Below are 252,406 nucleotides of genomic sequence, written 5' to 3'. Positions count from 1 at the left end.
CTGATTCAGAACCGAGCTTAGTAGAAGAAGCAGGGAGGGATGTAAGACATGCATATTTTACCTGTAAAAAGAAACAGTGCAATAAATAATGAATAAAAATGGTAACCAAATGGGGAAGGAGGAAACAGAGCAGAGGACATAGAAATAGAATTTACCAAAGGAAAAAAAAAAAAAGAAAGAAAGAAAGAAAGAAAGAAAAAGAAAAGAAAAGAAAAGAAAAAAGAAAAAGAAATAGAATTTACCTTGAATTCATCTTGTAACATAGTTCTGGTGTTAGAACCGTGTAAATATTTACATGACTTAAAAACCTAAAGAGATGGGATCCCTGGGTGGCGCAGCAGATTGGCACCTGCCTTTGGCCCAGGGTGCGATACTGGAGACCCGGGATCGAATCCCACATCAGGCTCCCGGTGCATGGAGCCTGCTTCTCCCTCTGCCTATGTCTCTGCCTCTCTCTCTCTCTCTCTCTGTGACTATCATAATAAAAAAAAAAAAAAAAAAACCTAAAGAGAAAAGAGTTATTAAAAGGTAGTATTCTAACATCTGATGTTAGGAAATAGAGTGCGACCAGGCCCCTTGAGGCCTAGACCTACAAAGCAAGAAATCAATGTAATGTCCTCCATTTCCATTAGTGATTTATTCAGTTATTCAATCCCCATATTTATTGAGCACTTACCATGTACCAGGAACCAGGCATAGGAATTGGGCATATAGCAAAGAACCAAACAGACCAGACCTCATGGAGCTTACATTTTAGTGACGGGTGACAGACAATAAACACATAAGCACAATGTAGAGTATGCCTTATGATGATGGCGCTATGGAGAAAAATGAATCAGGGAAAGAGGATTAGAGGCATGGGTGGGGATGGGATTCCAATGTTAAACAGAGTGGCCAGGCAAACTGTCACTGAGAAGATGGCACTTCAGCAAAAGTGTGAAGAAGGTAAAGGAGCAAGATACACAGGTAACTAGGGAAGAACATGAAATAGAACCGAATGGCAAGTGCAAAGGCCCTGAGGCCATAATGTGCAAGCTTTAAGGAAGAATAAGTTATTTGTGGCTAAACTGGAGTGAATGAAGAGCGGGGAGTGGGGGGAATCAGAAGACATGAAGTCAGAGAGATAGAGGAAAGATTCTATTGGGCTGAGTAGGCCATTGTAAAGACTGACTTTTACCTAAAAGAGAAGAAAGAGGGAAGATTTTGAGCCAAGAAGTGATATAACCTGATTTATATTTGAATAAGATCCCTCTCTTCTCTGCTTCTTGCACATTTGCCAGCTTCTCATTCCCCTTATTCTCTTGCAAAACTTCTGCTTACTCATGGCTTCTGTGTTCCCTTCATAACATCAGCTTCCATGTGGTTTGGTGTTGTAACAACCGTTGACATTTCAGCTCATATGCCCGACTGTGACCTAATCACTCAGTCTCTCAGTGTCCTAATTCCAGATTCTTGGGTGACATAATGTTAGACTCACATATTATTTAGTCTAACTAATATTAGTCCACTGTGGTAGAACAAGCTGAGGCCAGCTCTCACATGTGAACGGGATCCCACAACATTTCCCAGAAGGGATTATAGACCGAGAGGTAATGGCTGGCGCATCAACTTCATCAGGTACCCCAAATATTTTGGGTTCTTAGTCCATACCTAACAGTCAATAAATCTAGCTTATTTAGTAAGCAAACCTATAATCACATCATACTGATGTAGTGCTCAGTGACCGCTTACAGGGAGTAGTAATAATAGATGACTTTATAATGCCCTGTGCTGAAACAGCTTCTAAAACTATTTGTGGTAAGGACCAGTTCTCTTATTTTTTACTTTCAAACCGTAAGGAGAATAATACTTTTGTAAAATAGAAGGAAACTGAATTCTGAGAACAACTAAATTTAAGACATACACAATTGAAACCTTTTTTTTTTTTTCAATTAGATTCAACACACAGAAAATTATTCTGTCAAAGTGCTAAAAAAGTCTCTGAATGCGTGGTCTCCATTTCTGTGCACTTACTAGGCACTAGTCACAAGCAGTTCCACACTTTAAATAGCACACTCATTTATCCAAATAGTAGCTACATTTTGCAATCATGGCAGCAGGTGTATGATATTTCATATTCTGAATGAGTACATTAAAGAAAGGAAGTTAGGTTGTTGTTGTTTGTACTTTCCTCACTCTTCCCAGCAGATAGGTTTAGTGACCTGCATGTAGTTTCTAAGGAACCCTTGTTGATTGAAGTAGTTCCCTAGGTAAGGAAATATTTTGTCACAGGAACAACAATGTGTAATTTGTTCTATTTAGATTTGCTGTTACAGATTAGCTCTACCGCTAACTATACCCGAAATAGGTCTGATTTTCTCTTGGGTTAGAAATGGGAGAAACAAAGGGAAAAGGAATTATCTTTCTTAAATTTCAGAGAAAGACAAAGAAAAAGCATTCACACTGAATTACAGGGAAGGCTGTTTCTAAACATTCACCTTTCATAAAGATCTAAAATCCTGATTCTGTAGTTGACTTGAGGACCATTTTCTTTTTCTTCGTTTCTTTTTTCTTTCTTTCTTTTTTTTTTTTTTTGAGGACTATTTTCTTAGTTTAGCAAGTAGTTAAGTTTAATTGTAATGCTAAGTTCTCTATACAGAGAATTAAACTGGTTTAAGCCCAATATTTTATAGATTCATCATCTAAGACAAATGTAACAACTACTATAAGGAATAATAAATAAATCTTAGTTCTTTACAAACTACCTCTCTACAATCATCGATCTGAGAAAAATCATAGAATAAGATTACTCTGGTAGCAGCAAGCCTTGACTATTGGTTTATTTCCCAAGACTGTATGACTTTCTTTATCCACAGAATTCTGGGTAACCAGATTTTAAATTCATACATAGATGTAGTTTAAAAATATCTGAAATGGTTGTGGGGAATTAGAAGGGAACATTTAACTCCCTTAGTATTCCCTTACCTTTCTTTTATTTTTATTTTTTTATTTTATTTTATTTTTCTAAGATTTTTTTTTTTTAATTTGAGAGAAAGGGAGGGAGAGAGCACAAGCAGGGGAAAAGGTGAGGGATAGTGAGAAGCAGACTTCTTGCTGAGCAGGAAGCCCTATAAGGGGCTCCATCCCAGGACTCTGGGAGCATGACCTGAGCTGAAGGCAGACGCTTAACCGACTGAGCCACCCAGGTACCCATTACTGCCTTGGAGTTCTTTGAAAGATAGTTATAAATGTTCCAGGTTTTGTTTTTATTCACACAGTATCAAAATAGTTCACATTCCCTGAAGCAGGAAAAACAAAACAATACCCACCTTGACCCTTGGCCACAATCTGCTCTTTAAATAACACACACACACAGAAAATTTAAAAACAGAGAAACTATTTTTAAAGAATTATTTCAAATGCATCATTGCCAGGAATTTAAATTGTTCTCCATACCAATTGTTATGAAAATACAATATTGTTTTCAAAATATTCCCTACCTTTTAGAAAGAGGTATCAATGTTTTTCTTAGGAAAAACAGGTCTATGGACACCTGGGTGGCTCAGTGGTTGAGCGTCTGCCTTTGGCTCAGGATGTGATCCTGGGGTCCCAGGATGGAGTTCCTCAATGGGCTCCCTGCATGGAGCCTGCTTCTCCCTCTGCCTGTGTCTCTGCCTCTCTCTCTGTGTTTCATGAATAAATAAATAAAATCTTAAAAGAAAAGAAGAGAAAAGCAGGTAGAGGTTTTACAAGCTACAAATGAGTAAATAAATTTGAATAAATTCACTTGTAAAAAGTGCTGCACTTTTTCCCTTCACCATTCTGAAAGCATTTTCCAGAGATGTATATATAGAGGATGTATATATAGAGGATGTCTGTTGTTTTTTCTGCTTAGCTCATCCTCTTCCCGCTGCCCCACCTGCCTGCTTGGTGGGAGATGTTTCTCCCTAGATCTTTTGCATTTCTGCATAGCTTGTGAGTGAGTTGCCCTTGTTCTGTATTATCTTTTCAAGAATGTTTACACAGCAAACAGCCTTGGAATATAGAGATGGTGTGTCTCTGGGGAACAAAGAGTAGGTCTGTTTACTATCCAGCATGATAAAGCCAACGCGTCTTCCTAGAGTCAAGGTCAGGCGTGCATACTACCCATTATAAAAAAATTTAGCTCCCCTTACTCAGGGGTTCTCACCTGTACCACAGCTCCCTGGATGTGCAAACACCACGTGGCTCTCTTCAGTGTCCCACCCTGTGGGAAGCAGAGCTTAGAGCCAGTACAAACGCTGGGACTCTGGCTACTACTATTGGTCTGAATGATATATTGTTCTCTCTCTCTAATGCAGGAGTCTTGTGTCTTCTGCTAGTGTCCATGAAGCTGTGGCAGGCTAACTTGTTAGCTTGCTGGTAGAGCAAAATCCATAAGTTTCTTACACTACCCTAGTTTCTGCTTTGACTTTTTTTTTTAATCTTTTTTTTAATAATACATTTATTTTTTATTGGTGTTCAATTTGCCAACATACAGAATGACACCCAGTGCTCATCCTGTCAAGTGCCCCCCTCAGTGCCCGTCACCCATTCACCCCCACCCCCCGTCCTCCTCCCCTTCCACCACCCCTAGTTCGTCTCCCAGAGTTAGGAGTCTTCATGTTCTGTCTCCCTTTCTGATATCTCCTACCCATTTCTTCTCCCTTCCCTTCTATTCCCTTTCACTATTATTTATATTCCCCAAATGAATGAGACCATATAATGTTTGTCCTTTTCCGATTGACTTACTTCACTCAGCATAATACCCTCCAGTTCCATCCACGTTGAAGCAAATGGTGGGTATTTGTTTGACTTCTTTTTTAAGACACATGTGTACCTTTCCCCTTCAGCTTCTGGAGAGAACTCTGTGTCTGCACAATACATCTTCCTTTTAGTGAAGCTTAAATGGGCTCCCATTCCTTATAATCAAAAATAGTCTGATCCCGCCAATTCTTTCTGAAAATTGAACAATAGGAGGAAATATTCAAGTGGTTTTCTAAGTGGTTCCATTCAACAAATCTTTGTTGAGCGGCTACAACGTTCTGTGTATTATGCTGCACGCTGGGGCTACGGTAGTAAACGGCATATATGACTCATAGGGTTTCAATTCTCAGAAGAGGAGCAGCCCAGAATATAAGTAAACCATAATAATTGCAAATACTACAAAGTGCTATGAAGAAAACAAAACCGGGCCAAAGACAGAATAGAAAGGGAGGTCACCTTACGGAGAGTGAATGGTGACTGTGAGAGGGGCAGATTTAAGCTGAAATGAGGCAGATTAGAAGGCAGATGATCGGTACAAATGGAAGGAAAAGTAAGAGCCTTGACATGGGAAAAGCTTAAGAAATGTGAAAATTGAGAAAAGAACAAATGTGAGTAAGTGTAGTGTAGGCATTCTTCCGATGCCAGGTGGTACAGAGGCAACTTAAGGCAAGAGCCAGATTATTCAGGGCCTTACCATCCAACAAAGGAGTTTGGATTTATTCTGTGTATGATGAGAAGCTTTTTTTTTTTTTTTTTAAGATTTCATTTATTTATTCATGAGACACACACACGCAGAGGCAGAGACACAGGCAGAGGGAGAAGCAGGCTCCGTGCAGGGAGCCCAATGCAGGACTCAATCCCGGGTCTCCAGGATCACGCCCTGAGCTGAAGGCTCAACTACTGAGCTACCCAGATGCCCCCAATGAAGAGCTATTGAAGAGTTTTAAGCCCTTGAGTGACAGGACCCAAGTTAACACACACAAAAAAAGATTTTTGCGGGGCACCTGGCTGGCCTTTGATTCTTGATCTCGGGATTGTGGGTTTGAGACTCACAGTGGGTGTAGAGTTTACTAAAAAAATAAATACACTTAAGAGATTTTTGCTGTGTGGAGGATAGTTGGGGGAAAGCAAAAGCGGAAATGGAGAGGCCACTTCAGAGGTGGTTGCTTTGTTCAGGAGAGAAATGATGGTGGCCAAGAACAAGTGGTGGCGGGATCCCTGGGTGGCACAGCGGTTTGGTGCCTGCCTTTGGCCCAGGGTGCGATCCTGGAGACCTGGGATCGAATCCCACATCGGGCTCCCTGCATGGAGCCTGCTTCTCCCTCCACCTGTATCTCTGCCTCTGTCTCTCTCTCTCTCTCTCTCTCTGTGACTATCATAAAAAAAAAAAAAAAAAAAAAAAAAACAAGTGGTGGCAGCGGAGATAGTGAAAGTAGATTCCATGTCCTGAGGAGACTGTAACAGTGGAAGTGGGTGGGAGTGACAACCCGGAAGACTGGGGGTGGGGTAGGGAAGTATGGGTCTGTAGAAATCAAATTTGTCATGTTGGGCTATGTTTAGTTTGATATTTCTGGGCAGTACCCAAGGGTAGATATCAAGTTGGCCACTAAAGATGGGAGCCTTGAGTTAGATGCAAGATCCAAGTTAGACATATAAATTGGGCAGGGAGTGGGGTGGGGGGAGGTCATTGATATGTACATGGTATTTGCTTCCAGGATTCCTAATCTTTAAGTCTTCTTTCAGTTTATTCTCTTTCTAAGCCTCAGTGCCCACCTTCCGCAATTCGAGGTATGCAGGAACTTCTGAATCTCCAGCAAACCACCCACAGAACTTGGAGAACCAGGAACACGGTCTTCAGATCTCTCTCTACCCAACGGGGCCACCATTACTATTTTTTCTACCATGACTGTTTCATGTTGGTAAGGGTCTTCCTAAAGGGCGGCCTCTTTCCAGAGTCCCTGACTGAAAGGAAGCTTTGCTTTCAGACTCCACCTCCACCTGCCTGGAAGGTTCCAACCGACGTAGTTTAATGGGCTAGGATTCGGGGTCCTTTTTCAGGTTTATATTCTATCACTTTCATGTCCATAAACTGAAATAACATTCCCTTCCTCCTCCCTCAAGCATAACTGTTTCTTCTCTAATGACTTTTCTTTTCTTCTTCTTTTTTTTTTCTTTTTTTTTTTGAGAGGGAGATTGAGAGTGTGTGGAGGGGCAGAGGGAGAAGGAGAGTTAAGCAGGCTCCACGTTCAGTGAAGAGACCAAAGCAGGGCTTGATGTCACAGTCCTGAGATCATGACCTGAGCTGAAAATAAGAGTCAGGTGCTTAACTGATTGAGCCACCCAGGTGGCCCTAAATGACTGTTTTTTAAAACAGCTTTTTTGACATATAAGTCACATACCACATAACGTTCATCCATTGGGGTGTACAATTCAATCAGTTTTAGTAAATATGCAAAGTTGTGCAACCATCACCACCATTGAATTGTAGAATATTTCCATCATCCCCCGAACAACCTTTGTGCTCATTTGCAGTCACTCCTTGTTCCCTCCCCTGCGGGCCTAGGTAACCACTAATCTATTTTTGGCACTTTTTTGGCCTTTTCTAGACATTTCATATAAATGGAATCATACCACATGTGGTTTTTTTATGTCTGGCTCCTTTTACTGAGCATAATGTTTTTGAGTTTCATCCAAGCTATATTATATATTAGCATTTCATTCCTTTTTTATTGCTGAATTTCCTTCCATTGTATGGATATACTACATTTTTTGTTTATCCATTTGCTCATTGATGGTCATTTGAGTTGATTTTGCATGTTATGAATAGCTGCAGAAATAACATTTGTATTCACCAACCTCACTCAGATGTTCAAAGATTTATTTAATTTTTTAAGTTGAGGGTTAAGATGGTGTAATTTGGGGTGTTTTTTCCCTCTATTTTCCAAATCTTCAGAAATTTGGTTATAGGGACACCTGGATGGTCCAGCAGTTGAGTGTCTGCCTTCGGCTCAAGGCATGATCCTGACTCTGAGAATTGAGTCTGAGTCCTGCATCGGACTCCCTGTGGGGAGCCTGCTTCTCCCTCTGCCTGTGTATCTGCCTCTCTCTGTGTGTCTCATGAATGGATAAATAAAATCTTTAATAAAATCTTAAAAAAAAAAGAAATTTCGTTATACTGCGTGGATAGTTTTAAAAGTAGATTTCATTCATTTGACTTAAAATGTATCATGAAATAGTTCAACCATACACACACACACACACACACAAAAAAACAACTCATGTACCCATCACAGCTCCAGAAATATCTCTCTGTCCAGGAGATAATTACTATTATGAATTTGTATTTTCATTTCCATTCATGTATATTTGCTTTTACTAATATACATATATAGTCTTACAGAATATATAGTCTTTTTTGCATGAATTTAATTCAATATACACTTTATGAAAAATAGTAGTACCACGTATTTTTTTTAGATTATTTAAAATTTATTTATTCATGAGAGACACAGAGAGAGGCAGAGATACAGGCAGAGGGAGAAGCAGGCTTCCTGTGGGGATCCCAATGTGGGACTCAATCCCAGGACCCTGGGACCATGACCTGAGCCAAATGGAGACACTCAACCACTGAGCCATCCAGGTGCCAGGTACCATGTATTTATCTTAGCACTTTAGTACTAACTATTTTTATTTTCTAATAACCATATATTCTTGTACAGGTCTCCCTGTACACATATGTAAGGGTTCCTCTAGGGGTATATACATACAGGAGGAATTTCTGGGTCACATGGCATGTGTATCTTCAATTTAACTGGATATTCCCAGCCATCCTCCAAAATGGTTGTGTCATTTATTTTTAAGAAATCAGTTTGTAGGGGATCCCTGGGTGGCTCAGCGGTTGAGTGCCTGCCTTCAGCCTGGGGTGCGATCCTGGAGTCCTGGGATCTAGTCCCTCATTGGGCTCCCAGCTTGGAGCCTGCTGCTCCCTCTGCCTCTCTCTCTCTCTCTCTCTCTGTGTTTCATGAATAAATAAATAAAATGTTAAAAAAAAAAAAAAGAAATCAATTTGTAGCGATGCCTGGGTGGCTCAGTGATTGAGCATCTGCCTTCAGCTCTGGTTGTGATCTCAGGGTTCTGGGATTGTGTCCCGCATCAGGAAGCCTCTTTCTCTCTCTGCCTATGTCTCTGCCCCTCTCTGTGTCTCTCATAAATAAATAAAAAATCTTAAAAAAAAAAAAAGAAATCAGTTTGTAAAAAATTCTGCTGTCCACGTTAACAATGTATGAAGTAACCAAATACTATAAGAGAATAAAGTGACTAGAAATGAAAACTAAATAGAGTAGTAAAGTAACCCCAATCTGCCATTTGTAACTTCTCTCTTTTAAGTGTATGCAACAGAGATAAAGCAGTAATTCTCTCCTCTCCTCAACTTAGCTCTCCTTTCCTTCTAAGCTATATTGAACTCTCAGCTCTCCCACGAAAAACATGAGTGTGATATATTATTTATAAATATTAAAATACTTGAATTCTTTCTACAAGGGCAACTCATGTTAAGGTAGAGTTCCTTTCTTTTTTTTTTTTTTTTTAAGATTTTATTTATTTCCCTAACTTATTTGAGAGAGAGAAAGAAAGTGCACTTAAGCAGGTGGGGGCAATGGGCAAGGGAGGGGCAAGACTCCCTGTTAAGAAGAAGAGGAAGAAGCAGACTCCCTGTTGAGCCTGGAGCCTGTCCCAGGGTGGCATTGGGTGGGGAAGTGGGGGGAGGTGAGGGGTAGGATGAGGGGGCAGGGGCTGGATCCCAGGAGTCCAGATCACATCCTGAGCTGAATGCAGATGCTTAACCAACTGAGCCACCCAGGTGCCCCTAAGGTGGAGTTCCTTAATAATCTAGTATTTCATTGACCTTCTCTTCCTTAAGTATTGCCATAGGTTTCTCTCTACTAGCCCAAACTTTATTATTTTCACTCTCAACCATGGAGTATTAAAGAGTTGACACTCTGTTTTATATACAAATACAGATACAATATAGAGATATAGATGTCAGGTAAGTTCTCTCAGTGAAGAACTAGGATACAGTTGTAAGAAAACAATAAATTTGGGACGCCTGGGTGGCTTAGCGGTTGAGCGTCTGCCTTCGGCTCTGGGTGTGATCCTGGAGTCCAGGGATCGAGTCCTGCATTGCGCTCCCTACATGGAGCCTGCTTCTCCCTCTGCTTGTGTCTCTGCCTTCTCTCTCTCTGTGTCTCTCATGAATAAATAAATAAAATCTTTAAAAAAAACACAAGAAAACAATAAATTTGGTATAAGAAATTTTAGTCCTAGTTGTTTGGTACTTTTGATCCATCTACCTTTAAACAAATTTAACACTTTAACATATGTAAATTAGGATTAAAAGAAATATGAGAAAACTTTGGAAAATAAGTATTCCTTTTAGAATATTTTGATTCCTTTCAAAAACTTAACCCTGTATACTCTTAACGTGGAATCAAATGTAGTTTGCTACTAAATTATAGGCACTATATGTCTTCCTTGGCAGCTTGGAGGACTATCAAGGATGATGCCTTTCAGGTATAGAGAAGGGGGTGGGATTGGTAGGGGTGGAGAGTGGGAGGAGAGAGAGAGGGCCTCCCAAATACAAGCTTAAGAAAGGAAAAAGGGGAGAGAGAGGAAGAAAAGAGACAAACAAAGAAATAGACTCTTAGTTATGGAGAACAAACTGATGGTCACCAGAGGGGTGGTGGGGGGGCCGGTGGAGGGAGGGGATAAGTGATGAGGATTATAGAGTACATTACCCTGATGAGCACTAATATATGGAACAGTTGAATCACTGTGTTGTACACCTGAAACAGTTGAATCACTGTATTGTACACCTGAAATGAATGTAACACTGTATGCTAACTATACTGGAATTAAAATTAAAAAAGTAATTAAAAAATTAAAACAAAACAAAATATAAGCTCCTGGAAAGTTGTAAATATGGTACTTTTTTTAGTTATCACCCACAAGCCACCTTAATCCATTTGTCTTGCCTCCTGGCCCCCCTGCAGCTGCCTTACTTTCTCCTGAGCATTTCTTTTTCCATCAGTCCTATTGTAAAAGGACTGGATTTACAATATGTGAAATAGTCCCTTCTTTTGTCTTTCTTTTCACTCTATGCCTCCATCCCTAAAGGAAATACATGCTCATCTCACAGAGGCTTCCTGCCCTTGGTGCTGGACAATTATATAGTAGGGATTGAAAATCCAAATGCTTGTAGGAGCCAGAAGGATAATTTGAGTGGAGAAGACTGGGCAGAGATCATGGAGACCTGGAGTGATGCCCCGTCAAAGGGGCAGCTGCTACTGAACTTCAGTTTGACTATTACTGTGGAACAATGGGATCCCAATGTTGCCAGGTCTTCTGAAAAATCTAGGTTTTGTGTTGAAATTCTCCCACTGTTAAATGTTGGCAACTAAATATTCTAAATATTAAGACAACAGCGACAGACCTTTTTGCAGAACTGACGATGCAGAGTTGAGAAAATGAGTAGAGAGGTAAAGGTCTGGGTGGTAAAAATAAAATACAGAAGGACCTCAGCAAGTGAGGTAAGATGATCTAGCTAACAAAGAGCTGGGAGAGAGAGAGGGTAAGAGGAAAAGAGATGCTGGAGTTGGGCAATCCGGATGTGAAGAGGTAGGCGGGTTGTGAGTTTGAGACTCCAGAGACACTCCAAGAGTGAGAACCCTTCGCAGGGCGGAGGTGGGTGAGGAAAAAGCATGAGTAAGTGTGGGTGAATATGGATCAGAAATGGGATTCCTTTTTAATACTCCTCTGAGAAATTAAATATTGGAATTCTTTTTAAAGTTCTTTTTGGATGCAACACTAGCCTTTTATAATGTGACTCCATGTGGAGACCAGGTCACTTTGAGCCCTGGGGAATAAGATCCTTGAAGACAATAGACTAAATAGTGAATAATTTAAGAAAATAGATTGATTGGAAGGACATTTGGGGTACATCAAAAAATTGGTAGGAAAACTGGCAAAATGAGCTTTGAAAATGAGTAGGAACTAAGGGGACAAGGCAGTCTGGAACACAGCTGGCTCATACCACAGGAACAGTCTGCTTATCTTGTGGCTACTGGACATTCACTGCTTCACCCCTTAACTCTGCTCTCACTGCTGTCACTCCACCGGATGCTGCCACCAGCACCAGAATTAAAGCTGTAATATGCCATTCTTGCTTCCTTGTATCAAGCCTCCAAATCCTATAGGGCGTTCCCAGATGGTTGACCTTAGGTCACGAGCCTGTTCCCTAGCGGTGAGGAATCTGGGACAAGTATTGGTTCTTCTCGGCCTCCTTGGTGGCCGACACTGCCTCCTGCCCAAACTCATGTGATGATGGTTCCCAAATAGGAAGTCTATTTGCATCATCAAATATGGCAGCCATACATGTACTATAGAACCTCATTAGAGGTAGTACCTGGGGTGAAGGATAATTAGGAGATGGCTACTGTATCTGTCAGAGTAGGATTCATCATTCAGAGTAGGAGGCAGTGACAAATGACTACAAACTCCCCATGGCTTACAGCAACAAAAGTTTATCCCTCACTCATGTCCATTGCAGACTGTCCATATTGTCTTCACTTTAGCATCCAGGCTGATGACGCAGTCTCTACCTGGAACACTGCTGATCTCACAGTAGCAGGAGTGGGGCGGGAGGAAAGCACAGCAAGCCACACTGCGACTCTTAAAACTTCCACTTGGAAGTGACAAATATAACTTCTGTTCACATGTTATGGGCCAAAACAAATCATATGTCCAAACCTGATATGTGATAGGATCCCAAGGAGGGGCAATTACTATTTTTGGAAAAATAAGGGTAACCCCATCATTATCAGAGAGGAAGGAAAGGTGTGTTAGGTAGTGGGAATGAGCAAATTAGAGGCAAGAAATAGAATGATGTTTGGGCAGTAAATAGCATGCTATTTATGAGGTATAAGGCCCAGGGTGATAGAAAGGAAGCAGTAGTGGCAGGAGGAAGAGACAATACCCTTGTCTTTGGGATCAAGAGCATGATTCTTATTCTGTAGGCAATCAGGCGTCCTTACAGGTGTTTAAACAGGAAGATGACACAGCTTTAGACAGATTGCTCTATGTGAAGGATGATTGGAGACAGATCTGTTAGGAAGCTATTGCGTTTGTTCAGGTGAAGAGTGATGACAGCCTGAACCAGAGAAGCTAATAGGGTGAGGACATGGACACAGATGGAGAGGAAGCAGAGTGGCTGGTTGTGTTGATTGATCAAATGTGAAGAGTAAGAGAAAGGGGGAGAGAAGATGCTCGAAAGTGACCAGCTCAGGCAATTCAATACCTTTTACCTTCCTACCAAATAATGAAACTGAATGTCCAGCACCACCAGAGCATCTTACAATTTAGAATTCTCTCTTTCCCTTGATGTATATGTAGGACAGAACTAAAAGCTCCCAAGAAAATCAGAACAGCTACACACCACCATTAAATCCTCATATAAAAAGATAGAAGTCAGATATGAATGTTCTTCCTCAAATGACTACTTGATCTCTTTTTTCCATCTGTCTTCCTTTTTATTTTCCTATCTTGCTTCTTATCCTATTCTTTATGGTGCAGTGTGTTGGAGTGAAAAGGGTATTCACTTTCTCACATGACCGATGAAAGTGTAAATTCCAGCAAGCTTTCTGGAAAACAGTTTGGCAATGTGCTCTAAGAACTTAACTATGTTCATGGACTTTGGCTAGATAATGCTACATCTGATAATCTGACATAAGAAAATAATTATCAACGGACAAAGATTTATGTACACAAATGTTTATTCCAGCAATGATTATAAAATAACTGAACAACAATCTCAATGTAAAAATTCAGATATTATTAGGACACATCTATGTTTTCATTAATAATATTTTCTTTTTTTTTTTAAAGATTTTATTTATTTATTCATGAGAGACACAGACAGAGAGGCAGAGGCACAGGCAGAGGGAGAAGCAGGCTCCATGCAGGGAGCCCGATGTGGGACTCGATACCGGGACCCCAGGATCACCCCTGGGCTGAAGGTGGTGCTAAACCGCTGAGCCACCCAGGGATCCCCTCACTAATAACATTTTCAATGAATTTTAAATGAAATGGAAGAATGCCGATACCATAATATAAAGAAAAAATAAGACATAAAAGGAAATGCCTATCATAATATCGAGTTGTTTTGTAAGAGTATAGAAAAAACTGGAAGAAATTATATCAGAGAGTCGTGGTATTACGGATGACTCTTGTCTTCTCGTTTTCTTTTCACTTCCCCCAAAGTTTTAGAAAGTAATGATTTATAATCAGAAGGAAAGCCACCTTCCCAACCTTACCTCACCTCCACTTCTTAGATCAACTCTGAGCTGATAAGATAAGGTTAGTGACAATGGGAAATAGTTAAAAGACAGGTAAGTTAACTCAACTCCTGGAGCAAATTAATAGAAAAGAGGGTGTAGCATCAAGCTGAGCTGCACTCACCTACCCACAGAAGCTGAGTAATTAGTTAGTAGCTGATTGATGCTGCATTAAACGCCAGCCAGAGAAGAGCTAGGCTTTCGAATTTGCCCGTCAGAGGTTAAGATTGGAAACTAGAAGATACCAAGCCACCAGTGGGGCTGAACTAAGAGAGATTGCCTCTCATCTGCCACTTCCTCCATCCTTCAACCAGAACAGCTCTGCCATCTGAGTCCTTGCAGTCCACCTTGCAGGCCAGGGCCAAGGCTCAACTCCTCCCATCCAATTCCTGGCTCTGAAAAATCATCAGAAAGAGAGCAAGCATGCCCTGGGAAACATGTTGCTCTTTAACTATGGCTAATAAGGCCCTTAATAATTGGTCAGCAGCCGAAAAACATTAGAGGGGGAAGGAGAAAGAATCTACTAGCTCCCTCAATTACATCGATGATTTGCTAGGCAGTTGGTACAGTTTTCCTGGTTATACCACCCATGGAAAGAGTAGAGAGAAGGAGACAGATTCAGGAAATATTTAGGAGGCAGGATAATCAGGGCTTTGTGGTTGATCACAAGAGCATAGTAGAGAGGAGAGAGGATCATGAATGACTGGAGCCTGGGGTCATAGGGATTGAACAGTGTCACTGGCAGGTATGGCAGGGCCAGCGCTGAGAAGGTGGCCTATGGATTTGGTTTGGTGGTGTCAACCAACGAGATGGAGGATATGGCTCCCTTGATCTGGACATTGGTTACTTAAAGGGAAAATAAATGTATTAATGATGATGGGAGACAATTATCTCATTATCAGAGAAGGAGTAAAAATACGGAAAGGGGAAGACTAGAATAAACTCTGTGGAACTGAGTTGGATGTACAGGGAATGTTGCGAACTCATGCTTATTTCAATGTATAGATAGATATAGATGTTGGGTAGGCGTAGAACTTTTCCTAGCTCTTTTTCCTAAGGGGCCTGAAACCAATGGTGCTGTTATAGCAAAGAGCAACTTAGCATGCAGATCGTCGTTTCTAAACACCTTACTTAAAGGAACCAGGGTTCATTGGATAAGTTGCCAATTCCAGGGCTGTTCCAAGGAAAACACAAAGGGAGTCTGAAGCATCTGCTTGCTCCAGAAAATAAGGAAGCTCTCAAAAAATATTGGGAGCATGTTGGGGTAGCTCCCAGTGGTGGCTCAATTGGTTAAGTGTCTTCTTTCAGCTTAGGTCATGATCCCAGGGTCCTGGGATGGAGCCCCTCAGGACTCAGTGGGAAGTCTGCCTCTTCCTCTGCCCCTCCCCTGCACTCATGCTTTCTCTCTCTCTCTCAAATAAATAAAAATCTTAAAAAAAAAAAAATTGGGGGAGATACAGGATTTAATCTGAAGAGGCTTCTGCTGGCCAAATACGAAACAAATTAAGCACCAAAATAAATAATATTAGTGATAGATAATAGACTACTGAATAAAATAGGAATCTATAAATCTATGCTGATACAAAGAAATGGATAAATAAACAGAAAGCTCTACTTTATGGTAGCATGCCATACTAATTAATGTAGAAGGAATAATGTAATTAGAAAATCACCTTGGGATAACAACCCTCGTAATTATTGATTCAGGCAAAACAGTGGGGGAAAGTTTGATGAGAAAAAGAATATTTACATAGTCCTAAAATATCTCACCATACAAGACTTGGAAGTTGTTTTTATGTTTTTTATTTTTTATCTTTTTTAGAAATTATTTTTAGATTATTAACTAATTAATTAGCTTTGCAGTGGAAAAACATTACCTGTAACAGGGCAAATTGACATCATAGCCCTCTTGATACAATGCACCAAGAACACAGCATCACATTTGTGATATTCCTGCCCCCTAAATCATAACTTGAATCTAATCATGAGGAAACAATAGACAAATTCAAGTTGAAAGTCTTCAAAATGTCCGACCTTCAAAAATGTCAAGATCCAAAGACAAGAAAAGCCTGAGAAACTGTCCAGATTGAAGAAAATACATGACAGCTAAATGCTGTGCATGCTTCTGGGTTGGGTCCTAGAACAGAAAGGAAAGGTGGAAATAGGAAGGTTTTTTTTTAATTATAAATTTGTTTTTTTTTTTTTTTGCTTATTTTGTTTTGTTTCATGTTTGCTATCATGGACAGTATTGGGATGATTGATGAAATATGGACGAAGTCTGCGGATTAGATGGTACTGTATCAATGTTAATTTTCTGATTTTGAGAGGTATGCTGTAGTTGTGTTGAATAGTGCCCTTGTTTATAAAGCCAATGGGGCATCATGTCTGCAGCTTATTCTCACATTGCTTAGAAAATTATATATGATCATATCTTGTATATTTATGTATGAGAAATAATGAGAAGGTGGGGATGGGAGGAAGAAAGTGAGAGAGGGGAGGAAGAGAATGGTGAAATATTAATAAATAGGAGAACTTGGGTCCTGGGTAAAGAGTAAACAGGATTTCTTTGTATCCTTTACTGTTACTTCAAAATGATCTCAAATATAAGAAATAGTGAAAGGAATTATAAGGGAAAGGAGGGGAACCAAGTGGGAAAAATGAGAAAAGGGAGACAAACCATGAGAGTCCTACAAACAAAGGGTGGTGCAAGGTGAGGTGGGTGGGGCGGATGGGGTAGCTAGGGGACAGACAATGAGGAGGGCACTTGATGGGATGAGCACTGGGTTTTATACTATATGCTGACAAATTGAATTTAGATTTTAAAAATGTAAAAAAATAAAAAATAAGGAATAAAGTAAAATAAAATGATCTCAAACTAAGAAACAAAAACAAAACCAACATAGAGAATGTAGCTATTCTTATTATGGTCTAACTGAAAATAATAAAAACATATTGAAGAACATATTCTTCAGAATAATACTCTTGACATAGCGTTAAAGATAGATATTGCTAAGGAGCTGAAGAAAGTAAGTGCCTTGGGGAGACAGCAAGTGTCAGCGATGTGTCCCCAGGGCCAACATTGTGCAACAACCAGAAAGCAGATATGGCTGATACGGCCGCCTGCATCTAGATTACAAGTTCTTGGTGAGATGCTGGTCCTTTTCTCCAGAGATCCAGTACTAGTAATAAGAGAAATGAAGCAGTTGTAATAGAAGACAATGCAATAAACCAATTAGCCAATAGGCACCATCTAGTGGCAAGAAGGTGATTTTTCCCATGGGTTAAGGATTTTTCCCATGGATAAAAATCAAAGAGCATGAGCCAAATTGTACTCTTCCTACCAGTAGGATGTGACAGTTTTTGATGTCGTACATCTCCCTCAAGCTTGCTAAGATCAGACTTAGCAAGTTTTATCATTTTAATGAATATAGAATGGTATGTCCTATTAACAAAGTTAGTTTAACAGGCTAATTCTTTTTTTTTTTTTTTTTTTTTAAGATTTTAACTTTTTAAGTAATCTCTACACTCAACATAGGGTTCGAATTTACAACCCTGTGATCAAGGGTCACATGCTCTACCAACCGAGCCAGCCAGGCACCCCCAGAGGCTTATTTTATTTTTTTAAAGATTTTATTTATTTTCTTATTTTTTAAAAATTTAAATTCAATTTAGTTAGCATACAGTGCATTATTAGTTTCAGGGGTAAAATTTAGTGATTTATCAGTTGCATATAAGACCCAGTGCTCATCACATCAAGTGCCCTCCTTAATGCCCATCACCCTGTTACTCCGTACAGCCCGCCTCCCCGCCCCCCTCCAGGGACCCTCATTTTGTCCCCTATAGTAAAGAGTCTCTTATGGTTTGCTTCCCTCTCTGTTTTTATTTATTTTAGAGAGAGAGAGAGTTAGGGGAAGGGACAGAGAGAGAAAAGGAGAGAAAAAAATCTCCAGCAGACTCTGCTGAGCATGGAGCCCAATGCAGGGCTCAATCTCACAATGCTGAGATCATGACCTGAGCCAAAATCAAGAGTCTGATGATCAACTGACTGAGCCACCCACATGCCCCACTAAGAGACCAAGAGGTTTGTTTTAGATTCAGGTTTATTTATTTAGGCAAGGCTACTTCACATACAATGCTATATACGATCTGTTATATCACGTTAAGAGGCACATAAGGTCTGATTGGCAATCAGTAGATTCAAAAGTAGTCGACTTCATCCAAAAATGCATGTAATGATAAGGTCCCTCATCAATCATTCACTTTATGGTTTTAACAACCCTTAATAATCATTGCTTAGATCCATCATTTCATAAAAAATTCAAAACTAGTAATCTAATTTTATCATTCCTTCTATATTTATTAACTGCAGTGCTTCTATAAAGAACTTTCTCTCATCAATGAGTAGCTCCCTTAAAGTCCAGCTCGTGTAGGAAAAGAAGTATATGTTTGATAATTTCCCTATATCAATTTTTAGAATAATGAGCTAGTAACCTAGTGATTTGGTGACCAAAAAGGTTTTTTGTTTTTTTTTTTGAAGAATTATTAAGGGGCACCTGGGTGGCCCAGTTGGTTAAGCATTGGATTCTCGGTTTTGGCTCAGGTCATGATCTCAGGGCCCTTATCTCAGGGTCATAAGACCAAGTGCCAGGTGTGGCTCTACACTCAGCATGGAGTCTGCTTATGACTCTCTCTCTCCCTCTTCCTCTGCCCTTCCCCTTCCCACTCTCTGTCCCTCTCAAAATAAATAAATAAATCTTTAAAAAAAAGAATTATTAAGAACTCCAAGATTTTTATATAATTGATTTATACCCATGGCAATGATTATTTCTTTATAATATATTACCTTTGAGAATAATCTATGTGCAATAAAGTGCATCCATGTAAAGAGTACAATTGAATGTGTCTTGAAAAATGTACATACCTACGTAACTAGCACCACAATCAGGATATAAAACATTTCCACCATCAAACAAAGCAAAACAAAACAAAACAATATTTTCACCATCAAAAAAGTTGCTTTGTGCTCTTTTGTAGTCAGGTGGTCCTATCCCATCCATGACCCTAAGCAACCTCTGATCTGCTCTCTGTCACTATAGATTCCATTTGCTTTTTCTAGAAATTCTTAAAACTGAAATCATCTCTCTGAATCATTTTACTTGATTAGATCATATGATAAGTGCCTTATTATTCTTTTTGATGCGCATATTGTTGCCAATTTTTAGCCACCAGAGCCTCTTTAGTTTGGTTCTTTGGTCATTTTGACATAACCCCTGTAGTGTTTGACAGCTCCCTGGTTTTCAGGCCCCAGATTCACCAGGGATATTTCCAGTTCTAGTTCTGAAATTAGCTATTTCTCTTTCTTTAATGTTTTTTTTTTTTAAAGACTATTTATTTATTTATTTGAGAGAGAGAGAGTGCACAAGTGGGGAGGAGGGGCAGAGGAAGAGGGAGAAGCAGACTCCCCACCAAGCAGGGAGCCTGACATAGGACTCTATCCCAAGACCCTGAGATCATGACCTGAGCCTAAACCAAGAGTCAGATGCTTAACCAACGAGCTGCCCAGGTGCCCCAGCAATGTGCATTTAAGAGTCTTCCATGTCTTTTTGTTACCAGATAATTCATTTCTTTTTATTGAACTGAGTAATATTCCATTGTCTGGATGTACCACAGTTGTTTATTCACCTACTGAACGATGTCTTGTTGCTTCTAAGTTTTAACAATTATGAATAAAGCTGCTATACACATCCATGTGTAGGTTTTTGGGTGGATATGTTTTTAAGTTATTTGGGTAGAAATACCAAGGGGTGTGATTCCTGGATCATATGGTAAGAGTATGTTTAGGTTTGTCAGAAACTGCCAAACTATTTTCCAAAGTGCTGTAGCATTTTGTATTTCTACCAGAAATGAATGACAGTCCCTGTTATACCGCATCCTTGCCAACATTTGGTGTTGTCAGTGTTTCGGATTTTAGCCATTCAAATATGTATGTAGCAGTATACCATTATTGTTTAAATTTGCGATTCTCTAATGACACATGGTGTTGAGCATCTTTTCATGTTTATTTGACATCTCCTGCTTCCTGTTTTTTTTTTTTCCTTCCACTATAGGTAACCATTTTATATTGGTTTTTGATTCATCCTTCTGTTGTTACTTTAAAAAATAATACACACACATTCATAGTCCTTCTGTCTTACATAGAAGGTAGCATACTGTACATATTCCATAGCATTTTATAGAGTTTTTTTTTTACAAACTTTTGCTATGATAATAATACTACAATGGGGTACCTGGATGGCCCAGTAGATTATGCATCTGCCTTCAGATGAGGTCATGATCCCAGGACTGCATGGGGCTCCCAAGTGGGGAGCCTGCTTCTCCCTCTCCCTCTGTCCCACCTGTGCCCTCTCTGTTTCTCTGTCAAATCAATAAATGACATCTTAAAAAACATACTACAGTGAATAGCCTGGTGCATACATCGTTTCATATTTCTGCTTGTATGTCTTTGAGATCCATTTATATGCTATGCAAGGTTAAATGCATATGTAATTTTGCTAAATATTGTCAAATTCTCCTTTTACCATTTCTGCACTTCCACCAGCACTATTTGACAATCGTTGTTTCTCTGCAGACTTGCCAGTAAGATTTTTTTTTTGTCAAACTTGAGGATTTTGCCAACATGATAGATGAAAAACTGTAATGTTCTATATTTTAGCTGGATGGTGGATTCTATTCTTAATGATACATTTCATGCATCTAACATATTTCATAAAATAAGCTGCCACAAGGAATTTCTTTTAAAGAAAATGGGTTTTCTATTTTGGTTTTAGAAGAAATATACTAATTTTATTGATAATCTAGCTATTGACTAAAGAATTGGAATAATCCACAACTAGAACTGGAAAGAATCTCAGAGGCAAGAAATCTCTGATTCTATCATTTAGCAAATGAAAGCTCTTTGACTCAAAAAATCAAGTAATTAATTTCAAGTCACATGATTAATGAAAAATAAGCTTACTTTTTAATTTTTATTCTTTAAAGATTTTATTTATTTACTCATAAGAGACACACAGAGAGAGGCAGAGACACAGGCAGAGGGAGAAGCAGGCTCCATGTGAGGAGCTCAATACGGGACTCCATCCCAGGACCCCAGGATCACAGCCTGAGCCAAAGGCAGACGCTCAACCATTGAGCCCCCCAGGCGTCCCAATAAACTTATGTTTAAAAAAATTTTTTTTTTTTTTGCTTAAGTAGGCTTCGCATTCAACATGGGGCTTGAACTCATGATCCTGAGATCAAGAGTTGCAAGCTCTATCAACTGAGCCAGCCAGATGCCCCTAAGCTCACTTTAAACTAAAGCTAAAAACTCACTTTATATATTGCAGTCAACATATAAAAATTATGAAGAACACTATCCGAGAAACTGGGATGCATAGCACACATCTTCATAACGATTCCACTAAGTTTAAAAGATACAGGAAGTAGAATTCATTGCATCAAAGCCAAGGCACTGGACTGACTGCTGATGTGTTTCTTTTTTTATTTTTTGAGATTTTTGTATTTATTCACTCTAGAGACAGATGGAGAGAGAGAGCAAGAGAGAAAGCACGAGCAAGGAGAGGAGCAGAGGGAGAGGGACAAGCAGCTTCTGGGCTGAGCACCAAGCTCCATGTGAGGCTTGATTTCAGGCCCCTGGGATGGTGACCAGGGCCCAAACCAAGAGTCCAATGTGTAACTGACTGAGCCCCCCCGGCACCCCTGCAGCTGCGTGTCTAAGTGCAGCTGTGAAACTCAGTGTTCTTTGGTTCTGACAGTCTTATTAATGACCTTTCTCCTTTTTCAGCTTTACAGTAGAGAGATCAGCTAATGGGCTTCCCTCCAATAGCCCCAAAGTTTATGATATGGAATCTGTAGACAAGGCCTATAAATATTAGAAATTCTCTGTCAATCTTGCTACGACAGACTTTTTTGTAATTCTTGAGAGCAGAGTATGAAGAACTACCTTTTTGAATTGGATCATTCTTAGGGCTGGCAAGATGAGATTGCAGCGGCTTCACAGTTTTATTCTCATTACGTGGCACAGATTAAATTTGCATTCTGAGACTTCTTAACAAAAGCAACAAGATGCAACCAATTACTCTATGACAACATTCAAAACAAAAAGAAAAATAAGTTTTTGGTCCAGGATCCAACGCAATCTGGGATTTCATAACTGCATTTAGTTGATGTGCTGCTTGATTCTTCTTTCATCTTGAATAATTCCTGAGGTTTTTTTGTGACTGATATTTTTGAAGCATCAGGCTGGTTACTTCGTAGAATGTCCCTCAATTTGAATTTGTTTGGTGGTCCCTTGTGCTTAGACTCTGGTCATGTGTTTGGTGGAGGAGAAACATAGAAGTGGGATGCCTGGGTGGCTCATTTGGTTAAGTGACCAACTCTTGGTTTTGGCTCAGGTCATGGTCTAATGGTCATGAGATCAAGCCCCGCATTGGGCTCCATGCTCAGGGAAAGTCTGCTTGAGATTTTCTCCCTCTGCGCTGCCCCCCTCCCAGGCTCATGCACATGTTCTCTCTCTCTCTCTCAAATAAATAAATAAATAAATAAATAAATAAATAAATAAATAAATAAAATCTTTTAAAAAAAGGAGTAACACAGAAGCAATGCTGTGTTCTCAGTGCATCATGTCCTGCATATATTGATGTGCCCCAGTAGTCATGATGCTAACTGCAGTTACTTGAGTTAGAGCAATGTCTGAGTGGTTTCTCCACCATAAAGTTACTATGCTTTCTTCTTTGTAATTAAAAAGTAATTTGTAGGGAGATGTTTTTAGATTTTTTTTTCTTTTTTAGAGAGGGGAAGGGGGGGTAGAGGGAGATGGAGAATCCTAAGCAGGAGCCCTGCCCGGTGCCAGCCTGCTGTGGGGCTCGATCTCACAATCTTGAGATCACAACCTGAGCCAAAATCAAGAGTTGGACACCCAACTGACTGAGTCACCCAAGTGTCCCTTGAGATTGTATCTTGTTTCTCATCCAACTTTCACTCACGCAATCATCCATTGATGATTTTTGACTGAACTAATGATTACTGTGATGGTTACCAAATGATAGCATAAAGGAATTTTTTAGTTTGCATTTCTTTAAAATATATTTTGTTTACATCTTTATAATATGTATACAATGCCAGAGAAAATCAAACAGCTCAAATCAGTAAGCCAAAGAGGCTGCGGAGTGGCAATGACAAATAATTTGCAAAATGAACAGACTAATTAGAAGTCAGAATGAGCAAGTCTCTCACTGCCTAACACCCCCCGTTTTTTTTTCAGTAAAGTTTATTGAATGATGGAGTACAGAGCTCCCAAGGAGGGAGGGGACCCCAGAGGGTTGCCCTAACCCTCCTTTTAATCAGTAACTGTAAGTTAAGGGTTTTTGAGAAACCCTTTAAATTTTATTTGTCATGCATGCCTGGGGAGATAAATAAAAAGTGTCCACCACCCAACGTAAACTTGAGAAAAGTTGTTCATAGGCTTAACTGGAGCTTAATCTCCCATTAAGAACTTGTCACAGGAATGAAATGAATTCTACTAAAGAGTTTAAGCCTTCTAAGACTGCTTCCATGTCTTGCTTTTGTATTTCTCCAGATAAATTTGAATATTTCCCTTATTAATAACATAAACAAAGTTATTTATTAAATGTTTAAAACATACAGGAAATAACATTACAAACAACCATTTACTTGGCACTCTGAATTTAAATATTTGCATTTTATCATCTTTGCTTAAGAATGTTTTTTTCTCTAGAGGTGCCTGGGTAGCTCAGTAGGTTATGTGTTTGCCTTTGGTTTTAGGTCATAATCTCAGGGTCTTGGATTGAGCCCCATGTTGGTCTCTCTGCTCAGTGGGGAGTCTGCTTCTCCCTTTCCCCCTGCCACTCCCCTTGCTTGTGCTCTCTCATTCTCACTCTCTCTCCCTCACAAATAAATAAGTCTTTAAAAAAAAGAATGTTTTTTTCTCTAAATAAAAAAATATACACACTTATCTAACATTGTTTTATGTATGTAAAATTATATATAGATTGTATCATAGCAAAAGTATCCTATTACTATTTAATTTCATTTTTACTTAATATTTCGGAAATATATCCACCTTGATACATGTAGATATGATCTACTCATATTAACTATTTATGGAAATCCATTGTATGAATAATCACAAATTGTTTATTCATTTCCCAGTTGATAGAGAACGAGACTTTTTATTTTTTTGTTTATTGCTGTCTCAAAAGGTGTAATAAATATCCTTGTATGTTCCTTATGTATATGTTGGGCGGGTTTCTATATAGAAAAAACAAAAATAGCCCTGAGTCATGGTATAACCACATCTTCAGTTTTACCAGGTATTGCCAAATTGGTTTCCAAATGGTTGTACCAATTTAAACCCCTATCAGCAATTCACATCCTCTCCTATACTTGGTGCTGTCAGACTATACATTGTTTCCAACTAGAAGGATATGAGTGATCTTTTATTACTTAAATTTGCATTCTCTTTTTTAATGAAGTATTGAAGTATAGTTGACATACAATGTCATCTTAGTTTCAGGTCTACAACATAGTGACCTGATAATTCTATACGTTACAGGATGCTCACTATATAGTTACCACGTGTCACTGTACAATGTTATTATTACAATATTGGTGATATTCTCTATGTTGTACTTTTCATCCCTGTGACTTATTTACTTTATAACTGGAAGTTTGTACCTTTTAATCTCCTTCACCTATTCCACCCATCACCCTATACCCCTCCTCTCTAGCAACCATCAATTTGTTCTCTGTATTTATGGTTCTGTCTCTGCTTTTTTATTTTTTATTTATCATTATTTTATTTTTAAGATTTCACGTATAAGTGAAATCATATGGTATTTATTGCTCTTCATCTGACTTATTTCACTTAGCACGATATCTCAAGATCCATCCATGTTGTTGTGTATGTCATGATCTCATTCTTTTTTTATGGCTGAGTAGCATCCTATCTTCTATATCCATTCATCAGTCAGTGGACACTTGGGTTGCTTCCATATCTTGGCTATTGTAAATAATGCTACAAAAAACATAGAGGTGTGTATATCTTTTCAAATTAATGTTTTAATTAAATACATGCTATTGGAATTACTGAATCGTATGGTATTTCTATTTTTAATTTTTTGAGGAAACTCTATACTGCTTTGCACAGTGGTCACACCAATTTCTTAATTAGTAGTGGCAGAGCTTTTTTTCATATTTTTGCTACTGGGTTTTCTTTCTCTGTGATATACCTGTTTATATCTTTGCTTATTTTTGTTTGAGTTATCATATTCTTTGTATGAGTTCTTTATTATGAATTTTAATCTTTTCCTATGCCTTGCAAAACTTTCTCCCTCCTTTAAATTGGTTACTTTGCTTATAAGGCTCTAGATAAATAGAAATTTTAAGTTTAATGTAGCTAAAATTATTATTAATCATATCATTTTACTTATTTTATGTTTTAAAGACTGGACAATTGGCAAAGTACTTAAGAGAATTTGCCCAGATGAGACCTATTTGTGTTATACATTCCCTGGTTCTATATCTCTAAAATGTCTCTGGAAGCAGAAGAAACAGATTCTTAGAGCTTGAAGACAGTGGGTAATCTTAAGACTGGCAGCACGTGGGGCAAATGTTTTCCCTGGCCTAAATGGAGGAGGTTCTCACCAACTCACAGTTTTAGTACACGTCGTAACTGAACTAATGAGAGTTTGTTCCTCAGTGAGTCACAAATAAAAACTAAACCAGGTGGAGTTATCACACAATGGAATCTTTATTTGCAGCAATCAGTTGATCATGTGGAATAACTTCCAAAGCCATGACTCCCCAAGCAAGGGTGAATGGATTCCTTTTATTTAGGGTTAAGATGAATATTTAGAAAGAGAGCCTTGTCGTTGTAGAGGCAGGCATACGGTCAAGTTTGCACCTTAAGGACACATGCCTATAAGTACATTGTAAGTCATGGAAATGAGGCTTGTGCTCCTCTTTGGGTGGAGACTCCAGTATTATGATGAGGTAGAGGTAGTGTCAGTCTCTCCATGGGTCTCTCCATGGTCCATCTGTGTAGGTGTTGAGTCAGGAGTTAAACTCAAACTGGTCTGGGTGGTCTGAGCTGCTGGAGCTCTTCATCTGGGCAGTTATTGCTCAAGGGGTTTCGGTTTCCATCACAGGAGGCTAGTCGGGTCTTTTGCCTAAGGAAGAGATAAGCTGGAAAAAAGAGCTTACGGAAAAATGTGGGACAAAGGTCAGTGGTTACAAGCGGGTGAGCAGTAAAGTTCAGGTCTTAAGGTCTATCTGGTGACAGTATCAGTTTTTGTTTTGTTTTGGGGACGGCAGGAATTGAATTAGACAGACGGGCTTTTATTGCTTAACAATGATAATCATTCACATTATTTCTAAAAAATACATATTTTTAAAGATCTGATTTATTTATTTTTGACAGAGAGAGAGAGAATAAACAGGGGGAGCGTGGTAAGCAGAAGGAGAGGGAGAGGCAGGCTCCTCGCTGAGCAGAGAGTCTGTGGGGCTTGATTCTAGTCCCCTAAGATCATGACCTGAGCCAAAGACAGTCACCTAACCAACAGAGCCACCCATGTGCCTCTAAAAAATATTTTTTTGATGCAAATGGGGAGTACTAATAATCTGGAATATGCTACTCTTTAAAAAAGAAAAACTTAACAAAGAAATATTAGGTCTTTTTTTTTTTTAATATTAGGTCTTGAGACACATTACTGAATAGGAGTTGTCAAGATATCTCTCATAACATCCTACTTATGTAGGAAAGATTTTAGGGTTCGAAGTCAATGGCCAAGAAATAATTATTGAGGTATCCATGGTACAAAAAAAGGTGGTTTTTATTAGAGGACAAGGATAGGACCCGAGGGCAGAAAGAGTTGCACTGGGGTCTTGACGAGTGGCCCATGATATACTTTCAAGTTGGGATGGGGTTAGGGATAGTGTAGGTCTCTAAGGAATTTTGGAAGCAAGGTTTCCAGGATCTGGAGGGGGCTAGCTATGGTTGGGAAAAGGTCATTTACCGATGTCTACTAAGACCTGAGTCATGAGACCCTTCAGATGTGTATCAGTGGGTCATGTGCTTGGGGGATGATCGCCAACATGTATATTGACAGGTAGAGACAAAGGAAGTTTCCAAAGGAAATGTTATATGTCAAGGAGACTTACAGGATCCTGGGGTGGGGCTAAGATTGCCTTTTGCCCTCTTAAAGTGTCCGAGGCAGCTGAGTCCCTAGAGGAATGTCACTCTGCTTGTTTCAAGGACTTTCAGTGGGCTGTAGGTAGTAAGGAAACTTAATTTTTCTTTTACCTTTGCTTCCCACGTCACTATTAGTTCTGTGGATGACAGCTGGGGTTTTATAACACCTGATGCCTAGTGCTATGTCATTTGTTATGAAATTTCTTTCCTGGAAAGATTAGATGAGTCACTACTTTTCATATCCATAATGAAACAGCTCATAACAAACTTGCCTTGCTGAATGCTTAAACAGTAGGATGTATATACACCGATGACACACTACCTATCTTGCTTCCACAAGGGAGAAAAAGGTAGCATAGCTTCCTTTTTAATGACTATGAGAAGCAGAAAAGTTGCTTTCTCCTTAAGACTAGCTGGGTAAATCAAGCCAAGCTTTAAAATCCTTGGTGAATTTTCCTCATTATGCAAATTGTTTTAAAGAAAATTAAAGAACAACTACCTAATCACTGTTAATACTTAACAGTTATACCCTTACTTTACTGATATTCCATAGATATTCAACTTCCAGAGAGGTGGGGCCGAGAGAATCGCTGCCTTTTAATGTTCTCTTGCATGTTTACAAGTGAGGCTTTCCTCAGTTTTTATGATAATCTCTCTAGCCTGTACTAAGGACTGTTTTTTTTTTTTAAAGATTTTATTTATTTATTCATGAGATACTCACACACACACACACACAGAGAGAGAGAGAGAGAGAGAGACAGAGGCAGAGACATAGGCAGAGGGAGAGGGAGGCTCCCTCCAAGGAACCCGATGGGGGACTCGATCCCAGGACTCCAGGATCACGACCTGAGCCAAAAGCAGTCACTCAACCCCTGAGCCACCGAGGTGCCCCTTCGGATCACTACATCTGTATCTTTGGGGAGATAGAAACCCAGTAGTGCAATTGCTGGGTTGTAGGGTAGCTCTCTTTTCAACTTTTTGAGGAACCTCCATACTATTCTCCAGAGTGGCTGCACCAGTTTGCATTCTCACCAACCATATAAGAGAGTTCCCCTTTCTCCGCATGCTCACCAACATTTGTTGTTTCCTGGCTTGTTAATTTTTGCCATTCTGACCAGTGCGAGGTAGTATCTCATTGTGGTTTTGATTTGTATTTCCCTGATGGCAAGTGATGTGGAGCATTCTTTCACGTGTCTGTTGGCCATGTGTATGTCATCTTTGGAGTCTGAAATGAAATGTCTGTTCATGTCTTCTGCTCGTTTCTCAGTTGGATTATTTGTCTTTTGGGTGTTGACTTTGGTAGATTCTTTATAGATTCTGGACACTAGCCCTTTACCTGATATGTCATTTGCTAATATCTTCTCCCATTCTGTCAGTTATCTTTTAGTTTTGTCAACTATTTCCTTTGCTATGCAAAAGCGTTTTATCTTGATGAAATCTCAATAGTTCATTTTTGCCTTTATTCCCCTTGCCTTTGGAGACCGTGTCTAGTAAGAAGTTGCTGCAGCTAAGGTCACAACAGTTGATGCCTGTGTTCTCCTCTAGGATTTTATGGATTATTGTCTCATATCTCATCCATTTTTTAAAACTATTTTATTTATTTATTCATGAGATACACACAGAGAGAGGCAGAGACACAGGCAGAGGGGGAAGCAGGCTCCCTATGGGGAGGGGGGCCCAATGCGGGACTTGATCCCAGGATCCCGGGATCATGACCTGAGCCAAAGGCAGATGCTCAAACACTGAGCCACCCAGGTGTCCTTCTTTCATCCATTTTGAATCTATTTTTGTGTATGGTGTGAGGAAATGATCCACTTTCATTCTTCTGCATGTGCCTGTCCAGTTTTCCCAACGTCATTTGTTGAAGTGTTCTTTTCTCCATGGAACAATAGAGTTGAGGGTCTATTTCTGGGTTCTCTAGATGATGAAGCTCATTCTTTTAATAACTTCTCACACATATCCATGAGTATTTCTTTAGGAGATAGTCACAGTGATGTGGGAAACAAAGCCAAAAATAATGTAGCTTAAATTAAAATCTCCTTACAGCTTGCAGCCACTGATAAGATACCTGAAACATGCAGAGTGTGATCTTCCTCAAGGAGCTCATGGCTGCCTTAGTGCCTTCCTGTTTAAAAGTAACCTTATCTTGGCAGCTGCTAGCCCCTCAAGGTTCTGAAAGCCTTTCTTCCAGATTCCTTGGAGACTTGTGCTATCCCTAAGCCCCACTAATTAAAAAGTATATAGTCAGTCACTCCTCACAATCCCAGTACAGCTCTTTCTGCTCACAGGTCCTGTCCCATGAATAGGGAAGAGGTTAAGGTTTAGGCAGGAGAGATAGGAGGCCCTTGACTACCCTGACTAGACTTGGAAACTATTCCTGGTGGTGGAGATGCTGAGACAGAGCGGAGCTAGAGATAAGGGAACAAATCAAGATGGCACAAGAATCTCAAGGCCACAAGTTTCCCAGTCAGTTCTCAATAAGACTGCCACTAAAAGCCTTCAGTAGCAACCCATTTGGGACCTTCTCTCTCTAGAGAGATTTTTTTTTCCTTTCCTTTCTGCTCTCACCTTCACTTAAAAAACTTGCACTTCACTTTCATGTCCATGAGAATGATCTTCACCTTCATGAGACAGAAACCCTGCAATCCTGTAACACCAGGATGGAATTGCTCAATCAAATTGCTCACAAATTTTTAAGGCTTTTCATATTGATTTTAAAATTTCCCTTCCTAAAATTTATTTAATTTATGCACTTAAAAGTATTTTAATCATTTTTTTTACTCCCTTACACATAAGATTTTAGATTTGTTTGCCCTACTCTATAGATAATACATGTTATGCTTAATAATCCAATGGACTACTGATCCATTAGCATCCAATTAGTTTAGTGCTATCCAATAGAAGTCTCCTTCATATACTAGATGATCACTTAATCTGAAAGCCATTTCCAGCATTACATGAAGATGAAAAATAAATTTAAAAACTAATCCATGAATTAGTTCAGAACATATCCAGGAAAATGCTCCCCCTGCCCAAACTACCATATTTATTGGAGTATAAGTAAGAGATATAAAAATGGTAGTTTTAAAAAATTTAAATTCAGTTTGCCAACATCTAGTAAAAATGGAAGTTTTTGAACAGAAGTATATCTTTACAGTATAATCTAAACATTTGGAAATTATTCCTAAAAATCCTATAAGCTATGCAACTTTCACAGAAATTACAATTATCTAGATAAATTCATGGAAGACTCAACAATGACTGACTCTTCAATTTGTGATTAAGTATATATGATTATTTCATAGAGCAACACTTTCCCATGAACTATTTTCATCATAAATATTAGATAGCCTAGTAATCTCATCCCAAATGGAATTTATTATATTATATTGTCTTTACATTCACTTATTCAACAAATATTGAGTGTCTATATGTGCCAGTTAAAGATTTTGTCTTTTTTTTCTACAATCTTCTATTAGCAATTTCATATTCCACATAGCAAGAAGTTGGAATTTAATGATGCTTAAATTACAAAAGAATATAAGGAGTACTAAATCTTTGATATTTGTGGAGACATATATGATTGGTGAATGATCCTGGAGTTCTAGAAATGACAATAGCTGGAGCTGGAGGTTTTCTCTCTCTACAGTGGGAATACTATACCCAAACTCATCTTCCCACAAAGCTTCCCGATATTGAGCAGCTAGTGTTGTCAGCACTCCTCAAAACTGCTGGTAATTAAGCTAAGATTGCACAAGCCACCTTTTTGTCCCCATGCCACTTCAGGCTCACCTGCCTAAAAGGGAGAGCATCAGAGAGGTGTGAATGCTGGGCTAGATTTAAGTAAACATTCTTAAGACCTGTGAAAGTCTTGAATCCAACAGGGTCCCCCCCACCCCATTCCCTCCCTTAAATTTTAAAGATTAAACTCTTTCCCTTAAGCTTCTTATAAACTCCTCCATGTCTGGGTGGAACTACCAGAATTCTAGGCAGGACCATTGAGGCACATTCTATTCTACTCTAGGCTTCAAAAGCCCCTGGGAAGGGAGGTCCATTGCCAATATCTGTTCCCTTGCTCAACATGCACAGGAACTGGGATGGGGAGTGAGGGAGGTTGACCAACTTCTAAGCCCCATGGGCTCTCCTTAATTCTTCTCCACTCTCCCCAGGTTTGATGAGTGTTTCTATCTTGGATTTTGGTGATAGGGAAGGAACTGGCTTCTTTGAATACATTTGCTTTCTAATTTTTTGGTGTGTGTGTGTGTGTGTGTGTGTGTGTGTGTGTGTGTGAGCTTACATCTGGATATTCCTTTTAAACTTAGAAAGTTATAATTCAATGTCTTTATTTTCACATCCAGCACTGACCACTTCCCTATCCAGAAAGTGGAGTCTTGTCTTGCTGCCCAAAGAAGAGAGAGGTTGTAGGCAATAGTGTGGGGAATAAAATACATGGACTAACCCCTCACAGAACAATCCCACTACAGAGCTCATGAATATTATATTTTACAGGAGGAAACAGTTATGTTGTAATAAGTGAAAATAATAGGAAAATGTATTTATACTGTGACTAAAGCCATATGAAATGAAAATGTCTATGTAGGAAATAAGACAGAGATGAGGAATACTAAATTGCTAATCTTGGTACTTTTAGAGCTGTGGGATTATGCTTGAGATATTATCTCTACATTGTCCAAAATGCTTGTAACTACTTTCATAAATAGGAGAAAATAAATTTACTAGAACAAGTTTCATTGCTTACAGGTACATTTCCTTGAATGGACCTTGAAGGATAAAGAAATAACCTCTATGTATACATAAAGATCCCATTCTCCTGTGGTAAGCCATGGTAGTGTTTTAGTAACCTTCTTGGTTAGAAGTCTTCCTTCTATTGTCATTAAATGTCTTTTGCTACATTATTATAATTATTGCTGAGATCAAGAATGGGATGCTTAACCCACTGAGCCACCCAGGTGCCCCAAGACTTTTAAATATCTTAAGGAAAATTATCTGCATCTACAATATAAAGGGTTTTGCCTGGATGGCTTTTCCCCATTTATGAAAATATGTAATCCTACCATTTTATGACATATGTAGTTCAATGACTACAAATGCCCAAATATTCAAAACTAGTTATTTTTCATATTTAAATTTTGTTTCCTTTATTTTAAGAAAAATATTAAAAAACCCCCACAAACCTGGCATAGTTAGGCCAGCCCTATATTGTCAATGGAAACAGAGCTGAGTAGATTCAGACAGCAGAGCTTTCTCACTCAAGATGACAGAATGTGGGCTATTTTTACATGTAGTAAGGATCATTTTTTTAAAAAAATGGCTTTATGCTTTAAACAGTCTTTTCACACTCCATATTGACTGTGCACATGGCTTGAATTAAATAGAATTAGAGTATGGTAGAAATACTACAGGGGCAGCTCGTTGACAATCAACTACTTTGAAAGCTTGGATTGTAAAATCACAAAATTTGCCTGGAGAGAGAGGAAAATATAAAATCCATCATTTAACAAAGTGCTCTTCAACCTCTAGCCCAGAATTTTGTGTAGTTTCAGCAATGACACAAAGGAGTAGCAATTTAGATGAAAGTGAATCCCACCAGGACTGTTCTGGTTTGAAGTACCTGTTCTAAAATGGGGTAATCAAGCCCTAGTCTGGAGTTCCTGAAACATCCTTGAGGAGGTTGTGGGTGATTTTAGGGGTCAACTACAGAATCTTATTCAGTCTAGAGAGATCCCTTAATATTATGAACTCAGACTGTGGAAAACCCAGTGGCAGTGTTTCCCCAAGTGTGATGGCTAGTGTGTTTAAGGTAATGTCATTTTCCCTGCCTACCCCTCTGTGAATGTACGACCATGGTGTGCTCTGGGCCCATACTCTCCAATATAGGGCCATTGGGTACATATGGCTATTGAATACCTGAAAGTGGCTAATGCAAAATGAGGTGTACTGTAGGTGTAAAATAGATACCAAATTTCAAAAGCTTAGTATAAAAAGAGAAAAAATATAACATATCTCACTAGTAATTTTTGTATTATGTGTATAAAAGATCATATTTTGGACAAACTGAGTTAAATAAGATTCACACACACACACACACACACACACACACAAGAATATTACTTAGCCACAAAAAAAAATGAGATCTTGCCCTTTGTGACAACATGGACAGAGCTAGAGGATATTATGCTAAGTGAAATGAGTTAGGCAGAGAAAGACAAATAGCATATGATTTCACTTATATGTGGAATCTAAAAAACAAAACAAATGAACAGACAAAAAACAGACTCTTAAGAACGGAAAACAAACTGGTGGTTGTCAAAGGGGAGATGAAGAGGATGGGCAAAATAGAAAAAGGGAAGTAAGAGGTACAATCTTCCTGTTATAAAATAAACAAGTCACCAAGATGAAAAGTACAGCATAGGGAATATAATCAATAATACTGTAATAATGTCACATGGTGACAGATGGTGTCTACACTTATCATGGTGAGCACTGAGTGAAATACAGAAATGTCAAATCAATATGTGGTACACCTGAAACTTATGGTGACAGTGTATATTAATTACACTTCAATAAAGAAATAAGATATATTAACATTAATTTTGCCTGTTTCTTTTTCCTTTTTTTTTCAGAGTGGCTATTAGAACATTTTTTTTCCTTTTTTTTTTTTTAAGATTTTATTTACTCATGAGAGACACACACAGAGAGAGAGAGAGAGGCAGAGACACAGGCAGAGGGAGAAGCAGGCTCCATGCAGGGAGCCTGACGTGGGACTCGATCCCGGGACTCCAGGATCATGCCCTGGGCTGAAGGTGGCGCTAAACTGCTGAGCCACCGGGCTGCCCAGAACATTTTCCATTATGCATGAACTGCATTTATTTGCGGGATACATTGTATTTCTACTCAACAGTGCTGCTCTGGACAGGTGGCACCTGAAAAAACTCTTGTCCATCCCAACACTCCACTCTCACACCATGCTGGGAGTTGTACCTGGGACCACTAGGGAAGGCTCTGGCCCAGGCAAATGAAGAGGATCTTTCTGATGGCCAATAGCTGGGGCTGTGTGGGGAGCTCAGTGCAGGGTGCTGGAGTTCAGTGTGAAGCTGAGAGTAGATAAAATAGAAGGAGGAGAGAGCAGATCTTTGTATTTTGTTTCCTTTTTAAAAAATTTGTTTTTATTTAAGTTCAATTTGCCACCATATAGTATAACCCTCAGTGCTCATCCCATCAAGTGCCCTCCTTAGTGCCTGTCACCCAGTCACCCCATCCCCCCAACCTCTTCCCCTTCTGCAACCCTTTGTTCGTTTCCCAGTCAGGAGTCTCTCATGGTTTGTCACTCACTCTAATTTTCCCACTCAGTTCCCCTCCTTCCCTTATAATCCTTTTCACTATCTCTTATATTCTCCATATGAGTGAAACCATATGATGATTGTCCTTCTCTGATTGACTTACTTCACTCAGCATAATACCCTCCAGTTTTTTTAAAAGATTTTACTTATTTATTAATGAGAGAGCGAGAGAGAGACAGAGGCAGAGACACAAGCAGGCCCCACGCAGGGAGCCAGACATGGGACTCGATCCTGGGACCTCAGGATCATGCCCTGGGCCAAAGGCAGGTGCTAAACTGCTGAGCCACCCAGGGATCCCCCATACCTGAAGCAAGTGGTGGGTATCTGTCCTTTCTGATGGCTGAGTAATATTCCCTTGTCTATACAGACCACATCTTCTTTATCCATTCATCTTTCGATGGACACCGAGGCTCCTTCCATAGTTTGGCTGTTGTGGACACTGCTGCTATAAACATCGGGGTGCAGGTGTCCCCGTGTTTCACTACATCAGTATCTTTGGGGTAAATATCCAGTAGTGCAATTGCTGGGTCGTAGGGCAGCTCTATTTTTAACTTTTTGAGGAACCTCCACACTGTTTTCTGCATTTTGTTTTCTTAAGTAGATTTATCTAAGTGACCAAATTAAAAAACATATTAGTACAGTTAGGTCTGTGGATGTGTGTATATGGCAACTGAGGTTTGTTATTTCTACATCAAAGTGATTGTTTCCTTCAGATTCTTTGAATAAAACCATTGATATATATAATATGTATTATAATATTATTTGCTAGTTTTTACTGCAAATTCTTAAGTTTTCTATTTCTTTTATTTTTTTTAAGATTTTATTTATTTATTCATGAGAGACACAGAGAGAGAGGCAGAGACACAGGCAGAGGGAGAAGCAGGCTCCATGCAGGGAGCCCGACGTGGGACTCGATCCTGGGACTCCAGGATCAGGCCCTGGGCTGAAGGCGGTGCTAAACCGCTGAGCCACCTGGGCTGCCCTTTAAGTTTTCTATTTCTTAGGGCCTGGGGTTCATTTTCTCCATCACATCAGGGGATAGCCAACTTTTTGGCCATCCAAGGAAGGAGAGAAACTAACCAGGCTGCCCACACTCTTTCTTCCCTAACATTGTCTATACAGCAGTCATTTTCTCACACTGCATTGCTATTGGTACTTAATCAAAGTTTTCTATTTCTTAGGGCCTGGGGTTCATTTTCTCCATCACATCAGGGGATAGCCAACTTTTTGGCCATCCAAGGAAGGAGAGAAACTAACCAGGCTGCCCACACTCTTTCTTCCCTAACATTGTCTATACAGCAGTCATTTTCTCACACTGCATTGCTATTGGTACTTAATCAAAGGTCCCACACTTAGGACCTGTGAGAGGAGTTGGTAATCTGCTTAGCTGTCCTTTTGAAAGTTTCTATCAGTCCCTGAGGACTCCGGTTGCATTATTATGTAAAGATGTTCCAGCACTTTCTGTTTAAATAGGGTACAAGAATTCTACTGAAAACATTTTTTTTCCTGTTAAAGTTCACAATGCAGAAAATTATAAAGGGCAGAAAAACAGCCGTAGGATGAAGGCAATTTTGAAAACAGAGTTGAGTTCATTTAGTTGAGTTCTTCTTCCACAAAGAGAAATTTATTTATTCACTCGTTCTGCAATTTGAAAAGAGTTCCCCGGCTAGGTGCAAGGTGAAGGTATACAGTAGGTGCTAATTTCATGAAATCTTGCAGGCAGTTGAGAAGAAACCTCGGTAAAATGTTATATGTTAATTATAACCCCTAAGGGGAAAAAAAAAAAGAAGAGGAAATCTCACAGAGGACAATTTTTAGAGTGTGTATCTGAAAATTTCAAAAATGGAGAAACTGAAAATTAGCAAACAGGAGAAGAAATTTCTTTTAAAAGAGAAAGGCGTTTGTTTTTACCTCTTAAAAAAGATCAAGAGGTCCGCTATCAATTCTAACAGACTCCCTAATAAGTGACAACAATGTGCCTGCCTGGCCAAATTTCTCTATGGGCTTTGTTCCCACTATTGTTCAGAAGCCAAGAATGAAGTTGAACTGAAAAAGCCCAGCTTGTTTTTGGTCATCATATTGTGTTATCAATGTTATGAAATAACAAACAATGTTAGAAAAACAAAGTACAGAAAGAGGGGGTTCTTCACAACTGCTTTATTTCTTCTGTATTTAAATTAGTCCTTGGGGAAAAGGGAACAGAAGAGGCAAACATGTTTCTCCTATTTTATGAATACATGTAGTACAAAATCTCCTTAATTTGGAGCTAATTTGGCTGAGTACCTCTGGGTGGAAACCTATGGGAGATGGAGAACATGCCTTGATCTCAGTTTCTTTTTTTTTTCTTTTTCTTCTTATTATTTTAAAATTTATTTATTTGAGAGAGAGAGCAAGTGCACAAGTAGGGGGAGGGATAGAGGGTGAAGCAGACTCTCTGCTGAACAGGGAGCCTGATGAGCAACCGATCCCAGGATCCTGGGATCATGACCTGAGCCAATGGCAGACGCTTAAGTGACTGAGCCACCCAGGCACTCCTTGATCTGTTTCTTATACAACCAATTGCAGCTATTTTTTAAAAGATATTATATATTTATTTGAGAGAGAGTGCGTGCATAAGTGGCAGGGGGAGGGCAGAGGGAGAGGGGAGAAGCAGACTCCCTGCTCACCAGGGACTGCCCCCCCCTCCAAATTCGGGGCTTGATCTCAGGACCTTGGGATCATGATCTGAGCCCAAGGCAGACACTTAACCAACTGAGCCACCCAGGCACCTCACCAGTTATAGCTATTAATGAGTCCATGACACCAAGGGCATAAGACATCATAGTCCTTCTTTTTCTTCTTTTTAAAGTTTTAAATTCAATTAATTAACAGATAGTGTATCATTAGTTTCAGAGGCAGAGCTCAGTGATTCATCAGTCTTATATAACACCCAGCCCTCATTATATCACATGCCCTCCTTCATGCCCACCACCCAGTTATTCTATCTCCCCACACCTCTCCCCTCTGGCAACCCTCAGTTTGTTTCCTAGGATTAGGAGTCTCTTGCTGTTTGCCTCCCTCTCTGATTATGTCTTGTTTTAATCTTCCCTCCCTTCTCCCACGATCCTCTGTTTTGTCTCTTAAATTCCACATGTGAGTGAGATCATATGATGATTGTCTTTCTCTGCTTGACCTATTTCACTTAGCATAATACCCTCTAGTTCCATCCACATCATTGCAAATGGCAAGATTTCATTTTTTTGATGGCTGAGTAATATTCCGTTGTGTATCTAGACCACATTTTCTTTATTCATTCATCTGTCGATGGACATCTGGGCCCCTTCCATAGTTTGGCTCCTGTGAACATTGCTGCTATAAACATTGGAGGACAGGTGCCCCTTCAGATCACTACACTTTTATCTTTGGGTTAAATACCTACTATGCAAATAGTGTCATTGCTGGATCATAGGGTAGCTCTATTTTCAACTTTTTGAGGAAACTCCATACTGTTCTCCAGAGAGGCTGCACCAGTTTACATTTCCACCAAAAGTATAAGAGGGCTCCCCTTTCTCTACATCCTCTCCAACATATGTTGTTCCTGGATTTGTTCATTTTAGCCATTCTGACCAGTGTGAAGTGGTATCTCATTGTGGTTCTGATTTGTATTTCCCTGATGCCAAGTGATTTGGAGCATTTTTCATGTGTCTGTTGGCCATGTGTATGTCATCTTTGGAGAAATGTCTGTTCGTGTCTTCTGCCCATTTCTTGATTGGATTACTTGTTCTTTGGGTGTTGAGTTTGGTAAGTTCTTTATAGATTTTGGATACTAGCTCTTTATCTGATAAGACATTTGCAAATATCTTCTCCCATTCTGTTGGTTGCCTTTTGGTTTTGTTGACTCATAGTCCTTATTTTTCTAAACCAAATGTCATCAGCTTTGAGCCCTCACCCATTTACCTGGCAGAAAATCAAATCTCAGTTATTATTTAAGCCCCTGTCCTCCTTTCCACAGAATCATACTAGAACCACAGGTTTACACTATCCTAAGGGCTTGGAGAGGGGGCCAAAATTTACTCCTCAGACGTTGACTTCCTTCCCATTGTTGGTTCAAAGGGCTGGAGGTAGAAAAATGTATATGTACATCAAATATTATCCCCCATTTGTTGAAGGTTGCTATATTAGTCAACTTGGGATGACACAAAAATACCACAGTCTGAATGGCTTAAACTATAGAGTTATATTTTCTCACAGCTCTGGTAGCTGGAAGTCTAACATCCAGGTGCTAGCTAGCTTGGTTTCTCCTGCAGGCTCTCCTTGACTTATACACGGTCACCCTCTTGCTGTGTCTTCACTGGTCTACTCTCTGTGCACACATCCTTCTGGTGTTTCCTCCTCTTCTTTAGAAGGACACCAGTCCTATTGGATTAAGACTGTACTTTTATGACTAAAACTTTATTACTTCCTTATAGGCTCTCTCTGCAAATACAGTCACATTGGGGGTTAGGACTTCAGTCTCCGAATTTGGGGGGAGAGAGAAGACACAATTCAACCTGTAACAGTTGTCCTTAAAGGAGTAACTGGAGCCCCAGGGCAGACTTGTTTGTGTAAAGTGACTGGAAATTCAGACTAGATGAATTCAGAGGTAAGGAGGAAAGGGTATGAACTAGGATTTCAGATGTTTCTGTTTCACCTTCTTCCTTAAGTCAAAGCTTATCTCTCCATCTAAAACCAACCAGGTTGGACACCTGGGTGGCTCAGTGGTTGAGAACCTGCCTTTGGCTCAGGGGGTGATCTCGGGGTCCTGGGATCGAGTCCCACATCAGGCTCCCTGCAGGGAGCCTGCTTCTCCCTCTGCCTGTGTCTCTGCCTCTCTCTCTGTGTCTCTCATGAATAAATAAATAAAATCTTTAAAAAAATAAAACAAAACAAAATCTTTCTCTGGGCCTGTTCTCCTCATGCTTTTAATTACTTAGTTCGTCCCTCTTCCAAACTAACGTCTGTTACTCTCTCTTCCCTTCCTTACCCCACTGTAGTAGTTGTCAGTGTCCCACATATATCCCCTGGGCATTCACCTTTCCCCTGGAGGGACAAGATCATTCTCAAGCACCTTCTGCCTGAAAACCTTCTCTTGGCTCCTCTAGAGGTAGCAGGCCAGAAATGCCAGGACCAGTGAATATCCTTAGGTAGCTGCCACCAGCCAGTGATGGGTGAGAACTAGAGGGTAAATACCACGCGGGGAGCCCGATGTGGGACTCGATCCCGGGACTCCAGGATCACGCCCTGGGGCGAAGGCAGGTGCTCAACTGCTGAGTCACCCAGGGATCTCAGATTTTGTTTTATTTTAATATATATATATATATATATATATATATACATATATATATATTTATTTTTTTAAGATGGGGAGGGGGCAGCAGAAGAGGGAGAGAGAATCTTAGGTAGGCTCTTAGGTAGGCTCCATGCTCAGCGTGCAGCCCCATGCAGGGCTGGATCTCACGACCCTGAGATCGTGACCTGAGGCGAACCTGAGTTGGAAGTTTAACCAACGGAGCCATCCAGGAGACCCTTATTTTTAACAAATCAAACTTACGCTCCAATATTAGCAGTACCTATCTGCATCTGTTTTATCACAGTTATTTAAAAAATATCCTATAATTCAAACTTCATATTATTCTAATGGTGCTCCTTTGTTAGGTTTAAATCAGTGTAATTTAAATATATATATATTTCCCCCTCTCCGTGGATTTTTCCACTTTGCAGGCGCAAGGTAATGTATGCCAGGGATAAAACTTAAATGTCTGCAGGACTTGGTGGTAACGCCCATGGGCGAAGTGAACTGAGAGTAACAAAACGGACTCTATTGAGTAGGGTAGGGGCATTGTGACAAATGTGCAACAATGTTCTGCCTGAAGGGGGCAGCAGCTACTGATCCTCAGGCACCTGTCGCAGTAGGAAGGAGGATATGATTTCCAGGAAAGCTGCGAAGCCTGAGAATGCCAAGTTGCCTGATTATTAGAGGGGTGGTTAAGATCACAGACTCAGGAGCCAGGGGGGCCTGAAGTTGAATCACATTCCTACCCGTTCTTAACCATGCGACCTGGGGCAAGTTACTTAGCTATGCTCTGACCCTCAGTTTTCTCACCTTGTGAGTGGGGCTAAGGATTGTCCTTGTGTCAGAACCCAACACCGAAAACTAGACATTGACAAGACTGCTTAAACCCCTCTCTAATTAAAGCCCATCTTTCTTTCTTTCTTTCTTTCTTTCTTTCTTTCTTTCTTTCTTTCTTTCTTTCTTTCTTTCTTCTTTCTTTCTTTTTTTTTAAGCCCATCTTTCTTATTTCTCATCATACTTTGCTGAAGGTGTTTGGCCATGACTGGAACATTCCAACCGCCTGGCCAGAAAGGCCCTGATAGCAACAGAACACCTTAGAAGAGCACGTATGCCCTTCCCTGCCCATGATCCTTGCTGAGCACTAAGACTCCCCACCCATGAGCACCTGCTTTCCCTGTGTTCTCTTGCACGTACCCCTTGAACCTCCCCCTATAAAACTCTAGGTGTCCATCGTGCAGGCAGAGAAGTCAGTTGTCAAGGCTTGAATCAGCCACCTCCCTCGGCTCCCTGGCACCCTAAATAAATTTCTCCCCTTCTCTTTTCCAGACCCTCTTGAGTTACTGGCTTTTCTTGAGACAAGTTTAGCCAAAATGTTTATATTGTTGGGTTTCTGGGAAGGATCAAGTGCTTAGAACCACACTTAGTATTAAATACTCAGTAATTGTTGGCTACTGTCATTATCAGCTGTTAATTAAGATTTTAATTCAACTTTTCATTTTGAGTTAATTATAGATTCACACGTAGTTATAAGACAAAACTATAGAGAGGTCTCACAGTTCCCAGTTTCTCTACAATATCACAAGCAGGATTTTGATATTTATAAAGTCACAGTAACATTCCCATCTCCAGGAAGATCCTTAGTATTGCCCTTTTCTACCCATACTCGTGTTGTTCCTCCCCCACTTCCTTATAATACCTAGTAACCACTGATCTGTTCTCCATTTCTATAACTTTGTTATTTCTAGAATGTTATATAAACGGGATCATATAGTATGTAATCATTTTTATTGGCTCTTTTCACTCAGCATAACAGTGCTGGAGATTTTCCCAGATTGGCTGAGTGTGTCAAACGAGCGTATAATTTGTTTCTTTTCATTGCTGACCAGTTGGTATAATATACAGTTTACAGTTTAACTATTCACCCATTGAAGGACAGGCAGGTTTTTCTAAGTTTTGACTATTATAAAGAAACTACTATAAACTTTGAATATAGGTTTTTATGTGAACTTAAGCTTTTGTTTCTCCGGGACAAATGCCTAAGTGCAATTGCTGGGTCGTATGATACTAAGATGTTTGGTTTTTCAAGAAACTGCCAAACCATTTTCCTGAGGAGCCGTATCATTGAACATTCCCACCAGCAATGTCCCACATCCTGCTTGCATTTGGTGTCGTATGTTTTATCTCAGCCATTCTGATAGTTGTTTAGTGATACCTCATTATAATTTTAATTTGCATTTACCAAGCATTTAATCATGTTGAAAATCTTTTCATGTGTTGATTTGCTATCTGTGTGTGCTCTTTGGTGAAATGTCGCTTCAAGTCTTTGGTTGCCCAGAAAGTTTTCTAATTGGGTTGTTTGGGGTTTTTTTTGCTGTTGAGTCTTTAGAGCTCTGTATATAGCCTAGATACTAGTCTTTATCAGATATACAGTTGGCACACAGTTTCTCCTAGTGTGTAGCTTGTCTTTTCAGCCTCTTAACAGGGACTTCCACAAAGCCCAAGTTTTATTTAATTGAGATCTAATTTGCATAACTCAAAATTCACCATTTTAAAATGTAGATTTCAGGTTGTCTTTTAAATTTTATACACTATCGTACAACCATCAGAGCTACCTAATTCCTCAACATTTCCATCACCCCCAAAAGAAACCCCATACCTATTAGCAGTTTGTCCTAAATTCCCTCCCTACCTCTATCCCTTGGCAACCAGTAATCTGTTTCCTGTCTCTATAGATTTTCCTATGCTGGACATTTCCTATAAATGAAATGAGTACAGCATGTGGCCTTTTGTGTCTGGCTTCTTTCAGTTAACATGTTTTCAAGGTCCATCTATGTTGTAGCACGTATCAGTACTTCATTTCTTTTAATGGTGGAATAATAATAGTCCATGGTATATGTATGAGATTTTGTTCATCCATTCATCAACTGATGGACATTTTCGTGGTCTTCACTTTTTTGAATAAGGCTGCTATGAAAATTTGCAGATAAGCATTTACTTGGGAACCTGTTCTCAGTTCTCTGAGATATCTAGGAAGAAATTGCTGGGTCTTTTTTTTTTTTTTTTTTCCTGGGTCTTATCATAATTATCTGTTTAACTTTTTGACAAACTGCAAAATGTTTTCCACGGCGTAAAAGTTTTTGTTTCTGTTTTTGTTTTTCAAATACTAAAGCGATTTTGAATTTCCGGAACAAATCACACTTGGTCATCGTGTATAACTCTTTTTAACTGAGTTCTCTTTGCTATTTTGTTAAAAGTTTTTATGCCTATATTTATGAGCGATATTGGTCTTCAGTTTCTCTTTTTGGTACTGTTTTTCTCTAGTTTTGGCATTAGGGTAATGCTTGCTTTATATAAAACTAACAAGGAATTGTTCTTTCTTCTATTTTCTGGTAGAGATTATGAAGAATTAGTGTTGATTCTTTAAATATTGGTTAGAATTTTCCAGCAAAACCATTTGGCCTGAAGATTTCTTTTGGGGAGCTTTAAAATGATATCTTCAATCCCTAATAGGTTTCCTAATAGGTTTCCCCACTTATTTTCTTTTAGGTTATTTGTAGTAAATTGCACTTAAAAAAAAAAGATGTAATTTATTTATTCATGAGAGACTCAGAGAGGCAGAAACATAGGCAGAGGGAGCCTGCTACCAGACTTGATCCTAGGACCGTGATATCATGACCTGAGCCAAAGGCAGATGCTCAACTACTGAGCCACCCAGGCATCCCATAATTTGTACTTTTTTTTTTTTAATTTTTTAAAAATTTATTTATGATAGTCACACAGAGAGGGAGAGAGAACGGCAGAGACACAGGCAGAGGGAGAAGCAGGCTCCATGCACCAGGAGCCCGACGTGGGATTCGATCCCAGGTCTCCAGGATCGCGCCCTGGGCCAAAGGCAGGCACCAAACTGCTGCGCCACCCAGGGATCCCATAATTTGTACTTTTTAATGACTGGTCTATTTCATCTAAATTGTCAAATTTATGTTTGTCAAAAAATTGTAATTATGTAATGGTGATGGACATTAATTAGACTTTTGGTGATCATTTCACAATATATACAAATACTGAGTCATTATGTTGTATACCTGAAACCAATATAATGTTAAATATCAATTATATTTCACTTAAAAATTATATGTATAGAGTTTTTTGTCATATTTCTTTATCATCTTTTTGATGTTGGAGTGGTCTGTAATGATACTTCCATTTCATTCCTGATAACTTGGATTTTCTTTCTTTTTATCTTTGAGTCTTCCTAGGTGTTTTATCATTTTTATTAATCTTTCTAAAGAACCAGCTCTGCCATTGATTTTCTCTATTGTTTTGTGGTTTTCAATTGCATTGATTTATGCTTTTAGTTTTATTTGTTTCCTTCTGTTTGCTTTGAATTTATATTACTCTTCTTTTTCTAGGTTCTTAAAAAGGGAGCTTAAATTTGAGAATTTTCCTCCTCTAATGTATTCATTTATTGCTATAAATTTCTCTCAACACTATTTAGCTGTATCCTACAAATTTTGATACATTGTTCATTTTTATTCCACTTATTTTTTATTTTCCCTTTTACTTTTCTCTTTGATACATGAATTATTCACAAATACATTGTTTAATTCCCAAGCATTTGTTTGGAGATTTGCCTGATATCTTTCTGATACTGATTTCTGGTTTAATTTTATTGTGATCAGAGAACATATTCCATATGAATTCAATTATTTTAAATTTGTTATAGTTTGTTTTATGGTTCAGGATATAATCTATCTTGGTATATGTTCCATGGACCCTTAAAAAGGATGTGTATTCCACTATTGAGTGGAGCATCCTGCAAGTATCAATTAGAATCTCTCAGTTGATGGTGGTATTGGGAGTTTTTCTACATCCTTGCTAGTTTTCTGTCTGTTTGTTCTATCAACTATTAAGAAAGTAGAATATTTACAATTCCATTTCAATTTAAATATTGAGTATTTATCTTTTTGTAGAGCTTTTTAGTGGGTGCTCTAGGTTATACATCATATATACACAACTTCTACTGATGTCATTGTGTTACCAGTTTGAAGAGAATGTAGAAACTTTAACTCCCTTTACATATATTTATCCTCTTTTATTTACAATTGTCCTAAATATTTCTTCCACATACTTTTAGAACCACTTGAACAATGTTATAATCTTTGCTTCAACCATCCATTATAATTTAGAAAAAGGAAGAGAATAGGGAAAGTCTATTGCACTTACAAATATTTTTACTTACTGTGCTCTCTCTTCATTGATATTCCAAAATTCCTTCTTTTTCCAATTCCTTTCTGTTCGGAGAACTTCCTTTAGCCATTCTTTTAGGGTAGGTTGGCTTTATTTTCCATTATCTGAGAATGAGTTGATTTCTCCTTCATTTTTAAGGGATATTTTTGCTGGGTATAGGACTGTGGGCTGACTGGCCATTATTTTATGTTAGCACTCAAAACTGTTGTGCCACTTCCTTCTGCATGGTTTCTGAATTTGAATTATATTCCTTCCATAGGTAAGATGTTATGACGCTCCCACTGTTTTAAAGATTTTTTTCTTTTTCTTTAGTTTTAAGAAGTTTGATAATGATCTATGTGGCTTAGTATGGATTTCTTTGCCTTTATCCTACATGAAGTTTGCTTAACTTCTTGATCTGTAAGTTTATAGATTTGGTAAAATATGGAGTTTTCAGCTATTATTTTTTGAGTACTTTTTCAGCCCCATTCTTTCTCTTCTTCTTATACTCTGAAGATAAAAATGCAAAATTCTTTGTTAGAGTCTCATAGGACTGTTCACAGATTTGCTTTGTTTTGTTTCTGTTTGTTCAGATTGAATAACTTGTATTGCTCCCTCTAGTTCACTAATTTCCTATATCTCATGCATTCTGCTGAAGCCTATCCATGGCATTACAAATTTTTAGTTTTTGTATTTTCAGTTCTAAAATTTCTATTTGGTCAACTTTTAGGTCTTCTATTTCTTTTTTGAGACTTTCTATTTCCTTGCTGAGATTTTTCTATTTTAAAAAAATTAGTTCAAACATGTTGGTAACTGCTCATTGAATTGGTTTAATGATGGCTGCTTTAAAATCTTTTTATTTTTTCTTTAAGATTTTTTTAAAAAATTTATTCATGATAGACACAGAAAAAGAGGCAGAGACACAGGCAGAGGGAGAAGCAGGCTCCCTGAAGTGAGCTGATGTGGGACTCAATCCCAGGACCCCAGGATCACAACCTGAACCAAAGGCAGATGCTTAACCACTGAGCCACCCAGGAGCCCCTGCTTTAAAATCTTTGTCACAAGATTCTAACTTCTCTGTGATCTTGGTGTTGGTGTCTATTAATTATCTTTTTTTCATTCAGTTTGAGATCTTGTTTATTAATATAGCAAGTTATTTCCAATTGAAACCAGGACATTTGGGGAATTGTGTTATGATATTCTGGATTAGATTTAAGCCTTTGTTGTAACCGGCTTCTTCTCACACTGCTTTGGCAGAGGAAGGTGAGAGGCCAGTTGGAATTAGAAGTTCAGGTTTCCCACTTTCATTTTTCCTTCATTGACAATCAAGGGAGGTACTCCCCATTTCTGTTAATGGGGTTGGGAGTTCCAGCTCTTTCTTAGGTTTTCAGTGATGCCTCCCTGGCTGAGAGGGATAGGAACTTCTTGTTAGTGCTCCTTATGTGAATTCCAGTGACTACAGCGTGGGAATGTGGGTGGCCTCAATAATTGGTTTTGCATTCTTGTTTGAATTTATTGTGTAAATCTATTTTGGTTTTAAGTACGTATAAAATGCTATAAACATAAGTAATGCATGACTAGTTTTATATTTACATATAGTTAACTGACTAAAAATGAAAATGTTTTTATTTAAAAGGGCTTTATACTTTTGGTTTTGGCTCAAGTTGTGATCTCAGAGTTGTGAGATGGAGCTTGGTGTTGGGCTGTGTGCTCAGCATAGTCTGCTTGAGTTTCTCTCTCTTCTTTTCCCTCTGCCCCTCCTGCTCATGTTCTATCTCTCTAAAGTCAATAATTCTCTTTTTTTTTAGAGGTCTTTATACCATATACCAGTTTGAGAAACACTGATGTGGGTAACTACAAGGTCTGATCCCCAAATCATGAGTCTCTGGAGATATTCATATTTCCGTCCATGTTTTCTCACCTACATGAAAAGACAGAAAGAGCTGGGGCCCTGACACTATGGACATCATGCCAGTCTGACATAGATTTCTTATAGATAAAAGAAAAATAAACTCCTACTAAGGGTTTTATTAGTTTCCTACTGCTATGGGAACATATTACCACAAACTTACTAGCTTACAACAACACAAATGTGTTCTTTTACAGTTCTTCAGGTCAGAAGTCCAAAATCAATTTTACTGGGCTAGCATCCAGTTGTCAGCAGGGCTGGTTGACTCCAGAGGCTCTAGGACAGAATCTATTTTCTTGCCTTCGCCAGCTTCTAGAAGCTGCCCCCATTCCTTGGCTTGTGGTCCTTTCATCTTCAAAGCAAGCAGTGTAGCATCTTCAAATCTCTTTCTTGCTCTCTGTGTTCTGCTTCTCTTATCATATTTCCTTCTCTGGCTCTGAAGCTCCTGCCTCCCTCTTGTGGTTACATTAGGCTCACCTGGATAGCCCCAAATAATCTCCCCATCTGAAGATAATTCACTTACTTACATCTACAAAGTTCATTTTATCATGTAAATTAACATATTCCTAGGTTCCAGGGATTTAAGATGTGGATATCTTTGGAGGCCATTATTCACCTACCAGAGGGGAAATCATTTACTTGCAACTAAATCCCCGCTCAGCAGGGAGCCTGATCTGGGGCTCGATCCCAGGATCCCGGGATCATGTCCTGAGCTGAAGGCAGATGCTTAACCAACTGAGCCACCCAGGTGCTCTGTAAATCAATTTTTAAATGACTGACCTTTCCCTAGAATGTACACTCCACCATAATAGGGATTTTTTTTTCAGGATTGTTCAGCAGGGTTTTCTCAGTTTTCTGCTAATGCAGTGATGGTCACATTTTCATGACTGTCACTGTTGAGAAGGTAGCTTCAAAAAGTCCGGAGTGTAGAGCATCCTAGGCAGAAAGAAAAGCAAGTACAACATCAGGCCAGCATATACTTTTTATTCATACCAATAATAATGCATATAACATTTGTTGTCTCATAGCTCATTTTATATCAATTCTCATAAACTATCAAGTCATTGATATATTGTACCCATTTGAAAACACTATTTAGATCCTAATCCAAAACATAAACTGGCCCAACCCAGAGGGTTTCACTCAGTATGTTTCTCATCTTTACCTTTGAATCTCTCTTCTGAGTGTAATCTGGTCTAGCCTCTATGCTTTGTTTTCTGACTCTGCAATTTAAAGTTTTTGCTTACGATTGAATCAACATAAAAATATTATACAAGGAAATATTAAAACAACAACAACAACAACAACAACAACAACAACAACAACAACAAAACCATGATCTGGGGCACCTGGGTGGCTTAGTTGGTTAAGTCTGTTGATTTGGGCTTAGGTCATGATCTCAGGGCCACAACAGGCTCCACACTCAGCAAGAAGTCTGTTCAAGATTCTCTTTCCCTTTTCCTCTGCCCATCCCCACCTTATGGGTGCATGATTGCACACATGCTTTCTAAAATAAATAAATACATCTTTAAAAAAAAACACCCCACAACTCATGATCCATGATTCAAACATTATTTTCTCTGCCAGATTTGCCTGGATAAGCGTGAAAGCTTTAGAGTCATATTGCTTTATATTCATATCCTAGCTTTGCCACTTACTAACTGTGTGACTTTGGTCAAATTACTCAGATCTTCCTGTTTCAGTTTCCTCATCAGTAAAACAAAAATAACAACTGTACCTTCCTCACACAGCTGTTGTGAAAATTAGACGAATTAATCTAATGTACTGAAAACAGAGGCTGGCACACTGCAACCCGCTCAATAACTATTCATCATTATTCTTATTTTCCACCCAACGATTTTCTTCCCACATGATTTTTTATTCAGTTGCAATCACAGGATACATAAAGCATTGTGTTCTACTTTTTTTTTCACTTAATGTTCATGTTTTTCTCTTCATTTCTATTTTATTAACCTAGATACTATTTTTAGTGACAGCTTGACATACTATACTATTGATAAGTTTTGTTTAAATATTGCCTTGTTATTGAGCATTTAATTATTGCCTCATTATTAGTGATGATATTTTTTTTTTTTTTTTAGTGATGATCTTATAAACATACTTTGTATCTGATGCTTTTTCTTTCTTTTGAATGATTTATTTAGCAACTGTTTGCAGGAGTATAATTCTTGATTTTGCACCCAACATTTAAAACTCCTTCCTGGGGCACCTGGATGGTGCAGTCAGTTAAGTGCCTGACTCTTGATTTTGGCCCAGGTCATGATCTCAGCATCCTGGGATCAAGCCCCACATCAGGCTCCATGCTCAGCAGGGAGTCTGCTTGAGATTCTCTCTCTTCCTCTCCCTCTGCCCCTCTCCCCGCTCTTGTGCTTGCTCTCTCTCAAATGAATGAATGAGTGAATGAATAAATAAATAAATAAATAAATAAATAAAATCTTAAAAAATAACTTCCTACAGGGGGTGCCTGGCTGGCTCAGTGGGTAGAATGTACAGCTCTTGATCTCAGGGCTGTGAGTTCAAGCCTCATGTTGGGTGGGGAGCTTACTTTAAAAAAGCAAACAAACAACCAAAAAAACTTTCTTTCCTTCTATGTAGTTTCAAAGAAACAAGTATTTTCAGTACATGATGGAAAGAGAAGCAGACATATCATACCACGACAGTGAAGTCATCATTTTCTCCTAGGAACAGACTGTTGATAAAAGACTGATAAGGTCTATACTACTTTCATCATTGTCATCATCATTCATTCATTCAACAAACATGAATTATTCATGCAGGGTGGGTCAGGTCTTTTTCGGGTAGGAAGAAAATTATAAAAGAAAGACAAAAAAAGTGTGATGAGCTCCAAATACAAACATCATTTTATTTATAAACCTTCCACATTGATTGTGTCTTTTAATGCACAATGTGGAATCCGTGTGCAAGTTAAAAGGAGACATTTTCTTCACTCAAAGAATGATGAACTTCACTCAAAATGATGTCAACCTGATACTGCTCATCTTAACATACAAATTTTATAGAAGCCACAGCGATAACTTGTAAGAAGCGAGTCCCCGCCTCCAAGAAGTCTACATTAATGCCTTTTTTCCTGTTCCTCAATGTTATTTTAAAATAAAGAAGACAGTAATGATATTGTTGGAATCTTCTCTTTGATGGCAGAAGAAGTCTTTTAAAGTCTGGCACGACCAGATTCCTTCTTTCCATGAGGGCCCAGTGTAAAAGTTGAGTTATATGGGCCTAAACTGTATTCCATTTTCTATTAAAGCCACTGAACTTGCCACATAAGAAATAATAAAGATTAAATGGTTTTTGTAGCCCACCACATCCTGAGTTCAGTTTTACACCTTTTCACTGGTGTAGCTGAAATTCTGTAAAAGTTTCTCCTGTTGTCTTTATCTCTGTTTCTCTTCTTATCAACCTTCTGCTGAAAACAATTGCCAGTACTCTATACTGCATGCTTTGGGCATGATACACCTGTGGCAACCACCTACCTACGCTGATAATATGATGAATGTCTTCTTCAGGAAACAGTATAACATCATGGAAACTACCTCAACTATCACTGATAATGAATTCTGTTATCTAGATATTTTGTTTACAGATCAGTTGTCTCTGGTTTTCTGGAGAACTTTTAATCACCACAATATCAACTAACCCTTTAAGACAGTGGCTCTGCTACCTTTTTGGGATCAATTTGATGGAAGTGTTAAGTCCTCTCACTTATATGTTTATGAGCATTTTTCTTGGGAGAAAACCAACTTTATCACCATAATAAATAATTATAACTCTCTCTCTACATACACACAATTTTATTTCTTTTTTCTTTTTTTTTTCTTTTTTTTTGCCTATAGTTTCACCTCTGCTCCCTCAAAGAACACCTGCCCTGGGGGAAATTATGTCAATGAGTCAACAGTAGTTTCTGGATGGGATAAGAGGCAGGAGAGATGGGGCTGGCAAGAGACAGTAGATCCCAAGTACAGGTCATTATACTCAAGGACTCCACCAGAGTGAGAAAAGATTTGGCATCAGGCCTTGGTTCAAATATGCGCCCTCTTCCCACCCCCACCCCCTTTTCCTAACTAATAACTTAGGCAAGTCATTAAACTTCCCAACCCTTAGGTTTATGGTTTTTTTTTTTCCCCCTGTAAAATGAATCTTGTCAGACTGCTTCTCAAGGTGATTGCATGGTCAAAGGAGAGATAATATATGTTTTAAAGTCCCAAACAAGCATGAGCTATAATAACTATTAATGTACTTGCCACTCCCTTAGCTTCATCTTCAGGTGGACTGTCCTCTCCTTCAGTGCTGAGCGCTGCTGTCACCTTCTCAGGGAAGTCTCCAGGACACTAGGTGTAAGGTAGCCTCTCTCTCCCCATCACTATCCATTATAGTCGAAACACTTCTCGTAGGTGCAGTGGTTCCATTTTGTACTTGCTTACTGTCTTTCTCCCCAGACTAGAATAAAAAGCCCTTGGAGGACAGAGCCCTTGTGTCCCCCAGGCCTGTAACTGTTCACCAGGCCTGGTGCACGCTCAGATTTTGGTGAGTCCGGGTAGCAGTGGTTCAGAGGGCAGACTCCCGGGGAGGACGACCCGGACTGAAATACCAGCTTTCAAGGTTACTAAGTCGGGTGTCATGAGGTTGGTTATTCAGCTTCTCTGTGCCTCACTTTCACATGTAAAATGGGGGATTCTGATGTACACTTTGCAGAAATGTGAATACCTGTAAAGTATGGAAACAGTGCGGGGCACCTAGTCTTATACAAGTCCTGTTTGCCACTCTTCAGTGGGTGAACGAAGTATTAATATATTAATAGGGAATGCACCTGACCCTATAGGTGTATCAGATACGCTCCGATGCCTTAGGCTTGACAGAAAAAGACTTTTTCTTTTCGTAAAACTTCGTGCAGTGGCTTCGCTCCACTGCACCGTGTCACCCGCCTGGACCGCTTCCCTTAGCGGAAGGGGAGGTGCGGCCCCTGATTCCGACCGAGTCCCCAGTCACCCACAGGTGGCACTGCTCGGGGCTCTCCCGGGCCGGGGTGGTCCCAAAGCCCGCGGGGCGGTCCTCCTGGGGCAGGAAGCCTAGGCCTAGGGAGTCCCAGCGCCGCGTTCGGGAGCACAAGGGACGCTCCCCACTTACCCGACACTCCCGCCTCCGGGCTCAAAACCTCGGCAGGGTTCGTGGGAACCGGTGGCCGCGGGCGGGGGCGGGGCCTGAGGGGGCGGGGCCTGCCGGGAGGGGCGGGCTCAGAGCAGGGCCTGCGGGGCGGGGGCGGGGCGGGGGCGGGGCCTGCGCGGCGGGGGCGTGGCGGGGGCAGAGCGGGGCCTGCGTGGCGGGGGCAGAGCGGGGCCTGCGGGGCGTGGCGGGGGCGGGGTCTGCGGGGGCGGGACGTACTCGGAGCGGCGCCTGCGGGGCGGGGCCTGCGGGGCGGGGCGGGGCCTGCTGGGAGGGGCGGGCTCGGAGTGGGGCCTGTGGGGCGGGGGCGGGGCCTGCGGGGCGGGGGCGTGGCGGGGGCGTGGCGGGGCCTGCGTGCCGGGGGCGGAGCGGGGCCTGCGGGGCGGGGCGGGGGCGGGGCCTGCGGGGCGGGGGCGGGGCCTGCGGGCTCCAGGCTGCGGACGCGGCGGGGCCCGCGGGACTTCGCAGTGTCCGCGGCTCGGCGCAGCCCGCGCGCTCCCGCCAGGTAAGGATGCGGCGGGTCCGCAGGGGCGGCCGGGGACTGCGGAAATGCGGGCAGGGCCGGGCAGGACGGACGCGAGGCGAGAGGCGGCTGCCACGAGCCCGGAGCCGACCCTCCCGGGAGGAGGAAGGTTTTCTCCCCAGCGCGGCGCGCACGGGGTCGGCACGCCAGGTGAGGCACCCGGGCCCTCGGGTCCCGGAGGAAGGGACAGGTGCGCGCTCCCGCGGCCGCCGCCTCCCCGCCGCCCGCCTCTGGGCTCGGGCGCTGGCCTCTCCCGGGGAGCACCCGCCTCCTTTTCCTTCGGGTCCGGGGCCGAGGCCACCTGGCGCGGGTTTCGGCGTTGGGGTCACCTCCCGGCGGCGCGGCCAGGTGGGGTCCCCCCCTCCGGTTGGGCGGCCGCGCAGGCTCCGCTGAAAGTTGGCACAGTCCGCAGAGACATTCCACAGTCGTACGTGCCCGAGGGACTCACCCCACCAACCTCACAGGTGGTTTTTTTTTTTTTTTTTTAAATCTGGGAAATAGTTTGAATCTTGAAAATAGGAGTCGGTGAATGTATGCATTGGAAACACTAGGACCTTGACCGGAGTGTGCACTTTTCTTTGGATCCTAAATTTGCTTTTTGATCTGATTCCCACCGCCACCCCCCCCACCCCGCCCCAAGAAAGAATAATAACACATTTCTCTGCACCAGGTTCGGAAACAGCCTCGTCTATTGCCATTCTTTGGAAACTGGAATATTTGATTAGAAGGGTTGGGAACAACAGGATGGGCTGGTGGCTAAGTGGGTTTGAAGGTTATCCAAAATCGTTAAGTTATACCCTGTATTTTTCCAATGAGTGCCCATTTTCCTCTTAGGAAATTCTGAGAATTTACTCTCTTTGAGATGGTTCTGCCCTAAAAGGCTGAGGAGGAAAAAACAACCTTAACAAACCAGTGGTTTTCTCAATTAAGTTTAGGTTTAAACAGATCGGTTTGTGACATTGGTAGCTCAGCCAGCAGGAGTCACATGTGGTATGGAATATCATGACTTACACGGAGAAAAAGAAAGTATGTTGAAATTTTCCTATTGTGTATTGGAAAGTATTTATTTTTTTAAGATTTTATGTATTTATTCGTGAGAGACAAAGAGGCAGAGACGCAGGCAGAGGGAGAAGCAGGCTTCTCGTGAGGAGCCTGAATTGGGACTTGATCCCAGGGCCCGGGGTCATGACCTGAGCCTAAGGCAGATGCTCAACCACTGAGCCACCCAGGTGTCCCTGAAAGCATTTTTTAGTTCAGTTTCGTTTTCAGTGTTTAGGAAAGACCTATACTTTCCCTGTACTCCAATTAATCTGATCAATATATTACTCGTCCTGCCAATTCATGATGCTGACTGCAGTGTATTTATGCTAATGAGTTTGATTCTTTTTTTTGTTTTGTTTTGTTTTTTTTTAAGTTTGATTCTTCCCACAAGGGTGTGAATATGTTTCAGTTTTTGGAACTGTACAGGGCAGGTGTTGTAGACTCATGCACATCAGTGCCCTGCTGTAGTTGGCAAAACCTTAGCTTCACATTGGTCCTTGAACTAAAAATTTCACATCTTCCCAAATAGAAAAGAATATGGAATATAAATGTATGCTCTAGCACTTTCAACCTGTTTAATTATTCTGTACTAAGTCAGCGTGTTTTCTCAGCAGCTAGATACTCAGGGCAGGGGCTATATTTTATCAAAGCATGGTAAAGCTCAGAGAATGGTAACCTTCACTCTGGAAAGTTGACCGTTGATAGGGTGGTTGGAAGGGTTGTGTCTACTTTTATGCTTGGGGAAGAATTGTGGGACTCCCTGCCTTCCTCTGCATATCCAAAGTAGTAGGAGCCTGAGTCCTGGGCCTCCAAGCACACCTCTGCTTACAGGTTACTCCAGGTTGGCCAGCTGATACCTCCTCTCCCTGCCCCAGCTCTTCCAGTTTTGTGGCTTCCACCCCGGCTCCACCCTTCCCTGGATTCCCACCCTTAGGGAGAAGCAACTTATTTTTCAGGACAGAGAGATGAGATCTGCATAGTTGACTCAGGGATGTTGATCCAGCCTGGTGCTGGGTCCCCCGTGGATGCTTTAGTAAATGTCTGTTGAGGAAAGTGCCCCTTATTCTCTCTTGTTATTCAGACTACAGAGGTAAAGAGGAGTGAAGTTGAACTCAGATCAGTTGGTTTAGGGGCCAGCTGCCTTGGTTGGATTAGTGTCACAAAGGGGGACATTTGAATCCATTAGATAGGAGTGAAATTGGCTCATGGTGGTTGGCAATTGTAAGATTATCCTGTACCACGTGATTATGCCATGAGAATAGCTTTGTTGAAAAGAATCCCAGAAGAGAGGGGCTTAGTCGTCTTGACCTGGACTTGTCTTTGTGTTTCTGCCTTAGCTCAACCAGTCCTTCCTTGGGTTGGATTAGAACTATTGCCTTTCCCACCACATTTGACTGCTCAGAGCTCAGATGACAATAGCTGCTGTGGGCTAGATGTAGAGAATTACATTTTCTTTTGTTGGGAAAAACGAGGATGGAATTTTGCCAAATTGCTATTAGGGAGACAAAGTGAAAGCAAATAAATGTAAAACTGCCTGGGCACAGAAGTCAATATAGTTTTTTTAAAAAAAATTATAAACTTTTAATCTAAATTACATTGCTCTCTCTCTGGAAACAACCACTTGTAATTCTTTGAGCTGGTTATTTTGGTATCTGTTGCTTGCAGTTCTTACTTCTTGAGTTTTGCAGTTTGAAGTATTATCTGTTGACTTCCCACCGTGGAAGATGATGACGTGGCTGCCTTTATTCCTCTCGCCCCCATCTTGACCACAGCTTCCTTATTTTCCCATCCTTACAGTAGTTAAACAGTAATTTTGGTTAGATCAATATTCATAGCTAAGCCAAGCACAACTTTTTGTCTTCTTTGGAGTTAATAATTGCTTTGTTTGTTCATTTATTTAGTTTCGTATGTCCTTATTAATTTGGCCCAAAACTCTTGGCCAGATTTCTGAAACTTGCTTCATATGCATCAGGTATCATCAATTTCATTGTCCTGGAAAGGTTGTCGGTGAGTCTCCTGGCTTGCCCTAATCTGGAACAGTTGCCCTCTACACGTGGGGCCCAGCGGTCACCCTGAAGACGTCCATCATCATCTTGAAGATCCCCATCATTTCTCTCCTGTGTTGGATCTCTTGTTAAGCACATGTCTTCCTCTATCTTGGTGTGGATTCCCTTGTTTGGTGGAGCACAACTTCAGGGAGCTTTTCAGAAAAGATGCATAGGATATGAATTTTTTTGAGACAGCATATGCCTGGAAGTAGTTGCTTTCGACCAGACAATGTACAGTTTAGAATTTTAGAATGGAAATCTGGGAGGCGTTGCTTCCTTGCCTTCAGGTTGTGTTGCTGTTGAGAAATTCAGAACTGTCCTGATTCCTCAAATTTTGCCTGTGTTTTGTGTACAGTTTACAAGGCTTCTGAGTCTTTTATGGAAGTTTATAGAATTTTCTCTTGGTCTCCATAATTCTGAAATTTCATGATGCTGTACCTTGGTATGGATCTACTTTCTTTTACTGCTCTGGGCTCTTTGGATCCTGAAACCTATATCCTTCAGTTTGGGAAATTTTCTTGAAATTACTCATTGATGATTTCCTCCTTTCCACTTTCTATGATGTTTCTTTCAGAAACTCTTCTGTTCATGTATTAGATATTTTCTTATATTTTCTTGTATTTCTTTTGTAATATTTCTTATATTTCTTATATTCTAATTTTCTTATATTTTCTTTCCTCTCTCTGTATCTTGGTTCTGCTTTTGGGAAGATTGTCTTAATTTTATTATCCAGTCCTCCCACTGAGTTTTTAATAAGTATAATCACATTTTCAATATTTTAAATTAAAAGCTTTTTTTGTTTTGTGTGTGTGTGTGTGTGTGTGTTTGTGTGTGGTGTGCTAAAGGAAAGGAATAATTCTCCTCTACCCTCAAGATCTTCTAGCTGGACTAAGAATTAAATTTAAGTGAGACAGATTAACAGAGGAAAAACCTAGTTTTATTCTAAGGGCACAGAGGCCCAATTATGAAATTGAGACCTAAGGAAATAACTAAAGCAGGCAGTTTTTATATAGATTGGAGAAAGAAACAAGAAATCTTGGGGAATTAACAGGACAAAGAAAAATTTGGGAGCTTCAATTAGTAAAGAATTCTGAACAGAATTTGGGCTGTGGTAGTAAAAGAGTAAAAAGTAACAAGGGTTCTTTATACAACCTTCTCAGCCCTAAATTTCCCATCTCTGGCGATAAGGATGTCTTTTTACCTCCTGGTACAGGGAGGGCACCTTTCACATGGGAGATTTATTTCCTGCTTTCAGGAGACAGAGGAGGGTCTGAGTGTTCTTCTTGCATTGGCTGTCTCTTAGTAACTTTTATTTGAAATAATCAACATGCTGGGCACCTCGGTGGCTCAGTGGTTGAATGTCTGCCTTTGGCCCAGGGCGTGATCTTGGAGTCCTGGGATCGAGTCCCGCATCGGGCTCCCTGCATGGAGCCTGCTTCTCCCTCTGCTTGTGTCTCTGCCTCTCTCTTTGTGTCTCTCTGAATAAATAAATAAAATATTAAAAGAAAAAATAATCAGCATGTCAAAGTGATGCATTTTGAGGTGGCCTGCCCTTGGCCCCATCAATATCTATTTCTTGCTTTTGTTTTATGGTTTCAGTATCTTATCTGTCTTATCTCTCTGAGGAGTCTCATTTTTTTGAAAGTTTTTTTTCTTCCTTCGCAGACTCATTTTCCCCAAGTTGCTTTTGTCTGTTTATTTGTTTAGGTCTCTATCTTTCATGTTAGAGGTTTGCTTCATATTTCTAACACCCTGTGGGGTCTGCTCACATTTCAGTGGGGGTTTAAAAGCTGAAGATGTGTATATGGGCTTGTTGGCTGGGAACGTCACTGTCTGGTGATATGGCTGGGGCTTTTATTTGGAGAAACTGTGAGAGTCCTCAGAAAACGCTCTTCCACTCTTTTTTCCTGGGTGGTGGCAAGGGAGCCTGGCTGCCAGTGATCTGGGAACTAGGTGGAGAAGAAGGCTGAAAGTCTCAGCATCCACATGTTCAGGCAACCCCTCCACGGTGTTTCCAGTTGAGCCCCTGAGCTGTGCCTGTTGTACCCGGTTCCAGGACCCTCTCTGGGAGAGCAGGTGGGGAAGAAACTCCAGGTGTTTTTGCAAGGATAGGCAGGGGGGCTATCTCCCCACCAAGATGTTTTACTATTTTCTCTTCTTCCATTTCCTCCATCCTTGTGGGTTTAGACATTAGAGGGGGGAAAAAAAGATTCCTTTGTTGTCATTTTATTGGGCTTTCAGGAGGGAGAGAAAGGTTTTGTTCAATCTGCCATTGGGGCCTTAACCAGCCTTGGCTGGGAGATGTGTGTGGCTCAGCGCTGTGCTGCTCTTTGCCTGCCTTTACCAGCAGTAAGCACGCTCTGACCAGGTTGGACCTCAGATTTCTTCTTCTACCACTTTAAGCATCCGCTTCCAGCAAATTCCAGTCGTCATGGGAGGCAAGCCTCTAGACCTCGGGTGGACCATCTATAGCTCTCTGGCCATCGAGCCCTTCCCTGTTCCTATTTCTCCAGTCCACCGAGTCTGGGAGGACTCCTTCTGTCACCTTGACCTCTGACTGTCTTACCTTTTGGTGAAACTTGTCGTCAGTAGGTCTCATACCTTAATCTGAAAGGCAGGCCGGGTGTGGGTGTCGTTGGTGGCCGCATGGCCTCAGTGGAAGTTATCATCGTTTCCTTCTGGAGGCCAGTTTATCACACCACTGCCTTAACCAGCAGAAGCATCCTCACTTCCTGTTTCAAAGCTCATGTCTTTCTTGGAATGTGCACCCAGTTCCTGTTTCTGGCTGGGCTGACCAGCGGTGACTGTTCTCTCCAGTGCCTCGTGGATGATCACAACTTTCCCAACCCCATTTTACTGAGTGAATCACTCCTTAGGCGTCTGTAACTCAGTGTGATCTTGCAGGTAGATTGGCAACATCCACCTGACTTGATGCTCACATGCGGAGGAATGATGAGGGTCACCTTCCACTGTCGGAGGAGCATTGTTCTCAAACCATCTTATCTGTGCAGAGAAAGCAAAGCTCTAGCTCCAAGGTGATGCGTATGCACTGGGAATACAGAGCACCAGGGCTGGCAGTCACTACCTTAGAGTGAGTGTAGGAGTGACTTGCTCTCTGGGGGGTGACAGCAAATAATAAGATGGTTAGAAATGCTGGAGCCCGCTAGGTACCATGATGAACGGAAACTTGGCCCCTGGGGAAATACCTGCAAGTGCTCATTCTTCCCTCGGAGCTCCCTTCCCTTTTCTAATAGAACCTTTGAAACCATTGCAACCTCTCTTTCCATGCGGTATATTTTTCTCTGTTGTGCTAAGTGCTTCCCCTAAATTCTTCTCAGCAGGATTGTAAACTGTCCTAGGAGACAGGAGAGGAGACCGCCTAATAAATACCGAGTGAATGCACTGAATGACTTTTCCAGATAATTGTGGACACTTGGCCGTTAGGAGAAAAAAGATACTTGATCGAAGTTGGACCCAATAGCCTAAATTCATTAAATTTTGGATTAGACTTTCACTTCATTTTTGCTGTATAGACTGAAACATAGAACATTCAGTATAGGTTTTCTCATGTGGATTGTTTCTTGTATTCCTTAGAAATAGTTCTCACTGATAACAGTCTTTTTTTTTTTTTTTAAGATTTTATTTTTTATGTAATGTCGATGCCCAGTGTGGGGCTTGAACTCACAATCTCGAGTCTCATGTTTCACTGACTGAACCAGCCAGGCACCCCTCATTGAAAACATTCTTAAAAGGACAACACGGATTACTATTACTACTACTACTACTACTACTACTACTACTACTACTTTTTTTCTCACCTGTGTATTTTCTCTTAGCATAGCATTATGGTTGTCTTGGTTCTTATTGCTAAGAAGAGTGGCTTTTGGAGGAGGGAGGGAATACATGCTGATTAGCTTGTTTAGACTGGTGAATTTTAACATTTTTAAAGGAGGAAGATCTCTTTGGATTTCAGCAGTGTATAGATATATCCTTTTGTAACTACATGTCATTTATTTTTTTTTATTTTTTTATTTTTTTAATTTTTATTTATTTATGATAGTCACACAGAGAGAGAGAGAGGCAGAGACACAGGCAGAGGGAGAAGCAGGCTCCATGCACTGGGAGCCCGATGTGGGATTCGATCCCGGGTCTCCAGAATCGCACCCTGGGCCAAAGGCGGGCGCCAAACCGCTGCGCCACCCAGGGATCCCACATGTCATTTATTTTTGAAGGTTAAAAGCTTTTGAAATGATTGGCTACAGAGTATCAAAGTGACAGATGTATTTATTTATTTATTTATTTATTTATTTATTTATTTATTTATGATTTTACTTATTTATTTATGAGAGATATATAGAGAGAGGCAGAGACATAGGCAGAGGGAGAAGCAGGCTCCCCGCAGGGAGCTCTATGGGGGACTAGATCCCAGGACCCAGGATCATGACCTGAGCCAAAGGCAGATGCTCAACTGCTGAGCCACCCAGGTGCCCCCAAAGTAACAGATTTTAATTTGTCTTTTACTACATAAGATACTTCTAATGTAGAACTCTCTGTCGAATATCCTACTCCATTCTAGCCTGATTTTATAAGAAAAGATTTTAACTTCTCTTTGTCCTGAATAGAGTTCCAACAAATTCTTTCTGTTACTATTTCCTTAGAAACTCTCATGTCCTCATGTCCCCCCCAATATTATATTCCAACCAGAACATGTAGACTCTCCACAGGACTTCCCCCAAAATCCCAAAATGAAATTGTGTGTGTGTGTGTTTAAAGATTTATTTATTTATCTTAGAAGGAGGGAGAGGTGCATGAGTGGGGGGAGGAGCAGAGGGAGCCGAGGGGGAGAGAAGCAGACTCCCCTTTGAGTAGGAGCCCAACATGGGACACTGTCCACCCTGAGATCAGGACCTGAGCTGAAATTAAGAGTCTGACACTCAACCGACAGAGCCACCCAGGGTCCCTGAAATCATGCTTTTTTTTTTTTTTTTTGTTTCCTTACAAAGGAGTGATTTCAAAGTTTATTTTTCCGTGAGCATAATTTAAGTGTGCATCGACTTGGTTTATACCATTGGGGTTATTTTGTTTCATAGAAGATGGTTAGCTTTCTTATTTTCCCACCTTGACTGGTAAAAATGCGTGATCTTGTAGCCATGTAGATAAGCAGAAATACAACTTAATTGAGTTATGAATGAAAAAGATATGTAAATTTAGGTATGAATGCTTTTTAATTTTGTTTTTTAGAGGATTGTCATCTTAATTTGTTAGACATTTAAACCAGTTATAGAAGCACTGCCTTAAAGAATCCTTGTTCACAGGTTCTGGAGTCGTAGCTGAAAGGGCTTTGGGTTCAGAGCTGGTGACACATCCCTCCTGCCTCACCTAGACTACGGATAAATCCCTGGATGCCTCAGAAATTCCTCAGCTCTCAGCATGCTCTGTGGATTCTCTCTTCCATCACTTAAAAATATTTATTTAGTTATATAAAGATTTTATTTATTTATTTGAGAGAAGAGAGAGAGAGAGAGAGAGAGAGCGTGCACGCACAGAGGGAGAGTGAGAAGGAGAGGGAGAAGCAGACTCCCCACGGAGCGTGGAGCCCAGTGTGGGGCTCGATCCCAGGACCCTGTGATCATGACCTGAGCTGACTGAGCCACCCTGGTGCCACCCAAAAATATTGTCTTATATATACTCAATGTTAAAAATTTTAAACAGTGCTGAAGCCTACGAAGAAATTAAAACAACCCCAAACCATTTCAGAGAGAATCTTGGTGAACCCCTCTCAGTCATCTCTATCATCATATGACTTGTTAAAAATCTTCCACAACTTTCTAGAAACTAATTAGCTTAAGGAGTATTGTGTGCAGCTGTTAATGTAACTGAATTCCATCATCTTTATATATATGCAATATATAAAAAATATATATATTATACTTTGTGTATATATTTATTTCTATATATGCAGTTACTTTTTTATTTAACTTTTAATTTTTTTTGTAGTTACTTTTTGAGATTATAATCAGTTCTGGCATAAGGTTCTTGGCTAACAGTATATCATATAGGCATTTTCTTGTAGCAATAATGATCATTTTTAATAGCTAGGTGACTGTCTTGTTAATGTACAATGGTATTTTGAACCATTCCTCAATTGTTGGACAATTGAGGTTCTTTGCTTTTTTCTTTCTTTCTTTCTCTCTCTTTTTTAAGTGAGTAGTGTTGATATCCCTTTTTCCCCTTAGGGGGTTATTTTCTTGCTGAGTTTTTCTCAAAATACTACTCTGGGATTAAGGATTTCTAGTTTCTATTAATCATTGTCAGAAGGACACAAAATAATAATTTGAAAAAGCTAGGTACCTTGACTAGGTATGTCAAGTTATCTAAAGTTCCATTATCCTCTTTTTTGGCCTTTTAGATCAACAGTATCTACTTTGTTGAAGAAATACAGTGTAGCTGGAGCTACTCAGGCCGTGTTATAGACTAGGTTGTAGGCCAGATAAAAAAGTCGGAGTAACCCAACAGGTCCCTTTGCAGAGGCTGTGTTCTGATTCGTCATGTCTATAGCATTTCATTTTGTTGGATGTGGTGGGAAAAGTTTCCAGGGATCAGTAACAAAAGGTGGAGAGGTTGTTATGGTATCTGTGAAACAGCATTTGACCTCAGTACCTGGCCTAGGGTTCATGAACCTTTGTGTAAGCAGGGGAAGGCGTTATATGCCTACAGGAACGTCAGCCCTCCCACCCATTTCCCCATTCTTGGACTGTAAGAGGAAGTAGGAGGAACAGGTCAGCCAGCAACTTTAGGGAATTTTGCATTAATGTCCTTTCTTGATAAAGAACCAGAGCAGAGTAGATTCCTATTCAGATTTTTCCCTTGATATCTTCCTGTGTAATGTTTAAAGCTTGGGTTAGATTTCTAAGTTGGCTATTAACTGGTATTATGTTCCCATGCCTCAGGGTTTCCACCTATTAAACAAAGCATAATGACACCTAATTAACAGTCCACTTCAGAAAGATTCATGGCCTAATGCTTGTAAAGGACTTTGAGTTTCTCAGAGTGTTTCATATACATTTATGAATAATGAGATGACTTGCTCTGTTTAGCAGAGGGCATCGATAGTCTGTCCATTTTACAGAGGAGAAAAGTGAGCCTGAGAGGGTAATAGCTTGCTGAGAACCAGAGGGCAACTTTCATGTACTGTCTATGAAATTTTTCTTGACCTTTGTGGAACAAGTGGAATCTAAAATAAGTTCTGCGTAAGTGCGTGTGTATGTGTTGGGAAAGTGGATTTTGCACTTTTTAAGCAAGTACAACCTTCTGCGGGGATAAGCATAGGCTACTCCTTTGTAAGGGGGGATCCTGTTTGACACATCCACTGGAGTTCTTAAAGGGCATTAGATAATTTTGGAAACTAGAGATAAACTGCGATTTTCAAAGTAACTTTGAAAAGACCCGATGGACACAAAGGCTGTTAAATAAATTGAGTCAGTAGGAGTAGTTGAAAAATGTTTTTATAAATCAGGAATGGAGGTTGGGGGGCAAGGATATCACAAAGGGTAGGCATAGATGGACATTTCCTAGAACACAAATGTGAATAAACTAGTCTCATTATTATTAAAAAAAAAAAAAAAGATGTAGAAGGGGGAGTACACAGTGTAAACTCCCAAGTTGACAGTCAACATGGACATATTGGGGCACCCAAAAGCCAGACTGCTGGTCTCAGGTGTTGCAGTGGTGAAGAATGCATTTAGGTCAAATGAATCCATCTATTTATGCAAATGGACATTCCAGTTTTTTACGCAAGAAAAGAGATTCACTATGACTGTGAGCTCTTAACTGAAGAGATTCACTAAGTGTATGACTTGGAACAAAAAAGAAAAAAAAAACACTAATTAAATCATGGATGTTGTTACAAATAATTCATTCTACCCATTTTCATGTTTCAGCATTTAAGATCTTTTCATCAGTGTACCTTAAAGTCATAATAGACTCTGAGAAAAGCAAACATATCTATCAGTGGCAGAGAAGATTGAGTAAAATACTCCCATTGAATTCTTCAGTCCAGAAGCATAAATGGGTAGGAGACATAGGGACAGGGCGTGCCTTTTTGTACCACGGCAAGCAGAGCTCGGTGATACAGGGAGACCATTCATTTGCACCTTCTTTAGTCCCAAATAATATACCACCTGCCACCCATAGTTATTTTTTTTTTAAAGATTTTATTTATTTACTAATGAGAGACACAGAGAGAGAGAGGCAGAGACACAGGCAGAGGGAGAAGCAGGCTCCATGCAGGACTCGATCCTGGGACCCCAGGGTCACGCCCTGGGCTGAAGGCAGATGCCAAACCGCTGAGCCACCCAGGGTTCCCCCGTAGTTACTGTTTCTGAGCACATAAGATGTGCCAGCCTCCACTTGGGGCTCGTTACATGGATTAGCGCATTTAACCCACCCTATAATCCAACGAAGTGGGCAAGATTATTTTCAGCATCCTACAGATGAAGAGCGTGAAGCTTGGAGATTCCGGGAAATGTGGCCTAGCGGTGGAGCCCGACAACAGTACAGTCTGACTCCAGAGGGTCCTTTTATAGCTCCACTGAGGATCTGCACTGAGCGACCCTCCTCTCCTCTTGTGATTTCCCGCCATGGAAACATTAACAAAACAGAATTTTCTAGAAGAAAATACAAAAGCCTACATCAAACAAAGCAAAAGCAACCAGGTCCTCTGGGTATCCCTCCAAGCCCCTTAACCCTGAAGATTCTGAGATGTCTTCATAGCAGCACTGCTGAATGGAAATACTCTGTGATTTGAAAGCTCCTACCAGCCACATGAAACAAACCAAACACACTAGGTGAAGTTCACTTTAATAGGATATTTTGTGTAGCTCAATAGCTAAGAAACATTCTAATTTCACGGTTTAATCATACAGTGATTATTAATGAGATGCCAGAAACAACTCGGGGGCTTGCTTATGAGCAGTACAATGCAGTGCAAGACAGTGTCTTGTGCAGTGCAGTGGATAATGTAAAATGTTGTCCTACCAAACAATAAAGCTGCGGTTAAGAGAGAAACATTTCATACTGCTTCAGTTTTAAATTTTAAATTAAAGTTAATTAAAGCTAAATAAAATTCAAAATGTAGCTCCTCGTTTGCACTAGCCACATTTCAAGGGCTCAGTAGCTGTTTGTGGCAAGTGGCTACCCTAGTGATTGGTGCAGCAAAGTTATTCTCTATTTTCAAAGGCCCCAAGACTGCCAGATACTCCATCCCCACCCCTGTGCCCTGACCCCTCTCAGTCCCCAGCTCAACTTGCTTGCCTCTGCCCAGGGCCATCATGTACAGTTGTGCAGGTTATGCACTGTAAAACTCTGGGGTGTCATTCGCATTGCAGATGTAGATTTGTTTATTTACTGTGACAGGTTATTGGAAGATGGAAGTAAAGTTTTTAAAGGAAGAGACAGTTTTTCTAATTCATGCAAAGGCATTTTTTGGTGGGGAGGTAATTGTAGTTCTTATTTCCTGATGTAGGAAAGATGCTACGGCTAGAAGCCGATGGCCAAGAAAGAATTCCAGAGATGTCTTTGGTGTGTAAAGGTGGCTTTATTAAAGCCACAGGAACAGGACCTGCGGACAGAAAGAGCTGCAGTGGGGTCATGAGGAGTGGCCCATGATATACTTTCAAGTTGGTAGAGAGTTAGGGATAGCGTGAGCCTCCCAGATATTTTGGAAACAAGGTTTCCAGGACCTGGAGGGGGCCTAGCTATTGTTAGGAAAAGGTCATTTATTACTGTTTAGTAAAAAACTCAGTCATGAGACTCTTCAGATGTATATCGGTGGGTCATGTGCTTGAGGGATGATCACCAATATGTACCTTGGGGGGTAGAGATAAAGGAAGCTTCCAAAGGAATTTTTATATATTAAGTAGACTTACAGGATCCTGGAGGTCAGCCTATGATTGCCTTTTGCACTTGGCAAGTGTTCACAAGGGGGCAGCTGAGATCCCAGAGGAAGGTCACTCTGCTTGTTTCAAGGATTTGTCAATGGGTCGTAAGTAGTAAAGAAATTTTAATTTAATCATTTTTCTTCTGCCTTTGTTTGTCACTCACGTCATTCCTTCTTAGCATTCCAACAGTTGGGCCCAGGCATTGCTCCGTTGTGTGCTGAGCACTTTCCAGTGCCCACAGCCTGTGGCTGAAAGCAATGAGGTGGGCCTCTCCCACCTGCCTTCCCCCAGTAATGTCACCAAGTTGCAGTCTTTGAGGTAGTTTACCTCCGAGCCCTGTGTGTCTTATTTATGATTGTGTCCACAGTGCCTGGCACACAGTGGGTGCTTAACACATTTAGTGATTTCAGTGGTTCTCCCAGTGTCACTCAGGCCCCTATCTTGTGTCCTGAGTTGCTCTTAATGAAACTTGACCCAGGGCTGATTTTCCAGGTGCTGACATGGCTCTCTCTTCGCCGAGTCACAGCTCACCCTTCATGTGGTACCCTGGTTCTAAACAATAACTGTCATTATTGTTATTATTACTAATAATAGCGACCATTTATTGATCACTTTGTGTCAAGCGTTGTATCCAGCAGTTTATGTGCATTGTTCCATTTACTCTTTCCAAACATCTCTAGGAGGGAGGTACTCTCATTATTCCCATTTTATAAGGAGGAAACTGAGACACTGAGAAATTAAGTCATTTACTCGAGGTCACACAGCTAGTAAGTGTCAAAGCTGAAATGTAAAACCAGTTCTGTCTGACTTCAAAGCCCTTCTGATGTGGAAATGTTAGGGTTCAGAGCAGAGGGCCAAGAAAGGATTCTTGAGATGTCTTCTGTGCCAAAAAAAGTGATTGTTATTAAAGCCTGGGGACAGGACCCTTGGGTAGAAAGGGCTGCCCGTGGAATGTGAGGAATGTCATTGATTTTACACTATGGAGTCAGAGCAGGTAAAGACAAAGGGAAGTTTCCAGAATGACTTTCACAGGCTGAAGAAGACATGGGATCTTGGAGGCCTAGCTATTGTCCAGCTGAGGTTGTTTTTGCCTCTAGCAAGGCATTCCCATTAAGATTGGGAGTTCCTGGAGGAATGCTGTACTGGGCCAGCCTCCAGTATTTGTCAGAGTTGCAGGTTCTAAGGACATTTAATTTTATCTACATTTATTTTTGCCTTTGTTCCCCGCATCCTTTTATGCTTGAAGTAGCAAGACTGTGCATCTCTTTTGTTATCTGGGGCCTGACTCACAAGTGACTCCACCTTGGTGGACTTGTTTGCCCGGACTTCCTTCCTTTGGGGGAACTTCTCCGTCCATAGTTCACATGGTTTGGGTGGGGTGGACCCCAGGGGTGGCCATGTGACTTCGTTTTGGCCTATCTGAGAAGAGCCTGCACCTGACCAAGTGATTGGTTCAGAGGTTAGCACATGACCCAGCCTTGCTCAGTGAAGCTCCATTTCTGCTCTGCTAGGAAGAGAGACATTCTTTTCCTCTGGGATTTTTTTTTCCACCTGCTAGAGTGATTTGACTTGGAGCTCCTGCTGGCCATCTTTGCCTGCTCTTTGGGGAAAGCTATTTGAAGTAATAGAGAATGAATGAGGCGGGCATGCAGTGAGGCGTAGCACTGAGCAGTGGTGGGAGCACAGATAGTGCCATTTATTTTTATTTTTTTATTTTTTTAAAATTCGATTTGCCAGCATGTAGTATAACACCCAGTGCTCATCTCATCATGTGCCCTCCTTAACACCTGTCACCCAGTTACTCCATCCTCCCACCCTCCTCCCCTCCCCTTCTACAACCTTTTGTTTCCCAGAGTTAGGAGTTTTTCATGGTTTGTCTTCCTCTCTAATTTTTTGCTACTCAGTTTCCCCCCTTCCCTTATGGTCCCTTTCACTATTTCTTAGATTCCACATGTGAGTGAAACTAAGTGATAGTAGTCTTTCTCTCATTGACTTATTTCATTCAGCATAATACCCTCCAGTTCTATCTATGCTAATGTAAATGGTAGATATTTATTCTTTCTGATGGCTGGGTAATGTTCCACTGTCTGTATAGACCACATCTTCTCTATCCATTCATCTGTCAAAGGACATCGTGGCTCCTCCCGCAGTTTGGCTGTTGTGGACATTGCTGCTATGAACATTGGGGTGCAGGTGTCCCGGAATTTCACTGCAAATGTATCTTTGGAGTAATACCCAGTAGTGCTGGAAAGCACTGTTTAAACCCCAGGATTCAGGGGCTCCTGGGTGGCTCAGTTGGTTAAGCGTTGGACTCTTGATTTTTGGCTCAGGTCATGATCTCAGGGTTGTGAGATTGAGCCTCTTACTGGCCTCAGTGCTGAGCATGGAGCCTACTTAAAATTCTCTCTACCTCTGTGCCCCCTCTCCCACCGCCTGGTGCTCTCTTTCTCTCTCAAAAGAAAAGAAAAGAAAAGAAAAAAAAGAAAAGAAAAAAGGAAAAAACCAACCCAGAATTCAGATGTGCCTGAAGTGTCCCAAGACTGCTTGGTTTTGTGAGCCAGTACATTCCTTTTTAGTTGCTGTCTACTTAAATCAAGTTATTTACAATTGACAAAGCCCTGCCTAATGTACAGACTCTCCAGAAGATAAATAGATTCTTTCCTCATTGTCATTCTTGATCTACTCTTTGGATGAGCCCCCTGCTTCTTGGGCCTTGGTGCCTACTGTAGCCTGTACCTCGCCTGGAGTCCTTTGATCCCTGGAGACTCTGAGTATTTATCTTGGTTTTTCCCTTTTAGGTCTCTGAGCTCTGCCCTAAGGAAGAGAGATACCACACCCACCCCCTTCTCACCCCTTTCCCCTCACCTCTTCCCCCCCCATTACAGAGCCCACACACAGGGATAAGTATTATGCCATGGGTATATCATTGGAGAAATCTGTTTTTTGTAGACATTACAAAATTACTCATCAACCTACTTTTGAATGCTGATCAAAGACTGTTGAATGCTTAACTCATCTGGCCTCTGACATTATCTGGGATCTCAGCCAGCTTAGGCCTAGGCTCTGCTTCTTAACCCCAGTTTCTTTGGCTCCTAGCCTTTCTGATCAGCTCTCTCCTAAATACTCTCAACTTCCCTATGATTCTGAACTTCTATTCTTCTGCTGGCTTCCTTCCCAATCTTTCCTCCCGGCCTCCGAGGGCATTGTTCCATTGTGAATCAACGCTCCCACACCCCAGCCTCCTCACATGATGAGAACACTCCCTTCTCTGTAGCTCTCTCTGCTGTAGCCTTCTGGTGTCCCTTTGCTGCTTTCCCTTTTAGAGGTAGAGTCCTTCATGCAGACACCCTCATGGTCTCTCCTTTTGCCACCAACCTCTTGATAGACTCTTGGTTCATGATCTTTCCAAACTGCCATCTCTGCATTCATCTACACAACTCGCTTGATATGTCTGTGATGAGTTATCCAGTTGCCTTTGGTCTGGTTAGAGGGAATAGCTAATTATGGCATGAGTGGAAAATAAGGGACACTTCATGAAAGAGACTACCTGTGATCAGGGCCTTAAAAAAATGAATAGCATTTCAGCAGGTCAAATAACTCAAGCAAAGAAGCATGGAGATGTGAAAAGGCCTAGTGCATTTGCTTTCTCAAACTCTTGGAAATAAATGGTAGGAAAGGAAGGGGGGAACCCAGGCTGGATCTGACATGATTACGTTTACTTAAGATTAAGGAATGGCCCTGAAAAGAGTCCAATGTAGAGAATGCAAGGGAAGGAACAGCCTTTATTCTAAAAGGAAGAAGTACTTGGAGAAGTTGCAGAGGTGGAATGATACTCTAAATTACAAGGTTGAGACATTGGGCTGATTGGAAAAAGAGAAGAGTAAATTGAAAGCAGTTTAAGAAAGTTCATAAGAAGTCTGGGGATGGGGATCCCTGGGTGGCACAGCGGTTTAGCGCCTGCCTTTGGCCCAGGGCGCGATCCTGGAGACCCGGGATCGAATCCCACGTCAGGCTCCCGGTGCATGGGGCTTGCTTCTCCCTCTGCCTGTGTCTCTGCCTCTCTTTCTCTCTCTGTGTGACTATCATAAAAATAAAAAAAATTAAAAAAAAAAAAAAAAAAGAAGTCTGGGGATGTAGAGAGGAGGGATAGTGAAAGAAAAAAGTGGAAGGATTTGCAGAGCAGACTGGTTACAACAGGGCAGAGAAACCGGGCAGGCCACGTGCCGCGTCAGGGGCAGCGGCGTGGAGGCCCTGCGGGGCGGCGCGAGATTGGAAGGTCGAGGAAACAGCTCAGACCAGATCTGAGTCAGATCAGCTGGCCTTTGATTGCTGTGTGTAAAGAGTGAGAGAACTTGTATGTTTTACGATGGCGAAAATGACTGAAATTATGTAGGCTTAACGTGTTTCTCAAACTGTTTTATGGAATACTACAACTCTGGGAGCTGTTAATGAGGTTTAAGGGATGGAGAGTGAGTTCTGTGATCAAGTAGGGCTGGGAAGGCTGCATTCTCTGTGGTTCACGGAGCCTGTTGGTGTAGAAAAGGCCACGAGGAACGCACGTTAAGAAACCAGTTCGGAAAAAAAAAAAAAAGAAAGAAAGAAACCAGTTCGACATTGTGTAATACAGCTTTGCCCGAATATATTTGTCCATTCATTCAACAGGCCTGCGGTAAGCACATCTTATGATAGCGTGTTTTGGTTTGGTTTAAATATTTTATTTATTTATTTATTTATTTATTTATTTATTTATAAATAAGAAAAACCTCATTTTTATTTATTTATTTTTAATTATAGTGTAGTTGACACACAATGTCGCATTAGCTTCAGGTGTGTAATCCAGGGGTTTGACATCTCTGTGTTAGGCTGTGCTCGCCACGGGAATAGCTGCCATCTGTCCGCATGCGACGCTTTTACAACACCGTTGTATGCTGTACCTTTCATTTCTGTGACTTATTAATTCCATAATAATATGGAATTAATTATTAATTAATAATTAATTAATGGAAGCCTGTATGTCCATCTCTCTTTCACCCATTTTCCCCATCCTCCCAATCTCCCTCCCCTCTGGCAGCTGCCAGTTTGTTCTCTTTATGGGGGGAGGGGGTCTTCTTCTGCTTTTTTTTGTTTGTTCATTTGTTTTATTTATTTATTTTTTAAAATTTTTATATGTGTGAAATCATATGGCCTTTGCCTTTCTCTGTCTGACTTATTTTACTTAGCATGATACCCTCTAGGTCCACCCACGTTGTCACACATGGCAAGATTTCATTCTTTTTAAATTTTTTTTCTATTTTTATTTAAGTCTTTTTTTTTTCAAAGATTTTATTTATTTATTCATGAGAAACACACAGAGATTGAGAGAGACAGGCAGAGACACAGGCAGAGCGAGAAGCAGGCTTCACGCAGGGAGCCCAATGTGGGACTTGATCTCTGGACTCCAGGATCACGCCCTGGGCTGAAGACAGGCGCCAAACCGCTAAGCCACCCAAGGATCCCCTCATTCTTTTTTTTTAATGGCTGAGTAATGTTCCACTGATATGTATATATACCCTATCTTCATCTGTTCATCTGTCAGGTTGCTTCCATATCTTATCTATTGTAAATAATACTACAGTTAGCACAGGGGTATAGATATCTTTTCAAATTTGTATTTTTGCTTTCTTTGGATTAATACCCAGTAGTGGAATTACTGGATTGTGTGGTAGTTCTATTTTTAATTTTTTGAGGGCCCTCCATATTGTTCTACAACAGCTGCGCCAGTTTACACTCTCACCAGGAGTGCAGGAGGGTTCCCTTTTCTCTACATCCTCAGTAACACTTGTTATTCCTTGTCTTTTTGATTTTAGCCATTCTGACAAGGTATGAGGTGATATCTCACTGTCATTTTGATTTGCATTTCCCTGATGATTAGTGATGTTGAACATCTTTCATGTGTCTTGGCCATATGGTAGTATGCTCTGGGCACTGCCATTTGTCCTGTGGCAGAGGATAAGATGAGCCAGTGTCCCTACTATTGTGAGGTTATGGTCTGGTGTAACCTGATAGGTCCTAGTGTTCTGAGAAATACAGTTTGGGAAGCCTGGAGTTAAGATGCTTATGTATTCCTGTTCGTGCTGTGGAACGGACTGGAGTGATTGGCTGCCTGCTTGTCCCTCTGCCTCCATGTCTCTGTGTTACACCAGTTCCTTCACCTCTCCACAGAATGTTTCCTGCATCTCCTGCCTTGGGCATGGACAGAGCTGATGACAAAGTCACTTTCAGGTCTCAGAAGTTGGTGACTTGCCGAGGTCATCCAGCTAGTAAGTGGCAGAACAAGGACCAGGACCCAGCTCTGTGGCTCTAGGTTCTATGCTCCTTCCAATCTTGGTGAAAGGAACAATTTGAAATGCCTGAAAATTGAAAAAAAATTCGATAGACTGAACAGGTTAAGTGAGATGCCATCAATGATGCCAAGTTAATCAATAATGGTAGGGCTGACTTAAGTATCACTACCACTACTACCGCCATTTTTATCATTAATATTGAGTAATTGTCATGATCCATGTATCATACTAAGCATTTTATATATTTTTTATTATTTAATTTTTATATCAATCCAGTAGCAATTATTACCCCATTTAATAGATGAAGACACAAGCTCAGATTGGGGAGTAGGGTGTCCATGTTCACACAGCTACAAAGGAACAGAGCCAAACTTCCATACTAGGCTATTTTCAGAGTCCAAACTCTTTTTTTTTTTTTTTTTAAAGATTAAAAAATAATTATTTACTTGGGAAAGCACTCAGGAGAGGGAGAAGCAGACTCCCGTGGTGCAAGACAACCCCCCCTCTCGCCCCCTGCCTGCCCCATGCAGAGCTCAGTATCAGGACCCTGGAATCATATCCTGAGCTGAAGGCAGATGCTTAACTAACTGAGCCACCCAGATGCCCAGAGTCCAAACTCTTACCTTCATTTTCTATATTTCAACTTACCTCGCTCCTTCTCCCTTATTAACACCTAATCTCAGAAAGGATCTGATCATTCATTTATTCCATAAGTCAGATAGCATTCAGCAGATATTTAATGAGTACCTACTATGTGAGGGAACTATTTTAGATAGTGAGGATCCAGTGATGAATACACTGACTAGGTTTCTGCTTGTGTGGAACTTAACAATCAGTGGGGAGAGCACACGATTTTAAATAATCAAGAAAAATATCATGTAGATATAAGTTTCATTTGTTTATTCTCTCATTTGTTTGAGTACAGTTGACATGATCAGTATCGTTAAAATCATTAGAATAGAGACCTGAAAGTGACTGGTTATCTACTTTAGATTGGGTTGTCAAGGGAAGGTCTTTTTTGGAAAAAGTGACATTTAAGCTGATAGGGGAGTTACAGGAAGTTGTTAACTAGGGAGAGAGCAACAGAGGGCAGGTGGAATGATTTTCTGGGTGGAGGGAGCATCATGTACAAAGATACCACCATGCCATGACTTTGCTGTGTTTGAAGAGCAAGAAGAAGGCTCATGTGGTTAAATAATAGTGGGTCAGGGGAGAGTGGTACCAGATACAGCTAAACAAGTAAGTGGTACGTTGGGTTAAGGAGACAGGGTTTTGGCCTAAGGGTGGGGAAACTATTGGAGGATTTAAGTAGGACTGAAGGGGGCACCTGAGTGGCTCAGTGGTTGAGCATCTGCCTTTGGCTCAAGTCATGATCCCAGGGTCCTGGGAGCGAGTTCTATATCGGGCTCCCCATAGGGAGCCTGCTTCTCCCTCTGCCTATCTCTCTCTCTCTCTCTCTCTCTCTCTGTGTATCTCTCATGAATAAATAAAATCTTAAAAAAAAGTACTGAGGGACATGAGCTGATTTATGCTTTTTATCTTTTAATTTTTTTCAACATTTGCATTGATTGCTATGTGGAGAAAGGATTATAAGAAAATATGGAAGGAAGTAGTGGATCCATTTCCTTTTTAAAGATTTATTTATTTATTTTAGAGAGAGAAAGAGCATGAGTGGCAGGGGCAGAGGGAGAGAAAATCTGAAGCAGACTCTGCTCCGAGCATGGAGCACGATGCAGTTCTCAGTCTCATGATCCTGAGATTGTGACCTGAGCCGAAACCAAGAGCGGAGCACTTAACCGATGGCACCACCCTGGCATACCAGAAAATAGGGGATCTATTAGGATATCGCAGTCGTCTCGACAAGGGATGATGGTGGCTCTATCAGGTATTGCCACAGTAATCCCATGTAACAAACATCCCATAAACTCAATGGGGGTACAGGAGTAAGGAGGTGATGGAATAACTGGGTAGTTCTGATATGGCTCAGGGTCAGGCTCAGCTGATTGCTGAGTCAGCTAGGGAGCTCTGCAATATTGCCTTGGTTCTCTGGTGTGTTTGTGAGGGCTATCAGACTGCCAGCTGTGTAGGGTAGCCTGGGCTTATTCTCAGGCTGGCCCAGTCATAATCTCATAGTGATTGCAAAGAAGCAGAAGGGAGTAGAAACAAGCAAGCAGATTTTAACACTTTAGCTTGTGTCAAGCTTGCTACTGTCCCATTGGTCAAGGCAAGTTTTGTGGGTGCACCCAAAGCTAGTGTGGGAGGACGTTGTCAAAGGGACAAGGATCCGAGAGGTGTGAAAAGGTACCAAGAGGTATGAATAATCAGGGCCATTAGTGCAATAGAGTGCATGAATGAGGAGAAAAGTAAAGACTTGAATATTCAGATTTAGGATATTTTGGAGGTACAGTCCAAAGAACATGGTCATGAATTAATTTTGAGGTGTGAGAGGAATGAATCAAAGATAACTCAGATTTTTGGCTTAGTAGCTGGGGAGATGGGGAAGCCATTTTCTTAGATGGTGAAGACTGGGTAAAGAGCAAGTTTTAGGGGAGTATCTAGAATTCTGTTTTAGACGTGTTGTGTTTGAGATACCTGTTAGATATTCAAATGAAGATGTCAGGTTTGCAGTTGGATAAATGAATCTGAGGTTCCTGGGGACAGGGTTAAAGTTGTAGATTCTGGAGTTAGCAACATGTAGATGGCCTTTCAAGCTATGCAACTGGATGCAACCACCCCTGAGGAGAATGGATGAAGAAGGCGAGCAAGCTCAGGATAGAGCTCTGGTACATAACAGTGTTTACAAGTAAAATGGAAAAAAAGAAGCTGGCAAAAGAGACTAAGAAGGTGCAGCCTTTAAGATTGGGGAAAAAAAAAAAGTCCAAAGTCTCTATTGGTTTCATAGAGAACCAAGAGAAACTAAGCATTTCAAGGAGAGAATGGTCAGCTATGTTCAACACTCCTGGGAGGTAAGATAAGTGAGAGGTGACCCCTGAGTTTGGCAACAACGAAGTCCTTGGTGACCTTGACAAATGCAGTCTTAGTAGAATAATGGAGACAGAAGCCCAACAGGAGTGATTTGAGGAAAGCACATGGGGTGAGAGTAACCCTAATATTGTCTTTCAAGAATTTCTGCTATAGAGACTCAGAAGCGATGTGGTTGTTGGAGGATAATGTGGGTCAAGAGATTAGCTTCTGTTCGGGAACATAAGTGATGTCAACTATGCCAAAGGGGGTGACCCAAGAGGGGATCCTGTTCACTGTAGGGATGGGGTAACTGCAGCCCAGAAGTGTTTGAGATGGCAAGAGAGGATGGGATTGAGAATTATAATGAACTTGAGTCCGTGTGTTACCTTCTTCAAGGGATATTTGGGTTCCATTTTCTATTTCTAATTTTGGGACGGAAGGGTATATCCACTATTGGAACCCTTCCAGCCATCAGCCAAGGTCGGGAAGTATGAGTTCTATTGTCATACTGGGCAGATTGAATATTTCTGTATCAGGCTCACTCAGGTACCGTTGTAGAGGAGAGACCTCCTTGGAATCATTCTGTCTCTGTAGGTGGTGCTCAATGTTTCTTATAATGATAGTGAAACCCATCAATTCAGTTTCTTAGATTTTGAGATGGGTAGCAAGTTAGGCAGGTCCCGGGCAGAGCTCAGAAGGGAATGTAAATTAACGAGCCATTTCCTTGTCCAGGAATACTGGTATAAGAACCAATTACACCCAGCAATATAGGTATTACCATTAATGGATAAACTAGCAGACTTTAGGGTGATTGGCTAATGCCATTCGGTAGATCCTAGATAAGGCATGCCTTCTGGAATTCTAGCTGAGTGATAGAAATGTTGCTTTTTATGTTTTTTAAGCTGTGTAAACTCAATTTTAAAGGGTCATGTAGGGCAGCCCGGGTGGCCCAGTGGTTTAGCGCCGCCTTCAGCCCAGGGCATGATCCTGGAGACCCAGGATCGAGACCCACGTTAGGCTCCCTGCATGGAGCCTGCTTCTCCCTCTGTCTGGGTCTCTACCTCTCTCTCTCTCTCTGTGGCCCTCATGAATAAATAAATAAAATCTAAAAAAAAAGGGGGGGGGGTCATGTAAAGCAAATGTGTTAAGGAAGTGGTAATTTAAAACATATTTTGTAAAATAAAAAATAAAAAATAAAATGTATTTTGTGTAAGTTCAAGAATACATTTGGTGGTATTTAAGGAACTATTTTCATCAACCCTCCCGGGGTATGTGGCCTGTGTTTAGTGGGTGAGGATGGTGGTGTGAAAAAATGCAGTACCCTATCTTAGAGTTGTTTTGACAGCTTTGGAGGATTTTTGTTCAATTGCTTCGAGTCTGCTTTGCTCTTTCACTCATTTAAAATATTAGTATCCACTTGTGCAATTCATATTGTGAACTGAGAACCACATCTGTTGCCACTCTGCCTTTTAGAGCTTTCTGACTTGGCAGAAATAATACTGAAAAGGACACCTGCCAGAGTCTTAATAATTCTTATATATAGCAGTCTGACGAGTGTTGGCTCAGTGTTCATAGAAATACCATGGAGTCAAGAAGCAGGGCTTAAATCAGATAAAATCAGAATCTTAAAATGTAAATGCTTCTCGTGTGAAGCTATAGATCTTTGGAACTGTTGGCGTTTTCTATTATAACGGGTTGTTCAGAAGCGCACATCTGAAAATACGTGGCAAGATACATATTAGTCTTTAAAACATTTCACAATAAATATGCTATTTTTATCTATTCTTGACATAATATTAAAATTTCTGTCACATATTGGAGAACAAATAAACTGAATTCCATTCAAGATAATACATAACAGATAGAGGCCAAGGATCATATTACTTATTTACCTATTTCTATACTTTATTCCTATTTCTTGAGTTAATAAGGGCATAACCTAGCTAGCTTGGCCCACAAAGAAATGCTTTTACAAGGATTTATTTATTAAGCTATTATCAAGTGTTAATATTAGAAATAACCAGGTGAGGAATATTATCATTTCTGCCCAAACTTATTGAAGATGTAGCATGTATTATCTTTCATTTTACGATCCCACAAACTTGTGTCTTCTTAGAATTTAATCACAGGAAAAAATTTTCTTTTGGACAGTATCTCTTATAAAAAAATTACAATTCTTTGTGGCTCTATATTATCCTTTGCTTCCTGGATTTTGAGAAGCTCCAAATTTAATGCACAATTGCATTACATGTCTCAGACTTCCAGATATCAGTGTGTTTAGCAGAATTGTTAGCACATGTACATTTGATTTAAGAGAATTCAACTTTGTGTGGGTCGACAAAGGAAAGAGAGCAAAGAAACAATTGAAAGAGGATGGATGAGTCTGTTTTACTCAGCGAGCATTGAAAGATGTATACGCTTACTTCTCCCTTCTCGGTCATAATTTGCAAAGGTTTTTCTATGAGCATCTCACAGTGCTGAACGTGATTTCAGTAATTAGACATAAGTACTTTTTCACGCCAACTCTTCCCTAAGTTCAAGCCAACTAATTTCTCCAATGCAAACCCCAAGCCCCCAAATCTACTTTTCTCTGTGCTAGATTGTTTGCAAAAAGGCCTCCATAATTCCCCACCCCATATCTACTCCATCTTGAGTGGTCACCTCTAATACTGACCCTGGGCTTAGCCAAAGAGACAGTAGCAAAGGCAAAGCATTCGGAGATGTGAAATTTGTCATGCACTGGACTTGCTCCCTCTTACTGCTCACGGGATCCTGAGAACTATAAGAAAAACAACCCAAGTTGTCCTGTTGAAAAGCCACATAGATGGGAACTGAAGTGCCCTGGCCAATAGCCTGCAAGTATCAGAAATGGGAGTGAGACCATTCTAGACAGCTAGGTTAGAATTGCCCCTCCAACCTATAGAATCATGAGAAATGAGACCTTTTTATTGTTTTTGTGCTACTAATTATGGAATGGGGTTTTTGGGCAGTTGTTCTTCTCAAAAGCCAATGCTGATATAACTTCCAGTCCTAGTAGACATTTCTGCTGATGCTCTTGGACATCTGCAGAGACCATGTGTCAGTCTCCAGTGTGGCTATCTTCTGGGAAATAGTCAAGGCTAATTCTGACTGTATTCAGTTTTTGCCATATGTGTTTATGCGAGAATCAACTCCCACATGAGCTTGGCTTCCACTCTGGTGTCTTCCTGCCTTTTGGTTTCTGGTTTGTCCTTTTGCTTTTAATTCTTAATCTGTATATTGTTGACATGTTGTAGTGCATTTTTTTTTCTTAAATTTCTTTCTTTCTTTTTCTTTTTCTTTTTTAAGACTTTATTTCTTTATTTATGAGAGACACACACAGAGAGAGGCAGAGACATAGGTAGAGGGAGAAGCAGGCTCCCTATGAGGAGTCTAATGCAGGACTCGATCCTGGGAATCCAGGATCACGCCCTGAGCCAAAGGCAGCCACTCAACTGCTGAGCCACCCAGGTGTCCCCTTAAATTTTTTTTTTTATTGAGAATAAAAATCACTATTTAAACCACTTTTAAAGAGTACAACACAGTGGTTTTTAGATTTACAATGTTGTGCAACCATCACCACTAATTCCAGAAGATTTCTCTCACTCCAAAAAAGAAACCCTACATACCCAGTTCTCCCCTCCTCCCATCCAGTTATGTACTTTGTGTCTGTGTGGATTTGCCTATTCTGGACATTTCATACATGTGGAATTAACACTATCTGTGGCCTTTTGTGTCTGGATCCTTTTACTTAGCATAATGTTTTCAGAGTTCATCCACATTGTATAATGTACCAGAACCTGATTCCTTTTTATGGTAGAGTAACATTACACTGTAGGGATATATATATATATATATATATATATATATATATATCTTCACCAGTTGGTGGACATTTGGGTTGTTTCCACTTTTTGACTATTATGAGTAATGCCACTATGAGCATTCATGTATGAGTTTTTGTGTGAAAATAGGTTTTCGGTTCTCTTGAGTTTATACTTAGGAGTAGAAATGCTGGGTTATATGTTAACCTTTGAGCAACTACCAAACTATTTTTCACGGTGGCTATACCATTTTACATTCCCACCAATGTATGAGTTTTCTCTACATTCTTACCGGTACTTCTTATTTTCCCCTTAAAAAAAATTACAGAACTTCTAGTGTGTGTGAAGTAGTATCTCATGTGGTTTTGATTTACATTTCCTTAATGACTAATGATGTTGAGCATCTTTTCGTGTGTTTATTGGCCATTTGTACATCTTCTTTGAAGAAATGTCTATTTAAGTTCTTTCCCATTTTTATTTTTATTTTTTTTTATAAAAGATTATATTTATTTGTTTGACAGAGAGAGAGAGAGAGTGAGAGAGAGCAGAAACAGGGGGAGCAGCAGAGGGAGAGGAGGAAGCAGGCTCTATGCTGAGCAGGGAGCCCAGTGTGGGGCTCAATCCTAGGACCCCAGGATCATGACCTGAGCTCAAGACAGATGCCCATCCTGTGGGTTGTCTTTCACTTCTTTGATCATGTCCTTTGACATACAAAGCTTTTTAAGTTGATGAAGTCCAATTTATCTATTTTTTTTCTTGCTTATGCTCTTGATGTCATGTTTAAGAAACCATTCCCTAATCTAAGGTCATGAAAATTTACAGCTATGTTTCCTTCTAAGAGTTTTATAATTTCAGTTCTTATATTAAGTCTTTATCCATTTTGAGATCATTTTTGTATATGGTGTAAAGTAGGGGTCCAGAGTCATTCACATCTTCTTGTCCCAGCACCATTTATCTAAAAGACTATTCTTTCCTCATTGAATGGTCTTGGTACCCCTGTCAAAAATCAACTGAGCATAGATGCATGGGTTTATTTCTGAACTCTCAGTTCTATATTGTTGGCCTTTACATCTATCCTTATGTAGGACCATGCTGTTTGAATTACTGTAATGTTCTAAGTTTTGAAAGTGGGGGTGTGAGTCCTTTGATTTTGTTCTTTTTTTTCAAGATTTATTTGACAGTTCAGCATTATTGTATGAGTTTTGGGATCAGCTTGTCCATTTCTGCAAAAAAAAAAAAAAAGGCATTGGAATTTTGATAGAGATTGCACTCAATCTGTAAATCCATTTGGAAAAGATTACCATTTTAGCAATATTAAATCTTTCAATCCATGAATGTGGATATCTTTCCACTTATTTGGGCCTTCTTTATTTTCTTTCAGCAATGTTTTATAGTTTTCAATGCACAAGTCTTGCACTTTCTTGGTTAAATTTTGTTCATGTATTTTTATTGTAAAGTATTTCAATTTATCTCTGGATGTATACAAGGTACAATTAGATTTCAATAAAAATGTTCGTGTGTGTGTGTGTGTGTGTGTGTGTGTGTAACTCTTCAGCTATTTAATGTAGCCAGACTTTTATTCCAGAAATCTGGGAGTAAGGATACTAGATTTCTGGTCTCAAAGGTTTTATTATTATTTCAGTTACAATCTCTTTGTTTTTATTTATTCATTTATGAAATGGTACCTGCCAAGGTATCATCTATTCCTTCAGATTTTAATTTGTTAGTGATTGGGATCCCTGGGTGGCGCAGCGGTTTGGCGCCTGCCTTTGGCCCAGGGCGCGATCCTGGAGACCCGGGATCGAATCCCACGTCGGGCTCCCGGCATGGAGCCTGCTTCTCCCTCTGCCTGTGTCTCTGCCTCTCTCTCACTGTGTGCCTATCATAAAAAAAAAAAAAAAAAAAATAATAATAATAATTTGTTAGTGATTGGTAGTGATAATATGGAAATTAAAACGATAAGGCTGATAGCAGATGTGCCTTATGTGCCAGGTACTGTTCTGAGTGCTTTATGTTTATTAACTTATTTAATAAAATTAAATACTGAGTGGGTATAGTTTTAAAAGTTAAAGGACTATGTGGTTTGTGTGTGTGTGTGTGTGTGTGTGTCTGTGAAACCTTACCTTTTGAGTGACCTTTGGGAGAAAAAACATAATTTTAACCCAGGGTTCTCAAAAAATAGCAATGGTGAACAATTAATCTTTAAAAAGTAAGATATTGATAATAGTATTAATGAACAAAGAGTGGGAGGTAGTATTTATCCAATCACCTTTTCTGGACTTTAATTTTTCTCTCAATTGAGAGGTTTGGAGCAGTGATCTCTGGTTATTAGAGTGCCTCAACTTCATTTTCTGTAATCAAATGACCTGGATTTGATACATTCCCCTATCCTCTGTGTGGGAGTTGAGAAGAAGCATGTTGCAGGGGAAGGCTCTTTAAGACATCAGATTGAAACCCCATTGGAGCATAAGCTCCACAAAGGCAGGGCCTGTGTTTTCCTTTACACCATTGTATCCCCGCCACAGTGCTTGATACTGAGTAGATTATAAATAAACATAAAAAAATGAATGAACAGATAAACACAACGCTGGAAATGAATAATTTTGGGTTATATGTTAACCTTTGGGCAACTATTTATTTATTTATTTCTTTTTAATAGTGAAACAAGCATTCTTTCCTTTGAGAGTATCTGTGTGTCTTTGGGTGGGTGTGGGAAAGAGGAAGGATTATTGAAATAGGATAAACTTCAATTAATAGAAGCTGTTTTTACTGTTTGTCTTTAAACTCACCTTGCATTTCGTGACGCTAGGCCCTTAGTCTGTGATGTGCCCTTGCCTCACCATCTTCCACGGGTGATGGCTACCTCAGCTTTTTAGCCCAACTTGGACATCATCTTCTATGATGATCTTAACCATCTCCCATCTCCAGACAGAGTTGAAGCTTTATGCATCTATGATACAGCATTTATTACATGGTAACAAATTGTTAGCTTTGTCATATCTGTTCCTCTCCTAGGCTGTGGGCATCTCATGCTTCGTTCTGTGCCCCAGAGCCTGGTAACATGTCTGGCACTCAACAGATTCTCAGTTGATAGTTGCTGAATGTGTAAATGTGTACGAGTTCAGAACAAAGGTAAGGCAACCACTAACTGGCCAGCAGCGTTCCTGAGTGTTTGACCTGAGTAGGAAGCCTTAAGTGAGTTTTCTAATTTACACCTCTTGATGCTCCTTTAGGGTTGGTACCACTGTCCTCATTTTACAGATAAGGAAATAATCTCAGAGGGGTTAAGTAACTTGCATAGTGTTAAACAGCTAATAAATGGCAAAGCTACAATTTAGAGCCAGGTCGGTCAGGCTGTCAGGTTCTTCAGGTTCCTTCCACTAAGTCGTTGCTGTTCAGCCAGGAGTTCCAACATAAGTAATTGGTGAAATAAGATCATGGAGGGTGACAAAGGGAAAGACATCTTTAGGGTCATGTTGATAGAACCACTGTTTTTGTATTTCCAGCTCTATCAGGTGAATTAATTAAAATTTGGATAGTTCATTATTTTGAAAGGTTATAGACCTGTCTTCTAAATGGTCGAATTTTCTGTTTTTCAGAGAGTAGTAGTAGTAGTATGGGGAACAGGTGGATTTCTAGAATGTCTAGGGCCCAGAAACTCTGTTAGAGATATCAGCTTCAGGGCATTAATCTCCCAGATGACATCGCAGGGCCCTCCCAGTTTGTGCGGTTGCTCTCGATTGCATTTTCAGTTGAGGGCAGAGAAGTTTCCTCTACACCATGAGGCGTACTCTTACATTTTAACAGGGGATTTGGAATAGGGCTGGACAAAGACCTGTCACATTCAGGAGATGAGAGCAGAAAAGCTTGATGGACACACTGTCACTTGACACGTGGGAGATGGAGGGGACTCAGGCCTGGGCCTCTGTGACGTGTGAGCTCGAAGCTGTCAGCCCCTTTGGAAAAGAGAACCTCTTGCCTGGGACAGAATTCATCCTCAGGAGCCTGTCTGAGTGGAAAAGGATCCTGTTTATTGTTTGATCATTTGTGATTCTACGACCCTGCTGATTTAAAATGCAGATGGATATACTTTTGATATGAAGTTTTTCTTTTAAGTCTGTCCAGTGACAATAAGAGCAACTAAAAATAGTGAAGGGTCTGAAGTAGATCCTTCCGTTGCCTTTGAGGTTTGGCTTCTGAAGTAAATACCATCGAGGCGTAAATAAAGCGACATCATTAAGTCCTCCAGTACCTACTGAATATATGCTGTGTTTCAGGTAGTGAACTGGTTGCTAGATCATGCCAACTATTATATTTTCCTGTGTTTGATTTGTGTAAGAGTGTTCAGAGGGGAAAAACAATTTGGAAATATGTTTTTGAGAAATTTCTGTGAAACAATGATTTATATGTGTATGTAATGCAGGTATACACATACGTATATGCAGGTATTAACTAGTTGTGTTGTGGGGCTCTCTAAGTATCTGTGCTGCTTATTTTTTTTTATTTTTAATTAATTAATTAATTTATTTTTATTTTTTATTGGTGTTCAATTTACTAACATACAGAATAACCCCCAGTGCCCGTCACTCATTCACTCCCACCCCCCGCCCTCCTCCCCTTCTACCACCCCCAGTTCGTTTCCCAGAGTTAGCAGTCTTTACGTTCTGTCTCCCTTTCTGATATTTCCCACACATTTCTTCTTATTTAGGTAAATTTGATTTTCAGAATTTCATCTCACACTGGAAAAAATTGGGCATTAATTTTTTTTTAATAGAAGATGGCTTCCCAAATAATCGAAATTTCCAGGCTCACTGAAATATGTGATCCTCTGTTGGCAAAACGTAAGATTGAGATTTAATACTCAGATATCACCCTAAAAAAGTATTTAGCTTGAAAATCTTTGTATGGTTACGTGATATTTATGAGTGAGAAATATTTGTTCTGGAGAATGTAGTAGAAAGTAGTCAGATGATGATGAAGTGAAAGTTCTGTAAAATACTAGATTTCAGTTTAAGCCTTTGACAAATCCTGGAAGTTCTCTGAAACCATTCCTCAATTCTCTAACATGCAGATGGCCTGGATTCCAACATTATTTACTCTTTCTGAAGGTTTCTATCATGTGTACTGAATAAATGTTTTTTCCTATGGGAATGTAGTTGAATCCAAATAGGAAAATTATTCTAGTTAAATTTTATTTTAATCTTTCAGCCATGTATTTGGAAGGCATCTGGTCTCTTAAGTGAAGAATCTGTATAATTAAGAGTCATTCCTTATCAGTCATAAAAAAGGATGAGATTGTGCCATTTGAAACAACATGGACAGGTCTAGAGGATGTTATATTAAGTGATAGAAGTCAGACTGAGAGAGACAAATACCATATAATTTCATAAGTGGAATCTAAAATAAAAATGGGAGTACCAAAAAACAAAACAAAACAAACAAACAAACAAACAAACAAACAAAAAAAACCCAAAAAATGGGAGTACCTGGCCGGAGCGATTGGTACAGCATTCAACTCTTGATCTTGGGGTTGTGAGTTTGCGGCCTACGTCAGGTATAGAGATTACTTAACAAAAATAAAATCTTTTAAAAAAATGAATAAGCAAACCAAAGGTGAATCAGACCTGAACATACAGAGAACAAACTGATGGTTGCCAGAGGGGAGAGAAATGAAGGTTTGGGCAAAATGGGTGAAGTCAGGAGTGGGAGATATAGGCTTCTACTTATGGAGTGAATAGTCATAGGAATAAAAGGCATAGTGTAAGGAATATAGTCAATGATACTGTAATAGTGATGTGGGGTGACAGATGATAGCTGTACTTAGGTAGCATAATGTATAAACTTGTCAAATCACTATGTTTAACACCTTAAACTAGTATAACATTGCATTCCATCTATACTCAAAAAAAGTCATTCTTCCATAACTAGGGCTATTTTCTCTTTAACTTCTTTTCTACATTAACAAAATACTCCAAATTAAAACTCATGGTGGAGAGCCACTATAAAACTTGAGTATGACATAGTGAACACGTGCCATTTTTAACTTTAAAACATCTTTTAAAAAGATTTTTTTTATTTATTTATTTATTTATTTATTTATTTATTTATTTATTTATTTAAGACCCAGAGAGGCATAGACACAGAGGGAGAAGGAGGCTCCCCGAGGGGAGCCCGATGTGGGACTTAATCCCAGGACCCTGGGATTATGCCCTGAGCGGAAGGCAGACTCTCAACCACTGAGCCACCCAGGCGTCCCTTAAATTTTTTTAAGTAGGCTCCACATGCAGCATGGGGCCCAGCACTGGGCTTGAACTCCATGACCCTGAGATGCAGACCTGAGCTGAGATCAAAAGTCAGATGCTTAACTGACTGAGCCACCCATACACTCGCCATTTTTAACTTGTATTTCCTCTTAATAGTTGTTATCAAAATCAAACAACTTTTTAAAAAGATTTTTTAAGTAATGTCTACACCCAATATGAGGCTTGAACTTAAAACCTCGAGATCAAGAATCTCATGCTCTACTGACTCAGCCAGCCAGGCACCCCTAACGTCAAACTATTTTTAGGAAAGAATCTTTATATGCTTTATATGTGAAAGTCATCATAAAGGCCAAACATTAGTATCTACTTCTATTCATATGTTTGATGTATCTCTAGCCAACTGTCAAAATCCTGTTCGTATGTCATTTCTTTATTGAAGTGATCCACAATACTTAGAAGAGGGGTAATGGTTTCCCCTTCAGTGATCATGTATTAGCGATTTCTGGGGGCTGTGTCCTGAAACTCTTTGCCCATACCACTTTTCTAGCCTTTAACAGACTATATTGTGGCTTTTTGTTTTCAAGTCACTTGTTCCTATGCCTGCCTCCCTAGAGCAAAGATCATGTCTTGTTCATCTTTGTAATGCATAGTTCCTCATACATTATGACTGTGCTATAAATGTCAGATCAGAATGCATGATTACATGAATGTCTAAGACTGTTCCTGTGGACAAATTAGCTCATGAACCGAGAATGGTAAAAAGATGGATGAGTGAGGAAGAGGAAACATTCTAAGGGAGGGAAGAAGGCTGACAGATTAGAGATGAATGGAATGAGGGAATGGGCTAGTCAAGAATGATATGGTATATATATGTCCCAGTTAACTGTTGCTATATAACAAACCACTTGAACTGTACAGACACACAACCACCACCGTTTCATCACATGGGTGGATTCTGTAGGTTAAGAATTGGACAGTGCAGTGGGAATGTCTTGGGTCTACCCCATAATATCTCTTTTCTTGGAAAACTTGAAAGCTGGGGATGATTTGGACCATTTGGAGCTGGAATCATCTGAGAGTTATGTCTCTCATTTGCCTGGCTCCTGGGCTAGGATGATTAGAAGACTGGGCTCAGTGGGAATTAAGCACTAGAACGCCTACGTGTGGCTTCTTCACTTGGCAGGGGCTTCTCTCAGTATGGTGGCTACATTCCAAGATGAACTGTCCAGAGTAAGAAGTCCAAAAGAGCCAGACGGGGTACTTGGCCTTTTCTGGCCCAGCCTCAGGGATCGTATTGTATCCTGTCTGCTGTCCTATATTAGTCAAAGGCCCACTCAGATTCAAGGGGAAGAGATGTAGACCCTGACTCTCAATGGGAGGAGTGTCAATGAATTTGCATCTGTTTCTAAAACTGCCTCATTACAATATCACAAATGGGCCAGATGATGATGACGTTGGATAAAGCAAAGAACAGGAAAGTGTATTATCAGTGATCAATTTATTAGAGATAGGACATATGAAAACGGTCATTGGACATTTTTCAAACAATCATTAGAACATGACTTATATTCACGATACTTTTTGAATGTGGTTTATAATTTTTATTTGTTACAAGTGATGTATGAAAATATTTTCTTTGAAGTTAGCATTTTTATCGGTTTACTAATTTTCCTTGTAGAGATCAAGTGTAGAGTACTTGGCATTTCAGTTTTGGGAATTCCCCATTAACTGAGCCCCACAAGCTTTAGAAGCAAGGGTAGATATTTCTTTTTTCTTCTTATTTTTTTTTATTTCTTTTTATTGGAGTTCAATTTGCCAACATATAGCATAACACCCAGTGCTCATCCCATCAAGTGCCCCCCTCAGTGCCCATCACCCAGTCACCCCAACCCCCCAAGGGTAGATATTTCTCTGGTCAAATTTGTCTTCTTCCTTTAGTGTGCTCTGTGTTTCAGTTGTGATACTGTTGTGATCTTTCTAATAATTTTTTTGAAGATTTTATTTATTTATTTGGCAGAGACAGAGAGAGCATAAGCAGGGGGAGCAGCAGGGAGAGGGAGAAGCAGACTCCCTGATGAGGAGGGAGCCCTACGTGGAGCCCCATCCCAGACCCTGGGATCACGGACCAGAGCTGAAAGCAGTCGCTTAACCGCTTAACTGGCTGAGCCACCCCAGTGCCCCTCTGAGGATTCTTTTACAAAAAGGCTGCAATTTGAGTTTACTCACCTGACTGCTCGCTGTGCTTTGGTACTTCATTAATTTGTACAGGATTTTCCTCTTACCATGCAGTAGACTTGGAAAGCTAACTTCTGCCTCCATGAAATTTGAACAGGGGGAAAAAATAACGAGATACCACTAAAAAAAAAAAAAAAAATTTGAACAGGGGAAAGGAATGGAAATAGAAGAGAGAGGAGTTATAACAAAGACAAATGTTGCGTGGACTGTGGTTTTATGTTTGGCTGCTGCAGACCACATATTCCTGTTTTTCAGAGAAGAAATGGTATCACGTTATACTATCGTGGGGCCCTGCTGACTCAAGGAATCAGTGGAAGAGCTTTTGTGATGAGCTACCTATAGGAAGCAATAACATCTTAGAGGAAGAAGAGCCCACTCACCTTTTTCTGCTTCTATTTGTCTGTTCGGTTCTTATTTTTCTCCCCCCTCCGTCCCTTCTCTTCCTTCTCTTCCTCTTTTTACCTTTTTCTCTTCTCTTTCTTACCCGGTTGCAAAGCGTTGAATAACAGGCACATGGAAAACCGGGCTATTTCCTTAAGAATATTTTAGAAACGTCTTATGGTGGAAAATTTCAAACACAAACAAAAATAGGATAGCATAATGAACTCCGTATGTCTCACTCAGCTTCAATAGTTAGCAACTCATGAGCAATTTTATTTTGTCTACACCCTGGGATTCCCCTTCGATTATGAAGCAAGTCACAGACATTATTTTATCTGCAAATTTTTTAGTATGTGTCTCTTAAAGATAAGAACTCTTAAAAATACAATTGCAATACCATTACCACACTTCAGAAAACTCTAAAACAACCTGACTATCTTAATATTATCAACTCCTAATGCCACCAGACAGATCTTACCAGCAAAGCTTCATTTCACCATTGCCACAGTCATCCTTTACATTTCAGCTGGCTAAGATGTCTCCGAAGATTTTTAAAATCTCTTGGGTCCTCCTTTATCTCTCTCTGCTTTTGTTCATGAAACTTTTTTTTTAAGACTTTGTTTATTCATGAGAGACACAGGCAGAGGGAGAAGCAGGCTCTCAGTGGGGAGCCCAGTGTGGGACTCGATCCCAGGACCCCGGGATCACGCCCTGAGCCAAAGGCAGATGCTCAACCATTGAGCCACCCAGGTGCCCCCATGAAACTTTCTGTTAAGAAACGTTCTCACTCTGTAAAAACATTGAATGCAATAAGAAAAGAATAAATTGACACAGATGAATGCTTCATAGCAAAAACAATTTAGGATACCACAACCAGGGAACACATATTGGTATTTGAGTATTTATATATAACTTCCAAATTACTTTTTAAAAGAATTCTCACATTTTCTCCTAGTAAAAGGTGCTAAAAATCATCTACCTATTTTATGGCTTGTTTCTACTGGTGATTATTTCCCTCTGAAGCAGCAAGAAGCAGAAAGAGAAACATTTGTTGGGTATCAGCAAATGCCTCATGGGAGGAGAATCAGTGCCAGAGTATTGTCGCTTATAGTGAATCTACTAGTTACATAACATAGTAAGTAGTAAAAGAAAAAAAAACTTATGATTCAGACTTTTTCCTTCATTTCATTTCACAAATGAAAGCATATGTGGCACCATTTAGATTATAATTGTTAACTCTTAGAACAAAGTGTGAATCAAGTATTAGTTTCCTTGAGATAATTTATCCGATGAAAATGCACAGCCAAAAATTTGACCACTTAATATTTGAATTCATCAGCACAGTTCTAAGGAGGGCATTCCCCCCCCCCCCAAAAAAAAAGCATTAGAAAGCTTTATTGGCTTTTACAAAGGGTATGCCTGTGGAGTAGAATCAAAGTTAAGCCACCATAACAGAGAAACCGTTATATATAGTTTCTAAGATAAAATAGAAGTATATTCCTCTTTTCCAAAGTAGGTTAGTGAATCTAGGTTGGTGGGACAGCGCTGCTCCATGGAGTTATTTAAGGACCTGCAAAATGTCTTGAATGCCTCAGGAGAGTTGAGTTTGTTATGTGCATGTGCCAGCTTGTAAGAAGGTAGATAATGCTCCAAATCCAGGGAAAGTAGCTTGTGTTTAAATTGAAGATGGCCCACTTACCACTTCTGCACACATCCCTTTGGCTGTAACTTAGATGGACGCACCTGACTACAGAGAAGGCTGGGAAATACCTCTAGCCCATCTGTCCAGGAAGGATGGAATGGAGGGGGCGAGGGAGTAGGGCAGAGAGGATGCAAGAGATAGCCTGTCATGGTGTATCTTAGCATTTTAGTTTTAAATCATGTTTTGGTACTTCTGTTGTTTTGTTTTATTTCATTTCATTTCATTTCATTTCATTTCATTTCATTTCATTTCATTTCATTTCATTTCATTTCATTCATTATTTTTACAAGTTAACTATAACTGCAAGGTCCTCATTTGCCAGTGGCATTGAGTATGTTTAAAGCAATTTTCCACTGGGACACCTGGATGGCTCAGGAGTTGAGCATCTGCCTTCTGCCCAGGTCATGATCCTGGGGTCCTGGGATCAAGTCCCACATTGGGCTCCCTGCTCAGCGGGGAGCCTCTTTCTCCCTCTGCCTATATCTCTGTGTCTCTCATGAATAAATAAATAAAAACATCTTAAAAAAAAAAAGCAATTCTCCACCATCACTCCCATATTGACCCCCATCTTTTGAATATTTGATATTATTGACTGTTGCAGTTCCTCATTCAGTGAGACAGAATGACCAGCAAAGAAGCAGAACCTGGTACCATGGAAGGACTATTTGATTGAGGCCCATGGGCAAGCTGATTAATGAATATTTTCATGTGCCGACAATTTCTCCTTCTCTCTAGAACCACTTAACTATGAATCTCCTGTGTAGTAATTATATTTCTCAGTGCATAGAGGTATCACACATGGTTTCTTTTCTCGAGACATCTTTCTCTATTCATTACTCCTTTTATCTCTTTTTTTTTCCTTCTTTATTTCCAGTGGGGAGGCTCCCCACCCCATTACAGCCAAAGACCACAAGAGGAAACTACAACGTGAGATCCAAACCTCTCTTAAGGAGTGTGTGTTAGATCAATGTGTATATCAGTGTGATATGGACAGAGCGCAAGATCTGTCCTTAGTGTGGCCCTGTTTAGTCTATTTCTGGGTTCCCTTGCCCCAGTCTGGTGCCTTAATCATCCACCACATGGCAGTGGGCTGGGGTGGGATTGCCAGGAGAGATGAGGCAAGTCAGCTGGCCTCTTGCCTTTTCACCCATCGAGTCTCCTCTTACCTTGTTTTTAGATGTTGTTAATACTAAGTGATTATGGCTTTACTAGTTTTGTTTTGTTTTTTTAGTGAGAGAGTGTGAACGTAGGAAGGGAGGGGTTGGAGAGGGAGAGCTAGAATCTTGAGCAGGTACGACCCCTGGTGTGGAGCCCAATGGGGGCTCCATCTCATGACCTTCATTCAGACGATGACCTGAGCCAAAATCAAGAGTCAGACTGAGCCACCCAGACACCCCTGCTAGATGTCTTGATGGTTGGATTCCTCCTCACTGGTTCAGCTTCAGTAGGTCAAGTACTCAAAACTGTGTAGTCTACTACATGTCAGATGGCTGAAAGGGAGAATAGTTAAGATTTTAAGAACATACAGGTTGTCTGGGGGCCTTCTTTTAATAGATTAGGAAGACAGAGGGTTGCTTTCTTCTGAGAGCTCAAGTGTTGCCTAATCTAGGAATAGATCCAATTTGTCTTGTTAAATGGGGAGCCGAGAATGTACTCTTTATTCTGATTGAAGTCATCCTAACATGTTTTTCTTTTTTTAAGATTTTATTTATTTATTCATGAGAGACACAGAGAGAGAGAGGCACAGAAACTGAGGGAGAAGCAGGCTTCCTGCAGGGAGCCCAGAGTGGGGCTCGATCCCCGAATTGGGATCATGCCCTGAGCCAAAGGCAGATGCTCAACTGCTGAGCCACCAGGCGTCCCTAATATTTTTTTTTTCCTTCTGCTTGTATTACTTCTACTTATTCCTCCTTTTACAAAAGGAAATCGGGGCTTATGCTGAGATGAAACCTTGCAGGAGAGAACATGGTTACACCGGTTCTTGTATAATAGCTACCTATTTTAGGTACTTTGTAACTGAAATAAAACCTACAGATCCTGTTGGCAGGCGCAGAGTATTTGATTTCTCAGACGGATGTCGTTCTGATGTGTATTCATGCTGCTTTCCCAAAATCACAAATAGAAACCTTGTCACAAACCTACGAGGAGATGTGTAATAGGCAATGTGTTCTGATGAAGTTCTGAAACCGGGGGGTTAGTGCTCTACTAACCTTAGGGCATCAGCGAGTATTAGATTGAATTGCATCATATTGATGATTTTGTAGATGAAATACTGCTGGATACTGACCATTTCATGATTCAACCTAATAAGATGAGAATTTCAATGACCTTAAGTCACTCTTTGCTTTTCCCTGTAAGGAGTGCATCCTTTCCCTCCTCTGGTAACTAGGCTATTTGTTTCCTGTTTCCTGGGCTCTTTACCATCCTATCATTTGATAACTCATAATCACCTTTGTTTTCGTCTGTCTCTGACTACCTTTCTGGGTTAGCAGCTCTGTTCTTTGATTAAAAATATTATGAAAAGTTGTATGGATTAGGATGGCCAGTCCTAGTACATTCTTACTTAAATTAAAAAAAAATCCTTTTTTTCTCAGACAGAATCTTTCATGATGGAAAAAGGTTCTAAGATCTTTTGGCTGGAATTACCAGACCATGAAATTGAGAGCCATTAGTCTGGTACTCAGATTTACAACACTGGACAAAAAAATATAACTTCTTGGTGGCTTGGGTTTCTCATTTGTGAAACAGTGACAGGTCCTGTTGTCTACTTTGGAATATTGGTCTTCAATGAGTGATGTGTTAAGTTTTCCAAACTTTAAAAATATACTTATCTAAAAATTTTTAAATTGAAGTGTAATGAGTACATTACATTTTGTTAGTTTTAGCTGTACCACATAATGATTCAGTATTTGTACACATTGTAAAATGATCACCATAATAAGTCTAGCTAACATCCATCACTATTCATGGTTACACATTTTTCCCCCCCCGATGGAAACTTTTAAGATCTATTCTCTAGCAACTTTTAAATATGTAATAGAGCATTATTAACTATAGTCATCATGCTGTACATTATATCCTGAGGACTAATTTATTTTATAACTGAAACTTTGTAGCTTTTGATTCGCTTCACCTATTTTGCCCACACTCATCCCCCACCAGTGGGTTCTCTGTATCTACGGGCTTGGGATGGGTTTCTTTTCTTTTCTTTTCTTTTCTTTTCTTTTCTTTTCTTTTCTTTTCTTTTCTTTTCTTTTCTTTTCTTTTCTTTTCTTTTCTTTTCTTTTCTTTCTTTTCTTTTCTTTTCTTTTCTTTCTTTTCTTTCCTTTCCTTTCCTTTCCTTTCCTTTCCTTTCCTTTCCTTTCCTTTCCTTTCCTTTTCTTTTCTTTTCTTCTTTTTTTTTTTAAGATTCTACATATAAATGAGATCATATGATACTTATCTTTCTCTTTCTGCCTGATTTCACTTAGCATAATGCTCTTGAGGTCCATCCGTGTGGTTGCAAGTAGCAAGATTTCATTCCTTTTTATGACTGGGTGATATTCCACTGTATATATACATACGCAACAGCTTTATCTCTTCATCATTTGGTGAACACTTAGGTGTTTTGGTGTCTTAGCTATTGTAAATAATGCTGAAGTGAACATGGGGGTGCATATATCTTCTTGAGTTAGTGTTTTTTGTTTTCTTTAGATAAATACCCAAAAATGGAATTGCTGGATCATGTGGTAGTTCTGTTTTTAATTTTTAGAGGAACCACCATTCTGTTTTCCATAGTGGGTGAACCAATTCACATTCCTACACAATAGTTTTCTTTTCTCCATGTCCTTGCCAGTACTTGTTATTTTCATTTTTTTTATAATAGCCATTCTAACAGGTGTGAAGTGATATTTCATTGCAATTTTGATTTGCATTTTCCTGATGATTGGTGGTGTTGAACACCACCTTTTCATGTACCCCTTGGTCATCTGTATGTATTCTTTGTAAAAATGTTTATTCAGATCTTCTGCCCATGCTTTTAATCAGATTTTCTCCTACCGAGTTGTAGGAGTTCCTTATATATTTTTGATGTTAACCCCTTATTGGAATTACAATTTGCAAAATATTATCTCCCATTCAATAGGTTGCCCTTTCCTTTGGTTGATAAGGTTTCCTTTTTTTTTGTGCAGAAGCTTTTTAGTTCAATGTGGTCTTGGTTGTTTATTTTTGCTTTTATTGCTTTTGCTTTTGTCAGATCCAAAAAATCACCAAGACCTGTGTCAAGGAGCTTAGGGCCTGTGTTTTCTATGAGGCGTTTTATGGTTTCAGATCTTATGTGGAAGTTTTCCATCCATTTTGAGTTAGTTTTTGTGTATGTATAAGGCAGTGGTCCAATCTCATTCTTTTGCATCTGGCCTTTCAGTTTTCCCAACACCATTTATTTGTTGAAGAGACTGTCCTTTCCACTTTGTATATTTTTGGCTTCTTTGTTGTAAATTAATTGACCATATTTGTGTAAGTTTATTGCTGGGCTCTTTATTCTGTTTCAGTGATCTTTGTGTCTATTTCTGTGCCAATACCATGCTGTTTGGATTTCTACAGCTTTGCGATACAGTTTGGAATCAAGGAGTGTGATGAGTCCAGTTTTGTTCTTCTTAAGATTGCTTCTGCTATGTGTGGTCTTTTATGGTTCCACAGAGATTTTAGAATTGTTCTTTAAGTCTTCTAAACTTTTAATCATTAGCACCCAGGGTAAAGAGAATAGCATTCTTCTGTTCATCTCCAATGGGACAGATACAAGGGTCTTATGTTGCAGCTCTGCCTTGCCTTGTATTTAAGCAGATATTTGTAACCTAGCGTTGGTTCCTTTGTGATTCTTCTTCTTTTTTTTTTCTTAAAAGATTTATTTATTTGGGGGAGAGAGAGTATGTGCACACACATGCACAAATGTGGGGGAGAGGCACAGGGAGAAGCAGACTCCCTGCTGAGCAGGAAACCCGGTGGTGGTGGTGGTGGTGGTGGTGGTGGTGGTGGTGGTGGTGGTGGCGTCGTGGGGCTCAATCCCAGGACCTTAGGATCATGACCTGCGCTGAGGGCAGACACTTAACTGACTGAGCCACCCACGCACCCCGTGATTCTTACTTCTGAGTGGGTCAGCTCTTTGTCTTGTGGAGAATAGCTGGGAGAGTAAGCCGGGGAACTCTGAAATTTTGTTTCATCTTTGCTTTCTAATTTAGACTATCAAACCAATTATTTCCTTCACTCAGAACATTTCCCTTCAGTTTTTGGAATTGAGTGGATGGTGCACTCTCTCTTAGTGATGCCTTGGAAGTCATAAATTATTTCTGTTGAAGTAATTTGCTTTTAGCAATCTCTCTAAACTAGGAGGCTAGAAGTGACTTGTTAACTATGCTCTTTCCTTGGGTTCTCCCTCTCCTTCTGTTAATAGTAGGCTCCGTGGTTAGACTGGCTGTATTAAAACCTGGCTCTTATTCTTACAATGTGACTTGTAAAATAGAAATAGTAATAGTACCTACTGGAGAAGGTTTGTTGAGAGAATTAAGTGACTTAATCCATCACAAATGCTTAGTGCTTGGAATAGTACTAACACATGGCAAAATACTATTTTGCTTGATAATGGTGATTATAATAATTTTTATTTATTTTTCTGTATAAATAGTCATTCTGTAGGGATACTTCCTAATTTTCCCATGATCTGCTTATCTCTCTGGATTTCACTGATCTTGTGAAAATTTCATTAGATTGACCTTTTAGGACAGTGATGTTTATTTTTAGGGAAATTTATATAGCTGTCTTCCCAATTTTGTCCACTTTTCAGAGTATTTCAGGAATATGTATTCACAGTTTGAAGTTTGGAGTTAAGACCATCTTTCTGTTCATTGGACGATGGGATTATTTTCCTCTGGTTTTCATGTTTTATTGTTTTAATAGAGTTTTTTTAGGGGAAGAGAGTAGAGAACACATGCCTTTACACTGCCATCTTCCAATCATTCTAAGAGGCAATCACTCTTATTTTTTAATAATATTTTTGTACTGTCCATCTCTAAGTAACATATGTAAGTTGCTACTTCTTGCTTTTTCTGTTTGAGGTATGATCTATTGACTTCCTACTAGTACCATGGAGAATACAGCTCTTTCATAGTTACCCTCCCACCCACACACGAGCACATTTCCTGCACTCACTTACCCTCAATATATTTATACCAGTAAGAAGAATATTATTTATTATTTACATTATTATGAACCCTGGAGAATGATTATTTTTCCATTTCTGCACAGTATTTTGTTTTCACTGGGATGCATTGATTTTATTTTTTTAAGTTGGCAAAGCTTTTTTTTTTTTTTAAGATTTTATTTATTTATTCATGAGAGACACACAGAGAGAGGCAGAGACACAGGCAGAGGGAGACTCAGCAGGCTCCCTGCAGGGAGTCCAATGAGGGACTCGATCCCGGAACCTTAGGGTCACTCTGTGAGCTGCAGGCAGATGCTCAATCACTGAGCCACCCAGGTGTTCCTAAGTTGGCTAAGTTTTACTAATTCATTACAGATCTTCTCCCAGTGCTTTCAAGTTCATATCCTGGAAGAATTTTTTTTCGAGAACCTTCTAACTTGATCTAGTGTGGCCTGAGTGTTCTGTTGGCCTGCAGCTGAATGTCATCCTAGGATGTCCCTTCACCATCATCCAGGAGATTCTTCTTACCTTTCTTGTTTTTAAAAAAAAAATTTTTTAAGATTTTATTTATTTGAGAGAGAGAGAGAGAGAGAGCATGAGTAGAGAGATAGAAGCAGACTCCCAGCTGAACAGGGAGCCCAATGCAGGGCTGAATCCCAGGACCCTGAGATCATGACCTGACCTGAAGGCAGACACTTAACTGGCTGAACCACCCAGGTGCCCCCTCCTTAACCTCTCTTTTGTGCTGGAACCCTTTGTTTCCTGGATTCCAGGTATTTTGTGGTTTACTTTTTATTTTGGTAGACTACATTCTCAAGTAGCTTTTTTTTTTTAAGAGTGTATTTATTTATTTGACAGAGAGAGGGCACGAGCAGGGGAAGCCGAGGACTGTGACCTGAGCCAAAGGCAGACACTTAACCGACTGAGCCACAGAGGCACCCCTCAAGTCGCTTTTTAAAAAGGGTAAAAAGAGAGAAATTTTGTAAAGCCTTGCATATTTGTAAAGTGTCTTTTCTCTCCTATTACCACATTGATAGTTTAGCTGAGCATAGAATTTTAGGTTAGAGATCGAATTTGGAGGGGCATTTTTCTCTGTTATCTTCTAGCTTCCAATGTTGCCTGATGATTGCCATTCTGAAGTGTGAGCCTTTCCATGAAACCTACATTTAAGCCTGCTGAATCTTCTGTTTGTCTCCATGATTTTGAAATTTTTTTGAGTTGTGCCTTGAATTGGTTCTATTTTAATTTGAAAATAACCTTCTCTGTGGGGAAATTTTCCTAAATTTCTTCTCTGATTAGTTTTCACTGCTTTCTCTTTCTGGAACTCCTTTTTATTTTATTTTTCAATTGCTGAACTTTCTGGATGGGTCCTCTAATTTTATTATATCCCCTCTCCAGTTTTGTATATATATATTTTTGCTTTTAGTTTTATTTCTTGGGAGATTTGCTCAGCTTATATTCTCCTTCTATTGAGCTTTTTATTTTATTTTTTGCCAATGCTCCTCTTTTTTGGTTCTCTGTTCTTTATTCTAGCTGTATCCTCGCTTCATTTCATGTACACAGTATCTTCCCTTAACTCTTATTACTTTTTTTTAAAAGATCTTATTTATTTATTCATGAGAGACAGACAGAGAGAGAGAGGCAGAGACACAGGCAGAGGGAGAAGCAGGCTCCATGCAGGGAACCTGACATGGGACTCAATCCCAGGTCTCCAGGATCACACCCTGGGCTGAAGGTAGCACTAAACCGGTGAGCCACCTGGGCTGCCCCTATTACTTTTCTTTTTTAAATCATTTTCTTTTCTCTGCAGTCTTTGTTTCCTACAAGTTGCTCCCCCCACCTTTTATTGTTTGACCTTGAATTCATATTAGAATCTTTCCTTAGTTTGGTAATTCTTGGCCTTCTCTCATTCAAGAATTGAGCTCCAAAAGTCTATTGGAAGCTTTGTGCTGTGGGTGGCACTTGCTGACTTCCTATAGGGTGATCTGGCTGGGCCATTTCTGGCCACAGGAGCTCTCCTGTGTCTGTATCGGTAGGGCTTTCCTCTTAGTCTGGTCCTTATCCAGTATTGTGGAGTCAGGTGGAAGAAGAGAGCTGAGTGGTCTCAACATTGACTATATATGATTGTACAGGTTTCCTTAAGCCCCCCTTTGCAGTATGAGGTACCACCTCAACTGTAGTTTCTCCCAGGATAGAGACCTTCTGTTTTATGGCCTTCAGAAAATAACCCTGCAATTTTCTCCTAGGATTGGGGAGGATTAGTCACCTAGCTGTAATGTGGCATGGGAGAGGGGAGCCTGTTTCTTATACAGACCTGAAAACAATCCTTTTGTTTAAAGTCTTCTTCACCACCACTTACAGACATACCAAGTTCTACTGATTCTTGAATTATTTGGAGGTTTTGCAGCATAAGTTGGGTTGTTTCTAGGCTTCCTTGCAGCTGGGAACTACCACATGTTTATTTGCTTATCAGTTTCCCAAACTTTGTTGTTATCTCCTGTCCTGTTTTCTATTTCCACAAGAATTAATTTCTTCATGACAACAACAACAAGAACAACAACAGCAACAACAACAAAGGACTGATTTAATGGGATTTCAGAAGGGAGCTAATGCTACTGTGCACATACAACCCTCTGTCTTTAGCTGGAAGTCTACATGAGGAGAATTTTCCTTTGTTTTTACCTCTGTGGACCTCAATAATTTCCTTTAGCCAGGATTTACCATTAAACAATGAATTATTAAAACAACAGTGAGCTTTTAATTGTATGGTATCAAATGGTGGAGAGAGCCCTTCACTTGGAGCCAGGAGACTTTCCTTCCTTTCTTTCTTTCTTTCTTTCTTTCTTTCTTTCTTTCTTTCTTTCTTTCTTTCTTTCTTCTTTCTTTCTTTCTTTCTTTCTTTCTTTCTTTCTTTCTTTCTTTCTTTCTTCTTTTTTTTAAAAAGATTTTATTTATTTATTTTATTCATGAGAGACACAGAAAGAGAGAGGCAGAGACACAAGCAGAGGGAGAAGCAGGCTCCATGCAGGGAGCCTGACGTGGGACTCGATCCCAGGTCTCCAGGATCAGGCCCTGGGCTGAAGTGGTGCTAAACTGCTGAGCCACCCGGGCTGCCCAGACTTTTCTTTTAGTCTTGGTTTGTGTGACTTTGGGCAAGTTGCTAAACTTTTCTAAACCTCAGCTTCTTAATTTGCAAAATGAGTAAGCTAGATGATGGCTAACACTTATTTCAACTCAAACTGTGTTCTTTGTAAGACTACTAATATCTCCTATAAGTCAGATAAGGGGCTTTTTTTTTTTTTTTCAATGCATTTAACATGATGTATTTTCTCCTGCTCCTGGATGTTGAGATCTTTTGCTTCTAAAACTCCAGATGAACCACACCCTATGACTGCCTTCCAAAAATCTACCTTCTATTTGGTAACTCTGGTATTACTCGCTGGCCTAGGAACTACATGTCTGCATATGGCCTGTTTTCCAGGGCATAGCCTGCTTTTCGCTTACAATCCATTCTTTGAATTGTCGTTTTCAACCTGCATTAAAAATGTGTTGTACAAAGATGAAAAGGTGATTTCTGAAGTGGTATTTACATGTCAACCAGTGTCTCAGAAAAAAAAAAAAAAGAGTACTAAAATTTTAATTTAGAATAAGGAGGATCAACTGAGATGCAAAAGAACACAGCTTTTCTCTGAAGCAAGAGCTTTTCTATGACTTCTTAGAATAATGATGGCTTCCTTGGTCCATTATCCAGCTGCTTACTGAGAGGCTACCATAAATACAAACAGTGCTTTTTATAAATATATAGTTAGTTCGAGAGCCCAATCTCTTCCTTTAAGATAGTGGCTCTCCTATCCACCTGTACATTAAATCATAATATCCTGGGCCCCACCCCAGGCCAATTGAATAAAAATATCTGGGGTGGGGCCTGAACATTTCAAAACATCTCCTTAGGTGATTTATTTATTTAAGATTTATTTATTTGAGAGAGTGAGAGAGTGTGCTCGAGGTCAAGGGCGGGGCACAGAGAGAGGGAGAGAGAGTCTTAAGCAGACTCCGTGTTGAGTGTGTAGGCCACCCCAGGGCTCAATCTCACAACCCTGAGATCATGACCTGAACCGAATTGCTGAATCCCAAGAGTTGGATGCTTAATTGACTCTGCCACCCAGATGCCCCTCCCTAGGTGATATTAATGTGCACTTAAGGTTGAGAATTATTTTCTTAGGAGCTTTAAATCTAGGTGAAAGTTAAAAACTCTACATTAATTGCTGTAGAATATGGAAGACTATAATGAGCTCTATGATAAGTGATACAGAGATCATGGGTGCATGAATTGGAAGGCATTTAATTAATTGGAGTCATCAGGAAACCCTTCATCGAGGAAGTGAGTTTTGAGCTAGTGGACTTTTCATGCCAACTATTTTGACTGGGTGTGGAACTGTTTGAAGAGCAGTGGAAGAAAAGATTGGATGATAGGTTGTAGACAGATTGTGATTGTCTGTGTCAGTATGGGAATTTTAACTTAATCCTACAGGTGGTAGGGAGGCTTCTGAGGAGGCACTGAGGATTTCTGGTGAATGAACTGGCATGGTGCAAGCAGTGTCTTTGAAGATTGATCCAATGGGAATGAGGGGTATAATCATTTGAACAAAATGAGGCAAGAGCTTGTGAAAAGAAAGACCAGTTGGAAAGCTGCTACCGTGGTCCAGACTATAATGCTCTGAGCTAGGAAAAAGGTAGTGGAATTAAAAAAATAACAATTATAGTAAACAGTTGTATAGAGTTTTCATTATAATCAAGTTCTTTCTTACAGAGGTTAAACTGTTGTGAAGTAACCTTATAGAAATGGGGGTCCTGACTGGATATGAGAGATTGGGAATAGGGAGTTTCAGGGTTCTTCCAAGGCATCAGGTTGGATGTGGAGATGGTAGCATTTCTAGTGGCTAACTCGGTGTCAAGGCTCTGGCTGTGCTCCCAGGTAAACCCTTGTGTTCTTCGCGTGACTCCTATTACCTGTATGGTTTGATGTACAGTGACTCTAATGTGTGGTGAAAGGAAGAAAAGAAAGGCTGTTGTCAATTCAATTTCTACCAAATAAGAATCTTAATGTATTTTTTCTGAGTATTTTTGGGTTTTTCAGATACCTAAATTTTGTTGAATTTAAAAGGCTTCATCGGCATGTGGGGATCCAAATATAGGGCTGAGGACCTTGTCCAGGTAGGTTCTTCTCTGAGTAGGTTAGCTGTGACCAGGTGGATTTCCTTTTCTCTTGTGATTGAGACAGGAGCCATAGGAAGGAGAACTATGGAGCATGGTGTAGACACTGGAGAACATTCTCATGGCTCTGGCAACTAGGATGTTTGATCAAGATTACATTCTTATCAGAGCTGGAGATTGACTCATATCCACCACTATGGAAATTCACTGTGTTCACACGTCCACTGGGTCTATGTGCTCATCTGTTTTGTGTACCAGGATCCTGAGGGAATTTAAATACCAGCCTAAATCAGCTGAGCAGGTGATGAAATGTACTTTTTCATCCGAGATGCTTGTTTCCTTGCAGTCAGATAGCAGAAGAATGTGCCAGAAACCTAAGGGATGCTGGGAAGGTACAAAGGAGTGACTCATCATCACGGCAATCCGTGATTTGATTTTCTTGTGAGATGCTTGGATATGGAAGAACAGGATAAGCCTGGGGATGAAGAGGAGGTTGAGCTTTTGTGCCCTGGGCAGTTTTAGTCCTGGTTCGTAGACTAACATTCACTAGCTCCAGCTGCGGTGAGGGTAAATTCTAGTTTGGTAATTTGGGATGAGAACAGCTTTGGAAAATTAAGATGTTGCATTTTATTTCAACTGTTTATTTTCTCACTTTAGAATACTGGGATCTTCAATGGCAGGAGACAGAGTGATCAGAAGACCGAGATGAATTTTAACACTATTCTAGAAGAGATTCTTATTAAAAGGTCACAGCAGAAAAAGAAGACATCGCCCTTAAACTACAAAGAGAGACTTTTTGTGCTAACGAAGTCCATGTTAACCTACTATGAGGGTCGAGCAGAGGTAGGAGACAATAAAAATTTACTTTGCGGCTTTCTATGTGGGTAATATTTTATCATATCTCCCCCTTCCCCCCAAATCTTATGGAATAAGCTGTAAGTAAAAGAAGTTAAGGTAATAATTTGTTATCATTTGGATCTGAATGATAAAGCTTAGAACTTAGAGTGTGGCGAGAAATTATTCCTAAGTCTCTTTTTACGGTTTAGTAGTTATAGGTCTACATTTTATATCAGCCTACTGAATTAATCTGTTCAAGGATACAGATTTCCGTATTGGTTTTAGATCCTCGTGGAATTCATTAAATATATTGTATACACATGGCTCCTTCCCATAAATGACTGTATTTGGTATCAAAGTCTTCTTTAGTACATATACACTGTGTCTGTGTCCATTACTTTATATGAACGGTTCTTCATTATTAAGTGGAAATTATTTAAAACTGATTAGTGATTAGGTGGATCCAGCACATTACTGAGGTTGAGCTAAAGCAGAACTGCTTTGTGTGTGTGTGTGTGTGTGTGTGTGTGTGTTTGTGTGTGATAAGCAGCTACCGCAAAGTACCTTTTATGGGAGAAGGAGAAGTGGCTTGCTGAAAGCCTAATCAGTGAGCATGTGGCATAGAGAGGGCAAGTTGTCACTCAGCTCCTTGCTTTTTAGTTGTTTTAGCCTCTGGTTTTACCACTAGAGGAGGCATGTGAATGTATAGTTGCCTCTGGCCAACCTTTTTTTTTCTCCTGACATCTTGGGAGTGCAGCATCTAGGACCACAAGTCCAGCCATGCTCCTCCCTACCACAAATATTCTTGGATTCCAGGGAATGACTGAGAATGTGTTGTCCTCGTTCACCACATGCTATTGTCTAGTTGGTTACAGCGGATTTTTGGTGATCCTATTCTTTGGTTTTATTTAATTCTGATTTTTTTTTTTTTTTAAACCTAAGAGTGCCTTCCTCAGAAAATGATTTGCTTTTTTGGTTGTTTGTTTTTTTGTTTGTTTGTTTGTTTTAACTCCCACTGATTTCTCTGTATTTATGTTCTCCTACTTCAGGGAGCATGGCATCTGCTTCTTTCTGGTTGTCCTGAAATTAATTTCTGCTGCGGCTTGTCATTCCAACTTGTGGAATTCTGTAGGTTCATATAATTATGAAACTTCCTAAATCCCTGAAATGCTGAAGACACAAACTTGGAAAAACTCTTTTAGTTGTAAAACTATTTTTGGTCTTAATTTATCCTAGTCACCGGGACTTTTTGGGTGTTTTTGCACGTATGTATGCAGAAATATTAATGTGTTTGTTTATGTGGGGCTATCCCAGTCCCCACTGGAAGTATATGTATATTGTATATGTGCTATAGTTCTTTTCTTTTTTTTTTCTTTTAAGATTTTATTTATTTATTTATTTGTGAGAGACACAGAGAGAGGCAGAGACACAGGCAGAGGGAGAAGCAGGCTCCCCAGGGGGATTCCTATGCGGGACTCGATCCCAGGACCTTGGGGTCACGTCCTGAGCTAAAGGCAGATGCTCAACCACTGAGCCACCCGGGTGCCCCTTTGTGCTATATTTCATTTATTAAATCTGAAAAATTCAGAGTTCCAAAAGGGTTTCATATAAGAACAGAAATAAAATTATTTTAAAATCTAGTTTAGATTTTCAGGGAAAATAATGTTTTTACTGTATGACAATTATTTGTTATAATTTGAATTTAATGTACCAAGTCTAAGAAAAGAATAGAAATATAACTATGGAAGTGGTAAAGCCTAATAGTTTCTTAACCAAAAAACCTCAGAAGCCAATATTACCTGCTTAGAAATATGGACTGATACGTTTGAGATGTTTCAATTGTTAGGTCACTTTGAAAATGGTAAATATATGAAATTAAAAGTGCCCTAATTGTTTTAGATTAAGTGGAATAAAGAGAACAGTGGAACCTTTTTTTATTTCAGAACCTGGCCCACTGTCTTGCCTGGGAGCAACCTTAGCCACTAAGAGAATCAGAAAGGACAGGAGGAGGAAGTTGTCACAATACCCCGCTTCTGACACCTAGCATCAGGATCCACCTCCTTTCTGACCTGATTAGCCCAGGGAGTCTAGTCCTGTTTTAACCCTTTCTCATCCCATGATCCTGCCTGGATTACTTTTTCTCAGGTCACTAATATATTTAGGACTTTCAGCTTGAAACGGGGTTGCAGATTTGTTTGCCTCTCACAGTTAAAAACAAATCATTGTCCATATTTTTTTTTTAAGAAGATTTTATTTTATTTATTCATGAGAGACAGAGAGAGAGGCAGAGACACAGGCAGAGGGAGAAGCAGGCTCCATGCAGGGAGCCTGACATGGGACTTGATCCCAGGTCTCCAGGATCATGCCCTAGGCCCAAGGCAGGCGCCAACCCACTGAGCCACCTGGGCTGCCCATCATTGTCCATATTAAAAAGGTAAGGGATTTTAAGATAAGTATTCAAATTTTTGTAAAGATAAAAGTCTGACAAAAGTGGGCTGAGTTCCTGCATGACAACTCTCTTGGCCTGGCTTCTGGGTAAGCCCCCTAGTGCTCCAGTGTTGTGTTTCTTCCCGGTTGCAGTTAATGTCTTCTCTTTCTTTCTTTCTCATTCATCCTCCATGGACGAATGTTCCAGTTTCCATCTTCCCAGCCCTAGAAGCTCTGACCCAAAAGGGGCTGTGATGTAGGTAACTCATGTAAGAATCATAGGTATTTGAAACATGTAAGACTAGAGGTAGATTAGAAAAACCATGGGAGGGGCACCTGGGGGGCTCAGTCGGTTAAGTGTCACCTTTGGCTCAGGTCATGATCTTGGAGTCCCTAGATTGAGCCCTGCAGCAGGCTCTCTGCTCAGCGAGGAGTTTGCTTCTCCCTCTCCCTCTGCCTGCTGCTCCCCCTGCTTGTGCGGTCTCTGTCAAATAAATAAAATCTTAACCTCCCCCCCAAAAAAAACCCCTGGGTGTCATTCAGAGGTGAGGATAAATAGCCCTAGAGATGTTTTAGTTGTTCATGGTTCTGTTTTTAAAAGAAAAATAGTGGTAGGCTCTTGATTGATCTAGTCACTATGATTCCTAGTGTCTTCGTGGCAATTAAGTGCCATTAATGCTTTATGAAAACTCTCAGTTAATCATAATGTGACTCAGACATCCATGCTCCCCTGGTTCTCTGAACCCAGCTCCTCCAACATGATGGCAACAAGCTTTTCTTCCTATTAAATATATTTTATTGTGCTTTTCAAAGTATGCTAAGGAATTCTGTGCTAAATGATGAGAAATTCAGCCAAGCTGTTTCTTCCAAGTCAGATATTGGCAAAGTTGTGTTTCTGCTGTGGGCTGTTCTTGGTTTTCTCTCCTTGCTCTTACTGCCCTCAATTAGCTCGTGTTTCTGCATTTTTTAATGAACCGATAAGAGATCTTCTTGGCATTAATGCTGTTTGATCTTACTCATAATACCCAGAGCTGTTATTATGAGTAAGTTTAGGGGTTTTGTAAGTGATCTTATTCTCTGGCCAGGGAACTAAATGACACATGGGTTAGACCCCCTGACATGGTAGGGGAACCTCCATGTGGAGTTGAGATGGAATTCAGGGAAGAGCAGGGCTGGAGCTTAATCAGGAAAAAGGTATATTAAACAATGGTAAAATAAACAAACAAACAATGGTGAGAAAACAAGGGGTGGAGAGATTTCTAGGTGTTGAGATTTGGAATAAAAAAATTCAAGTGGTGTGTAAATCAATTATCATTAGCTAAGAAATTGGGAACTTTTAATTTATTTTATTTTATTTTTTAATGATTTTATTTATTTATTCATGAGAGAGAGAGAGAGGCAGAGACACAGGCAGAAGGAGAAACAGGCTCTTTGAGGGGAGTCCAATGCAGGACTTGATCCCAGGACCCAGGATCACGACCTGAGCCAAAGGCAGACGCTCAACCATTGAGCCACCCAGGTGCCCCAGGAAATTTTTATAATTGGACTTTGGTACTACTAATTTCATTGGTTTGTTGTCTGTAATACTTCCCCAGTATGGAAATTGGCAAATAATTCATAAAGTTGAGGAGTAGGGAGGCTGGTTTTGTCAGGGAAAGGCTTGGGGATCCCTAATTCACCAGAACTCACAGTACTTGGCATATAGTTGTCGCTATGGCTAGAATTTGTGACTATGGGAGGAGATAGAGCTAAATTAGCAAATGAAAAAGGCACATGGGGCAAATCTATAGGAAACCAGGCACAGCCTCGCAAGAGTCTTTTCTCAGTGGAGTTGTCAAAGGGTGTGCAGAGATCTTCTGGCATTGAATTGTGACAATTATAAAATGTTGGCTACCAGGGAGACACATTAGAGACTCCGCATCCAAGGTTTTTGTTGGAGGCTGGTCACATAGGCACCCTGTCTCTATCATGTGCTGAAATTCTAGACTCCAGAAGGGAAATAGGTGTTCAGCATAAACCATATTATTTGTACAAGCAGCATAGGCACATTGAGCTCTTTTTATCAGTGCTGGGAGTAGTAGGACCCTCTCAAAGTCCAGGTTACCAGATGTCAGTCAAGGGCCAACTTGATAAGCAGGCCTTTCTCAGGTAGCAGTCTCTTAGGATCATTGTCTGCACATTAGTAGTAATAGTGACACAAATTATTGAGTATCACATATAGACCAGTTGCTAAGTACTTTATATACATTATTTCATTTATTCTCCAAAACAAGCATCTTATCAGTGCTCCCACTTAAAAAAAAAATGAATGCACCAAGGCTTAGAAAATTTAAAAACTTGTACAAGGTCATTCACTAGTGAATTGCAGGGATATGTTTTTAAAGTCTATCTTTGAAACAACCGTGATACTCTGGGGAAAATAAGAAAAAAAATCTATTAGGTTTCTCTGTAACACAGATAAGCTTTATTTTAAAGCTTTTGAGAATTTTTAAAAAAGATTTATTTGTTTGTTTAGAGTGAGTGGGACGAGGGATAGAGGGAGAGGGAAAGCGAGAATCTCAAACAGACTCCACACTGAGTGCGGAGCCTGATGTGAGGCTTGATCTTATGACTGAGATCATGACCTGAGCTGAAATCAAGAGTCAGATACTTAACCGACTGAGCCACCCAGGTGCCCTGAGAATATTTTTATTTACTACTTTTGGTTATAATTTTAAAAAAAACTTCTTTTTGGTTGAAGAAAATCACTGCTAGGCAAGGTTTTTGTCCTGGCTCTGCCACTATCTAATTGGACTTTATAAACAATATTCTTCAACCCATATATCTCTTTACACTCTCAACTCCTCCTTTGTCATTTCTATTTCAACACAACACACATCTGATCTTTAACCTACTGCCATGAATTCACCCTCCTTTAGCTACAACCTTATAGCCATTCCCAACTCCATTCTCTTGTTGGATTACTTCCCTATTTGATTCTCCTCTTGGACCTTAATATTTTATTTATGCAGCCATCATTGGGATTTTTAAAACCTGTAGCTTTTCATCTCCTAGATTCAAGTAAAAACTCCTTAGCTTGGAGAACAGAGTACTTGATACCAGTTTTCCATGTCTTCCCTCTTTCCATTCTCCACCTCCTATTGTGTCTTCTACCTACAGTTTCTCTTTCTCAATATACCTTTGTTAATATTTTTCAGTGTACTTGGAGTGATGTATTTCTGTACCAGCCTGTGAGGATCCATCTGTCCATCCCATTATCTATTTTATCCATCAGAAATGTGTTGAGTGCCTAGCAAATACTCATCTTTTCTGACTCACCTCAGTGCCTATCTTCTCTGAAGCCTTTCCTGTATCCCTCTCACCAAAGGGGGAATCCCTTCTGCCCACCTCAGCTCTCTGCACCCTGTGTGTACATACTTTTGTTGTTGGCATCTTGGTTACCTGACTTTATTTACATATCTGTGTCTCCCATTGGACTTGAAGCTCTTTGAGGGCAGGGCTAGTAGCTTTTCCATCTTTGTATTTCTGAGAGTCTAGTGTAGAGCTGACTACTAAGTACATGATGGATGGCTGGATGGATCAAAGGAGGAATGGGCAAGCCTCATCCTTTAGAAGCAGGCAGGACAGGTTTATCTTAAACATACGTCATGATCAACCAGAAAGGTTGTCACACTGCTCATATGTAGAAGAGACAGGATTTGAGGCTCTCCTATAATGCACAGGTGCTTCCCGTGCTTTATTCACGTACCCTTTGTAATGAGATTATTGGAATTTTAATCTTTTACACAGGTTAACTGTTAGGATGGTAGAGGCAATGAGTTATATAATTACAATGACACACGTTCCTTGAATACCCTGGTCAGCCGCCCATATTTCTGTCTTTTGGGTCATATAGGGTTGTTCTCTTGACCAAGCCTGGGAACCTGGAGACTCTTAGTGATATAGAGATAAGAGCCTATTAAGGTTCTGAGATGATGTGATGTTTCCTTTTTAGTTATTTATTATCTTAAGCGAGGTAGACCTCCCAGTGGGAAGCATAGCGTTACAGGGCCCTTCTAATAACTATCTGAACATGTATGACTTCTAGCATTTCTTTAGGATTCTGGGGAGTGGGTGTGGAGTGGGGAAAATCATTTCTTTTACAGGTCAATTGGAAGCATTTGCATCAGACTTAGAGGTTACTAGGTAGTTCAACCAGCTTGTAAAAAATGGGATAGCTCTAAATACTCCACAGACAATATAATAGTGTACTAGGGTTTTTTTTTTTTTTTTTTTTTTTTTTTTTTGGCTTTGGAAATTCTCAGCCATGTTATCCCATGAAAACTCATTTTCTTATTGGCAGTTGAGCTTCCTTGTTTCTGAAATTAGGTCGTAGCAGTTCCATGTCTTGTGTCTCAGTTTCCTTTCTTGTGTCTCTTCTCCTACTTCTCGGTTGTATCTGTTTTATATTCTACTGACTTGGATCTGAGTTTCCTCATCATTAGTCACGTTAAAGGGGGAAGATGCAGGTCTGAAGTCCTTTACCTCCTTAATTTGCCAAATTAATCTATTTTTATGTCATAAGTTACTATTTTTTTCTCTAGGAAGTGGAAACTTATATAATACTTTTTTTTAAGATTTCATTTATTTATTAATGAGAGACAGAGAGAGAGAGAGAGAGAGGCAGAGACACAGGCAGAGGGAGAAGCAGGCTCCTCTCAGGGAGACCAACGCAGGACTCGATCCCATAACTCCGGGATCACGCCCTGAGCCGACGGCAAATGCTCAACCGCTGAGCCACCCACGCATCCTGAAACTTATTTAAGACAGAAGAGGGGGAAAATGCCACTCGTGAAATTGTTTGGGTAACTTTTTATTTTGCTGTAGTTTCAACTTAAAGAAAAATTGGAAGAATAGTGCAAGGAATTCTCAAGTATCCTTTACTGAGATTCATGAATCTCAGTTGCCCCATTTGCTCTCTCGTTCCCTTGGTCTCTTTCTCTTTGTGTGTTGTTTTCTGAACCATTTGAGAGAAAGTTGTAGACATTGCCCCTTTTACCACTGAAAGGGTCTTTGTGTTTTGTCTAGGAACACAGCCATTCTTTTTTATAACCGCAGTATGATGATCAAAGTCAAGACTTTTAACACTGATATAACACTTTGATCAAATCCAGAGTCTGTGGTCAAATTTCCTTCATCATGCCACTAATGACTTCATAGCTATTTCTCAACCTCCTCCCCTTGCCAAGTTCAAGATCCAATCCCAGTTTACATATTGCATTTTGTTGGTCAAGACAAAGTTTTTAAATGTCCGTGGTGCAAGGAGAAGAGTTGTATAGAAGAAATGCTGTTTTTTGGTTACATACTATGGAATGCCAGCTATCTTACAAATACTCAGTGATTATGTGTGAGCGTCCATAAACATGAAATCAGGTTTTTTGTGTGTGAACGTCCATAAACATGAAATCAGATCTAAACACCGTTATAGTCTGTTCTTCTCTCATTCTCATGGTCATCATTAGGAGATGAAGATCCCCCTCCTGACAAAGAGATTATTTTAGCCTGGTCCATTAGGTTGAGTAAAAATGACTTATTCTTGTTTCCATATGTTCCTCCCACCTTCAGTTTTAAGTTTTTATTCCACCATCTTAAAACAGTTGTTAGGCACATAAGGCATATTATGAAGGACCGTATAGTATTAATAATTATTAGTCAATGAAGTAGGAGTTTAATCAGAGGTTTGGTGCTTGTGCTACTTAAAAGTAGAAATAATAAAAATAGTTCACATTTTGCAAAACATTCTTGGATCTGGCTATCCTCACCGTATTTTATTCATTGATTATTTGAGACAGAGTATAAGGAAAATCAGTATTTTTGTTCAGATAGGCTATTACCTAGTTTATTTTATTCGTAAGACTTAGCTCTCAGCGGAGTGCCTGAGGGGCACAGTTGGTTAAGTGTCCAACTCTTGGTTTTGTCTCAGGTTATGATCTTGGGGTCGTGGGATCAAGCTCCGCATCTGGTTCTGCGCTCAGTGTGGCGTCTACTGGAGATTCTCTACGTCTCTCCCTGTCCCTCTCCGACATGCGCGCGTGTGCACACACTCTCACTCTCTCTCTTTAAAATAAATAAATAAATCTTTCAAGAAAGACTTAGCTCTCAGCATTTTTTAGTGATATCAAAAAATCAGATTTCCCTCAAAGTTTTATTTAGCGACTTTCCCACTGAATGTATTCAAAAGACTTGTGCCATAGGCACTGAAGGCAGTTGGGAAAAGACCAAGTCCCAGAATGTTTGGAAATGGCATCACTGTTGAAATAAACATAGTGTTTCTTCTCACCTCTGGTTTCCCACCTGCCTATCTTGAAAGAAACTTCTCTTCATTGGAAGTGTGTCAAACTTGTTGCAGTTTTTGAAAAAAACAAAACAAAACAAAACTATATTTGACATCATGAATTTTGTAACATATGAGTTTTATTTTTTCCCTGTTGCATCATGAACTACTGGGCTGGGGATTCTTAGAAGTCTTTGAAGCTACTTCTGTAATTAGTAGTTTCTAGTGTTTGTTGATGAAGATAAGTATGATGGCACTTATCCTGAGGGACAAAGAAGAGGCCAAATAAATTATATGTGTGGAGGAAGCTGAAGGTGGATTATTAAATTATATTATTAAATTATTAAATTATATGTGTGGAGGTGGCAGAAATGTAGATTTTAGGGGGTGGCGGAGGTTGGGGAAGGGTTGGAGGCCTCTACTTGGCCAAGGGTTGGAGTATGAGCAATGTTGGCCAGGGAGTGCCTATTCCATGCAGGGGGAGCAGCATGTGCAAAGGCCATGGGGTAGAAGGGGATTTGGTATGTTTGTGGAACTGCTCTGTTCTAGAACTATATAGATTTCTGTAACAGTTGCCCATACAAGGGGATAGTTGGTTTGTTAGTAATAATTATATAATTTTAGAGCTTGAAGGTATTTTAAAGAATGACCCTCAAATTTTTCACTTGTGAGAACTGAGGTTAAGGAAGTGATCTGCTCGAGTTCACCCAGTAAGCTGATTGCTAAGCCTGGACCAAGACCCGGATCTGAATGTTCCTGAGTTAGCCTCTGATTGTACTGCCTTAGTTCGGGAAGGGATGTGTTTGGGTTGCCCAAGTAGGTGAGAGCACTTACACAGATGGTAAAATATGGTCATTCACAGACTAGACACTATCCAGTGATTCTTCAGGTACCTTTGCTTAAAAATACTGATCACTTCTCTGCCTTTGCAGAGAAAGAGCAAAGGCTCTTGCTGCACGTAATAGTTTTCTTCCCTGTAACTGTAGTACCACCCCCATCAGTCGAAAGTGTCTTGCCCTTTTAAAATTATTGTTAAATTTCTTTATATTTTTATTATTATAGCCTTTTCCCCCCTCATGAACTACATAATAATCTTTTTTTTTTTTTCATAATAATCTTCTCAAGGGCAAAGGTTGTTGCCTCATAATTGAAACATATCACACAATGCCTTGTACCCATCGGGGTCTCAAAAAAGTCTTTGTTGGCAATAATTATGATGGTGGTGGTCCGTTAGTGTTCTGAGGAGCAAAGAGATCTTTAGAGACGTTGTGATAGTTATTTCTCATGCAATTTTGTTGTTGTTGTTTTAGTTAGGAGATGCATTATTTAAGTGTAGAAACAAAACTTGTTTCTTATTTTGGTATTTATTAGTGTTATCCTCTCCCCCAAATGGAAATGTGGACATTATTTTAAACAACCAGAGTCTCAACTGTCAGAAGAAATCACCCAGCAATTTAAGAAAGTGAAACTGCTTGTTGAGTTGTTTCTGGGCTGTTCAGGGCATGCTAAGTCTTAGCCATTGGTCGATGCTGGTCAGGTGCCTGTAGAGGATTATCTGCAGAAGGGAGCTTAGAAACACCTGTGTGTTTTTTTTTTTTTTGTTTTTTTTCACCTGTGTTATTCAGCAATTAATTCTGACTAATAGGAGAACTCCTGCCATTGTTGGCATTTAGGTTTTGTGAATACAGTGTTCTTCTCAGATAAAATATTGAAGTTTGATAATTGCTACTTGAGATAGTTAAAAACATTAATATTGTCTTATTACTAAAGCCATTTACTTTAAAAATTTTTAATCATAGAGAATTGTCTATAATGCTTACATGATTCCACACTACTAAACACCTAAAAGGAAAAATTGTACCGAATGTAGGTGCTTGCTAAATAAAATTAAATGTGTAAGTAAGAGACTTAAATCTCTCAAGATTTTAATAGATTAAAAATTATCCCCTCCCCCTCATTATCCTAGTTGTATGAGAAAATGTTTTTCCATTCTATCTTGATTCCACATAACCACATAGGTACAGCTGTGCCTTAATTTTATTTGCCACAAAAAAGGAACATGAATGGGTATAATTCCTGGCTCATGAGATTGTAATGTGAATTTTTCTTATTTTAGTTTATCTATTTTTTATTTTTATTTTTTTAAAGATTTTTTTTATTCATTTATGAAAGAGAGAGAGAGAGAGAGAGAGGCAGAGACACAGGCAAAGAGAGAAGCAGACTCCACGCTGGGAGCCCGATGTGGGACTCGATCTCGGGTCTCTAGGATCACGCCCTGGGCCAAAGGCAGGCGCTCAACTGCTGAGCCACCCCGGGATCCCCTGAATTTTTCTTATTTTAGAGGGATATGTAAGTTACATATATAATTGTATATTTATAAATTATATATAGAATTGTGTACTTATAAGTTACAGAACTTATATATCAAAGAATTATATATTTATTAAATATATTTATTTAAATATATATTAATATGTTTTTTATTTGTATATTTTGTGGCAGAAGAGAGGCCATAAGTCCATACACTTTTGTTTGTTATGTGGGACTCACCTCATTTGTTTTAGTTTATTCGTTAGTGGTACAACAAAGATTTACTATGTATAGTATGCTAGGGACTGGGGAATTAAAAGATGCACGATTCTGGCTTTGTTAAGCTTACAGTCTGGGTAAGAGATAGCTCTACTTTTATAGGCTCATAATGACTGACTTTTTTGTTTTTAAAGATTTTATTTATTTATTTATGAGAGACACAGAAAGAGGCAGAGACATAGGCAGAGGGAGAAGCAGGCTCTGTGGGGAGCCTGATGCGGGACTCGATCCCGGGACCTCAGGATCATGACCTGAGCCTAAGGCAGGCGCTCAACCGCTGAGCCCCCCCGGTGCCCCCTGACCAACTTTCTTATGCTGTATCTGCTCTACTTTGGAGCTGGAGTTCTCATCCTTCTGCTCCACCTATTGTTTGCCTTGGCCTATGACTTTTCACTTCACTTGCCCTTGGGTTTCCAGGTGTAAATGGAGTAGTTACACATACAGGATTTCAGGGTTTCCTTCTGTTTTTCCATTTTTCTGTAGATTTCACAAAAGTACAAGGGTTTTGCATGCATGCTTGCAATGCTGTGTTCTCTGTAGCCTCCCCATTAAGTGTATCTGTAGATAACCAACCCATTTACCCACCACTTATTTTACAAGTGAAGAAACTGGGGGACAAAGTCAGGTCGCCTTCTCTGAATCGACATCCCACTTGAGTAGGTGAACCAACATGTCTTATCTTTCTGGCTAATGTGCTATCTGTTAAACCACATTGTGCTACTGACCGCAAAGGGGGACTTCCTTAAACATAACTCCACTGACCACCTGTATACATAGTTTCCTTCCTCCTTCCCTGCTTTGGCTTTATGTATCAGCCCTTGAAAAGGGAGTTCTTTTAATATTGTTGGTTTGTGTTTCTTCTTTCGTCACTGTTCCACTGTGAGGTGGTGGGAGTCTATGCAGGCAAGTAAATTGGAGTTTGTGGAAGAGAAGGAAGAAAATATTTCTGGGAATGGTTATATGAAAGAAGTTGAAAAGGGTTATACTTAGGGGCACCTGGGTGGTTCACTGGGTAAGCATCTGCCTTTGGCTCAGGGCATGATCCCAGGGTCCTGGGATCGAGTCCCACATCGGGTTCCCCGCGGGGAGCCTGCTTCTCCCTCTGCCTGTGTCTCTGCCTCTGTATCTCTCATGAATAAATAAATGAAATTTTTTTTAAAAAAAGGGTTATACTCAGATGGTAACTCTTAAGAACTTTAAAGTGGATTTGGTTAAATAGTTCATTGCAGAAATACTTAAAGCTGTTCTTCAAGTAACTCAATTCAGTATGAATGTATTCACGTTCATAGTCAACCCTAACAGGAGAGAACAGTGTCACCACTGAGAAGGACCTTCTCTAAATCTTCTATAATAGATTATTAAGTTTAACATTTTTTTACAAGAGTAAGCAGATTTTGGGGTTAGTTCAGTCCTGACTAGGATTGATTATAGTACATCATCAAAATAAATGGTAGAGGGCAGCCCCTGTGGCGCAGCGGTTTAGCGCTACCTGCCACCTGGGGTGTGATCCTGGAGACCAGGGATCGAGTCCCACATCAGGCTCCCTGCATGGAGCCTGCTTCTCCCTCTGCCTGTGTCTCTGCCTCTCTCTCTCTGAATAAATAAATCTAAAAAAAAAAAAAAAAAATGGTAGAGATTTGAATTTTTTTGGAAAAAGAATGAGTAGCTTTATGCTAAAGGTCAAATATGTAATTCAGAATTTCTTTTTAACAGGGTCATTATTTTCACATGTCACATTTAATCACTTTCTAAGGATAGAGGTTGTGACTGAAATATCTACAGGAAACAAAACCAACATCCAGTGGATGAAATAGTATATTTCCTGAGGTTCTGGAATCAGCTGCTGTCAGCAGTTTTCTGTTCCCTCTTAATAATAGGGAACTTCAGTAGTGGTCTGCAGCCCATTTCCAAGTTAACAAGAATTTCTTTGTGTTTGCAAGTGAGAGATTATTACCATGGACTTTGGAGCCAGATTACCTGGATTGAAATCCTAAATTTCTTACTTTTGAGCTTGTATAATTGGACAAGTTACTTAAGGTCAATGCCTCACTTTTCTCATCTTCAAACTGGGGAGAAAGTAGTACCCCACCCCAGGTTTTGATGAGTGAATGGGTCACTACAAGTGAAATGGTCAGGACAGCTCCTGGCATACAGCAAGTGCCATATAATCACCTGCAGTTGCTGTAATAGCTATACACACAAGGCAGGTTGCCCGGTCACTCGCTTTTGTCCTTTTTTGGAATGCATTTCAGGGTTTTTGTTCTTGAATCTGACTTTTCCCAGATCCAGACATTTTTGCAATAAGTATAGCTGTGCCATTCTCCTGGTGTTGCAGGGGGTCCACTCTTCCCATTGATCTCAGTTGCATTTTGGGGCTGGGGTAACTGGTGGAAATGCATACGCAGAGCAGGGCTACTTCACGTTCCAGGCATCTCGGGGCCTGTGTTGGTAGGACTCTCATCGGGGACCGTCTGCTCTGAATGTTTTCCCCTGGGTGTGTGTGTTGGTGGAGCACGTGACAGCGTAGTGCTCGTGAGAGACGTACTGTTCCTTCAGTCTGACATTTTCATATACCGCAGGTGGATCTACTATGAAGTTAGAGAAAAGCAAGCCTTAGAGGCTTAATTCCAGAACCCTTTTTCAGGGTCCTGGAAAGATCCTAGCAATTTTCTACTCATAATTTTGCACTTGAAAAAAAGAGAGCCTTCTACTTAACCTGTATAAGCATCAGGCCACTCGAAATCTGGATCTAAATCGAACTTCAATAAAAAAAATTTTTTTTAAATAACAAACCCTGGATCTGTTTCTGCAGAGCATAGAAGGCTTTATTTGCTCTAATATCTGACCGTGTCTACAAATTCTGTCAGTTAAATACCTGCAGGCATCTCTGCTGTACGATCACTAAGGAATTAAGCACATTTCTAATTAGCTTATGTTCTTAAAAGTCTTCCTTTCAAGAGCAGAGTGATATATGTCCACCTCTCTTACATTTATTTCTCTTTAATATTTTCAGAGTTGTTTTTATAAAGTACCGTACTTTTCTTGTTAAATGAATTCCTGAGTGTTTATGGTTATAGGTCTTCATAGAATGTTTGAATTAGGTATTGTGAACATATAATCAAGCTCTGGATCTTTATAAATCTATTGTGTAATTAACCAGTATACTGTGCTATTTCTAAATATGACATAGAGGCACAATTTTCTATTGCCAATTTTGCTATAAAAGGGTTATTTTCTGGGGCACCTGGGTGGCTTAGCGGTTGAGCATCTGCCTTCAGCTCAGGTCCTGACCCCGGGGTCCTGGGATCGAGTTCCACATCGGGCTCCCTGCAAGGACCCTGCTTCTCTCTCTGCCTGTGTCTCTGCCTCTCTCTGTGTGTCTCTCATGAATAAATAAATAAAATCTTTTGAAAAGAAAAGGGTTATTTTCTGTTACATTTAATCCAAATAATGAGAAGAAAACAGTTTTTAAAAAGTTAACAAAAATGAAAGCATCTTAAATTCCAAGTACAAATATTCAAAAGGGTGGGTGGGATTAAATATTTCTTTGCTGAGCAAGCTATAAATGGTGTATGCTGGAGGGAAAGATTGATGGGGGATGGTGGAAGAATGTACATAACCGATATCTGCAAATTTTCTGAATCGACTGAAATATAAAATGTAAAGGCAGAGAAATCTAGATTTGTAATTCATAATCACTACCAATTAGTGGGGTAATAAGATTCAAACCTGGGCCATTTCCCCAGACACCTCTACCCTAATTTTCTAGCTAAAAACAACAACCACAACAGCAAAACTTCTTACTTGAAAAAATTAATTTAACAAAAATATTTTAAATGCCTCTTTTGCGACAGGTACTGCTCTAGGCTGTGAGACCACAAAGGAGTAGATAAGACATATGTCCTGTTCTCCTGGACTTAAATTTTAGAGGAGAAAGGTAGCACAAAAGAAGCCAATAAATATCTCCTGCCGTGATGTAAAGCAAAGCGGATAGGAGAGGTGGAGCCTTGCATGCATGTGTGTTTTTTTGTTTTTTTTGTTTTTGTTTTTGTAGGTGATGGTGGGAGGAATGGAGATCTTAAAAAGAGCAAGGCAGGCCACATGGAAGCCCAGGGGGAGGGGAAGCCAGGAATGCAAGACCTCAAGAGGGTCAGCAGGTGCTTCCTTGCTCAAGGAACTGCAGAGAGCCTGAAGTGGAACAGGGGTGGGGTGGGATGTGTTGGGGAGGAGGCCCCCAGTCACCACACCCCACGCATGAATGGCTTTGTGGGCACGGAAAAAACTTTGGGTTTTTTTCTTTTTTAATGTGATAGGAAGATTTTAGAGGGTTATGAGTGGGGAGTGACAAATTTGGCCCTTGCACATCAAGACTCTGTGGCACAGGGGGAGATGAATTGGCAGTGAGAAGGTTTGAGGCTTAGTTTCAGCTCTGCTAGCCAATTTGACCTGGGGGAGGTCATTAATCCACTCAGTGCCCCAGTTTCTACCTTAAAATAAGGATTCTGGATTATGCAAATAGTTCACCAGAATCTTTTTCATGGCCAAATATGATTCTCAGATCTTTAAATAGCTATTAAGTGTCCACCATATTGACAGTAGTTATTGGCTATGGGGAATAGAAGACCTACTTTCTGCTCAGACTTTGGAACTTCCCTGCTCTCAGCCCTGAGCCTCACCCCTGCCTCTGAGCCGCCATGTGTGGGTGTGTGTACAGTGGTGTTTCACTGTCTTTTCTACCTGCATTTCTCTGATTACTTCAGAGGATGAGCAAGTCTGCATATTTTCAGTGTCCATTGGTATGTACTCTCTTTTGAAGTGCCCATTTAGGTATTTTTCCTCCTTTTTTCAATTAGACTTTCTACTTTTTCTTCTTTATTTTCTCCTTGCCCATATATGCTTTGCAAATACTTATTTCCACTTTGTGGCTTGTGTTTGAAGTCTCCTACTGCCTTTTTTTTTTTTTTTTTGGCTTATTGCGGTACAATACAGATAAAATTTACCATTGTAACCGTTTTTGACTTCAGTGGCAGCAAGTGCATTCATCATGTTGTGTGATAATCACCACTCTCTAGTTCCAAAGCTTTTCATCACCCCAAACAGAAACCTTGAGAAAGTTCTGTGTGTACTTGAGAAGAGTGTGTATTCTGGTGCTTTTGGGTGGAGGGTTCTGTAAATATCTCTTAAGTCCATCTGGTCTGACATGTCATTTACAGCTGACATTTGCTTATTGATTTTCTGTCTAGATGCTCTATCCATTGATGCAAGTGGGATATTCAAGACTCCTACTATTACTGTATTTCTACCTTTAAGTCGATTAGTATGTATTTTGTATTTGGATTTTGTAGGAGCTTTATGTATTTTGGTGCTCCTATGTTGGGTGCATGAATATTTACAAATATCATATCCTCTTGTTGGAATGACCCTTTTATCATTATGTAATGGCCTTCTTTGATTCTTATTACAGTCTTTGTTTTAAAGTCTTTTTTCTGATATAAGTATAGTTAGCCCAACACTCTTTTGGTTCCTATTTGCATGGATATCTTTTTCCATTTCTTCTTCTTTTTTTTTTTTTTTTTTGAGATTTTATTTATTTATTCATGAGAGACACAGAGAGAGAGGCAGAGATGTAGGCAGAAGGAGAAGCAGACTCCCTGCGGGGAGCACGATGAGGAATTTGATCCCAGGACCCCAGGATCATGCCCTGAGCTGAAGGCAGACACTCAACCACTGAGCCACCCAGGTGTCCCCCATATCTTCACTTTCAGTCTGTTTCTTTACATCTGAAGTGAGTCTCTTGGCCCCAGTCACTGAGCCACTTCCAAGGACTCAGCAGCCTCCCACTTGAGCTTTCTTGCTTCTTGATGCTTCTTCCCCCATGCTGGCTTTCTCCTGCCACCACCTTCTGCAGGCCATTTCTATCCAGAAAAATTAGTCATATCTTATGTCTGCTATCTGGACTCTCCACTCTCTTGACCTCTTTTCTGATTCAAGTTAAGGGTGATGATCTGCTTCCTGCTGACACTGAGGACTATATCCATATACGAATTCAACAGAGAAACGGCAGGAAGACCCTTACTACTGTCCAAGGGATCCATTATGATTACCATAAAAAGGTGTTTAAGAAGAAATTTGCTTGTAATGGTACTGTAATTGAGCATCCAGAATATGGAGAAGTAATTCAGCTCCAAGATGATCAATGCACAAGAACATATGCTAATTCACAGAGATTGGACTTGCTGAGGACAACCAGCTGAAGCTTCATGGTTTTAAGTGCTTTTGGCTCACTGAAGCTTAAGTGAGGATTTCCTTGAAATGGGTCAAATTTCCCTTCTGTCTCTTGTCACAAGTTTAAAAACTTCACAGCTTTTAGACTCTTACCATTTGGGATCTGCTTTTAACTTGGAATGGTGTAACTCCTTCATGCAATAAACAGAAAAGAGCCAAGAAAAAAAATGTGAATCTCTTGTAGGCAGCATATATATAGGTCTTGTTTTTTTCTTTTTTTTTCTTTTTTTTTGTTTTTTTTTTTAAATCCAAATAGCCACTCTGTGTCTTTTGATTGGAGAATTTAGTTCATTTACATTCAAAGTAATTATTGATAGGTGTGTACTTATTGCCATTTTGTTAATTGTCTTCTGGCTGTTTTTGTAGTTCCTTTTCTGTTCCTTTTTTTTTTTTCTTTTCTCTCTGTTGTTTGATGACTTTCTTTAATTGTATACTTATGTTCCTTTCTATCTTTTATGTATTTACTGTAGGTTTTTGCATTGTGATTATCACAAGGCTTACATATGACAACTTATATATTTTTAGTTGATAACAATTTAAGTTTGATCACATTCTAAAACTCTACATTTTTACTCTCCCCCATGCTTCATGTTTTTGAGGTCACCTTTTACTCTTTTAATCTTATGTATCCCTTACTAGTAATTGTAATCAATTATTACAATTAAGTAGTTATTTTTAATACTCCTGTCTTTTCACCTTCATACTACCTTTGTAAATAATTAACCCATTACTTTTAATATATATGTACCTTTCCAGTGAGATTTATTCTTTCATATATTTTCTTGTTCTTCATTAGTACCCTTTCTTTGTGGCTCAAAGATGTTCCTTTAACATTTCTTGTAAGGCCATGTGGTGCTTGGGTGGCACAGTCAGTTGAGCAGCAACTTTTGATTTCAGCTCAGGTCATGATCTAGAGTTCTGGGCTCAAGTACCATATTGGGCTGTGCACTTAGTGGAGGAATCTGCTTGAAATTTTCTCTTTCTCTTTCTCTCCCTCTTCCTCTGCTCTTACTTTCACTCTCTCTCAAATAAATAATTAAATCTTGAAAAAACAGGGCAACCCCGGTGGCACAGCGGTTTAGCGCCGCCTGCAGCCCAGGGCGTGATCTGGAGACCCTGGATCGAGTCCCACGTCAGGCTCTCTGTGTGGAGCCTGCTTCTCCCTCTGCCTGTGTCTCTGCCTCTCTCTTTCTGTCTCTCTCTGCATCTCTATGAATAAATAAATAAAATCTTAAAAAAAAATCTTGAAAAAACAAACAAACAAACCCACATTTCTTGAGGCCAGTTTAGTGATGATGAACTCCTTTGGCTTTTCCAAAGATTCTGAGAAACTTTGTTGGGTAGAATATTCTTGGTTGGAAGTTTTTTTCTTTCAGCTCTTTGATTTTATCGTGTCACTCTCTTATGAACTGCAAACTGCTGAAACAAGTCTAAATAAATTTAAGAGAATTAAAATCGTATCAGGCATCTGACCAGAGTGGTATGAAAGTAGTGATCAGTTACGTAAAGAAAACTGGAAAAGGCACAAATATAAGGAGATTAAACAAATACTACTGAACTACTAATGGATCAATGAAGAAATGAGAAGAGAAATAAAAAATATGTTGAGATGAATGAAAATAAAAATATACCAAAATTTATGGAATGCAACAAAAAAGTTCTGAGAGGGAATACATAGTGATAAATGTCTAACTCAAGAATGAGAAAAGTTTGAAACAAACAACTTAACTTTATACGTTAAGGAACTAAAAAAAGAAGAACAAATGAAGCCTAAAGTTAGGAGGAAGGAAATAACAAAGATTAGAACAGAAATAAAGGAAATAAGGACTCAAAAAGCAATAGAAAAGATCAGTGAAGAGCTGGTTCTTTGAAAACATAAAATCAACAAAGCTTTAGCTAAACTCATCAGGAAAAAAGAAATCTCAAAGAAATAAAATGAGAAACAAAAGTGCTATTAATAAGTAAAAACAGAAATACAGAGAATATTAAGAAACTACTATGAACAATTATATACTATCAATTTTTTAAAGATTTTATTTATTTATTCATAAGGGACACACACACACACACACAGAGAGGCAGAGAAACAGGCAGAGGGAGAAGTAGGCTCCTCGCAGGGAGCCCGACGTGGGACTCGATCCTGGGTCTCCAGGATCACACCCTGGGCTGAAGGCGGCGCTAAACTGCCTTCTCAGTCTTCCAAGAAGTAGAAGAGGAAGGAACTCTTCCAAACTCATTTTATGAGGCCTGCATTACCCTAATACTGAAACTGGACAAGAATGTCACAAGAAAAGAAAATTACAGAGCAATATCCCTATGCACATACACGTAAAAATCCTCAACCAAATATCAGTACACTGATTTAGCTGTATATTTATAGTATTATATGCCAGGATCAAGTGGAATGTATTCCAGGGACTCAAAGATGGTTCAACATCTTCAAATCAGTCAATGTGATATGCCACATTAACAAAATGATGGATAAAAATCTTTAATCATCTCAGTAGATGCAGAAAAAGCATTGACAAAATTCAACATCCATTTGTGATAAAAACTCTCAACAGGGTGCCTGGGTGGCTCAGTCAGTGAAGAGTCTGCCTTTGGCTCAGATCACCATCTCGGGGTCCTGGGATCATGCCCTACATCAGGCTCTCTGCTCAACTGGGGGGTCTCCTTCTCCCTCTCCCTCTACCCCCAGTCGTGTGTGTATGCACACACTCTCTCAAATAAATAAATAAAATCTTAAAAAAACCCACACCTCTCAATAAAGCAGATATAGGGGGAACATATCTCAACATAATAAAGGCCATATATAACAAACCTACAGGTAACATCATACTCAGTAGTGAAAAGCTGAAAGCTTTTCGTCTAAGATGAGGAACAAGGCAAGGATGTCCACTTTCACCAATATTGCTCAACGTAGTATTGGAAGTCCTGGCCAGAACAATTAGCAAGAAAAGGAAATAAAAGACATGCTAATTGGAAAGGAAAAAGTAAAACTATCAGTATTTGCAGATGACATGACATTATGTGTAAAAGACTCTAAAGAGTACATGAAAAAACTGTTAGAACTGATAAATGAATTCAGCAAAGTTGCAGGACATAAGGTCAATAAAAATATCTGTTGCATTTCTACAAACTAATAACAAACTATTAGAGACATTAAGAAAACAATCCTATTTAAATTACAGCAAAAAGAATAAAATTCCTAGAAATCAATTTTATTAAGGAAGTAAAAGACCTATTTGCTGAAAACTATAAGTCATTAATGGAGAAAGTTGAAGAAGATACAGATAAATGGAAAGATATTCCATCTTCATGAATTGGAGGAATTGATATTTTTAAAATGTCTATACTACCCAAAGTGATTTACAGACTCAGTGCAACTCCTATCAAAATTCCAATGGTATTCTTCAAGAAATGGAACAATCCTAAAATTTGTATGGAAACGCAAAAGACTCCAAATAGCCAAAGGAATCTTGAGAAAGAGGAACATAGCTGGAGGCATCACCCTCTCTGATTCCAAACTATATTATAAAGCTATAGTAATCAAAACAGTATGGTACAGCATAAAAATAGACATACAGATTAATAGGGAATAGGATCCCTGAAATATACCTAAGCATATGTGGTGAATTAATTTATGAAGAGGAGCAAGAATATACAGCGGGGAAAGGATAGTCTCTTTAATAAATGGTGCTTAGAAAATTGGACAGCCACATGCAACAGAATGATATTGGACCACTCTCTTATACTATACACAAAAATTAACTCGAAATAGGTAAAGACTTGAACATAAAACCTGAAACCATAAAACTCCTAGAAGAAAACATAGGTAGTAATCCTTGATATAGTCTTGGCAATGATTTTTTGGATATGACACCACAGGTAAAGGCAACAAAATCAAAACTAAAGGGGACTACATCAAACTAAAAATCTTCTGCACATCAAAGGAAACCATCAATAAAATGAAAAGGCAATCTACTGAATAGGAGAAAATATTTGCAAGTCATGTAGATAATAAAGGGTTAATATCCAAAATATATAAATACAAGTCAGTAGCAGAAAAACCAATCTGATTTTTAAAAAAATAGGCAGAAGATCTGAAAATGTATTCTTCCAAAGTAAACATACAAATGGCCAACAGGTACATGAAAAAGATGCTCACCATCGGGAAATGCAAACCAAAATCACAATGAGATATCACTTCACACCTGTTAGAATGGCTATTATCACAAAAACAAGAAGTAACAGGTGTTAATGAGGATGTGGAGAAATGGGAACTTTTGTGCTTTGTTGGTGGGAATGTGAATTGGTGCAGACACTATGAAACAAATATGGAAGTTCCTTTAAAAATTAAAAATAGAACTACCATATAACCCAGCAATTCCAGGGTATTTACCTGAAGGAAAAAACACTAACTCAAAAAGGCATAGGCACCCCCATGTTCATTGCAGCATTATTTACAATAGCTAAGGTAAAGAAACAACCTAAGTAGTCATCAATGGATGAATGGCTAAAGAGGATGTGGTATGTATATATAGTGGAGTATTTCAGCCATAAAAAGAATGAAATCTTATTTGTGACAGCATGGATGGACCTCAAGGGCTTTGTGCTAAGTGAAATAGAGCAAGACAAATGCTGTATGAGTTCTTTTATATGTGGAATCTAAAAATAAAACCCAAAACCCAACAGTGACAAGAAAACCAAGCTTATGGCTACAGAGGACAGATTGGTGGTTGCCCAAGGTGGGAGTTTGGGGTGGGAGAAATGGTGAAGGACAGCAGGAGGTGAGATATTTAAAATCATTTAAAAATAAAGTGATCGGGAGCAAAAAAATTCACACCCACACTTAGAATTCATAGTTTCTCTTGTTTTACATAAAAAATTCATTAAAGCATCTTTTGAAAGTAAAAACAAGCCGCTTCCCATACATTCTGTGAGATGATCCATTGGTTCCTAAATTGCAGTAAAATTCTCTCAGCACTAAGATTCACAAACATTGCACAAGAGTAAATGAGGCTTCCTGAGCATGTCAACATGTAGCTTTCACCTTTATCGGGATACCTGCCCATCACCAGAAATATTTTTTGTTTTTATTTAGAAAGAGGTATAGACTCTTGCTAATTATTTCTAGTCCCTCAATTTAAATTATTAAGCTCTACTTATAACATTCTGCCCTTTTACCTCTAGCTTTTGAGAGTCTTTATGATTATCAATTTTAAGAATCAGGAGTCAGCTAACTTGAGGTCTCATGCTGGTTTGGTCTTTGGGACCAGGGAGTCACATGATTACTCTGAACCTCAATCATTTGTACCTAAAGAGCAGGGGCAGGGGGAGTAACATATGCCTTACCTATTTCACACAGTTGTGAAAATCGTATTAAAAAACATTGATGAGAATATTTTGCATCTTAAAAAAAAGTTTTATTAATGCTCATTTGATTGCCATTATCTATCAATCATCTGAAAAGTCAGAAAATATTAGATCATGTAAATCCAGATGGCACAAAATTACGTAATTAACACTTGAAAAAAAACTACGTATAGTTTTGATCATTCCTCAAAACAAAGGAAGGAAGGAAGGAAGGAATGAAAGAAGGAAGGAAGGAAGAAAGAAAGAAAGAAGAAAGAAAAAGAAAGAAAGAAAGAAAGAAAGAAAGAAAGAAAGAAAGAAAGAAAGAAAGAAAGAAAAAGAAAGAGAAAGAAAGAAAGAAAACAGCTGGAAGCTATCTAGAAGGTGACTAAAATATTCAAAGGGAAGAGCTGCCCATGTAAACACATATACTAAATATTATAGAATCCTAAAGATGATACAATGAGGGCCAGGAGAGGAAAGCAATGGATTAAGAAGAAGAAAGGAAGAAAAGAAAGAAAAGAGGAAAGGAAAAGAGAAAAAAGAAAGAAAGCTCGATCATATGCGTCAAGCCGTCAGTCCCTATTTCCCCCTCCTCCCGGCCCCTGGCACTGGTCTGCCTCCTGTCCTTATGGATTTACCTCTTCTGAATATTTCATATAAATAGACTCATATGGTACTTTTTGTGTCTGGCTCCTTTCACTTGGCATAATGCTGTCAAGGTTCATTCATATTGTAGCATGTATTAGTGCCCCTTTCCTTCTTATGACTAAATAATATTCTGTCATGTTTTCATTCATCCATTGATGGGTATTCAGATTGTTTTCACCTTTCGGCTGTTGTGACTAGAGCTGCTCTGCATATCCATGTACACATTCTTGCGTGGACCTATGTTTTCATTTCCTTTGCTGGGCCATTGGCTAACTATGTGTGACATTTTGAGGAAATGCTAGGCTGTTTTTCAAAGGGGCTGCAATATTTTCTATTCCCCCCCAGGCGTGTATCAGGGTTCCAATTTCTGTACATCCTCGGTGAGATACTTGTTATTATCGGTCTTGTTGATTCTAGCCATCCTACTTGGTGTGAAGTGGTAGCTTGTTGTGGTTTTGATTTGCATTTCCTTTATGGCTAATTGTGTTGAACATCTTTTCATGCAGCTTATTTCTTTTAAAAATGCATATATACTTGCCATCTTTGGTTAGCCCCCCCTCCCCAAAAAAATACACACACATACACACACACACACACACACAAAACCACCTGAGAGGAACGAAGGGCACAGTGGTGTCCTAGTAAATGTTTAGCAATGATAGTTGAGGGAGAAGCTCTGATTTTCAGCGTTTGCTGAAAATAGTATAGTCCAGAGACTATGCTCCCACCATGGCAGATTGCCAGCCACCAACAGGACATTGAGAGTGGAACAGGGGAGTGGTATGCACAGTAGGCTCTCATGAGCTGGCATGAGCTGACTAGTGCATCAGTGGAGCAAAGTGAGCCTCCTTAGGGCTCCCTGGTATTGTGCAGGGTGGGCACTGCCCAACTGTAGGGCTGCCATTCACATTAGTCTCAAGAGGAAAGGATATAATATCATTGAGTGTCTACCACGTAGATTTTTTTTAATTTTTTATGTTTTTTTTAAAATTGGAGTTCAATTTGCCAACATATAGCATAACACCCAGTGCTCATCCCATCGAGTGCCCCCCTCAGTGCCCGTCACCCAGTCACCCCCACCCCCTGCCCACCTCCCTTTCCACCACCCCTAGTTCGTTTCCCAGAGTCAGGAGTCTCCCATGTTCTGTCTCCCTTTCTGATATTTCCCACTCATTTTCTCTCCTTTCCCCTTTATTCTCTTTCACTATTATTTATATTCCCCAAATGAATGAGACCATATAATGTTTGTCCTTCTCTGATTGACTTACTTCACTCAGCATAATACCCTCCAGTTCCATCCATGTCGAAGCAAATGGTGGGTATTTGTCGTTTCTAACGGATGAGTAATATTCCATTGTATACATAGACCATCTACCACATATTTAATGTTCACCACAGTCTTTTTTTTTTAATTTTTATTTATTTATGATAGTCACACAGAGAGAGAGAGAGAGGCAGAGACACAGGCAGAGGGAGAAGTAGGCTCCATGCACCTGGAGCCCGACATGGGATTCGATCCCGGGTCTCCAGGATCGCGCCCTGGGCCAAAGGCAGGCGCCACACCGCTGTGCCACCCAGGGATCCCCACCACAGTCTTTTGAAGCAGATTTTACTATCTTACTGTCAGAGAAATCCAAGGGTTAGAGAACATGTTGATTAACTCATGATTCACAACTGAATAAGCATCAAAGTTGGGATGTTCTTCATTTATTCATTTATTTATTTTAAAGATCGATTTATTTATTTTAAAGATTTATTTATTTTTTTTAATTTAAATTCAATTTGCCTCCTTAACACCCATCACCCTGGGGGATCTTGTTTCCTTAAGTAAAGATTTTATCTATTTATTTGACAGAGAAAGAGAGAGAGAGGGGGAAAGAGAGTACACAAGCAGGGGGGAGCGGCAGGCGGGGGCAGGGGGAGAAGCAGGCTCCTCACTGAGCAGAGAGCCCGAGGCAGGCCTCCATCACAGGCCCTGGGATCATGACTCGAGCCAAAGGCAGACACCCAACCGACTGAGCCACCCAGGTGGCCCCAAAGTTGGGATTTAAATCAGGTCTTTCTTACTCTAAAACTTACACCAGTTCGTCAACCGCTTCAGAGGGATGGAGGGGGTGTCTCCAAGACCACTCTCAGGTTCCATTCATTGCTGGGGGGACTCACAGGACTCCCTGTATTACTATCATTTATTACAGCAAACACAAAATCAGCAAAGGGAAAAGGCACAGGGGGTCAAGTCCAGAGGAGACCAGATGCAAGCCTGCGAGAGCCCTTCCTCAGTGGAGTCACATAGGACATGCTTAAAACCTCCAGCAGGGAACTGTGACAATGTGCGAAATATTGTCTATCAAGAAAGCTCATTGGAGACTCCCTCAGTGCCCAAGGCTTTTTTTTACTGGGGACTGGTTGGGGATAGGGGCACCCCCTGTCTAGCGTGTACCAAAATTCCAGAGTCCCAAAGGCCAAGCAGGTGCTCAGCATAAGCCACATTGTCTGTAGCATCGATTTAGGCACAGTGAGCTGTGCTCCCAGTGCTGGGAATGGTGGGAGCTTCTCAGGGCCTGCGTCCCCCGACGCCAACCAAGGGCCTGCTGTCGCAACGCAAGGAGGCCTTCTAAGAGTAGCAGTCTTGCTCAAGCCTGCACCGTTAACTCTTCTCAGCACGCTAACTAAATGCAAAAACAGAAGATTGAGAAAAGTCCAGAGACTGGGCCTGTTTGTGTCTTGTTGCCTCTGCCTCCCCCTCCCAGCGCCTGCGTACAACTCGACGTGTGGTGGGTTTCTACTAATGGCTCACGGAGCTGTGCACGTCCTCAGTCTGATACTCTGCTTCTGTGTGTGTGTGTGCACATGTGGGTGCTGCCTGCAAGTTTCTCTGTCTTGACCCAGATCATGCCCAGCTATGACCGTGTAGCCCCGGCATCGCACTGTGGCCTGGTGACCCGACTCTGAGCTCTCAGCGACTCTTCTGCCCCGAGATGGAGGCCTTGGTTCGACACACGAGCCTTGCGATTTGGGTCTCCGGTGGAAACATCGTTTCTTTTGTTCCAGTGCCCCAGACACACTGCTTCAGACTCACTTTTACATCGGTGTACTTTGGCTAAAAGTGGAACGGTTTCCTGCACCTGGCCGCCTCCTCCGCGTCTGGGTCCCGCGATGGGCTCACACGTTCCTGTTCCCACGGGCGGGGGGTGACCGAATTGTGTGCACGGTCCCCGGTTGTCACAGGCACCTCCAGGGGGGGCTTTGCTCTGGAGGAACAGATCTGGGGAAGAGCAGACCAGGATACCATGAGCTGACTAAGACCTGGGTTCCTTTTTTTTTCTGGGTTACCAGACAGACCGATTAAAGAAAAGAAAAACAACTTACCTTTTCTTTGGCCAGTTATCTCAGTTTTCAAGTGAAGTAGAAATTATTTTCTTGCCTATGGTTTTGCATAATTATTTTTCCACTAACTTCTTTAATATAATGGCTGGAAATGTTCTTTTTTAAGAGTTAAGAAAAGCAAATTTTCTTTCTTTCTTTCTTTTTTTCTTTCTTTCTTTCTTTCTTTCTTTCTTTCTTTCTTTCTTTCTTTCTTTCTTTCTTTCTTTCTTTCTTTCTTTTTTTAAAGATTTTATTTCTTTATTCATGAGAGACACAGAGAGAGGCAGAAACCCAGGCAGAGGGTGAAGCAGGCTGATCCCAAGACCCCAGGGTCACGCCCTGAGCTGAAGGCAGACACTCAACCTCTGAGCCCCCCTGGGGGGCCCATGAGAAGTGAGTTTTCTGAGTAAAACCAGAAACATTGGTTCTGATGTTAGCCCGTTGGTGTCCAAATCCCAGGCTCTGACACTCACTAGTGTATATGTCAAGATTAAAGGGAACCTTCAGTACTTTGCACCCCAGTTTCCTCTGTGACATGGGGACCCTAGTGGTTACCACCTCCTAGGACTGTTAGGGGACTCAGTTGAGATATGCATCTAAAACCTGCACTAAAGGAATGTAAAACAGAACCTGCTGGAGTGGGCCTGGAAGAAAAGTTGGTGACGGTGCTGTTAGGGTTAGACCCTCGGGGAATGTAAAAATCTGCTCTTTTTGACTGCTTCTGCTGCTTTGAGTGCATTGAATCCCTTACCCTGGGCCCCACACTCCTTTAAAACTTTATGGAATTAACCACGGAAACCCTAAGATTGTTGTTTGAAAGAAGCTCTCGTGCGCTCACCTGACAACCAGCCACCGTGTGCTGGAACCGGCCAGGCCAGGACGGCACCTGCGGCTCTGCCCTGGGAGCTGGGCAGCCCCTGACTGGGCTCCTGGTTTTCTGGCGGAGAAAGGAGGCCACTTCTCCACCCCTTTCCCAGCGGTGCCACCCCCTCCCAGTCTCGAGTCTCCGAGCCCCCTCCTGCCAGGCCAGACTCAGAACATTCTCCCTTCCTTCCTTCCTTCCTTCCTTCCTTCCTTCCTTCCTTCCTTCCTACCTTCCTTCCTTCCTTCCTTCCTTCCTTCCTTCCTTTTCTTCCTTCCTTAAAATAAGATGATTTATTTATTTATTTATTTTTAAACTTTTATTTTTTTTAAGATTTTATTTATTTATTCATGATAGAGAGAGAGAGAGAGAGAGAGAGAGAGAGAGGCAGAGACACAGGCAGAGGGAGAAGCAGGCTCCATGCAGGGAGCCCGACGTGGGACTCGATCCCGGGACTCCAGGGTCACGCCCTGGGCCGAAGGCAGGCGCTGAACCGCTGAGCCACCCAGGGATTCCCAAGATGATTTATTTATTTATTCAGGAGAGACAGAGACACAAGCAGGGGGAGAAGCAGGCTCCGTGGGGGAGCCCGATGCAGGATTCGATCCCAGGACCCCGGGATCACGCCCTGAGCCAAAGCCAGATGCTCAACCCCTGGGCCACCCGGGTGCCCCCTGTTCCTTTCCCCTCTTTCCTTTTCCTTCCTCCGGCTTCCTGTGTCTCCTAGATCCTGCTGACGCGCTCTTAGGGCCGCAGGTGGAAGTGATCCCCTGCCCCTGTGAGAGCCCCAAGCCCTCTTGCTCGTGCCAGGGGGAGCTGGCCTTTCTTTCGTAATGCGGGCTTCCTTTCTGGCTGCTCGTTCTTGTCTCCTTCGGGAGTTGGCCTCCCTCGAGGGTCCATTTCCATGGCCTTTTCTCTCGCTCTGGACTCGCTTTGGGTGGCATCATCCCTTCCGGTGGCTTTGGGGACGGCCAGTGTGTGCTGATGACTTCTCCAGTCCGCATCTCCCAGCCTGATAGCTATTCTGTGGTCTAAGAGGTTGGTGGTTTTTTTTTTCCTTCGCATCTCAAATAATTCGAAATATCTGAAAAGAAATTCAAGCTGTCCCCGCCGTCTCCAGCTCAGTGACTGTACCCTGTCCACCCAGTCGCTCGTGCCGGAAGCCTGGGAGTTGGTCTGAACTGACCCTTCTCCCTCCCCCTCTCTCATGTCTGGACCCTCGACAGGCTTTGCCGATTCTATCTCCCAAATATATCTCACTTTGGCCCTTCTCTTCATCTCTTTACCACCGCGATCCAAGCTGCCACTGCCTCCTCTTGAGTGAACACAGCAGCCTCTGTGTCGGTTAGTTTTGATTGAGGTTAGAGAGCACATAGGACCCCTAGATTATAGTAGCCTAAACAAAACAGATTTTTTTTTTCTTTTTCAATATTGGTGGGGTGGGGGATTGTTGTTGCTGTTGGTGGGAACGCTGGAAGCAGGCTCTCCTGTGGCGGCTCTAACCCAGGGATCTTGGATCCTGCCTCTCCCTTCCATCATCTCTAGCTTATAGATTTTATTTTGGCTCGAGATGACTGCCGGAGTTCCAGCCATCTCGACTGTATTGCAGGCTGGAGGAAGGAGGAATGGAAAAGCAAGAAAGGACTCTTCCCTTCTGAGTGTGAGTGAAGTCCCTTTTTACCAGCTTCGTGCCGCACACAGGACTTCCACCTAGAGCTCAGTGACCACGGTGTAACCGCATGGCCCGTACCTGGCTGCAAAGGCAGCTGAGAAACAGTGTCAGTATCTTTTAGTCTCAGTATCAGCGTACCCAACAAAAAGTCGGGGTTCCATTATCGATGAGAAGGGGGTACTGGGGGCAGGCAACTGGGAATCTCCGTCATGTCCTAAAAGGCCCCTCTCTTTGTGCGTGCCCTCTCTGGTCTGTTGTACCCAGAGGCCATAGTAATCTTTAAAAAACACAAATATGATCATGTCCTTCCCCTGCTTTTAAAGCCCTTTGGGAGCTTCTCATTTCCCCAGGTCAAATCTTGAAAGTCCTCAACATGGCCTGTGGTCCAGCGGCTTGCCCGCCTGTCGGTGGTCATCAGCTGTCCCTTCTGCTCCTCGCTGCAGCCTGCCAGCTCACCAGTGCCTCTGTTCCTGGAAGGCATCCTGCTCCTTTCCATCCTCACAGCATGTACATTTGCTGTGTCCTCCGTCGAGAACGCACGCTTCCCCTCCCTCCACTGGCTGACATCCTCGGGTTTCAACTTAAATATCACTTCCTCCGTACAGTCTTTCTGATCTTCCAGTTTAGATCCGTTTTCCCTGTAGAATTTCATCTTTCACTTTTACTTTGTTATCACCTCTTTCTACATAAAAAAAAAATTGTTTTCAGTCTCTCTGTAATCTGTAAACTTCACAGGGCAGGTGGGGGGGGGGCATTGCGTAGCAACCTGTGGCGAGTAATCACTGGTTGTTGAGTGACTGAGTGGGATTTAGGTTCAAGGATGTATATATCAGGTTTATTTTGAATCGCGCTACAGAGAGGGAAGAGAACGACCGAAGGACAGGTATCTGCTATGGAGTCAGATGCTCAGAATCAGGCGCAAGTGAGAAGCTGGGATTCGAGAAATAAATCTGAAATCGTCAGATCTAGTCCGCTTAGTGCCCTTTGTCCCACAAAGAGGCAGCTTCCTGATGGGACGTGCAGTGGGCTTTGAAGCCAGACAGATCTCCGAACCTGATCTGTCCTTTACCAGCTGTGACATGGGACGGTTGATAAAACCCTCTGAGTCTCATTTTCTTTGTCTACCATTGGAGAAAATACCTGGCCTGCAAGGTCATTTGTATGTGAGTATCTGGCAGGTGGCAATATTGCAAATTTTTCTGTCTGATTGGTTAAAAAAAAAAAAACCAAAACCCACCAACCTTAAGAAGGAAGATATTCCTATTTTAAAAGCAGAGACAATGAGAACATTCCTTCTGTCACTTTCTGGTCCTCCAGAGCATACATCCTTTTGCATTGCGAACATAAAAGATTGCTGTTTGGTCTTGGGAGGAGAGGGATTTGGAGATTTTTGTAAGCCTTTTTTTTTTTTTAATTAAATTAAATTAAATTAAATTAAATTAAATTAAAATTTTTTTCACTGTTTTTTTTTTTTTTTTAATTTACAAGATCTTCCATAGTGCTTACCACGTATCCTGCAGGGTCTGTGGGCCTCCTAGTCATTAACTGTGATCCTTTTAACTTTGTCAGGAAGATACAGTTGTCATTCCCATTTTATAGCTCAGGAAACTGAAGTCCTGAGAGGTCCAACACCTTGCTCCAGATTTCACAGCAGCTACTATGAGCCCAGCCCAGGCTGTCTGATTCTCAGACTCTGAACTATTACACTGCACTGCTTCTGGGTTAATTCTGTGACTTTCTGGCTAGCTTAATGTGTATTTACGTAAGGATCAGACCCATATTAATCTTTATAGTCATTAGACCATGAATTAGCCTCTAGGGAAGCCTGATGACTGGGAAAGGTGTGTTTTTATAAAACTACTATTACGTTCTGTAGGAAGAGAAACTTTGACCAAATTTTGACCAGATGTGCTCTCTGCTGTTGTGTGTTAAGGCTGTGAGTTACCAGAGATTAACTGTTTCTAACGTAAAAAGGAAGTGCCAATATAAGTCGCTTGCTGATTCAGTATTGGTTTCATACTGTAAGACAGAACTAAAATAACAGCTTCAAAGAGTAAAAATAGCACAGTCACATGAAGCATCAACCGTCCTTCTTAAAAACAGAATTGTAAAACCGTAAAGGTTACTCTCTCTCTCTCTCTCTCTCTCTCTCTCTTTTTTTTTTTTTTTTCTGGTTGGAAAGAGTAGATATTGATAGATACTGGTCGGTTCTATTGTGTCCTGTCATTTTAGGGTACTGATATTTGTCAAAGCCCAAGGAATAATCTCATTCATACTCATTTTATTTTATAAGTCAAATTTGATATCATTCCCAGAAGATCTTTCTTGGAGCCTAGAAGGTGGGTATGAGGGACTTGCCTTAAACAAAACTAGTGGCTTTTGCCTTTATTTTCCCTATGGTTAATATGGTTTGAAAAAAATACTCTATGGTCAGCCTGGGTGGCTCAGCAGTTTAGCGCCTGCCTTCAGCCCAGAGCGTGATCCTGGAGTCCTGGGATCGAGTCCTGCATTGGGCTCCCTGCATGGACCCTGCTTCTCCCCCTGCCTGCGTCTCTGCCTCTCTCTGTCTCTCATGAATAAATAAATAAAATCTTTAAAAAGAAATTTAAAAAATATTCTAATAGCTAAATTTATTGAGCACTTAACCATTTGTCCATTTTGTTCCAAGAGCTGAACATGACGTGACTTCTTAAATTCTTATGACAAATGCATGAAGTTATTTGCTATCATTCCTTCCCATTGCGTAGCTAAGGAAACTGAAGCAAAAAGAAGGGAAGTAAAAAAAAAAAAAAAAAAAGTGAAGTAACCTGTTTGAGGAGACACAGCAAGTAAATAAGTGGCAGAGGAGTCAGGATGTAAACTCAAGCTGTCTGGCCACAGAGTTTTTGCCCTTAAGCAGTTAAGAGCTCTGTTGCAGAATCCTGCTGGTTCTTAGTCTAAGGAAATAATAGGATATGTAAGACAAAGTAAAGTGGTTCATCCTTTAATTTTGTCAACAAGCTACCCAGTTTTTCTTCTCTCTGAAGAATAGCAGCACCCCAAATAACAGAGCCAGGCTTAGCTTTACTTCTTTGGCAGTAGTTAAAATATAATCACATGAGGCCACAGTTCCTCATTGCCTGGAAGATTAATAATGCAACTCCTTAGCACCACATGCAGAGCCATTCATAAGATGATCCCGATTCAGCCTCTGGATTTCTTCTCCTGCCTCTCCGGCCTGCCCCTCAGTGCATCTCAACACACCACACCCTGACATGCTTGCAGTCCTCAAACCTGCCACGCTCTTTTGCAACTACAGGCCTTTGCTTGTGATGCTCTTTTTTGTACAATCTTCTCTCCTTTCTTTGCTGAGAAAACTCTTATTTGTGATTCAAGGCTCTGCTCAAAGAGGCACCTTCTGATGCAGCCTTCTCTGACTCTTGTTCTGGAGGAATTAACGTCTTCTTCATTTCCTTATGAGTAATCATTTCTTCCCAGTCACTGGAAATTCCTGAGGGCGAGAGCAGCAGATGCTACATAAATGTTGTCCAGAAGAATGAAAAGGGCAAGGTGGCAGCATCAGGGAGACAATAGAAGGCGTGAGACTATTTCAGTTAGTTTCTGACTTTACTTATTATCTTGTCTATGGGCCATATAAGATATTTGATTTGGGGACATAAACTATTCAGTGTGACCTGCTTCCATCCGTAACTGGGAATAAAAAGTTTGCACATTGGACACCTGGGTGGCTCAGTGTGGAGCATCTGTCTTTGGCTCAAGTTGTGATCTTTGGATCCTGGGATCGAATCCTGTATTGGGCTCCCTGTGGGGAGCCTGCATCTTCCTCTGCCTGTGTCTCTGCCTCTCTCTGTGCCTCTCATGAATAAATAAATAAAATCTAAAAAACAAATAAAAAGTTTGCAAACTGCAAAGTTCATAGTCGCGGTAGCCATGATACACGCAACGGTGAAAGACCTATCAAATTGGTGATCAAAATAGTGTATGACTTAGAAGAACTGCTGTTATTCGAGATGAACTGATTTTTAAAATTTGTCTAACTTAAACCTAATTCAAATTCCAGCATTTTCCTGGGTCGTCAGTATAAATTATTGACTGGGTTCTGACTGCCCTGAGTGCTGGTGGTGATCACTACAGGGGGGCACTGTTCCCATTCTCATGCATTGCTCGGTCTGTTATGGGCATCGGGTACCTACTGAGAGCCCCACACATCGTAACTACCATTATGATTAAGTAGAAATTAGGAACAGTACAAACAGTTTGTATTTCAGAGTGTGAGGTGTGTGAGTAGGACCAAAGTGTATTAAATATGTGAAATGTAATTAAGTTGAACAATCAGGAAACACCACTCTGATTGTTTTGGACTGGCAGTTTCTTATGGTTTGATATATTACCTTAGTGAATTGATGAGAAATGCCACCTCTCTTTCTGAATCCACTTAAAAGCCCGTGCATGGTAATATGGAGGTTTCAGATCTACTCACTGGAGTTACTGTAGTTAGACTCCTACGCATTCCTGGAAAGCCTCCCTAGGCTGGTTGGTGTCTGGGTGGTGTGATGTGCTTCTGTCCTTCCTGAAGGGAGATAAGGGAATGAAGAAGAGAAAACCAAGCAGATATCGTCCCCATTGCAGGTGCTGGTGGACTCGCAGAGAGTGGACTGGCTACTTGGGCCACGGGGATCCTGTATTTGGCATTGGGAGAATCTCTTAGAATGCATTCGGCGACACGAATGAACTTTTGCCAGAGTATTCGAGAGCTGATTGCATTAGCAATAGCGAAGTAGGAAGGGGTGAATAGTGTAACGATGGCCCCCAGCTGTGATAGCCACGAAGGGCCTGGTGGAGCAACCTGGACTTCTGTGTCTCCATTTGCCCTTGGTCAGTTGTTTGACCTTAGTGCCTTATTTACTCCATTGCAAAAAGCAGATGGCTAAATAACTCATTACTGCAGCAGGGTCAGCAGTTCTAGAACTAATTGCTGAGCCCTTTCAGATTGATGGATGCAGGAAGCTGTGTACCTGTGACCTCGAGAGCAGTTGTGTGAACATCTGGGATTGTTTCCACTTCTGAATCCCAGTGTACCCATTACCACAAATGTAGCCCAGGCTTTATTAGTGGCGACGAAATGATGTGATGATCTCTGCCTTTTTACCGATTCGTAATGGGTGCTGCTTGTGTTCTCACAAAAAATTTTTTCATTAGAAGATCCTACAACTTTGATCATGATTTTCAAAAATGTAGGGGTGCCTGGGTGGCTTTGCTGGTTAAGCATCTGCCTCTTGATTTCAGCTCAGGCCTTAATCTCAAGGTCATGAGTTTAAGCCCTGTGTGGAGCTTCCTTTTTTTTTTTTTTCAAAAAGGCTTTTAAGAAAAATGTGATGGAATAAAGTATTTTTTTGCCTTTTATCACAGAACGTTTCAAATGTACTCGAATAGGCAGAGTGGCACAGTGACCCCCATGTACCAGCACCCAGCCACCTTAGCCCTGACTCACACTTCACTCCACCCTCATTGCCTTGTAGCAAATCCCACCGCTCCCATTACCTTGTAGAAGTCATGTCATTTCTTCTACAGATGCTTCAGTACCCATCTCTAGAAGATAGGCAGCATCCATCTTACATAGAAACTTATAATACTCTCACCCCAAAACATAATCAACAGAGCTTCCTTGATGGCGTTATGCACCCAGTCATCGGAAGAAATTATTTAAAAAATAATTTTATCTATAGAGGGTTCCCAGTCGAGAGGTTGTATTACAAAAGTTTTCTGCAAATTATTTGCAACACAAAGTGAATATTCCTATAGAAACCATAGTAAAGGAACGATTAGTACCCATTAGGCCCACAGAAACCCATAGTGAGGCCATTCTGCATTTTCCTTTGAGTATCTCTCAGAGGGGAGAGTCGCAGTTCTTCTCTTACTAGAGACCTCAGACTAAGACTGATGTTTTGTCTTTTTTGCCCTTGTTCTTGTGGTGATTTCTTCTCCACACCTCCCTCCCCATCTTCCTTCCTCCCCTCACCCTCTCCTCTCTCCCATCCCCACCCCCCAGGCTTGGGTAGAAGCAAAAGGAAGGTATTGTTCCCAACGTGGCTGATTGTCTTCACTGAGATTTAAAAAAAAAAAAAAAAAAAAAAAAAGGAAGAAATGGGACTGGCCCTGTGTAGAGAAGCTGCCAATATGTGCAGCTTAACATTTGAGAGATTTAGAAAACAAACTGCAGAGTGATCCTCTTAACACTCGAGAGAACTAGAGAAGTGTAGAGAAGTTGATTTAAAGACCAAGTTAATGTTCTGTTTTGGGGGGATCCTAGCAAAGCTTAGTTCAGTTTTAAATAATTCGCATTTCCACTTCCTACGGGTGTGCAGGCAGCTCTGCCCTCCCTGCTCATGTTGGGGGGGGGGGGCTCTTAGTGGAGGAACTGCTCGGGTGTGGGCAGTGAGGAAGGAGCGTCCTGGGGGGCCTCCCCACTTTGCACCTGTGCAGAAACACGGTGCTGTGTCTCAGGCCCAGCGTGGCCTCGGGTGCGGCTGTGCGGCGGCCGCCAAGGGCTTTCCCACGTCCAGGGCTGCCCTTCTCCGCTCTTGGCTTTCATCAGCCCACTGGGCCGTGACGGGGGTGCGGGGTCGGGTGGGCATCGTGCCGCTCGTGCTGCAGGCAGAGGCCACAGAGGTGCCACTGCGTGTCTGCCAGTCGCCACCACCACCCGCCACCTATCCCGGAAATTGCACTTTCTGTCCTGCCCTGTCGGCTCCCTGACCCTCCCCCGTGTGAAGCTCCCAAAGCTTCCCTCTCGCAAGTGCCTTTTAACAAGAGATCATGTTTGTGTGATTCTAGGTATTTCCGCTGTCATAAAGATAGATAAAAGTGTCACTAAAAAAAGCCTGCACATGTGACGTGTCTGCTGGAGAGCCTCGTGCGTGTGCACACACGCACACACACGCATGTACACACGGCTCTCAGCATCCCTAGTCCTGACACCAAGTGCTGCTGGTCGGTGTTAACCCCCAAGACACAAGAACCGACAGCAGAGAGATTTGCAGTGACGTAGCCAGTGATCACCATCCGTGGTCGAGGACGGATCCCTTGACAGTAGACGAGTGCCTCTGACGGTGGTGACGGGACCTTCACTGTGCACTGGGTGTTCACTGGTGCAGCGTTCGCTGGGCTGGGCAAGGGGCCGAGGGAGCAGGGCACCTGCGACCGGCTGCCTGGCCGGCTCCCGAGAGAGCTGTGGCAAAAAGACAGGCAGCCCAACTGTCCTGTGAACTCGGAGAGTCCGGTAGTGGTTCTGGCTGAATAATGCAAGTTCAATCCAAGGAAGTCCTGCTTAGGACTGCAGCCCTTCTGTTCATGTGTGTCCTCACTGGCTCATGACTTGCTCGACCGGGGTCAGTGAGCACCTGACCCGCGCCAGGCTCATAGGCCAGCATCGTGTAGGTGCTGCGGGGCAGGGTGCCTGTCCCTTCTGAGCTTCCGGTTGGTAGCCTTCACCATGCCTGCCTCAAAGAGGGGAGTAATGAGAGAGAGAGAGAGAAAGAGGAAGGAAGGAAGGAAGGAAGGAAGGAAGGAAGGAAGGAAGGAAGGAAGGAAGGAAGGAAGGAAAGAAGGAGAAAAGAAAGAGAAAGAAAGAAAGAAAGAAAGAAAGAAAGAAAGAAAGAAAGAAAGAAAGAAAGAAAGAAGAAAGAAAGAAGAAAAAAAGGGGTAGGGCCAGGTACCAACTTTGGGGGAAGATGTAAAATCAATCCTACTTCTCCATTAGGAATTCATTTAATGCTGGATGAATTAGACGGGCAGATGAGTTGTTTGCAAATTGGAATAAATGCCAAAGTGAGGTTGTTTTGCTTCATCTTGACACCTCTCTTTTTCTCTCTTGTTGAATTTGTTGGTTTTTCTTTTTTTTTTATTTATCTATTTTTTAAAGATTTTATTTGAAAAAAGAAAAAAGATTTTGTTTGAGAGAGACAAGCGAGACAGTGAACACAAGCAGGGGAAAGCGGCAGAAGGAGAGGGAGAAGCAGACTCCCTCTGGAGCAGGGAGCCCGACATGGGGCTCGATCCCAGGACTCTTAGGATCATGACCTGAGCCGAAGTCAGAAGCTTAACTGACTTGAGCCACCCACACATCCCTGAATTGTATTATCTGATGAGTTTTGATATATGTACACACCTGTGAAGCCATCACTGTAATAAAATAATGGACACATCCATCATCCCCAAAAGCTTCTTCGTGCCCCTCTGTAATTCATTACCTCTCCTTGTAGTCCCACTTTCCCTAGGTATTGCAGATCTGATTTTTGACACTATAGATTAGCATGTTTGCATGTACAAGTATTCTATAATAAACAAAGTCATTTACCATGTACTCTTTTTAAACTAGCTTCTTTCATTCAGCAGATTAATTTGAAATACATCTATTTTGTTATGTCAATATTATATTTTTTATTACTGAGTCATATTCCACGGTATGGATGTAACACTATTTGTGTATCCATTCATCCGTTGATGGGCATTTGGATTGTTTCCAGTTTTCAGCTATTAGAAATAAGCTGCTATGAATATTCTTGTGCATACCTTTGTGCGCTCAGATGCCTTCATTTATCTTGAGTTAATACAATGACTGTATTGTATTAATCTCCATATCTCTTGTGCTTAGCACATTATCTAGCATCTAGTAGATACCAGCAAATGTTGTCCTAAGAGTTTGCTGGATTTTTCCTACTTTTCTGTGGTAATTGATAGGTTAAGACTCACGCACTTTTAAAAATTACTACCTAAAATATTGCTTTGTTTCAAGAGAAAGAGTAGTTCTGCTATTGTCCTGTTTCCCTAGTATGTTCTGTGGTATTTTATACACTAGAGTCAAGCTTAATTGTCTACTCCTAAATTTTTTTTGAAGTTCTTTCAAAGTTTTTTTGAATTCACTGAATTCCTCAATGGAGAAAGTGAAGAAATATTGGTATGTTACCCAAAGAAATAATGTAAAAGCTAGTAAAATATTCAAAAGATCTCCATTAAATCTTTTTTTTTCTTATTGAAATCTGTAACAAAAATAGAGACTATCTTTGGGGGAAAAAAGAATTTCAATGCTGAAAATTTTTAGAAATCTAATTTTTATTATTTTTTTTGAATTTTAAATTTTTTTTAGAAATCTTACTTTTAAAGGCAAAAAATAATTATGTAAAAATAAACTTAAGAAAATTTTTTTACTTTTTTTTAAAAGATTTTTTATTTATTTATTCATGGCAGACAGAGAGAGAGAGAGAGAGGCAGAGATACAGGAAGAAGGAAAGAGAGAAGCAGGCTCCATGCAGGGAGCCTGAGGTGGGACTCAATCCCAGGTCTCCAGGATCACACCCCAGGCCGAAGGTGGTGCCAAACTGCTGGGTCACCGGGGCTGCCCCAAAATAAACTTTATTAATGATTATGACAGGCTGGATATTATGCTGAGTGCTTTATGAGCATATCACAGTTTGTCCTCGTGATAATGTAGGTTGGGTCATTTTATTTATTTATTTATTTTAATTTATTTTTTATTGGTGTTCAATTTACTAACATACAGAATAACCCCCAGTGCCCGTCACCCATTCACTCCCACCCCCCGCCCTCCTCCCCTTCTACCACCCCTAGTTCGTTTAGGTTGGGTCATTTTAATATCCCCATTTGACAGATGAGGAAATGGAAACTAAAAGAGGTTAATTCATTTGCATGGAGCCTTAGAGCTGGCATTTAAACTAAACGTTTAAACTCCTTGCTAAGCCTGGAGCCAGATACACAGCAGGGCTCCATCTCATGACCCTGAGATCATGACCTGAGCTGAAATCAAGAGTTGGATGCTTCCTTTTCTTTTTTTTAAAGTTTATTTGAGAGGTAGAGAGAGAGGAAGAGGGACTAAGAGAGAGCGAGCTAGTGAGTGCATGAGCAGGAGGAGGAGGAGAGGGAGAGGGAGAAGCAGACTCCCCACTGAGCAGGGTGCCCCATGCTGGACTCAATCCTGGGAACCTGGGATCCTGACCTGAGCCAAAGGCAGATGCTGATCCCGCTGAGTTCCTCAGGTGTCCCATAACTTCTGACTTTATATTTAAAGTCACTTTTTATACTCCTCATCACTTGCGTTGGGCAGTGGTAAGCATCCTGAATCCCATGGTATCTAGATCAGCACGCCAAACATATGGTATTTCATATATTAGGTACTGGCTATGGGCTGTCCTTTCTTTTTTTTTTTTTTTTTTTTGGGGCTGTCCTTTCTGACCACTCTGCTATGTGGGAGCCCTTTCTGCCTCTGTGGCCCGGTTGCAGATTTTCCAGTGTTCTGCTCTTGACATTTTTGGAGAGATGGAGTAGTATAATGGTTAAAACAATAACAACAATAACAACAACAATAATAATAATGGTTATTCTAATGGTTATTAGAAAGCTTAACTGAGTTTGCCTTTATCAATTCATAGGACAGTCGCTGGCACATAGTTCTGCATGTCAACCTATTATTGCATTTTTCAAATATGTTTATTATTCAAATAACCTATTATTGTGTTTATTACGCAATTATTCACCCAGGGCGTCTCATCATTTCACACCTATGCTGTCAGGTTCAGAACCCAAATCCTAACACCGAGTTTCCGATAAGTTCTTACTTCCCACTAAAAGATATACCTGTGCACAAGTCTCAGCAGTAAATGTGTCTGAACAAGAGAACTGCCCCACGATTCAAATGTTGCTGTAAAAACCTATTCTCTATTTTCTGCATTTTCTGGATCTTATCTAAGGACTATTGAAACTCGGTGGAATAGGAACAAGTAGGCATTGGGAATTGTGTAGGAATGTGTATCTTTGAGGAGAGAGGTAGCTGAGGCTTATTTATTTATTTTAGAGAGAGAGCTGAGAGCGTGCGTGTGCCTAGGGTGAGGGGCACAGGGAGAAGGAGAGAGAGAGAATCTCAAGCAGACTGCTGGCTGAACATGGAGCTAGACACAGGGCTGGATTCCAGGACCCTGAGATCATGACCTATGCTGAAATCAAGAGTCAGATGCTGACCTGACTGAGCCACCCAGGCACGCGCCTCTTAAAAAGAAGTTTTATGCCTGTCAGCACTCCATTGTCTTGTGGTCCCCTGAATCTTCCACTGGATTTTCTCATCCAACTGGATCACAAAGGAGGTGATAAAACATGAAGGATGGTATGCAGGGTTTTAAAGGACAGGTAGTGATCACTTCCACGTGCACTCCCCTGGCTAGAGTTCAGTTCTATGCCCTCACCTAAATGCATGATGATGAGAAAATGCAGTAGAGCTGGGCACCCAGAAAGAAGAAAATGTGGCGACCTGAGATCATTGGCATCGTCTCTGCTCCCAGGGGTTTATAATCTTTGGATTGAATTAGTAAGTCTGGAATTCCTTGAATTCTGAAGTCTGTTAAGAGGAAATTTATGAACTAAAGGATCCATATGTATTGGTTTCTACCTAACTCATTCTAATTTTTGCCTATTGAAAAAATTAAACTAGTAAAATCACTTTTAGAATTATTTCAAAACACACATGTTAATAAGTTTTGCTTTCAACTGTAATAAACTTAGCTGGTAATAGTTTTTAGAAATGTTTTTGGGTCACAAAAGTTATTTGGGAAGGGGGTTGCCAGAAGTATAGAAAAGTCCTAAGAGGGAATGGCTATTCAAGAAAAAAAACTTTTGGGGGGCATCTGGGTGACTCAGTGGTTGAGCGTCTGCCTTTGTCTCAGGTCGTGATCCTGGGGTCCTGGGTCCTGGGATCGAGTCTCACATCAGGCTCACAAATAAAATCTTAAAAAAGAAAAGAAAAGAAAAAAACTTTTTAAATACGGTAAAAATAGTATCTCCAGAAACCTTGTGGGTTTTTGTTGTTGTTGTTTTGTTTTGTTGTGTGTGTGTTTAAAAGCACTCTACAAAATGTGAGGCACTTAGGTCAATTGCTATTATAAGTTGTTTAAAAGGGAGGGGAAAAAAGGATGCCAAGTTTTCATTTTTACTTTTTTTTTCATTTTTCAATAGAATTCAGCCATTGGTAAAGAAGGAGGCATTTTATCATACAGCCATCAAGTCAGAAATGCCATAAATTTTATTTATTTTACTTCTCCTGATGCCATAGAGATCTACTTCAAATTGTTCTCAGTATCCACACACATACACACAAAAGTCAAATCTATCCTGAGGTTTTCTTTGTTTCTCATGATTAATGTGTCCTGCTGCTCTTAGGCCCATTCTTTGAACTGTGTCCTGAGGGGAAAGGGAAAAGAACTACCCTCATGAATAAAATAGGCCTTGCTCATTGGAGATTTTTAGTAGACTATGTCATTTTCATTCCTTTTTTTTTTTTCTTAAAGATTTTATTTATTTGAGAGAGAGAGAGAGAGAGAGCACAAGCAGTGGGGAGGGGTAGAGAGAGAAGCAGACTCTCTGCTAAGCAGGGCACCTACTATGGGGCTCCATCCCAGGACCCCGGGATCATGACCCGAGCCAAAGGGAGCCCCTTAACCGACTGAGCCACCCAGGCGCCCCGTTCCTTTCCTTTTTAAGAGTTGACAGGAATTGTTTAGCTATGTCGTATTGACTCATCTGGACTTTCATTGTGAACGACTGTTGTTCTTCTCCTTGACCTTTAGCAAATGTCTGATTGTAAATGCCTTAAAACCAAGAGATTCTGTACTTGTTCATCTCCATCATGGTTCTTTGGTATCTGTGCCTTGCGGGTGGTAGGGGGAAGCCAAACCTGTCTTTGATGAATGTGGCTAAATGAAAGCACCCTCCTGATGGAATGCAGTGAGTGCTAACAGCAGTTTTTGTGCTACCCATCTGCTGAGGACCGCAGGTTCTAGGAATTTAAAATTTTGTTTTCTTAATTTGATGGCAATATTTTATACAACTCCCCCAGCAATATAATAGGTGTGTGTGCGTGTGTGTGTGTGTGTGTGTATATATATACATATATATATATACACACACACACACGTATAAAAAATTTTTTTGTCTGTATTTTGTCTACATTTTTTTGTCTGTATTTTTTGGGTAGTTCCTTGTCACTGAATATGCCATGTCAGCAGCCCATCTTTGGGTTTGTATTTATGATGTTTTAATTGTTGTGGTCTATTGAGAAAGAAACAGTGGCTGATTGAACACTAAGCAATTTAGTAGTGCCAAATGGAGGCCTAATGCCAGGATGGCAGTGTGTGTATAAGCAGAGGTTCCCGTATTGAAATTGAGAGAAAGGGTGGAGGTGGTTGTCACACAGGCTATAGTAATACAAGCTTGTAGATGCCAAAAGAACTGGCTTTGGGACAGAAATTCAACTCCAGCAAACATCCATGCATCACATTCAAGTAATGGTAATTTAAATCTTATTTTTTGTGTAGTTTTGTTTGTATTTAATTTATGAACTAGCTTTGGTCTTAAAGGCATTAAGAGCCATAAGCATAAGAAATTTCCACTTATTTTATGTGTGTAGTTAGTAAAGTGATATCAAGTTACTCAAGTGTGTGTGACAAGATGAGAAATTAAACAAGAGTTCAAATCCTGGTTCATTGTGTGACTTTTGGCAATTATGCCCTTTAAATCTTGATTTCTTCATCTGTTAAATGCGGTGACAACAGTTCTCAAATAATGCTGTGAAAATTCATTGAATCATCGCTGTGAAGAGGTTAACAAGTGCCTGATTCATAGTGAGTGCTCCACAATTGTTAGATTTTGACATAATTTTAATTTTTATCATAAGAGTCGAAAAATATTCTAGCTTGAGAGACCTGGAGTCAAGTAAACGCATTCTTGTTTTTGAGAGCTCTAGGTTCAGTTGTGGCTCACCTCTTAGCCAATCTTGTAACTGCTCATAGTTTCATAACAACTTCCCAGAGTTGTTGTGAAAACTAATTAATAGTAAATGCTGCATTTAGGGGAATGACTTCATATGCCATACTCTGTACTAAGCACCTATGTGCATTAACTTTATTCCTGCTAAAAGCTTAGCAAAGTGAATAGTAGTGTCCTCTTCCTACAGACAGGGGAACTGAGAGAGAGGGACAGAGTTTGCCCTAGGCCATACGGCTTCTAAGTGGCAAAGCAGAGCCCGCTCTCAGGGTCTCCCTGTTTCCATAGCTCATGCCCTCTTCCTGAGATCCCATGGCAATGTAAGAGTGATTCATCCAGCACATTTCTTCTGTGGCATGCAGCTGAGAATAGCCCCATTAGGAATAAAAGCTGTGATGGGAAAAGAGGAGGGATCATTTGTAAGATGGGAGGACATTTTTGGTTGGGTATTTCACTGTGCCTAATGGGGACTCGAATGCCTGGGGAGTAGGGAGGACAAAGGGTGTCCTGAAGATAAATGGCTGACTTCCCAAATTTACCTGGAGCCAGCCCTGGATGCTTGCATACATTAAAAAAAATGTCATTTCATTAAGTTAGGATTGATATTCTTAAAATACTAGTGTTCTGGAAATTAAAGGGAAACAGAATACCTTTAAGACTTGCTGGGAGACAGGATCTCTTGCATTTACCTCCTAGTTCTGGCATTCAGTTGATGCATAGTTTGAAGCAAGTTATAGTTCATCTCTAGATCTAGTTTCCCCACTTGTGCTAGTTTAGAAATGTGTAAAATGGCTATTACATAACTCGTTTTCAAGCTTGGTAAAGTATATAGAGGATATGCATGCAAGAGAGGAGATATATATCTCCTGTGTTATACACACACACACACACACACACACACACACAGTGTCACGCAGACTTCTTTGCACACTAGCTCAGCACACACATTTAATGAACATCTGCTAAGTGCCAGATAGATTTTTCAGCTTGCGTGATTCAAACATGAGTAAGGTGACGTGTTGGCTTAATCGTGATTTTCAATCTGGGCAGCAATGAGGGTATAGAAATAAAAGGGAAACTTCTCACGAAACTTGTAACGACCTTGGGTATTTCTCCTTGGGCCACAATAGTAACAGTACTGTATAGCATACTTCAGTAATCACGAAGCAGTGATAAATAGTCTGAATGGAGAAAAAAACCTGTTATATGTCTCTTCTCAGTGTAAACTCTGGTTCACCAGAGTGTGAAGACCAGGTGTTGTTAAGAGGGCAGAAAAAAAAAAAAATAAATAAGAGGGCAGGCACATGGTTCTTTCATTAACTCTTAGGGTTCCCTAAGGCAGGTCTCCTAATCCTTCCAAACCTTTTCTTCCTCAACCTTACCTAACTTCCCAGGGTTGCCTGAGGTATGACTAGAAAAAGGTTCTGCTATATATACAACATATGTGTTGAGAATTCTCTTTACTGTAGAGATTTTGATAAGCATTGCTGAGTACGAGCCTCATATTTTCAATTCCCTCCAAACATTTCCAGTGGGCTGTCCAATAGTCAACTCAGACAACATGTCCCAACGTTGTCTCAAATCTGACTCTTCTGTGTTCCTTGTGGTGGTTCATGGTGTTGGTGTCTACTGGTCACTTGGGCTCAAAATCCCTGAGGTTTCCTGCCTCCTTCCTCTCACTTAATCTCCACACCTAATTGATGCCAGAGTTTTGTGGACTCTCTCTTCTAATGCTCGGGTGACCCTGCTTTCCTCACCAGATTTATTACCATTGACTGGGTTCGTGACCTCATCATCCGTCACCTGAACTGCCACAGCAGGCTCCTGGCTAGCCTCCCTGTCTCCATCCATTTGTCACCTTGCCATTAACGTTTGCCATTTCAAAAACAAACCTCAGCACAGCATTCTTCATTCCAAACTCCTAAATCTGGCTGGTCATGTCGGCATCTTCCTAATTTGGTCTTAAATAATCTTTTTGGTGTCGTTTCCTACACTTCCCCTCAACCACCCTGAGCCACGATGAATTTTTTTCTGTTCCCTAAATGAGTGCTTTTTTGCTTCTGCCTGAAGTTTTTTTTTTTTGTTTTTGTTTTTTCCCTTCTACTTTCTCTACAGGAAAATTCCTACTTATCCTTTAGAAACCAAATCAAAGTGATACTTCCCCCCTGAAACTTCTCCACCTTCTCTTGGCCCAATCACTGGCCCACTCCATAACACATGAGTTCACATGGGTTTGTCATTATTTGATATGAATCATTTGTCTCTTCTCCTTTCACCCAGTATATTATTGTGAACCCCTCTTAGAGAGACCCTCAACCCCCTTCTGTAACTTTGAAGCTCCAGCACACAATGTCATGCTTGGTGTCTGATCAGGGTTTGCTGGAGCGGTAGTTAAAAACATGGATGAGCAGCTTACATTTGAACCTTTATCTGCAAATCCCAATATTAGTACAGTACATGAATAGATTGTATATCACAGAACATGAATTTAGGGGGCATAAGTCAACCCAATATACAGGCCATCCTAAATTTTCTGGTATAGATTGATCTGCATTTAACGACTGTGTTTAGTTGCAAGGGCAGGTGGTGGGTAGAGATGAGTATCTCAGAAACAGACCATATATAGCCTGCTGCTCAAGGGTGAAGAGGCTGTCAGGTGATAAATGACCCCTGAGAGCAATGTCGGGAAAAACACCATGATGTCAACAGTGATTTTCTCCAGGGCTGGGAGACTAAGGGCCGTTTGATTTTCTTCAGGCTGTTAGTATTTTCTAAGGTTTCTACAGTGAACACATGTGATTTGTTAATAGGAGGATGATGCTCTGGCAATTTCTTCCACTCCATTGCCCGGCACAGGCCCCAGGAGCAGGGTGGGTGGCCCTGTCTGACCAGACCTCTTAACGCCATGTCTCAGGTATTTCAGGCCTGCTCACCTTTCCATGCTGCCTCATGCACCCTGTACTTCAGCCACGCTGGCCTTTTTTTGCTACTTACTTATTTCCTGTAGCAAACTTACAGACATCATATTCTAAGCCAGACACTATTCTAAGCACTTGGTAAATACTAAGTCATTTAATTCTCTTAGCTGCTATTATTCCTGTTTTCCATATGAGGCAGCCAAGGTCACTCTGGATTATGTTTTTCTTCGTAGGTGCTGTTTACTCCTTCCTTGTCTTGTGCTGTTCAGTCCCTCCCTGTCGTATCAGCATTTCTCTTCCAGAATTGGCCTTTCAGCTCCAGCTCCTCTGTGTCCATGTGCATCTTTTTTTTTTTTGTGCATCATTTTTATATATAGTACTTACAACATGGTATACTCAATACTGTCTTTCTTGGGCAAGTTCCTTCATTTTAGTTCCTTCCCTCTGTAAAATGCGTCTAGTAATAGTTCCCTCACAGAGTTTGTGAGGACTAAATGGCATAATATTTGAGCTACAGGCCCAGGAAGTGAGCTCCCCTCAGGCTGTGTGTATTCCTTGACACGGTTGCTGACACAGGACAGGTATTGTCATGTGGGAAACAGAAGGAAAGAGAGAGTAGGAAAACCTAGGATGACTCAAAGTCAAGGCCACTCAGGGAGAATAGAGTGGTGGCACTTTCAAAGACCTCATGTGAGTGGGTGACAGTCAAGCAAAGGCTTTTGGGTTTGATCACTGGTGATGTGTTTGAGACCGGCTTAGCAGGCTGTGGTGATGTGGGAGGTAGATTGTGAGTGGCTAAGGAGGAGGAGTGGGCAGGAAGGAAATGAAGGCTAAGGGTGTAGTCGTCTTCTATTTCAGGAAGGGAAGAGAAAAGTGAGGGCGATAGCAGGGCCAGAAGAAGGGTTCTTGGTATGGATGGGAGGCCCAAATGTGTCTATAGGTAGAAGGAAATTCCTCAGAAAAGCACAGCTGGGGAGAATGTTCCTCTCTCTACCCTGGCTGAAGCTTGGTCCATGCTCAGAATCCTTGTTGCCCTTCCCTGGGGACTTGGCTCCATTCATGCTGTTACTTGTTTGCAGTTGGGATATGCTAGGGTCCAGTAGGCTTTGGAGTCCGCTGGGGTTCTTGGGTAATATATTTAGTTGGTCTGAGCTGCAGTTTCCTTAACTACTCCAAGAGACAGGATAAAAGAGAAGAGAGAGAGAGAAAAAAAAAAAAGATAAATCTTAGAATGCTTTTGATCTCCAGATGAAAGAAGTTGGAGGATGTGCTTGTGGGATGGCTGCTGTCTTCCCCATAAAGCAGTGAGGGAGTTCATCTGCTGGGACAAAGGGAATGGGAAGGGTTTGTAGTTCTGATAAGACTGGTGTTCTCCATGGAGGCCACCAGGTTCTCTCCGCTAGAGATAGACAAAGGAGATGAGGAGCAGCACTGAGGGCCTGGGTAAGCATAGAAAAGAAAATTAGGATTATCATTGACTTTCTGCAATCAGGTGTGAAGGAATAAGGACGGTGTGGGTAGAACCAGGCACTAACAAAATAGTCAAGGGATATATGGGATTTGTGCAGGGAGTGGGGGAGGGAGGAAAGAGAGAGAAAGATGAAATGATGAAATGACCTCTGGAATCGTCTAGTCAGTCAGATGGGAGCTGGTGGTCTGGGAGAGTGGGAAGCTCTGAAAGTCTTAGGGTGACCTCCCAGAGCAGGCTCCTGGGAGCCAGATAGGGGGCCCAAAGGTTGTGACCAGAGGACAATTTTAGAATATTCAATGAAGCAATTTTGAATGACTAGTGCCAGGGGGTGGCTGGGTTACCCCAAATATTACAGGGATCTTCCTTTCTCTACTTTTCCTTCTATTCTTTATCATGTGAGTATCTACTGCCCTCTTCCCAAAGGTAACTTTAGTCTTTATACAGTTTGTGTGTGTGTGTGTGTGTGTGTGTGTGTGTGTGTGTGTGGAATATATCAGTTACTATTGTGCAGTAAACATTTTTTATTTCTACATTGTGTTTGTAATGGGATTTTAATGGGTGTATTTTATCAACTTATGTTTGCACATGCTGCTATGTATCCTTATGGATTTTTTTCCCTTTGATAAATTCTCTGGTGTGAAATTACTATGCTTAAGGGTGGAGGGAGGTCTTGATATGTCCTTAGTTATTTGATGCAGGTAGAATTGCAGTGAGCAGAAAGAGGGCAATAGAGAAGTAAAGTAGAACATCCAACAATAGAATCTGAATGGAAGTTCTATGTGAATACCCCAGGTCCACCTCACATCCTCCTGAGGTTTTTTTTTTTCTTTAAGATTTAGTATTATGTTAATTAATTAATTAATTTAGATTTTATGTATTCATGAGAGACACACACACACACACAGAGACAGAGAGAGAGAGAGAGAGAGAGAGACAGGCAGAGGGAGAAGCAGGCTCCCTACGAGGAGTCTGATGTGGGACTCGATCCCAGGACCCCGGGATCACACCCTGAGCCAAAGGCAGATGTTCAACCACTGAGCCACCCAGGCATCCCTATTATTTTAATTTATTTATTTGAGAGAGAGCAAGCGAGAGAGAGAGAGAGAGAGAACGTGGGTTGCGGGGGGAGCGGCAGAGGGAGAGAGAGAGACTCTCATGTAGACTCCACACTGCACATGGAGCCCAAGGGTAGGGCCTGACCTCACAGTCCTGAGATCACACCCATGAGATCTCTACCTGAGCCAAAACCGAGAGTCAGGTAGCAACCAACTGAGCCACCCAGGCGCCCCTGCAAGTACCTGGAGTTTTGCTTGGTTTGGTCTTCAGTGTTGGGCGTGGGGGAGTGGGGATGGAGTGCTGTCATCAAGGCATTGAATTAAGAGGGGAAGGTGACAAAAAGGAGTCCATTCCTGTGTTCTAGAGTGTTTGGGGGGCAAGGATAGGAAAATTTAATCTTTAGAAATAAATGAAAATAATCGCTTTTTTAAAAAAAAATAATCTCTTTTATTACAGTTCTGACAATGTTAGTATTTTGAACAGTTTTGACAATAAATGGAGACATGATTTAGGTAATAATTATTGAGAAAATTGTAATATTTTGAATCCATGATTTCATTAACAAACATTTCTATTAATAACATTTTTTCTTAGATGTTATGATTGCAATAGTTCTTTTTTTTTCTTTTAACAGAAAAAATACAGGAAGGGATTTATTGATGTTTCAAAAATCAAGTGTGTGGAAATAGTGAAGAATGATGATGTTGTTATTCCCTGCCAAAATAAATACCCATTTCAGGTGAGCTGACATGTTATTTTTTTTTAATTTTTTTTTTTTGCCACAGTGTAACTCTGGGCTTTTAGTCATGCTTACTATTTGACATTATAGTTTCCTGCCATTGCTTTGTTGGTTGATTAAAAAAAATTTTTTTTCACCTTTAGTGAGGTACAATTGACAGATAGGAATTGTATATATTTAAGGTGTACAACTTGATGTTTTGATATATGTATCCATTGTGAAATGATCACAGTTGAGCTAATTAACATATCCATCACTTTACATAATTACCCTTCCTTCCTTCCTTCCTTCCTTCCTTCCTTCCTTCCTTCCTTCCTTCCTTTACTGTGTGAGCACTTAAGACCTACCCTCTTAGCAGATTCACCATGCTGTACATTAGATTTCTAGAACTCATTCGTGTTGCTTAACTGGAACTTTGTATGCTCTGGCCAACATCTCCCTATTTACCCCTCCTCCCCGTCCCTGAAAACCACCACTCTGCGTCTATGAATTTGACTATTTTAGATTCCACCTAGAGTGAGATCATGTAGTATTTGTCCTTCTGTGTCAGAAGGGAGGGGGTTTCTAGCCTTGTATTTCTTGTTAGCCAGTCAGGGTGCTCCTGCCTTGTGACTGTGATCAAGCGTAAAGTGACAGACCAAAGAAAAATGTGGGGGTTAGTTTCCCAGGCTGAATTTTATTACTAATATTAAAAAAATATATATTAAGAATAAGACTTGACTTTCGCATCAGGAGTTACCTCTAAAAGAGGTACTGTGGTTCACAGAGTGGGCTGTGCAGTCAGGATCCTGGTTTTCTGGATTACTAGCCAGATGAGATGGACCAGGTTAAGTAGCACAACATTAGGGAGCACCCTGTGCAGTGTATTGTACATGAATGGTGCCTGGATTTAGACAGCAGTGGAAGGTCTGGGGGGCAGCTTTAGTCTCCTCCTCTGTAAAATGTAAATACTGATGCCTCACTGGTAGGATTAATTGCATTAATGCCTATAAAGCACATAGTATAGAGTCGGGATAGTGTTTAGTAAAGTTAGCTACTGCCATTATTTATAGTGGCAAAAGGGAGGTATAGCAGTGACGCTGAAAGAGTAGTCCATTCGTGTAAAATATTATTCAGAAAAATACAAGATTAGAATAATGCCAGGCTACATCAAACTTAAGGATCTTCAGTTAATTAGATTGTAAGAAATAAGATTAGTGAAGCTTCTTGGCCTCTGTGTATTTTTTTTTTTCTATAAAAACACAGTCCCTTGCAAAATGTGTTTCCCACTTGATCTAGACACGAAGAATAGAGCTTTCGTAAGAAAGGAATGTAGGTTCTCTGGATCCGAGGTAAGTCACTTGTATTTGATCACTTCAGAATCATTTATGGATGCCTTTGGTTCCAAGGGCTCTGCACTAGATAGTAGTGCTGTGTCGAAGTATTTCTCACCTATCCCATCGTTTGTTTTATTTTAGGTGGTTCACGATGCCAACACACTCTATGTTTTTGCACCTAGTGCACAAAGCAGGGACCGGTGGGTGAAGAAGTTAAAAGAAGGTAAAACTCATAATCAAGTATTAACTGCACATAATTTTAGGATATAACATTGTTACCACTAAAAGAGAAATACAGCTAATGTATCTTACATTTATAATCTTTTAATCCATGATAAGTATTTCTCTTGAGGACATCCTGCAACTTTGATCCATGTTGAAGACCACCTCCTTTTTTTATAATCTGGTTCTTTCTAGGGGTATACACATCGCTTCCAAAAAATGCCTGCTTTCATTTAATGTCTAATACATTTGAAGATGAGAAAGCCCTGGGCTTTTAAGATAATAGGATTTTATTTTCTAAGAAATTGTCTATGTAGTCAGTGTTTAGTGTGGATGAATTGACTTGCGTGTAGAGTGTCTAAATGGGTGATTTGCACCGGGCAGGCCCCATCCCTTCTTCTGCTGAACAGAATGGTGTAGGCTGACTTTTGTGTTTATCCATCATGGTAGAGCAGAGGTCGCTTCTGCTAACAGGGGGCTTTGTGAAAATAAGAAGGTCAAAGAGAAGCATAGAGATTTTCTGCATGCGGGGCTGTATAATGTTATGAGCTGTTTTCCTAATAAATGTAGCATCTGAGAAATCGAGAATGATCGACAGTGTTATGTACAAAACACTCTGTCATTTCTGTTTTTACATCACTAATCATTTAATGTGTCTGTGAATTACAGAAATAAAGAACAACAATAATATCATGATTAAATATCATCCTAAATTCTGGGCAGACGGAAGTTATCAGTGTTGCAGACAAACTGAAAAATTAGCCCCTGGATGTGAAAAATATAATCTTTTTGAGAGTAGTAAGTATTTATTTTATTTTGTAATTATATGTGTGCAGGATATACATACCATTGGTATAGCGTGAAAGTGGCTTGGTTTTGATTTTGATGTTGGTTAACTATGACCTTTACACCTTATAGCACCATGTAAGTGTAGGGTGGGTGTTTTTTTTTTTTTAAAGATTTTATTTATTTATTCATGAGAGATACAGAGAGAGAGAGAGAGAAGCAGAGACAGGCAGAAGGAGAAGCTGGCTTCATGTGGGGAGCCTGACGTGGGATTCAATCCTGGGTCTCCAGGATCACACCCTGGGCCAAAGGCAGGTGCTAAATATCTGAGCCACCTAGGGATCCCCAGTGGGTGTATTTTGTATGAATAATTATGTTTATTTAGCAGTGGGGCTGTCTCCATGGAATAAAAAGGTCTGTTTTCAAGAGATTGATTGGAGAGTGTGCAGAGTGAGCGAGAACACAAGTAGGGGGAGAGGGAGAAGCAGGCTCCCTGCTGAGCCCCAGTGCAGGGCTTGACTCCAGGACCCTGGGATCATGACCTAAGCTGAAGGCAGCCCCTTCATCGACTGAGCCACCCAGGTGCCCCTAGAGCTTTTATCACAATATGGAAGCCTGCTCAAAGCGACCCTATTCAAGTGTGAACCTAGTGTGGCACCATCAGCAGCTTCCCCCCCCCCCCCCAGCTTTATTAAGGTCTAATTGGCAAATAAAATTACAAGCTATTTAAAGTGTACAGTGTGATGATTTGGTATACTTATGTGTCATGAAAGAACTCTTCCTTGGAGTTACGACATCCATTACCTTACATGTTTTTACCTTTTTATGTGTATGTGCGAGAATATTTAAGTTCTACTCTCTTAGTACATTTCAGTTACACATTACAGTGTTGTCAACTCGAGTCACCAAGTTATGCATTAGACCCTCAGACCTGATTCAACTTAAAAGTGAAACTTTGTGCCCTCTCCCAACATCTCTATTTCCCTCCCCTCACTGCCAATCTCCTGGCAACCACTTTTTCTACTCTCTGTTACTATGACTTTGACTTTTTTTTTTTTAATCCCACATGTAAGTGATACCATATAATATTTGTCTTTTTTTTTTTTTTTTTTTCTGTTTGGCTTATCCATTTAATATATGCCCTCCGTGCTGTTGCTCCTTCTTTTTAAAGGCTGGGCAGCATTCCATCACACACACACACACACACACACACACATACACACACACACACATTTTCTTTATCCATTCATCTGTTGTTGGACATTTAGGTTGTTTTCATACCTTGGCTATTGTGAATAATGCTACTATGAATATGGAAATGCAAATATCTTTTCAAGTTACTGCTTTCCTTCGCTTTGTGTATATACCCAGAGTGGGATTGCTGAGTCATATGATACTCTATTTTTAATTTCTTGAGGTGCCACCATACTGTATTCCATAGTGGTTGCATTCTAGCAAAAGTGCACGAGGCTTCCCTTTTCTCCACACCTTCCTAGCAATTGTTACCTCCTGTGTTTTTGATAGTAGTTGTTTTGATAGGTTTGAGGTGACATTTCATTGTGGTTTTGATTTGCATTTCCCTGATGATGAATGACAATGAGCACCTCTTACTGTACCTCTTGGCCATCTGAATGTCTTCTTTGGAAAAATAGCTATTCAGGCCCTTTGCAACATTTTTAATTGAGTTATTTGAGTTTTCTGGCTCTTGAGTTACATGAGTTCCTTGTATATTTTGGATATTAACCCCATATCAGATATGTGGTTTACAAGTATTTTCTCTTCCTCTGTAGGCTGCCTTTTCATTTTGTTGATGGTTTCCTTTGCCGAGTAGAAGCTTTTTAGTTTGTCGCAGTCTCACTTGTTTACCAAGAATAGAATGGTGCCCTGATCCCTCTGGCATTTAGCCCATTCAGGAAGGCAAAAAACAGACAAGCTTATAGCATTTTAAATTCTTCTCTGAAATAGTGATACAAGCAACGTGCACCAGAGTGAGAGATTCTAAGTCGATTTCTTGTCTATGTGTTCATTTTCATTTTTTGTTAAAACTCTCAGTCATTGGTAGCTGGCATTTTAACCTACTTTTGTTGTTGTCATTTTCAGGTATAAAAAAAGCACTACCTCCAGCACCAGAAACAAAGAAGGTAGGTGGTCTTTACCTTTCGGAAGTATTTGCAGCTTGAATAAATTAAGTTTATGCTCATTCACATGATTCTGCCCCTTTTTCCCCACATATCATATCAGAAACAGATATACTAAGGATTTGTTGATTTTTTTTTTTGGTATCAAATAATATTAACTTAATTATATCAGAGATTATCATTGGAGCCCTCTCTTCATCTGGCATTTTGCTTGTATTTTGGCCTCAGGAATTGTAAGTGTGGGACTTCAAAGGAATATTTCAGTCTTAAGACCACAGTATTATGACAAAGAAGTGACTTCAGTGATCTAATGATATGCCTTTGAAGAGTGGGGGAGGGTTAGAAACACATGTACTTGGGACCCAGATAGCACCTGATCCAATGTGATGTGGTATGAGTGACTCTGGGTGGATTACTTAAACCACTATTTCCTCAGTTGTAAAATGGGAATTATATGCTCTGTTTCGTAGGATCAATATTAAGAATAAATGAGAAAAAGTGTCTTAGGTACTAAGTGCATGTCTTGCACATAGTAGGCACAAAGAAATGCAGATTGCTCTGATTGAGAGGAGACCTGATGAAAGACTCATTTTCCAGTGTACCTTTTCCTCTTTGCAGGCCATTTGAATGGTGGGTCTACCTTTAGTCCTCTGGTTTCTTTTCTTTTCTTTTTCTTTTTTTTTTTTTTTAAGATTTTATTTATTTATTCATGAGAGACACAGAGAGAGAGAGAGAGGCAGAGACACAGGCTCAGGCTCCATGCAGGGAGCTCAATGTGGGACTCGATCCCAGGTCTCCAGGATCACACCCTGGGCTGAAGGCCATGCTAAACCACTGAGCCACTGGGGCTGCCCAGTCCTCTGGTTTCTACTCACATACTGTGCATTGCTGTCCTGGGAGGGCTACCCTGACACCGAACAAAGGCTTTCTAATGTTTAAAGAGGGTTTTTACTCATGTCCTGTATTCTGAAACCCAGTAGCACCCATATCATCAAAGTCACGAGAGGGTTCCCCAAATTGTATTAGGTAGACTTGAAGTTTCTGCTTTATTCTCTGGTGGTGTGTGAGTCATTTAATGTTTTACTTCACACCCAGTTTCAAACAGAATGACTAAATTTTCATATGTTGTTGTCTTTCCTTAGCGAAGGCCTCCCCCACCAATTCCACCTGAAGAAGAGGATAATAGTGAAGAAATCGTTGTAGCCATGTACGATTTCCAAGCAACAGAGGCACATGATCTCAGATTAGAGAGAGGACAAGAGTATATTATATTAGAAAAGAATGATGTTCATTGGTGGAGAGCAAGAGATAAATACGGGTAAGGGTTTCCTCTCTGTGTATGACACGCAGTGGGTGGGTTGGGTTGGAAGTTAAGTGCTGAGTGAGAAAAGGATCATCTGTAACTATTATGTAATGAGACTAGTTCAGCCAAAGGTAAATGAAAGTACACGTTATTACTTTGCAGTAACACAACGTATTCTTAGTCATGACTCAATAAATGTAAATGGATCAGCCACTTCTTTCTAGAAATTAGAATGTATTACATTTGTCTCTTTCTCATTCATTATATGTTTAATCGATTATTTTGATCCTGGAGGAGTGACATTGTAGGTTTTTCTCACCTGAGGTAAGTAATCTTACATTTTTCTGAGATAGAGAATGTGTATATGTGTATATGTATGTGCACATACGTGCATGTGTGTGTTTGTATAAAATACATATATACACATATAAGCAAGACACTTAAAAATGGGCCTTCTGGGTGGCTCAGTCTGTTGAGTGTCTGACTTTTGATTTCAGCTCAGGTCATGATCTCAGGGTGGTGGAATCAAGCCCTGCATCAGGATCTGTACTGAGCGTGAAGTCTGAGTTTCTTTCCCCTCCCTCTGCTCTTCCCTCTCCTTGCTCTCTCTAAAATAAATTTAAAAATCTAAAAAAGAGAAAGAAATGCTTAAAAACAAGCATTATTTGTACAAGATAATTTTGGATTTAAGGGAATAGTCGTTTCAACCTTAGCATTGGTAAGTGATGAGTAAATATGGGTAAATGTAGGAGAGGGGTATCTTTTAGGCTTCATTAAAGAAACAATATCCTGTGCCTATCTCTGAAATATAATCCTGTTTAAATTCTGAGTTCTTATGGATGAAAAAAGGAGGAATTTTTTTGTCCTGGCCAGAGCATACCCTCCCTCCAAATCTGCTTTCTCACCTCCTTGCTGCATCCCCCAATTATAATTCTCTATTTCTCACTTCACTTCTGGACTTATTTCCCAATCCTCCCAATTGTTTTTTGGTGATTTTTTTTTTAGAGTATTTAAAAGTAAATTCAAATCATTCTGTCATTTCACCCCTAAGTCTAACTACTAAAGATGTTTTTAAATAACTGCTATGTCATTATCATACTTAATAATAATCAAATAAATACCACCTGTGGATTTTCCCCTAACATTTTCAGGACTGGGGGAAGAATACAAATGAAAGTCTGCATGTCATATATCTAAATATTTTGAAACCCTAAGTCAGGCTAACAAACTGGTAAATAAAATAATATTTATCCTTTCACTTGACAAATATACCTTCCAAATGACAAGGAAGCAAGGTTTGAATTAGAGTCCCATGCCTGAATGTGACTGTGCATGGAGGGCTGGCTCTCTGGGGTGCTTTCCTTCCCTGTTCCCTTCTTCCCCAGCACCTACCCACATGCACCATGTGGATCTCCCAGCCATATGTCCAAGCTCTGTCCACAACTCTTGTAGAATCCACTTCCCAGCTTGATCACTCCTTGGACTTGGGCTAGATGGAGTTGCACATAACCAGCATAATTTGCTTTTCAGAGTATGAAAGGTGGAAAGGTCTGCTTTGGCCTTGGCAATGGACAGAGAATTTGGGGGTCTTCGTTACCCAGATGATGATCTAGAAGAGGGCTGAGAGAACACAGACTTTAGCATCTCTTGAAAGTGTGAGGTCATGGCAGGGGACCTTCTGGTCATCCTTTTTTTCCCCCCATTTTTGACTTATTGATGAAACCAGGTCATTTACCCCACAAAATGAGCCACAATCTAGATTAAGCTAATTGCTTTCACATGGTGTCATTTACTATGTCTCTGCCTCTATTTCCTATAACTTGTAATCTAGAGGCTTGATCATTAGAAGTTGATATCTGGTTGTCCCACTTCTAATGAGGTGAAGATGACTCAGTGGTCCAGGTGATGATAAAGTTCTTCATCAGGGTTTCATCTAATGATTTTGGCATTCATTAGTGATTAGTGCTTAGATCCATTATTTCATTAGGGGTTGTAAAATGGTAATTTTCTAACTCTGTCATTCTGTCTGCATTTATTGACTCTCTAAAGAACTGCCTCATCAACCAGTTTATTTAGTTTATACAACAAAGGCAAGAAAAATGTTTGATTTTTTTCCTTTTACCAATTTTCAGAATGATAATCGGTTGATGACTGAGCCTCCTCTAGTGATAACAGTGGTAACCAATAATTGTTTTAAAGATTATTATGGATGCATATTGCAACCATTGTGGTCGTTATTCTTTTTTGCTTGAATTGACCTATCTTAGGTCAGTGATAGCTGGTTTTAGTTGGGACCCCTTTGATCTTTCTTAGCTTCCTTGCTTTCTGGGTAAAATGAAACAGCTCAAGTTCATCTTGTATTTTGCCTGGCCAGACCTTCAATGTGCCATTTTCCCAAGAAATCCTGGCTTTTCTTTAGTGAGATAGTGTTTGGACAACAATTGGATTGCTAGGATTCTAATTACTCCTAGAATGTCATTGTTTCTAGGCCTTTCTCAGTACAACAGAGCTACATATATGTACTTGTGTGTGTGTGTGTTTGTGTATTATGAGTTCTTACTAATAGTTCCAATTCAAATTTAAGATTACAAGGATTTTACTCAGTTTTAAAATTTTATACATGTATGTCTTTTACACTACAAATCTTGACTGCTAACCAAGATTCTACCTATTATGATTGCTTCTTTTTTAATTTTTTAAAATGTTATGTTTTATTGAAGTAAGATTGACAAATAAAAATTACATGTATTTAAGGTGTACAACATGACATTTTGATGTATGTATGCATTGCAAAATGATTTGCACAATCAAGTGAAAAGAGCCCTCATTTGAGCATTTGAGATTTTTCTCTAGCAAGTTTCAAGTATGAGGGCTTCTTCAACTCTAACGTGTGTAATAGTCATCTGGGGTAAAACTGAAGTTTCCTTGACCTTCTCATTCAATTTTCTTAGGGTGTGACTCAAGAATTGTCTTTTTAGCAAGTGTCCCAAATGATGCTGATGTAGAGGCCAGGGACTACCCTCTATGAAATAGTGTTCTACATGCACTTGTTGGAGTATTGGCAAAATGGGTGTTTTTCTGACACTTCAATGTTTCTAAAATAGTGATTTCTTTCAAACATCCCAAGAGATTGTAAATTCCAGAGAAGCATCATGGAATATTCAGAAGAGCTCCGTACCTAGTCACAAGTTCAGATTTTAAGTTCTGGCCCTATTACTGGCTAGCTTTGGGACCTGGAGAAAGTCCCTTAATCTTTCTAAGCCTTGATTTGGCCACCAGGAAGTGGGGACAGTAGTGCCTGCCTACCTCAGAATTGTAGGGAAGGTCAAATGAGGAAATACTTTGTAAAGCATCAAATGCTATAGATATATTGAATTCTTGGGAATTGACTAGTTTTACTTAAAGCTTTAAGCAATATAATGCTCTAATTGTTTCGTAAGAGCAATATTTTTTCTTTTAATAACCTCTCAGTAAAATAGTTTCACTTTACCTAAAGCATTTTCCTTTTTTCCAGGAGTGAAGGATATATCCCAAGTAATTATGTAACAGGAAAGAAATCAAACAACTTAGACCAATATGAGTAAGTAAATGGTTGTTTTGTGAATGTGGAGAACCAAAAAATGTTTTCATTTTCCTAGTTATTTAAGGCATTTGGGAGATTAATGGATAGTTTCCATTAACTCAGTTTTCTAGAGTGGTAAAAGATGTGAGAATTAGTTCCTGCAATACATGTTACCTGAAGGAACTGTGTATGAATGGAGTTACACGGGCAAATACAATTGAACTGATTGTAAACAAATCAAGTTTAGCTGACTTTGAAATACAGATTGTTGTTCATTCAAGAAATCAGAATACAGTTTCCAAGAGTAGCCTTTAAAAAAAACATGTTTTGGGGGCATCTGGCTGAATCAGTCAGTAGAACATGTGACTCTTGATCTTGGCATTATGAGTTTGAGCCCCACATTAGGTATAGAGATTACTAAAAAAATCTTAAAAAAAAATGTTTGTTGCTTTTTTTCTAACTATAATAGCAATATATGAGTACTGTTTTTAAAATTGTTTCAAAATATGAAAAATGTCAATAAGAAAAATTACCCCTAACTCAACTAGAGTTGACCTCTGTTAACATGAGAATTTCATTTCAATTTTTTTACAGCATGGAATCATGCTGTGTATGTGTCCTATCACCTTTATTCTACTTCACAGTATATAGAATGTGAATTTTCCTCATGCCATTAGATAGTCTTCAAAAATATTTTCGTAACTGCATTATATTTCATTCAGTCATAAATTCATCAAGTATTTACTGAGTACTGAGGTCTTAGGATGTCTGAGGCACTGTGCTAGGACTTAGCAGATAAAACCAGGAACATGGCACATGGATGTGCACATGGCACATGGATGTGCAATAATTTGTGTAACCATTTCCTTATTTGTACGGTATTGTGGTGTTTGGCATCTTTGCTATGTAATAATAACCAGGATAACCTCTTTCTGCTTATTGTTTTAAATTGATCTCTAAAAACATGGATTGGGCTAAAGGCTAGTTATGAACTTGTTAAGACTCCTAATGCATTGGGATGCCTGGGTGGCTCAGCAGTTGAGCGTCTGCCTTTGACTCAGGTCGTGATCCCAAGGTCCTGGGCTCAAGTCCCACATCAGGTTCTCCGCAAGGAGCTTACTTCTCCCTCTGCTATGTCTCTGCCTCCTTGTCTCTCATGAATAAATAAATAAAATATTAAAAAAAAAAAGATTCCTAATACTTGCTGTCCAGTTACTTTCCAGAGAAAGCAATGGGCATACTATTTTTATACCCACTAGTAGTGCATGAGAAGAGGCTAATATACACCAGATAGACTTTTGTGGTCATTCTGATGCTTCATTCACTTATTTAAAAATACTACCACCGGGCAGCCCGGGTGGCTCAGCAGTTTAGCACCAACTTTGGCCCAGGGCATGATCCTGGAGTCCCCAGATCGAGTCCCATGTCGGGCTCCATGCAGGGAGCCTGCTCCTCCCTCTGCCTGTGTCTCTACCTCTTTCTCTCTGTTTCTCATGAATAAATAAATAAAATCTTAAAAAAAAAAAATACCACCACCACCACCAGCACTAAAAAGCTGTGTCTTCCGTCCATAGCACTTTCTGTAATGTGAGTGTACCTTAAAATCTAGAAAAAGATGAATAGCACGCAGTGATGTGATTCCCCTGAAGTTGTTTAAGAAATAGGTAACAGCACAAAAATATGTAAAATAAATAATGTTTCTGGGCTGTGCTTGGAAGCCACATAATCCTTATCTAACTGAGAACTCCCTGGACTCATGGGATTACAAATAAGGATTTTATGGAGGTTATGATTCATCGCCATGAGTTTTTTGGATTTATCTTAGTTTGGAAATTTCCTCTCTTCTAAGGGACTCCCCTCTTCCTCAGTGTGACTAAGTGAATTTGCTGTGTAGGGTCTGGCGTGGGAATACCCGCAGCCCTCCACCCAGGGTCAGGAATTCCACATGGCATGTGCCGTGCCTCGCTCAATGAGAAAGATGAAACCTCCTCTCAGAGTAGAACATCGGAGATCCCCCGTCTTCTCTCACTCTCTTCCCATGCCAAGATTTGTGTTGTTCTTTGCTACAGCCCCTGCTGTAACACGTCTTGAATGTCCCCAGGGTTAAAAACCTTTTGCCAGCTATTGAATCAAGAGTTCTTCTGCTGTTTGTTTGGGCCTGGGAGTCCCAGGCAACAGACTGTCCACAGGGCTGGACACAGGACTGCCAGGCCCGAGGCTCCCAGGGCTATCCGAATCTAGTTCTGATCTCCACACCGAGGCAACACCCAGGCTCCTCCTGTTTGAAGAGCAGAGGGTCAGAGGAGCTGCTGCAGGAGACAAAGTGGGATCTTGGTGATGGTCATGACATGTTCTTGATGGAAAGATGTTAAAGGCAGGAGGTGACAGACAGGAAAGGGCCTTAGAACAGGGCAAAGTCTAGGATAAGGCTTTTGAGCGGGTGGCTCAGGAGGAAAGGGTCAAATTAGAGAACCAGCAAAGGTTTATAGCTGGTTGGTTGGTTGGTTTGTTGGTTTCTGTTTTTCCCTCATTTAAACTGGTTGTCTTCCTTTTGTGATTTATTCAACACATCCTCCCCAAGAAGCTTGCCAAGCATCCAAACTTCCCAGAAAACACAGAGTGTCCCCACATCTCCTTTTCTATTCGGACACCACTGTGAAGTCCTGATCCTCTAGAATGTTTTTGAAATGACTAGCCAATCTAAAAACCTCATTCACATCGGGTTTTGATATCTAGGGACAGATGCACTGACAAGTTATTTACAGATCCTAGGCTATTCTTTCTAGGTGTAGAGTGAGTTCCTTCATCAGGGGGAGCTCACTACACTCTCTCTCAAAGAGGTGTCTCTGCGACGGGCAAGGAGAGATGGAGGTGGGCTGGCATCTGCGCCAAGGCTCCTGCTCACCAGGTGGGCTCCCTCACCATTACCTCTGAGTAGAGTTCTTCTTGCCAGGATGAGTGCTGCAGAGGCACCACTGTCCCTCCCTTCTCCCCTAGTGAGAAGTATCACAGAGGAGGGAGGGAATTCACAACAGGCCATTGGGAAACACCATGAATTGATTCATCTCTTTGTTTATCACTCCTTCCTCCTTTCCTTCCTTCAACATATTCTCAAAGGTCTGGTTTTATATCCTAGGAAGGGAAAAATATCCTTTCCAGGGAATCTGCAAATGCCATAAAGAATGATCCTATTTAGGATTTTAAAAAGCCTACCTGCCTTTTGTGGCATGGATTCCTTTTCTTTCTTCCCATTTTTTTTTTTTTTAAGATTTTTATTTATTTACTCATGAGAGACAGAGAGAGGCAGAGGCACAGGCAGAGGGAGAAGCAGTTCCCATCAGGGAGCCCTATGTGGGTTTCAATCCCAGGACCCCAGGATCACGACCTGAGCCAAAGGCAATCGCTCAACGACTGAGCCACCCAGGTGTCTCTCCTTTTCTTTCTTATATTCCCTTGTCCTTCCCAAGAGCTGAATGTACTAGATGGGAAAGGACCTCCTTCTGTCTCTGAATATCTTAAATATAATTTCCTCTTGAGATAGCCTTGCTGATTTCTTCCATCTGAATGCGAGACTAAACCCTAAACCTCCATTGCTTACTCTTGCTGTGAAGATACGGGGTTGGGTCTTTGTTATTTATAAAGATAATTTTCCCCCCAGTCTTTCAGGTCCTGCTGGTTTACAATACACCGTGAGAGCTCTAGTTGCCTTTCCTTAATTAATTTTTATGACTTTTTTGACATTCTGACAAATGTGTCTTGTATCAGTGGAAAAGCTTAGGGACAGAATCCATTCCATTCTCCTCATTTACTGTATCTCTGTTGCATCCAGAAATTGATTGATTACAGCTGCACTTTTGTTAAACTCGGTCTCAGTTCATAAAGTGGGGTCCACCGCAAGGAGATCTTAATGCCCACAACTCCAGTTAATCACCTCAGGCTCCAAATAAAATAAGAGTTACTGTATTGAGATTGTAGCTTGACTGCTACAAGTGCATAAAGAATCTAGGCCAAAAAAAGATCTTATATTTTGTTCTTTGTATTTTCCCTTCCACAATCAGGGAAGGCCTTTATTTTCGCTTGTCTCAGGGTGCTTGCTGGGTCAAAGACAGGTGCTGGTTCTTTTATAAAAGGCTGAACCAGTGATGGGAAACAAAAATGTCCAGAGGGGTCACTCTGGTTTCATAACATTGGAAGCCTCAAGAAATTGGACTGTGGTGGAAGGTTCTCTGCTCACTAAAGGACATCTAAAGCAAGCCGACCAAAACAAACAACAATAAAAAGTTTAAAACAGAAAGTCAAAGAAGACGGTCTGAGTTCATGTTCTTTGGCCGACTTATAATATCATGGAAAGACTGGGCTGGGGAAGCAGGGAGAGGGCCGAGCGTCTCTGAGGATGAGGTGGGCCATGGCAGTTTCCACCTTTCCTTGGAAAAGATTTCCCAAGGATTAAGAAGGAGCTTTGAGCTGCAAGGGTTTGGGGTTGTAGCATGGAGTGGTGGCAGGACTGGCGAGAGGGCAGGCATTGCTGCGTGGCTATGGCACGATCCCTACAGTAGAGCCTCGGATGTCCTCCGAGGGGTGGGAGGTGTGTTGCAACTAGTAAGTCTAGAAGACCCAGGAAGCCTACTCTTCTATTTTGCTCTGCTTCTTTTGGCACTTGGGACCTTTGTGAAATTCAATGGAGGAGCCTCCGTTTAGACTTGAGATGAAATCTACAGCCTATTGGTGAGATGGGGGCTTGGGTAAGATTTACTTTGAATTAAATACAATAATGAAAGGAAGGTAATGTTTCCTACATGTTGGAATTTGTGCAGTGAAATTTGTTCTTGTTATCCCTACCATAGTGAAAAATTGGAAATGATTTTTGTTTTAAATAATAAAGAATAGCTTAAATAAGTTATGGCATATCCATACCATGATGTAGAAAACTAGATTGCTTTCCAACAATGTCTCATATACTGTTATATTAAAAAAAATTCTGGTTATGATATAGCAAGTATCATTTGATCCCACTTTAATAAAAAATTACAAATGTTGGCATGTGTGTGTATCCTCATAAAAAGAGGTGGGTAGAAGAAGTCTGAAAGCATATGTATCCAAATGTTACTAGCGGTTGCTTATATTATTGAGCTTGTGAGTAACATTCTGTTCTTATTAATTTTATTTGTTGTTGATGAGCAGTATTACCTTGTTAATCCTACAAAGAATAAAAAATAATTTTAAAAACCCGAGGTTTTCAACATCCTTTTTCTGTTCAGGTGGTATTGCAGAAACACGAACAGAAGCAAAGCAGAGCAGCTTCTCAGAAGTGAAGTAAGTGTTTTGTACTTGTTTTGTGGGTTTGGTTTCAGCACAAAATAATTATGACAAATCTCTGAGAAATGATTTCACACAACTGTTTCTCTAGTCTAAAAAACACTGTGATGTAAGTGGTTCTTTTTAATCATTTAAAATGGAGGATCGGTGTAGTGTTAGTTTTCTGGGGCCGCCAAAGCAAGGAGCCACAAACTGAGTGGCTTAAGCAACAGACATGTATTGTTGCATGGTTCTAGAGTTAGATGGAAGTCTGCAATCAGGATGCCAGAAGGGTTCCTCCGTCTGAGGGCTGTGAGGGAGGGATCTGTTTTAGGCTTCTTGCCTTTTCCCCTGTATTTCATCCCTCCATGCAGGTCTGTCTCTGTGTCCAGATTTCCCTTTCATTTAAGGATCCCACCATTGAATTAGGGCCCAGCCTAAAGATCTCATTTCAGCCCTATTCCCTCTGTAAATCTCCAAATTAGGTCACATTCTGAAGTACTAGGGGTTAGGGCTCCAGTGTACCTCTTTTGAGGGGGAAATGAACCCATACCGTTATACCTAGTAGGTTAATTGAATTAATATATTTGGGCTAATTAATTCAAGCTTAATGACCAACATTTGAAAAATAGGTACCAGCTAATACATTGGTAACATTTTCATTACTTACCTTCTCACTGATTTATTATTTGCTACCTTGATGTTAGTACTTAAATGTGTTTTTCCCTTTTGTTTGAAGTTACTTTTTTAAAAAAATTTACATCAGTATTACCTGATATCTTTTATAAATAAAGTTTTAATAAGTATTGAGTTACCTTTAGAGATAAATATGCCTAATAATAATAATAAGTGTTTTAATATTCTTACACTTTAAAAATAAATAAATGAAAGGATAAGATATAGTATAGAGGAAGCTACAGTGGACCAAGTCAGGAGACCTGAGTCTAGCTGTGACTTTTCTAGTCTCTTTTGCCCATCTGTAAGATAAGGAGGTTGGATTAGATGATGATCTGTATAATTATCTGCATTTATGATCTTGTTATTCTACTTAGTAATTCTCAATTTTTTTAAACCCATGCTCTCTTTTTATCTCCTGCTTATTACCACCAGTCAGGGTTTTGCTAGACACTTATATCTGTAGTTTATGTTAAGAGAGCAAAAGCAGGGATGGCTCAGTGGTTGAACATCCGCCTTTGACTCAGGTCATGATTCCGGGGTCCTGGGATCAAGTCCCAGGTTGGACTCCCTGCAGGGAGCCTGCCTCTCCCTCTGCCTGTGTCTCTGCCTCTCTCTGTGTGTCTCTCGGATAAATAAAAATAAAATCTTTAAAGAAAAAAAGAGAGAGAGAGAGCAAAAGCAGGTGACTACTTGACTCAAATGATATTTTATCATACCTACTCCCCTTATATGCCTGCCTGTGACCCCTCGCAATGAGAGGCAGCTGTAGGTGGGTGGGTGGCAAAAAGCCTAGGGTCCAGATTTTGGCTCTGCTACCTACTAGCCGTGTGATCTGGGGCAAGGTATCCAGTCTCTCTGTGCCCCATTTCCCTACCTGTGAAGTAAAGCAGGGTTAATAGTAATACCTGTCTCATAGGACATTTATGAGGATTAAATAAATCCACATATTAGAACATACACCAAAGCATAGTAAGCTCTCAATAAATATATGGTAGCTATTATGCTTTTTTACTGATCGGTAAACTATTATGATCATTAATTGCACCTAATTGTTTTCATCAGATTTATTTGTGGGGCTTTAATTCATTGTCTTTCCTTTGAATGATAAAATTTATTTTGTTTTTCAACTATTAAACACACTCTCATCTTAAAGCAATTGCAGAGCTGGAGACTGATTGTGGTGTTATTGGTGGAGAGCTATGGGAGGTTCCTGGCTTCTGCTTCTTGTTCTTTGGCTTCAAACCTGATGAGGACTTATCTTTTAGTCATTCCATGTTGTTTTGGCTTTTGGCTTTTTCTGCTTGATTTACTTGTGCTTCCATCTCTCCTTTTCCGAACAGTGATATTTAACATTGATTTCCAGGGGAATTAGGGATTTTTAAAAAATGTTCTTATAAAGAGCACTGAGATATTTACAGGGAAAATGCTATGTGGATAGAAGATGATATTGAGTGAGGATTCAAAGCTTATAGCAAACATGAAAAGTATATGAAATGAAACCCTGTTATTAAGAAATGCATTTTTTAGTAAATGTTTCCCCACATGTCCACAACTTAAAGGAATTGCAAAATCTTGTCTATTGGTTCTGGAAGGGCCCTGAGAGATCTATTGATGAAATGTTTCATGCTGGTATATGTGAAGATTTGTGATTGTGGGGAATTGGGAGAGTATATTCTTTAGCTAATCTCGTAGCACAGTAACGTGAAGGGGAAAGTCATGCAGATGCACCCTGTTTGTAAATTGTGCTTCTCCAAAGCAGATTTTCTAGGCAAAGAATAATCGTGAAATTGTAAGATTGGTTTCTTGAATCTTCTCTATGGCATTGATACTTGTTATTGGGTTGAAAAAAATTTTTTGACTTGGATTTTAGGATAAAGAAGGTGGTTTTATGGTAAGGGATTCCAGTCAACCAGGCATGTACACCGTCTCCCTTTATACAAAGTTTGGAGGGTAAGTGATCAATCAATCAATCAATCATCTCTCTCTAAGTGTTTTTGTATGAAGTTCCTATATAGTTTGTATGCATTCCTAATTTTTAAAAAATATGCTGCATTTCAGCATTAAACAAGGAAATCTAAACTTGGTTTCTTTTTTTTTTTTTTTTTTTATTTATTTATGATAGTCACAGAGAGAGAGAGAGAGAGGCAGAGACACAGGCAGAGGGAGAAGCAGGCTCCATGCACCGGGAGCCTGATGTGGGATTTGATCCTGGGTCTCCAGGATCGCGCCCTGGGCCAAAGGCAGGCGCCAAACCGCTGCGCCACCCAGGGATCCCCTAAACTTGGTTTCTAAAGTCTGCCCTATTTTTTATATTCATATTTCCTTATATCCATATTTCCTATACCTGGTAATTTTCTTATGGTTTTCCATTCATATCTGTTGAGAATGTCTACAGAAACTTTAGCAACATTCAAGAAATAATTACCGTGTGCTGCACTAAGCACTAAATATACCACAGTGAACAAAGTAGACACAAGACCCTGCCCTCCAATAGCTTAGTGGGGGATTCAGACAAGCAAACAGGCACTTAAGGTAGTACATAAAGTCCTATGCTTGGAGAGAATGTGTGTATATGGCGGCAGGAGGGGGTTGGGGTACCATAGCCCAGAGGTATCCCAGTCAGTCGCCAATGCTGTCTGAAGACATCTAGCCAGACCTGATGGGTGATGCAGGCAGAAGTCGGAGGGAGGGGAAAGAGTGTTTCTGATTTAGGAAACTGCTTGGACCCAGAATTGAGTGAGAATATGGTGAGTTCCAGGAACTGACAAAAACATATTATAGCCAGAATGGGAGGGGTGGGGTAGGGAGGAAAGAGAACCCTAAGAGATAAAAGTAGAGGTCAGGTCACGTCAATGTCAAGAAGCTTTATTTTAAGAGCAGAGGCAGTTCTCTTGAAAGGATTTTTGGCCAGGGATGACTTGATCTGTGTTCTAGAAAGCTTTCTAAAATAGAATTTGTACACTTTTTATAAGTCTGTTTTTTCACTTTTAGAGGTATAGGTCTTCTAGATGTTTGCAGGTTTGCCTCCATAGCAGGGACAGGGGCACCTGGGTGGCTCAGTTGGTTAAGTGGCTGCCTTCCACTGAGGTGATGATCCCGGGGTCCTGAAATCCGGCTCCGGGTTGGACTCCCTGCCCAGTGGGGAGTCTGCTTCTCTCTGCTTCTCTGCCCTTCTCCCCACTCGTGCACTCTCTCTCTCTCAAATAAATAAATAAAATCTTTTAAAAAATAGCAAAGGCAAAGAACAGTAGCCAGCTAATATAGCGACTTTAAGACTTTTAACTGTTGGTAAATGGAATTGGTAAATCTTTTCTTTCATAATCTCACGCAAGGGCCAAGTACACTATCAGTGACCACTTTAAAAACTTCCACCTGTTAATGTGAAAGGTGAAGCTAAGAAGAATGTGAAGAAAAATAAAGTCGTACAGAGAATAGAAGGGACTCTGTGTAGGGACCTGTGGCTGCCTGGTGGAAAATATCTTAAGAATGAAGTTACGTGATTCCAGCTTGGTGCTAACACATTTGGATTTCCGTTTCAGGGAGGGCTCATCAGGTTTCAGGCATTATCATATAAAGGAAACAACAACATCCCCAAAGAAGTATTATCTGGCCGAAAAACATGCTTTTGGTTCAATTCCCGAGATTATTGAATATCATAAGCACAACGCAGCAGGTAAGTGATCTATTAAAACATTTTTCAAATAGAGGGTAGTGATTAAAATGAACAGACACTGTGATGAACTCTGCCTTGAGCAGTTTCAGTTTATAGTTAATTTTAGAATGTGATTAAAAATCATTGCATATTAATGAAGTGAGATATATATATATATATACACACACACAAAGAAAAATGGAAGTAATATTAAATCCCATAAAAAGCTGTCTTGACCTTATGACATGAGTTATTCTTGTTATATATGATAAATGTTCACATTTCTGTGATTTATACCCTTGGTGCTGACAAAGGCTCTTTGCCTGACCCATTTGTGCGCTTTCTTGTAAAATCCAGTTTTTCAAAATAACTCTGCTAAGTCAGTTGAACCAGAACTCCCACCTTGACATCTGATGTCTGCTCATTGTCAATATCTGATCAGGTTCCTTATTTTCCACCAGGTGATGTCTGGTCACCCTGGCTTGTCTTCAGCAAGATCCTGTTATATTGGTGTATCCCAGAAACCCCTACTGCCCGACATTTCTCTTAGTAATTTTCCATTCACTGACTCCTACTCTGCTCCTTGGCTATAAATTCCCATTTGTCCATGCTTTGGAGTTGAGCCCAATCTCTCTCAAGCTCTAAAACCCCATTGCAGTGGTCCATATTCCAATCACAGTGGTCCTGAATAAAATGTGCCTTACCGCCTATAGAAGTGTCGTTGACTAGTTTCCTTTCTTCAGCGGTATGAAATGAACACCCAAGGTATGTCCATGTTAGAGTTGTTACCGAAGCTGCCAGACAAGCTCAGGGTTTAGGGTTATGCTATTGGCTTCCAAAGACTGGAGTCATCATGTCCTGGACATGAAGTTTTCCATCTCCTTGAATCTCTGCTATACTCACTACCAGAACGGGAAAAAACCAAACACCAAAAACAGAAGCCGCATTGGTACCCATTTCCTTAGCTAATGATAGGACTAGTTCATTGGGGCATAATTTAAATATCATAAAATATACCCATTTAAACTATACAGGTCAATGGTCATTAGTAGATTTAGAGTGGTGCCAACTACCACCGTAATCTAAGAACATTTTTGTCATCCCCAAGAGAAATCTTGTACCCATCACCTGTCACCCCTTGTCCCCCTTTCATTCATCTAGCCCCTGGTAACCGGTAATCTACCTGCCGTCTCTGCAGATTTGCCAATTCTGGACATTTCATATAGATGGAATCATACAATATGTGGTCTGTTGTGACTGGCTTGTGTGACTTCACGTGATGTTTCTGACACTTGTCTATATTGTAGCCTCTGTACATGCTCCATTCCTTTTTATTGAAAAATAAGAATCCACTGTGTTAATTTCGTTTATCCATTTTGTCATCATTCATCAGTTGGTGGACATCTGGGGTGTTTCCACATTTTGGCTGTTCTGAATAATGCTGCTGTGAACATTTGTGTACAAGTTTTTGCATTCACTTCTCTTGGTGGCTTACCTACGAGTGATTTTGCTGGGTTATGTGTTAATTCTGTGTTTAACATGTGGGGAGCTACTTATATATCAATTTATCCCCCCAAAGAACTTTTTGTGATCTCTTTTTCTGTTATTTTCTTTTTTTACTGTTCACATTCCCTTATTTCTTTATGTGTCTGTGTTCTTGTATAAATTTTATTCTTCACCATTATCTAAATTCACTCATTTAGCAAACATGTATCGAGTGCCCATTACATGCCAGGAACTGTTGCCTGGCTCTAGGGAGATTATGGTGGAGTCACTGATCCTGTCTCTCATCTTACCATCTGGTGAGGGAGACACAGAAATATAGAACAATTTAAAGTTACTGTGAGATATGTCGTAACCGAAAATATACAGAGTGCTCTGGGTGTTTATAGGAGAGATACCTGCCATTTCTTCATGTTTAGTGCTGTGTGTCTAACCTACCTCACTGATTTCCAGTAGTTGGTGTTCCCAGTTGTTGATATTTTATATCCTTTTTTTTCCCCAAATTTTAATTTGATCCTGCTTAGTTAACATACAGTATTGGTTTGAGGAGTAGAATTAAGTGGTTTGTCTCTTACATACAACACCCAGTGCTCATCACAACAAGTGCCCTCCTTAATACCCATCACCCATATAGCCCATTCCCCACTCACCCCATCCATCAACCCTCAGTTTGTTCTCTATTGTTAAGTCTCTTATGGTTTGTTTCCTTCTCTCTTTTTCCTCCCTCCCATGTGTTCATCTGTTTTGTTTCTTAAATACCACATATGAATGAGATCATGTGGTATTTGTCTTGACAAATGACTTATTTGGCTTGACATAATACCTTCTGGCTCCATCTATGTCATTGCCAATGGTAAGATTTCATTCTTTTTGATGGCTAATAGTCCATTGTATATATACGCCCCATCTTCTTTATCTGTTTATCAGTCAGTGGACATTTGGGATTTTTCCATAGTTTGGCTGTTGTTAATAATGCTGCTATAAACATCAGGGTGCATGTACCCCTTTGAGTCAGTATTTTTGTGTCCTTTGTGTAAATGCCTAATAGTGCAATGGCTGGGTCATAGGGTAGCTCTATTTTTAACTTTTCAGGGAAACTTCCTACTGTTCTCCAGAGTGGCTGCACCAGTTTGCTTTCTCCCCAACAGTACAAGAGGGTTCCCCTTTCTCCACATCTTCGCCAACATCTGTTGTTTCCTGAGTTGTTAATTTTAGCCATTTTGACTGGTGTGAGGTGTGATCTCATTGTGGTTTTGATTTGTATTTCCCTGTTGATGAGTGATGTTGAGCATCTTATCATGTGTCTGTTGGCCGTCTGGATGTCTTCTTTGGAGAAATGTCTATTCATGTCTTCTGCCCATTTCTTTGCTAGATTATGTGTTTGATAAATTCTTCATAAATTTTGCATACTAACTCTTTACCAGATAATGTCATTTGCAAATATCTTCTCCCATTCCATAGATTGCCTTTTAGTTTTGTTGATTGTCTCCTGTGCTGTGCAGAAGTTTTTATCTTGATGAAGTCCCAGTAGTTCACTTTTACTTTTGTTTCCCTTGCCTCCAGAGACATGTCTAATAAGAAGTTGCTACAGCCGAGGTCAAAGAGGTTGCTGCCTGTGTTCTCCTCTGGGATTTTAATGGTTTCCTGTCTTGCATTTAGGTCTTTTATCCATTTTGAATTTATTTTTGTGTACGGTATGAGGAAATGGTCCAATTTCATTCTTGTGCATGTGACTGTCCAGTTTTCCCAACACCACTTGTTGAAGAGACTGTCTTTTTTCCACTGGATATTATTCCCTGTTTTGTTGAAGATGAGTTGACCATATGGTTGTGGGTTCATTTCTGGGTTTTCTGTTCTGTTCCACTGATCTGTGTGTTGGTTTTTGTGCCAGTACCATACTGTCTTGATGATTATAGCTTTGTAATATAGCTTGTAAGCGTGGAATCGTGATGTCTCCAGCTTTGCTTTTCTTTTTCAGCATTACTTTGGCGACTTGGGGGTCCCTGCTGTTGATATCTTAGAGCTCCATATTTATGATAAGATTGCTAGTGTTGAGTTACTCACGGTGACTCATGTTAATTTTTGAGACTACTGTAATTCCCTTTCATAGTTTAGATCACAATGGAAAAGAACATGAAAGAATTTTAAAATGTTTGAGAATATGCTAGCAGAGTGTTCGATAAACACTTAGTATTGAAAAGGCCATGTTTGTTGGGTGAATAAAAATGTATTTTAAAAAGTTTTTTATGTTCCATAAAAATATGAAATTGTCAGTTCAAAGAACAGGATCATCTTCGTGCCTGCCTTCTGCTCTTTTCATATTTTGTTAGCATATAGCAGAGTGCTGCGTGTACACACAGTGGATGAGCACTAAGTGAATAAATGAACGACTTTTATACATGAGCATCTAAGTTTGTGCATTTCCATGCAGAATGATTTAGAATGAATTCAATCACAGTGCTTTCTCTGACTTCCAGGACTTGTCACGAGGCTGCGGTACCCAGTTAGTACGAAGGAGAAGAATGCACCAACCACTGCAGGATTCAGCTATGGTAACTCATTTTTTAGTTGCATTGGCTAATTTTCCTTGGGGGAAAAAAAAACATTACCACAAGACCAGTTTAGAGGTTTAGAATTCCACATAAGTGAAACTGCTTTTATAGTTTTATAATACGGGTTTTTAGGGGATTATGCTAGTAGCTATGGTAACCCTAGGTTTTCTGTTTTCATCATTATTCATAATGCAGCAGAAAACTTCCTCTGGGTGAAGAATAAGCATTACCATGTCATTTCTAAAATAAATCAAATCCTTTTGTGGTTCTCACCAGCTTGATTGGTTACTCACAGGAAAGTAAGGATCAAGGTAATAAAGAAGGCATCCAGCTTGATTGTCTTTGCTGCTTCTAGCAAAAAGCCTTTTAAACAGAAGATTAAATTCTTTCCAAGCTGATGTCATGGGGGCGGCGGGGGGGGGGGGGGGGGGGGGTTGAAGAATGGTAAGAAGGTAGTATTTGATTTTAGGTTTATTCCTAAGTACCTTTAAGCTCTATTATTATTAGCCTATTACTCAGCATCTTTTGCCTTCTCCTGTTTGTTTTACTTGCACTGTGACAGCTTTGAAGGACGCATCCTCCCCAGGGGGTGGAAAGCCACCTTCTGTAGTTTAGATGCAGGTTGCAAGTCTATGTTTTACTGCTAATTGCATTATCCTGTAACTTTGACATGGCCCTTGGTTGTAGTTTCTTTGCTTCCCGCTGATTCACGCTGTGTTCTCCTTATTAAACGTTATCACCTTCCCCCTCTGTCTGACAGAAAAATGGGAGATCAACCCTTCAGAGCTGACCTTTATGAGGGAACTGGGGAGCGGACTGTTCGGAGTGGTGAGGCTCGGCAAGTGGAGAGCCCAGTACAAGGTGGCGATCAAAGCTATCAAGGAAGGTGCCATGTGTGAGGAAGACTTTATAGAAGAAGCTAAAGTGATGATGTAAGTGACCACGTGCTTTCTGATTCCTCTTTTTGCATCAGAAAGTAGCCCCTCACCAGCCTATTAGGCCTGCGGTTTTCTTTTCCTATAGTTAATGGTATGTATGCATGACTTCCCTCCCAGGAAGCTGACACACCCGAAGCTAGTGCAGCTTTACGGTGTGTGCACCCAGCAGAAACCAATTTACATCGTCACTGAGTTCATGGAAAGGGGCTGTCTTCTGAATTTCCTCCGACAGAGACAAGGTCATTTGAGTAGAGATATGCTGCTGAGCATGTGTCAAGATGTGTGTGAAGGGATGGAGTACCTGGAGAGAAACAGCTTCATCCACAGAGATCTGGTAATCATAACCACCTGTATTCTCATCCCTGGCCGAAGTCCTTCGTCACACTGGGGCAGCAAATGAGCAATGACGTGTTAATATCCAATATTCTGTTTTCTTTTTTTAAGATTTTATTTATTTATTCATGAGAGACACAGAGAGAGAGGCAGAGACCCAGGCAGAGGGAGAAGCAGGCTCCCTTCAGGGAGCCCGATGTGGGACTGGATCCCAGGACCCCGGGATCATGACCTGAGCTGAAGGCAGATGCTCAACCGCTGAGCCACCCCAGGCTCCCCTCCAATTGTTTTCAACACTGTTTTACCATTATCTTTAAACTTGGGAAATTTAACTCGCCTCATAATTTTGACAGAAAAATCTTGATTAAATCTAATACATATAATACATAATTACATAGGCAGTTTTATAAAGAATACATAATTATATAGGTCACTGTTCCTGAGCAACTTAAACATATATTAACTATTTGGTCTCCAAAAGAATCCCATGTGATAGTCACAACAGACTTTCTGATCATCATTGTTTCACAGATAAGAAAATTAGCTTGAGAGAAGTGAAATGACTTGTGTAAGGTGATAAATGTGGGAGTATAAATCCTTTCACTAAATCCTGACCTCTTTTCCACCTTACACAGTGTAAGCAGAAGCTATAACAGAAATCCTTGGTTTATTTTTCTGATTTCTCAAATCACTTGGTAAACATGGAAACTCATGTTAACTCCTGAGAATACTAGAGAAAGGAATATTATTGGTTCTAAAATATGGTGATGGAAACAATCTTTCCTTTCTCCTACTCTTTCTCCCTATGTCCTCCATTCTTTTTTTTTTTTTTCCCTCTCTTTTTCTTCTCTGAACTTAGGGCATAATTAAGAGCTGAAAGTTTGTAAATAGAAGGCCTGACTTCTTGATGTGTTGTAGTGTAGTTACCGAATGTCTCTTAGAATCTGTTTCTGTATTTATAAGTTGTGAGTGGGTTATAATATTCATTTGCTCACAAGACTGTTTCCCCACCCAGCTTTATTGAGATATAATTGATGAAATTGCTTATATTTAAAGTAAACAACATAATAACAATTTATATATATGCATTGTAAAATGATTATCATAGTCATATTTATTGTATCCATACCTCACTATGGTGAGAATGCTTAAGATTTACTCTCAGTAAATTACAAGTAAACAATAAAGTATTATGAATTATAGGTATCATGCTATCCATTAGATCCTCAGAACATATTGACTTCTACATTTTTTTAAGATCTCACATATAAATGGTATCATATGATATTTGCCTTTCTATCTGGCTTATTTCATTTAGCAAATGCCCTCCAGGTTCATCCATGTTGCCCTAAAGTTTTTTTTTTTAGCTGAATAATATTCCACTGTATAGATATACCACATCTTTATTCACTCATCAGTTGATGGACAGTTAGATTATTTCCTGGCTTGGCTGTTGTAATGCTCCTATAAATACGGGAGTTCAGAGATCTCTCTGAGGTTCTGATTTCATTTCCTTTGGTATATATTCAGAGGTGGAGTTACTGGATCATACTTTCAATTTTTTTTTTAATAGACTCCATGCTGTTTTCCATAATGGCTGTGCCAGTTTACATTCCTGAAAATAGTATGCAAGGGCTCCCCCTTCTCCATTTTTTCTTCCTTGCCAACTTTTGTTATCTCTTGCGTTTTTTGATAATAGCCATCCTGCAGGTGTGAGATAGTATCTCATTGTGATTTTGATTTGCATTTCTCTGATAATTAATGATGTTAAACACCTTCTCATGTACCTCTTGGCCATTTGTATATGTGGGTTTTTTTCTGAAAAATGTGTATTCAGGCTCTTTGCTCCTTGTAAAACTTGGATTATTTACTTTTTTGAGTTGTATGAGTTCCTTGTGTATTTTATATATTAACTCTTTATCAGATATATGGTTCTGCAAATATGTTTTCCCATTCCATAGTTTCCCTTTTATTTCATTGACGGTTTCCTTTGCTTTGCAAAGGTTTTTAGTTTGATGTAGGCCACTTATTTATTTTTGCTTTTGTTGCTTGTGCTTTTGGTGTCATGCCAAAAATTCATTGCCCAGACCGTGTCTGGGAGTTTTTTCCATGTTTTCTTCTAGGAGTTTTATAGTTTCAGGTCTTACATTTAAGTCTATAATCCACTTCAAGTTAATTTCTCTGTGTGGTATAAGATCAAGATCCAATTTCATTCTTTTGCATGTGAATATCCAGTTTTGCCAGCACCATCTGTTGAAGAGACTGTCTTTTCCCCACTGTGTGTTTGTGGCCTCTTTGTCAAAGATTAGTTGCATGCATGGATTTATTTCTGGACTCTGTATCCTTTTCCAATGGTTTGTATTTGTTTTTCTGCTAGTACCATACTGTTTTGATTACTATACCTTTGTATACAGTTTGAAATCAGACCATGTGATGCCTCTAGCTTTGTTCTCAGTCTTTCCCAAGATTGTTTTTGGCTCCTTGAGGTCTTTTGTAGTTACATATAAATTTTAGGATTGTTTTTTCTATTTCTGTGAACTATGCCAAAGGATTTTTGAAAGAGATTACATCAAGTCTGTAGATGGCTTTGGGTGGTACAGATTTTTAATTAATATCAATTTTCCCAACCCATGAACATGGAGCTTTCCATTTATTTGTGTTGTCTTCAGGTTTTTTCATCAGAAGTCATATAGTTTTCAGGGTCTGGATTTTGCCTTTGTGGTTAAATTTATTCCTAAGTATGTTATTGTTTTTGATGCTATCATAAGTATACTTGTTTTCTTAATTTCTTTCAGCTATTTCATTGTTAGTGTATAGAAATGCAACTGATTTTTGTGTGTTCATTTTGTATCATGCAACTTTACTGAGATCATCTATTCTATTTTTTTTGTTGTTGTTGGTGGAGTATTTAGAGTTTTCAATACCTAAGATCATGTCAACTGCAAACAGAAACTTGAATTTTGCTTTCCAATTTGGATGCCGTTCCTATTTCTTGCTTAGTAGCTCTGGCTAGGTCTTTCAGTGATGTGGAATAGATGTGGTTAAGTGGGCATCATTGTTTTGTTCTCGATCTTAGAGGAAGGGTTTTAGCTTCTAAGTATGACATTAGGTGTGGGTTTGTCATACATAACCTTTATTTGGTTTGTCGAGGTATATTCCTTCTATACTGACTTGTTGAGAGTTTCTATAAATGGATGTCGAATTTTCTCAAATGCTTCTTCTGCTTCTATTGAGATGATCATATGATTTTTATCTTTCATTTTGTTAATGTGGTATGTATATCACATTTATTGATCTGCATATGTTGAACCATCCTTGTGTCCTGGGGATGAGTCCCACTTGATCATGAGGTATGTATGGTCCCTTTAATGTGCTGTTGAATTGCGTTTGCAAATATTTTGTTGAGGATTTCTTTTTATCTGTGTTCATCAGGGATATTGACCTGTACTTTTCTTCTCTGGTAGTATCCTCATCTAGTTCTAGTGTCAGGGTAATGCTTACCTCACAAAATGAGATTGACAATAATCTCTCCTCTTCAATTTTTTGGAAGAGCTTGAGAAGGTTTGCATTAATTCTTCTCCAAATGTTTCATAGAATTCAACAGTGAAGCTATCTGGCCCTGGGCTTTTCCCGTACAAGACTGTTTTAAAGATCGAACTATGTGATTGGGGCAAAGAGTCTGTAAAACAGATGCGATATATATAACATTCATTATTGTTGTTATGCTCAGTGATGATAAAGAATGTCTCTTTGTCATATTGAAAGTTGTGAACTGGGGCGCCTGGGTAGTTCAGTCGGTTAAGTGTTAGCCTTCCGCTCAGGTCATGATCCCAGGGTCCTGCTCAGTGGGGAGCCTGCTTCTCCCTCTCCCTCTGCCACTCCCCCTGCTTGTTCTTTCTCTCCTCTCTCTGTCACATAAATAAAATCTTTAAAAAAAAATAATGAAGTTGTGAACTGAGCACCTTCCTCTTTTATTTTATACTTTCAAAACTACTGAAAGTCCAGTGCCTACCTGCATATGGCAGACTGCATCTGTCCACACAGATCATATCTTGGTGGAAGCAGTTCTGATAATTTTGCGCTCGTTATACTGACATCACAATAGTAAGTTTGTATCACCCTTGAGGGGAGGATTGTGATGCTCCTTTTGGGCAAAGAATGCTGTTGACCATGAAGTGAAGTAATTATAAGGTATCTCCATAGGAAGATCGGGGGGCAAATCTGGGGAACTTGAGAAGAGACTCTTAAAATACATTCAGCAGGAATAATCTCATATAAGTGGAACTGCCACCTACAGAGAGTAAAATGCTAGAAGTGTCAGGAATAAAAATGCGTCTTAGTCCACAGGTTATGGCATTAAAGATATTATTTTCCTTCTGAGAAATATGTCTTTTTACCAAACTGTTTTCTTGAGTCTTGTACCCTTAAAGAATGGGTAAGAAAATATACATTAAATAATCAAGAATTACATTTGACTAATTTCGTATGTCATATCACAATATACTGGATTATTTAATGACAAGGCAACTATGTTACATGTGGCTGGCGTTTTTTTGTTTTGTTTTGTTTTGTTTTGTTTTTGTTTTTTTGACTGAAATCAGGATGATCAATCACTGAGCAAAACCTATTGGGTAAAAGATCAGTTACCTATCACTTTGTTGTGTGTTATTAAACTCACCTAGTGAGAACCTGGATCAAGGACTTCAAGAGATGTCATCATCAATAAGAAAACCTAACAATTTAGTAAAAAGAGAAATGGGAGGGGGGAAAGCAGGTTAGTCTTCGTTTAGGTGTGATAGTTGGTAAAGTCATGTAATCAAGTCTTATCGCACTTATGTCTTTCTGATTTTTCTACCCATTGTTTCAAATATATGTTGAAGACATTTCCATAGCGATAAATCCAATTTATCAAGAGACATTTCCACCTTCTGTCCATGTTGGCTGGGATGTACTAAATTTAATATAAATGGAATTTATATTTTTCTACCCTGTAAAGCTTTGTAACTAATACACCATTGAAATGTTACTTTCCAGGCTGCCAGAAATTGTCTAGTAAATGAGGCAGGAGTTGTGAAAGTGTCAGATTTTGGAATGGCCAGGTAAGGCTGAGTCTATGTGAATATTTTCTGTCAATTTTGGATTAAATTAATACGTACCTTTGAAGGCACAGAAAGCCTGACCTTTTTTTTTTTTTTTTTTTTTGGGAGTTTGACTGTGTCAGCTTCTTTCTCTGAGGGCTGCCGAAGAGCTGTTTTTAAACCACATCTTTTGTTCTGTTAGCAAAATATTTGTAGGATCCGTCATTTTCATGGGAAAACTAATTGACTTTTCTGCTTCTTCGTGTGTTTTTGATGTAGGGCAATAAAATAAATTAGATTATCTGTATTTTGAAAAATTTCTTTGCTGAATGTATCCGTTTTGACTGTTACCATGGGCTGCTTCTCAGGTAAACAAATTGTTGAGAAATAATAACTGCTTTATGCTTTATTATGTGGCGTCCGGTAATAGTCACATTAGCTTGTAGAATTAATAAACCCGGGGGGTAATCTGCACTGATGAAGTAGCAAGGAAATCTTGTTAGCTGCTGCGAGATACATAAATTTGTTTAAAAAAAAAAGGCGTATATACATTGCGATGTTAGTAATTTTCTCCACTAGGTGGTAGCAGAGCCTGGTAAATATACTACTTTCATTTCTCCCTGACCTGAGTTGGGTTCCTAGTCTTTTTTCACAGAAATGTGTTAAGAGGTAAACGTCCTTAGAATCCCCAAGTCTGTTGTGTTTTCATTCTCTTAATTTTTGTCATTTTTTAAAAGAGTGTTAGAAGAGACCTTTAGAAAGTATTGTTTGTCCTTTCCCTCCTCTCTATTCACTCATCCCTACATCCCTCTGTAAGAACATCAGGTGCCTACCATGTACCCAGGTGTTAGGCTGACCCATAGCAGAGAATAAGGCATATGAGCCCCTGCCCCTATGCAGCTCATATTCAGGAGGAGAAAGAGAGACAGAAGATCTGAGAGATGGCCAAGAGAGGAAAAACACAGTGATGTGCCGGTGCAGGGGTCAGTGTACCAAGGCCTCTGGCCCAGGTTGTGACCCAACACCTTTTTTTTTGTTGTTGTCAGCTTGTGAGCGAACAGTGGTTTGCCAATTTTTAAATGGTCAGCAACAATGAAAAGAATTTTTGGACACATTGAAAATCATGACATTCAGGTGTCAGTGTCCATAAAAAAAGATGTTATTGGGACCCAGCCCCGCTCGTTGGGTATTGTCTGTGGCTGCTTTCACACGACAAAGGCAGAGTTGGATAGCGGTGACAGAGACTGTATGGCCCGAGAAATAGGAAATATTCATCATCTGGTCCTTTACAGAAAAAATGCTCTCACCCCTAAGGTAGGGGGCACATGGGGCTGGGGGGGTGCAGTGCTGAGCGATGGTGCAGGGCGGGGTAGTGGCAGCTGCTTCAGATCTGGAGCTCTGGGAGGCCCTTCGAGACTGGGATGCTTGAAGAGAGACCTAAAAGACAGAAGTAGCCAGTTAGGTGGAGATCTGAGGATAAACTCTTCCAGGTGGAGGAAACAGCGAGTATAAAAGCTTAAAATCTGGGGCCCGCGTGGCCTACTCAAGGAGCCGAGAGAGGGCCAGGGCTGCTGGTCCAGGGCCAGGCACGTCGGCCCCAGGACACACAGGCCACGTTTAGCTCCTGACAGTCCTCTAGTTTCACGTTTGATTTTTTTTTTTTTTATGTGTTTGGCTTTCAGAAAATGTGTGCTTTTGCACCAGACCCTCTAAAACACTCGTTAGACATTAAATTCAGAACCGCCCCCCACCCCGACAGACAGGCAAGTTAAGCCAACTCGTGGCAGCGTGGTTACCATGCAGCAAAGGAAGTTTGTGCCATTATTTGAATGTTTTCTCACGGAGGTTTTAGAAATTAGCTTTACACATTCCAATCCTACGTAAATGCATTCCTCTTGTGAATACATACTGAGCACATCACAGGAAGGGCTGAGTTCTCCGTATCTCCCACCTGCTCACGGGTCTTGCCCAGAGGTAGCTGAAGTTTGCAGGTGGCGTGTGTCCTTCCAGAAAGATGTAAGTGTGCTTGCATAGCAAAGATCACAGAGTATTGTTTTGAAAGTGTATGTGAGAGTGTGAGTGTGTGAGTGTGCGTGCGTGTGTGGGAGGGATGTCATGGTATATAAATATATACGCCACCATTGACATATGTCATTTTGCAATTTGCTTTTTTCATTTGCAGTAGGTGTAAATTGTACTCTGTGGAATCGTGGGGGCCCAAAGCACGTGTGTCTCCAAACGCCCTGCACCACTTCCTTTAGAGCAGCTCCGCTTTAGATGTTTTACATGTGGGGCCTTTGGGTTAAATTCTGTTTAAAGAACAAAATTGCTTAACCCCTCCCCCCCCAAAAAAAACAACAAAAAACTTTGCTAACTCTTTAAATGTGTTCTGCCCCTATCGCCTTATAAAAAAGAAAAACGCACAGAAAAATGAAAGTGTAGATTCTGATGTTACAGGGCATCCATCTCAAGCACATAAGTGAGGTTGAGAGGAAGATGGAAATCACCAGGCGTGGCCACTGAGGCAAACATTTAGCTTCAACCGGATGCTTCTTGGACTTCAGTCAACTGTGTTTTTGATTCTAAGAGGAACAAAAAAATGTAAAGAACGTGTACAACATGTAATTCGTAACTCAGAGGCGTAAGCCTATGGTTTGTCTTACTTTAGGTATGTCCTGGATGATCAATACACAAGTTCTTCTGGTGCAAAATTTCCAGTGAAGTGGTGTCCACCCGAGGTGTTTAATTACAGCCGCTTTAGTAGCAAATCGGACGTCTGGTCATTTGGTAAGAACACGGTTCATTTTTCCTCAGCTCTCCTCGGATGAGACAGTGGATGCATCCTTTGTAATCCTTATCCTTTCCTAGGTGTTTTAATGTGGGAAATATTCACTGAAGGCAAGATGCCCTTTGAGAAAAACACCAACTATGAAGTGGTAACCATGGTTACCCGGGGCCACCGACTCTACAGGCCGAAGTTGGCGTCCAAATATGTATACGAGGTGATGCTGAGATGTTGGCAGGAGGTAGAAAAATTTTTGTGCTTTCTTTCTGAATCTCTAAAACATTTAGGGATCTGGGCTTGGTGGATTAAGAGTGTATAGTCTTTGCAGCCTGGTGAGTTAGTACGTGGTGTATATGGTTTCAAACTCTAGGTCGAAAGCCAATCCTCTCAAGTCAGTTCTGAATAACGAGAAGAAGGTGGTGAAGAAGTGGAAAACGATAATAATTAAGATCATAAATTCAGTCAACTGTGGACATTCAGTCAACAATTCCCCACGCCCAAGTGGAAATCCTGTCACAGTTGCCCGAGTTAGGGACTCAGGGAATAAGTCTGGAGAAGTAGCTCTTCTTTCACCGGACTGCTTGGATTTTTGAAGTATAAAACTCTTCAACCAGAGAGGGTTTCTTTCACCAAACGTCGACTTCCCCCAGGTCTCTTTCCTCACAGCCTTTGGAAGTTTTCCTTCCTGGTGTTTTGAAACGTCTCCTCATAGATGAGACACCAAAATGATTTTGGAAAGATTATATAATATCAGCTCACATGTATTGTGTGCTAGGCACTGTACTACGTGCTTTAGATTTCGTTCTCAGAAGAACCTTTTGAGGTGCAGAGATTTTTACTGTGACCACTTTGTGGATGAGAAGACCAGGGCTTCTGAAGCTGACCCTTGCCCAAGGCCACTTTGCTATAGAGAAGCAGAGCCCGTGCTCTTGAACTCTTGCTATAATGTCTCCAAAGAACACTGATTGGGATGGAGAGACCTGAGCAGGAAGTGTTGCTGGGGGTGGGAGAGGACGGTGGGAGCAAAGGTCAGATGGTGGTAGTGAGTGCAGGGTGTGTACAGATTGGTCTGAGTGAGCAGAGAGCCCACATGAGGGTTCTCGTGGGAAATGAAATTGGGCAGCAAGAGAGTGCAGGAGGGACAAGTTATAGGGGGCGCTGCAGGTCAGCAGGTCTTGGTGTTGCAGGCAGTAAGGAGCTCTGTCAGACCTTGAACGGAGACCCACAAGCAGCGTATAGAAAGGTTCGTCTCGCCACTCGCCACAGTATGTGCGGGGTAGAGTAGACCCATTTGGAGACACCTGAGTGCTCTAGACCCGAAGCAATGTGTGCTATGTGACGTGAGTTTGAGCAGTGAGAAATTATTTGGGGGATGAATTCTGGAACCCACAGCTTCTCTTTGATTTTTAATTGTAGAAACCAGAGGGAAGGCCTTCCTTTGAAGATTTGCTGCGCACGATAGATGAACTAGTCGAGTGCGAAGAAACTTTTGGACGATGAGTGGTGTTGTGATCCGTGGCGTCCAGCTTCCGAAGCATGAGGAAGAGATGGCCCTTTGTGGCTAACTTTTAATTTATTTAGTACTTGGACATGTAGATGGTTTTACTTACAAAGTGGAAACACCTAAAGCATTTGCTTCTAGCCCAAATGGGAGCTCTGGGACTGAATCCTTCCAACTATGGAAATGCTGCCTAGGGAGGGTGATTAAGAACACTCGCTTTTATCCATCCCACAAGTACTTGAGTGCCCACCGTGTGCTAGGTACTATGCCCGGGCCCCACGCTTTGCCCATTTTAGGGGTGTATGGAGGGCCACGTTAGCTGGTACACCGGTACACTGGAAGGTCAGGCTATTTGGGAAGGAAAAGGGAATTAGAATCTTATTCCACCAGCCTTTCTCTTTCCTTCGACTTCTACAGAAATCTGGGCCTGAGGCATTGTCTAGAATGTGGGTTCTGGGTGAATCAGGAACCCACCTTGGATAAGAACTCATCCTTTGTTTTGAAAACATCTGTTTTCAAGACTGCCATGAGTATTACGTTAAAAAATATTTGTATGCTGTATATATTGTAAATATATATAATATATAAAGATATATATTTATAAGAAACATGAGTTGTCTTTTAATTAAAAATTCTAATTCTGTAACATAAGAGTTTACCTTTTTAGGATTAGGGGCTGTGCCTTGCAGCTGTCAATTTCTCTTCCCCCAGGGATCGAATATGCCTTACTGAAGAGAAAGAAGTCTGGACCCTTCTACACTAGTGCCTCCTCCCCACTTAGGCAGACACGTTTGGGGGTGTCCCCAACCAGCCCCATGTTTGGGCTGAGTGACCCTGCCCCTAGTATACATAACTAATTGGAGTTAGGTAAAAAATTGAATGAAGGGCAATCAGTGACTTACTTTTTTTTTTTTAATTTAAATATTTTATTTATTTACTCATGAGAGACACAGAGAGAAGCAGAGACACAGGCAGAGGGAGAAGCAGGCTCCCTGTGGGGAGCCCGATGCGGGACTTGATCCCAGGACCCCGGGATCATGACCTGAGCCAAAGGTAGACACTCAACCGTTGACCCCCCAAGCATCCCAACCAGTAGTGACTTTCTACATCTTAAGAATCTGCCCCAGGACATAGATGCCATCAGTGGAGGTGCTGGGCTCTGGGGCAGCATGATGAGGTGATGTTCCCAACAAAGCCGCCTCCACTGCCAGCAAGACCCAGGAGCAAGCTCCCATTGTGGCAGAGAGGAAAATGGAGAGCATGGCTTATTGAGCTGTCTCCTGGACGGCTTTAGGGAGATCTGGATGGACTTAGGTTCCTGGATCCGTGAGATGGCCTATTAGAGACTCATGGTAGACCCTGTGGTCAAGTTTGAGTGGGTTTCTTACCCTTACGGTCACTGACGAAGACACCAGCTGAGCTGGAACCTTCATTTCTCCCCCTGAGCCCAGGAGAAAGAAACAGCCTCTGCCGTCAGTAGCCAAGGCCGTGCACGGCCCCACACATTTTTCTTGGTATTTGGGGGGTAGGAAGCCGAGGTGCACACAACATGCAGGGCCTTTCTTCTGGAGTTTGAACTGTTCTGGAGACTGCCGTGGTGTCCCCTGTAGCACAGCTGTTGTGTGAACGTAGAGCTGTTGCTGGCTGCTCTGAGCAGCGTCTCCCTGCGACCCTGGAGACCCATCTCTTCCCCTCCTGGCCTGCCCATCCACCGAGAACTATCGTCTACCCTTCCTTAACCTCCCTATAATGGAAAAAAAAAATTATCTTAGGGCTTTTTACAGTCTGTTTGCCACCTTCCTCCTCACCTTCCTGTGTAGCTGTACCCCCATCGCAAAAACATACGCACCTTTTAACTGACTCGTTGGAGTTGGTCAGTCTCGTTAGCCTGGAGTCTCAGTACCGTCTATGATGTCTTTCTCCTCCTCTTCTCCTTCATCCTGCCTCCTCCCACACATCCCTGTCCAGTCCCATACTTCCCTTTTCAGCTGGAGGAGCTGCATTCAGAGTGCCGGATGGTACTGGAGAAAGCGGGGCCAAAGGATAGTCCTTGTACTAATTGTTACGTACACTACTGATGTGGACATGAGATGGACAATACCTGGCAACATTTGGGACACGTGGTCCTCAAAACTCTCTCCATTTTTCACCAAGACTTAAAAACCGTTTTTGTATAAAGGCACAACAAAGGCAAACAGCGAAGTCAAAATAGAAGAATCCACCCCGAATGCTTAAAGAGATCTTAATCTATAAAGCAGGAAATAGGAAGGGCAGCAATACGAAGATGCTACGCGCTCATTAGAATTGTTCCCTTTAGTTTCAATTTTTGGTTGTGTTTTCCAAGGGGATGAAGTGCAACCCATAAGTGCAATTTTTATCGATGTTGTTTTTGCATTTCCCAGCCGTGGCTCACTCCCCTTTTAGGTGTATTGTTGCATTGGCTTTCCATCCTCACACACGCACACGCACACAAAGAAGTTTCATAATACGGTCCTTGAACTGTCAGTACTGAGTGGGAGGACAGAACATTCTAGATTTTAGATTTCAATACCTAGAATCTCGTCCTGTTTCTGCCACTGTGTCCCTCATCCTCTTGGCGTATCCATTTCCTTCTCGGTCCAGAGAGGGCAGTTGGATTTGATTTATTTTTTTATTTTTTATTTTTTAAGGTCCCTTTCATGAATATTTTTGTGATTTCTTGAAAATGTTGTTTGCTGGAGTCACCCACACAGTTGGGAATGAGGAACCCATCGCAACTACCCTCAGAGATCTGGATGTAGATTATTGAGCTTTTCTTATATAGGCCATCGGGTTGTCATTCACACACTTCTCTGAGGTTTTCAGAACAGGAAAATAGGTGGGGTTAACTTTGCTTGTGAGAAACATCTCGGGCGAGCTATGATTTCAGTTAAAAGATGTGTTTTTGTGACTGGAGCGCCGCTCGAGAACTGAAGGCTGTTTGGTCTGCTCCCTGCAGAAGCCCAGCCATGATTCTTTCCACCTGTAAGTAAGATGACTTTGTCCTGCACCTTCAGGGCCGGTTCTGGGGGTGTTACTTACTCTTGAGCTGAGGCTTGTGGAGCCTTGCGGATAATTTTCCCAGATGCAGTGACGGGGTTTTGTGTTCGAGATGACCATCACAGCGAGGCAGTTATAGTGTTCAGCGTTGAGAATGCAAAGGGAGACAAAACCGTGTTCTTAAATCTCTCCGTGGAACTGCAGTTTGAAAAGTGCTGGGTTTTAGAGGGATATTGTGCATAAAGAACTCAGATGCTGAGGGCTGGGAGACCAAGTTTTAGTTTCTGGATTTGCAGCCGCCTTGCTGGGTCAACCTTTGGCAACTTCTCCTATCGAGTCCTTATCTGTAAAGTGGTGCCCTCTTTCTGCCCACCTCCCAACAAGGTACCATAAACAGGAGCTAAAAAATGACGCATCCTTCCTGAGTGTAATTTTGGAGTTGCTTTGGAAGACTGTTCAGTTCCATGTGCAATTTTGAAAATGCTTATTAATTTAGCTCTGTATGAGGGCCTTAAGGTGCAAAAAAAAAAATCCTTTAACAAAATAAGGAAGGAAAATACTGTCTTTGCTTTTAGCTCTGAAGGACTATAGCACCCAGTTTTAACGAAGCTCGGCCATACCAGATAAAAGCAATCAGGGACCAGCTCGCAAAGTTTTTACATTTCTGATCTTTAAAGAGGCAATAGGAGAAACTGATGGCAGTTTTTTAAATGTCATCTGTTTAAGCCACATCACCTCAGGGGACCCAACACTTGTTGGTAGAATTTGTAAAAAAAATAAAGCAGACTCTTGCAGCTGTGCTGACCTGAGTATAACTTACAGTTTTGATCCACTCAAAGACAAAATGGGGCTGCCTGTTATCAGAAATGCGGTGACCTGGGACGTCTGGGTGGTCCAGCAGTTGAGCATCTGCCTTCAGCCCAGGGCGTGATCCCAGGGTCCCAGGATCGAGTCCTGCATCGGGCTTCCCGCATAGAGCGTGCTTCTCCCTCTGCCTGTGTCTCTGCCTTTCTCTCTCTCTGTCTCTCATGAATAAATAAATAAAATCTTATAAAATAAAAAAGAAAGAAAAAGAAATACGGTGAACCACAGCCAAGCAAACAGAGCTAAGGAGCGACAGTTTGTGTCCCTACCGCCTCCAATGGTAGAACAAAGGTGAGCAGTGACTTCATAACCTTTTTATTAAAAGCTATGTGAGCATCTGTTCTTCATTTCTCCTGAGGTCAGAACTAGAGAAAAGGCTGTTAATTTTAACAGGAAAGATTTGGTTATACGTAAAATAAATGATGGTGAGGGTTGGGACAGGATTGCTTGGCCCAGGGAATTAAATAGGAGCCTGCCTATTGGTGAGACAGTTTTGAGGATCATTCTGGCTGGCCTGGAAGGGCATGGTTTGATGAATGTTCACCATTCCTTCCAGCTTCTGGTAAGTTGTTCGATGTGAGAATCGTTTTTGCATTCCTGCCGTGAACCACACAGAGACGTGGCCCTACTTGCTTCTGGGTCAGACACGAAGTGTTTCCCGTTGATAAGGGAAAGCCAAGAGATGCTTCCAGGTGTATTACTGCTAATCAGCAAAGGTCTGTGTGTGTTTGCCAGGCCAGGGTCATTTGGCGAACGTGTTTGCTGTTTTAAGAGCGGCCCTAAAAAAAATAAAAATAAAAAAAATCAAAAAAAGAGCGGCCCCAGGAGCCCGGCCTGACAGGCTGCAGTAGGCGGGAGGAGACGGTGGGCGAGGTGAGATGCTGCCCTCCTGAGTGGTGGGAGAGCCCGAGCGAGCCCTCGGGGGCCTGCGCTGGAGAAGTTCAGTTGGTGAAGCATAGTGGGGTACGGTCAAGGTTTCTACCCCCCGACGGCGGCCCTGAGGACAGATCCCGCCCAGCACAGTTATCTGGAAGACCAAGCCCAGGGAGAAGAACTGGGGCTTCGAAGACTCACGGCTTCCTTCCCCTTCACCTAATTTCCTTGCCTATCTTTTCTTCTCTGTTTATGAAGTAGAAGGGGAAAAAAAAAAAGATAATGATGTGTATCAGTGATTCTTAAGTCTGAGCGTGCCTGGAGGGTGCACGCATCCCAATAAAACGCCGGTTTCCAGACTCCCCTCCATGGTTCGATCTGGGGGTGAGGTAAGCACCCCTGATTGCCTTTCTAGGGACCCTTTTTTTTTTTTTTTAAGATTGTACTTATTTATTCATGAGAGAGGCAGAGACACAGGCAGAGGGAGGAGCAGGCCCCATGCAGGGAGCCCGACGTGTGGGACTCGATCCCGGGACTCCGGGGTCACGCCCTGGGCCCAAGGCAGATGCTCCACCGCTGAGCGCCCCGGGTGCCCCATGTAGGGCCCCTATTTGTAAAGCCCTCTCTCCTTCCTCCTTGTATGCGATTTCCACACCAACCCTACAAGCCGCCGTCTTCTGTCCTTACCTTCTTACTAGCATGAAGACGGGGGGCAGCTGCCTGGCCTCCCCCGAGAAGGCCCCAGCGCTGCTGCCTTGGGCAGTCCGTGTCCCCGAGTCTCTGAGCTGAGCCCCCTTCTCAAGAGGAGAGCGCAGGGGAGCAGGGCCGCGGCTCGGCTGGCAGCTCCGTCCTTGGGGCCCCGCGGCCTGCGAGACTCCGCCAGGCCCTCGGCCCCCAGGCCTGGCCGCGCTGCCCGCGAGCGAGGACGTGGATGGGCCGCGCCGCGGCCTTCAGGAACCTCCCGCCTTCACTGCGGCCCCGGGGACCGGGGGTACCAGTGGTCTGTCCCCGCCGCCAGGGTGGGGTGCCGAGGCAGAGGGACGAGGGCCACGGGCCACAGTCAAACGTGGCCGCTTCGACAGCGCTTCAGGCGGCGGCCGGTCCCCTGGGAACAGAGCCGCTTCGCCTTCATCACTCTGGGCTGGTAAGTCGTCGCGCTCCTGCCCCGCACCTGCGGAGAGCGGGTCCAGGTGCCAAGGGCGTCGCCGCCCCCACGGCCTCGCTCGGGTCCCCGCGTCGTCCTCGTGCGGCCACCGCCCTGCTGCCCCTTCCTGCCCCCCGCGCCGGGCCACCCTGCCGGGGCCTGGGGGCTCGACACGGCGCCCCACAAGCTGGCTCGGGGTTTGTGAGCTCGCCATGAGTTTGGAGGTCACAGACGTGAGTCTTCCAGAAAGTGCTCTGGGATGTGGGGGCCGGGAGGGGCCCTGTGCACGAGGGCCGGCCTCACGTCAGCCCGTTCCGGGGAGAGCTGGGTGTTCCTGCACAGAGGACGCAGGGAGGCCGGGCTGGGGGGCAGCCGGGCGGCCTTCGGGGCGCTGCCTTCCCTCACAGCCCCCACCCGGCGTCTCAGGCCTCCACGGTCTCCTCAGGCCTCGCCCGCGCCAGCACCTCCTCCCCCGCCGGGCCGAGGGCCCCTTCTGTCTTCCACCAGATTGACCAGTTTAGGGTCCCATGAGCTCCGAACCCACTAACTGTTAGTGACCGATGAACCCCCTCGAGTGGTTACTTGTCCTCCTTCAAGGTCGGGCTGAGATGATGTCAAACCACTGGTTTGGGGGTTCACGTAGGGTTGTTAACTTGTTTTGTCAATACATTCAAAAGCGCTGATCTCTCTGGTGACCCTCATTTCTTAGGAGCAGGGACAATTTAATGTCCAAAGGCAACACACTGGAGTGTTCTTAGAGGATTTGTCCTAGAAGGGGCCTCTTTTTAATATCAAGAAGAGGGGCACCTGGGGGCTCCGCGGTTTAGTGCCTGCCTTGGGCCCAGGTCGTGACCCCGGGGTCCCAGGATCAAGTCCTGCGTCAGGCTCCCTGCGTGGAGCCCGCTTCTCCCTCTGCCCGTGTCTCTGCCTCTCTCTCTCTCTGTGTCTCATGAATAAATAAATAAAACCTTAAAAAATATATCAAGAGGAAGTGTATGCACAAAACAGGCATAATCTGACACCTCAGGTATATTAAGTGCACACCCAGGATAAAGGATCGATTTCTAAATCGAATAATCATCTCTATGAAATTCTCGGTGTCTTACTTCTTCCCTCCCTCCCTCCTGCCCGTCCGTTTGTCTGTCCTTTCCCTGTCCTTTCCTTCCTTCCCTCCCCCCCCCCCTCATTGGTGTGGGTTCTTGGTTTGGCATCTGGAAAACCTTTTCTGGTAACTGATCAGAGGTGGAACTTCACGCTAAGGAAAAGCTAGCTGGTGTCACACCTCCCAGATGACGTCACTTCAGTCAATTCAAATGTGTCTGATAAAATTATTTTTTAAATGTATTTATTCATGAGAGACACACAGAGAGAGAGAGAGGTGGAGACCCAGGCAGAGGGAGACACAGGCTCCATGCAGGAGCCCGACGTGGGACTCGATCCTGGGACCCCGGGGTCACACCCTGGGCCCAAGGTAGACACTCAACTGCAGGGTCCCCCAAAAGCCCCACAATGTGTCTGACTTTAAAAGGTCCTTAAGAAACAGATCTCCTGGTGGGAATTTGTGATCGTCCCGAGTTTGGCCTTCTCCTTCTGGCAACGGCGGCGCACGTCCTGAAGGGCAGGTGGAGGCCCCGTGCACGCCCACAGCCACAGGCTCCCTCTCCCGGCCCAGCGGAGGGCCGCGGGCGCCAGCATTCCTGCCTGAACACCACGGCCGGCCGTGTGCGTCGGGCCGCCAGCCTGGTCCCTGATTCAGGCAGCTCTTGAAGCCCAGCCACTTAGTCACGTTCTCGAATAAAGGTCGGCAGCCACCTGCCGGTTATGACCAAACTCGGGGGGACTGAATTTCACTTGAGGCTCTGGCTCAAAACGCAACAGTGACGTCGGAGAGGCCGGGGGAGGAGGGCGCCGTGACGCTGGTGTAAACCTCAAGCCTTAGAAACGGAGGGAAGGCGCCGGCGCTGCTTCACAGACGGCGGGGCCACAGCTTTCCTCCAATGGGTGCTGGTGCCTGACAGGTGCTGGTGCACAGGACAGGTGCTGGTGCACAACAGGTGCTGGTGCCCGACAGGTGCTGGTGCACAGGACAGGTGCTGGTGCACAACAGGTGCTGGTGCCCAAGAGGTGCTGGTGCACAGGACAGGTGCTGGTACACAACAGGTGCTGGTGCCCGACAGGTGCTGGTGCACAGGACAGGTGCTGGTGCACAACAGGTGCTGGTGCCCAACAGGTGCTGGTGCACAGGACAGGTGCTGGTGCACAACAGGTGCTGGTGCCCAAGAGGTGCTGGGGCACAGGACAGGTGCTGGTGCACAACAGGTGCTGGTGCCCGACAGGTGCTGGGGCACAGGACAGGTGCTGGTGCACAACAGGTGCTGGTGCCTGACAGGTGCTGGGGCACAGGACAGGTGCTGGTGCACAACAGGTGCTGGTGCCCGACAGGTGCTGGGGCACAGGACAGGTGCTGGTGCACAACAGGTACTGGTGCCCAAGAGGTGCTGGGGCACAGGACAGGTGCTGGTGCCCGACAGGTGCTGGTGCCCGACAAGTGCTGGTGTGCAGGACAGGTGCTGGTGCCCGACAGGCACTAGTGTGCAGAACAGGTGTTGGTGCCCGACAGGTGCTGGTGCCCAATAGGTGCTGGTGAGCAGAACAGATTCTGGTGGGCAGAACAGTTGCTGGTGCCCAACAGGTGCTGGTGCACAGGACAGGTGCTGGTGCCTGACAGGTGCTGGTGTGCAGGACAGGTACTGGTGAGCAGGACAGGTGCTGGTGCGCAGGACAGGTGCTGGTGAGCAGAACAGTTGCTGGTGCCCGACAGGTGTTGGTGCGCAGGACAGGTGCTGGTGCCTGACAGGTGCTGGTGTGCAGGACAGGTACTGGTAAGCAGGACAGGTGCTGGTGCGCAGGACAGGTGTGGGTGCCAGGCAGGGACAGGCGTCCTCCCGCAGAGCTGTCCTGACAGGTGGAGCTGCTCTCAGCTGCTCCCTTCCACTGCCCCCTGCTGGAAGCCTGTTCTCCTACAGCCTAACCCTCCCACCCCCCCTCCCCCCAGCCCCCAGGGGAGGTGGGGAGCCGCACCTTGCAGGGGCGCGAGAAACAGAGCCAGCGTCCAGAAAGGTCACAGGGATTAGGCCAGGATGCAGTGCCCTTTTCCTGCCTTGGCCATACCGATGTGCAATTAGAGCTACCTGCTGGGGAATACGGAGCAGGTGAGAAAGGTCCGCGCAGATGGAGAGAGGCGGCAACGCTGCCTCCCGAGGTAATCCTCGGCCTCAGCCTGTCCCTGGGGCATCTTAGTCTCGCAGAGGCCTGGGACATCAGGAGCTCCCGCCTAACCTGGGCGTCTTCCAAGGGCACCGAGGGGTTCTCTCCCTGCAGGCGGCCTGCTCGCTGGGGTTTCTGTCATCAGGGGGGCCGAGGGGGCCCTGCGTGTTCACAGACCTCAAGACCTGTGTGCTGTTGCAAACTGAAGACGCCCGCGAGTCTCCTACAGTGGATGCCTGCTTTGGAGGGCATCGGTATTTCAATCTATAAGTAAAGATGCCTAGGGGCTTGGAAAGTCGTGCCAAACGAGAGGCCACCGGGGAGCCGCTCAGGGGTCACGATTTGTTTTTTCATTTGCTCAACAATTGTCTTGGACAGCAGCTGAGCTGGGCAGGAGGCTGGAGCGGAACCCAGGCAGGGCTGGCCTTCCCGCCACAGCGGCTCTTGGTCTATGAGGGGAGAAGAAGAACCTTCTCATACTTAAATCAGTGGCGGCAGAGGGTCTGCACCTTTAGTTGAAGGGAACTGTCTTCGCCACTGAATCTGGAAAATGAAGTATTTTTGAAAATCCCAGACTGCAGAAGAGAGCACAAGTAACCCTGGGGATGTTGTGGGGTTCATAATCCACCCTGCGGGCATGTAGTCCTTCCAGGGAGTAGGGGAAGGCCTTATCCTAGTGCCCAGGTAGCTTTCCTACCCGTGGACTGACACCCGCAGTTCCTCCGGGAAGGTTCTCTGTATTTAGATGGGAAGTATCAAGACAGAGAATTTTATGGGTCAACTTGTCTGAGTCATGTGGCCCCGATGGTGGGTCAACATTATTCTGGATGCTTCTGTGAAGGTGTTTGGGGGATGAAGAGTTAAGTCGAGGCTTAAACCAGTGGTCTTTGAGTAAAACAGATTCCTCTCCACAGTGTGGGTGGGCTTTATCTCATCAGTTGAAGAACAAAGCTTGACCTCTCCTGAGCAGAAGGAACTCTGACAGCGGTGCCTTTTTAGCCCCAAACCCAGTTCTTCGTGGAGTCTCCAGCCTGCTGGCCCACCCCGTTGCATTTTGCACTTGCCAGTCCCCACAGTCATGTGGACCAATCCCTTGCAAATGAACCTCTCCGTTCCCCCTAACACAGGTGCTATGCTTACAAACACGAAAATGCCTTTAAAAGAAGCACAAGGTAGTACAACCTGTTTACTATTATATCTGTTTATGATGTCATTTTTACCTTACCAAGAATAAGTTTCTGGGCACCTGGGTGGCTGAGTGGTTGAGCGTCTGCCTTCACCTCAGGGCCTGAGTTAGTATGGTGAGATCTTAGTAGGGCGCCTGCTTACAGTAAGGGCTGTGTTGGGGAACTGCCTTTCCTAGGAGATAGGTCTCATCCCTATATTTTTCAGATAAGGCTGCTGAGTGATGGCCCAGGAATCACACTGTGGCCACAAAAAGAATGGAGCCATGATTTGACTGCAGGGTGGTCTGACCCTAAAATCCACTCCACCCCATGCGCTGTCCTAATATGGAAAAAACAGTTGAACACCAGAGGGGTTTTCGCTCTTTCATTTCTCATCTCAGGGATGGGTGCTTGATTTTGGTTAAGTTACTTCTTTAATTTAATGTTTCTGGGGCAGCACGTCGGACTTATGACCTACAAGTACTAGCCAGAGCTCCGGAAGTTGTTTTCTTCAACTTTGCTGTTCTACTTAGTCAAAAGGTTGTGGTCAACCTAGCCTGTTCTGTGGCCGGCATCGAGCCATGAGATGTCCTGTGGTAGAAGGAGCTACTGAAAAGTAGAGGTGTCATGTGGTGGTGTAGGTATTGGTGAGGCCTGTTCTTTGAGTTCTTGCTGTGTGGCCAGGCACCAATGCTGGATGCTCTGGGGAAGCACTGAAATCAAATTGCTTACAGCGTAGCTCAGTGGTTCTCAGAATCAAAGGAATTTGCTACCTCCCTCGCCCCAGGAGGACATTTGACAATGCCTAGGAGTTTTTTGGGTTTTCACAACTGAGAAGGGGGGTGGGTGGGTGTGAAAAGGGTGAGAGGGGTTGCTGTTGACACCTAGTGCATAGAGGTGCTGCTAAACATCCTACAACTAACAGCATCCCCCAACCCCCCAAGAACCATCCAATCTAAAATGTCAATTGTGGTGTGGTTGAGAAACCCAATGAGAGATGGAGCCTACACAAAGACGGTCATTTAAATGGCCATCTAACATGGTGCCCAATTACAAGCCACAGGGCAGGACCGATCGCTTGTGCTCTGGGAGCCCAGAGGGCCGTGAGATGGGAGTGCATTGCAGTGGAAGTCCTTTTCAGGCTGGAGGCACAACTATTCAAGATGTTTGTGAGAACAGAGCAAGTGGAGGAAGCTGGTGCAAGAGGAACAGTGAACATGGAGAGTCAGAGGGAAGTTGGCCAGGTCATGGCAGGCAATGGACATAAGGGACATAGAGGAAGGTGTAATCTTGATGCCATGTGTAGTTGAGAGTCTTTTTAGGAGCTGAGGATGGAGAGCAGTTGGCTGAGACAGAGTTTTAGGGAAATGAACTCAGAGGGTGGAGTGAAGGAGAGAACACTCAAGAGCAGGGCTCAGAGGCAGGGACTTTCATTCATTCAGTCATGGAGCTAACACGGTGCCCAGAGGTTGAGAGCAGAGTCTCTGGAGTCGGGCTGCCTGGGTCCCATCCTGGCTGTCAACGTGAAAGCGCTTTGGCTCTCGGCAGGGAGGATCCCCTCTGTGGTTCAGATTCTTCATCTGTTAAGTGGCACCTACTTCACAGGGTTAAATGAGGATTAAGTGAGTTCTCACAGAAATGCAGGTGTGGGTCGATGAGGGCTTGCACCAGATTGGTAGCGGGGGAGAGAAGAAGTAAACAACCAAACAATTTGAAGAGATTTGTGGCAGATTGGATATAAGGGATGGGGCTAGGAATAATTCAAGATTTCTGTGGCGGAATCATACTCAGACTTGGGAAGATTAGAAAGGAGAATCAATAGTGTAGTTTTCTTTCTTTCTTTCTTTCTTTCTTTCTTTCTTTCTTTCTTTCTTTCTTTCTTTCTTTTTTTCTTTCTTTCTTCTTTCTTTCTCTCTTTCCCTATTAATACAGTATTTATTTGTCTTCTCTCTGTCAAACCCTGAGCCAACCACTTTCCCCAGCTTGCCTGGAGAAGTATAGGAAATGGGATATATAGGGCAGATGAGACACAGGAAAAAGACCTATGGGGAGGTGGAGACGGCTCTGTCACATGGCAAAGAGGATGAGAAAGGCCACCATCAAGCAAAGGAGCCCCATGACCGCCAAGAGGACAGAGCCCAGAATGGGGTAGGAGAAGAGTTGTTGCTCCAGAGGGGGTTCTTGGCATGACCAATGTGAAGCCGTCAAACACAGGCCCAATACCAGTCCTAGAGCCCGTCACTCCTACCACAGCCCCACCAGCCCCCGTGGACTTGGCTGCTTTATCAGTGTCCCTTGAAATGGCACTGGTTCAGAAGCTGTGGCTGGGAATAAGTGAGGCCAGGTGACGTGGGGCTGACAGGCTGCTGACACCCTCATTTATCAGCGTCTCTGGTGGTTTTAGCACCACTGTGGACACTGACCGGCTCAACATCTAAGAGGGGATCTTCGGGAGATGAGGGGCTGTGGCAGGAGAGCAGCTCCCAGTGCAGAGAAGAGAGACGGGGGCACGGGGAGTGGGGAGGATAGATTCCTTATTGGAGTTCGTGGGGAGGATGAGAATTCGGGTTGTGCAAATGGTGAGTCAGTGGCTGAATTAGAGAAATAAGACTTTCAACTATCATTAAAAATCATGTACATGTAAAAAGTTCTCAGTCCTGAAATAGGCACTTGACTATTGAACCACAGACCTATCTGATTTTCTATAATTTTTTTTAATCTATAAACTTTAGTTTTGAGATATTTCAAGCATTTGGACAAATAAAGAGAATACTATAGCATGCTAGTGACTATTCAAGGAGTAAAGTGACCATTATAGACCCTTCCTGGCCTTGACAATACTAAATGGTTTTAGTTTATATTAGAGCATGAGGCCATAGATGGTCATCGCTCGCCTTGCTGGACCATCTTACAAAGGTTTATAGATGGAGTACAGAGTTTATTCTGCTCTGGCCCATGGCTAAATTGTTCTCATCTTCAGTATCTAAAAAGACTTCCTACTCAGGGCACCTGGGGTCTTATCCTCCCTTATTTCAAGGACTTTCATGATCTAATCCTACATCACCCCTCTTAACTGTTCACTGCTTCCTATTGTACCTGCTTATTCTGTCCTCAAATACAGTTTTCATTTTCTCATTGGGACTGAATCAAGATGGGCGGGGGTTCTGAAAAGGTGTGTAATTTTATGCTCCTTCAAACGAATTTTTAAATGTATCCATTTACTCTACAAATATTTGCTGGATATATATTATATGTCAACAACTGTTCTAGCCTCCTGAGACATAACTGAACAAAATAGATAAAGATCCCCATTTACATTCCAGTAGAGGAGACAGATAGTTTAAATAAATAAATAAATAAATAAATAAATAAATAAATAAATAAATTGCATAGTATGTTGGAAGGTAAGAAATGCCATGAAAGAAAGAAAGAGAAAGAAGAAAGAAAGAAAGAAAAGAAAAAGTAGAGCCAAGTAAGGAATAGCCAAGTCAGGGAGTGCAGGTGGCAGCCATAATCAGTCAAGGTACCTACTCTTCATTGAGAAGATAGGAGTGGAGAGAGTTAAGAAAGTTGGATGGTATTTCTATTTTTAATTTTTGGGGAGTCTCCATACTGTTTTCCATGAAAGCTGCACCAATTCACATTCCCACCGATGGTGCCCAGGGTTCCCTTTTCTCCACATCCTCTATAACACTTATTATTTCTTGTCTTTCTGATAATAGCCCTTCTGATGGGTGTGACATGACATTTCATTGTAGTGTTGATCTGCACTTCCCTGGGGTTAGTGATGTTGAGAGCATCTTTTCATGGGTCTCTGGAAAAATACCTATTCAGATCCTCTGCCAATTTTTAAATCGGATTATGTGAGTTTTTTTTGATTTGAGTTACATGAGTTCTTTATATATTTTGGGTATTAACGCCTTATCCAATGAATCATTTACAAATATCTTCTCCCATTTGGTAGGCTGCCTTTTTATTTTGTTGATGGTTTCCTTTGGTGTGCAGAAGTTCTTTAGTTTGATGTAGTCCCAGTGATTTCCTTTTTTCTTTCTTTTTTTTTTTTTGGTCCTTTCCTGATACTATATGATCCAGGAATTCCACTTCTGGATATTTACCTGAAGAAAACAGCCACTGATTTGAAAAGATATATGCATCCCTATGTTTATTGCAAAATTATTTATAACAGCCAAGATATGGAAGCAGCCCAAGTGTCCATTGATAGGTAACTGGATAGAGCAGATGTGGTAAATATATATAATGGGATATGACTCAGCCATGAGAAAGAATGCAATCTTGCTGTTCATGGCAACATGACAACATGAGGGGACCTAGAGAGTATTATGCTAAGTGAAACAAAACAGAAAAGACAAATACCATGTGATTTCACGTACATGTAGAATCTAAAAAACATAACAAATGAACAAACAAAAACAGCAAGACTCATAAATACAGAGAACAAACTAGTAGTTGCCAGAAAGAGAGGGAGATGGGGGCATAGGCAAAATAGGTGAAAGGGGTTAAGAGGTACAAACCTTCTGTTATAAGTTACAAGGATGAAAAGTACAGCATAGGGAATATAGTCAATAATATTGTAGTGACTCTGTATAGTGACGGATGGTGACTACACTTACTGTGATGAACATTACATAATGTATGTTATTGTTGAATCAGTGTGGTGCACACCTGAAACTAATACAATATTTTATGTCACCTATACTTCAATTTAAAAAATATCTTAAAAAAAGAAGGTTGACGCCTGGAAGGGAAAGTGGTCAAAAGCAAAGAATGTGGGGACAGCAGGCCTGGCGTGCCTCAGAAGCAGTGAGGAGGGCAGTGTGGCTGGGTGACGTGAGCAAGGGCATATTGGACAGAAATGAGAGGCAACCAGAGTCTAGATCACAGACGGTTTTATAGGCTAGTGTGAGAAATTTGGCTGTAACTGTCAGTGAAATGAGGCGTCACTGTGGGATTTGGAGACAGGGAGCAACACTATCCGGCTTAGATTTTAAATTAATTACTTTGGCCGCTATGCTGAGAAGAAACCATAGGGAGTTTAGGTCAGAAGCAGGAAGAAGTCAGGAGGCTCTTGGTATCATCCAGATGAATGATGGCTTAGACCATAGTAGGAACAGAAGGGTGGGAGAAGCAGTAAAATTCTATGTGTGTGTGTGTGTGTGTGTGTGTGTGTGTGAAAGAGAGAGAGAGAGAGAGAGATTGAGATTTAAACCATGGTGAAATATACATAACACAGAATTTACTATTTTAACTATTTGTAAGTGTACAGTCCAGTGGCATTAAGTACGTTTGAATTATCATGCAACCATCCCCTTATCCATCTCCAGAACATTTTCATCATCCCAAACAGAAACTCTTGGATACTTTTTTAAGGCAGAGTCAACATGTTGCTGACAGATTGGACTAGGGCTGAGAGAAAGAGAAGAGTCGAGGACGACTCCAAGATTATTGACCTGAGCAACTGGAAAAATGGAATTGCTCTTGACAAAATGGAGAGGATGGGTGGAGCCAGTCTGGGAAGGAAGGAAGAGAAAGAGCTCAGATTTCTTCGTGTGAATTGGAGGTGTCCACTACTCATCCAAGTGCAGAAAACGAGACTGCATTTGAGTACGCAAGGCTGGAATGTTGTGGAACTGGGTATGCTTTTGGATGCATCAGCAGACAGATGGTTTTTAAGACACAGACAGGGATGAGATAATCAAAGAAGTGAATGACAGAGAAAAGAAGAGATCAAAAGCTTTGAGGCAGGCCGAGAAGGTAGGAAGGAAGAGAAGAAAGCGGCAAAAGAGACCAAGAAAAGAGAAAATCAAGAGAAGAAGAGTGTCGAGTGCTGCTGAGAGGTCAAGTAAGATTGAGGACAAAGAATTAACCATGGGATAGAGTGGTGCATAGGTCACCGGTGACCCTAACGACAGCAGTTTGGGGGAAGTGGGAGGCCCAAAAGCTTGACTGGAATGGGTTAAGAGAAAATGAGAGAAGAACTGGAAGTTGGAAGCAGCAAGTAAAGACTACTCATTTCTAGAATTTACTGTCAATGGGGAGCAAACATGATCAAGGAAATAAGATCAAGAGTAGTTTCTTTTGTTTTTTAATGAGGGAAGTCACAGCATATGCATATGCTGATGGCAAGAATGCAGTGGAGAGGGGAATGGTGGTACCAGAGAGGGGAGAAGTATTTTTTAAAACTTTGAATGTGAATACCTCTATGTGAGGCCACAGTGTTTTTGCCACATTCTACACTTGATCTTAGACAAGAGGCCGAGAGGCGATTTTTGCCACATTCTAAACCATACTCTGACCCACTTCACTCATTTGTGTAACCTACATTCGACTTTGCAACTCTTGGCCTGGCTAGATACAGATCTATACGGGGCTCTAAAACAATACTGGAATCAACTGACCAGAATGTAAATTAGACCCAGTCCCACCAAAATAGAGCCCCTTAGGGCTAATGTACCCTCTTTTTCTGGAGCGTTTTGGCCATTTGGCCATTTGGCAGACACTACCAGAAAACTGACAGAAGCAGTTGAAATCCCCAAACCTAATAATACACAATATAATGCAGATTTGGGGAGCTCAGTCATTTTTTTTATTTTCATGTCTAGAAACCTTGGAATGATCCTTAGAAAATGGGTGATTTCTGGGTGCAGGCAAAAGAAGTGAGAAAGTTATGAAGTCAGGGGTGAGTGATAAGCAAGCAGTGGGAGGAGAGATGAGTCTTTATCTGGGCTTGCACTGAAACTATGTCTCCACGGTGAAATGAGACATTTACCACTGGACCACCACTGTTTCTGTAGCCCAAATCAGAGAAAGGCAAGTAACTAATGCATGGATCTAGATTTGGAAGGTCAAATTCTGTGAAAGGAAATGGAGCTAACATACACTTATTATAGTGTTAAGTATCTTTATTCTTTTCTATCCTATTACCCTGGAAAGATGATCCACAGGGATTAAATATGTGGCTAGCTTCCAAGATGGCTCAGTGAGCCCAGTCTCTTGGTATTCCTTCTTCTCCACCTGGAGAACTTAATTTGGAAAGGTTGGATCAATATGCTTCCAAGCCCTGGCTTCTGGTTGGATTACACTAATGGGGAGTCCTGGAAGGAAGTTATGGTGAGGCTGCCTTGAGTTGGCTGTGTCCCTCACCAACAGATCATTGCTGCTATCAAAGAGGTCTTGGATCTACTTCACTCTCTCTCACTTTCCTGGTCTTTTTTGGACCGAGGGATGGTGACAATTCCACTACTGTTAGACCCAGTTTCCTATAATCCTTTGTGGTTCCCTTACCCCCATCGACACCTTTGTTATTAGTTCCTCTGTGTATGAACCCTTTAAAAATTATTCTAATTTAAATATGTCACGTGTCATATTGGAACCCTGACTGATACAGTAATTGGCATCAGAAGTGGCCCCAGGAAAACGAGTCAAAATTGGATCTCAGATTTATTTGGTCATATTTAGAGGAAACCTCATTGTTGTGGAAGATAACTCAATTGTCAATTACTGGAATTATCATTGGTCGCAGCCTGGAATGAAGGGCAAAACGCTAGCTGTGTGGAGCTTCTGTAAAGTCTCAGGATGAAAATCATAGCACAATCCCCAGGAATTAGGAGTAATGCCTTGACACTGTGCTGACAATTATTTTTAATTAGAAAAGTAGCTGCTGGCTTGCTACTGGTGAAGACTGAATGGTCAACCACGGATCATGAAACATTTATGGGATTCAAACCACCTATCATAAACAGAATGTTATCTGATTCAATGAACCATTAAATTAGCCACGAACAGCAGTAATCTGTTACAATAGGGAAGCAGTATATTTGAAAGTGGGCCCCAGGAGATCCAGAGGGCTCAAGATAGTTCTTGAGCAGGTGACTTATCTTCACATAGTACCTGTTCTTTCTGCTTCTTCTTCAACTCACACGAGAGGCTGCAAGAGGAGTTCCTCAACAAGCCTGATGTGTAGACAGATCTGCATCCTGAGCACATGTGAATGGGAAATAAACAGCCATTGTGCTAGGCCACATTCATAGGTCTCCTGGAAGACGGTGCTGAAATAAAATCTTCCCAGCACTTCAAAACATGCCTTAGTTTGTTTATACTTCGTTAGGAAAAGATAGTCTGAGATACTGATCTATGACAACTAATGGGCAATGGCAAAAAAAAACAAAAGCTGGTTTGCTAGTTGAGAACATGGAAAGTACAAGGTTAGGGGATTTGTGACAAGATCCGGGGAGAGGTATGGCTGAAACCCTTGGAATGGGGACAGAATGGGAAGATAAAAATCAGAAGTCTACTCAAGGATCCATTCTGTTGGCCTTTTCTCAGTTTCATTTGTTCTTCGGTGGTTCTCTGAATACTCTTAACCATGATGTTGCATAATTCAGAAGCAGTTGGCTTAATAGGATAGAGGACAGAGAGTCTGCTAAAGGCCCGGTTATTACTATAACATCTGGGAGGTAACATCTTGCACTGTTGGAGTGGTATTCTATAGGATGCAATAAATGTCTTTTTAAAAATTTTTATTATTTATTCATTCATTTACTCATTTTTTTTATGAGAGACACACAGAGAGAGGCAGAGAGAGAGGCAGAGACATAGGCAGAGGGAGAAGCAGGCTCCCACTGAACAGAGACTCAGATGTGGGACTCGATCCCAGGACTCTGGGATCACCCACTGAGCCACCCAGGTGCCCCCAGATGCAATAAATGTCTTAAACTAGCAGCACATGTGTAGCCAGCGTGTGTGAGTTGGGGAACTAAGGAGTGGCCCCCTCACCACTTCATCTAATAACCCACTGGAATACTCTTGATCTTTTTATCTGTGACCTTGGGTTCGGTGGGTTTGGAGAAGGATCCCTTTCTTAGGGAATACTGGAAGTTGAGACTGCCCTTTGGCCATTTTGGGATTCCTTGTATCATTAAATTGATAGGACCAGAAAGGGGTCAGTGCAGCTGGGATAAGTATCCTGATTACCGGGAAGGAACTGGGTTTGTTCCTCACAGAGAGGACAAAGAGGACTTTGGAGCTCCAAGAATTTACCAGCTGTATTTCCAAATATTCAAAATAGTCCCGGCCAGTGGAAAATTATAAAAGCCTCATGAAAACAAGACCAAAAACAAGGATCCCACAGGAACGCACATTATTCTACCAGATAGAGCACCTTCTTCTTTACCTTTGTTGGCAAAGGCGAAGGGGAACATGGGCTGGATAGTGACAGAGGCATCTGTGATCACCAGCTTAGGACTCGGGACAGCTGTAGATGTGGGGATTGTAGCAGCTATGTTTTATGTACTCTTCTTTTCTCTTTATTTCCTTCCCTACCTTACCTTTTTTTTTTTTTTAAGATTATTTATTTATTTATTCATGAGAGACATGGAGAGAGAGGCAGAGACACAGGCAGAGGGAGAAGCAGGCTCCTGGGACTTGACCCCAGGACCCCGGGTCACGACCTGAGCCGAAGCAGACGCTCAACCACTGAGCCCCTCCGGGGCCCCTTAACCTTACTTAAAGTATCCTAATGGTTAATGCACTAAGCTTCAGATGGCAGTACATCACCGGGTGCTGACATGACGGCTGATGAAACTCCGTTGGTCCCCTGTTCTGGGGGCACAGGGTAGATGCTTGGGAGTAGACTGTACTGCGCGTCTTCTGTTTGCAACTCTCTTCTATTTTCCTGGGACATTTGAAATGATGTCAAATTTAATCTTCTCATCAACCCTAGACGAATAACAGGTCTTCTCGATTACCTTCCTCCCTATACCTGGCATCATTCTAGGTGCTTTCCAAGAATTGATTCAGTTAATCCACCCAGTAGCCTTTTGGGCTAAGTATCCAATTATTCCCATTTTACAGACAAGGAAACTTAAACACAGAACAGTTCAGTAACTTCCTCAAACCCACAAAGTTAGAGATTAACCTCTACTCCCTCAGGCTTCTCTTAGAAGAGGTTAGATCTGATTGTCCTATTTTTGCAGGCAGGAAGAGAAAGACTTACAGAAGTAAAGGGGCTCGTCCCAGATATAGTAACCAGCACCATGAGGATCCAAAGCTAGGTCTGTCTAACCTCAGAACTCGTGTCTAACCTACTCTGCGTCCTTACTGCGTCATTGTCAGCCGTCTTTATGAGAAAGAGCTGACTGGGAAATCCAGGTCCTAAGGAACACAACATATTAACTCACAAAATATTTAAAAATATTTTTTAAAAGAAATGTGACGGACCTAACTCAAAATCCCTAACAGATTTCCCGGGAGAACATTGCTTTCGGAATCCTATATTTTGGCACATTTATTAGCTGACATTAGCTGTGATCACGGTAGAGTCGAATACAGTGGTCACTTGCCATTCACAGACAGAGGAAATGCATAACCAGACCCGGCTAGAGGAGTCTGCGAAGGGAAACCACACCAGCCAGGGTACCAGTAACTTCTTTTTGCTTTTGTGACAGTTTCTCATCTGCCACTGGAGTAAAGGAGGGCAGAGTCAAGACCTAGCCTCTGCTTCATAATTCCCAACACTCCTTGGGAATTTCCCTTGGGAATTTCCTCCTTTGGGGTAGCACCACCAGCCTCATCTAGCCAATGTCATGGACTTACAGGCCTCTCGCAATGATCTGCTTTTCAGATAACACCATCCAGTCCATTTTCTGTTGCTGTTGCTGTTGTTCCTTGCAGAAGCGGTAAGTCTACTTCCCAGGGCAACTTCCTGGAAATCAACTCCTCCAGTTTCTTCATTGCCTATTGAGTCTCCGTGTCTCTTTGGATCTCCTGTTCCCTTTGCACAGAAAACCCCTCTCCCGTGTCCTCCCTGCCGAGTGCCCACTGATCTAAAGGCATAAGTCAAATTTCGTAAGTCTTCCCCTACCCATCCTGGATCCCTTTGGCATGAGTTGCTCCTTCCATTGCCTTCCCCCAGCATGTGGCTTGGGTCTGTATTTAATATATTATTTTGTGTGTGCTCTTTGTCTATCTGTGTTCTGCTCAATAATTTTTACCCTTTAAGGGTGAGAATCCTGTCTTATTCATTTGACTGTCTCCCCCAGGTGATCAGGGTCTCTTGCACTTCGACACCTAGCAAACCATTGTATAGAATAAATGCAATGTACTGTGATAATAGGGACAGCTAGCATTTAATGGGAGTGTCCTCTGTGTAAGACTGTGCTCAAAGATTTGCATTTTTGAGCTCAAGTAAGTCTCAAAGTCTCAAAAACACCTATGGTTTTTATAATCTCCATTTTACAGACAAGGGAATAGAGGCCTAGAGAGGTTCTAATTGCTTCCCCTAGGCCACACTTTGAAATGGTAGAACAGAGATTCAAACTTATGTTCTTAATCGCGACCCCATGTCTCCTTCTAATAATGGATACCATCAAATATCTCATTTGAGGTCATGCATGTAAAATGATCAACGCTGTGCATGCTGCCGAGTGAGTTTTCCATGATCATGATCATCATTTTATGACTTCAATATGCAACAGGTTTGGTGTGGGCATGGGACATATGTTTTCCTAATTTTATCCCATAACAACTCCACATGCTCTTAGCACCTCTAGCTCCTCAATAAGGAAAACGCAGTTCCAGGTGGTAAGTTGCCCATGGAAGGTCTCCTGAGTAAGAAAAAAGTTAGAAAGACACCAGGAGCTTTCATGACTAGATTCATGACAATGTGGTGAATGTGTGGATACCCTGAATTCAGATAATTGCTGGTAACATGGTTGTTTTTCAATCTCAGACAAGTAAGAACACAAATAAGCCTGAGCAAAGATGAAGAATTTTCAGAAAAATACACTCCGCATCGCAGGCTGTGGTTCAGGGAATTGCCAAGTAAGAAGCGAGTGAGTATCGTCTTGATGGGGGAGAAGGAACAGAGGAGACTTGTGTGTTTAGGGTCTGCCCTCCTCGGGGTACTGTTTGCTGCCAAACCCAGAATCTAGTGTCCTGCTCAGCAGGTAACAAGTGCTTAATAAACACGTCGTGAATAAATGCCTTAGAGGAAAGCCCAAGAGAAAAAGACCAGTTACAATAGCCAACTGGGCGATGTTTCGGCAGAACTTGAAACTAGACAGTGAATGGGGGGAAAATGTACTCTGGCTACTGCCACTTTGAACCCAGGATTCATTTTCAGTTCAGTGTTGGAGGCAACATTGCTCTTAAGAAGCGCGATAAACCCAAACACAAGTTTGCAGCCTGTGAAAGGGAAGGGCTCTTTTTCTTTTCTCAAGAGAGAAAAACCCATAAAACAAAGTGAAACTCTTGGAGTGGAAATCAAATTTTAAGAATCGTGGCTTAAAAAACATCCAGGAGGCCCCTGGCTAGCTCCGTCGGTGGAACCTGAGACTCTTGATCTCAGGGTCATGCGTTCAAGCCCCATATTGAGCATAGAGCTTTTTAAAAAAATTTTTTTAAATTAAAAAAAAAATGTTTTTAAAGAATGCAACGCAATGTTGGCAAGACAATTTGCGATCTTGAAAACATACAAAATGATGAGTGTGTTGCTGGATTTAAAAGCTGTTTTGTAGTCATTTCCTATGTTGATCCTACTCTGGTTTTTGCTTTGGTGCAGCTGGGGGGCGGGGTGGGGTGAGGGGAGAATTGGGGCAGCAGGGAAATGTACTGTGTCCCTAGTCTGTTTTCGTGCAGATTACTAGAACATCAGTACCACAAACCACTCCTTGGTTTTTGCAGTCCAACAGAGGCCACACGCAGCCATCCAAACGCAAGCCTCTGCCTCCCCTCCCACTCTCTGAGGTCACCGAAGAGAAGATCCAAGTAAAGGCGCTCTATGATTTTGTGCCCAGAGAGCCATGTGATTTAGCTTTGAAGAGAGCAGAGGAGTACCTGATACTGGAGAAGTATAACCCGCACTGGTGGAAGGCGAGAGACCGTTTGGGGTAAGCCTGGTGCCACAGTCCTCACCAAATCCCCCTTCTTTTATCCTCTGAGGACTCCTGAAGCATAAAATCTGTTTTTTTGGCCCGACTTCTCTCGGTTTGTCATCCCTCCCCCTGCACAGAGGAGAAGCTGTCCCCACACCTCCTATGTGTGAGAGCATCCCAGCACCCTGATTTCAGCAGTCACAGAGCTGCACCCACCTGGCTTCACATCTCAGTGCCCTTACTTGCTGTGGTGTGTCCTTCTGCAAGCCACTTGCCCTGAGTTTTCCTTCCTTCCTTCCTTCTTTTTTTTTTTTTTAAATTGAGGTATAACCTACATGTAACATTATGTTGGTTTCAGGCATGCATCATCATCATTTGCTATTTATATAGATTAGGGAACGATCACCACAATATGTGTAGTCAACTTCCATCACTACCCATAGTCACAAAAAGTTTTTCTTGTGATGACAACTTTTGCAATTTACTCTCTTAGAAATGTTTGATTATGCAATATAGTGTCATTGACTCTAGTCACCCTGGGGTCCATGACATCCCCATGACTTATTTTATATCTGAAACTTTGTACCTTTGACCCCCTTCACCTATTTCACCCACCCTCCCCTCCCTGCCTCTGGCAACCACCAGTCTGCGCTCTGTATCTCTGAGCTTGGGATTTTTTTTTTTTAATGTTTATATTTCTTTTTTTTTAAATTTTTTATTTATTTATGACAGTCACACACACACAGAGAGAGAGAGAGAGAGAGAGAGAGAGGCAGAGACACAGGCAGAGGGAGAAGCAGGCTCCATGCACCGGGAGCCCGACGTGGGATTCCATCCCGGGTCTCCAAGATCACGCCCTGGGCCAAAGGCAGGCGCCAAACCGCTGTGCCACCCAGGGATCCCTTGGGATTTTTTTTTTAATTAAAAAATTTTAAGATTCCATATATGAGATCATACGGTATTTGCCTTTATCTTGTCTGATTTTATTCCCCTTAGCATAATGCCCTTGAGGTCCACCATATTGTTGCAAATAGCAAGATTTTCTCCTGTTTTAGGACTAATATTCTGATTATATATATATATAATATATATGTATATATCTTTTATCCATTCATCCATCAATGGACACAAGTTGTTTCCATATCTTGGCTACTATAAATAATGCTGCAATGAGCATGGGGAGTGCACACATCTTTTTGAGTTAGTGTTTTCATTTTCTTTAGATAAATAGCAGAAGTGGAATTGCAGGATCATATGGTAGTTCTATTTTTTTAAAGGATTTTATTTATTTATTCATGAGAGACACAGAGAGAGAGAGAGAGGCAGAGACACAGGCAGAGGGAGAAGAAGGCTCCATGCAGGGAGCCCGATAAGGGACTCGATCCCAGGACTCCAGGATCATGCCCAAAGGCAGACACTAAACCGCTGAGCCACCCAGGGATCCCTGGTAGTTCTATTTTTAATGAGTTTTTGCTTCTTTATTTGTAAATTGGGGATAAAAATTTCTACCATATAGGGTTTTTTTTTTTTCTTTTTTCTGATTGATACTTTCTTTGAGTATTCGGCTTTTTCTTCTTCTTTTTCTTCTTCTTCTTCTTCTTCTTTTTTTTTTTTGGTTAAGTTCTAAGATGGGAACAGAAAGAATATCTCGCTAACTTTCGTATTTCTGCAGTAACTAGTTTTGGAGGTAAACATTGCAGTCCTTGCCAAAGGTAAAAGAATACCTTGGGATGCAAACAGACTTCATCATGTCAGGGGCAATAGATTGTCATTGTTGACAACAGATTGTAGCACCTGACTGGAGTCCGAGGTAGACAATCCTGAGGGAGATCTGGGCTGCCTGGGAGAGAACGCTGGCATTTGATTTCTATTCTTTGTGATGATTTGGAGATTAGAAGTATCTAAGTATTAGAAGGATCTAGATTAAATATCTTTCTTTAATTATATTTTCCTGCTGATTTGTCTCTTTTACCAGTTTTTAGTTTGGACTTAACATGATGGAGACTGTTGAGTGGGCAAAGAGGTATGAGTAGTTCAGGACCATGTAATTTGTCCTCCTGCAGGTGGATGTTGGTATTGCTCAGACTTAAAAAAAAAAGAAACTGATTAATTTTCATTTCAAAATTAATAAGTATCATTTTTTATAATATGCAACCATGATAAATAATGCCTCCAAACCCAAGCACCGTTACTCACTTACTGAGTGAGTACCCTTCTGGAAAATCTTCAGTGCGCTTTCATGCACATATTGATATATACGTTATTGTTTGCAGATTTAGCTTACCTGATTCTTACCATGATTTATGCACTGTCCCGAAACTTGCTTGGATTTCTCAAATAATGTCATGGAGATCTTTTTGTTATTTTATAATTTCAAATTTCATTGGTGAAGGTATAGAAAAAGAGAAACCCCTGCCCTACTGACAGGTGTGTAAATTGATATATTTTCCTTCAGTGGCAATTTGCTGCATCTCCTGGGGGAGGCACATATTTAGTGACCCAGCAATTTCCCTGCTTGGTATCTGTCTTAGAGAAATACTTCTCTCTGTGCCCAGGAAAGCATGTTCATGTATTTCTGTACAGCATTGCTATAACAGGGACATGGCTAAACTCAAGTATCTATTCTATTTGCAGCAATTACAAAGAATGAAGTTGATGTCTTTGTAATTGCTGCGCTTTTTCATCCAGTTACTATGACACCTTTGTGATCTCATAAGTGCCACCTTTCCTCTCTGAAAAATTTTGACGTCACAAAACATCCTAGATTACTTCCATTGTAAGTTGGAATCTTAGTATTTATCATACAGAGATTCTGGTTAAATATGGAAATGAAAAACCCTTTTGCTTCTTTTATTTTATTTATTTTTTTAGCAATTAAATCAGTGAAACGAATTTGCTTCCCCCCTATGTCCTTGGGGTTTTAAAAGGATTGTTGTCACGATGATGCCGCAAATGTGCCAAGCATTTTGATTTTTGCTTTGTCTTTTGTTGTAGGAATGAAGGCTTAATCCCCAGCAACTATGTCACTGAAAACAAACTAACCAATTTAGAAATATATGAGTAAGTCTCCTCCGAAATATGCTCTATGGTTAATCTATGAAAATCAGGTACATTTGGGCAGCTGATGTATATAGAAGCTGGTATGGGTCTACAAAAGGAAAAGAAAGTAACACATTTGGCTGCTTGAGTTCAAGAGATCTTTGATCCTTTGGATGGTTGATTCAGAAACTTCTTTTTCTTAAACTTCCTTTTGTTTTTGTTTTGTATGACCACTTTTTTTTTTTTTTTTGGTTTAACAGTGCCACATGGAAACAAAACACTCATTTGCTTTTGTTTGACTCTATGTCCTAAATGGAGAAATAATTATTTCAAAAATGACCTTAGTTTTTTAACGAGTAGCAAATAGAGACACACAACTGTATTTTGGCTCATATTTTGAAATGTTTTAGAAATAGCTGAAGATGAGAAGTAGGCTAATGATTGTAGTTAGTTGGGGGAGCTTTTGGAGTGTTCACTTCAGCATCCCCTGCTTAGGTTCTGCTTAGAAACCTATTTTTGGTTACAATGATAGGTCTGGAAGATGGAGATCTTAGCAGTGCCTCCTCTAGCCCCCTCATTCTGCTGATCAGAAACTGAGGTTGTGAGGATAATTTGCATGTAGAGAGTGCCAAAGCTGGGAGTGGGCCCAGTCTCTTATAAATTCAGGTTTGCTGTTTGAGCACTTGGGGGCCTCCTCCCCCAATTTAGGTCCTTGCTTTGCAATTAGCACGGGCTTCCAGCGTGAGGAGGTAGGTGATGCGGGTTGAAACATTAAAACAGGTGCTTCTCAGAGAACCAGGCTGCAAATAGCAATTGAATGAGAACCAACCCTTTCCTCCCAGCCCTGAGGTGTCTGTCTGCCTTTGCCACTAATTTAAGCCCCACCTGGTGGCCAGACTCAGCCTATCCCTCCCCTAAAGCAAATCCAATTCTAAAAGTGTTGGTGAGGGGCACCTGCGTGGTTCAGGCCATTGAGCACCTGACTCTTGGTTTTGGCTCAGGTCATGATCTAACAGGTTGTGCAATGGAGCCCTGAGTGGGAGTAGGCTTGGGGTTCTCTCCCTCCCCTCTGCCCCCGGCTCACATGCACACACATGCCCTCTCTTTCTCTCAAATAAATCTTTAAAAGCATTGGTGAATAATGTAGACTTTATTGAAGAGGGCAAAGGGATGACTACAGGACCTATGACACCTCCACATGACTTTGCCAGGCCTCTCTATTAGCCACTCTGTACCTTGTCCCAAAGCTCTCTCCTCAGTACCCTTTTTTCCTCCTGCACTCAGCTTGTCATGTCCCCTCTCTTGACCTGAGTCATTTAGCTCAGCTGCCCCCATATTCTAGTCTCCACTCAGTAGGACGAAGGCCCTTGTGGCCAAACACACCATCCTGAGAAAAGTTTCGCGATTATCTACTGTGACTTCAGCGTACCCCTTGGAGGGCTCACCACTGCCCCCAACTGAAGCTGCACAACACAATAGGTCTCTCTGAAGGCCTGTCTGGAGAAGTTTGGTTTGAAAATCTCCCATTAAGGGGCACCCGGATGGCTCAGTGGTTGAGAGTCTGCCTTCGGCTCAGGACGTGATCCCGGGGTCCTGGGATCGAGTCCCGCATCGGGCTCCCTGTAGGGAGTCTGCTTCTCCCTCTGCCTGTGTCTCTGTCTCTTTCTCTGCTCACTAATCAACAATGTGACTTTCTTTCCTTTCATTATCAATTAATTTGCTTGCTACTTCCTTAGTTTAGATGAGGCTTGTAGTCTGCCCTTAAGAGCTTGTTCATACTGTAGATACTGGGTAGTTTGAATGAAACTACCCTGAATTTAGAACAATCATCTCATTTTCTTGACTGTTTGTAAAAGTCATCTTTTAAAATTATCTAATGGTGAGAAAATTAATTTTTATTTCTGTTTCTTTTTAAAGGGGTTCATTAAAATATAGATATAACAATTATCAATATAAATCACTAAAATATATCAACCCCTTCTATGTTCCAAGCACCATTCTAATGACTGTGTAGAAATTACTGCCCTCCACTGAAATACTAGAATGTGGCTTAGAAATGGGGGAAATCTGGTTTCAAATTCTGATATCACCATTGACCAGTATTGGGCTCTGGGCAAAATTACCGAATATCTACAAACCTGTAAATGATATGAAAACTGGGAACTATGATACCCATCTCATATAGGACGTAGTAAATATTTGATGCATTCTAGAACTGTGAAGCTAACAGGAAGGGCACTTCCAGTTTTCCTGCTGTTACAGATGTACCACATTTCATAGTTACTTCAGCCCAAGTCACTTCATCTGTTCAGTCTGTATTTCTTGTCCACTTATGGTGTACCAGGTATTAGCTGTTCTAGGTACTCGGGATACAACATGGAATGCATAGAAGCACTCCGTGTTTTCATGGAACTTTCTGCTTCATGGGGAAATAGACTTTAAATATTAACCTCAAATTCACAAATAAATGTAAAATTTTAAATTGTGGTATTATAAAGGAACAGGATGGGACACTAGGAGAAATCAATGGGGAAGGCTCAGAGGTGAGGATGTTGGGATGGGGAAGACCTGAGGAAGTGACTTGAGGCCTAAAGGTAGTAGGAGATAGTCAGGGGGTCAATGGGGAGGGAATCCTGTGTCCTAGCATAGGCTTCTGACCACTCAGGGGAACCTTTATATTTGGAAATATTTATGGCTACTTTGGTTTTATTATATTTTTAAAAAATATTTTATTTATTTATTCATGAGACACACACACACACACACACACAAAGAGAGAGAGAGAGAGAGAGAGGCAGAGACATAGGCAGAGGGAGAAGCAGGCTCCATGCAGGGAGCCCGAGGAGACTCGATCCCAAGACCCCGGAATCACACCCTGAGCTGAAGGCAGGTGCTCAACTACTGAGCCAGGCATCCCAGCTACTTTGGTTTTAAATTAATATCCAAATTATCAACATTACGACATGAAAATCTGGTTTTCAGTAAGTCTTCAAATCTTGATAGTCTGTTTATAAACCTAAAAAAATAAGAACAGTCACTTTAATTCAAACTTGACAGTGTCCTTAAACAATCAGTCCTACTTATAAGCTCAGTTAATTAAATTTCCTGAAACATTTCACTTGCATCAATAAACTCAATGAATTCAATTTTCTGTTTAAATATTTTACATGCCTGGCAGGGCAAATTTACAATTTCAATAGCCTTTTGTAAGTCCACATGTGATCCTGGAAATCTAATAAATTAAACTTAAATGTGGTAAGCAAATTCTCTTAATCATACAAATATTTTAAAAGTCAAATTCCCTTAAACTTCCAATTATAAGTTTAAAATTAACTATGCATTTAAAATCAGAGGCAAAAACCTAATATGTCAGATTCTCTTAAAATAATATTTTATTTTTTTAAAGATTTTTTTTTGAGAGAAAGAGTGAGAGAGAGTGCACAAGCAGGGGGAGTTGCAGAGGGGGAGGGAGAAGCAGACACCCCTCTAAACAGGGAGCCTGACGCCTCCATCCCAGCACCCCGGGATCAGGACCCGAGCTGAAGGCAGATGCTCAACAGATAGAGCCACCCAGGCATTCCAAAAAATACTTTAAATATCAAACATATTGCTTATGCTGAATTTTACAGAAGTCTGAGCCTGATTTATTGTATTATGTCTATACTGACTCCATCTTCTCAGGATTAGAAAATGACTAAAGAGACACAGATTTACTGTTTTAGATCTAATAGGGTTTCTCGGTTGAAGTCTCAAGGCCATGGTACTGTTACTTGTTGATCCTAAGACAGACTGGGAACCTGAGGCCCACGTGTATACAAGACATTTGTACTCTCCTTACATACTGGATGGTTTTATACGCCAGTAGCAGCCCCGCCCCAGGCCCTCTGTCCACATCATTCAGTATGGGCTTTACTATCAGTGTCGTCTAGGTCTAAGAGTTGCAGCCTTACCTACTGAAAAACCCCACAAAATTCTTCTTTCACTATCTGATTTATCCGGATGAAATTCTGAAACACCATGCTCCCATCTCTCCTATATCATATCCCTCTATTCTTTTTTCTGCCTGTTGAAATTCTGCATTATTTTAAAGGATATTAAATTCATCATATACTTGTCTCTGGTTCTCCTCTTACTACTTTGAAGTCGTTCTAATGGCATCCACATATGGATGGATTTTTAACTTACATTTAGGCAAAACTAATATATTTGCTTGTATTATGTATCATGACAGTAAATAAGTACGAAACAACACAATTAACACCAGTGTGAGTGCAGGTGAGAAACATTTAGAGAAAAACAATTTAAGTGAACTTCTTTTTTATTTTTATTTTTTTTGAACTTCTTTTTTAAAAAAATATTTTATTTATTTATTTGAGAGAGAGAGAGAGAGCATGAGTAGGGGGAAGGGTATATAGAGAGAATCTCAAGCAGGTTCCCTGCCGAGCACGGAACCCCACATGGGGCTCAATCTCGCAGATCCACGAGATCATGACCTGACCCGAAACCAACAGTTGGACGCTCAACAGGCCGAGCCACCCAGGTGCCTCATATATGAACTTTCTGAGTATCATTATGCAGTCTAAGCTTTTCACAGCCTGTTGTATATTTTAGTGAGAGGTAATCATTATTTTCCTTTTAGCACCTACATTTCACAACTTGGCGAGTGGGAGCATCTTTAAACTAGTCCCTTTGGGGGCAGCTGGGTGGCTCAGCGGTTGAGCATCTGCCTTTGGCTCAGGTCATGACCCTGGGGTCCCGGGATTGAGTCCCGTATTGGGCTCCCTACAGGGAGCCTGCTTCTCCCTCTGTTTGTGTCTCTGTGTCTCTCATGAATAAATAAATAAAATCTTAAAAATAAATAAATAAACTAGTACCCCATGTCTTTAACTGTCTCATTTATTTTGAAAGAATTTCTTCTTTCTACAAGAGGTCTCAGACTCATTCTGAAAGTCCCTCCCTCAATGTGAACATTCATTAAAAAATACTGATATTCACAGTCCAACATCACAATTAAGTCCTGTTCCCACCAGTGATGGGTAGTCCAATTACTTCATCTAGAATCACCTATAATCATCCTCTATGCTTATCTTTTTAAAAGTTCATTTTTAACTTGAGGCCATTAGTGTTTTTAATACCTGACCATTCTAATTTAGTGGCAGCCTTTTACTACTGAAGGCGAAATCCACAAGATATGATAGATTCCATCCTCAGAGGCAGATGTAGGAGTTTCATGTAGCCGCTCTCTGGCCTACCCACTGTGACCTCAACGTATGGTTATATATGCATTTTTCCTTTCACTGTTCACAAAAATAGCATTTCTGGTAATATTACATTAACTCCTTTTTAAAATATTATTTTGAAATGAAAGCTTTTCCATTTGTCTTCTGTCCCCTTTGTTCTATCATTTCCTCTCTCTTTCCTGTACAATATTTGCTTACTGACTAGATCTTGTCCGACCAAACTATAGGCTTCAATTATACTCATTTAATTATGTTTACCATACGTGGTTCTGATATTCTGAAGTCATTTAATGATATGTTTCCTGCAGAGGAAACAGCAAGAGAGGAGGCAGAAAGCGGCTCGGTGAATTTGAGGAAGGAAAACTCCAGTGTGGCTGGAGCTTAGCAACGAGGGATGAACAAGCAGAAGGATAAGAGGGTGTTGGGAGCAAGGTGTATGCTAGTTATTAAACCACTAACTTTACTACAAGGTGACATTCTTGGGGGAGTTAGATGGGTCGGAGTGGGTTTTAATTTTGGAAAGGTAACACAGCACATATAAAAGCATGCAGATAGGAAATTCCTGAGAGCAAAGAAAGAAATGGGTATTTTATACCCATTTTTTAACCCAATTTTCACCCATTTTTGGTTTGTCTACCAAACCTCGGCAAATGTTTATTGAAGATGATGAATTCTTTTTTTGAAGATGATGACTTCTTAACCACATACCTTTTATGAAAATTTTTAGGGGATCAAACCACTCCAAATCATATGCTAAGTATGTGTCAGAAAGTTGAATTCAGATATAATAGAATAAATAAGGTATTGGGCTTATAGTTAATTAAACTGTATGATGCAGAATTAATGACACAGAATAATACATTTGTTGTCTATCAGAATTAAAAAACACTAAACTTTCTGAAATCAGTTCTGGAGTAAAGTTCTTACAAATGAAGGAAATGAAAGCAAGGGTTTTTTTTCTTGGGGAAAAAATGGAATATAAATTTTTAAAATGACTTTTTACGGCTTTCGCAGGTGGTACCACAGAAACATTACCAGAAATCAAGCAGAACGTGTTTTGAGACAAGAGGTAATTCAGTTTGTTCACGAATATCCTGCGTGTATTTTCAAAATTTCCCAGAGATATGCATTGTAAAGATACGACCAAACTGAAAAGGTTTATTACTTCCTGTTCTTTTCAGTCCTAAAATACGATCACAACTTTCTCTGTACCGCACATTTTCCGAGAAGTTGTAAACCAGATGTATTAGTATCAGATCGTGTTTTTCACTGACTTTCATTGTAACTTCAGAGGCGCGCTTTTCCTGAACCGGTTTCAGATCCAACCTACCGAAACTCCCCGTGCCCCCAAAGTGCACTTTGCAGTCGAGTCAGCGGGGGACCGGCCCGTGCACCTTGCATCACAGACCATACAGTCTGCACTCTGTCTTCATGACCTGGGCTAAGGGACACAGATACAGACCCAAGCCCAGGGCTGCGCTTTCTTTGTTCTTTGGAAACCAAAGGAACAGTAGGGTAGCCAGCATATCAAACTCAGATCAAAACTGCTCTTTTAGGTCAGAACAAAACAAAACTGCATACAGTTTCCAACGGCCGGTAAATATGATCTGTGGGTAAACGTAGAGTCAAACCTAGAAACTAGGTAAGCCGTATGTGTGTCGTTTTGCACTGCCGTCGGATGTTGAGGAAATCTAGAAATATGAGTGAGAATCGCTTCTGTAGCTAAGAAGTCAATGCCAGTAATGGCTCAAGACACCAGGGGAGGTCAGTGCGCGGCAAGTAGGTTGGTCACATGGAGTCAGGGAGACCCAGAGCCAATCTCACCTGCCTGGGGGGAAAGGTGGGCCCGCCTGGCACGGTGCCAGCAGGTGGGCTTCTGTAAAGTGACGCTAGTAGGCCTGGAACGGACAAAGGTTGTGCCAAGGAGGCAGAGCTAGAGAAAGGAAGTTCTCCACTAGGTGCCTGGTGAGCAAGCTAGGGACAGGTGAGATGGCCAGGTGCTTATACTTTTCTCATGCAGAGGTGCGTGAGCCACCTACGGGGTTGTGTGTTTTAACCTCTGACATGAGGTCGATCATAGGTGTGTCGATTTTTTTTCTTTTTTTTTTTTTTTGGTGTGTCGATTTTGATTGAAGCATTGTACTTCCATTTAATTGCCATGGATACACCTGGAGCCAACCCATTGCTTTAGCTGCCGTGTTTGATTACAGGAGTAAACCAGGTCTGGTTGATAAACATTCGGATTGTTGCTCACCGCTTCGCCTTCCGAGCAACACTGCCGAGAACGTTCTTGCACACGTCCTCTTGTACACAGGGGCCAGGATTTCTTCTGCTTAGGCCCAGAAACGACCTGGTCGGAAACTACGCGTAGATCTGACATTACTAGATATTTTGAAATCGTGATTCAAAGTACTTGTGCTAATTTGTACTCATACAAGGAAAGGGAAGACTGGTCCCCTACTCTCCTGCCAACAGTTGGTAGCTTCATACTTTTCTTTGATTCTCTGAGACGCTGTAAATATATTTTATATATTTATAAAAATATATAAAAATGTGCATTTTCCTTGATTAACCATTCAGTCGAGTGACCTCGCATATGTGTGTTGGCCGTCGGGCTTCCTCTGCTGACACCCTTTGCTCATTCTTCTACAGCGTGCTTGCGTTTGTAACTGGTTAATATGTATTTTTAAAGTATATCCTGAATCTTTTGTCAGTTACATGTACCAGGATATTCTTCTGAGTTTTGGCCCTGAATTTTTTTTTCTGCTCTTATTTTAAATTTTGAAATATGTTAATGTCAAATGTCTCAATTTTTGTGATCTCTCTTTTTTTCCTCTTTTAGTATAATAAATTTTTCTCTCTCCTGAAGTAATGAAGGAAGTTTGTATTTTCTTTTAAATGGTTAAAGATTTGCTTTTCATATTTAGGTCTTAATCTGTCTAAAGTGTGTATGTGTGTTATGTGTTGGGATTTTTAAAAAAATATGCATATTTTTCCTGTATATATCTTCACATATTTTTGTAATTTATGTATTTTCTATTTTTTTTTCTATTTTTTGAGAAATATCTGGATTGAACCCTACTTGTTCATGAGGCATTTAAAACATATATATTGATAGTTTGAGTTTTCTAATACTTTATTTAGCATTTGTCCTATTATGCTCACAAGGAGGCCTGGCTTCTAATTTCCTACACTCTTTGTTTAGTTTTAGTATAAAGGCTATATTAGCATCGTAAAATGAGTTGGGACATGAAGTTTTTTGTTTTTTGTTTTTGTTTTTGACATGAAGTTTTGTCTCTTTTTCCAATATTTAAAATAGTTTATATTGAATAGAAGTTATTTGCTCCTTGAAGTAATATATATCTCTCATAAAAAGAGTATGGACATGCTGCTTTTTCAAATAGATATTTGACTACTGATTTAATTTTCTTCTCTTCTTGAGATGTTTGATAGTTTATGTGAAGAATTGCCTACTTTATAGTTATTTTCAAATTTATTGCATTAATTTTTATAGAAGTATCTTATAAATTAATTCAATTCATATTTCTTTTTTTAAAGATTTTATTTATTTATTCATGATAGACACAGGGAGAGAGAGAGAGGCAGAGACACAGGCAGAGGGAGAAGCAGGCTCCATGCAGGGAGCCCGACGTGGGACTTGATCCCAGGATTCCAGGATCACGGCCTGGCTGAAGGCAGGCACTTAAACTGCTGAGCCACCCAGGCTGCCCTGAATTCATATTTCAACAGTATGTTCATAGAGTTTAAAAATCAAAAAATTGGGCAGCCCTGGTGGTGCAGCGGTTTGGTGCTGCCTGCAGCCTTGGGTGTGATCCTGGAGACTCAGGATCCAGTCCCACATTAGGCTCCCTGCATGGAGCCTGCTTCCCCCTCTCCCTGTGTCTCTGCCTCTCTCTCTCTGTGTGTCTATGAATAAATAAATAAAATCTTAAAAAAAAGAAATAAAAAAATTTTGGAGCTTTCTTCCATCCTTGTCCCCAAGACACCAATTCCTTTCCCCAGAGACAAACTTCTATTATTAGTTTATTTTGTGCCCTTTCAGAGATGTTTTATACACACACAAATAGAAATATATTTTCTTATATCATTATTTTTACACAAATGGTAACATATTATATATATTCTTGTGTGCATTACTTTTTTCACTTAGCAATATGTATTGGAAAGGAAACTTTTCATGTCAGTACACAGAAAGTGTCTACATCTGCATAGTATTTCTTACTTTGGACATATCACAATTTATTTAAGAAATTTAATGGACAGGGGCTTGGGTGGCTCAGTCATTGAGTGTTGGACTCTTGGTTTCCAATTAGTTTTAATCATGGGGTCTTGGGATCGCCTGTGTGGGACTCTGCACTTGGCCCGGAGGCTGCTTGGGATTCTCTCACCCTCCTCTTCGTCCCCTCCCACCTCTTGTGCTCTCTCTCTTTCTCACTCTAGAATAAATAAAATCTTTTTAAAAAAAGAAATTTCAAAAAAAAAAAAAGAAATTTCATGGGAATTTATATGGTATATACTCTTTTGCTATTAAAACAGTGCTGCCATCAGTAACCTATCTACACAGCTTTTCCCATTTATGTGAGTATATATGTAGGATAAATTCCCCAAGGTAGAAATTTTGGGTGGAAGGGAATGTACATTTCTAATTTTGGTAGGTGTTAAAATGCCATCTATAGGAGTTGTACAATTTACATCCCTCCTAAAAGTGTAAGAGAGCTCATTTCCTCACAACCTGTCCAGCAAGTATTTAATGAAACGTGTGGCACTTTGCTCTCTGACATCTCGCCTCAGTGTGGGTTTCATTTACATCTCTTTTCGCAGGAGTGCTAAGCATCTCTGTGCATAGGAAAGTTTATATATTTTTATCTCTTTTTCTGTAAGCTGTCTATTCATATCCTTTGCAAATTTTCTGTTTAAATGCTTTCCTCACAATTTGTAGGACTACGTAGTGACATTAAGGATGTTAGCTCTTTGTGATATGTAGCAATACTCTTCCCAGTTTTTCAACTGTCATATATATATTATTTTATTTTATTATTTATTATTTTTTTTGCTGTGAATAGTGCTTGAGTTTTATATGTTTGAATTTATCATACAAATTTTTGTAAAGCTTTAGGGTTTGTGTCAGGTTAGAATTGTCTTACCCATCCTGAGCTGATGAAAAAAAATTCCTATTTTTTTTTATTACTTTAGTGGTTTTATTTTTTACATATACATATTTGATTCATTTGTAATTATTCATGATGCAGAGTGAGGTATGGATCTGATTTATTGTTTTTCTAGATGGTTACCAAGTGTCTATGTTTTCCATATTTGATTTGAGGTGCCACTTTCATCATAAATGCAGCTCCCATGTTGGACTACATCCGGCCTCACTACTTGGTTTCATTAATCAGCTCGTGCATTTTGGTGATGCCTTTATAATATTTCAAATACTGAGGCTTCTTTTGTACAGCTAGCCTCCCTCACTCTTCTTTTTCAGAAATACTCTGGAGATGTATTTTATACATGCAGATCTCACAATTACTTTGCCTAGTTTTAAAAAGCTTCTCTCTGGTCCTTTAAATTTACAGAATAACCTAGGGGAAATTGTTTGGACATTAAAAAATTAGTGGGGTTTTGGGACCAATTTGTTCTGGAACCCATATATTAATTATTTAACCCATATATTAATTATTTATATGGAAAAAATTAAAATTAGGTCCCTACTTCAAGCAAAAATAAATCTTGGATAGACTGAAAACCTAATGAGAAACGCAAATATCTTTGTATTTTTTAGGAGCACTTTATTTATTAAGATTTATTTATTTATTTGAGAGAGAGCATGTGGTAGGTGAGGAGCAGGAGGAGCAGAGGGAGAGGAAGAGAAGAACTCTAAGCAGACTCTGGGAGGAGCATGGAGCTCAGCACAGGGCTCGATCTCAAGTCTCTGAGATCATGACTTGAGCTGAAACCAAGAGTGTGTGTTCACCCAACTGATTGTGCCACCCCGGTGCCCTGTTAGGAGCATTTTATAGCTTTCTTCATATAGCTCTTGCACATTTATTTGTAAGTTTATTTTAACATATTTTGTTGTTGTTGCTATTATAAATGGGTATATCTTTTTTTACTTATGAAAGCTCTTGAGTTCTGTGAATTAATTTTGTAATTGACGACTTTGGTGAACTCACAGTTTTTTTTAGTAGTCTTTCAGTTGATTCTCATGGGTTTCAGGTAGAATTTTATCAACAGCAAAACAGTATGATTTCAACTGCTTTTTTTTTTTGTTTACAATTTAATACAATATTTCTTGGTGTGTTTCTTTCTTTCTTTCTTTTATTTTTTTGCCTCTCATTTAATTGCATGAGCTGGTATCTCAGAACAGTATTAAATACCAGTGCTGGCAGTGGGCATTTCTTTTTCCTGATTTTAGTTGGAATGGTGCCACAGAAAGCATAATGCTGGACTTGGGGAATAAATGTAAATTAGGGCTGTTGCATATATTACTATTTTACTGAGAATGTAAAGAAAACTGATTCTAGAAGTTGAAATTTTTCAATGCCTTTACAATGTCTATGTGATGTTCATGGGATTTTTCTCCTCAGATCAATTAATAGAAGGAATTCTAATAATAAAATCCCTAATATTGAATTACTCTTGTATTCTTGTTTGCAATCCCTTTTGATCATAGTATATTGTTTTTCCGCTGTGCTACTGGATTCAGTTTGTTAATATTTAGTTAGGATTTTTGAGCAGACATGAAACTTGTTAGTAGATTTCCGTTTTGTGCACAATCTTTGCTGTGTTGTTGGTATTGATAGTAAACCCACTTTATGTAAAAATTTAGAAGCTTCTCTTTATTTCACATGCTCTGGAATTATGCAACATTACAGTATGTCTCTGTGGTGTTTTTAATGTTGTAGCTCTTTTAAAACCGTATCCATTTTCCCATGTAGTAGATCCATTAACATTTCTAGATCTTCTGGAATCAATTTTGATAAAATTTATGTTTTGCTACTTAATCACTCATTTCGTTCAAGTTTTCAAACGTGTAGAGTCAAGGTGATGCTTTCATTTTTTCTCTGGATCCTTGTCGCTTACTTTTTGAAGCCACATTATTTATTGGTTAGATTGGTCAGCAATTTACCTATTTCCTTGTTTTCCCTTTATAAAAGATTTTGATTTTAATTACCAGCTCTATTATATTTTTGTATTTATAATTTGTTATTTTGCTTTTGTCTTTTTTCATTTCTTTCTTCTACTTGACTTGGTTTTTGTCCTAACTTCTTGAGGTAGATACATTTACTTTGCATCTCCTTTGTTTATTGATGCAAGTAATAAGACTGAATAGCAGAGTTTCCAATATATGGCATTTCCTTATTATTTTCTAGATTTTTTTTTTTTTTTTATGATAGGCACACAGTGAGAGAGAGAGAGAGGCAGAGACACAGGCAGAGGGAGAAGCAGGCTCCATGCACCGGGAGCCCGACGTGGGATTCGATCCCGGGTCTCCAGGATCGCGCCCCGGGCCAAAAGCAGGCGCCAAACCGCTGCGCCACCCAGGGATCCCAATTTTCTAGATGTTTTTATTTTTATTTGAATTTCCTTGAATTATATAAAAGAGAACTTAAAAATATACAGGTAGTAGTAGCTTTTTCCTTTGGGGATTGTTATTAATTTCCATTTTTATTGCTTTGTGATCATGACTATTTGTACTTTTTCCACTTTGAAGAGAAGGTCACTACTTATACAACTTGACTAAATGCATGATGCATATGTGTCTATGTATATACACTACATACTATATACTGTACATAAAACTTTGCTTTATATATCTTAGTATTTTACATCTTGTGTCCTCTATGGTATATAACACAATCCTTGTGCATGGTAGGAATTCAATAAAAGCTAGATTTTTATTATTTTAAATGGTTATAAGAGGTTTTTTGGCTTAAAAGTTTGGTTGGAAAATGAGGTTTGTTCCTTGGTGAACATCTAGAAGAAAGAGAAGACTCTGCTTAATGTATGGTGTTCATTTTAAGGGTCACATCATGGTGTTTGGTTTGGACAGTTCTTAACTTCTTGGCACTTCTTAAGTGTCAACTTTCACACATTCGGCAAGCTTCTGAGGTGTTTCACTCTCCACAAGTGTAAACATATTCAGTAAAGATGAAAACTTCTTACAGTATCAACAACTAACACAAACCAAACATTCAACGTCCTTTGAAAACAATCCACAGTTTTCTTGGAATTTCCCAGAGGATGTCAATGGGAATCCAACTCATAACCTAACACCAAACATATAATATTCTTCTGTCCTGCAATTCTCTTCCTGTCTCTCCTATACTCTGGAGAAACTAAGATGATTCCCAATACTCTTCTCTCCAAACTTTCTCAAAGCTTCTCTCTCCATCCCTAGCATGGATTCTGCTCACTTTCCCCACTTCCTGCTTTTCCAGATATGTTTCTCCTTGCCTCCCTCACACTACCTTCTGTGTTGTTTTTCTTCCACAATACAACCTGCCAATCTGTCTCAGAGTGCTTCCTATTCATTAGCTATGTTTATCTATTATCTTGATCAATATAACAAAAATAATGAGGACGCCTGGGTGGCTCAGTGGTTTAGCATCTGCCTTTGGCTCAGGGTGTGATCTGGGGTCCCAGGATCGAGTCCCACATTGGGTTCCCTGTGGGAAGCCTGCTTCTCCCTCTGCCTGTGTCTCAGCCTCTCTTTCTGTGTCTCGTGAATAAATAAAAAAATATTTAAAAAATTAAAAATAACCAAAATAAATGGTGGGGTACACGATTGTAAAATGCAGATTATTTTTAGAAAAATCAAGAACGAGGTTTTATTTATTTATTTTTGAGATTTCATTTATTTATTCATGAGAGACACAGAAAGAGAGATAGAGACACAGGCAGAGGGAGAAGCAGGCTCCACGCAGGGAGCCCAATGTGGGACTTGATCTTGGGAATCCGGGATCAGGCCCTGAGCCAAAGTCAGGTGCTCAACTGCTGAACCACCCAGGCTTCCCAGGAACGAGGTTTTAAAAATACTCATATATTACAAATTCTTGTCCCAATTATGTATTTTTAGAGGTGTGACTTCTTAATGTATAAGGGAGATAAGATTGCCTATATTTGTGAAAACAGTCTCATTCACATATAGTAAGTTAGTAACGGTTTGGTTTTCATTCCTGAGATGTAGATTTGTCTTTCTTCCTAATAAGGAATAAATGTGTACAATGAATTGTTTTTTGCAGTCTAAAGAAGGTGCATTTATTGTCAGAGATTCAAGACATTTGGGATCCTACACAATTTCTGTGTTTATAAAAGCTAGAAGGTAAGCAATTATGATTTTGATCACTTTAGAGGTAACACTCCTTGGGACAGTCTTTCTTACAGAGACACCATCACGTAGAGAAAGAGAGATCTTAGCATGGAAGGTTGCTGGCCTGGAAGTTAGTACATCTGATCCTCTCAAGTTGTATCCCTAACCAGCTCTGTGTGTGGGCAGTGACTTCGCCGTCTCCTTTTCCTAACCATGAGGAAGTTGGCTTAGTTGTAGACAGTGGCGGTGCTTTCCTCACGTTCCTTGGCTTACCTTGGGGTTTTCCTGCAGAGAGTTCTCCTGCACTCAGGAAGCTTCTGTGCCTTTCTGCTGGAGGATGTTCTCTGGCTGTGGGAACTCATGGTCCCCCTGGGTAGACTGGGAGTGCCTGAGAGTCAGCACCCTAGGAGCAGCTCTCCATCAATGAGGAATAGAAGATCCACCCCTCAGCTCCTTTGCACTTTAGTGGGACAATTCTCAGATGTGTTCCACAGTCTCTTGTGTCTTCCTAGAGCCCTGGTAGTTCATAGCAAACCTGCTCATCCATATACCCTCTATCAGTTTTCCTCTTTGTTTGATTTCTCCTTACACCCCTTGGGGTGCATTTATTCACTCATTGAACTGATATTGGCATTCCTCAAATGCTTATACGTGTCCCTAATGGGCTCTACATTTTTGGACACTGGAATTGTCAGCTAGACAACTTTGGCTGAAGTTATGTTCAAATCTATGGACCCAATAAGATAACTAAGGAATTTACCCAGGGGCTGTGAGGCACCAGTTGAATCTAACCCACTCTGCAGTGTGTAGTGTCACTGGAATAAAAAGTTTTAAAGGTGGAATCCTATTGCTCAACGAATTGACTTAGTTCCAGAGTGATCTTTTGCTTGTTTACTAATTCACATTTTATTGATTGTAGAAATATGGAGGCTACCATCAAACATTATCAGATTAAAAAGAATGACTCGGGACAGTGGTACGTGGCTGAAAGACACCTCTTTCCATCAATCCCTGAGCTAATCTGGTATCACCAGCACAATGCAGCAGGTAAGTCAGGAGCTTCAGGTGAAGGGAGGCAGGGAGCCAGGCCCCAGACAGGCAATGCATCTTTGGTGTCAGACACTGAACAGGAGCAAATACCCCACCCCCTGCAGAAATGCATAAGAGCCTGAAATACAACTTGTGTTCTGAACAGGTCTCCTCACTGATGCTTCTTTGTTTTTCTAGTCAGGGGACAAGAGGTAGGTTGATTTTTACATTTCTGTCAGGTTAGAAAAATGATAGCTGGCAGAGAAGCAAAAGGCAATGTAATAATCAATGCATTAGTTCTTGAAATTTATGTAGGGTGAAGTGTAATGGAATTTCAAGTGTCCTAAATAATCATGCCTCCTTATCTTTGCTCCCCAAAATTTGCTCTCTACTTCAATTGTAGGAAAATTACCCTTAAATATCTCCTTCTCGGGGATCCCTGGGTGGCACAGCGGTTTGACGCCTGCCTTTGGCCCAGGGCGCGATCCTGGAGACCTGGGATCGAATCCCACATCGGGCTCCCGGTGCATGGAGCCTGCTTCTCCCTCTGCCTGTGTCTCTGCCTCTCTCTCTCTCTCTCTCTGTGTGTGTGACTATCATAAATAAATAAATTGAAAAAAATTAAAAATATTTTTTAAAAAATATCTCCTTCTCTGTTCTTTCTTGTTTGGTGAACACAAAAAGCTGTAGAGGACACAGCCTTTCACAGTCAGAATTTGACTTAAATAAAGCAGAGGCATCATCATTTGACCTCTTCCCCAAGTGTTTGCAATACTTTAGCAATAATTCTGCAAATGTATCATCTATGGAAAGATCTAGGATTCTAGAAAGTTTCACCACAATGACCATCACAGCTTTAGCCTTCAGCCCTCACTCAACCTGTCCTTGACCACTTTGAAGCCATCGGGGAATCTTCTAACTGCGACATTATAGAATTTGGAACCTACTGTAACTTTTCATATTATTTTGACTTCTTGCCATACAGAACTTTTTTAGATTTCTCTCATGAAAAGTTGTTTACAAAAAAATCCTTTTGGAAAGTGGCTACTTTTCCACTACACAGGTTCTAAATATCAAGAGTAAATCGAAGGAAGTTTTTCTACATTTATGGGATGAATCTGCATAGATATTCCAGATGGTCACTGGGAGTTTGGTTAGAGAGGAAGTAGCAGTGAGTCTGAGTGGGGCCAGAGAGGACATATTTGTGTCTAGAGATAGAAATAGAATCAGATCAGTCCTGAATTTTTTTTCTCTACAGTCCTCTTTTCCTTCCCTTCAAAGAAAAAATTTGAGAAACAGAGTGGTTATGCTAGTGTGGTTAAAAAAAAATTACTAACGTAGATCAAGATGTGCTGACATGAGAAGATGGTAATGATAAGTTGTTCAGTAAAGAGAAAAAAAGTGCAAAGCAATATCTCAGAATATAGTCCCACTTTTATAAATAAAAATACACACACGTGTGTGTAGAGAAATTTTGTTTAAAGTATAGGTAATAATTTTCAAACTAATAAGATTATAACATACTACAAGCTTAATGTTTACCTCTGGAGAATGACACTGGGGTAAGGGAAGATTATATTTTCTGCCTTATAAGATTGCTTTAGGGTTTGATATTTTTTGTTACAGCATACATGATTATTCTTATAATGTATAAAATACCATATAGATCACTTAAAAAATAAAACTGGATCAGGGATATCTGGGTGGCTCAGTTGGTTAAGCATCTCCCAGGGTCATGGGATTGAGCCCTGCATTGGTGCTCCTTGCTCAGCTGCTTCTCCTCCCTCTGCAGGTGTTCTCTCTTTCTCTGTCCAATAAATAAATAAAATCTAAAAAAAAAAAAAAAGAAGAAGAAGACAGTGTGAGGTTATTATATACAAAAAAGAAGAAGAAGAAGAAGAAGAAGAAGAAGAAGAAGAAGAAGAAGAAGAAGAAGAAGAAGAAGAAAAGAAAAAGCTGGATAAAACAAAATAACAACAGAAGAAAACCTTCCAACTCTAATTGCTCTTTATTAGGGAGAAAAGAAAATAAAAAAAGATAGAAGAAAATGAGAAAGAAAGATGATAAGAGGAAAGGAATGGGACCCCAAAATAGTGGATGCTTAGTGAAGACTTACTTTGGGCCAGACCCTGTTCTGAGTGTTTTTATGTCTATTTATTTATTTAATCTTCAGAACGATCCTATGAAGTAGGTGCTGTTGGTATTTCCATCTTACAGATGAAGAAACTGAGGCATGATTGGTACTCACAATTACACAGTTAAAAAGTGTTTGTGCTGAGATTGGAACTCAAGGACTCTTTGAGACCATTGGAGCCATTGAACCCACTGGCGCCAGAGTCTGCACTCAATGGCTGCTGTAGCCTCCAGAAAGAGACACATCCTATCATTAGATGGTACTTGGGAAGGTCCAGTTTCAGAGGAGGCTGTGAATCAGAGCCCATGACTATCCTGTCTACTTTTTGACTTCTGGTCTATTTAGCTCATGACAATCCATCTCTTTCCCGGAAGTAAGGACAATGCCAAGAGGGTGACAGGCTTCCTTCTATCAGAGAGATAGACTCTCATTAAACCACTGGTAGAGAATCACAGAATAAAAATGTTGAGCAAACAAGAACTTGGAAAATTAGAAGAAAGTATCAGGGTCTTAAAGAAATTCCTCATTTTGTTCTTCGTTTGGATCATGCATTATAGGATCCCAACTCGATGAGGGCTCCAACCTCAGCTAAGTCTTCAGAGTCACTAGTGAAGTAGCTTTTCCTATTTTCTCTTCAGACATTCACCATTCTCCTCAAGACCCCACTTCCAGTGTTGTCCACTGTCCCTATCAGCAAACCCCTTGCCATCCACCTTATTAAGAAATTTGAAGTCACCTGACATGAGCTCCCTCAACCTTGTCTTCCCACTGCCAAGCTCTCAGCCTCACCTCCTTCCTTCCAGTAGTAGCCAGGACGAGCCTAGGCCCCTGCTCCCTCCACTCCTCTGCTGCTGAGACCACCCAACACCCTTTCTCTCCTGTAGCTTGTCCATTTCTTCTTACCTTCTCCCTTTACCCTGTAAACATGCTTAAGACTTTCTTATTAGAAAAGCCAAAAAACAAAACAAAACAAACAACAAACAACAACAACAAAATACCCCAACAAACCCAAAGCCCAACAAACCCACAAAGCCCTCCTTTCTTCCTTTAGACATTGTTCTTCCAAGTGACACTTTTGGAAAAATGTGTCCACATCCCCTTTCTCCACTTGCTCACTTTCCATTTGCTTTTTAAACGTCTGCACCTGGCTTCTGCCTCCATCGCCCACTGTTTTACGGGTGGCCCCCGAATTGACCTACAGGGTGATGCTTTTGAGTTCTTGTATTTTCAGCCCTCTCTGCTCTATTTGCAGTGTCACCCCTTGAAGCTCCCTGCTTTCCAGATGTTTTGACACTGCCTTTTCTTGTTCTTGAACTCAGATCATTCCTCAAAGTTCTTCCCAACGGGTCTCACTTCTACTCTTAGACGTTGGCATGCTGCAGGAATCTGTCCCCGATCTCTTCTCTCCTCGCCCTAGACATTTCCCTTTGCAGGACTCTTCCATCTGGGAGTCCCAGGCACTTGCAGTCCCACAGGCCCTGAACCGCAGCGATGAAATGGAATTCTTCATCTTACCGCTGCCTTCCCTCCCAGCCTGCTCCCTGCTCTTCCTGTTGCCCATCTCAGATAAGAGTGTCACCATCCTGCTGGCTACAGGGGCTGGAAACATAGGAGTCACAAGAGACAATTCCACTCTTCCTAAAGGATAATGTCTTTCCCCTCCTCTGCCCCCCTCTCCTCTCCTGCCCTTCCCCACCCTTCACCTCCCTTCCTTTCCTGCTCTTCCCCTTGCCCTCCTCCTTCTCCTCCTTCTTTAGTTATTGAAAACTTTTTTTTTTTTAATTGAAGTGTGGTTGCCATACAATAGTACATTCAGGTGTATAACATAGTGATTGAACATGTATATACGTCACAGAGGGGTCACCAGGAGAACTCTAGCTACCATCTCTTGCCATACAAAGTCGTTACAGATTATTATCTATATTCCCTATGCTATGCGTTTTATCTCCTACAAGAAAATTGTATGTCCTACTAAAAGGTGTGTCCCTTTTAAACCCTTTTCCCTATCTTGCCCATCCTACCACCCCCTAACTGCCTCACTTTGGCAACCATCAGACTGTTCTGCTTCTATGAGTAAGTTTCAGTTTTGTTTTGGTTGCTTGCTTCATTTTTTTTTAGATTCCACATATAAGTGAATTCATACAGTATTTGTCTTTCTTTCCTGGATTTTTTCACTTAGTATAATACCCTCCAGGTCCACCCACATTGTTGTAAACAGCAAGACTTTATTCTTTCTTACGGCTGAAGAATATTTTATTATTCCCGCCACATTTTCTTTACCCCTTCGTCTATCAGTGGACACTTAGTTTGCTTCTGTGTTTTGGCTGCTTAAATAATGCAGCAATGAACATAGGGGTGCATATGTCTTTTCAAATTAGTGGGTTTTTTTTTCAAACTTTTTTTTTTTTTGGTGAGAAATACCCAGAAGTGGAATTCTTGGATTGTATGGTAGTTTTATTTTTATTTTTTTGAGGAACCTCCACCCTGTTTTCCATGGTGGCTCACCATTTTGCATTCCCACCAACAGTGGGGAGGGTTGTCTTTGCTATGCATCCTTGTCAATACTTGTTAATTTTTGTCCGCTTGATATTAGCCATTCTGATAGGTGTGAGGTGAGATCTCATTGGATGATTAGTGATGCTGAGTAGGTTTCATGTGTCTGTTGACCATCTGTATATCTTCTTTGGGGAAATGTCTCTTTGGGTCCTCTGCCCATTTTAAAAACTCAAATTTTTTTATATTGAGTTGTATGAATTATTTATGTATTTTGGGTATTAACCCCTTTTTGGTTATAGCATTCGCCAATATCTTCTCCCATTCAAGTAGGTTGCCTTTTGTTTTATTGGGAGTTTTCTTCACTGTGCAAAAGCGTTTTAGTTTGATATAGTCCCGTTTGTCTATTTTTGCTTTTGTTGACCTTGCCTGATGAGACAGATGAAAAAAATATTGCTTAGACTGATGTCCAAGAACTTACTACCTATGTTTTCTTCTAGGAGTTTGATGTTTTTTGGTCTTACGTTTAAATCTTGAATCCATTTTGTGTGTATGTGTACATGGTGTAAAAAAAGCAGTATAGTTGTCCAGTTTTCCCAGCACCATTTATTGAAGAGACCATCTTTTCCTCATTGTAGGTGTTTGCCTTCTTTATCAAAGATTAATTGATCCTATAAGCTTGGGTTTGTTTCTGGACTTCCTATTCTGTTCCATTGATCTATCAATCTGTTGTTGTGCCAATGTCATACTGTTTTCATTACTATAGCTTTGTAATATAATTGGAAGTCAGGGAGTGTGCTACCTCAGCTTTGTTTTTCTCTCTCAAGATTGCTTTGGTTATTCAGGCCCTTTTGTGATTCCAGACAAATTTTAGTACTATTTGTTCTAGAACTTCTGGTTCATTATCAAGTGCAAAGAGTTTCATATCCCAAGTATGCCTCATATAGGTTCCTGCCTCTGTCTCCTAGTGCTGTTCTAATCATTGTTCACTCGGACAATTGTAATGGCCTCTTAACTAGTCTTATCTTCAGTGTTGACTTCCCTTCAATCCATCCTCTATGCTGATGCCAGAATGATCTACCAAAAATGTAAACCTGATGATGTCACTTCTATATTGGGGACTTTCAATGGCTCCTTCTTACCTGCAGGATGGTGTAATGTTCCCTAAAATGGCTTAGAAGGCCTATCGTAACCAGAATACAACCTACCTCTCAAGGATAATTTCTGGCCTCTTCTATCTCTTACCTTTTGCTTAAATAGCCCATCCTGCTTCCTACCTCTAGGTATCATCTCATCTGTTACCTCTGTCTAGAGTGCTTTCCATAGATTCTCTTCAGGGCTTAACTTCATTTGTCACATTCATCTCAGATATCATTTCCTTCTAGAAGACTACTTTGAATCCAAAAGTGTGTAAGGTGCTATGTCCTGGAGCATCTTGTGTATCTCCAGCACAGGACTTATTCCTTCTATATTGCAGTTGCCTTTCTCTGCCTGTCTTCTCTCACTGAGATGGAGCCCCTGTGTGCAGAGTCCTCACCTTATTCATCTTTAGTCCTTCAGAATATTTGAGATCTACCTAGAAGAGTGGCTTGCACACAATAGGCACTTAATGATGCCTCTTTCTGTTCTTATACTGGCCAAGTTTGCTTCTGTCTTCCAGCCTTTGCACTTTCTGTTCCATCTGCTCAGAATGCTCTTCCTCCTGACCTCTGTAGGATGGCTCCTTGTCAGTTAATGTCTGCAGAGCTGTCATCTTGTCCGAAAGGCCTTCCCTGAGCACCCACTCTCTGGAAGCTATATTTTATCTACTCTGCTTGCAACTCATCATCTTCTGCTTCTTCTTGTGTGTGTGTGCGTGTGTGTGTGTGCACTTATTTTCTCTTCCCCTGCTACAATGTAAGCTCTATGGGAGCAGGGACTGTCACTGTCCTATTCACTGCTTCATTGCTGTCTCCTACCATCTAGATAGTGCTCGGCACAAAGCGGGCCCCTAATCAACATTAGTTGAAGAAATAAATAGTAAAAGCTTGTTGAACTAAATTGAAATTGATGTAACAAAATACTACATGTTGATCCAATCAAAAGAAGTCTCATTTACTCTACCATTCTATTTTATTTTATTTTTATTTTTATTCACATGAGACACACAGAGAGAGGCAGAGACACAGGCAGAGGGAGAAGCAGGCTCCCTGCAGGGAGCCCGATGTGGGACTGGATCCTGGGACTCCGGGATCATGACCTGAGCTGAAGGCAGACGCTCAAATGCTGAGCCACCCAGGCTTCCCACTACCACGCTATTAAAAAAATAATAATAAAACAAAGCAAAACTAAACAAAACTACTCTCAAAAAATAGGGTAATGAAACGAGTACACTTAAACACTGTTGGTGGTTGAATGAATTAGTACAATTTTTCTATACATGCTTTGCTCAAGAAATCACATTTTAAGGAATTTATTCTGAGAGAGTAATTTGAGAGGTACATAAAGATTTATGTTCAAGAACATACAGCATATTTTACAGTAGTGAAATCTTAGAAATAACTTAAAGCTCTATTGATAGTCACTAACATATATCAATGACATACTGAGTATAAAAAGTTTACAGCAAAACATTTACTTTTCTGTGAAAGCTCATTGGGTGTGTATATGCTTTCAAACACTTATATAGAGATTTTTGCAAAGGTGTTCACCAAAATGATAACAGTGCATCTCTGGCTGCTGAGATTTTGTGAGGTCTTTACTTTGTCTTTAAATTTTCTTGGATTTTAAAATGTATGTCCAATAAGCAAATGTTGCTTTATGCAAAGTGGGGAAAATAGGTAAATAGAATACTGTAGAATATTTTTCCGCCTAATTTATTTGAAGCCTGGCACTGTCTTCTAGTATATTTGTTTTTTTTCTTTTATGTTAATTAATAGACTTGAAATGCTGATTTCTCTCCCTCCCCAGGTCTCATGACCCGTCTCCGCTACCCAGTTGGACTGATGGGCAGCTGTTTGCCAGCCACAGCTGGTTTTAGCTATGGTAATGTATGCACACGTACCCAAGTACAATGTCAAATCCCGTAAAGAACCTGTCCCAACTTCCCTCTACATTCTTTAACTCCTTCGCTTTTCTGAGATGCCTAGACAGGTTTCCTCTCAAAGTTTAAATCCTCTTTCTGAAATACTTAAGTACATTCATCTCGCAACAGCAATTTCAACTTTGGAAAGAAATGTTTCAATTTGACTTCAAATTTCCTTACACATTAGCAGGAGCTCTTTTTTTAAATATATATGTTTATTTGGAGTTCAATTTGCCAACATATAGTGCTCATCCCGTCAAGTGCCCCCCTCAGTGCCTGCCACCCAGTCATCCCATCCCTCCGCCCACCTCCCCATCCACTACCCTTTGTTCGTTAGCAGGAGCTCTTTTGATAAATTAGGATTCTTTTTTTTAAATAATAAATTTATTTTTTATTGGTGTTCAATTTGCCAACATACACCCAGTGTCATACCGTCAAGTGCCCCCCTCAGTGCCTGTCACCCATTCACCCCCACCCCCCACCCTCCTCCCCTTCCACCACCCCTAGTTCATTTTTATTTGGGTGTTTGAGCTGTTGCTCTCCCGGTACAAAGGTGGCTGGGAAATGACCGCCCTCCAAGAGAACCTGCTTTAAAGAGCTGCTAAAAGTGTCGTCCTCTCCTTTTGAAAATAGAACTTGTAGAAGGTTTAATCCGAACTATCTTCTAGCAGATGTATACCTGCAAACTGTGAGAACAAATAAGAGCCAAGGAATTCTGTTTTGTGATTTGAGGACACCCGATTCCCTTAAATTTCTTTCATTAATGAGAATCAAAAAATCCTGAGAAAATGATAACATAGTTATGTTGTGCCAGGACCCCAGGGGCTCTATTTTAATTGGAATGGGAGAATGATTCAGGATATTATGGGTCCTGGGTTATTCCTCTGTCCCTAAAGACAATGTGGATAATAAAATTCTGCCATTAACAATTTATTTAAGTTACATGTGGTCCTGTTCAAATTTTTAAAAAATAAACGTCTCAATTTTTAACATGTAGAATGGCATACAACTCATAACCCTGCAACTCAGTTAGTTTTGCCTGGTTTTGACTATTTAATAGAAATGAATAAGACAGCATGCATTTGTATCTGGCTTCTTCTGCTTCACCCATGGTTGTTGGTGTGGTTGCTTCATCTCCACTGTGGTGTAGTGCGACACTGCCTGACAATGCCACCGTTTACCCATCCTTCGTTAGGTGGCCATTTGGGTTGTAACCAATTTTTACCTCATAATTAATATCATTATGGACATTCCTACATGTCTTTTGATGAAGTTCAGTACACGTTTAAGCTCCAGGAATGCTGGACACACACCTGAGAGTAGAATTGTTAGGTCACAGAGTGCGTACACACTCAGATTTAGTTTTCAAAAAAGCTTATACCAAATTACACTTCAATCAATAGCATGTGGGAGTTCCCGCTGCCCCACGCCTTTGCCTTGGCCAATATTTAGTATTCTCATGGGTTCTTTTCTTTGGTTTTCACTGTAGGCAATCTGATGTGTGTAATAGTAGTATCTCTCTGTGGTTGGAATTTGCATATCCCTGGTGACTAATAATTATGAACTTTTTATAGGTTTTGTGGCTATTTGGATATTCTCTTTTGTGAAAAAATATTCACGTTTTGTAACCCTTAAAAATATAATCTGCCCTTTTCTAGTTTTTTTTTTCATATTTTGAATAGGAATGCTTTACTGGTTACATGTTTCAGAAATATCTTTGCCCAATCTGCAGCTTACCTTTCCCCTCTCTTAATGGGGCATATTTGACAAACAGGATTTTGATGGAGCGTCACTTGTCAATATTTTCCTTTATGGTTGTATTCTGCTGAATAAATTTATGCCAATATCAAAGTCATGAATATATTTTCCCATGTTCCTTTAAAAACATACCTATTATTGGGAGAGGGAGCCCTTTGCAAAGCTGGCTTGAAGGTCATTAGCCTTTGCAATTTATTTATTTATTTATTTATTTATTTATTTATTTATTTATTTATGAGATTTTATTTATTCATGAGAGACACACACAGAGAGGCAGAGACATAGGCAGAAGGAGAAACAGGCACCCCAGGGGGAGCCTGATGCGGGAATCCATCCCTGGACCCTAGGGGTCACACCCTGAGCCCAAGGCAGGCACTCCACCCCTGAGACCCCCAGGTGTCCCAATTCTCTTAAACGCATTATTTAAAGTTCCAGCAGATGGCAATGTTGCTGTAGAAAAGGACATACTACAAGAGGAAAAATCTGCTCCTTCACAAGTGTTTCCAAGAGGGTTATTTTAAAAGTTCTTTTGGTTTCCAGGAAATATATACCATAACACAAATTTCACTTCAAACGTACATGTAGATACATGCAAGTTAGAACCCTAGCGTTGGTCATAGTTATTAGATGAATTTGTTAGACTTTTCCCCAAGGAGAAGACCCTACTAAGGCAAGAAAAGCCCCTTAGCTGTGGGAATGGGCAGAGGAGCATAGAAGGAAGTGAAATGGGGAAGCAGGGCCATATGTTCCTGCCTCACAAGTTTACTTGGCAGGACAAAAACTGATGGGGACATACAGACGGAAGGGGCCAGGTCTAGTTCTGGTAGGTAGGTTTAGTTTCGAAAGGCCTTTCATGTGGGGTCTCTGGAAAGAGCAAGAATGTTCTGATATCCATAATTTCCTCTCCAAGCAAGTCAAGTTTGTATCTTTAAACCTGAATTCTGGAATTGCACACGGAATTCCACCATGAGAGTATTGAAAATGGTTACAGTTACCCGCCCCCTTTACATTTATAAAAATTTTAACCTCTGTATAAAAGAAGAGAGTAGGTCTAGATAATTCCTGAATCTGTTCTAGCTCTGAAAGTTTTCCCTACTTTGTAACATGGATGTTTTACTTTTCTAGAAAAGTGGGAGATAGATCCCACTGAGTTGGCTTTTGTAAAGGAGATTGGAAGCGGTCAGTTTGGGGTGGTCCATTTAGGCGAATGGCGAGCGCACATCCGGGTAGCTATCAAGGCCATCAGCGAAGGCTCCATGTCCGAGGAGGATTTCATCGAAGAGGCTAAAGTGATGATGTAAGTATAAGCAATACCCAGGTAAATAGCAGACAACATTGGGGTGTCATAGAAAGAACATGGATTTTGGGGCAGTCACACTTGGATTTCTGTCACAACTCTGTCCAAGCTAGTGGTGTGACCTGGGCAAATTATTTGACCTCTGCGTGACCTGGGTGAGTTATTTCACCTTGCCAAGCCTCGATTTCTTTACCCGCAAAATGGAGATAATGGTAACCTTGTCACTGCATCAGCGTGTGAATTAAATGAGATAATTCAGGAAAGTGACAAGCATGCGTGTTCTTTTCAGGGCTCCTTCCTTCCTTCGCCTTGTCCTTGTCCTTCTCCTTCCTCCCCTTTCCCTTCTCCTTCCCCCTCTTCCCTTTCCCCTCTTCCCCTTCTTGTTCCCCTTTCCCTTCCTCTTCCTCTCCTCCTCCTCCTCCTCCTCCTCCTCCTCCTCCTCCTCCTCCTTCTTTGGCTTTTCCTGGAAGCAAAAATGTTGATTCTGTCCAAATAGTGATATAAGGATAAAGCATTTGCTTTCAGAAAATTTAAGAATCCCGAGTTCTAACAGTCACTTCTGTGGCCCTTTGGACGCCGCTCCTATGGGATCACTTCTGTGATTTCCCAGATCAACATTTCGACTCAGCTGAAGTGGCTGTGGTGTATGTCTATAATCTGGGCTGGATCAGGACAAGTCAACAATTTGGTACAGATCAAGGCCATCAAATTTCTTTAAGTATTTGTTCAACACTTAAAGGAGCAGCAATGTGGTGAAAACTGAGAACCCCAGATGGCATTACCTAGATTCTGTTATCCAAAGAAATTTAGTTCTGTTCTAAAAATACAGATGTCAACTAAACAAGCAAACCAACAAACAGACAAACCAAAAAACTAGAAGGGATTAACTGGACCCATTCTCCTTTAACAGCAGAGCAATGCTATCTCTTGGGACTCTCAACCTGTACCCCAAATGTACTATTTAAATACCCTTTCCAGTCAGTTACAACAAAATGAGCTTCAAGGGAAGTTATGCTAAACACAATTTTCCAGTGATATCAGCTTCCCAAAGATGATCTCGTGCCCCTAGGTGGCCCCTGGCCTATATTCCTTGATACCACCTGCATCAGACCCTAGTTTTCCTACATCTAAAGGAGAGACAAATCATTATATTCCTGTGTTGATTAGATAGGTGTTATAAGAACGTGCTTCAGAGAAAGTTGAAGCCATACTGGAATTTCTATGAAACAAAAAAGAATTGGAGATGTCCGATGTTACGGTGAGAGGATTCCTGAAAGGATCAAGCCTTATTGGGCATTTGGGGGCACAGTTTTCCAGGGATGATATTTTGAGGATGGTGGAAGACGTGCAGAATGTGGAAGTATCATTGGCTCCTGGATGTTTACAGAGGCGAGAATGAAGCTAATGGCTTATTTTTAAGTCAGTTCAGATAGACATACTGTGTTCTTGGGTTTGAACACAGTCTATTTTTTGCTGATTTTTTTTTGTTTTTTGAAAGTGAGGCAGAAGGATTTCCTTCTAACTCCCTGTTGCAAATCCATTCATCTTTACAAAATTACCTAGCTGACACACACTGAGCTCCATCTGCCAAGAATACCCAATTGGGTCACACTGTCTTACCTTCACTGTACTTGTTAGTTCCTTCGCCGTCCTTGTCACTACTCCGGTGATACTGCTAAGCAAACACAGTGTAATGTTTCAGTTCTCAAATGTTTATACGTGGGTATCAGTGTTACGGTTTTCTCATGACAAATCAATATTCTATGTTAAGAGTGATTTCCCTGCCATTATTCTGTATACATATGAATTGTCTCTCTTAACTGAAAATAAATTTTTCTTTATAAATTTCGAATTTATAAAATATCTTTATACACTAGAGAGATAAATCAGATAAAATACACAAGATATATGTCTACAGATTAAAATCATGTATAGATTCTCTGAACTCCTCTTTCCCACAAACTGGTAGTGTTTTTGCATGCTAACTATATGGTAATATGTCAATTGATCACTCATATACATTATTTTAAGATAAATAATCTCCCTGAGTCATTGATTTTATTTTGCCTCTATGAATGAAAAGAGGTGACATTTCAAGTTACTTTTGACTAACAGAAATTGGCTTATTATACATCTTCAAAAATTACAAACACTAACTTGAATATTGTTTTCCATGATGCCTAGTTGGCATAACAGGCCTTTAGGGACTGAATGCTATACTTCAGAAGGAACAATAAACTTTGGAATTTTAGATGACTAAACGTTCCATGTGTATTTTAATAGACAATATTCAAGGGCGTGTGTGTGTGTGTGTGTGTGTGTGTGTGTGATTGCTAAATACAGAGCAGGGTTTCAAGTTGGCCAGTGTTTTTCAGTCTCCAACTTTATCTAAATATTTCTTTTTTAATGCCTTTATTTTTTAGAATTTAATTTTCTATTTTATTTATTTTTATTTTTTTTTAAATTTTTATTTATTTATGATAGTCACACAGAGAGAGAGAGAGAGAGAGAGGCAGAGACATAGGCAGAGGGAGAAGCAGGCTCCATGCACCTGGAGCCCGACGTGGGATTCGATCCCGGGTCTCCAGGATCGCGCCCTGGGCCAAAGGCAGGCGCTAAACCGCTGCGCCACCCAGGGATCCCAGAATTTAATTTTCATTTTCTTTCTTCCTTTCCTTTCCTTTCCTTTCCTTTCCTTTCCTTTCCTTTCCTTTCCTTTCCTTTCCTTTCCTTTCCTTTCCTTTCCTTTCCTTTATACACCAATCACGGTTTCTTCCCTTCAATCTGTCCTGAATTTTGGTCTGAGCAGCTGCAGTTAGGAAAGTTGAAACTCAGGGATCAGGAGCTCTGTTAAGACCTGAGCAAGAAGGCACAATAAGGAAGCAAAAGGCTTACTTACAAGGATGACAAACAGAAAAAATAGAATACAGAGCACATAATATTCTTTATCTGCAGTGACTTGGGAACTACTGCTTGAACTCTGTGACCCCGCTTGTTCAGTGCCTAGAGTGGAAAGGAAATAGTCCTACTTTCTCTGTGGTTGGGTTAATTTTTATCATATCTTGATGTCGAAAATTACATAGAGTTTGTGAATATCACCCATTGAGTCTGAGCACTTGAAAGTGCAGAAAAGCCAACCTGCTCACTGGTGTGTTTTTTTCCTCCACAGGAAATTATCTCATTCAAGGCTAGTCCAGCTCTATGGGGTGTGCATACAGCAGAAGCCCCTGTACATTGTGACGGAGTTTATGGAGAACGGCTGCCTGCTGAACTATCTCAGAGACAGGAGGGGAACGCTTACGAGGGAGATGCTGCTGAGCATGTGCCAGGACATCTGTGAAGGGATGGAGTATCTGGAGAGGAACTGCTTTATTCATAGGGATTTAGTAAGTATGATACAAATTCACTGATTATTTTATTCATTATATTCAGAGGAATATGACAGTTGAGGACTTTCAGTGTTTAAAATAAAATATCTTTGGCTTAATTTTTTTTAAAGATTTTTATTTATTTGAGAAAGAGAGAGAGAACACAATAGGGGAGAGACGAGGACCAGAGGGAGAAGCAGGCTCCCCACTGAGCAGGGAACCTGATGGGGGCTCCATCCATGCCGATTCTGGATACCAGGACACCAGGAGTATGACCTGAGCCAAAGGCACACGCTTAACCAACAGAGTCATCCAGGCGCCCCTCTTTGGCTTAATTTCTGACCACTTTCCTATTCATGTGATTCTCTGGGAAATGTAGCTTTATTTTTAATTGCCCATTGATGCTGTGGCCAAATAAGGTATTACCCGAAATATGCCTTGAACTAATTAACTACTATGATAACCAACTAACCAAAACTAATTTACTTTTCTTTCCTCTCACCTTCCCTCTCTTCTTTCATTAACTTCTACTTTTCTTCCTTTCAACCAATAATCGAATACATATTGAATGCCAGTACATGTCAAGCACTCTTGCCAGGAGCTGTAGATGACAGGAGTAAAGGATAGCTCTACTGGCTCCCATCCAGGGATGAAACTACTTTCATGTGGAGGTGATTTGGTTGCAATAGTATCACAGCGGCATTCCTGGCATTCCTGAGGAGAACTGGAAATGTTAAATCATTGTGTTCTGAAATGCTCAGGATGTTACATCCTAAGAAAAAAAAAATTAAGGCTTGTCTTAGCCCAAATGCCCTGGAGAGTTCAATAGGCAGCCACGACTCAGAACCACTGCTCTAGAAGTAGACTGGCTGGGTTGAAATCTTGCCTTTATTTCTTACTAGCTGTGGGATGTTGGGCAAGCTCACTAACTAGTACAGTGGCACCAATTACAGCACCTTCCTCCTGTGGGCCTGTTGGGAGGATCACATGAATTAACAGGTGTAAGTACTTACAATTGCACCTGGCATATAGAAGAGCTCAGCAATGCTAACTATTGCTATGGAATAGTAATAGTCTGTATTTCACAGCAATAGCCATTCCACAACCATTGAGACCATTCCACAGCCGTTGAGACCACTCCACAGCCATTGAGACCATTCCGCAGCCATTGAGACTGTTCCACAGCCATTGAGACCATTCCACAGCCACTGAGACCGTTCCACAGCCATTGAGACCTTTCCACAGCTGTTGAGACCATTGTTCTGTATCCGTCAAGGCACATTTCCCAATCTCCAATCTCCACATTTCCCAATCTCCCAATCTTAGCTATCGAACACATTTTTGAATGGATGAATGTGGCATCAATCCCACCTAGCTTACTTTCCTGGTCCCTGCAGGTCAGTATTTCCTGACAGGGATTAGAATTCAAAACCTAGTTGAGTGATAATTCTGGTCATTCTATTTGTTCCAAGTGGCTTCTCTCAGATCCTCCTACCCTTGGTTTCTTCCTTGATTGCTTTCTTTTGTGTTCTATTTTATCCACCTTCATGCCATTTAAAATATATCAGCTAAGCATGAGCCTTTCCCCTGTCAAGGGCTTAGCTCTTGGTTTGGTTTTGAAACCCTTGCTAGCATTTGTCAAAATCTTCTAAACTGACTCCTGGCTTACCATTTTTAAGTTCTTTGCTTTTGTTTTTGGACTAACTGAAGCACATATCATCTTAGAAGAGAACAGAATCTATAAAACTATTGGCTTACATAGGGCTTAATAACCAAATCAATGATTTTCTTTGACGAAGGTCTCTGAAAATGGATTATTTTGGCATCAAATATATGGTCTCCGCATATTTAAAAATGCACACTTTTAAATTTCAGGATTCATAGTTTAACATCTCTTTGCTGTAGTCTTCCAATTTATTGAAGATCCTTCTTGAGAGGGTTTAAAAAACTTTTAAAAGGAAAAGTATTAAAATTGCTTTTTACTTTTTTTGTTATTTCTTTGAAGAATCAATACAATCCATCATGAGGGCAGATATATTGATCATATATAGCATGATGGGTATTACCAAGGAAACATGTCTGCTCACACAGAGAAGTAGTGTGGGGGTCCAGGTAAACTGAGGAAAAGGACAGTAGAAACTCTTGAAAGAAAACTATATTCAAATATGGATTCTTCTCTCTCTCTCTCTCTCTTTTTATAGGCAGCAAGGAATTGTCTGGTCAGTGCTGCAAGTATAGTAAAAATATCGGACTTTGGAATGACAAGGTATAATATATAAATATTTCCTGTTTACTCATAAGAGGGAATCTTAGATCTGTCTCCTAACAGATTTAAGATGTTGATAGCATTGCTTTCTTTCTTTTTTCTTTTTTTTTTTTTTAATCCTGTGAGGAAAATGTTGATGTGGTTGCTTGGTGTGTTGCCCTGCTTTGAATTTGACACAAACCCATGTTAGCTGTGAGGCAAATGGACACTTGAGACAACTCTTATCTTTTTTCAAAAGGTCATTCTCAGTCATAACATTTTTAGAAATGTCTCAATCTACTCATCATATGCATAAGATTGAGGAGAAAAGCTTTTCTGACATATGTGTATTTCTGAAAGATTAAAAAAAATAAATTGGTTTAGCTCTGATTGTTCTATGTCATCTTCATACTCTATTATCAAGGGTAACAGTTGACTTTAAGATGACAACTCAAGTGTGGAGAATCTAACCTCATTCTCTGCAACTCAATGCAATGCCCTTTCCTTCAGGCTGCTAAAAATTCAGTGCCCGTGAACCCAGGGTTTCTCTCTGACTCATTTTAGGGTCAAATTCAGATTCTGTATGTCTAATGGGGCCACGTACTGGAGATGGCATGTCTGGTCCTTGTTGTTACCCATTGACAACTGGTAGCCTGCGGGCACCATCTTCCTGTTTTGTCCTTGGCTGAACATCTGCATAGGTGGCTGCTGACTCATCTCCAATTTCTGTCTGCAAGATGCTGTTGCACTGGCATCATTCTCCATGATTAGGAAAATGCCTGGAGATATCCAAGGCCCTGTTGCCTTAGGCACATCTGCAACTATTTGTTTTCTGGAATCTTTTTTGCTTTTCCAGGGGCTTGACCTGGGGAAGAGGCATAGGCTCTGTTTTGCTCTTAAATCCCAGCAATCTGTAGTGGGGACTTCTTTGCCTGCCATGCTAGCCGGGCAGTGCTGGTAGAGTGAAGACTATATAAGACCCTGCCTCAGCCACCCACAGATGTCTAACGCTCCTCCGCCTTTCCTTTATCCTCTCCCACCTCCCAGCTCCAGAGGTCATTTTCTAGGGGGATGAATGGTGGTGGTCAGGAGTGTGTGTGGGGGGGTGATATTACTCTTATTTTATGAGCCATTCTCTCAAATAGTTTATTAACAGCTCCATCCTCCTCCTTCTCTGGAAAGCCTAGACTTTTGAAACTCAAAAGCTATGAAAAATAGCTCTTTCCCTTTTGTTTTCTATTACTTACTTTTCCCCCTTAGTAGGATGGCTTCTGGCTCAAGAAAGCACTTAAAGGTGGTGTGAGGTAGGGGATGTGGGAAAAAAAAGAGGGTGTGAGGAAGCACTAATAAATAATTCAAAAATACCAGACTGCACACTCCAGGCTCTCTTCTCTCTAGATCTCATACTTGATGTTCCTGCCTACAATTCTCAAAAGAGAGAGGTTTAATATTGTTGTAGTTTTTAAAAGGAGGTGGTAGTTATTCCTGATTTCATATAGGGCCATGGTAATGCATTGAACATTTTTCATATTAAATGTATTATGTTCAATACTCTCATTTCTCTGCCTAATAAAACACATATGCATGAAGAAAAAAATAAGGCATCCAACTTTGACTTTATTCTTTGCCATATATATTTATCTCTTATGTACTTTTTACGACACTGGTTGTTAGACTACTCAGCATGCTCCTTTGCAGAATTAAGAATTTGTAAACTAACATAATCAGTGGGTTCTTGACTCAAATTGATTTGGATTGAAGAATTGTTCTAGTTTTCTGAGACTCAAACCCAAATGAGGCTTGGTTTGGGGAGGAATCACTATATATGATATTTTCCCATTTTGGTAACAGAAGAGAAATTTTCAGGGGTAAAAATGCTTTCTGTTTTAAAGATTCATTTATTTATTTGAGAGTTTATTTGAGAGAGAGAGAGAGAGAGAGAGAGAGAGAGAGAGAGAGAGAAATTGAGTGAGTTGGGGAAGAACAGAGGGAGAGGAAGAGAGAATCCTCAAGCTAACTCCCTCACTGAGCATGGAGCCCGACAGGGGGCTTGATCCCATGACCCGGAGACCATGACCTGAGCCAAAGTCAAGAGCTGACCACTTCACCAATAGCGTCACCCGGGAACCCTGCTTTCTCTTTTATTTTATTTTTAAAGATTTTATTTATTTATTCATGAGAGACACAGAGAGAGGCAGAGACATAGGCAGAGGCAGAGGCAGGTTCCATGTGGGAGCCCGAAGCGGGAGTCGATCCTGGAACTCCAGGATCACGTCCTGAGCCAAAGGCAGATGCCACCCAGGCATCCCCTGCTTTCTCTTTTAGAACTTATAGTAGATGAAGGAAGTTGGAATGAAGTAGAATTTGGAGGGAATTAGCACAATGTGCTTTGAATCTCATGACCTCAGGTACGTTTTGGATGATGAATATATCAGTTCTTCTGGAGCCAAGTTCCCAATCAAGTGGTCCCCTCCTGAAGTTTTCCATTTCAACAAGTACAGCAGCAAATCTGATGTCTGGTCATTTGGTGAGTAAATTTGATGTTCATTTGTTGGAGATTGATTTAAGAAAAGGCCAATCTTTTTTAAGCTTTGATTTTTTAGCATGATGCAGCATTCTAGAAAGGTCTTCATGTAACTGTCTAAGGTGTTCTAAACATACCCAGGCTGTCTTTGGCAACTGGTGTCAGACACCTTCTTATATAAGTCTGCCTTTTGGATCTTACCTTTCCCAATGAACCTACGTATGGCAGTAAAGCCATAACATAGAGTCTACTGATCTAGCAAAAGGTGCAGCCACCTTTTATACACCACAGAGACTTGCAAGGAAAATAGATCTTAAGGTGTCACTGAATTTCACATGTCATTAATAAACTTCATTTCTAACTACTGAGCAGCACCAACTGCATTTGCTTCATTACCTTTAAATTTTGTGGAATTTAGTTGTCGGCCTCCTTGGGAACTGTCAGTTGGAGTTTATATTGTGTAATGTTCTTCACTGAGAAAGAGATGTTGTAGACCTATGTCCAGCGGAGTTCATTCTTTGAATTGATTTTCAAAAAGGTGGCAGTAAATGTTCAATAAGCTATCTATTCTCTTTAGCCCAGACCTCCCTGGATGGCTTCTTTGGTTTGGAGAGAGCTCTGCACCCTCAAAAGGGCGCGAATATTTTTTATTGTCCACATAAGGTTAAGTGTGTATTATTGATCCCTTTAGCTCTCCCCTGCCTTTTGGTGGTTTTGACAGGTGAGATTTTTAAGCTCTACAGGAGAGCAGTTAAATCAGACTAACATGTAGCAACACAGGGACCTCATCAAGTGGTTGCAGAACAATTTAGAATTTCTGAGTTTTATCTGACCACTTGTCTCCATCTCCCTCTGGACAGTGAGCTTCCTGAGCACAGGGACCGGCCTCTTTCTTAGAATCTTCTGGCTCTGGCATATGCTTGACCTCTAATCAATATGTAATACATCTTAGAATAAGTGAATAATGAAATGAAGTCCAAATGGGAGTTTGAGGAAGTCTCACTAATCAACCTATCAGTGATTTTAGAACACCTACATGGGTCCGGAGCTCCTGCTAGGTAGTCTGCTCTACCCAGCTGTCTAACCTTTCAGTGGGAAGAGGGGAACAAGTGCCATCTACTGGCTGGTAAACTCTTGGCCTGGGCAGGCATCAGAGGCTCGCTCGCACAATTCCATCGTTTTCTATGGGATGGAAGAGAGGCTTGTTGATCTCAGGGTGCGAAGACACGAACATACTTAGAAATGAAAACACTGGCAGCATTTTCTTTCGATGGGGAGGCAGTTAAGGCCTGGAAAAGAAAGGCCTTGTTTTCACTTGGAGTATTTTCAGATGTCAGGCCTGTTCACAAATGGAGACGCACATGGTCTGATTCCTAGATAGAGCTGCTCTCATTCTGGATGATTATAATTCAAAGGCTGGAAGAGGAAAATAAGGCCTTGTGGTTTGAAACCGTTCTTTCAAGCAACCTCTTGTTTGCATGCATTTCGTGTGTAGGAGTTTTGATGTGGGAAGTTTTTACAGAAGGAAAAATGCCGTTTGAAAATAAGTCGAATCTGCAAGTTGTGGAAGCCATTTCCAAAGGCTTCAGGCTCTACCGTCCTCAACTGGCGCCAATGTCCATATATGAAGTCATGTACAGCTGCTGGCATGAGGTGAGTGTCCCCTACTTTCCTGGGTAGGTTGGCAGTCCCAGCAACTGAGAACAGACCTGAGGGTCAAATGTGACCCCAGGTCTCCATCACGGCAGGAAAAGGGGTCTGTTTCTGAAGAGTGACCACTAAGGGTCAGAAGTGCTATTTCTATCTGACACTCACACTACAAAGTCATGAACCCATTTTGTTTTCCTTTCATCTGAGGAATTCAGCACATCTTTCTTTTTTTTTTTCTTTCTTTTTTTTTTCAGCACATTTTTCAAGTCTTATTTTTCTGAGACTGGCTCTTGCGGAAACTCTTGATGTTAGTGGAGCCTCAGTGATGAGATGTTTTACTCCCCTTGAAAACTGGTGGGTGGACACTAAGGGTAGAATCAGGTTTGGTAAACTTCCACATTGAAAGAGAAAGGTGTTGTTTTTATTTACTTGACTCCTCTGTATTTTGTCTTGCTTTCCCAAGGCTAACAGTAATGGGTTTCATCTCTTTTTTTGGCACTCAAGACTCCTGATAGATTAGGAATAAAGGCAGAAAGTGTGCCAGGAGCTTGTACTCAGGAAATTCTCTCTGGGGAGGGAAGGGTGTCTGTTTAGTTTTTCTTCCTCTTGAAATGCCAAGCTTAAAAATAAAGTCAGATGTGTCCTGTCTTTTCTGGGCACAGACTCAACACACCTCTCCCCTTCGTATCAGACTCCTCTGTGATTTCTGACAGCTTTCTCTTTCTAGCTGACAGTATCTGTCCAGAAAACCCACACCTGGGTGAGGAGTTTCCTCCTGGCTGAAAAAGAAGTCACTTGATCCACAACCCATGAACCCTGAAAACCTCAATATTTCAGGAGCAATGTAGTTGTTCACATTCCGGAGAAGTATTAATCTTATAAAGATCCTTGATGTATGAAAATATCTTACGTGTGATGAACTGCTCTGCAAGGGGCCTTGAAAACATAGGCAAGTGTCAAGTGAGCCATTAGTAGCAAACGGCTGTCCTGAGAGCTTCTCCGCAATAACAACGCAGTGGCTCAGAAATATATATTGCATGTGGAACAGCATCCATGTCCATGTGCACAAAACACAATACTTTTTGAGATTTTATTTATCTGTGGAGAGGAAACAGAAAAGGGAGCAAATGGGTGGCTGGCAGGAGGGCAGAGTAAATGATGTCGAGTCTCAAATTGTAGTCAGAGCATTGATTAAAACATTGTTTTTGGTTATGCTGATATATTTGTTTGCAAAAGGTGATTTGCTACAACTTTTGAAGGTGATCTAAATACCCTAGGTGCTTAAGCACCTTTACATTCAAATGTGATTATATTATCTCTCTCTCTCTCTCTCTCTCTCTCACACACACACACACACACACACACACACACACACACACACACTGATACACACATAGTGTCTCATAGGCTCTACTACCTGCAGAACATGAGCTTCCTCAAAAAATTCCAGAAATTATTCCTGGGATCTCAAGAACTCCAATGTGTGCTTACACACCCTTCTGCTCGGACCTTTTTATTGATGCCCTCTGCTTATTTTTTATTTTTATTTTTGGTTTATTTTATTTTTATTTATTTTTAATTTTTTTATTGGAGTTCAATTTGCCAACATTTAACATAATACCCAGGGCTCATCCCAGCAAGTGCCCCCCTCAGTGCCCGTCACCCAGTGCCAACCCCTCCACCCACCTCCCTTTCCACCACTCCTTGTTCATTTCCCAGAGTTAGGTGTCTCTCATGCTTTGTCACCCTCACTGTTATTTTCACTCATTTTCTCTCCTTTCCCTTCATTCCCTTTCACTAATTTTTCTATTCCCCAAACGAATGAGACCATATAAGTTTGTTCTTTTCCGATTGACTTATTTCACTCAGCACAATATCCTCCAGGTCCACCCACATTGAAGCAAATGGTGGGTATTGCTTCTAATGGCTGAGGAATATTCCACTGTACACATAGACCACAGCTTCTTTATCCATCATCGGACACCGAGGCCCCTTCCACAGTTTGGCTGTTGTGGACATTGCTGCTATGAACATCGGGGTGCAGGTGTCCAGGCGTTTCACTGTGATGCCCTCTGTTTATAAACCATTGGGGGTGGTGTTTCCCCACAAACCCTGCTGCCAGTAATCTTTGTGAGAATGTGGCTACGAAAGTGGTCCTATTTCCTGAGGATTTTATTTTTTTTAATTTTCTTTTATTTATTCATGGAGACACACAGAGAGAGGGAGAGACACAGGCAGAGGGAGAAGCAGGCTCCCTGCGGGGAGCCCCACGTGGGACTCGATCCCAGGACTCTGGGATCATGACCACTGAGCCACCCAGGTGCCCTATTTCCCATGGATTTTAAAGATGCCAACAGTGTCATCTTTTCTTCCTCATGGAGCCAAACCACATCCCATGGTGAAATAGGAAAAATGTTCCAATCCTTGTCTCCGTGACCAGGGATTTTGTTGACTGAGCCTTTAAGACAGCACAGTGTGTGCTCCAGGACCTGCAAAGTCCCTTATGAAAACACACCTTTTGCTTTCTGACTGAAATCCTTCTTTCTACAGGGGATCAAGTCCAGCAAATAAGTGGGCAGAGCCTGAGAGCCTGCAACTCTGGGGGTCCATTCTCTCCCAGCTCTTCCTTTTTACCCCATGCATATCAAGTCACCCACCTAGATCCCTAGGGCAGTGTGGTCCAATGGAATGTTCTGTGATGATGGAAATGTGGCATCCATTATGGTGCTCATGCCTGGCTACTGAAGGTTTGAAAAGTGCCTAGTGTGACTGAGAACTGAACTTAAAAATGTATGTGATTTTCATTAATTTAAATTTAAATGGCCACAGGCGGCTTGGGTTTGCAGCTCAAGTTATTTTATTTTGGCAGCACTCTCTACTCTTAGAATTTTTCACTCAACTACCAATCACACCCCATGGGTCAGCCCAGGTTTCTTCCTCTTCCCTTTGTGGAGAACCAGCCTGATCCAGGTCCCTGCCTGCAAATTCCAGAGCTGATTCCTGAGTGAGCTTCAGGCTGAGCTAACCATCTCTATTTCCCTTTTCCAGAAACCTAAAAGCCGCCCCACATTTGCTGAGCTACTGCAGGTTCTCACGGAGATCGCAGAAACCTGGTGACCTGAATGGAATGCCCACCCGGAGGGTCATCTTGCAAAATTATCACAAGAGGAAATCCTGTGTGGGGTCACTGATGGTGAACACCTTCCTTTAGAGCTGCTGACTCTTGGAAACAGTGCAGAGATCACAGACTTTTCAAACTTTAAGGCTTAAGATGAGTCTGGCAGTAATTTTTCTGCACAGGTGTTTGAGAGGGGCTTCTAAACTCTGGTTTTTCTGTAATGTTCTTCATGTCCCAAAGGCGAAAAAGGGAAAAATGCTCCATCACAGTCTTCAGTGCTCTTTGTGACAATAGCCCTGAGAGCCCCTGAGGGTAAATGAAGACCTGACCCATTACAGGGCTGAGGACATTTCTTTTTTGAAGAGGAGTGATATTCGTTACTTCAGCGACTTGCTGAAATAAAGAAATTCAGCTAATTCCTGAAATAAAGGAACCTCCCCTGAAGAATTTAATGCTTTTGAGCTGTACAGATCCTTATGGAAAATGCACCTTTACAAACCACATGAATGTGAACATTCTTAAACTGTCTTTTATAATCTTCTCTATGTTATTTAACTAATCAGTTTTACCCATACCGGATTCCTTTGGAGATAGCTTCTTGTATTGCAGGGTTTTTTGTTTTTTTGTTTTTGTTTTTGTGTTTTAGGTAGGCATGGAGCCAGCCCATCGTGGGGCTTGAACTCCTCACCCTGAGATCAATGCCTGAGCTGAGATAGAGAGTTGGATGCTTAGCGGACTGAGCCACCCAGGCGCCCCCACCACATTCCAGTTTTAAGCGTTGCGAAGGCAAAGTTCTTTGAACGGGCCCTGGTGACATTTCTATTTGCAGTAATATCCATTGTCAGGGTTGGTTCAGAACCTGAATTTCAGTCTAAAATTTGTGTCCGTGGAGGTGAACAATTTCAGAAGCCTTTTAAAAAACATCTGTCGTGTATCTTTTGTTTTTCTCATGGTGTAAAAGAATGCTTATTGCACAGTTAGGTAAAGAAATGTTCTACATTTTGGAGGTTTCCTCTTTTTTTAAGTTAAATTCTTAAAAAACTTTCTTGAGTATAGTTGACACACATGTGATATTAGTTTTGGGTGTACAATGTAGTGATTCAACATCTCTCTATGTTATGCTGTGCTCAGCACAAGTGCAGCTACCGGCTGTCCCTGTACCACGAATGCTGTTACAATATCATGGTCTGTGTTCTCTATGCTGTGCCTTTTATTCTCATGATTTATTTATTCCCAGACTGGAAGCCTGTATCTCCCACTCCCCTTCACCCATTTTTCCCATCCCTCCCTCCCCTTCCCTATGGAAACCATCAGTTCATTCTCTGTAATTATGCGTCTGATTTTGTAAGAAGCCTCATTTTTCTTGTAGAAAGTACATCTAGTAAATTTCTAGAAGATGACTTGTTTTTTTCCACGAGTGAGGGAAAAACCGAGAAATCCAAATATTACCTACATTCCATTATTTCTGAAGTCCAGGGTTTTGAATTCAAGATAAAATACCCAGTTGTCATAACTCAATCTTAACTTCTCATGCATCATTTGTAGGACTGACTGGAAATTTATCTCTATCGTTGTGAGTGCTTCAGAATTGCTGGAGGAAGAAGGTTGTGGCAGAAAGTAGAAATGTTTTCACCATCGGGTTTCACAACGGCAGCCTCGTGTTTGTATGCCATCCATCCTGCATCATGGTCTAAGTCACTGGCCGGTAGTAGTTGTGGCTTTTAAGTCATATTTCCCCACTCCAAAAATGAGATTGTTGACTATCAGTGGTACTTGGGCAATGTGCACTGAAATAATGAGCACCAGGCACGAGAA

General features: G+C 41.0%; 3 protein-coding genes, 1 long non-coding RNA gene and 1 pseudogene across 9 annotated transcripts; 3 read left to right on the top strand and 2 right to left on the bottom strand.

The window, feature by feature from the left end:
• Positions 1-45,264: 45,264 nt before the first annotated feature.
• On the bottom strand, positions 45,265-52,458 carry LOC144282936 (uncharacterized). The gene is made up of 3 exons (XR_013351342.1): positions 52,388-52,458; positions 48,005-48,160; positions 45,265-45,825 (listed from the first exon to the last, which is right to left on the bottom strand). It is a non-coding gene; the product is annotated as an uncharacterized LOC144282936 (long non-coding RNA).
• A 382-nt stretch (positions 52,459-52,840) lies between these two features.
• TEC (tec protein tyrosine kinase) lies at positions 52,841-185,687 on the top strand. Of its 5 annotated transcripts, XM_077847939.1 has the most exons (19): positions 52,883-52,928; positions 82,118-82,234; positions 101,730-101,915; positions 151,333-151,437; positions 152,895-152,976; positions 153,645-153,773; positions 155,862-155,902; positions 157,042-157,217; positions 160,717-160,782; positions 166,023-166,077; positions 168,608-168,687; positions 170,277-170,410; positions 174,370-174,444; positions 175,205-175,376; positions 175,500-175,716; positions 180,750-180,814; positions 183,462-183,580; positions 183,662-183,819; positions 184,995-185,687. In XM_077847939.1, exons 3-19 carry the CDS (start codon positions 101,778-101,780, stop codon positions 185,076-185,078), a joined length of 1,896 nt encoding a protein of 631 aa, XP_077704065.1. In that variant the 5' UTR covers positions 52,883-52,928; positions 82,118-82,234; positions 101,730-101,777; the 3' UTR covers positions 185,079-185,687. The 5 variants fall into 5 exon arrangements, with proteins under 5 accessions (XP_077704064.1, XP_077704065.1, XP_077704066.1 ...); XM_077847938.1 differs by lacking the exon at positions 82,118-82,234 and having other exon boundaries at positions 52,841-52,928; XM_077847940.1 differs by lacking the exons at positions 52,883-52,928; positions 82,118-82,234 and adding an exon at positions 52,954-53,096.
• On the top strand, positions 119,180-119,533 carry LOC144283802 (eukaryotic translation initiation factor 1 pseudogene; annotated as a pseudogene).
• A 2,290-nt stretch (positions 185,688-187,977) lies between the features above and the next one.
• TXK (TXK tyrosine kinase) lies at positions 187,978-252,109 on the top strand. 2 transcript variants are annotated; one of them, XM_077847943.1, is made up of 15 exons: positions 187,978-188,082; positions 206,051-206,105; positions 207,158-207,260; positions 208,111-208,316; positions 211,296-211,361; positions 217,595-217,649; positions 225,844-225,923; positions 226,831-226,958; positions 234,517-234,591; positions 237,515-237,686; positions 240,856-241,072; positions 243,256-243,320; positions 245,708-245,826; positions 247,319-247,476; positions 250,522-252,109. In XM_077847943.1, exons 1-15 carry the CDS (start codon positions 187,995-187,997, stop codon positions 250,588-250,590), a joined length of 1,656 nt encoding a protein of 551 aa, XP_077704069.1. In that variant the 5' UTR covers positions 187,978-187,994; the 3' UTR covers positions 250,591-252,109. The 2 variants fall into 2 exon arrangements, with proteins under 2 accessions (XP_077704069.1, XP_077704070.1); XM_077847944.1 differs by lacking the exon at positions 187,978-188,082 and having other exon boundaries at positions 205,835-206,105.
• Positions 192,346-195,325, bottom strand: LOC144283801 (uncharacterized). Its single transcript, XM_077848372.1, has 3 exons — positions 195,253-195,325; positions 194,060-194,246; positions 192,346-193,838 (listed from the first exon to the last, which is right to left on the bottom strand). Exons 1-3 carry the CDS (start codon positions 195,323-195,325, stop codon positions 192,914-192,916), a joined length of 1,185 nt encoding a protein of 394 aa, XP_077704498.1. The 3' UTR covers positions 192,346-192,913.
• Positions 252,110-252,406: the final 297 nt, after the last annotated feature.

This window comes from Canis aureus, chromosome 14 (assembly GCF_053574225.1).
Source record: "Canis aureus isolate CA01 chromosome 14, VMU_Caureus_v.1.0, whole genome shotgun sequence".
Taxonomy (NCBI): domain Eukaryota; kingdom Metazoa; phylum Chordata; class Mammalia; order Carnivora; family Canidae; genus Canis; species Canis aureus.
This window is presented reverse-complemented; position numbering and strand designations above follow the sequence as displayed.

What these genes read in the sequence shown, in the direction of transcription:
- LOC144283801 (XM_077848372.1), bottom strand. Translation starts at nt 195,325, where the DNA reads ATGACTGTGGGGACTGGCAAGTGCAAAATGCAACGGGGTGGGCCAGCA. An exon ending in GAGACTCCACGAAGAACTGG is followed by an intron (nt 194,247 to 195,252) that starts GTTTGGGGCTAA and finishes GCTGAGGCCGAG; the next exon opens with GATTACCTCGGGAGGCAGCG. An exon ending in GTTTCTCGCGCCCCTGCAAG is followed by an intron (nt 193,839 to 194,059) that starts GTGCGGCTCCCC and finishes CCTGCACACCAG; the next exon opens with CACCTGTCAGGCACCAGCAC.
- TXK (XM_077847943.1), top strand. Translation starts at nt 187,995, where the DNA reads ATGTGTTTTTGTGACTGGAGCGCCGCTCGAGAACTGAAGGCTGTTTGG. An exon ending in ACCAATTTAGAAATATATGA is followed by an intron (nt 211,362 to 217,594) that starts GTAAGTCTCCTC and finishes CGGCTTTCGCAG; the next exon opens with GTGGTACCACAGAAACATTA. An exon ending in ATCTGATGTCTGGTCATTTG is followed by an intron (nt 245,827 to 247,318) that starts GTGAGTAAATTT and finishes TTTCGTGTGTAG; the next exon opens with GAGTTTTGATGTGGGAAGTT.
- TEC (XM_077847938.1), top strand. Translation starts at nt 101,778, where the DNA reads ATGAATTTTAACACTATTCTAGAAGAGATTCTTATTAAAAGGTCACAG. An exon ending in AGAGCAAGAGATAAATACGG is followed by an intron (nt 157,218 to 160,716) that starts GTAAGGGTTTCC and finishes CCTTTTTTCCAG; the next exon opens with GAGTGAAGGATATATCCCAA. An exon ending in GCTTCATCCACAGAGATCTG is followed by an intron (nt 175,717 to 180,749) that starts GTAATCATAACC and finishes GTTACTTTCCAG; the next exon opens with GCTGCCAGAAATTGTCTAGT.